Source organism: Oculina patagonica, chromosome 13 (assembly GCF_052425735.1).
Source record: "Oculina patagonica isolate OP01 chromosome 13, crgOcupat, whole genome shotgun sequence".
Taxonomy (NCBI): domain Eukaryota; kingdom Metazoa; phylum Cnidaria; class Anthozoa; order Scleractinia; family Oculinidae; genus Oculina; species Oculina patagonica.
The window spans coordinates 34,446,018-34,653,295 of record NC_135770.1 but is presented as its reverse complement, the minus strand read 5'-3'; the positions used below and the strand labels follow the sequence as shown (position 1 = coordinate 34,653,295).

At 39.3% G+C, this 207,278-nt stretch overlaps 15 protein-coding genes and 2 pseudogenes across 25 annotated transcripts in view; 11 read left to right on the top strand and 6 right to left on the bottom strand.

The window, feature by feature from the left end:
* Positions 1 to 5,171: 5,171 nt before the first annotated feature.
* LOC144635233 (uncharacterized) lies at positions 5,172 to 7,544 on the top strand. Its single transcript, XM_078494325.1, has 2 exons — positions 5,172 to 5,945; positions 7,098 to 7,544. The coding sequence occupies exons 1-2, from the start codon at positions 5,222 to 5,224 to the stop codon at positions 7,406 to 7,408; spliced, it is 1,035 nt and encodes a 344-aa protein (XP_078350451.1). The 5' UTR covers positions 5,172 to 5,221; the 3' UTR covers positions 7,409 to 7,544.
* Positions 7,545 to 18,006: 10,462 nt separating this feature from the next.
* LOC144635272 (uncharacterized) lies at positions 18,007 to 23,500 on the top strand. Its single transcript, XM_078494377.1, has 3 exons — positions 18,007 to 18,370; positions 19,891 to 20,256; positions 22,049 to 23,500. The coding sequence occupies exons 1-3, from the start codon at positions 18,007 to 18,009 to the stop codon at positions 22,375 to 22,377; spliced, it is 1,059 nt and encodes a 352-aa protein (XP_078350503.1). The 3' UTR covers positions 22,378 to 23,500.
* Positions 23,501 to 24,235: 735 nt separating this feature from the next.
* On the top strand, positions 24,236 to 130,990 carry LOC144635228 (uncharacterized; annotated as a pseudogene). The gene is made up of 3 exons (XR_013567335.1): positions 24,236 to 24,392; positions 127,197 to 128,006; positions 130,622 to 130,990. The product of XR_013567335.1 is annotated as an uncharacterized LOC144635228 (transcript).
* LOC144635236 (uncharacterized) lies at positions 24,899 to 68,921 on the top strand. 3 transcript variants are annotated; one of them, XM_078494330.1, is made up of 3 exons: positions 24,899 to 24,924; positions 39,621 to 40,366; positions 68,320 to 68,911. In XM_078494330.1, exons 2-3 carry the CDS (start codon positions 39,661 to 39,663, stop codon positions 68,625 to 68,627), a joined length of 1,014 nt encoding a protein of 337 aa, XP_078350456.1. In that variant the 5' UTR covers positions 24,899 to 24,924; positions 39,621 to 39,660; the 3' UTR covers positions 68,628 to 68,911. The 3 variants fall into 3 exon arrangements, with proteins under 3 accessions (XP_078350456.1, XP_078350457.1, XP_078350455.1); XM_078494331.1 differs by lacking the exons at positions 24,899 to 24,924; positions 39,621 to 40,366 and adding an exon at positions 64,455 to 65,183 and having other exon boundaries at positions 68,551 to 68,921; XM_078494329.1 differs by lacking the exons at positions 24,899 to 24,924; positions 39,621 to 40,366 and adding an exon at positions 64,455 to 65,183 and having other exon boundaries at positions 68,320 to 68,921.
* On the top strand, positions 24,902 to 43,014 carry LOC144635234 (uncharacterized). 2 transcript variants are annotated; one of them, XM_078494326.1, is made up of 3 exons: positions 24,902 to 25,694; positions 41,856 to 42,195; positions 42,829 to 43,014. In XM_078494326.1, the coding sequence occupies exons 1-2, from the start codon at positions 24,968 to 24,970 to the stop codon at positions 42,158 to 42,160; spliced, it is 1,032 nt and encodes a 343-aa protein (XP_078350452.1). In that variant the 5' UTR covers positions 24,902 to 24,967; the 3' UTR covers positions 42,161 to 42,195; positions 42,829 to 43,014. The 2 variants fall into 2 exon arrangements, with proteins under 2 accessions (XP_078350452.1, XP_078350453.1); XM_078494327.1 differs by lacking the exons at positions 41,856 to 42,195; positions 42,829 to 43,014 and adding exons at positions 35,038 to 35,575; positions 36,123 to 36,443 and having other exon boundaries at positions 24,902 to 25,456.
* Positions 30,240 to 141,179, top strand: LOC144635242 (uncharacterized). Of its 4 annotated transcripts, none has more exons than XM_078494339.1 (3): positions 30,240 to 30,337; positions 139,655 to 140,277; positions 140,865 to 141,179. In XM_078494339.1, the coding sequence occupies exons 2-3, from the start codon at positions 139,686 to 139,688 to the stop codon at positions 141,173 to 141,175; spliced, it is 903 nt and encodes a 300-aa protein (XP_078350465.1). In that variant the 5' UTR covers positions 30,240 to 30,337; positions 139,655 to 139,685; the 3' UTR covers positions 141,176 to 141,179. The 4 variants fall into 4 exon arrangements, with proteins under 4 accessions (XP_078350465.1, XP_078350463.1, XP_078350464.1 ...); XM_078494337.1 differs by lacking the exon at positions 30,240 to 30,337 and adding an exon at positions 34,695 to 34,787 and having other exon boundaries at positions 139,476 to 140,277; XM_078494338.1 differs by lacking the exon at positions 30,240 to 30,337 and adding an exon at positions 131,263 to 133,079.
* LOC144635263 (protein O-linked-mannose beta-1,2-N-acetylglucosaminyltransferase 1-like) lies at positions 36,877 to 38,296 on the bottom strand. Its single transcript, XM_078494368.1, has 2 exons — positions 38,036 to 38,296; positions 36,877 to 37,364 (listed from the first exon to the last, which is right to left on the bottom strand). Exons 1-2 carry the CDS (start codon positions 38,077 to 38,079, stop codon positions 37,040 to 37,042), a joined length of 369 nt encoding a protein of 122 aa, XP_078350494.1. The 5' UTR covers positions 38,080 to 38,296; the 3' UTR covers positions 36,877 to 37,039.
* LOC144635618 (TNF receptor-associated factor 5-like) lies at positions 44,477 to 49,743 on the top strand. The gene is made up of 4 exons (XM_078494704.1): positions 44,477 to 44,575; positions 48,712 to 48,813; positions 48,930 to 49,094; positions 49,615 to 49,743. The coding sequence occupies exons 1-4, from the start codon at positions 44,477 to 44,479 to the stop codon at positions 49,741 to 49,743; spliced, it is 495 nt and encodes a 164-aa protein (XP_078350830.1).
* On the top strand, positions 79,786 to 121,613 carry LOC144635232 (uncharacterized). Of its 4 annotated transcripts, none has more exons than XM_078494323.1 (3): positions 79,786 to 80,549; positions 87,361 to 87,700; positions 121,498 to 121,613. In XM_078494323.1, the coding sequence occupies exons 1-2, from the start codon at positions 79,826 to 79,828 to the stop codon at positions 87,669 to 87,671; spliced, it is 1,035 nt and encodes a 344-aa protein (XP_078350449.1). In that variant the 5' UTR covers positions 79,786 to 79,825; the 3' UTR covers positions 87,672 to 87,700; positions 121,498 to 121,613. The 4 variants fall into 4 exon arrangements, with proteins under 4 accessions (XP_078350449.1, XP_078350448.1, XP_078350447.1 ...); XM_078494322.1 differs by lacking the exon at positions 121,498 to 121,613 and adding an exon at positions 106,297 to 106,523; XM_078494321.1 differs by lacking the exon at positions 121,498 to 121,613 and adding an exon at positions 88,339 to 88,444 and having other exon boundaries at positions 79,787 to 80,549.
* LOC144637336 (5S ribosomal RNA) lies at positions 93,819 to 93,938 on the bottom strand (annotated as a pseudogene).
* Positions 95,261 to 105,507, top strand: LOC144635270 (uncharacterized). Its single transcript, XM_078494375.1, has 3 exons — positions 95,261 to 95,770; positions 103,664 to 104,261; positions 105,203 to 105,507. Exons 1-3 carry the CDS (start codon positions 95,312 to 95,314, stop codon positions 105,505 to 105,507), a joined length of 1,362 nt encoding a protein of 453 aa, XP_078350501.1. The 5' UTR covers positions 95,261 to 95,311.
* LOC144635615 (uncharacterized) lies at positions 110,112 to 111,383 on the bottom strand. The gene has a single exon (XM_078494702.1). The coding sequence runs from the start codon at positions 111,381 to 111,383 to the stop codon at positions 110,112 to 110,114; it is 1,272 nt and encodes a 423-aa protein (XP_078350828.1).
* On the top strand, positions 118,353 to 120,656 carry LOC144635266 (uncharacterized). Its single transcript, XM_078494370.1, has 2 exons — positions 118,353 to 118,923; positions 120,343 to 120,656. Exons 1-2 carry the CDS (start codon positions 118,368 to 118,370, stop codon positions 120,654 to 120,656), a joined length of 870 nt encoding a protein of 289 aa, XP_078350496.1. The 5' UTR covers positions 118,353 to 118,367.
* Positions 141,180 to 141,554: 375 nt separating the features above from the next.
* On the bottom strand, positions 141,555 to 152,256 carry LOC144635182 (protein O-linked-mannose beta-1,2-N-acetylglucosaminyltransferase 1-like). The gene is made up of 9 exons (XM_078494261.1): positions 150,888 to 152,256; positions 149,942 to 150,006; positions 149,351 to 149,530; positions 148,395 to 148,710; positions 147,543 to 147,811; positions 146,660 to 146,833; positions 145,887 to 145,954; positions 142,586 to 142,879; positions 141,555 to 142,105 (listed from the first exon to the last, which is right to left on the bottom strand). Exons 1-9 carry the CDS (start codon positions 151,129 to 151,131, stop codon positions 141,781 to 141,783), a joined length of 1,935 nt encoding a protein of 644 aa, XP_078350387.1. The 5' UTR covers positions 151,132 to 152,256; the 3' UTR covers positions 141,555 to 141,780.
* On the top strand, positions 144,652 to 145,734 carry LOC144636636 (uncharacterized). The gene has a single exon (XM_078495824.1). The coding sequence runs from the start codon at positions 144,673 to 144,675 to the stop codon at positions 145,588 to 145,590; it is 918 nt and encodes a 305-aa protein (XP_078351950.1). The 5' UTR covers positions 144,652 to 144,672; the 3' UTR covers positions 145,591 to 145,734.
* An 814-nt stretch (positions 152,257 to 153,070) lies between the features above and the next one.
* Positions 153,071 to 171,947, bottom strand: LOC144634474 (tRNA pseudouridine synthase Pus10-like). The gene is made up of 20 exons (XM_078493425.1): positions 171,859 to 171,947; positions 171,601 to 171,723; positions 170,584 to 170,658; positions 168,144 to 168,230; positions 167,837 to 167,871; positions 166,144 to 166,255; positions 165,469 to 165,530; positions 163,957 to 164,005; positions 163,499 to 163,581; positions 163,244 to 163,329; positions 162,162 to 162,244; positions 161,897 to 161,939; positions 160,426 to 160,482; positions 159,402 to 159,534; positions 158,382 to 158,435; positions 155,291 to 155,354; positions 155,093 to 155,136; positions 154,574 to 154,672; positions 153,644 to 153,743; positions 153,071 to 153,183 (listed from the first exon to the last, which is right to left on the bottom strand). The coding sequence occupies exons 1-20, from the start codon at positions 171,874 to 171,876 to the stop codon at positions 153,121 to 153,123; spliced, it is 1,470 nt and encodes a 489-aa protein (XP_078349551.1). The 5' UTR covers positions 171,877 to 171,947; the 3' UTR covers positions 153,071 to 153,120.
* A 27,560-nt stretch (positions 171,948 to 199,507) lies between these two features.
* Positions 199,508 to 207,278, bottom strand: part of LOC144634775 (uncharacterized) — a 13,701-nt gene continuing 5,930 nt past the window's right edge. Inside the window, exons 6-14 of the mRNA XM_078493797.1 lie at positions 206,321 to 206,524; positions 204,722 to 204,838; positions 204,149 to 204,226; positions 203,947 to 204,012; positions 202,984 to 203,085; positions 201,666 to 201,713; positions 201,453 to 201,527; positions 200,600 to 200,691; positions 199,508 to 199,886 (exon numbers count right to left, since the gene is read on the bottom strand). Of these exons, the coding sequence (XP_078349923.1) occupies positions 199,804 to 199,886; positions 200,600 to 200,691; positions 201,453 to 201,527; positions 201,666 to 201,713; positions 202,984 to 203,085; positions 203,947 to 204,012; positions 204,149 to 204,226; positions 204,722 to 204,838; positions 206,321 to 206,524 (865 nt within the window). The 3' untranslated portion in view covers positions 199,508 to 199,803. The remainder of the gene's footprint in view (positions 199,887 to 200,599; positions 200,692 to 201,452; positions 201,528 to 201,665; positions 201,714 to 202,983; positions 203,086 to 203,946; positions 204,013 to 204,148; positions 204,227 to 204,721; positions 204,839 to 206,320; positions 206,525 to 207,278) is intronic.

The window sequence follows — 207,278 nt, the reverse complement described above, 5'->3', positions numbered from 1 at the left end:
TTGCTGTTTCAGGTTGCCGTCCATTCTTAAAAACCAACTATAACATTCCATATAAGCATTACCAATATAAATCATTCCCAGCAAAGGTGGGGAAAAAACCCGCCCCAAACAAAATAGGGTACTACTTGTGAAAAATTCCTAACCTTCGGTGGGTGGGTGCAGGTTGTTGTTCCTCAGAGCATCTTAGTGGTGTCCTCCTCCTTCTTTTCACGAATCTAACCCTGCAGTTTATTAAATTGCAAAACGTTGTTGCACAGCTATGACAACCTGAAGTGGGTGGGGTCCTTGAGCAGATAACAAGTACAAGTGACGAGGAGATGCCTGAGATGTTTTTCGTATGGAATTGACGATTTCGGGCGTTCTCTAGTCTTCAAGTTTTGCTTCTTCTTTGATGGGTGAAACAGTTGTACTCAGAGCATTGTAGAGAGTTGTGGAGCTCGTAAGTTGCATCGCACCTGGATTTCACAGGCGCAGGCTCCGACGGACGAATATTAGGGAGTTTAAGCAAGTCGCAACGGCTGCCGCCACTACGCATACGGCTACCGGAAGTAAATTCTCAAAATTTGGGACACTGCGCATGTCTGTCGGTTATGTCCAGGTGTAGCGTAGAATCGATCTCGACCCCAGAGCTCGCTCCTCTCTGGGTCAGCACCAAAAACGCGGACTCTGGGTTCTGGCCAAGTGCGACAGTTTTACTTAGGCGGCTCATTATCAATTGTCAGCCAATTGGCAGCCAATTAGCTTTAGAGCAGACTAGACTCTGAGTCTGCGCACAACGATCGGAAGTTCGTGAATCAAGACTTTCAATTAAATTGGTCTTGGCCATAGTGGACTGTTTCGGACGGTTCGATGAAGTGAAGCGGCCGTTTACAAAACGGACGGCTCAGGATTCTCGGTAACACAACATCAAGTTCCCTCTACGAAGCCTGAGAGCACAAACCATCAATGACCCATTCACGCAACTCCCATGAAAAAAGAAAACATTCAAAGAGGCAAATGAAGTGAGATTGTGACTTACTGATAGTTTCCCTTGCCATGTGACACGATTTAGTAAACGTTTCAGCTCACTGAAAAACAGGAGTTCCACACTGCACGTTTTTGCATGGCTGCATTATTATAGCTTTTCCACGTTGTAAAATTTTAACAATAGAAACCACAGGCTTCCCAAGCTCAAAAGTCGTCTTTTTGATGTGTTTTGAGAGCCCTTCGGGTCCTTCGGGCGGCCGACTCTACATACGTGGTGTATGCGACAGCTTGTGTATATAGAGAAATGTATGGGAAAATCACGGATTCTCTAAAATCGGGTAAATAACTATCTATTTTGAAATAAAGTTTACCTGCCTCAAATGTGTCGCTTACTTGTGTCTTGTGCCGAATTTGAAGCCATTCCGACGCCATTTAGCGAAGTTATTTGAAGTCGTTGTCTCCCCTTCTTCTTTTTAGAAGGGGAGACAACGACTTCGTATAACTTCGCTAAATGGCGTCGGAATGGCTTCAAATTCGGCACAAGACACAAGTAAGCGACACATTTGAGGAAGATAAACTTTATTTCAAAATAAATAGTTATTTACCCGATTTTAGAGAATCCGTGATTTTCCCATACATTTCTCTATATACACAAGCTGTCGCATACACCACGTATGTAGAGTCGGCCGCCCGAAGGGCTCTCAAAACACATCAAAAAGACGACTTTTGAGCTTGGGAAGCCTGTGTAGAAACTCGCTTAGGATGATCACAGGCGGCCCAAGCTCACGATGTGAGGAGTTCAAATAATGTACTCTTTTGAAATACGCGAAACGTGACTCTTGCCGGTGTTGTGTTACAACGATTCGTATTTATAAAGGTTTGTATGGGAGAAGACGCTTTTGAATTTATAGCTAAATATAATGATATTTTGACAATAAAATCAACTTCCCTCGATGTCTTGTCAGTTGTCTTGTTGTTATATCTGTTGTTATCTCGGTTCTCAGGCCGATCCGAGGCGTTATAAGCGAATTATGCCATTTCGGGTTTCCACTGCTAAGGAGAAGTAAGCGAGTTTTGCCATTTCGGGTTTCCACTGCTAAGAAGAAGTATTTCTTAGCAGTGGAAACCCGAAATGGCATAACTCGCTTAAAACGCCTCGGATCGGCCTGAGAACCGAGATAACAACAGATATAACAACAAGACATCGAGGGAAGTTGATTTTATTGTCAAAATATCATTATATTTAGCTATAAATTTAAAAGCGTCTTCTCCCATACAAACCTTTATAAATACGAATCGTTGTAACACAACACCGGCAAGAGTCACGTTTCGCGTATTTCAAAAGAGTACATTATTTTAACCTGCGATCAGGCTTTCTTTTTTTCGCGGCGGAGGGAAGGAGAAAAAAAGGAAAGCCTGATACAATTACTTGTCAAGTCGTCTGCCGCCCCCTAATTAAAATATCTGTCAACGTCGTCGAGAATGTCGGCGATGCCATCTGATAAGCGTGATTAACGCCTTCAATTATATTTTTACTCTCACAAACATGTGTTTGAATTACCCTTTTTGAACGAGTTGATCGGATGGTTTTTAAAATTTGTTTTCTGCAAAGGCTGATTTTGTGTAAGGCTCAGGACAGACATTTCAAGGTCGTAGTTTTCGTCACTGGCACGATCGTCTGGCATGGCGTCTTTGGTGGTGTGATGTAATAGTCTTCGACACCATTGGTGATAGATCACGCTCTTGCCGAGTCCCGTCGGAAGCACCGCCAAAACATCTTTTCTTTCACAAACTATTCGTCGAATACACTCCCTTTGTTCGTCTTTAAATGTTTTGTGCACAAAACTCTTGAGAGATTTTCTAAAAGCTAGAAGAACAGGAAGAACTCGCTTTCTACTTCATTCCGCTCATCACCCGCCATGATAACAATCATCAACGCGCGATAGTTTTGGACCGGAAATTAGACTTGAACTCAATTAGCCAATCAGAATAGAGTTCTCATGTTGCCTTTTGTTTTCTGACCAATCAGAAAAAAGTCCAGATTCTGGAATTTTTACAGACGACTCGACAAGTAATTGTACCAGGCGTTCATTTTTCCGTTGACCCCTCCGCCGCGAGAAAAATAACGCCTGACCGCAGGTTAACATTATTTGAACTCCGCACATCGTGAGCTTGGGCCGCCTGTGGGATGATATATAAGCAAACGACGTTGTAAACTTTCTTTGATTACAAATTGAGTTAGAATAAACTACTGTTGGACCCAAGTTCTGCCTCAGCCTTACGTCTGTAGAAAGATTCTTGAAGTAGATCGCCGTGTACCTGGGGCTTGTTACGAGGCTCCATTTCCGCAACAAGTGGTTGCTACCGAGCTAAGTTCCCCATATTTGAGTCAGATTTCAGTCATATTTCAGTGCGTTCCAGTTTTAGTTCAAAAGTCGGTTCAACACACAAAAGCAAGGAAAAACCTATCGTCACACACTCGATCGACATGGCGGTGTGTGAAACGTGTATTTTAAGAAAAATAGTTGCCAAGAAAATCCTATGAACATTCATGGAAGAACGGGCGTGACTTTCAGCAGTCTTCTTTGGTCGCATTCTCCTGAGTTCGTGGTTGTTTGTGACCAGAGCAGAAAGCTGAAATTCTGCCTTGAAAGAGCTTGATGCCAAATAATGCAGAAAGAAGAAAATAATTATAAAACTGATCGTCGTCGTTAATAGAGGAGTTACAAGCCAACACTGCTTCCATTAGAATAAGAACCATATAGCTTCACCTTTTTCTAGTCTTCTGGGAAAAAGGTGAAAGATACGCGACTCTTACGTCACGTTCTGTCACGTTTGAATGAAACAAACCCTCACCGCCTGTTAGCTAACGTGAAATAAAAAATAACCAAAGATCCCATCCTGTATACGTCCGAGTGAAAGCATAACAAGCTATCGACAAAAATATATATTCGATTGTTTTTGCATGTTTGCTATTTATACGCGCGGAAACAGAGTTTATTGTGGTTTGTGACGTACGCAGCGGTAGCTGGCATGTTGCTTTGCATGCATTAGGGTTACGACTTTTGAAGGTTTCAAATGTCATAATAACTTGTTAGCCGAAAAGCCGAAGACAGTTACGGAGGGTGTAATTTGCAGGTTGCAGGTTGCAGGTTGCAGGTTACAGGTTGCAGGTTGCAGGTTGCAGGTTGCAGGTTACAGGTCAGGATTTCACTTAAATATGGAAGGAGTTGGATAGCTTTTTTGTTTTGTTGTTTCACACTTACGCGACAGCGCAAAAAAAAACCGGAAGTTGAGATTTCCGGAAGTGTATTGGTTTATGTTAATGGTCAATTGTAAATAAAGGTGACAGGCCTACACGACTCCTACGTTCGTGACATTTGCACCGTTGCCGTTCAATGCTAAGTTCGGTCTTTCGACCTTATTTGCTTCTGACTTCTTTCTGAGGGTACTGTTTTTATTTGGAGGCATTATGTATTGAATAGAGCCGTAAGATTGTGGCCGAGGAAGTGTCTAGAGGTCGATAAGTCCGCGCTGCGTGGTTTCCGTTTGTAGAGTTGAATGACAACTCTAAATCTGTACTCTGCCACATGTTGTGCTAGTTCAGTTTGTTTTGGCTCAATTCTTTTTGCAAGATATGCTTTAGGCTCTTGAAATGTTCGCCCTGGAAGGACAAGATCTGAAATGTTCCGTGAAAATGTAAACTACTTGCATTTTATTGACGCCAGGCCCGGCATTTTAATCAATACTGTTGCAATATGTATTGTCTTATCGCGGATTATCTTGGTCCTGCTTCGCCAAAGTAGTGCCGATTGTTTAAAAAGTAAATATTGAAATGTAATAAACATTAATAATAAAGTTGACGATTCTATTTCATGTTTTCTGTCTTCTCTAGCCGATACCAAGTAAAGTAAAAGGGAAAGGTTCAGCCCAATCAACTCTATTTTATATTGTTCATGAACCAATCAAATGGGAAAAGATAACTCTTTGAAACGATCTGTGCAAATCCTTTAATTTTCGAGTGAAGTACATTCATAGCCTGCACGTACATTAATAAGAGCATAAGTCTAACCTGCAACCTGCAACCTGTAACCTGCAACCTGCAACCTGCAACCTGCAAATTGCACCCTCCGAGACAGTTATCAATGTTGATACGTTATACAGCAGGACACACGGACCCATTTACGTAGTACTACGTACGCTACAGCCAGACAATCAGTAAAATAATTCTTCCGTTGTCAGAAAGGACTGAAACATGAGTGATCAAGCACTTGGCAGATCAGAACAGCTACGAAATCAAGGCTTTGTGGACGCAGAAAATTACTTCAAAGAAGCGTGCGAAATCTTTCAACGAGAAGCGACAAGAGTTCGCCAGGAGCAGGAAGCCATCGACTCCATGTCGAAGAAGTTAGAACATGTTCACTTTTCCTCGACCGTAAATCTCAATGTTGGTGGCCACCTCTTCAAAACAAGCGTTCAAACGCTGACCAAAGATCCAAACTCGATGCTGGCGGCCATGTTTTCAGGGAGATTTGAGATGAAACCTTGTGAAGATGGCTCGTTCTTTATCGACCGAGATGGAACTCACTTCCGGTTTATACTCAATTATCTTCGCACTGGGAAGTTAACTTTGCCAGAAGGGGCATCATTTCTCAAGGAACTTGAAGAAGAAGCTGAATTTTATCAGATTCAAGGAATCATTGACGAGTTGAAGCCTTCTAAACCGAGCACAATTCAAGCAAGTAAGCCTACCAAGCCCTTTGAAGAATCGGAGATTCTGACAAATGATGAGCATCGAAGCGTGTTGAAAAGTTGGCTTCCACGTCAGGACGGCAAATGGCGTCTTCTGTTCCGAGCTTCTCGAGATGGCTTCGCAGTTAAAACCTTTCACACCAAATGCGACAGCAAAGGACCCACGGTCACTATCGTGAAAAGTGGAAACAACATTTTTGGAGGCTTCACAGAAGAGTCATGGGCATGTAAGTTTTAATACTGATCGATAATTAATATGGTTTGCGTGATGTAACTCTAGCACCCCTCCCCTCCCTCTTCCTCCCCTCCCCTCCCCTCCTTTTCTCCCGAACATTTCTTTCTGATGGCAAAACGGCTGAACGAGAACATTAACTCGCTCGGTTTCACACATTTGGATCATTATTTAGTTAGAGAGACGTAATGAATTCTCATGAAGTCATTCGCTTCCTGAATCATTCAGCTATCTTTTTTTTTTAGTAATTACCATGATATGTTCCCCTCTCTTTCCCATTTGTTTTAATTGAATGATATTCCGATATCAGAACAACGTTGCTAGTCCAGTCTCTGAACTCTCTCTTCCGCGCACCCTTTATAGGGTTTGAACTCTAGGCGTTCAATTGTGTTCAACCCCTATACCTGACTAGTCCCCAGTGGTCTTTTGAGACCGTCTTGAGTCGACAGGGCTCATTCTCGACCCCAGAGCTCTTGTCTTTTGCATGTGACTGACGGCAAAAGAGAAGTGCTTTGGGGTCGAGAATGAACACGGAGGGAATCATTTCCTCCTTCCCAGCAACCTTCGCGTCTTGCAATCTACGAATAAGGGACGACTTGGGACGAGTCAGCCCCTATATAGGGCGCGCGCCGAAGAGAGAGTTCAGGGACTGGACTACAACAATGACAACTGATATTTTATCTTCTTGCAAAGATTGTCATAACGCAATTCTAAAACGCATCCATGTCTAGCTTAGTAATTTTTTCTTGCGGAAGCGCAGTGCCCCAATGTTTAGTGCGCTGGACTCCGTAGTGTGACGCCTCAGGTTCAAGCCCTGGTCGAGGTCATTGTGTTTGTTCTATACTAGCTTGGGCAAGAAAGGTGTGAATGCGCCTGGTCTTAATTGGTTTTTTCGTTTACTTGAAAAAAAGTCCGTTAAAGGAATACAAGCAGAAACGGTCGGTAGAACGAGTACGCTGTTTATTAGAACCAAGACAATCTGTACAGACAGACTATCAGAAGAACTCTATATCTTTACCCCTCCTTTCAAATTGCGCCCTACCTCTACCTTCACGAGGACCTGCGAGTCAAGTGCGTATTTCTAGTGTAAATAACATAATAGTTCGAAATCTCTGAATATTGATGCAAGGCATCATCTCGTCAACAGGTCAGGGAGGGTGGACAAGATGCAGAGACGCGTTCTTGTTTAGTATGGCCAACCAGCATGGCCTGGGGCCAGCTAAAATGCCACTTAAGAGTCAACAGCAACAGAATGCCATCTGCTGTGGCCGCCTGAACGGACCAACGTTTGGCTTCGGACACGACCTACATATATCAGATAATGCCAACACAAATACTACAAGTTACAGTAATCTCGGCCACTCGTATGAATGTCCTTCGGGTCAGCAGGACACATTCTTCACAGGAAATAGATATTTTACTGTAACAGATTACGAAGTGTTTGGACACCACACGTAACAAAATACTAGACGAGAAGAGATCAATCCAGGTAACATTTCATCGCGAAACGCCAAACCGGCCGGGAGCGAAGAGAGGCGGCTGTATTCGCAGGCTACTAGTTGAAGATTTCATCACAGCTAGTTGATTTATAGAAGAAAAAAAGTTTACAGAAATAAGGCACTGAATTATCGATCGTTCTGCAGTAGACGCCCATAGAAGTCTGTAACCAGAGATATCTATATCGAGTTGGGATACAAGCCATCTGAAAGGAATTGTCAAATACAGTCAACTCCCGATAACTCGAACCTTCAAGGGAAATTGAAAATGGTTCGAGTTATCGGGAGTTCGAGTTATTGAGAGTTAAAAACAAATGACCGGGAATAAGAAAAAAACGGTTTTTACTGATTTTCTATTCATACAATGTATACCAGTGTACATTTTAAACAAATTTAATTAGAGTATAGAGAAGGCAAAAGAAAAAAAGAACAATACATTTCTAAATCACTGTATAAACCAGAACGTAACGTAACGTAAAACAAATCAAATCAGCTGCGAACGTTGCAGGTTTCAAAGAGAAAAACACTATAGGCTACTGCTGCAGAGTTTATGCGATTTATTTTTTCGAGAAATGGTCAGTTAATTTATCCTGACGATAATCCTTTAAAGTTTTCTAAGGTTGGATTTGAAAGAATCGGTATCAACCTCCACAAACAAACTGAACGTCTGTAGCACGTCAATGGCATGGCACATTTCGTGTTTTGAGGGGCGTTTCGGGGACGGCTCTGACTCGTGTACGTTTTAATTTCAAAATTAATTCAACGTTTTGGACTACAGTACATTGTTTGTTTTGACCTGTCAGGTATTGACAAACATGGTTCGAGTTATCGAGGGTAAAATTATTGCGGGCCCAAGAGAGGCCCGCAACCCTAATCTTGACAGTGACCAGCGGGTTGCGTATTACGCGTGCGCGCCACGTTTATAAAGGCTATCTGCAAACCGGATGTTGAAAATTTTGTTTTTCCACTAAGAACGATCGGAACGCAAAAAAATGTGTCAATCACGATAGTTTGTCGTAACACCGGAAGAGAAAAATCTCTTCTCCAAGAACGATAAGAATGCGAAAAATGAGTCAATCTCTCAACAGTTTGTCCCCTAGACTGTCCACAGCCCTCTATTTTTTCGTGTTTTTTCGATCGAAGAGCGCGCGGTGAGAACGGCAAGAGAACTGGACGCCAGCGCAAAACGGAGGAAGCAAGGGGGTGGGGGGCGGGGAGCGAAAAAAATAGAGGGGCTGTAGACATCTTTGGAAATATTGAATTTCCCGTTTCTCCAGAAACGGAAAATTCCCATTGGTTGAAAGGCGGCAAAAGTGTCATCACCTTGACAACGGCCGATCATGATTGCTTGCAGGAGGCGTCTTGCGGTTTGCTCGAGTTGTCATCACTATTGACATGCTGTGATTTGCGAATTGCAATGAATTGATTATTGGAACGCTCGTTGGGGAAAAATCCAAACGATTCATCGCTTAAAGACAAGCAGAAAGAGGCTGTTCCCCATCTTCTTTGTTCGAAGGACGTACTTGGAATTTTACCGACTGGCTTCGGGAAAAGCCTTATCTACCAGCTGTATGCTACGGCGAAACAAATGCAAGAAGATGGGAATGTTGTTGTTCTTGTTGTTTCGCCGCTAGAAAGCATCATGAATGATCAAATTGAATCACTTGGCCGGCATAACTTTTGCCTCGCCGAAGATGTGTGAGGCGAACGTGTCATTCTTTTGAATCGCTCGTCACGATCAACTTGCCTTGTAGGAGATTCTACGCCATCTATCGGTCGCGCTAGAGATTTTTTTATAAATTCAATATTGCTTGCTGCATTTCTAGCTTTAGATGCACAAGGTGAACACACTCTACTAGAACGAAATTCGTCTTCTTGCAGTACAATTCCCAAATCGGCCAAGACGTCCGCCAACTTTCGCCGTAAAACACCTTCGCGTTTTGGCTCGACAAATAAATTTTCCGTAGAAATCAGGGTCGGCCAGGGTTTTTGGGTATACGGTATACAGGGCAATTTTAAATTGGGTATACAGTATTTTACGCTAAAATTGGGCCTTTATGGGTATAAAGTATACTGCGTTTTCCCAATTTTTGTTTTTTTTTTTACATGATTTTGAAGAGAAATTTTGGGTATACTGGGTACAGGTTTTTCAGGTATATTGGTATACCACTTACCCCCCTGGCCGACCCTGAGAAATGTACGATGTTTTGCCAAAGTTCCCCAAGCGAATCGCGAATGAGCACCATATTCTGCAAAAATCGGAAGGACCGCCTGATTTCGGCTTTCTGCCTCTTTTTGCTGGTTTTTTGGGGGTTGAAGAAGTCGTCTCAGACGACATTATCAACACCGAAATAAAAACTCACGTTTTTTTTTTTTCACCAAACGTGTAGTTGTTTTGTAAACTGACACTTGTAGTCAATTAAACAAGCGCTTCACCGCTCACATTTTTATTGGTCCGATTTAATTGAAAGGTCAAGGCGAAGACAAGGGGAGGAGTCTAATACTTCCACTTTTATTCAAAGATGATCTACGCTTCTGTCACATGGAAGATTGCGAACATTACGATTTGTAGACGTTGTTTTATAGGTGTTGCTTTTGAGAAATTATATCACAGATAAAACAACGGCAAAGCGAATGATTCCAGCAACGGTTATTCTCGAGGAATTCGTTATATATAACACTGACAACATAGCGAGTTTATCAACCGAGGAAAATCACATCTCAATTCACACCACGTGCTCGACTACACTTCACAATCAACTGTCAATCAAAAAACAACTCTGACTTGTTCGCGGCCGGTTCGCGGCAATTTTGCGTGACGCGTTGCTCGGAATACAGTTGAACCCCGTTATTTCGAACCGTCAGGGGAAACAAAAAATAGTTCGAAATAGCGGGAGTTCGAAATAGCCGACAGTAAATGACTGAAGGGCAAATCCAAGGGAAACGGGTTTTAGTTCGAATTAACGGGGAATTCGAAATAACCGAGTTCGAATTAGCGAGGTTCAACTGTAATTGTCTTTAATTTTGTCCAGTGATTTTTCATTAATCGCGCCACGTTAACAAAAGGCAAGCTGCTTGCCTTTTAATAGCGAGTTTACCGACTGAGAAAAAACACATCTCAGTTCACACCGGGTGCTCGATTACACTTCACAAAACTGTGTAATCAAAAACATAGATTGGTTCGCTGCAATAGGAAATGATAAAACATGCATTCCTTGCGTGACGCGTTACTCGGAATACCATTGTCTTTTGTCCATTTTATCATTTATTTATCGACACTGCTATCTAACATTACGCACTCTTGTACCAGAACCTTTCAGTTCTAAGTGCGTCAAGGCCCGCACTTTCTAACCTGTGGTTACCACTAGTATAGAAAATGACCTAAAGGGAAACGAAAATTGGTTCGAGTTATGCATCAGTCAATTGAAACCCCGGCCCCCCGACCCCCGGGACTTAGCGGGGATTTAACGCGTCCAAAGCCGGGATTTAACGCACTTTTAACGGCGCATTGGCCCCGATGGGCGGTGGTTTTAACAAAATGTCAGTAGACCGGGGCCGTGGAGCGGTGATTTAACAGCACGCGATCACTTGAAGCGGGGACGGCGGCCGGGATTTAACATAAAGGACTAAATGCTTTTCTCAAAATGTTCCTTCTGAGAAATCCGTTCTGAAGTCTCCACGCTTCTTCCTTGATAAAGCCTTTCGCGACGCCTGGGTTTGTATTTAATGTGTTGGCACGATAAAAATAGACTCACTGTACTTGGAATCTGCCACCTTTGTACACTATCGTCTCCAAGAAAGTAGTTTCTGTTTCTGAGATTTCAGCCGTGAATTATATCGTAGGGTGAAAGCTGTTTACCTTTAAAAGAAATTCTTCTTTTTTGTCTCTTCTTGTGTCCCACATCAGTTTAAAAGACGTCGTCAATAAATCTTTTCCAAAGGATAGGCCTATTGCTACTTGTCTGAGTATTTCGTTTTCTATTTTGGCCGTGAAGATGACAGCAGAAACTGCGGCGATTGTCGTGCCCATGGCTGTTTGATGTGCTTAAAGATAACTTTTTCCATTGAATTGGAACGAGCTTTCTTGAAAGATCACACTGAGCATCTTTCTTAAAACCCTGTTAGGTACGGGAGGGTTTCTTTGATGAAATTCATCCGTACGCTTCGCATACAGTGTTAATGAGACAACGAAAGCTTTTTTAGGCTGTTTAGGCATGGCAGTGTAATCTTCTCAATGAAGTTATTAAAGTCTGTCAACAAAAGCTGAAATATGTTCTGTTAGGGCAATCACACCCTGATATTATGGGTCTTCCGGCAGGCGTGTTCATAATGGCTAATTTCGGGTTTTAAATTTGACAAATTTGTGTCTCTGACCACGAAAAATAATTTTTTATGAAATAGGTTTTTGGCGGAAACAAACTGCATCAGGTTTCTTTCCGACCTCATAACTATATATGGACAATAAATGAAAGAAATAGATTTTTCAACTTTTGCAACGAAATCAAGATTTTTGTCCGTTTTTATCCTGAAAGTCGATTCGGATGCCCCGCTATGCGGGGCGTTTAACAGACGTCTAGGCCCCTAGGGCGGGTAAATAAGCCGGGTTTTAACACTTGGTAAATGTTAAATTCCCCGGTAAGTCCCGGGGGTCGGGGGGCCGGGGTTTCAATTGACTGATGCATTAGCGGGAGATTCGAGTTATCGAGGGTTCGAGTTACCGAGGGTAAAATTACAGTAAATGTATGAAGGAAATCCAGGGGAAATCGATTTTGGTTCGAGTTAGCGCGAGGTTCGAGTTAGCGAGGGTTCGAGTTATCGGTAGTCGACTGTAACTGAAACTATTAACTGTGAAGTGTAGACTGTCCACAGCCTCTCTATTTTTACCGAATGGTTATGAGGGTATTAAAATGACTTTTGAGCTTAATTGACTCACTCACTCCATTCTGATATCAAACCGCAATTAATTTATGCGCTGAACGGTAAACGTGCTGACAGAAAGGTCTTTTAAACGCATCAAGCACATGTCAATCAGAAATAAATTATTCTCCAACCTCACTCCCACGATCTATCTCTTCCCGGAAACGAGGTTGATCAATATTTACAAAAGGAATTTTTCTAAATGCGAAAGGGGATCAAAGGTTATTACACTTTATTCTAGTGGTGAAAAAATTCGCTCTAAGAAGCCTGAGAGCACAAGCCCACTCTCGCAACTCCCATGAGAAAGAAAAAACATTCAAAGAGGCAAATGAAAAGGTAGCCTGCGTAGCAGGCGCCGTATAGTTTCTAGCGCGCGTATGGGAGAAACGCGAAAGGCGCGAGAGAGCCACGCGAGGAAAAAATCGACTCGTGATCGCGCACTCTTTTAAAAGCGCTAAAAACTACACAGACGCCTGCTACGCAGGCTAATGAATAGGCCATTTCCGAGTTACCCTATGCCTCTGTTTCAAAACGAGTCTACGTGCGAAACCATTCATATGATAATACGTTTCACCTACGGGTCCATTTTTATGCAAATTAAACTCATTTTCATTTGAATGGTTTCGCACGTAGACTCGTTTTAAAACGGTAACTCGGAAATGGCCTATTGAGATTGTGACTTAGACCCCGTCCACACTGACCCGGGTAAATTTGAAAACGCATCTTTTTTACTCCGGTTAGGCCAACCGTCCACACTGAACCGGCGTTTTTGGTCACCGAAAACGGAGCTTTTCAAAAACGCTCACCAAAGAAGCGTATCGTTTACAAATTTACCCGGGTTAATGTGGACGGAAAACATTTTACGCGGCGTTTTTAAATTTCTCCGTTTTCAAATTTACCCGGGTCAGTGTGGACGGGGCCTTACTGATAGCAGGTATGAGATACATGCAAATTCGCTTGCCAGGTGACGTGATTTAATAAACGTTTCAGCTATCGCGGCACGTTTTTGTTTTGCGTCACATCATCCGTTTTCAGCGGTAAAAAAAATCGCTCTACGAAGCCTGAGAGCACAAACTCTCAATAACCCATTCACGCAACTCCCGTGAAAGAAAAGAAAACATTCAAAAATGAAAACAAAGTGAGATTGTGACTTTAATACTGAAACCAGGTACAAAATACATCCAATTTCGCATGTGACGTGATTTAATAAACGTTTCAGCTCACTGGAAAAACACGAGTTCCATAGCACGTTTCTGTTTCGCGTAACGTCATCTCGTGTCACGTCATCCATTTTTCATCTTTTTGAGGCGAGCAGAAACACGACGTGCCCAGGTGCATCTTTCTCTTAAATTTCATCGGCTGCTCAAAAATAACGCTTGTCGCTGCCCGGTACGTATACAATATATGTACTGACAGAAAAGTTATTGAAAACGCACTTCAGCGCATCCAAGACTGTAAAAAAACATATTCAAAGGTTACACTTTATTTTGGTGGTGAAAAAAAAAAAATAGAATCTGCGCTACGGAGCCGGAGAGCACAAAACATCAGTGACCCATTGATGCCACTCACACATAAAAAATAAGCATTTAAAGGCAAATAAAGTGAGACCGTTACATTATTGAACGCTTATTTGAAAAAAAAAGTGAAGGACGGCACTTCACCGAATTACCATGAGGTTGCTCGAAGGGCCTTTGATTTTAACGTAAGAATCTATTTTTCAACGCAAAAAAGCGAGTGAATCGGCGAGCGAAGCGCGGGGGAAGGGGGAGGGGAGAGGGTAGGGGAGGCGGGAGAGAGCGAAAGAAAAATAGAGAGGCTGTGGACATCTTTGAATAAAAGTACTAGTGGACTTGTTAGACTCCCCCCCCCCCCCCTTGTTATCGCCCTGTAGGTAACAACTCCACCTCTTGACCTATCAAGTAAATCGGACCAATAAAATTTGAGCGGTAAAGTGCTTGTTTAATTGACCACAAGTGCCAGTTTACGAAACACCAACACTTGTGTTCGGTGTTGAGGAAGATGTCTCAGACTACTTCTTTTACCCCCAAAAAAACCTGCAAAAGAGGCAGAAAGCCGAAATCAAGCGGTCCTTCCGATATTTGCAGAATATGCGCGTGCTCCTTTGCAATTTGCTTGGGGAACTTTAGCAGGACATCGTATATCTCTACGGAGAATTTATTTGAATTCACTATTGTGAAGCGCAGAATCTTCGCCCTTTAAAATATCTTGGAGCTTTGCATCCAAAAAGTCTTCTGCTGCTCCGAAAACTAATTTGTACTTCGCATTGCCGATCGATTGAAGCACGTCGTCGATTATTGATATAATGTTTGAGGGGATCCCAAGCTCAGCGGGGAAGCAATAAGTACAACAACATTCCCATCTATTTGCGTTTGTTTCGCCGTAGCACAAAGAAGATCATATAATATTTCGCAGAGGGGGAGTTTGACCAATTTTCTTATGATTTTACTTTATTCCTCTTCGTGCATGGGTGCACATAAGGCCTCAACCAGATAGCGCCATTGGCTGTTCGGGAACTTCTCCCGACGCTGGTTTACAATCAAGAGGACTGTATCTTTCCAATAGTTCTGATAGTTGCGTTTAATTCTCTCACAATCTCGTTTACAATGTTATACCTTCAATCGCTATTCCGTTCTAAACTAAAGCTTAATACATCAATGGCTTATACATCCGAGAAATGAAATACAATCAGTGCTGCGGTTAAATCTTGGCTTGCTATATCCTATTGTAATACATAGCCTTAATCTAGCTCATAGTTATTCTTAGTTAGCTTTGAATCAAGTACGTGATCTATTCCCTATACAATCTGTAAGTAAATGTCACGCAGTGACGTAACATAACAATTCGAATAGCGTGATATGAAATTACAATTGACTATTATCAGACATTGGCTACGGTCGGCCGCTGCTCGTTCGAGGTGGCCCCATGTCCATTAGTTGTCTCTCATTTCTCTTTCCACCGTCCTTCTCCAAGTTTCTTTTGGGCGACCTCTCTTTCTACGGCCATCCGGGGTCCATCTGAGGGCGACTCTTGGTAGGGCTATAGGGATCATACGAAGGACATGCCCAATCCATCTCCATCTCCCTCGCTGCACTTGCTGTGTGATGGTTTTTGTTCTTGTAATTCTGCGCAGCTCATAGTTTGAGATTGTGTTTGGCTAAAAGATGCGGAGAATCCTTCGTAGACACCTGTTCTGGAAGACTTCTAGCTTGTGGCTAATGGTCTTGGTCATCTTCCAGGATTCTGCACCATACAAAATAGTACTTAAGACATTGCTCTTAAAGAATCGGATCTTGGTTTTCTGGCTGATGTTTCTGGATTTCCAAGTGCTCCGAAGAGAGGCAAAAACCTGACTTGCCTTTGAAATCCGAGCTAGGATCTTTTCCTCTCCATCTCCGCTGGTTGACACCTTTGAAACCAGGTAGGTAAAGTGTTCAACCTCTTTGACTGCTTCCCCATTCAGCATGATGGCTTCGCTGAATGGGGAAGCGCTCAAAGAGGTTGAACACTTTCTTATGATGACTGTTATAAAATCAAAATCTAACGCTTATCTCATCTGACTAATCACAACAAACGAAAATATCGGAATAAACCAATCAGAACAGAGCAGAAAATGCATGTACCGCTCTGTGTTGTAACCAAACCGAAAAAACTCGCCCTACCTAGTCATAGTGCATGCATGGGTGGCAAAGCAGAATACGTGTTTTTTTTTCGGCTTGAAAAGTTAGTTATGTGTTGTTTTTGTATTTTGTTTGTTATTTGTAATACAAGCCCCTCTTCAGAAAAAGTAATATCGTGCCCGTTATATTCCTTTACTATATTAGAAAATATATTATTTCTTCACGCATAGTTTGTTCTGTAAAATCATCTACTCAGATAAGCACTTATGGCCCACATGTCCTTTTGATTAAAAGAACGCTCCATAGTTTCACCTGCTTCATGTTTGCGTCACAAGAAGAACTTCCGGTCATATCGTCACTTGATGTTGATATCAGTACTTGGTTAAATTTTGAAGTACGGCGCTCTTAAAAAAAAGACATAGAAGTGGGTTTGATTGCGAGGTGTTGAGAATTTAATAGAATGGCAATAGAATGTAAAATGGCACCTTGGGTAAAATACTGTAAAAAATTAGATAGGCAGATCTGATTTGTAGAGTCTAGATCTGTATTTCTGAAAATCCCTGTGTAATTTATAATTTAGTGTAATGGCGAAGAGTAAACTGTCTTGATAATTTTTGGTTGGGGTGGGGGATTACTCCTTATAATGGACTAAAATAAGGAAGTACCCCTCGATGTCAAGTTGCATTTTTATTATTTTGAATTCAGAAGTCTCTCTTATCTAGCCCCAGTAAACAGGCCTCCCTCCTCACCTGCTCAATTCTTTCAAGAGGCGGCCGGCCTGTGATAAGACCCCAAAAGGTCTATATTGTTCACGCATCTCTACAGAGATCCGTGTGGTTGGTGTTCAATCTTTCCGCACAAACAACAGCCAATCAGAGACACTACACGGATCTCTGTAGAGCAACGTCACCAGGATGGAATTTTCAGGCTATACTCAGGCCATATTTTTTAATCAAAAAGGCTTTGTGACATCGACACAACTGCGGTAATTTTTAGTAATGTACAAAGAGAGGTGATCCAGATTACCCGTGACAATCTACAGCAGGAAGTCATGGGCTCCTGTCTTCAGTGATTCAACGCAACGCGATTGAGATATTCAACCTTGAACTTACTGACACATTTCCATCCTGAAGAAGTTCATTCTAAACAAAAATATGAACAAGTGTTTTCGGTTCAGTTGTTCATTTCTTTGTTTCCCGTGTGGTTTTTGGGGCAATTTGTGGCTGTTTTAGAGTATTTTTTGTTCTATTCTTTCGTCCTTTATAATTCTTTCCCTCAAGAGTATGACTGACTGAAATGAATTTTTTAATTGCGCGGGTCTTATAATTTGCATCGCAACAGAAATCTAAAAATTATTCATAAATTTGTCTGCTCTAGATTTCAACCAGTCATAATGAAGTAATTTTCTTAGTCATACATGTATAACAAATGTTAGTTTGAGAATACGACAGCCACGACCAAGCTTATATTACGACGAAGTTTTCATGGTCCGTCAGAAGTCGTACAATAATGGACTTTCATTGTAACACAAATTTTCACTGGCGGAACGAGTAGCATTGGGGGCCAGTCTGGCCTGAGTGCGACTCTTTTTTGAAACTTTTGAGTTTTGTCTCGTTACAAGCAGTCTGCAAGGGAACACTGTACTTTGCGGTTATTATACACTTTCTAATGTTACATCGAACTTTCGCACTTTAAGATGTCTAAGATGTACATGAAGTACAGTAGTTGAATTCCGCGAGGTTGTAGAAGCGATTTTACAAGAAAAGGTTGATGCGTTTCGGGTCTCGCTGAAAATTATCCTCTCTGATCCGAGAGACACCTTGTACTATCATTTTTTAAAATGTTTTACATATAAATGGTCAACTGAAGTCGGATTGATTCTTAACATGCAAATGCGCGCTTTTGTGCTGAAGACATTTTCCTTATTTATCATTCACGTCACCGGCTTTTCTGAAGACTCGAGTACGAGGATTAAATTTTCCGCTTTTATATAAAAATTCTGAGTATGAGCGATCAAAGGCTTCTGAATGAAGAAAAATCTTGCAATCAGAGACTTGATGATGCCGACTATCACATTAAAGAAGCATTTAGTATCTTACGGCGTGAAGCGACAGGGCTTCGCCAGGAGCAGAAAGCAATCGACTACTCCATGTCGAAGGAGTTGGATCATGTTAACTTTTCCTCTACTGTCAATCTCAATATTGGCGGCCATCACTTCACAACAAGCGTTCAAACGCTGACTAAAGATCCAAACTCGATGTTGGCGGCCATGTTTTCAGGAAGATTTGAGATGAAGCCTTCTGAAGACGGAACATTGTTTATCGACCGAGATGGAACTCACTTCCGATTTATACTCAATTACCTCCGCAATACACCGATTCAGCGTAAGCCGGAAGTTGCATGGAAACGAGGTCTAAGGGCCCTCGGCGGCTCAAAATTATAAAGATTTTATTAGCGTGTGGGGCATTTCGAGTCGGTAAAAGCATTCCCTTTACAAATTAGCCACGAATCTTGATCCTTATAAGTTCAAAAGTATAAGAAGAAGAAATTTAAGGTCTAGCAGGCTAGAGAAGAAATTCTTACGGCTTACCGGTAAGATTTTGTTGTCATCTTCTTTGGAATCGAACATTTTAAATTCGCTCATCAGCATAACCTGAATGTTTGCTGTTCTCTGGCTACACTCAATTTTGGATTTTGTTTATCAATAAAACGAACTACCTTATGATTCACTGAATGGAACTTTTGAAGAACAAATTTGGTTTTGAGAGCCCCTTAGGTTTTCAATCCGAATAAATAGTTGCAGGTATCGACATAGAATCGTAGAGAAAGTCACGCGTAAACATGTCTCACAAATAGTTTCAGTTATCTAAATTATGTTAGTTTGTTTCGACAGAAAAGCTCACGTAAACATGTACCACAGTTTGTTGTATCATTTTCCAACCATAATAATTAATCAACAATCGAAAAGCATACAGTCAACCCAGTCAAATACAGGTATGTCAGATTTTTTCACTGAATTTTTTTACGGATCTGGATCGAATTTGACCAGCAAGAGAAGATTTTATTGTTTACATGTAAGCTTCCCGGTCGGTATAATTTTACCGGTAATAACAACCGAGTCTGCTTTGAATACACTGCTACATTTTGCTACTACTCTAGAATCGATGAATTCAAACAGTAAATAAGCTTCCGTGTATACACACAACTCACCCATTGGCGTCGAAAACGACGTTGTGTACTTTATATTATAATTCTTTTGATATGAAAGTTGGCTTTATTTTATTATTAACCTGCATGAATCTGCAACTCAAATACATGTACAATTCAATTTACACCTGAAACAGTTCATGCCAATCACAAATTCTACTGAAAAAAACTAACAAATTCTGTAACAGAATTAGTAGACTGTCTTTAATGTATGCGTGATGTTTACGCGAGTTTCTCCATTAATACTAGAAAGTTTTCATTCAGATCGAAAACCAAAGGGCTTCCTTCCCACAGAAAAATCTGTTTCTTAAAAGGTATTCTGGATTTTATAGTGGTTTCATTTTATTGATTAACAAAATTCAAAATTGATTGTAAACTACCTGAGAGAACTGATGAAATTCAGTCTATGCTACATGTTATGCTGGCGAGGGAATATTGAAGTTGGCAGCAAAATCTTACCGCTAAGCTGTTAAAATTTCACCTGTCGCCTGGTAGACATTAAAATTTCTTCTCTTTATACTTTTGCACTGATAGGGATCAAGATTCGTGGCTAATTTGTAAAGGAAGTGCTTTCTTTCGACTCGAAACGCCCCAAACGCTAGTAAAAACTTTATAGTTTTTAGCCGCCGAGGGCCCTTAGGCCTCGTTTCCATGCAACTTCCGGCTTACGCTGAATCGGTGTATGGGAAGTTAACTTTACCAGAAGGGGCAACATTTCTCAACGAACTTGAAGAAGAAGCTGAATTTTATCAGATCCAAGGAATCATTGACGAGTTGAAGTTTACCAAACCGAGTACAATTCAAGCAAGTAAGCCTACCGAGGCATTTAAAGAATCAGTGATTCTGACAAATGAAGAGCATCGAAGCGTGTTGAAAAGTTGGCTTCACCGTCATGATGGCAAATGGCATATTCTGTTCCGAGCGTCTCAAGATACATTATCATCTAGAGACGGCTTTCACTTAACATGTGATAACAAAGGACCCACGGTCACCATTGTGAAAAGTGGAAACAATGTTTTTGGAGGCTTCACAGAGGTGTCATGGACAAGTAAGTTAAACGATTAAGGTTTGCACGAGTTAACTCTACCACCCTTCCTTCCCTCCCCTCCCCTCTCTCCACTTCATTCCATTCAGACGGCAAAACGGCTGAACGACAAATAACTCGCTTGGTTTCACACATTTGGTTTGTTTGCTATTAAGGGACCGTTCATTTTTTACGAGGTGGGGGGGGGGCATGAAAAAATAGGCATCAAAGGGGAGGAGGACAGCGAAAAAAATACGGTCTGTAAGGGGGGTCACTGAAAATAATTATAATTTTAAGTGTTGTAACGAGGGCTTCTGTTATAGTAAAAAATCTTGCCAGAATGCCCAAAATAACATTCCAGAGGTTCTGAAAATTCAAATTTTCCTAGGGGAGCATGGCCCCGAACCCCTCTACTTTGTTATGTACCAAACGCCATTAACTAGACCCAACAGCTTATAAGTTAACTAACCCATACTAACAGACGGCATCCACATAAACAGTTAAGGCAATGTCAGCTATTTGGGGGATGTGGTTTTCGTACACTGATACATTCTCTATTCAGTAGGTGTGAGGAATTTTAATTTCACTTGATTATTGTTTTTTTGGGGGGGAGGAAGGTCATCGAAAAAAAATTGGATTTCGATTGGGGGGCCAGGTAAAAATTTCTGATGAAGAAGGGGGGTGACTATGTATCAAATCCCACCAGCCCCCCCCCCCCCCCCCCGCCTACCCCATAAAAAATGAACGGTCCCTAATCACAACGATGCATCATTAATGAAAAGCCTTTTGGGCTCAGTGTCTCGTGTCACGTTTTGGAGCTTAATTTAAAAGTAGTTAAAACCCAATTAAATTGTCTAATACAAAGTGTCGTCGTACTAGTGGTGCATTTAAAGTTACTAGTTAAAAATAGTTAGCGTTAAGAATAATTGTCTAAATATTGTACTTAATAAGACCACATATAATGTTCCAACAATTTACAATAAATGTGGCTACCTTGTTACTTTATGCGAGGTACACTAAGCTTTCCACAGCATATTCGTTTTCCCGTGACACGAGACAAAATAGGGAGAGGCTCCGCCCTGAGGTCTTAACACTTACCCTTTCATATACCATTTTCGTCAGAAAAGGGAACCCTTTTGTATACCTTCGATAGGAAAATGGCTAAATAAGGGATACTGCATCTCTTTTCTTAATTCGTCATTAGGAATTCCGCTAAAATACTTAAATTAATTGACAACCTCGTTCCCAGGGCTTTTCCCTTGGTAATTTACCAAGGGAAAAGCCCTGAGCACGTATCGCTTTCGGACGGAGCCTCCCCGTACTGTCCACTAATACGGAGCATCCCCCTGTATTCGGTCAGGCATGATGATATTGGAATAATGAACTAAAAAAAATTGTCAGTGACCTAAGAAATAAGGAAAATGATTTTTTTAGCTTTTTTTTTTGTTAATATAAGCGTGCCTCTGTTTCAGTCTTTAACAACCTGCAATGTAGCTAAACGTAATGAAACCTTTTGCCTCCCGAGTACGATGCCGTTAAAGAACAAGGGCATGAACACTTCAGTGGTATAATAGGAAAATGTAACTATTCATTATAAGCGGGAAAAAGTGGCAAAACTGAAGCTACTACAATACTATGGCCTAGACAAATCTATACAGACAATCAGAAGAACTCTATACCCCTATCCCTCCTCCCAAAATGCACCCTACTTCTACCTTCACGAGGACCTTCGAGTCAGGCATTTCTAGTTTGATTGAATATAACATAATAGCTAAAACTCTCTGAATATTGATGTGAAGCATCATTTCATCAACAGGACGGGGAGGGTGGACGTGCAGTTTTGATGCGTTTTTGTTTAGTATGGTCAACCCGCAAGGCCTGGGCCCAACTAAAATGCCGATAAAGAATCAACACCAACAGACTGCCATCTACAGTGACCGCAGCTATGGACCAACGTTTGGTGAAGGGTTGGACCTATATATATCAAAATATATAGACACAGATAACTCAAGTCGCAGTAATCTCGGCGACACGTATAAATGTCCTCAAGGCCAGCAGAGCACTTTCTTCACAGGAGGAAGAAATTTTACTGTTACAGATTACGAAGTGTTTGGTTTGGACATGGAAACATACCTTCACACCTGACAAGTAACAGAAACTGAGTAAAAATTGTGTCCAGTTACAGTAAAATGCGGCAATTGTGGTCAGTGTACTGCAAAGTCGATTGCGAGTCGCAATTAAATTATCAGACCCTTCATGAAGTTATTTTTAAAAACCGGCTGACGACTTTGGCCCCGTCTACATTAATCCTGATAAATTGGTAAACGGAGATTTGAAAACGCCGTATAATTTATTTTCCGTCCACACTAGTCCAAATCAGTAAATTTGAAAACTAAATGCGTATAGTTTGGTCAAAAACGGATAAAATGCGTTTTTAAATATCGACTTTGAAGAGCGTTTTCAAAGAGTTCCGTTTGCAAAATGTTTTCCTTGCACACTAAATCACAAAGCCGGCGTTTTCAAATAAATCCATTTTGAAGAGCGTTTTCGAAAACTAAATTCCGTTTTCGGTGGGCAATTTATCCAGTTCAGTGTGGACGGTTGGCCCATCCGGAGGAAAAAAAGATGCGTTTTCCAAAGTATCCAGATAAGTGTAAACGGGGTCTTATATTAGTTTTCGGTATCAGTGATCTTATGACTGTGAGTGCAATTAAGGATGATTTGCACTCCGCGTGATTTTAAAGAAGTTTTCATCTCCCACAAATAGTGTAAATCGTGAATTGTTCGAGCTTTTATACGATTACACTCTTTTTTTTCTATAGCAGTTAATTTTATATGAATATCGAGGCTAAAAGTTGCGAAATTTTAGAATATTTTAAGAATAAACCCAATGCTGAGATTTTGAATGGAATATAATTTTGTGTGTTGAATATTTGTAAAAACGATACAATTTTATGTTTTGAACCGGCTAAACCGTATAAAATTCTTCCTTTCTCTAAACGGGAAAACTAGCCAATAAAAGGACAGTTCGATGAACAGTACATGTAATACATGTGTATGGTTTACAGCACAAACGGAAATGTCATAGGCTACAATATAAGAATATTCACAAGAACATTTTTAGCCTAGCATCGGCAGAAAAATAAATAATAATATTACTATAATTAGTGTAGGGTGTAAGTAATTGTAATGTAACATCAGTATTGTGAGTAGTGTATGTATCCTTGCTGTAAGTATGTCGTTGCGTGTTGCAGGAAAAAATAGATAATTAAAAAAGCCGGAATTTTCAGCCTGAGTCGAAAAAACAATCTTCTTGTAGAAAAAAAAGAGTGTACTCATGTAGGACAGAAAATTTTCATTGCGCGAGCGTTATAATTTGCATTGCAGTGCACATTTTACTGCTCTCGGCAAATCATAATTTAGTAATTTTCTCAGTCATATACATGTAATAAATACTACAGAATAAATCCCATTTCCCAGCCCAGCGTATTATTTTTCCAAATTATTTCAAATCAGCTCTGGAACCGTTTTTTTTTGTTTGCGATTCCCAGTCCAAGTGACCCAAATTCCATTCTCCCAGTGAAAATTTGCCCAAAACTCAGTTCCCATTTCACCCCTTCAGGCCCCTCTGTTAAGTACACAAACGCCATGAGTTTAGTTGGCTTGTGAAATAAACCCGACCAGGCAATGAGGAAGAGTCAGGTTACGTGGGAATTTGAGCATAAGGCTATCATATACTGTTAGCCCTTAGAAAAGATAAGATTTCCGTGGAGCTTGTTTTGCATTGGCAGTTAATGTTGTTCAAAGACCTGTGATGGTCATTTGTTTTCTGTTTCATTTATCGTTTAATATGTTTAGTAAGTATTTTTCTTCTTCTAGCCAATATAAACCTGTCATCAGTTGCAGTAATCAATGACGCACATAAACATCTTTCAAAACGTAAAACTAAGATACCGGCACAAACATTTATATATATTTGTTTTATTATTAGGGGGTGTTTGTCTCAATTTACAAATCAGTTGCACCTAACCACTTTTCAAATTTTCAGTTCTTCTGATGTAGCGGGTCACGTTATTGCACATCTGCGTTACTATTCGCAAAATCACGCAAATATAACACGCTCGGCTGCACTTTCACTTTATCATGACTCACGTGACCAGGTTAGCTGTGTATACCGTAATGATTCGATTTAGCGCCCGGGGCGCTTATTTACTTTTGGCACCTCAAGAAAGGGCGCTTATTCGAGACAGGGCGCTTATTCGGGACAGGGCGCTTATTTCATTTTTTGAGAAACAACCAAATGTTCAAAACAAACCTTAAATAAATATTACAATAATAGAAACTGTAACAGTAACAAAGTGTTGAAAGTTCAGTCACTTTTTAAAGAATTGTTCATTTTAGCAGTAAATATATACTTGTACGGTACGGCGAATGTTCGTGAGTTTATCTATTCGACGTCAATGACTTCAGTAGGGACAGTATTTTACAATAGGGCACTTTTTAGAATAGGGGCGCTTATAAGAATGGGGAGTTGGGGACACTTATTAGAATGGGGGCGCTTATTGGAATAGGGGCGCTTATTGACAAAAACACATTCAAAGGGGGGCGCTTATTCGGAAGGGGGCGCTTATTGGAAGGAGGGCGCTAAATCGAATCAGTACGGTAGCTACAAAGGTTGCTTGGCTAGAGTCAGTCGAAGTGTTTCTTCGATCCGTTGTTAGTCCGAAAGAAAGCCATGAGTAAGCAAAGTCTTGGAGAAAAAAATCAGGCACGAAACGAAGCCGAAGGCCTGACGGATGCAGAAAATTATATCAAAGAAGCGTGCAAAATTTTACAGAAAGAAGCAACGAGACTTCGCCAGGAGCAGGAAGCATTCGACTCCATGTCGAAGAAACTGGATCGTGTTCACTTTTCCTCGAAGATAAACCTCGATGTTGGCGGCCACCTCTTCAAAACAAGCGTTCAAACACTGACCAAAGATCCAAACTCGATGCTGGCGGCCATGTTTTCAGGAAGATTTGAGATGAAACCTTCTGAAGATGGCTCGTATTTTATCGACCGAGATGGAACTCACTTCCGGTTTATACTCAATTATCTTCGCACTGGGAAGTTAACTTTGCCAGAAGGGACAACATTTCTCAAGGAACTTGAAGAAGAAGCTGAATTTTATCAGATTCAAGGGATAATAGACGAGTTGAAGTCTTCTAAACCGAGTACAATTCAAGCAAGTAAACCCACCAAGTCCTTTGAAGAGTCGGAAATTCTGACGAATGATGAGCATCGAGACATGTTGAAAAGTTGGTTGCCTCCCGGCGGCAAATGGGTTCTTCTGTTCCGGGCTTCCCGAGATGGCTTTGCAGCTGCAACATTTCACTCCAGATGTGATAACAAAGGAGCCACGGTCACCATTGTGAAAAGTGGAAACAACATTTTTGGAGGCTTCACAGAAGAGTCATGGACAAGTAAGTTTACTGATCGAGTTTGCATTCCTCTCTCCACTACTTTTCATTCAGACGGCAAAACGGCTGAACGAGAACAGTATGCACCTATCAATGTTGAGCCCGAGGGGGGGGGGGAGCGGGCATGTAGTGGGGATTTTGACATTTTCTATAAAAAATGGCAAATTCCCCACCCCCAGGACAAAATAATTGGTCAAAATCCCCACCCGGGAGCAATTCAATGAAAGATGGTCAGATGTCCTTCAAACCTTGTTCCAGGGGATCATATATGATCAAAATCCCTACCCTGGGGACCAACCTCACGATCAAATTTCTGTGGTTAGCCCGACCCCCCCCCCCCCCCCCCTCGGGCTTATCATTGATAGGTGCATTAACTCGCTCGGTTTCACACATTTGGTTTTTTAAGTTTGCTATTAATCATGTACTGATGTGCCGGAACTCGGATATAACAAACAAAGACCAAACTAACAGTAAAGCCATATTCAACTTGATGGTACATTGGAGAACCTAAACGCAGTATTAAATTTGGGTCTCTATGGGTATTAAATTTCCCCGTTTCCAAAACAATTTCAAAAAAATAATTTTCCTTAAATGACCAGCAGAAAATAATTCGTTTCCCCCTTCAAAGAGCGGAATATCCAGAAAATATCTGGCTCCTGATCGAATTAAACTCAATTCGCAAGAGTTACATAAAATCAAGAATAAAATCTAAAAAACACAATTTGAAACTGTCGCCTCCCAGACATCCCCAAAAATCACCCAAAAATTTACAAAACACCGCAAAATATAGATATATATATAGGACGAGTGAAGCGTTTTTGGATTCCTTGAAAGGCGAACGAGATATTTCCGTTTAAAGTAGCTGATAACGGTTTTCAGTGTTTCCCAGCCCTTTTTCTTTGGATCAGTAATACAATTCTATATCAATTGCTATTACAGTAATGGTATGAAACAAACGCCCAATCATTGGTCAACAAGTTGTGATCATTTTCTTGACATTAGTAGTTACCTGATAAAGAGTTGTAGTACTGTCCCATCAAAGTGTAAGGGCTAGAAAATACCGAAAGCAGTTGCCAGCCTCCTTAAGCGTTGGAAAAACGGCCTTCAGGTGAAACCCCGCCTTACTGAGGTATTGCGAATAGGCTGCACTTTGTATTGTTCAACAAATATTTATAAATTTAGACCATTATGTCATTAAGTAATAATGCATCTTGACAGCATTCTAGATATGATGTTGTGCACACTAATACAGCACATGCAAACCGTGTGACTTACGCAAACCTCGGCCGTTTCAGTGGTTTTCGCTGTACAGTACTGTACCCTGCCTTTTAAGCCAATGCGGATAGTTAATCATTAACCGCCCTATTTTAAGCTTCTCGAGCTTCTTGTTGACAATATTGACATTGACATTGCTTATGACGTTTTCCACGGAATTTAGCCTACAGTATGGGGCCCAGTTCTCGGCCACTTGAGACGTAAACTTGTTTTTCTTTCCTTAAAATAACCAAAGAAACTTAAAATTTCTCCCAGAGCTAGTTTCATAATTTAGCTTTTTTAAGCGATGGCGTGACATCGCTTTTATGCCATCGCACGATCGGTTCGTTTTGGCTGTTTGGCCCGATCGAACAGAAATCAAGTTTAACTTAACAAGAAATCGCCGCGTAAAACACAAAAGCAAAATACTTCTGTGCAGTTAGAATGGAAAACTACAATGTATGAACGAAAGAGACTTATGATATATGATGGAATCTATTAGATTGAGTAGACAGAAATTTCTAATTCTTAAAATACAAAGGGTCGCTGTGAGCAAGAGACCGTTTGACCTTAAAAGCTTGCTCGCGCGTATCGTATGTCGTTTATCCGTGATATCACACTGCAGTATAACGCAATCTTTGTTGAGACAACATAGGGAAATCTAAATAAATAATAAAAATATAAAATAAAGTATTACTGTTGTTCAATTGAGCAAATCTACGAAGAAAATGTATTATTTGCATCCTTGGTCTGTGAATTCATAACAACTGCATTTATTTGAATTCCATCAGATCCTCGGACTATACTATTTATACAATCACTAACATTGCTTCTTATGTTAAAAAAAAATGTAAGATGCAGTTGGATAACAGTCTTTTCGACACACAAGGTGTCAGCTACTATTATTTACTTTAAGTTTTCCTCAAAATTATGTAAGACCCCTCGTGAAACGCCATCGCTTCTGCATGCATCGCGTGCCAGTTATTGTGTAAAGCTATCGACGGGTCAATGATTAATTTGCCCGAGCAATAATAAAAATAAAAGCTCCGTTTGTGGGCCCAGTTCTCGGCCACCCGAACCCAGTTTTCGGCCACCAAAAAGCTTGTGCGTAATTTTCTGTATAAAAAGGCTCAATAAATTTCCACAGTCATAAAATCTCTCTGTAAACTTATTTATATTATGTCGATCCCAAATTATTTTAAAATCTGACTTTGTTTTACTTTAGAAAAGAAGGTTTTTAACGCGCCTAGTTGCTTGCCTATGTGCAGGGTCTGGCAAAACCGCAGAACTACGTTGTGTTACCAATGCATTTATATGGTTTATTTTGCAGTGAAAAGGTTTTGAAAGAGGTAGGTGTTGTAGAAATAATAGAAATGACAAAAGTCGGCTCAAAACTTAGATATTTAATTGAACTTTATTTTTAAAACTTTTCTTTCTTTCATTCTCGCTGCAGCAGATGAAATTATATTAAAAACAAAAGCACTAAGCTGTGTTAGCGAGCAGAGTGGCCGAGAACTGGCAAATACGCAAAAGTCGCACGAAAAAATTTCGAAGTAAACCAAGACCAAAATATACAACGGTTCAACAAAAAGTTAACTTAAGCACAAAGCTGAATTATTCTAAGTTTTGCATGCCAAAAATTAGCTCGTTTGGTAGGGCTCACGGACAAAATACGAATTTAACTACATCCATGAATTTTAAGGAGCCGCAAACAAACAAGTTTTCGAAAAACAAATTCACCTACCTTCGCATAAACTCGACGTGTGAGCTTTCTATAGCGAGTTGAAGGATCAAACTCAAGATACTTAGAGCACAAGAATCAGTCTATCGTTTGAAGGAAATAACTTTTTGTTTTAATTCAACTGTGGAGTGAGAAAACGCGTTGAACACAAATTTAAAGTGGCCGAGAACTGGGCCCGGCCGAGAACTGGGTCCCATACTGTATATGTTTACAGATAACGCCGAAAACCACAATTTTTTTTTGACCGCGTAAAAAAATTCCAAATTTAGTGATAGAAATTTGTTCATTTCGTCGTGCCCTACTAACTCGACCATATATTTCAACAGACAGGTCATCTTCATCCAAATCCGCCGTTTTGCTTCATTCAGAAACCTCTTGATATTTTATTTTTCCTCTTGTAATTCATCGAATGAAGACGACTCATTTTCGTTTGAAAACTTGAGCATCGAACTAGCTGCTTCTTCGATCGATTCCACCGAGTAGTCGAACTTTTTAAAATATTCCGCTGTAAAGGGAAGTCGTGCCTTTGCTATTCCTTAGTCGAATGATTTAGCAGACGAGACTTTTTTTCCTACAATATTTATATTCATATATTTTCCCTAGCAAAAAAAAAAATACTCAAGGTCTCTTGACTCAGACAAAGTTATCAAAATATTACCTGAAGTCTCAACCGATCCAGAACCTCAAAAGTCGACCTTCCACAGTCTCTACACGCCCGTATAGAACATAAATTCACCAGCAACCTTTCAATATACTAGTACTGCCCTTCCAAAAACCTAACGCTTCACTCCTGTTTCTTATTTTCCAAACATCTACTTTTCCGTCTTCACAACGAAAGCCAGCACGAGCACGAGCACACGCGCACACGTCAAAGCAACCCTTCTACTACTCCGACAGTTCCCCCCAAAAACGTCGCCATAAGACATATCCTCCATGCTCTATTCCCTTTTTAATTTCTTGCGGCACCCACCCAGCGCGCGCCCTACTTTAACTTTAGACCAAACGATCTTATCTCTTCCACCACAGCTTTCATACACTCCAAATTTCTGCTCCCCAACCTACCCTCCCAACCCGCCCAGGCTGTCGCCGTCGTTTTTGGCTGAGAGGGGCATAAAACCACGACGCCCAAAACCCCACAGAGGGTAAACCATGCAGCGGCGCTGCGCCCGCTTAATTACTCGAGGAATGCAAGGTTTCGGTGTTTTATTGAGATCACTTGCGGTCATAGTTTTTGTCTGTTTGTTTCTTTTTTGCTTTTAGTGATGGTCTCCAAAACGTGTTTGAAGGCGCCTAGTGTTAGAGTGATTCTACTAAACCCGTGAAATAAAAAATGTCAGTGCGTCACAGTGCTTACTAATTAGTATGAGTATGTGGTAAACAAAAAAACAAAAAAAAGAATAAAAAACAAAAGCATTACTAACTATAGCGGAATAATAAGAACTAATAAGTATAACCGCTCTAATTGTTTTCGTTCACTTGAAAAAAAGTCAGGACAAATCTATACAGATAGAGAATAATAGCTTGAACTAATAGAATAATAGCTTGAATAGTTAAGTCAGCTGCACTTTTGCGTCACAAGTGGAATTTTCTATGGTCTCCTGACGATATTACATTGGTTTACTGACGAGGAATGGTTCATAAAAACTTTGAAGTGAGTCGGTTTGTGACTCACATTCCACTCTAGTATAGTTTGGCATATAAAATTATTTTCTAAAAGTGTTTAGAATTTCGGTGATAATGACAGTAGCTATAGAATGTAGGAAAGTTCCTGAAACATGACAGAGGATTTATATAGTTGATCATGTTTAAGGGTTTTACGTGTGAAAAATTCTTTGATTTTACGAAAGAATTTATAATCTTCTGGAAGATTTTGTTTTGTTTTTTTAAGACATGCCTGTATAATCCAAGTTAAGGTTCGGAGGCATCTTTCGCTAATAAATGTTAGTATATACACAATTTGTGATCTTGGTGTTTCAAGCAATCTCATTCAATTTGGTTCGCTATCTCGGGCTAATTAACAACTATTCACCTCAGTGTCGGTGGCTAGTGGTGGATATTTACCTCGCCGCGATACTAAAGTCCGGGCCAAACGAGGACGAGAGTCGATGAGAGTTCAAACTCTCACTCTCGTTTGACATGGAACTCTCATGCAGTCTCATTGATTCTCTTGCACTCTCATGCGCTCTCATCGACTTTGAACATGCTCAAATTTTTCATGAGAGTCGATGAGAGTTTTCTCTCGTTTGGCCCGAGTTGAGGATAGTTGATGAGAGTTGACGACAACTCTCACGAGGGTCAACTCTCATCAGCTCTCATCCTCGTTTGGCCCGGGCTTAAAACAACTATTCACCTCAGTGTCGGTGGTAGGTAAATATCCACCACTAGCTACCGACACTGAGGTGAATAGTTGTATTAGTATATACTGAAACAGCCCGAAAGAATGAATGATTTTGACTAGTTTTCCCCCTTCAAAGATAACAATTTTCTCGCGCGCGTTGCTTGGAGGTGAATAGCAAAGGATATTCCGAGCTTGAGTAGCCAATCAAAGCGCGCCAAAAGCGCTATCCACTGTTTCAGTATCTACTAATGAGCATTATTCACTCCCAACGGAGCGAATAATGCGTAAACTCGCGTTTCGCTGCCGTTTCTGCGTCGCAAATACTAAGAATACAAGAAGATACTGTACCAAAAAATGCAAAAAAGGGTACGATATTTGGCCTGCTGGTTCCAAAGTAAGAAAAGACTACATATTTCATTTCACAGTTTGCAGCACAAAGTCCACACAACTCGAGCAACGAAAACCGTGTTGCTTATCGTCAAGTCGCTCTTCGCCCGGCATCGGCAGAAATGTATACCGCGGATTTATCGGCAGCAAAATCAAGTGTTATTCAACCAAGAGCCTCCACAAATATTCAGGAGAACGTCTTTGTGCAAGAAAGCATCCAGTTTTTACCACTGTTCTGCACACATTGTACATTAATCCAAATTTTCAGGTGGATCCTTCGCCAACTGCTCTTTCAATTTCCATTTCAAGTTAATTTCAAGAGCTTTGATTCAACGGTCAAAATGTTTTACAAGCAGGTTTTTGATCTAGACTGCTGGTTTGAATGGTGTTAAAGGACCATTTTGCTTGATTATGACGAGGATTTTGTCTCTGGCACATGCAGATTAGTTTTAGTTCATGCTGTTCGATTCGTTGGTGCATTTGTAATTGGAACGTTGTAGGTCCTCTCGCGCTTGCTGAAGGCGCTTGGTGCGCGCGTGAGAACTTGGTAAACCCATCAAGATGAAAATATAAAACAGTTAAAGTTATGTAAAAAGGATGCACTTTTATTTCTGGACAACGTGTATTTAAAATCAGCCGATTTTTATAATATATTTGCATTAAAAACCTTAATTTTAAAGTTTTAGCTACATTTGTAATTATTTTTATTCTGTTCTTAAAACACTATTTGTGATTTTATATTGTCGTTAATGTATATTTGGGACGCCACTGAAATTTTATTAAATGGGTGTCTTTCTTTCAGCGGATTGTAAATTGCACCTGTTACGAGTTCCTGTTTGCGCATATGGTTTTTGTTTATTTTTCTTTATTTATGACTCAGTTGTCACAGTTCCCCTGAGGCAAGGAAGAGTTCCTTGACCTGTTATAACTATCGAAAAGGAAAACAAAAATATCGGTTTGTTTTTCATTTGTCAAGAAATTCAGTTAATCCTCGATTAAAGTCCTTTGCACATATCGTAGACGGTTTTGCCAAAATAGTGATTTTTTGAGAAATAATTACGAAAATGGTGTTATCATATATTAAAGAAAATTGAAATAAAATAAAATTTACAGCCTGGAATATTTACTTTCTAGTGATGATAAGGGTATGTAGATTTGTTAGATTTTGACCAATCTAACATTTCGTAGATTAATTTGCGCCAAACTTGAAAAGTAATTTTTTTTTATTTCGAAACATGAAATGCTTAACAAAGTGGATTATCTAAACAACCAATATTAATATAATAGGGGTAAAGGCTTTTATTTCCTGGGTATGATTGAAAAGGTGCAATATTTGTTGGGTTACGGCATGAACAGATCGAAGAGCTACAGTGCCATGTAAGTACAAACAACTTTATTTGGCTTTCATGACTTTCATATATTATTGGCACGTCGATAATTCGCATCTCTGAGATTTTTTGGCCTTACTGACTGAATCAGTGCGAAGGACAAAAACATTTGGCGCAAGATCATAGCGAATGACGACCCGGCTAATACAGTCAATACTATTGAACTTCTTTTCCGGTTGAAAGTTTCGAAAAATTGTCTTGGTGAACGTTCCATGTTGTGCGTGCTAAATGAATTGCTTGACTGGCTCACGTCAAGCCGTCCAGTTCAGCTCGCGGTTTTGTTTTCCGCTAAAGGATTGCGTCAGCGGGGCCGTAAGGTGGTATTGAAAAATGCTAACCCATTGGACAAAATCAGTGATAAGTGACTGGGTTTGATTAACAGTTTTTGTGAACTAACATAGAAACAACGAAGGGAGGTCGAGGGTGAGATAAAAGCGTTGTATAGCATGGTTTTCATATGCCGCCGACTAACCTGCGACATAGCTTGCGGCAAGACCTGGGATACTGCTCAAATTAGCATAGAGGACAGGCACGGCGAAGAAAAGTAGGTTAGAAAGAAAATAGCCCTTTGGGACGGAGTCTAACTACATAGCACCAGTTCCAAACGACTTTATGAATGCTGTCTCTTGATTGGTCAGAAATTTCCTGCCCAATCGGCGGGCAGCAGGACCACGGTCCGTTTCGTGTGTTATTATACGAGGAGTATCAGAACTTTATTTGTTTCGTCTCTTTTTTCGCCGTTTTGACGTCCCCTCGAGCACACCAACTGCCCCAAAGGATTATTAAGCTAGTGGTCAAGCCTAGTTAATCTGGCCACCGTACACGGCTAAGAGAAAAAGTTCAGGACAATGACTCGGGGAGGAGCATTGTCATGGTATTTTAATTGCTTTCAAATTGAAGGAAACCCCAAAATAGTAGTTTTCTAACGTGGAAAAACAACAACGGAGTAATAAAAAATCTGAAAAAAATTGGATGATTTGTGGACTAACCGAGATTATGACCGATTACGAATGAGAAACTTGAACAGCATTCTCCGTGACGTAAGCTCGATTCCCACCGAGGAGCGCAGGCTCATTTCCCGAAAAGCGGTTGGTAATTTAGTCTATCCGTGACGAAGCTCGTGTTAGCTTAATGGATTTTCAGGAAAAAGTCAATAGAGATATCGAAAAGCCTGATGTTTTTAAGGGGCTATTATCTGCTTATTGACACAGTGCCGTGAGTTTGTTCGACTAAACATGCAGGACTGGTGACTCTTGCGTGCGCTAACAAAATTCAACGAAATTTAAAAATTAGTTGATTTTTCTTTTTATTGACCTTACGGTGGTATAGTTTCCCGCTGCAGTTTTGCCTAAAATTAGCTATATCAGGAAACATTGGTTGACTAAATTATTTTCAATATATATAGCTAAATTTCACGTATGTGTAATTATCCCTTACAAATAAAAGCTCTGCTTGTGAGACATACAGCTATACCTTTTTATAACCGATAAAGACACTACAGATGATGTATGCCGAATTGTTTTACCGTAAGTACCGTTAGCACCTAGCTTTAAAGTATTTCGGGCTGTTATCGATGTAAAATTAACAAGCGATATTTTATTTATTTTTAATTATGTATTCTGCTTTATAAAAGCGAATAGTTTCTATTTTTCCGAGGTTTTGTCTAACAGCAAAAGTGTAGTGGAAGGGTTGCGTAGGCTGATTAAATAGAACCTGATAATATGATGACATACAAACACGAATGCGGGCAGCTGATAAAAGGATAAATCACGAAAAAATATATGCTTTTTAGGGAGTGGCAAAGTGTGTTTGTTTTTGGCCGAGGAACTCAGATCACGTTTCACGGAAAATAAAACAATTGTTGTACGTAATTATGTGTAGCGGCCTCAAAAAGGAAAATCACGATTTTCGTCTATTTGGCAGATTAAGATTCACGCGAAAAATTGCATGTTTCACGGGAAGCTCTGGTCGCTAAGAAAATTTGTCAGGTCTTGGCTTCGCGAGAATACCCTGTTATTTACCGTATTATCAGGGTCCGATCCAAAATCAGGCTGGTAGGTTTTATGTAAATATAAGTAGCTTATACTCTGGTGGAGAAAAATTGATTATTTCACTCGTCGCCAGGTTTACTGTTTACTTGTTTTATATTCTCAGAGTTAGCAAAGCAAATAAGCTTTGGACTCCATACCGAAGAAAATGGACAATGTTCACAATGTTCCCATTCACTCGAATGCTAAGCTCAATGTTGGCGGCCATTTCTTCACAACAAGCGTTCAAACGCTGACCAAAGATCCAAACTCGATGCTGGCGGCCATGTTTTCAGGGAAGTTTGAGATGAAACCTTCTGAAGATGGCTCGTTCTTTATCGATCGAGATGGAACTCACTTCCGGTTTATACTCAATTATCTTCGCACTGGGAAGTTAACTTTGCCAGAAGGGGCAACATTTCTCAAGGAACTCGAAGAAGAAGCTGAATTTTATCAGATTCAAGGAATGATAGATGACTTAAGGCCTTCTGAACTTACAGTTCAAGCATATAAAGCTACCAAGGCAATTGAAGAGTCGGAGATTTTGACTGATGAAAAACATCAAAGTATTCTAAATTCTTGGTTGCAGGTTAAGGAAGGCAAATGGCGTCTTCTGTTCCGAGCTTCTCGTGATGGCTTCGCAGCTAGAAACTTTCACACCAAATGTGATAACAAAGGACCCACGGTCACCATTGTAAAAAGTGGAAACAACATTTTTGGAGGATTCACTGACGTTTCGTGGGCAAGTGGTGAGTTCGCTGCACCCTCTCTTGAAAAACAATCTGTGGCTTTATGCTATTTCAAAATGATCTCTCATTTTCCTCTTGTTAATGGCATGTCATATTCTCATATTCAATAAACCTGAATTTCGTTTGGACCTTGAACGGGTAGCAAGTAGTTTGTCTTTTAATTTATCATTAAAACCAAGAAAAGCTTAAGTAGGGGGTGTACTCTCTAATTTATGTATCATTGCGGAATGAGCTGGCCGAAGGTTATGGCTTTCGAGCCATTTCGGTCTGAAAAATACTAGCTTGAGTCCAAATCTATTATCAAGGTTATACTGTATGTTAGAGATACGGCAATATGTGTATGCCTACTTCCTCTTTCCCGGGGATAACAATAATGATCACAAAAGTAGTTTCTTCCAAAATTATACATGATTCCTGACTAGATTGCACAAACCATGCCCAATTTAGTAATTCCTTCGAGCGAGGGTGATTTCACAATAACTTTGGGGTTGGATAGTTATTTCAAGACAAGGGTGGAAGATCTTCTTTTTCTTAAATTTATTTACAGATCGGATTACGTGGATAACATGCACACAAGCGTTCCTGTTTAGCATAATCAACCCACAAGGCCTGAGACCGACTAAAATGCCCATCAGCAAGTATAAATTGAAAGGCTTTTTCTGTGACAGCAGCCTGGGACCAACGTTTGGAGGAAATCGCGACTTACAAGTTATATCAAGAAATGAGAACAAAAGTCTTTCAGGTTACAGTCATCTTGGTTTTTCGTTTGACGTTCCTCCGGGCCAGCAGGCGACATTCTTAGCAGGGGCGAAAACATTTACTGTTACAGATTACGAAGTGTTTGGATTGCACACGTGATAACAGATCAACCGCGAGTGACTGGTTAGTAGGGACCTTGCGCTCAACGCTCGGAGAGTCTTTTGGGTGCGAGGTTGTTACAGATGCCATGTAAGATGTCATGAAGGCGAACGAGTCAATCGGCCAGAGAGTGGAATAGAGGCTAGTCAGTTGTGCAAGAAATTCTTTAAGAGATTTAAAGTGTCCTGTGCTTGTAGTCTTTTATTTGGAAGGAAATGATGTATTCTTTGCTATCGAGCAACAGTAGTTTATTACAAAAATTATCATAAAGGTTCGTGGCAGTGAGCCGAAATGTTAAAAACTTCAAGATGGCGACAAGACCCTAAAACGTGCTAGGTACAGTCTGAACGCTGGCTTGATTTCTAGTTCCCGCCAAATTCCCTAGCAACCGAAAATAAGCTGCATATATAAGCTTAACCTGACAAAGCGAGCAGTATCAAAAAACCAGCTCAGCTCTAAAACGGTTAGAAAGTGAACTATGTATGGCTGCTGTAAAGGACTAGTCTCTTTAAATATTGCACTACAATATATAAATACCTTCAAATATTTCTAAAACGTTTGCCAACATTTAAAATCTGCAAACTTTTTTCCTCAATAAACTGTCTATTAAAGAGGATCTTTCGGTCTCGTTTCTTTGTTCGGAAGATAAATCGGTTTTAAATCTTGTGGTTTGCTTTTACAGTACACAGATGCAGGGCATCCAACCGCTAAAATATGGTTTTTCTTGATCCAGAATCTCCACATGCTTTTATGAAAACCTCTCGGGTCCAGATCCCACATTCGAAAGCATCGCGCCACGTTAGACCACGTGGTATAGTCTCTGGGGTTATCCATGCGCAGATAAAACAAGTAGGTCTGTCCAGTGGTGTCTGGGACAAAGTCTTTGAGGTTTGCGCACGGGTTTTTGGAATGATTCAAAAGCTTGGCTTCCCTAAAAGATAAGATATAAAAATTAGGACGTTAATAGCCCAATTTCGATATATTAAAATTCAGCCTAAAACAATAGACCTCATTACGAGGCTCCGGGAAATAAACTATAGAGTTTGTGGGGTTTATTCCCCGGAGCCTCGTAGTGATGTCTATTGTTTTAGGCTGAATTTTAAAATATCGAAATTGGTCTATTAGGATTAAATTTAGGATTTGGAAGAGGCGCGGTGACTAAATGTTTTGAGCACAGCGAATGGTCCTGGTTCTAGCCCTGGCCGGGGTCACCGCTTCAAGGTTGTGCTACACGAAACAACTTGCATAAACGATTTTTCGCGCAACACCGCGTCAACTTTTCGTGGTATGTTAAACGAGCCAACTTTTCGCGCAACATCTCCAAGATGTACTTGGCAACATGCTTGTTATACGAGACGATTTTCAGCGCAACGTCGACTAGCAACATCTCGCGCATCCGAACAACGGGCGTCTAGGCTACGTTGAACAGAATTCTGGGAAGGTGTTGCGCAAAAAATCGTCCCCGGTACCATGTTACACGGTGTTCGATTTTTCGCACAACATTGTCATGCAAAAAAATCGTTGTTGCAAATTAAACAGCCCCGCGTAACACCGCGTTAATGTACTTGTTGGACGTTTGTAAGGCTATCACAAGTGTCTTACCCCATTAAACGAAATATCTCCTTTTCATAGTTCTCCTTGTACATCTTCTCGACATCCAACTTCACATTTGTCTCGTTGTTCAATGCATGTCGTTTGCAGTAAATGTTTGCTTAAAGCTGCCGACATTGAGTCCTTTTGCCCCAAAGTGATAAGTACGAGAGATGTCTGGTATGATGCATTCCCGATCCTTTCTGTTGGATGGTAGTCGCATCCACATGTCCCAGTCAGCAGATTGGTCGGGTCTTGGCCATTTCTGCTCCAGCTCGTCGTACGATTTAAAACCCTGAAACTTTGAGATTTGGGACATGGCCGTCAAAAGTACCTATCTACATGATAGATTATTGCAATGAGGGTCGTACGGGGTGGGGGGGGGGGGGGGGAGTGGGTCCTCTGGCACGATTCACGGGCGAAAAAAATAACGAACCATGGATATTGAAATTTCCTTTTTTTCCGAATCACGAAAATAAGTACTCTTTTATCCTGTTCTTAAGCTACAAAGAGTGTTTGAAGAATTCCACATTGATTAAAAAATTATGCAAATAAGAAAGAAACGTACTCTTTTATCCTGTTCTTACGCTACAACGAGTGTTTGAAGAAATCCGTCAACGAAGATAAGCTGTATTTCCCGATGCCTTACGAAACGTTACGATAACTATACGTAGGTCACCTTTGAAACCATTTGTGGTCTCGCGTTTCAAAATCACGCAGAATAAAGCGGTGAAATCACGAATATCGGTTATCAATTCAAGCTCTTCACGTGTCACGCAAAACCTTCGGTCACGGGTCACGAAGAATAAATTTATTAAATTCACGTTTCACGGAAAATAAAAATCAGCTGATCACGCGTCACGAGAATACCCCTGTATGACCCTCTGTAATTATAGTGCATTTTCCTAAGTGGGAATAATTGTAGAATCCCGATTTCTCGAACCTCCAAGGGAAAAGAAAATTGCTGCGAGAAATTGGGGATAAAATAACAGTGTTCGACTGAGAGCCGGAAGCAAATTTAAGGAAACGACTTCTGTTTTGGGTAAGCGGGAGGTTCGAGAATTCGGGATCAGTCCACTGTATTAACATATCCTGAAAGTCATTTCGTTTTAGTAATACAAAGAAAATGTTAAAAACTTGCATCTTTTGACTTTTTGAAACAAAAAAGAAACACTATCTACACCATCTGCTGTCTCAATTTAGATTTTCAAACATTTTGTTCTTAAGAGGGGTAAACACAAAGTCTGTAAATTAAACATTTACTGACATTTTATGAAGTCTTTAAATGGTTCAAATTTTCCAGTGTCTTGCAGTATAAATCCATACTCACGTAAAAATCATTCGAAACAAAAATCTTAAACACTGGCAAAAATTTTCATATATATATATTTTTCGTTTTTACGGTGTGTTTGTCTCAACTTACAAATCAGGTTTCAAATTATCAGATGTAGCAAGTCACGTACGCTATTGCACATCTGCGTTACCATTCGCAAACACAGTCACGCAAATAATAACACGCTCGGCTGCACTTTCACTTCATCGTGACTCACGTGACCAGGTGGGCTTTGTCTACAAACGTTCGCTTGCTTTGAGTCAGTAGCCAGTGTTTCTTCCGCTGTTTAGTTTGCAAGAAAGCCATGAGTAAGAAAAGTCTTGGGGAAAAAGATCAGCCACGAAAACAAGGTCTGGCGGACGCAGAAAATTATATCAAAGAAGCGTTCGAGATCTTACAACAAGAAGCAGCAAGACTTCGCCAGGAGCAGAAAGCATTCGACTCCATGTCGAAGAAACTGGATCGTGTTCACTTTTCCTCAAAGATAAATCTCGATGTTGGCGGCCACCTCTTCAAAACAAGCGTTCAAACACTGACCAAAGATCCAAACTCGATGCTGGCGGCCATGTTTTCAGGAAGATTTGAGATGAAACCTTCTGAAGATGGCTCGTTCTTTATCGATCGAGATGGAACTCACTTCCGGTTTATACTCAACTATCTTCGTAATGGAGAGTTGATTTTACCGGAAGGTGCAACATTTCTCAAGGAACTTCAAACTGAAGCCAAGTTTTACCAGATTCAAGGGATACTGGACGAGCTGGACGAGCTAAAGCCTAAAACACTCGAACATTTCGAAGAGTCAGAGATTCTGACGAATGATGAGCATCGAAGCGTGTTGAAAGCTTGGCTGCCCCCTCAGGACGGCAAATGGCGTCTTCTGTTTCGAGCTTCTCGAGATGGCTTTGCAGCTGCAACATTTCACTCCAAATGTGATAACAAAGGAGCCACGGTGACTATCGTGAAAAGTGGAAACAACATTTTTGGAGGATTCACAGAGTTGCCGTGGACAAGTAAGTTTACTCATTTATCGATCTATATTCAGCTAATGCACCTATCAATGGTTTGCCCCAGGATTGGAAGGGGGGGGGGATTTGAAATTTTTTGGAATCCAGAGTTGAATTCCCCACTCCTGGGCATCTAGTGAATATCAAATTTCACATATCTCCTCTTAAATTTCAAACCCAGCAGACCATTTTAGATGTCAAAATCCCTACCCTGGGAGAACTTAGGATGTCAATTCCCGTGGGTTGCCCCCCCCCCCATCCTGGGGCAAACCATTGATAGGTGCATAAATCATCGATCCGAGAAGGGTTTTAAATAGAGCCATCAGGATTTACAACGCAGTTATTAGTATAAAATGCAGATTGCATATTGCGGATTGCAGACTGCAAATGCAGGCTAGGCATTAAATGCAGATAAAGTACATATCAACATTTACAATAATAAAAATATAAAAAAGAGCCAAATACATATACAGGAATAAGAACCCAGGTCCCTTTTTTGCTCCTTATAGAAATAGTGATATAAATGCCCAACATAGACCCCGGTCCATTTGTGAACAAGCGTCAACATTGAAGGGGAGGGAGTCTGAACCTTCCGCTTTCCCTATCTTTTACTCCCGGTTCCCACCTCTTTGTCCCAATTCCATTACAACATAGTACGAAATTCGCAGAGGGACCAGAATGCGGGAAATGAACACATAGACATCCCTGATGTATATAAGTCACTTACATAATGTTCCTAGTCTCGCGCAGCGTTCGCGTGTACTTGTATTAGTCAGTCGCGCGCGCGTACAAATGTGAAACCGTTAAAAAAAGCCGTTGCTTTTTCTGCCATGTTAACAACCGAAGAAGACCGAAGATTCTCGGTCGAAACGTCTTGAATACATTATGAGCTTTGTTTACGCTCAAATAAGTCAGCTTCAGAATTTATAAAGAGCATTAATAATACGAAATGTTGCGGAAGTTGTTTTCAATTTCTCCCGGTTGCAGCTACCTTGGGAATCCTGCTTCCCGGTCTCTCTTCTCCCGCCTCCCGTACCCGCCCGTACCCCTCCCGTCTCTATCCTTCCGGGCTCCCCCTTCAAAAGCTACTACAGTTAATTTTCAATGTCTAGCTTATAAAGGTAGTGCGCGAGAAACCATCCACGGCATTGACAAAAAAACCAAACGCCTGACACATGACTCAGGGAAAAACGCACTTGTTCACTGTCTTCACTCCTTCAATCGATTTGGGCACAATAATTTTGTTACGCTTCGCCGGGCGATATACGTGTATCAGTCTCGTTAGGTATCGCCATTGTTTTTTTTTTTGGCTGTATTACATCTCGTCAAAATTCAATCTACCATTTCGCCACAAAAAAGTACTGTTGTAAGTTTCCTATTTTTGGTAATGATTGTTGAAGGATAATTGTACGTTTGGTATCAAATCAGTGTAAATAACATGACAACCGGAGTGTCATAAATATTGCTTAAATGAGAAGCTTCGTCTCGTCAACAGGTCAGGGAGGATGGAGAACAGGTAGAGACGCGTTCTTGTTTAGTATGGTCAACCCGCATGGCCTGGGGCCAACCAAAATGCCACTTAAAAGTGAACAGCAACAGTGTGCCATCTACTGTCGTAGCAGCTATGGACCATTACTTGGTGGAGGAAACGACCTACGTATATCAGATAATGCAAACACAAATAATTCAAGTTACAGTAAACTCGGCGTCTCGTATGAATGTCCTCCAGGCCAGCAGAGCACATTCTTCACTGGAGGTCAAAATTTTACTGTGACAAATTACGAAGTATTTGCACTCTAAATGTGACAAAACACACAGCACATGGAATCATGCAGGTAACATGCCGTCAAAGCACGGTGGATTCTCAGTTACAGGTGAAACGTGGAAGGTGGCAGTGGCAGGGTCGAGTAGCCTGTATATGTTGTCGTTCAATTTTACGCCTGGTACAGTTTGGTATTTTCCTTTGTTTTATTTTCGATATCATATATTACCATGCACCAGAACAAAGGGAAATACCAAATTGTACCAAGAGTAAAATTCAACCACAACATATATCCTCCCTTGTCCAGGGAACAAGCGAGAGATTTGCGCCTCAGCTATTGTTCTTGACTTCTAGCCTCGTTCTCAATTTGCAACATAACAAGTTTGTTATGTCAGGGTCTCTCAACGGCCGGGAAGAAGAGAGATCCTGGGAACGAGGCTGATGAGACCTAGCCTTTTGAACTGGACACAGTTTTTTTTTATGAAACTAGTTAGATTATAGAGAGCCAGTCTGATATTCGCTTCCAAAGTGATGAAACTCTAACCTCATCGTTTTTAATTAAAACAAGTTTCGCTTGTTATCCCTAGAGTATACACCTACGTCGAGAACTTTCTTTCCCTCAGAAATTGTCCAGTCGCATTATTCTTGAGTAGCGGAATTGAGTATCTTGCTTACCATCTAACATCTCTTTTTCTTTTGTTTGCAGCTCATCTAAACGTAACACACTTCTTTGTATCAAGAATCTCCTGCAGTATCGTCACTTAAAATCCTAGTTTGTAGAAGAGAAGCAAGTGTTTAGAATTATTTTAACGTGTCTACCAAGACAAGAGAGCTTAAAACAAAAATTTGTAACTTACTCCGTTTAGTAAATATGAAAGTTAGAATGTCGTATTCCAATTGTGTGTTCTGCTGCTATTATGCCAAATGGCATAATGCCAAGCAGAACATATTGCTATCGAAGGAGAGAATGGAATGTCTAGAACAATAGAAAGTGTGTAACAATAGAAAGCCGTCACAATAGAAAGTGTAACAATAGAAAGTGTGTAACAATAGATAGCAGATACTTTCTTTTTTATAGACTAAGTAAAAAGGCATATCTATCATTTAAATTTGATATCTTAACAATCAACTAGTCTATATTATATTTCGGCGGAGGAAAACATAAACCCTTACCGCCCGTTAGCTAACGTGAAATAAAAAATAACCGAAGATCCCATCCTGTATACGTCCGAGTAAAAGCATAACGAGCTATATATCGACAAAAAATATATATTGGATTGTTTTTGCACGTTTGCTATTTATACGCGCTGAAACAGACCTTATTGTGGTTTGTGACGTAAGCAGCGGTTACGACTTTTAAAGGTTTCGAATGTCATTATATTATACCGTAACTTGCGTGACGAATTATCTGGTGTTAGCACAGGCAGACAATCCTCTGTGTTTGAGGCCACGTGACGTTAATGTCACGGTACGCGCTATTTGATCTCATACGTTCACCGTAACGATTGACCTCGGCTTGAGTCAACTGATCGTGAGAAATGCTCCATAAAATGCTGAATTTTGCATCTTTCGAGTGCAAACTTTGATCAACTGAAAGCCAGATAAATAAAGTTCACTTACCTTTAATCGTTTGTGTAATCTTTTGTGATTTTATGGGGTTTTAAGGCCGTTGATTCCTTGCTAGCCAACATCGCCCCGAACAAAAGAAAGTGAAGTTCCTTCCAAAAGTAAGTTCCTTTTGTTGGGGGCGGGGACGGCTAACAAGGAATTAACGGCCTTAAAACCCCATAAAATCACAAAAGATCACACAAACGATAAAAGGTAAGTGAACTTTATTTATCTGGCTTACAGCTGATCAAAGTTTGCAATCGAGAGATGCAAAATTCAGTAATTTATGGAGCATTTTCTCCGGTGGCCTAATGGTTAGCGCGCGGGACTCCGGATCGAACGGTCCGGGTTCGAGCCCTGGCCGGGGTCGCTGTGTTGTTTTTTTGGGCAAGACACTTAACTCTCATACTGCCTCTTTCCACCCAGGTGTATAAATAGGTACCGGCGAAATAATGCTGAGGGGGTACCCTGCGATGGACTAACATCCCATTCAGGGGGGAGTAGAAATGTTTCTAGCCGATTAATGCTATCGAAACAGATATGAACCAAAACCTGAAACATAATTGAAATAAATTTATTATTTATTATTCGTTACAATTGATGTCTTATGGAAACCCGGCTTCATTCTGATTTATGTGGCATCTTAGTGGTGTCCTCCTCCTCTTTTTCACTAATCCAATTTATTTAATTGCAAAAAAGTTGTCGCAGCGAGTGAGTAACTCAAAGTGAGTAACTCAGAGTGAGTAATGAGCTGTGACAAGCTGTTGGGAAGGGGCTTATCAAGTAAAGCGCTGTTTATTTACCAAACACAACAGCTCACCGACTTGTCCTCGAGAAAGGAGAGGGTGGGTCCTTGATAACAAAAGTTAAAGTGACAAGGAGGTGCCGAGAAATGTTTTGCGTATGAAATTGACGATTTCGGTGTTTTCTAGTCTTCAAGTTTTGCTTTTTTCTTTGATGGGTGAATCAGTTGTACTCAGAGCATTGTAGAGAGTTGTGTAGTTCGTAAGTTGCATCGCACGGGGATTACGCGCAGGCTCCGACGGACTAATATTAGGGAATTTTAGCACGTCGCTACGGCTGGCGCCACTACGGCTACCGGAAGTAAATTCTCAAAAATTAGGACACTGCACATGTCTGTCGGTTATGTCCAGCTGCAGCGTAGAATCGATCTCGTCCCCAGAGTCCGCTCTTCTTTAGGTCAGCACCATAAACGCGGACTCTGGGTTCTGGCCAAGTGCGATAGTTTTACCTTACCTTACCTATTGTTTGAGCATGCGCCGAGCGCTCATTATTAATTGTCAGCCAATCAGCTTTGAGCGGACAACAACAACAACAACAACAACAATAATACTTTATTTAAGCACGCGACACCTAGGAGCGCAAGCACTCGTTAAAATGTGTGCGTGAACGCAAAATTGTATAAAAGAAAAAAAAAATTACAGTCGACTCCCGATAACTCGAACCTTCAAGGGAAATTGAAAAAGGTTCGAGTTATCGGGAGTTCGAGTTATCAGAAGTTTAGAAGAAATGACCGGAAATAAGGAAAAAACGGTGTTTACTGTTTTTCTGTTCATACAATGTACATTTTAAACAAATTTAGAGTATAGAGAAGCCAAGTGAAAATGGAACAATACATTTCTAAGTTACTGTATGAATCATAACGTAACGGAATGTGAAGGAAAACAAAGCAAAGCAGCAGGACAAGCCTGGGTACTGCAAACTTTGCAGGTCTCAAAGAGAACAACGTCGGACTACTGCTACAGAGTTCACGCAATTTACTTTCAATACTCCCTGACGCTTCTCAACTGATCTATTACTATGAAAGTTTTCTAAGGTTGAATTTAAAAGATTCGGTATCAACCTCCACCATCAAACTAAACGCCTCTGTAGCACGTCAATGGCGTGGCACAGTTCGTGTTTTGAGGGGCATTTTGGGGGCGGCTCTGACTCGTGTACGTATTAATTTCAAAATAAATTCAGTGTTTTTGACTACAGTACACTGTTTGCTTTGACTTGTCACGAATTCTGCGTATTGACAGACATGGTTCGAGTTATCGAGGGTAAAATTATATAGAAAACAAGAACATTGAGAAGCTTGAGAAGCTTGAGAAGCTTAAAATCGGGCGCTTTGCCTTGAAAGGCAGGGTTCAGTACAGCAGAAACCACGAAGCAGTTACTTAAGTAGCACTCAGTCCGACTGGATTTGTGTAAGTCACGGGGCTTGCATGAGCTGTATTAGTGTGCATAACATAATATCTAGAACGTTGTCGAGATTGCATTATTACTTACATGGCCAGAAATTCCGGTCAACGCCACGGCGCACGCGCGAGTTTAATTGGCAATATGGCCGCCAAACACTCAAAGGAAATGTATGAGAGAAATAAAACAAAATAAAACAGAGCAAGTTCTGGCCTACCGGGAACAAGTGCCGCCCTCTTCTCGAGTTCTTGAAAGGTCCTTCGGCTATTCTGATTATTTTTTTTTCATCAACAAATGATACTGGCCCTGCTTTTTATCGATGTTTATTTTCGAAGCTTGGCTCATACAACGCTCTATATTTCAGAGGCTTGAAATCCAATATTTGCATCCCAAGCAGATTTTGATCCGCCGTAGCAGATAACATTCGCTGAATATCCCAAGTGCCGCCCTCGTTTGAGGATAAGCACCGTATGATGTACTATTTCGCCAATTTTCACCTTCGGTGCTGATTTCTTCGCCCTGCTTTTTGCTTTTAAAAATCTCGTAAATCGTCGAAAAGCAAACCAGGCGGCAGTCCATGTTGAAATCCAAAATCCGCTGTCTTTGAACTGCGATATTTCAGCCGTCTTTGCTCCAATTTTGCTGCAAAAGCCATCGTTTGAAAGATCTTTTGCTCCATTATTTTTATCGTGCAATACTTTTGACCAGTGGTTTCCCTACTACACAAAATATTCATCTATGTAGGCCTCATTCTTGTGTCTTCGTCGATGTTTATGAGCCCAAAGTCACGCTTTTGAATCAGCGGCTATTACCAACTTTCGTGACCGCTAAATGTACGATGCATCAAAATTCGCCGAATCCGATGTCCGCGATTTCTGGCCATGATGACATGATGGTTTCAATTTATAAATGTATTTCGCACAATACAAATAAATGATTGAAGTAGACGACTAGAAAATGTAAAGTTTTAAGACTTAGCAAAGTGCAGTGTATTGGTAATACTGTAAGGTGCGGTTTCACCTGAAGGTCGTGTGCTTTTCGGTATTTTCCAGCCATTGCACTTTGATGGGACAGTACTGTTTACCGGGGAACTACTATTGTCAAGAAAATGATCACAACTTGTTGATGAATGATTGGACATTTGTTTCATACCATTACTGTAATAGCAATTGATGAAGGATTTTAGTCCTGAACCAAAGCATAAGGACTGGGAAATACTGAAACCCATTATCAGCCACCTTAAACGGAAATATCTTGTTGGTGTTTCAAGGAATCCAAGGAAACTTCACTCATCCCATGTATCTATGTATTGCGGTATTTTGTAATTTTTTGAGTGATTTTTGGGGATGTTTGGCAGGTGATAGTTTTTTTTTAAAGAATTAGTAAAATTTAGACAACTAAGAAATATTGAAAATTTAATGTGAATTTAACATTGGAATTTGAAGTTAGAAATTGGCAGACGGACACCAAACAGTCCCGTGACATCCTGGAGTGTTTTTGCATGGGGTCAACTGTGTGATGATGTTTCCATTTTTGTCTTCAATCCCCACTGATAAAGAACTGTTGTTGGTGTTATGTTGGTGTTATCACATGTCAAGCCTTTAACAAGGTAGAAAAGAACACAAGGATTTAAATTATTCTGGTGCTCAATTTTTGCGTAACTAAAATTAATGTTACTCAAATTGCTGATGGATTCTGTCTTAAACTGTTACGAGCTTAGTATTTCCAAATTATTGCATTTCAATGTAAGGCAAGACAAGACATGCCTTGGTTCTTATGTAATTCTCTTAAAAAGATATAAAATATTGACTATAATTTTTTCTGTGCTATGGTAATTCACAGTGGGGTGGTCTTGATGTGTCTTTAACTTGTGGTATATTATTTTTTTTTTCTACATGGCAGTGTGCAACTGTAACAGGCTACCAGAGACAACGAGGTGTAATAACTGTGGCCAGTGCTTCATTGGAAGACAACAACCTCTATGTCAAATGCACAAAAATACTATACATTTAATGGACTTGACCCTCTGCGTCTTTTGTAAACAGAAACTGTAAAGAAAGACTGAAAGAGGATTTGTTGGTGAAATTGGTTTGCATCAACAACTATTTTTTATAACGTTTCTTAAAATATATACTTTGCATATGGTTGTACCAGAAGTACATGATCTAGAAGTCGACATCTCTGGTAATGGGTCTTGTGCTATCTCCAGTTTTCCTCCCTCCACAAAAACACTTTATTCCAAATTCGAATTAAGTCGGAATTATATACACGGCACCACAAGCTTCTAGCTTTAAACCCAACGGTGAACCATTTCCAATAGCGTTACTCAGAGGTGTATAGCAAAGGATATTGGGAGTTTGAGTAGCCAAACAACGCACGCCAAAGATGCTTAATAGTAATTTTACCCACTGTTGGATAAACTGAGCTATCCACTGGATATTCATTTATCTGGTGAATGGAGTTATGATTACCCAAAACAAAAAACAAACAAACAAAAAGTAGATCATGTTTCCCCCCCAAGCTGCAACATACCGTTTACCACAGGGTACGTATGCATCTTAATTTTCTCGCGCGTCTCGCGCGCGAGGCCTGTTCTAAAAAAATACCCAAAAACATCCCTACCTATTACGGTGCTTCTAGCTTTAAACCCAACGGTGAACCATTTCCAAATAAAGGTAATTTATTTTATTTATTTATTACCACTTAGCTGAGTCTGCAGCAGATTTCAATGTTCAAGCTATACTCATGCAGCAGCAATGCTCTTTTTATTTCATTTTAGGATGTCTTCCCTGACAAAGCAACAGAAAGGAAAATTCTTTCTCTTGCCATCAAATGTCCAAGTGAAGGTTGTGAATGGACTGGTGAACTGAGGGGCAAAGAGGTAAAAACGGAAACATATTGAGCTAAGAATTAGCTATATAATCCTTTACCAAGATGACAAAACCATTAAATAAATCCATAACTGAAGTGCATGTTTTATTTGACTGTGTATAACAGGTTCATTTGGCATCTTGCCTTTTTAAACTCGTCTCATGTACAAATGAAAACTGTCAAGTGACTGTGCAAAGGAAAGATCTCGAGGAACATGCGACAATCACGTGTCAGTCGAAAATCCTTGAATGTGATCACTGCAGTGAGCCACACCCAGAGTGCAAGATGAAGGTAAATGTGATTTGATAAGCTAAAAATCCGCAATAGTTAACAATGAATTGAAAACGATTTACACTTGATTACTATATGTCATCAGCTGCAAATAACACCTACAAATAATTTTTCCTGCTCCTATTCTGTCTCAGAGAATTAAAAAAAAAAGGTTTTGTTTTATGGAGAAACTGTTGTGCTGCGTCAGTAAAGCTAGTGGGCAGGTGAAACACCCAGTTGATCAACTGGTTCGTAGTTGCGAAAGGTAAATAAACCGTCGCAGCGAATTCCGTTTACCTTTCTCAACTTCCAGTTGTTAATCGGCTATATAGAGAATTAAGTTTGTTTTGCCCGCTTTCTGTGGCATTTGCAAGAATCATTCCCTCTGCAAAACGTTAATCATAGAATGTCCTTTGTGACACAAATACTGTCGTGAGTGGTATGACTGATAATGTATAGAAAGAAGAGAAGGAAAAAGAGTAAAATACGTCGGTGAACGCGAACGTTTTACAGGATGTTATACGTACATCTTCTCTTTCAGGATCATACTGCACTGTGCAGCAAGTTTCCAGTATCTTGTCCCAATGACTGTGGTGATTCATTTCCCAGGGAAATGGTAAGGCTTTCTTTCTGGCTGACTTCCACTGACCTAAAGTGTGACAAGTTTTAGTTTCTTGCTTAAATTCCAGTCCCACTCTGCGATTGATTGGACAGCCAACAACATTCAAATTCCAGAAGACAGTCGGGGGAACAAGTGCCAGTTATGGGAGATCTTCGCTTTCACTTCCGAATAGTGTCCGATTCGAATCAACCAATCAAAAAGTAGTCCGGAAAATGGCCGAAGTCATTTACTATTTTCAACATGGCCGCTACCGAACTGCTGAAAACAAGCGAACGGCACCACGAAATTTCTTACTGTTCAAGTTGTTGTTTATCAAAATGTGCATTTAGTGAGGATTTAAACCTACCGGATACGAATCACTGGTCTCCTCTTCTGTCGATGATTACAGCATTGAAGTCGCTAAAAACATTGGAGCATCCGGTAGAATGTGTTGTGTTTTGGAGTCAGAGTAGAGTAGGCAGCGAGCGTAAAAGAATTTTCAACATGGCCGCTACCGAACTGCTGAAAACAAGCGAACGGCACCACGAAATTTCTTACTGTTCAAGTTGTTGTTTATCAAAATGTGCATTTAGTGAGGATTTAAACCTACCGGATACGAATCACTGGTCTCCTCTTCTGTCGATGATTACAGCATTGAAGTCGCTAAAAACATTGGAGCATCCGGTAGAATGTGTTGTGTTTTGGAGTCAGAGTAGAGTAGGCAGCGAGCGTAAAAGAACCGACTGCTTCGACTGCTCAAATTCAAAATGTAAAGACACTTCAGATGAATGGAACTCAAGAGAAAAAGACGGCTATTACATATTGGAGATGCCTTTTTACATCTTGGTACAGGTTTATTGCTATTGTAGAAAAGTCCGGCTGTCCCTGAAGTGGTTAAAATCGAGCGCATCGACTGTCAGATACACTGAAAGTGCGAACACCAGTTTGATCCATGCATGTGACAACAACTTTCTGCTTCACGATTAAGCCCTTTTTCGAAGCCTAAAAGGACAGGACGGCTACACAAGAGAAAGAAAAATTTTGGTGACTATTTCTGTGGTTCTAAAGGTGTCTTTGGAGTCCTTATGCGTGCAGAGCGGTGAAAGCACAATATTTCTGAACTCAAACAATTGTAAGGGAAGCCCGAGTACCGCATTTTAGAAATGCATGCCGTTTGCCTTTCGGATTCGGAAAATGGAGGTTCTTTTCGAGAAGTAAATCTGAGAACTTTAATTTAAGGTAATGTACTTGTTTATATATAAATGAAAATGCGAGTTAAATTCACTGAACGATCATGTTTTCATTCATGCTTTTCCAATATACCTCAAAGTGTACAGTTAGTTGGCGCCGCAAATAAATAAATTATAAATTTTCTATTTGTTGTTCAGTAATTAAGCTTAAATACGACGAAACTTTATACTTTCCATATGAATGTTTAAGGTACTTATGTTCATAACTCTCTCGTTAAAAAACAAATATTCTGCATGTTTGTTTTGGGAGGTCGCTTATGGAAACCGGCGACCGGTTGTCTTTTCACTTGCCTACAAACTTCAAATTTCAACACTGTCAGACGGTAAATTAAAATCAAAATTTAAGAGTAATACGACTGTCAAAACGCTAGAGTTAAAAAAATAATGGCCAATGAAAATAATGTGTTTTCAATTGTTGTATCGCTCGCTTTTCGAAAATATTCCCAAACAATTTTTAGTTGGCAGTTTTAATATCGAAATTCAGAGAACGAGTATTCCAAACGAGCTTCAAGTCGTGGTTGTTTTTGTAGCTCAGGAGCAAGACAATATTATTTTGTTGATGTAAAGACGTTCAGCAAAGCGAAACATACTTTCTTTAACCAAAAAATAAATATTTTATTCTACCAAAGGTTTCGTTTTCTACGGTTTTTGTTCCCCCTTCGAGCGCGCATAATTTGCTTGTGTAATATTAAATTCAAGGCCAGTCCAGTCCTCGAAATACAGTGTGCCAAAACTCCCCGCCCTCTAAAGATAAGTCCTTGACGGTTCTTGTCGTTTTTCGGTGCCTATTCATCTTCGGCATCTTTCTCATCCACCTCTCGTTCTGTCCTGTGTCTGTCATCACACGAAAGAAAAGCTGATTCTCAAAAAATCTGCCACAAAAGGAAAATGACAAAAACAATATGAAAACCACATATCGAAAGTTTCTTATTCTAAAATTTTATCATACGTCTTAATTCAGAGCTACAAAGAAGTTCCTCCTTTTGAGTTATTAATCGGGCGTGGCCGATTTATAGTTTACCCTTTGGTCGTCCTAGAGCGTAGTCTCCTGGCGCGGCCAAAAAGACGGGGATAGCTGGGGGTTGCTACAAAACCGCTACGGGTGACGCATACCGCAATGGTTTTCATTTTAGTTTTGACAGGAAATCGTTGCAGGCACACTTGGTCGACTTTTGGGTTAATGTGTAATCAGGTTGTGTTTTTTTGCTTCGGCGGAAGGACAGAGAAAAAAGCTTACGGGGCAAAGTACAGTATGGGGCCCAGTTCTCGGCCACTTTTGACGTAAACTTGTATTTCTTACCTCAGAAGAACCGCAGGAACTTGAAATTTCTCCCAGAGCTAGCTACTTTATTCAGCTTTTTGGTGTAAAGCTATCGACCGATCAAAAATTAATTTGCCCGAGCAATAATAATAAAAAAAGCTCCATTTGTGGGCCCAGTTCTCGGCCACCTTGGCCCAGTTCTCGGCCACTAAAAAGCTTGTGCGTAATTATCTGTAAAAAAAATGCTCAATTAATTTTCACAGTCATAAAATCACTCTGTAAACCTATTTATGTTATATCGATCCCAAATTATTTTTATGAGGCTTTGTTTTACTTTAGAAAAGAAGGATTTTAACGCGCCTAGTTGCCTATGTGCAGGTTCTGGCAAAACCGCATTGTGTGACCCGTGCATTTAGATGGTTTATTTTGCAGTGAAAAGGTCTTGAAAGATTTAGGTGTTGTAGAAATAATAGACAAGACAAGAGTCAGCTCAAAACTTAGAGATAAGATTGAACTTTATTTTTAAAACATTTATTTCTTTCATTTTGGCAGCAGCAGATGAAATTATATTAAAAACCAAGCGCTAAGCTGTGATAGCGAGCAGGGTGGCCGAGAACTGGCAAATACGCAAACGTCGCAAGAAAAAATTTCGAAGTAAATTAAGACCAAAAAATACAACGGTTCAACGAAAAGTTAACTAAAGCAGAAAGCTGAATTATTCTACGTTTCACATGCCAAAAATTAGCTCGTATGGTGGGGGCTTTTGGATAAAATACGAATTTAACTACATCCATGGGCAAAGTACAGTATGGGGCCCAGTTCTCGGCCACTTTTGACGTAAACTTGTATTTCTTACCTCAGAAGAACCGCAGGAACTTGAAATTTCTCCCAGAGCTAGCTACATTATTCAGCTTTTTGGTGTAAAGCTATCGACCGGTCAAAAATTAATTTGCCCGAGCAATAATAAAAATAAAAGCTCCATTTGTGGGCCCAGTTCTCGGCCACCTTGGCCCAGTTCTCGGCCACTAAAAAGCTTGTGCGTAATTATCTGTAAAAAAAAATGCTCAATTAATTTTCACAGTCATAAAATCACTCTGTAAACCTATTTATGTTATATCGATCCCAAATTATTTTTATGAGGCTTTGTTTTACTTTAGAAAAGAAGGATTTTAACGCGCCTAGTTGCCTATGTGCAGGTTCTGGCAAAACCGCATTGTGTGACCCGTGCATTTAGATGGTTTATTTTGCAGTGAAAAGGTCTTGAAAGATTTAGGTGTTGTAGAAATAATAGACAAGACAAGAGTCAGCTCAAAACTTAGAGATAAGATTGAACTTTATTTTTAAAACATTTATTTCTTTCATTCTGGCAGCAGCAGATGAAATTATATTAAAAACCAAGCGCTAAGCTGTGATAGCGAGCAGGGTGGCCGAGAACTGGCAAATACGCAAACGTCGCAAGAAAAAATTTCGAAGTAAATTAAGACCAAAAAATACAACGGTTCAACGAAAAGTTAACTAAAGCAGAAAGCTGAATTATTCTACGTTTCACATGCCAAAAATTAGCTCGTATGGTGGGGGCTTTTGGATAAAATACGAATTTAACTACATCCATGAATTTTAAGGAGCCGTAAACAAACAAATTTTTCGGGAATGCAAATTCACCTACCTCCGCGTAAACTCGACGTGTGAGCTTTCTATATCGAATTGAACGATCAAACTCAAGATACTTAAAGCACATGAATCAGTCTATCGTTTGAAGGAAATACCTTTTTCTTTTAATTCAACTGGAGTGTGAAAAAACGCGTTAAACACAAAGTGGCCGAGAACTGGACCCGGCCGAGAACTGGGCCCCATACTGTACAGATATTCACTATTGTGAAATTGCACTTACTTTGACAAGTTGAAGTTATTTTTGTAAATGAAAAAGGTAACGTCATTGATGTCACGCAGTGTTTTTTTTAGCAAACTAGATGGTTTGCTGGTTTCTGACTATGAATGGGGGTGTGATCTTGCGGTATATTTTTTGAGCCTGACTCCGCCGTAAAACTTTTTTTTTATTTAGCAAGAACTGTGTCGATTTTCATTTCTGAACAATTGGTCGTCAAGTCGTTTGTCACAAAGAGTAGAATGTTTGTACAGCATGTTTTGGAATTATTTTAGATTTGGTTAGTAAGACGCTTCTGAAGACCTGAGCAAAACATTGGGAATGTACAGTATTAATAGGAACTTGAATGGAATTTTTCACAAGTTGGATAAAGGTATCAACTGAAAAAAATGGACTTCAAAATGAGAACTTGGATTTTGTTGTAATTAAATTTTATCGCGGATTGGATGCATAATATCACGGCTTTGAAAGTCTTCAAATAATTAGAAAGGTTCCTTTCTTCCTTTTGATCTTATTGTTATTTTCATGTATTGATTATTCGAAAGTGGTTTTCGTTGATACGAAAAAAAAAACGGGTTTTCACTGAATTGCTTGAAGTATTTTTAGACGTGATAATATTGGCTTAATCAAATTACATTGTGCACGAAATATTTGTTATTCTTTTGTCTTGAAACTTTGAGGAAATTGAAATTTTTGTTTGACAGTAGTGTATGAAAGGCATTTTATAGAACTGAATAAAAAATAAGAAACATTGATAAAGGTTATTTCAAAGATTTATTTTGCCTGATTTTGAAGGGTTTCAGGAGTTTTAAAGAGTGCTGGTAAACGGCTGTATGTTGTTTGTGATTACGGATCTTATTTAGTTTCGAACGCTCTAATTTTTGAAAGGTTAAAACAGGTTAAAACCGGGCGGTTTCATGAGTTTTTTGGGTAGAAAGGTACGGTGGTGGTCAAAAAAAAATGTTTAGAAAGGAATGACTGTAGTAGCACGTAAGTCGGAGGTTTGCGTGAGTCACGGGGTATAGTATGCGTGAGCTGGATTTCCGGCGTCATAACGGCATGTTTTGTTTACTGAAAGATACACTCGACGTTTAGTTAGCTTAGTCGGCTTGGGAAACTATTTTAAAAATGAATGTTGTAATAGTTAATTAATAGTAATCTAGAATTAACCCACTCTCGATTGGAGTCTGTTCTGGATTCGCGCTACCTTTTCGCCGCGAAGGAATTTTGTAAAATTTCGCTAGTGGAAAGAGGTACTGTAAGAACAGTATCAATAACTCAAAAGGAGGAACTTCTTTGTAGCTCTGAATTAAGACGTATCATAAAATTTTAGAATAAGAAACTTTCGATATATGGTTTTCATATTATTTTTGTCAATTTCCTTTTGTGGCAGATTTTTTGAGAATCAGCTTTTCTTTCGTGTGATGACAGACACAGGACAGAACGAGAGGTGGATGAGAAAGATGCCGAAGATGAATAGGCACCGAAAAACGACAAGAACCGTCAAGGACTTATCTTTAGAGGGCGGGGAGTTTTGGCATACCGTAAATGATCTAATAAACGCCCTCTCTCAAATAAACGCCTCGTATCTAATAAACGCCCCCCCCTGAGGTATAAAGTTTGTATTAGACGCCTGTCTCTAATAAACGCCCCGTGTCTAATAGACGCCCCCTCCAAAGATCGCCTCAGAAACCAAGGTAACGCTCCATAGAGTAAAATCACGCAATTTATTTAGGTTTTTGCTTGATTCGAACATCGAAGAGGCCCACGAGACCAACATGGTTGACCCCGATGTCGGTGAAAACATCGATATCGAATATGAACGGCATCTCCAAGCTTTGCATTAGCGCAGAATAGATTAGACTCCTACTCACAAACTCTGTTTTCTGTTTTACTCCGCGCCGGCAAACTTCGTGTCTTATTTGTTTTGTAGACGTTGTTTTAGTTAATTTGAAATAAACGCCTCCCTCTAATAAACGCCTCATATCTATTTAACGCCCCCTGTAGGACACCTAAAATTTAATAGACGCCCCGGGCGTTTATTAGATCATTTACGGTACTGTATTTCGAGGACTGGGCTGGCCTTGAATTTAATATTACACAAGCAAATTATGCGCGCTCGAAGGGGGAACAAAAACCGTAGAAAACGAAACCTTTGGTAGAATAAAATATTTAGTTTTTGGTTAAAGAAAGTATGTTTCGCTTTGCTGAACGTCTTTACATCAACAAAATAATATTGTCTTGCTCCTGAGCTACAAAAACAACCACGACTTGAAGCTCGTTTGGAATACTCGTTCTCTGAATTTCGATATTAAAACTGCCAACTAAAAATTGTTTGGGAATATTTTCGAAAAGCGAGCGATACAACAATTGAAAACACATTATTTTCATTGGCCATTATTTTTTTAACTCTAGCGTTTTGACAGTCGTATTACTCTTAAATTTTGATTTTAATTTATAACCGTCTGACAGTGTTGAAATTTGAAGTTTGTAGGCAAGTGAAAAGACAACCGGTCGCCGGTTTCCATAAGCGACCTCCCAAAACAAACATGCAGAATATTTGTTTTTTAACGAGAGAGTTATGAACATAAGTACCTTAAACATTCATATGGAAAGTATAAAGTTTCGTCGTATTTAAGCTTAATTACTGAACAACAAATAGAAAATTTATAATTTATTTATTTGCGGCGCCAACTAACTGTACACTTTGAGGTATATTGGAAAAGCATGAATGAAAACATGATCGTTCAGTGAATTTAACTCGCATTTTCATTTATATATAAACAAGTACATTACCTTAAATTAAAGTTCTCAGATTTACTTCTCGAAAAGAACCTCCATTTTCCGAATCCGAAAGGCAAACGGCATGCATTTCTAAAATGCGGTACTCGGGCTTCCCTTACAATTGTTTGAGTTCAGAAATATTGTGCTTTCACCGCTCTGCACGCATAAGGACTCCAAAGACACCTTTAGAACCACAGAAATAGTCACCAAAATTTTTCTTTCTCTTGTGTAGCCGTCCTGTCCTTTTAGGCTTCGAAAAAGGGCTTAATCGTGAAGCAGAAAGTTGTTGTCACATGCATGGATCAAACTGGTGTTCGCACTTTCAGTGTATCTGACAGTCGATGCGCTCGATTTTAACCACTTCAGGGACAGCCGGACTTTTCTACAATAGCAATAAACCTGTACCAAGATGTAAAAAGGCATCTCCAATATGTAATAGCCGTCTTTTTCTCTTGAGTTCCATTCATCTGAAGTGTCTTTACATTTTGAATTTGAGCAGTCGAAGCAGTCGGTTCTTTTACGCTCGCTGCCTACTCTACTCTGACTCCAAAACACAACACATTCTACCGGATGCTCCAATGTTTTTAGCGACTTCAATGCTGTAATCATCGACAGAAGAGGAGACCAGTGATTCGTATCCGGTAGGTTTAAATCCTCACTAAATGCACATTTTGATAAACAACAACTTGAACAGTAAGAAATTTCGTGGTGCCGTTCGCTTGTTTTCAGCAGTTCGGCTCTTCTTGCTCAACTTCAAAAATTTGTTCAACCAATCAAAGGCGCGCTGTAAAAAATTCTTTTACGCGATTGGTTACTAGTTCGCGCCAAAAGCCGTCTACGTAATTTTCTCGCGCGTCTCGCGCGCGAGGCCTGTTGTAAAAATAGCACACACGCAAATCCGATAGCACAAGACCCATTACCAGAGATGTCGACTTCTAGATCATGTACTTCTGGTACAACCATATGCAAAGTATATATTTTAAGAAACGTTATAAAAAATAGTTGTTGATGCAAACCAATTTCACCAACAAGTCCTCTTTCAGTCTTTCTTTACAGTTTCTGTTTACAAAAGACGCAGAGGGTCAAGTCCATTAAATGTATAGTATTTTTGTGCATTTGACATAGAGGTTGTTGTCTTCCAATGAAGCACTGGCCACAGTTATTACACCTCGTTGTCTCTGGTAGCCTGTTACAGTTGCACACTGCCATGTAGAAAAAAAAAATAATATACCACAAGTTAAAGACACATCAAGACCACCCCACTGTGAATTACCATAGCACAGAAAAAATTATAGTCAATATTTTATATCTTTTTAAGAGAATTACATAAGAACCAAGGCATGTCTTGTCTTGCCTTACATTGACATGCAATAATTTGGAAATACTAAGCTCGTAACAGTTTAAGACAGAATCCATCAGCAATTTGAGTAACATTAATTTTAGTTACGCAAAAATTGAGCACCAGAATAATTTAAATCCTTGTGTTCTTTTCTACCTTGTTAAAGGCTTGACATGTGATAACACCAACATAACACCAACAACAGTTCTTTATCAGTGGGGATTGAAGACAAAAACGGAAACATCATCACACAGTTGACCCCCATGCAAAAACACTCCAGGATGTCACGGGACTGTTTGGTGTCCGTCTGCCAATTTCTAACTTCAAATTCCAATGTTAAATTCACATTAAATTTTCAATATTTCTTAGTTGTCTAAATTTTACTAATTCTTTAAAAAAAAACTATCACCTGCCAAACATCCCCAAAAATCACTCAAAAAATTACAAAATACCGCAATACATAGATACATGGGATGAGTGAAGTTTCCTTGGATTCCTTGAAACACCAACAAGATATTTCCGTTTAAGGTGGCTGATAATGGGTTTCAGTATTTCCCAGTCCTTATACTTTGGTTCAGGACTAAAATCCTTCATCAATTGCTATTACAGTAATGGTATGAAACAAATGTCCAATCATTCATCAACAAGTTGTGATCATTTTCTTGACAATAGTAGTTCCCCGGTAAACAGTTGTAGTACTGTCCCATCAAAGTGCAATGGCTGGAAAATACCGAAAAGCACACGACCTTCAGGTGAAACCGCACCTTACAGTATTACCAATACACTGCACTTTGCTAAGTCTTAAAACTTTACATTTTCTAGTCGTCTACTTCAATCATTTATTTGTATTGTGCGAAATACATTTATAAATTGAAACCATCATGTCATTAAGTAATAATGCAATCTCGACAACGTTCTAGATATTATGTTATGCACACTAATACAGCTCATGCAAGCCCCGTGACTTACACAAACCCAGTCGGACTGAGTGCTACTTAAGTAACTGCTTCGTGGTTTCTGCTGTACTGAACCCTGCCTTTCAAGGCAAAGCGCCCGATTTTAAGCTTCTCAAGCTTCTCAATGTTCTTGTTGATACTGTTCTTACAGTACCTCTTTCCACTAGCGAAATTTTACAAAATTCCTTCGCGGCGAAAAGGTAGCGCGAATCCAGAACAGACTCCAATCGAGAGTGGGTTAATTCTAGATTACTATTAATTAACTATTACAACATTCATTTTTAAAATAGTTTCCCAAGCCGACTAAGCTAACTAAACGTCGAGTGTATCTTTCAGTAAACAAAACATGCCGTTATGACGCCGGAAATCCAGCTCACGCATACTATACCCCGTGACTCACGCAAACCTCCGACTTACGTGCTACTACAGTCATTCCTTTCTAAACATTTTTTTTTGACCACCACCGTACCTTTCTACCCAAAAAACTCATGAAACCGCCCGGTTTTAATCTGTTTTAACCTTTCAAAAATTAGAGCGTTCGAAACTAAATAAGATCCGTAATCACAAACAACATACAGCCGTTTACCAGCACTCTTTAAAACTCCTGAAACCCTTCAAAATCAGGCAAAATAAATCTTTGAAATAACCTTTATCAATGTTTCTTATTTTTTATTCAGTTCTATAAAATGCCTTTCATACACTACTGTCAAACAAAAATTTCAATTTCCTCAAAGTTTCAAGACAAAAGAATAACAAATATTTTTCAAGCAATTCAGTGAAAACCCGTTTTTTTTTCGTATCAACGAAAACCACTTTCGAATAATCAATACATGAAAATAACAATAAGATCAAAAGGAAGAAAGGAACCTTTCTAATTATTTGAAGACTTTCAAAGCCGTGATATTATGCATCCAATCCGCGATAAAATTTAATTACAACAAAATCCAAGTTCTCATTTTGAAGTCCATTTTTTTCAGTTGATACCTTTATCCAACTTGTGAAAAATTCCATTCAAGTTCCTATTAATACTGTACATTCCCAATGTTTTGCTCAGGTCTTCAGAAGCGTCTTACTAACCAAATCTAAAATAATTCCAAAACATGCTGTACAAACATTCTACTCTTTGTGACAAACGACTTGACGACCAATTGTTCAGAAATGAAAATCGACACAGTTCTTGCTAAATTTAAAAAAAGTTTTACGGCGGAGTCAGGCTCAAAAAATATACCGCAAGATCACACCCCCATTCATAGTCAGAAACCAGCAAACCATCTAGTTTGCTAAAAAAAACACTGCGTGACATCAATGACGTTACCTTTTTCATTTACAAAAATAACTTCAACTTGTCAAAGTAAGTGCAATTTCACAATAGTGAATATCTGTACAGTATGGGGCCCAGTTCTCGGCCGGGTCCAGTTCTCGGCCACTTTGTGTTTAACGCGTTTTTTCACACTCCAGTTGAATTAAAAGAAAAAGGTATTTCCTTCAAACGATAGACTGATTCATGTGCTTTAAGTATCTTGAGTTTGATCGTTCAATTCGATATAGAAAGCTCACACGTCGAGTTTACGCGGAGGTAGGTGAATTTGCATTCCCGAAAAATTTGTTTGTTTACGGCTCCTTAAAATTCATGGATGTAGTTAAATTCGTATTTTATCCAAAAGCCCCCACCATACGAGCTAATTTTTGGCATGTGAAACGTAGAATAATTCAGCTTTCTGCTTTAGTTAACTTTTCGTTGAACCGTTGTATTTTTTGGTCTTAATTTACTTCGAAATTTTTTCTTGCGACGTTTGCGTATTTGCCAGTTCTCGGCCACCCTGCTCGCTATCACAGCTTAGCGCTTAGTTTTTAATATAATTTCATCTGCTGCTGCCAGAATGAAAGAAATAAATGTTTTAAAAATAAAGTTCAATCTTATCTCTAAGTTTTGAGCTGACTCTTGTCTTGTCTATTATTTCTACAACACCTAAATCTTTCAAGACCTTTTCACTGCAAAATAAACCATCTAAATGCACGGGTCACACAATGCGGTTTTGCCAGAACCTGCACATAGGCAACTAGGCGCGTTAAAATCCTTCTTTTCTAAAGTAAAACAAAGCCTCATAAAAATAATTTGGGATCGATATAACATAAATAGGTTTACAGAGTGATTTTATGACTGTGAAAATTAATTGAGAATTTTTTTTACAGATAATTACGCACAAGCTTTTTAGTGGCCGAGAACTGGGCCAAGGTGGCCGAGAACTGGGCCCACAAATGGAGCTTTTATTTTTATTATTGCTCGGGCAAATTAATTTTTGACCGGTCGATAGCTTTACACCAAAAAGCTGAATAATGTAGCTAGCTCTGGGAGAAATTTCAAGTTCCTGCGGTTCTTCTGAGGTAAGAAATACAAGTTTACGTCAAAAGTGGCCGAGAACTGGGCCCCATACTGTACTTTGCCCCGTAAGCTTTTTTCCTCTGTCCTTCCGCCGAAGCAAAAAAACACAACCTGATTACACATTAACCCAAAAGTCGACCAAGTGTGCCTGCAACGATTTCCTGTCAAAACTAAAATGAAAACCATTGCGGTATGCGTCACCCGTAGCGGTTTTGTAGCAACCCCAAACTATCCCCGTCTTTTTGGCCGACAGGAGACTATGCTCTAGGACGACCAAAGGGTAAACTATAAATCGGCCACGCCCGATTAATGACCTGAAGGGAAACGAAAATTGGTTCGAGTTAGCGGGAGGTTCGAGTTATCTAGTGTTCGAGTTACCGAGGGTAAAATTACAGTAAATGTATGGCGGAAATCCAGGGAAAATCGATTTTGGTTCGAGTTAGCGCGAGGTTCGAGTTAGGGAGGGTTCGAGTTGTCGGGAGTCGACTGTATATAATCAATGTAAATACTAGACTCTGAGTCTGCGCACAACGACCGGAAGTACGTTAAGCAGCGCTTTGACCGATTTTCAAGGTATTCAATATCAACTTCCGTACGGTCTTGGCCATAGCGGACTCTGAGTATGGTTGTGTTTTCACTAGGACAATTTTAGCTAGATAAAGTTGGAAAAGTCCGGAAATTCAGTGAAAACACTTTGTCTAGTGTTAAGCGAGTTAAAAATGCAACCTGTTTTCACAAGGAAAAACAGAGGGTTTTCTCGCCTTTTCTACAGGAAATTCATGCAGAGTTATACTACCTCGCAAGATGGTTTAACTTGTCCTGACAAATACCGCAGCCAATCGCATTGCGTGTAGTGACAGATGCCTGCCAAATGATCCGGCAAATATTATTTGCCAGACACTGTCCCCATGGTTCAGCTTGCAAAACAAAACTTTTTAAACGGCAAACGAGCTCAAAATTTTCTCCCGTTTCTTTCGATTTACAATTCCACCAGCTCCGTTACATTTTCCAGTTCGTCGGCCAAGTCCTTTCTTATTTCGTGGCGCTGGCGTCTTGCGCTTTCGGCGAGGATTGTTCAATGTTGTTTTGCTGCTGGATCAACAGCATATCGTCGCATACTCCTCATTTGTAGAGACGTTTACTGCATCCTATAAAAGAGAGTCCTTCTCCTTCGCGTAACTATTGCACGAGAAGTCATTAATAGCGCTTCGTCTCCTGTATTTTCTGACTGTTGCGCGCTTTTGTAATTTGAATCTTCTGAGTTAGCGGCTTAAATTTTCACAGTGAAAACAGTTGTCACGTTTAACTAGTTAATGTCGGTCTGTAAACAAACACCTAAAAAGAATTTTCAGCTAGTTAATCGGCCAAGTGAAAACACAACCTTTAAGAGTGGTTCAGCCGTAATCTGTCTAGGTGAGTGGGGAGATTTTGTCGTATAGTGGCTAGTGCGTCGGATTTGTTTCTCTTCTCTATCCTTTTTCTACAGATATCTCAGTATTTTCAAAGTTCCAACGAATACTTTATCCTTTGAAAGTCAATTTCAGTCGATCATTGGTCAAGTCCAAATCCACAAACACTGATGGAGGGGTTATGCCTTAAACGTCTGGCTGTTTCTTACAGTATTTCAAAGGCACTTCGAGTATACTTTTCACTATTTTATCATTTGTCAAGTTTGCCGCTCATACGATACCTTGGGTACCAGAGGTTTTTTCTCGCGCGCGGTGGGTTACTCTTCGGCGGCCAAAGGCCGCGCCGACGGCCAAAGGCCATCGCCACGAGTGGCGAAGCCGCGGGTCACAATATAGAGACATGACCGACACCGGAAACCGCGCAAGAAAAACCTCTGGCACCCAGGGTACTCATACGATTGTGTATCATGAATTTACGAATAGGTTTTGCGATGGTATCGGCATGGCGAATAGAAACATTCGTGTTTAATGTAAGCGAAATGTTGTTTTTCGTGAACGCTTGCCTTGAGAGTTTAGTGAAAGGTGCATTATATCGGTAAGTACTCGTCTAGTCTTCTTCACCAGATATTCTTTGAGGTGTTCGTCAAAATGTTGCCATTGTAAAAGTGTTTGGTAAACGCTGATTTCGTCCAGCAATAATCTGTTCGTCCCAGCAAAACAAATAACAACCATCTTCCTTTAAGCGAAGGCATTTGACTGTAAGAAACTAAGTCAAATCCTAAGTCCAAATTTTTTTTTGTAATTTTCACTTACTCCCTCCAGAACTCTTCAGTCACTTAGATTACAAGCTCGAACATTTTATGAGGTGATAGTTAATAAGGCTGCAGGCCGAATTAACTACCCAACTACCTCAAAGAAATTAAGAGCAAATAATCTAATTATATAAGTAGAACTCTCACTCATTATCATCATTCCTTTTAGCGCCAGGCGACGCATAAGGCCTCAGAACTCTCACTACTTCCAATTAATTCAATTATTTCCGCATTATAAAGCACATGAATCTTCATACATTCGGAGCTCGCGCGAACTCGTATACCGACAGCTGATAGTATACGACTAGCTCAACCAATCAGATTGTCGCATTTGCATTAGTATACTAGTAGAATTTTGCCAATAATCGATAGTAGGTGCCTGTGTATAACCAATCAGATTTGCGAAGCCATTGCACTGTCCTCGGTTGTGCTACTTAAACACGTTCATAGGCTGTCACGCTATCGTGGGTGACTGTTATGCTAAATCACACCTGCACGCCACCTTGGCTAAAACACATGCAAACAAATTTTAAACACACGCTTAAGTTTAAAAATACAAATTATAAATTATAAATTTTACGCTTAATTTTAAAAATACGCTTGGCCGCCCTCTCACATTTTGATGCTCGAGGATCAACTTTTCAGTTGTAACGTACGACACAGCCAGACAATCAGTAAAAAAATTCTTCCGTTGTCAAAAGAACGCTGAAACATGAGTGATCGAACTGTTGGCAGATCAGATCAGCCTCGAAACCAAGGCTTTGTGGACGCAGAAAATTCCCGGGGAGAAAATCACTTCAGTGAAGCGTGCGAAAACTTTGAACGAGAAGCGACAAGAGTTCGCCAGAAGCAGGAAGCAGTCGACTTCATGTCGAAGAAGTTAGAACATGTTCACTTCTCCTCCACTGTAAATCTCAATGTTGGCGGCCACCTCTTCAAAACAAGCGTTCAAACGCTGACCAAAGATCCAAACTCGATGCTGGCGGCCATGTTTTCAGGGAAGTTTGAAATGAAACCTTGTGAAGATGGCTCGTTCTTTATCGACCGAGATGGAACTCACTTCCGGTTTATACTCAATTATCTTCGCAATGGAGAGTTGATTTTACCGGAAGGTGCAACATTTCTAAAGGAGCTGGAAGCAGAAGCAAAGTTTTACCAGCTTCAAGGGATACTGGACGAGCTGAAGCCTAAAACACCCAAACATTTCGAAGAGTCGGAGATTCTGACGGATGATGAGCACCGAAGCGTGCTGAAAGGTTGGCTTCCCCGTCAGGACTGCGAATGGCGTCTTCTGTTTCGAGCTTCTCGAGATGGCTTCGCAGCTGCAGCATTTCACTCCGAATGTGATGACAAAGGACCCACGGTTACCGTTGTGCAGAGTGGAAATAACATCTTTGGAGGCTTCACAGAAGTATCATGGACTGCTCCAGGTGAGTTCACTAATATAATCGATATGAAGCAAACAAAATCTTAGAACTCCCTTCCACTCCCCTCTCTCTATTTAATTACACCACCCTATTCAGACGGCAAAACGGACGAAAAAGAACGTTATATAGATTATAGCTGCTGTTTGGGAAAATGAGCCCGTGCTCCTCCCGAGCTCGAGAGAGCGGCGGAAATCATGCCTAAACATGTAAACATTACTTCGAATCTACTTCGCCTGGTTGCACACATTTGGCTCATTAATTTGCTATTCATTCAGAATAGTGTTGCACGTAATTCGGATATAACAGCAGACATGATGTTCGAGCCCGATCGCGTTATGGCAGGCCAATTAGGCCTCCCAAGAGACTTTGAAAAGCACTCGGGTGCTAGAACATTTTGATTAATATTCTGTTCTTTTGTTCGTTGTTATGTTTGTGCATGTAATTTTCGGTTTTTCGCGTTGTTTTGTCAGTTGCTTTTGATGTTACTTCAGATCGGTTGTTGAAATAGGAGCTCCGAAGAATAAACACGTTGAATGTATCTCGAGTTTTGTGTTCGATGGAATCTTTGGGCCTGTACACATGATGTTACCGTTTCAGTCATATTACAGCAAGGCGCCCAAATGTGTGACCACTTTTAATTTATTCACATTCTTTCGTGCAGATTTAATCCAATCAAAAGCCGTGGATAGCTTGCAGTTGACTTCTGATTGGATTAAATCTGCACGAAAGAATGTGAATAAATTAAAAGTGGTCACACATTTGGGCGCCTTGCTGTAAAAACTTGCACTGTAACTGAAAAGCGGTGAAACTGAAGGTAGCATGTTATGGTTCGGTGAAAGAGGGTCCTGAAGGGGGTGTGCGGGGTATAAATCCCATTTTCCAAGCCCAAATTTTGCCCAGATCCCATTTCCCGGCCTATTGTTTCCCCAAATTTTCAAAATCCCAAACTCAGTTCTATTCTTGGTTTTCACGTGACGTCATCAAAATTCTAAATCCGGAATCGCGAGCCCCCTGACTTTTTATCCATTACTGGCTATAAGCATAACCACACTGACCTACTATTGGTAATCGCGCAATCTGATTGGCTACACAGGTGCCTACTATCGATCCGTAGAAGGCTCTCGGAGCGCGCGCTTAGTCTTCGCTGAATTTTATCAATCAAAACCTTCAATAAATCAATTCTAGCGATATTCTGAGTTTAATAGATCGGTCAGTGGGTTATGCTAACACAATCAGACGGCTCGCTCTCGGTTTCTACCGGCATTTGATAGTTGACTCGGGGCTTCGCCCCTCGCCAACTATCAGCCGATAGAAACCTCGAGCTCGCCGTCTAATTGTTAATTAGACGTCGTTTATATATATCTTATTTAAAGTTTTCAGCTCGATAGCGTCCGCCGTCTTTAAGAAATAACATTTTGAATTTCGGAGTTTTGCGCCAAACGACATCAGAATGGCCGCCTGAAGGCTGTCACGTATGCTTAAAAAATGCATCATCGTGTTATTTTTAACGATCTGAACAATTGAGGTTTTACAAGTAGTGTTTATGTGAATGTTTCCGTGTTCACGAAGGTGAACTGACCGCGTTTTATAGCAGAAGTGAATGACAGATGTTTTTACTGACTTCCGGCGGCACTTGGTGCCCCTTCACATGGCCTCCAACATGGCGTTTCCATACTGTACTCTCAAAAGTTGTGTTGAACATTTAGACGGATAACTCGAGTACAGAATACCGTCCAGACCTGAGACTTGGACACGTAGACTATCTTGTAATTTTATACAACCTGTAGTATTCTTGATTTGTTTGACTCAATAGCTTTCGATTTATTTTTTGTAGCGCGTGACAGTATCGTTATTAATGGCGTGATAGTGAAAACCAGCAATTGTTTTTCTGTCGATGATTCCCATTCCAAGTAACCAAACCCCATTTTCCCTGAATGAAAATTTGCCAAAATCCCAGTTCCCATTTTACCCCTTCAGGACCTTTAGTGAGACACTCTTTAAATCATTCAGTTGTTTTTCAGTGATTATCATGATATGTTGCCCTGCTCTCTCCCTATTCAATTTTGTAGCCGCATAAGGTGAACGATATTGCGGCATCAAAGAAGGAATCAAAACTGAACGAGATGCACTTTTGTGATAACATCTCATCTCTTTCTGCATATGATTGTCGTAATACAGATATCAGTAAAGCTCTTTCATGTATAGGCAGTCATCTTTTCGTTAGAAGCGCAGTGGCCTAATTATGGTTAGTCCGTTGGTCTCTGCATTGAGAGGTCTGGGGTCAAGCCCTGGCCAGGAACCCTGTGTTGTGTTCTTGGGCAAGACATTTTATTCTCACAGTGGCTCTCTCCGCCCAGGTTAATAAATGGGTACTAGCAAAATATTGGGGAAACCAGACAAAAATGCTGAATAGGGATGATTTGTAATTGATTAGCATAATCATCCAGAGGGAATAAGATAATTCCTCATTCCCTACAAAATCGTGATTTAAACAACTACACACTTTCGAATGTTGTACAAGTATCATTCTTCAATGGGGAGCAAACTCTTTTGAGAACTACATCCTTTCTGGGACTTTCTGTATACTTTCCGGAAGAACAATGTTGTTGATGTTGCTGTTTCAAAATTCAGTTATTTGAGAAATGCAAGGCTTAGGTGGCATTGTATTTGAGATCAGTTACGATCACATTTCCGTGGCGATTGTCCCTGAAACAGGTGTAAAAGCGCCTGGTGTTAATTGTTTTTTTCGTTTACTTGAAAAAAAAAAGTCCGTTAAAGGAATACAAGCAGAAACGGTCAGTGGAACGAGTACGCCGTTTATCAGTACCCAGTCAAATCTGTACAGACAATCAGAAGAACTCTATACCCCTACCCCACCTTCCAAAATGCACTCTAACTTCCACCTTCACGTGTGCCTGCGAGTTATGTACGTATTTCTAGTGTAAATATTATTTTAGCTTGAAGTCTCTGAATATTGATGTGAGGTATCATATATTGAACTGTAGAGTTTTCCTTTTTTCTATAAATAGATATTGTATTGTAATTCTTAACTAATAGTGTCCCGATTAGTGGGCCTCCTATAAGGCACGCTAGAAGTTCCTGACACTCAACTAAAGTTTATGATGATGATGATCAACAGGTCCGGGTCGGTACACAAGATGCAGAGACGCGTTCTTGTTTAGTATGGTCAACCCGCATGGCCTGGGGCCAACTAAAATACCACTTAAGAGACAATGCCAACATAATGCCATCTATTGTCATAGCAAAAAGGGACCAACGTTTGGTGGAGGGCACGACCTATGTGTATTTAATGCAAACACAAATGATTCAAGTTTCAGTAATCTCGGCTTCACGTATGAATGTCCTCCAGGTCAGCAGAAAACATTCTTCACAGGGAGTGGTGCTTTTGCTGTTACAGATTACGAAGTGTTTGGACTGCACACGTAACAAAAAAAAAAAAAATGAGAAGAGAACAAGGCAGGTAACATTTTGAAACTTTTCGTCGCAGCTAGTTGATTCATCATAAATGTTGGCCTAGAGTAGGAGAGGAAGGCTTTACAAAAGTAACGCACTGTTATTGTGACTACAATCTTGGACAAAACTGTTGAAACACTTAGCAAATTTCCACTTATTTAGCCAACGGAGTTCAGTTTTGCAACCCCCTCCCGCCCATTTCAATGTTGTTAATGCTTTAGTGTTTTCAAAACAAAGCCTGTCGAGCCACAAACCTCAAGAAACAACATTGAGTAGGGGGAGAGGGGGATAAAATATTTTAACACGCTTGCAGGTCGGGGCATTTGTGAAAAATGCGTGTAATGCGTTTGTTTCAACTAGTTTGTCCAAGATTGTAGCTATAGTTAAAAAAACAAAAAACAGATAAGATTTACCTAGCTTCTTTCCGCTTTGCTGCGAAAAGTCAAGAAAGTTTGTACTCACGCGCTGTTCTCATCGTGGCTATGTAGCTCAGATGGTTGAGCAGTGGACATGTAACCAGAAGGTCATGGGTTCGAATCAACAACAACACATCCTCTTTATTTCCTTATCATTAAATTACAGAATTATTATATAAAAAAAATATTGCTAGAGATAAGGGGTTCTGGCAACCCGAAATAACCACTAGGTTAAAAATGCCGGGTTGTCAGTTTACAAATTGAGTAGTCAAATTTTGGCCGGACACACACACGTACACATGGACACACATACAAAATATAATAATTATATATACCAGAAAGTAAAGAAGAAAAGAAGCTGAAATTACACGCGTAATCTTTTACCTTAAATAAAAAATGTAAATGAACTGAACAATGAAGAATATCAGAAAAATAATGGTAAGGCGTTGCAAAAACTGTAATATTATCTTAATGTGAAGAAAAAGGAAAAGTAAATTGACTAGTAGCTTTGGAGAAAGCTCTGTTTCAGTTTAATTTTGAATGATGAAATTGGCAAGTGCTTTATATCATAATCAATAGCATTCCATATCTTAGGGCCTTGAAATCGAATCGATTCAATCGAATCCTACCTGAGCCACTGATTTTTTTCAGTTGTCAGGATTTACAGTGTAGCAATTATCATTTATTTGTTTTACATGTGTTATGTTAAAAACCGAAATGGCTTTCAGGTTATTTAAATACAGCGGAATCCCGATTTCTCGAGCCTTCATTTCTCGAACCTCTCACTAACTCAAACCAAAAGTAGTTTTCCCTTTGAGTTGCTTCACTTTGCCGAACACTATATATACCCTGATTTCTTAAACCAATTTTCGTCGTTTTCTTGGATGTGCCAGAAATCAGGATTCTACTGTACTTTCCGCTTCAGAAAATACTCTATCATACCCTTTATATCCATTTGATATATATTTCAACCACAATGTCATTTTTTACACTAGTCTATAGGTTCTCTCGGCCATATATTAATATAAAACAGTTAAAGCCCACGTATAAGAACCTAGATTTTTCCAACTTAGCCTAAATAGGTTCTTATAGAAATGGTATCTAGTGTGATTTTAGGCTACTTAGGTTCTTAAATAGGTTAATAATTTGATAGGGGCACTAGCGATCAGCACAGATAACTACTACAGGGCATATGCGATATGGGATATAATGCTGTATTAAATAATTATCCAGAATACAGTTTATGTAAAAATAATGCACTTTTTTCAGGACAACGTGTAATTAAAATCAGCCGATTTTTAAATATATTTGCATTACAACTTTAATTTTAAAGTTTTAGCTTTATTTGTGTCGTTGTTGTTGTATATTTGGGACGCCACTAAAAATAATTGTATTAAATGGGTGTCTTTCTTTCAGCGGATTGTAAATTGCACCTGTTACAAGTTCCTTTTTTACGTTAACGTCGTGCATATGGTTTGCTTATTAATCGGGCGTGGCCGATTTATAGTTTACCCTTTGGTCGTCCTAGACGATAGTCTCCTGTCGGCTAAAAATGACGGGGATAGCCTGGGCCAATCGGTTTCATTTCAGTTTTGACAGTAAATCGTTGTAGTTACACTGGGTCGACTTTTGGGCTAATCTGCAATCTGGTTCTCTTCTTTGCTTCGGTGGGAGGACAGAGAAAAAAGCTTAAGGGGTAAAGTACTAATAATCACCATTGTGAAACTGTAGTTGCCTTGACAAGTTGAAGCTATTTTTGTAAATAAAAGGGGTAACGTCATTCATGTCACGCAATGTTTTTGTGGGAAACTTTGAACTAGACGCTTTGCTGGTTTCTACAAATAGCAGTGTGATCTGGCGGTACATTTTTTTGAGGCGGACTCCACTTTAAAACTATTTTTTATATATTTAGCAAGAAGTATGTCGATTTTCATTTCCGCACAGTTGGGCGTCAAAGTCGCCTGTCACAAAGAGTAGAATGTTTGCACAACATGGTTTGTACATATTTTAGATTTGTAGTAAGACACTTCTCAAGACGTCAGCAAAACATTGGCAATGTACAGTATTGGTGTGAACTTGAATGGAATTTTTTACGAGATCAGTAAAGCTATCGAATAAAAAGATGACTTGAAAATGAAAACTTCGAATAATTATAATTAAATACCAATTGAATTTTAGATGAGAAATTCCGGAAGTGACATCTGTGTTCAACTTGTACAACTTAAAGTTCCGAAAAAAAAGACCACATGTTTTGTAAAAATCACAGACAAACATGATCAGGAAAACAAAACAGGCCAATGGGTTTTATTCACGAAAATACAACTTTCTTAAGAAAGAGTTTGTAAACAAGACAATGGAATCGAATTACATTTCACACGAAATTTGCATACATTTGAACTTGCAAAAAAGAAGTATCTCTGCCGAGACATAATAGCGAGACCTTACATTAATAATTATTGTATTCTGATCTGATTGTTATTTTTTATGCATAAACTATTTGAAAGTGGTTCTCATCGATGAAAACAAAACGGTTTTTCATTCACTGCTTGAAGTATTTATAGACGTGAAAACTTAATCAAATTACATTCTGCACGAAATATTTTGTATCCATTTGTCCCGAAACTTTGAGGAAATTGAAATCTTTGTGGACAGTACTGCATAAAAGCAGTTCATAGAATTGAATAAAAAGATAGGAACCATATTGATAAAGGAAATTTTAAAACTTTATTTTGGCTCATTTTGACGAAATTCAGGATTTTCAAAGACTGCCAGTAAACGGCTGTATCTTGTCTGTCTCTAACGATTTTGCTACCGTTTCGAACGAGCTAATTTTTCAACATGATATCATGGTAGCGGGCAGAAGTCGGTTCGTTCTGAATTTTTCAATACGGTATACAAGTTACAGGTCAATATACAGACCCTCTGTACAGTAAAAAACGTTTTGGGAACAAACCATTGTGAACTTATTTTCTATGTTGATCAGTAAAAATCCTTAGTACGACATGGGGTTTGTTATCAAGTTCGTTAGTACGTTAATACTGCAAGGTGTATAACCTCAGAGAATTATTATCAAGTGTGTTTTGTTTTATTAGCGGTTTATACTCTAAGGTCTTGGTATGGGAGATCAAAATTAAGGCAAATTTCTGTTATTATCTGATTGCTTGGCACAGATTAGTACGATACTGAATTGGTTAGGAAATGTAAACAAACATTAAATTGAATGAGAGTAGGAAGGGAAGGACAGGTGGGGGTGAAAGGCTAAGGAGATGGAAAGGGAGGGAGAATTAAAATCCATGCTTGGTTATATCACGCAACCTTTGACTTCTGTTGTTTTCTCACAAGAACAAAACTTAAGGTGGGGTTCTACCTGAATTTGAATGGAACTTTAAGAGATTTAAAGAAGGGTTTGAAGAAAAGAATGGAAACACCTCCAAACAGTTGACCCCCTCGCAAGAGCACTCCGGGTTGTCAGGAGCCTGTTTGGTGTCCATCCACCAATTTTTAACATCAAATTCAAATTTTAAAATCACATTAAATCTCCAATATTTCTTATTTGTCTAAATTTTACTAATCCTTTGAGAAAAACTATCGCCTCCCAGACATCCCCCAAAATCGTCCAAAAATTAACAAAATACTGCAAAACAAATATATATGGGATAAGTAAAGCTTTTTTGGATTCCTTGAAACGCGACTAAAATGGTTTTTAGTGTTTTCCAGCCCTTATACTTTGGGTCAGTACTACTATTCTTCACCAGTTGCTATTACAGTAATGGTATGAAACAAATACCTAATCATTGGTCAATAAGTTGTGATCATTTTCTTGACAATAGTAGTTACCTGATTAGGAGTTGTATACTGTTCCATTAAAGTGTAAGGGCTGCAAAATACTGAAAGGCGTCAGCCACCTAAAGCGTTGGAAAAATTGGTCTTCAGGTAAAAACCCCGCCTTTATTAAGTATTGCGAAAAAGTTGCACTTTGCTAAATGTTACAAATTTATATTTCCTAGACGTCTAGTTCAATCGTTTATTTGTATTGTGCGAAATATATTTTTATAAATTGAGACCATTGTGTCATTAAGTAATAATGCAATCTTGAAAACATTCCAGATTTTCATTATTAAATAGAAACACGAAAAATTCAAATTTGGGAAAACAAGCCTGTCAAAATGACGTTGCCATGGTGATTTCAAGTTACTGGCACAATAACTAATCCTACCAAATTATTGCGAGATAAATTTTAGATAAACGCGCAAAGTTTGGCAGCGTTTGGTTGAATCTTGAAAAAGTTATAAGCGTCCAAAGTCAGCGCGGGCCTCAAAAGCCCCCCCCCCCCCGGCCTGAATAGGTTTAAGTGACTGTTTTTCCAGTGATTTTTACTGTACTGTACCCTGCCTTTCAAGTCAAAACAGATAGCTAATTATTAAGCGCCCGATTTTAAGCTTCTCAAGCTTCTTGTTTTTCTTAATTTATGACTCAATTGTCACAGATCCCTTGAGGCAAGGAAGAGTTCCTTGACCTGTAATCTTTGTCATTACTATAGAAAAGGAAAAACGAAAATATCGTTTACTTTTTCCCATTTGTCAAGGAATACCGGCAGTTAATCCTCGATAAAGTCCTTTGCGCATATCGTAGATGGTTTTGCCACAATAGTAATTTTTTGAGAAAGAATTACAAAAATGGTGTTATCATAAGTTATAGAAAATTAAAATAAAATAAAACTTATTGCCTCACAGATAAACCATGAATATTTATACCGGCTTTATAGGACATGTAGATTTGCTAGATTTTGGTCAATATGACAATTGGCCAATACGTTCGTAGATTAAGGCCAGTTTTCACTAGCGCATAAGCATAAGAATAATGACATAAGCATAAACATAAGCATAAGTATAGAAAGAACAAACACACTTGTTTTCCTTATGTTGTTTCCGCGCGTCTTCGAAATATCGATATTTATAGCCGTAGCTTGATTTCTATCTGGAAATTAAGGTTATATATATGTCTGGATTTATCAAAATGGGGTCCCAATTTGGCATGGTTATGTTGTCAGTGGTTTTATCTTTGGTTTAAATTCTTTCAAACCAGTTTGATTTTTAATTTTCATTGTCTTACATTCATTATCATAATGTGAAACAAAGGGAAATAAAAATCAAACTGGTTTGAAAAAATATTTGATTTATGGTTTGAAACAAAGGGAAATAAAAATCAAACTGGTTTGAAAAAAAATTTTAAACCAAAGACAATTCTACACTGATTGGACAAATTTTGGACTCCGCGAGCCAGCCCCACGCAAGCCAGCCCCACGCGCAAAAATTGAGGGGGGGCTCCGTCAAGGGAGCCTGTGCGGGGTAGCTTAGTCCATGACCTAACAGCCGAAGGGAGACCAGGGTAAGGCATTCATTTGGGGCTTGCTGAGGGGGGGGGAGTGGGGGTGGTATCAGTCGGGTTTTGGTCACTTTCCAAAAGTGAGACTTTGGGGCTGAAATCGAGTCTTTGAACTTCCAGATGGCTGCTGCGTGCAGGGTTGACAAGCTGCCATGAGGCTGACACACACAAGCAAGGTACGTTGGTGTGCATGCTAACAAGTAACAGTTTGCTTTTGATTGATTGATTGATAAGACCGGTGCTTTTGCTGGAAAATCTGCAGAGCAGGCTTTGTGCTCTTGACCCTGTTTTCATAAATTCAGACATATATTAAGCAATTATTGGATGAGGTTGAGCATGATATCGTGAATTATCAAAACCGAGGTCGTGTTATCTGCCGAAGCCGAAGGCTGAGGCAGATAACACAGACACGAGGTTTTGATTATTCACGATTTCATGCAAAAACCGAATTCAATAATTGTTGTATTATACGTTTTCAAACAATTTGCCATCACTTTTTCTAGCGCCGGCGTAAAACTTCGTCAGAACATTGGCCAAAGCGGTTTTATCTTGTGGTTTCTCCAGGTTCTTCTTCCTCAAATAATCATTCAGAATTTTTACACTCGTTTTTGCTGTTCTCTTGGTGTTTTTAGAATCTTTATTCTCGATCAAAACTTTCAATTCCTCTTCGGAAACGGAGGCGAATCGCTCAGCCATATTTTTAAAAGTTTGACAGCACTACACGGACAAGGGGCTTGGAAACTAGGCGGACTTTGAACTCGACATGATAACCCAATATCTGCTGCAGATATTGGGTTATCATGTCAAGTTCACATGCTACTATATATTGACTGAATGTTCTCGACCAATCACATCTTTTAAAGGAATTCTAATGTATAATAAACTCCTTTAGATGTTCAAAGATAATGTATATTTAGGGTTAAGTTGCGTACCACTACTGCTTTTCAGAACAGTTTAGACCAAACATCTGCGAAATCCCCGTGACATAGACCCTTTAATTAGTGATAGGTCGGCTTAGTTTATTACGGTGCAATGTCCAAGTTCGCAGCAGAATACATTATTTGTGGCTGATGACAAGATCCTCTCATTGTTTATCCCAACGCTGGCCAATGTCTGAGCAATAAGTTCGTTTGCGCAAGCGCCGTATCCTCTCATAATTTTGTGCTGTGCATACGATCGAAGTGTGTTTCCGTTTGATTAAAAATAATTACGTACTTGCCGGTAAAAAATGATTTTCCTTGGTTGACATGTAAGAAAAAATACGAGCACATAATTATGCACCTCTGTTTTTTCATAGGAGAACAATGGCCGAATAATAGCGTTCTTGGATGAACAAAACACTGTCTCTTCAATTTAAGACGCATAAAATTCCATCGACCCCACCATTTCATTCATTAGTCAAATTGACAACAATGAACAGATCGCCTTATAGGAGTATTGGTTTTTTAAAATAATGGTGTGCATGGACACCATTAAGAGGGTCTGAATGGGGTTTAGCGTTTAGTGTTATTTGCCCATAAATTTTAGTGTTTGCTGTTAAATTGGTCAATTTTTTAATGTTTACTGTTTCCGAAGAAAATACTGTTAAGTGTTTGGAGGGTTTTTCGTGAAAAACCCATCACTCTTTAATTCATTCATTTCATTCAAGAGTCAAGTATGGAAAGCACCATAAATGATTAGCAAAAGCACAACAAAAATGAAAAGTTCTGTTTTTGTTTTTCTTATGCTTTTGTTACCGTGGTGATTCTAGGCTTTTATCGATTGTGTTTGCATAATTTTGCCATAATTTAACAAACCGAACAAAGTTTTTGGCTTTTATTAAACAAATTTTAACACCCATTCTTGATATTTTTTATATTTCTAGCTATGACGACATGGCCGTGTGTTGCACACCAAGAACAGTATTTGGAATAATTGCCCCTCTTGTGTTGTTACGGTCGCTTTCTACAGTCTCCCAAAGGATCATCTTCCAGAGAGACAAAATAGTGACATAACTAACCAGACTAACCAAAGAATCAAATACGTCCCTCTGGAGTCCAACACTGACAACGAACCTCATATGAATATAAATCCCAAGTTATCGTGGAAAAAAAATGTTCTCATTTGCAAGTGAAATCTATCTCTTCATCACGTACATGTTCTTGGCATATTACGCGGAATACCTCGCAAACAGCGCTGTCATTACCACTCTGGCTTTCTCTGGGGCACCGTTCTCTCCCAGAGACCATTATCTGCACTACATGCTGATGTACCACTTGGGGAGATTCCTGGGTAGGTCTCTCATTCTGATCGCATCATGTACCTGCCCGAAAATGGTCCCTTGCATTCGGGTACAAAAGTTATGGATTCTCGCCGTGATCGATTGCTGCCATCTCTTTTTTTTTCTGATGGCCTCTTGGTTTCGTTTTTTCTCGTCCTTTTGAATTGTTTTAATCTTGTGCTTCAGACTGAAGGCTTCACAGCTGGCTCTATTTACGTGGACTCGGTTCATACAGTTTCTGAACAACTTCCTGATCTCGCCGTAGCGAGTTCGCACTAAGCTTGCTCATGGTCGGCTATGATGTAGGTGTGCTTTCTGCTGGATTGATGGGACTTCATGTAGAACCAATTGAAAAAGAAATTTATTGCTTAACGAGGCATACAGGAAAAGGTGGCTGGTATTCGTGCACATCAGAAATTTGAATAACAAAACTGAACTTGAGGTTGATACCTTGATGTTTTATACTGTATGTATCATGAAAGACTTGAATACGCGGTTTTTTTACTCTTGAATTTAAATCCATAGAAAATGTGCTATAAAGCTTAGCCTATCCAGGCTCTCAAATTGTGGCGAATGGGAACGAAAGACTCGACAATGCTCCTGCCGCTAGTCTTGGAAGTTAGAGGCAGTTACAGCAATGTAACATGTCCAGGCTGGATAGTAACAGGAAAACAGATCGAACAGATGGATTCTACAAAGATGGAGTCAATTTCAAAATTTAAAATATATTTATCTGCCTCTCACGTGGCGACTTGAAATAGAAAATACGCCATTAGTGTAGGGCAATACACTCTTTTTATTCTGTAAAAATATTGTTTTTCCGGCCCAAGCCGAATATTCTTATTTTTCTGTCAATTTTTGGTTGAAAATATTCTTATTAATATCCTGAGATTAAAGTCTATGCTGACATTTCCATTTTAGAATGTATTGGGGTATCAGTTACAAGTGTTTGGTGTATAACTGACTTCTTGCAGAAATTCCAACATACGGCCGGCTAGTGATGCTTTTGTTTTTGTTTCTGGTCAGTTTTGCCGATTAGAGAAAGGAAGAAGTTTGTACGTTTTAGTTGAAAACATATAATTGTATTGTATGTTTTTCATGCCTTTATTGTTCTGCCTGACTCAGTTAATGGCGACTTTAAAATGTGTCAATTTTACAGAGATTTTGGGATGTCTTGCTTGGACTGCTTAATTCCTGCTTTGGTAAATATACAGAGATTTTGTTATCTATCGTTAGTACATAAAATCTTTGTTAATGGTAGATTTACAAACATTCTTGAGAGATTTGTGAAGTCTGTAATTTTTTTATTTCACCTCTTATCCCAGCTGCTAGAATTTACAAACAGTTTATTAACATTTAAAAAAATACTACGCCGGAAAACTGTATAAAATGTCTGTATAGTAAATTTTCAAACATTTTGTTCTGAAGAGGGCAAAAAAAGCCGGTAAATTTTATTAACATTTACAACCATTTTATAAAGTCTTGTAAATGGTTCAAATTTACCAGTGTCTTGCAGTAATCCATACGCACGTAAAAATCTTTCAGTCATATTTTTTTCATTTTTAGGGGGTGTTTGTCTCAATTTACATATCATCACACTTCACCACTTTTCAAATTTTCAATACTGTTGAAGTAGAATCGACGGGGATTAGCAATAACACTTCAACACTCCATTTTACTGCCAACTTGTTTTAATAGGTCACACAAACTGTTCTGGCCAGCAACTTTCACAACTCTCTCAACTCTATTACAACTCTGATCGATAGATCTTGCTCGCGCGCTTATAAAGGCGCCAAACTTGAGCTGTCAATCAACTGCCAAAAACACTTAACTTTCAAATTTAGGCTTACGTAAGTTCATGGGCAGCTTGTTCTACGTTCAACTGCGACTGCGTCGTACGCCACCTTGGCCATGAACCTTCGAAAAAGTTTCTTCCCAAAGGATCTTCTTTTTCTCGAATTTTAGTATCATGACAGGCAAGTTTGGTCCAAACAAGAACGCGCGAGCATTATAAAGTTTACAAGGAACATGTTTACAAGATAATAGTTAAGAGTAGTGCTAAGATTTACAATAAAGGTTGTTGTTGAAATTTTAGGAAAGGCTTAGGTGTTACAAGAATACACTTGCGAAATACAGTTTCGTGGGAGGGGTTTACCCCTAGAAATTATCCATATCATTAACGGAACGTGAGTTGGGTACAAACATGATATTTCGGCATCTTGCTTTAAGGTCCTTACACCTTTGTGCGAAGTGTGAACGTATTACGAAAGTAATTAAACATTGCAACTAAAACATCGTAAAAGTCAGTAAAACAAGTAAAGTTTGACAGAAAAAATAGACAGAATTTTACTAGTGCGTAATAGAATCCAACGAGACTATTTTCAAAAAGTGCGGTTACAAAAAGTAGTTTCAGAATTTTATCTTATTGTTTTCAACAACACCCATGTGTACACAATCGACTTTCGTAGCTAACACAGCCGGAAAAATAGAAAATATTCAAAAACAGCAATGATGCCCAAGTAGTATGTTTGAGCCCAATTCAATCGAGAAGGATAGTTTATAAGTTATATTTAAGGTGTACAGTTAAAAACAACTAAGTTACATCGGTTATTTTCCTTGTAGTAAATATTTTAGTAATAGATACATATTTTGTGGAAAGACTGGTTCCTTGGAGACGTTACATCTGTTTGTACAATGACTAAGTTACAAGAATAAAGCAATTGATCAGTTAACTAAGGAAAGCAAGTCGTACAGTTTTTATGTCTTAAGCACCTAAAATATTTCAATATTATATTTTTAATGATCCAACACCTAACTATTAACATCAAAAGTACTTTTCACTCATTTGAAACACGAATAAGTATCAAAAGAGAATTTCTATCTTGCTTGCATTTTTATTGTTTTACAATACTTCTATTGTAGCGCGTCATGCACGCTATTGCACATCTGCGTTACTATTCGCAAAATCACGCAAATATAACACGCTCGGCTGCACTTTCACTTTATAGTGACTCACGTGACCAGGTGGGCGTGTATCTACAAACGTTGCTTGACTTGAGTCAGTAGAAGTGTTTCTTCCGACGGTTCCGTTGTTAGTTTGAAAGAAAGCCATGAGTAAGCAAAGTCTTGGGGGAAATGATCAGGCACGAAACGAAGGCCTGACTGACGCAGAAAATTATATCAAAGAAGCGTGCAAAATTTTACAGAAAGAAGCAGCAAGACTTCGCCAGGAGCGGGAAGCATTCGACTCCATGTCGAAGAAACTGGATCGTGTTCACTTTTCCTCGAAGATAAACCTCGATGTTGGCGGTCATCTCTTCAAAACAAGCGTTCAAACACTGACCAAAGATCCAAACTCGATGTTGGCGGCCATGTTTTCAGGAAGATTTGAGATGAAACCTTCTGAAGATGGCTCGTTCTTTATCGACCGAGATGGAACTCACTTCCGGTTTATTCTCAATTATCTCCGCACTGGGAAGTTAACTTTACCAGAAGGGGCAACATTTCTCAAGGAACTCGAGGAAGAAGCTGAATTTTATCAGATTCAAGGAATCATTGACGAGTTGAAGCCTTCTAAACTGAGCAAAATTCAAGCAAGTACGCCTACCAAGCCCTTTGAAGAATCGGAGATTCTGACGAATGATGAGCATCGAAGCGTGTTGAAAAGTTGGCTTCCCCGTCAGAACGGCAAATGGCGTCTTCTGTTTCGAGCTTCTCGAGATGGCTTCGCAGCTGCAACATTTCACTCCAAATGTGATAACAAAGGAGCCACGGTCACCATTGTGAAAAGTGGAAACAACATTTTTGGAGGATTCACAGAGGTGCCGTGGGCAAGTGAGTTTACTCATTGATCGATCTATATTCAGGTTAAAAATTATCGATCCGCTAAGGGTTTAGAGCCATCAGGATTTTTCAAAGCGGTCAATATAAAATGCAGAATGCATGCTGCCAAAAGAAAATAAGGGGCTTCCCTCTTGTTTTCTCTTGATGCTGCGGATTGCAGACTGCATCAAGGCCGTAACCAGACCTTTGCCATATACAAGGCAAGATCTTGCTGGTTTGTTCTGGGGTATACCCTCCAGTTAATCACGCAATAAAGACAACAATCGTACGTATGTGGGCCGTCGATGGGCAGCTGCATATATTTTCCATTTGGGACAAATACAACTGCCATTGCCCAAGGGAGGGAAGGGATGGGAAAATACAACAATTCGGGGAGCGAACGAACCGATCGATACGACACACGACTGACGAGGTTACAACAATGAAATGCGATTCCTAGCTATACATTACAAGCTCACCATTAACTTGTATTAACTATTAATACCACTTAATCACGCAATAAAGACAACAATCGTACGTATGTGGGCCGTCGATTGGCAGCTACATATATTTTCCATTTGGGACAAATACAACTGCCCAATTAATGCCCAAATGGTAAAGTTTGCGGTATGAGAAATTAAAGGAGAGAAAAAAAAAACATAAAAATAAAAATAAAGGAAAAACTAGCTGTCCACTAGGAATCTTGAGTGTTCTGGTAGTAAGGATTAGCATATTGATAAGTTATCGACGCAGTCTTTGCTATTCGCTGAGGGAACTGGAGTAGAACATTTAGCGGGGAACGAACATAAGTTTTGTAACAGTCTGATTTCCAGCGACCTAACATTTGAATCTCGTAGTCAGCAAGACCAGCCAACAAAGCAGATGTGGCACCACCGATCCGGAAGCTGTGTCCGCTATAAGCTGTAGGATCTACACCAATGAGTCGCAGCAAGTGGGACACGAATGTTACTAGCTGTTGCCTGGTAAGGGCTTGATTATTCTCTAACAAGAAGAGCGGCGAATCTTCGGACATATTAGGGCGGCTCCGCTGAAGAGCAAGGTTAGATTTCATCGCGCAGGCTGGGCAGACTGAGTGGTTTGTGTGTGACATATAAAGGGTCACTCCCTGGCGTCGTTGGTTAGTTTTCGACTGTTTTATGTGCACCATCCAGTAGTGCTGACCGTCCGGAGACTGTTGGGAATTGACGTCACCGAGTGTGAGATTGCGTGAGGGGTCGAAGCAACAACAACAACAACAACAACAATTTATTGGTATTCCCATAAAAAATGGTATTACCTAGGATAACAATATACTATATACTATATATACTATATACTATATATACTATATATATACTATATATACTATATACTATATACTATATACTATATACTATATATACTCTCCGGCGCGTAATAACAAGAAGTGGCCGCAGGTAATTGCCGCCCAGTAGACAATATCGTCGTTAGAGCGGAAGTTCACGAAGGGTTGAATTTTGCAGAGAAGATCAAAGGTAATTGGCATTTTCCGTTTTGGTGGAGCGAAATGATTCCGTTCAATACCGCGCAAAGTTTGCTTTAGTCGGAGTCCAGGAGTCAGAGGGTTTTCGTGACCATTGGAAACATGAAGAGAGCGAACACCGGCCAGGTAAACATTTATGGACTGAGGCTTTATTCGTGATGCCAGGAAGGTGACGAACAAGATTAACGTGTCTTCCGATAGCGGTAAGGCAGTAAGACCGTGAGTATCACAGAAGCTGAGGAACTGTCGTTGGGCAGCGCTGTAAGTCTGATGAGTAGAGTCCGCAAGACCAGAGTGAAAGTACTTTTGTGCATTTACATGAAGTTGGTCAAGGGAACACGCGGCACGAACGTCGGATGCTCGCTGGCCATCGGACAAAGGCGGTGGAACTTGGTTACCTGCAAACGAGAGAGGCAGTCAGCAAAACAATTGGTCACACCAGGGATGTGTACAGCACGTAACATGATGTTGTGGGAAGCGCAAACATAGAACAAATAACGCAACATAGACATGATATGCTTGCAACGACTGGTACAGTACCAGAGGAGAGGATGTGGACGACCGATTGATTGTCACAGTGAAATAACACGTTCCGAGAGGCAAGTGAAGGTGCCCATGTGGACACTGCTGCGGTAATAGCATAAAGTTCCTTAAACGTAATGGACCTGGACAGCGGAATGCGATGATCCGTAAACGAACAAGAAAACCATTCACCAGCGAAATAGGCGCCAAAAGCTGCATTGCTGGCGTCCGTGAAAAGTTCTAAAGAAGAACTGGACAACCATGCGTCCTCGTGGAAGAAACTACGACCGTTCCACGAGGTAAGAAAGGTCTGCCACCAGTGAATATCCTTACGAAAGGCGACGGTCAGGCGGATTCGATGAGAAGGGTGTGTGGCCTTGGTGAGTAAGTCGATCATGCGGCGAAGAAAGGTTCTTCCCGGGCGGCATACAGAACAAATAAACTGGAGCTTTCCAATTAGTGATTGCAATTGTCGCTTAGTACAATGTTTACGGGACGACCATTTATCCAACATGTGTAAAGTTTCAGTTAGCCGAGCGGTGGTCAATGCGTGATTCCTGAGCAATTGAGTCTAATTCGATTCCAAGGAGGATCAAGTTCGTGTTCGGTTGAACTGTTTTTGCAGGGTTGGTTTTAAAACCAAGCTCATCGCACGTTTTCAACATAACATCAAGTGAATTCTGGCAGTGTAGAGCAGGAGAAGGCGGGCCGCAAGTCCAGAAATCGTCAAGATAGTTCCAAATGGGGGACGCACCATTAGACGACATGACAAACTTGAGCCCGTCGACGAATTTAAGAAAGAGAGCGGGCGAACTCCTCAAACCAAACGGAAGAAACGTGTCAAAGAAATAGCCAGTAACAACGGTACCGTCAATCTCCACAGGCCATGTGGATCCAAGGAGTTCCCAGTCCCCGTCGTGGACAAGGACGTGGCGAAAAGCGTCAGAGAGGTCCAGTTTACTCATAAGGGCACCAGGACCGAACCGCTTAAGTAGTGTTATTGCGCGGTCGAGCGAATCGTAATTGCACGAAAACAAGTCCTTAGGGATTCCATCGTTAATCGAAAGGCCGACGGGCCACGATAAGTCATGTATTCTACGCCACTTGACTGGCGCTGAGTGCTTCTTCGGGATCGCACCCAAAGGTGAACCAGTGAAATGCTGAAAGGGCGGAGCAAGAAACGGTCCAACTTTACGGTTTAAATCAAGTTCACGTTCAATCTCGAGGGCCACGGGCCCGGTATTAGTTCTTGCCGATAAATGATTGTCGTATATTTGAAATACGCGGTTTGCAGGTTGATAGCCAATGCGTACTCCAAATTCAATGTCATGCAATAAATCAGTTACAAAATCAGCGTCCGGGTGTGTTCGCAGACATTCGCGCCAAGTCTGCAAGTTAAACGGTGAATTGATTTCCGGTAGAACGTGGGCAATCGGCCTGGGGGTGGTCCCCCCGACAAGCTTTGCACACGTGGGCTCGCTTGCAGGCCTCGCCGAGGTTACACCACTTTCGTTGATAAAGGTTGCAGCCTTCCTGGCCTGTGTTGGTGAACCACTTCTGTAATTTCCATGAGTCGGTCGCCGACGTGCCGTTGACCGAGGGCTTCGATGAACCGCTTGCCGCCTCTTGTGGTTTCTCTTGCGCGAGAAAGGGACAATCCCGCACTAGGTGGTCAAAGGACTTGCAGCGGGTACATTGCTTCGGATGGAGGCGAAGGGCGGAAGCGTCAAGTATGGTGGTGTACAAGGTTGTATCCAAGACGTCAAGGCGAGCTTGAGCATCCTTGCGTGAGGCCGCGTGGACGCGCGTTTGTACATCAAACATGTAAACGAAGGGCCAACGAAACTTTCTGTTAGCAAGCTGGATCTGTTCCCGGTAGGCTGCCAGTTCCAGGTAACGCTCGGGCTGTTTAGAAACAATTTCCACCTCGTATTTTGTCCACACTTGCAGCCAGACATCAAACGAGTCAACGAGACGCTTGCGTGGAGGCCTCGCAATAGGGATTAGGTCGCCCGAGAGTGTGTGCAACATTGCCTCATCGCTGTGACTGGGTCGCAATACGCTTAAAGATGATAAAACTTCTGAAAAATCCACGTACCCACCATTGATGGCGGCTGTGACGAATTTTTCCGGCAGATGGTGAACCTTGGGGGCTTGTTTAGCTGGGATTGAGCAGCGACTTGAATCCTCGCGAGTGGTTTTGGGGGCGTTCCCAGCGGAGATTTCGTCTATTCTTTTCTTCATTGTCGACTGCTCGTTGGTAAGACTGCCCAACTGCAGGGAAAGATTCCTCATTGCGTCTAGAAGCTGCTGCGATTCAAGTTGATTTGGGCCGCTCTCAGCCAAAGACGAGGAAACAGATTTGTTCTGGCCCTGGCATGGCGGCAACTCCTCGCTTTCCGATAATTCATCGTTGTCAACTTGCGGTCCGGTACAGTGCTTGCTCGGAGCAGCGAAGGAATGTTTCTGCTTCGGCGTCTTGCAGCCAGGGCAAAGAGATTTGCGCTTAGGAGGTATAAAAAATGGTAAAATACAACAATTCGGGGAGTAAACGAACCGATCGATACGACACACGACTGACGAGGTTACAACAATGAAATGCGATTCCAAGCTATACATTACAAGCTCACCATTAACTTAATAATACCACAAAATTTTGAAATCTAGAAGCTATGAATCTCCTTTAGAGACATTTTTCATGAGTTATTTCTTGAGAAAAATAATTTTTTTCGACTGGGGATTATTTTCCCAACAAAATGTATTTTGTTTTTAATTTTGGGTAAAAATTTAGACGATTTCCTCTTGCTAGTTACGGCCCTGTTCATACGCTGAAATAAAATGCAGGCTTGGCATAAAATGCAGACTTCACCAAAACTGTCACTTCGCCTGTTGGTGGACTGGAGGAGCGAATAAAGCCAAATTGACTGAAGAAACGTGCTATTTAGCTACAAATAGGTCTAAAATAGGTCTCACGGCCCAGAACGTAACCCAGAAGGTCATGTTTTCTCCTCAATAAAATAGTTATGTATACAAATGCCCAAAATAGACCTGATCCATTTCTTTAAAAAGCGTCAACACTGAAGTGGGGAAGGGGGGAGGGGGGCAGCGGGGTTTGAACCTCCCGCTTCCCCTACCTTTTACTTTCGGTTCCTACCCCTTTCAGGGGCGGATCCAGGATTTTTCAAAGGGGGGTGGCTGTTTACAAATATTTTTGTTTACTATCTTGTTTAAGCCCCAGTTTTTTATTGCGCCGGGGTATCAGGCTTTTAGGCGGGATTTTTAAAGTGGGATTCCAAATTATTTTGGGCCAAAGGCCCATAGTTCATTGGGACACAGGCTCCATGCCCCTAGGGGGAGTCTGGGGTATTTCCCCGCAGAAAATGTTGAAAAAGTTGAAGCCTCTTAGACATGATTTCCGTGATTCTGAGCAGCTTTAAACGTCTTTCAATTAAGCTATTAAACCGCTGTTTTTCCTTGATAATTTGGCAAAACTATTCTTTCCTCAACTTACCTTGTTTAACATTGAATTATATTTGGGACAGAAACTCTAGTTCTTACGAACAGTGATTGAAATTTGAAGTTGAACTTACGAACTTACACGAAAGAACAGATATGCGTCGTTTTGTTCACCCACGAGCGTGAAAATTTTTAGCCCCTGGCAAAGTGGCCTGGGGATGACTTGGTGAGTCAATGTTTGCTTGTGAAATCACTTCGTTCAATTTTGATTCGTGCAAAGAAAACGGTAAGAAAACTCGCTAAAGAGATGCAAATGGAGAAGAAAATCATGTCAGCAAGGCTAAAACAGAATGTAATTTTTAAAAGGAATGTATTTTTTTAAAAAAATTATACACACGTTTTGTTACATTAAGCACAGAATCTCGTAAATTACCGCCCAAAACAGGCCGTCGAAACTCCCCTATTTCTGAAAAGTGGCATTCCTTGACTTTGGACGGCTGGACGACCGCCTGGCTAAGGGGGGCGGATGTTAACAAATATTTCAACATTACTTTAGCTAAAAATATTAACACTTTTTTCACCTTACCCAGTGTCATATTTTCATTTTTCTTGTGGATCAAGGGGGGTGGCTAGCCACCCAATCCACCCCCCCTGGATCCGCCCCTGCCTTTCTGAAGTGGTTCCCGCCTCTTTGTCCCATATCTATTGCAACATATTACGAAATGGTGTGAAAATTTTCTCAATTTCTCCCGGTTCCTGCCACCTGGGAAACCCGCTTCCCGCCCTCTCTTCTCCCGCCTCCCGTAGCCCTCTCGCCCCCTATTCTTCCGGGCTCTGCCCTCCTTCCCCCCTCGAAAGCTACTACAGTTAATAGTTCAATCTGTAGCTAATCAAGATAGTGAAGAGAAACCATCGACTTACAATATCGACAAAAAATCCAATACCCACTTGTTCACTCAGTACCAAATTAAATCGATTTGGGCACGGTAATTTCGTTACGCTTCGCCGGGCGATATACATGTATCAGTCTCGTTAGGTCTTGCCATGGGTATTTTTGGCTATACTACATCTCGTCATAATTTTATCCATGATTACCATTTCGCCAAGAGAAAAAAAAAGCTATTTTATATATATATTTTATGGCAATGTTTAGGGGCCCAAATCTGGTGACAGTAATAGCCCAACCTATTGTTAGTTTCCTTTTTTTTTGTAATGATTTTGTTGAAGAATAATTGTAGGTTTGGTATCAAATACGATGTAAATAACATGACAAACGGAGTGTCATGAATATTGCTTAAATGTGAAGCTTCATCTCATCAACAGGTCAGGGAAAGTGGACAACATGCAGAGACGCGTTCTTGTTTAGTATGGTCAACCCGCGTGGCCTGGGGCCAACTAAAATGCCACTTAAGAGTCAACAGCAACAGTATGGCATCTACTGTGACTGCAGCTGTGGACCAACGTTTGGTGGAGGGCACGACCTATATATATCAGATAATGCAAACACAAATACTTCAAGTTACAGTACTCTCGGCAACACGTATGAATGTCCTCCTGGTCAGCAGGACACATTCTTCACGGATGGTCGATATTTTACTGTGACAAATTACGAAGTATTTGCTCTCCAAATGTGACAACACACACAGCACATGGAATCATGCAGGTAACATGTCATTATGGCACGGTGGATTCTCAGTTACAGGTGAAACGCTGAAGGTGGCAGTGGCAGGGTGGAGTAGCCTGTAAATGTTGTCGTTCAATTTTACGCCTGGTACAGTTTGGTATTTTCCTTTGTTTTATATTCATTATATATCATATATTACCATACACCAGAACAAAGGAAAATACCAAATGTACCAAGAGTAAAATTCAACCACAAAATATATCCTCCCTTGTCCAGGGGACAAGAGAGAGATTTGCGCCTCAACTATTGTTCTTGACTTCTAGCCTCGTTCTCATTTGCAACATATCAAGTTTGTTATGTCAGGGTCTCTCAACGGGCGGGAAGAAGTGAGATCCTGGGAACGAGGCTAATGGATGAGACCTAGCCTTTTAAACTGGACACAGTTTTTTTATGAAACTAGTTAGATTATAGAGAGCCAGTCTAATATTCGCTTCAAGAGTAATGAACTCTAACCTCATCGTTTTTAATTAAAACAAGTTTCGCTTGTTATCCCTAGAGTATACACCTACGTCGAGAAATTTCTGTCCCTCAGAAAATTATGTGAAATTGTCCAGTCTTGAGTAGCGGAATTGAGTGTCTTGCTTACAATCTAACATCTCTTTTTCTTTTGTTTGCAGCTCATCTAAACGTAACACACTTCTTTGTATCAAGAATCTCCGGCAGTATCGTCACTAAATCCTAGTTTGTAGAAGAGAAGCAAGTGTTTAGAATTATTCTAGCGTAACAAAAATTCGTAACTTGTTCCGTTTAGTAAATATGAAAGTTAGAATAGCGTATTCCAATTTTTATAAAGTTGTCTTAATGATCAGCAAAGGAGACAATTTAATAGCTTCAGGTTTAACATTTGAATCTTTTTTATTCCATAATTGTAACTAGGTTAGTAAATATACCGCACCCGTTGCATCTGTGGAATTAAAATTGTCAAATTTAATAGAAAAAAATATTAGTTACTGTGACCCTTTACCAGTGAATTAAAAGATAAGTATAGCGCGAAGTAAAATTACAGGCGCACAATCGGAAGTGCTGAAAACAGAAGGAAACACGGTAATCAGATTTTGTAATAGCTTTTTTTGTAATGCAGTTCTGGGGAAAATTTATATTTAAGCTTCTGGGCCATTCGCTTTCCGTTCCAGTTTTGTATAAAAAGGTTTTCTCCATAGCTATAGGACGTCAAGCTACTGGAATGCAATTAGATGATGGTATCGATAATAATTGTTAACAAATTTTTGTGTTTCAAGTTCACTGCTGTGACTTTACCCAACATCGACTGTAATTTGATTCAACTAGAGGTATTAAAGATTGTTGATCAGCTACGAGGAACTTGGCGTAGCACGCAAGCTGGTTATTAATCCAATTGTCCCTCATGTTTAAATTTAACACTGGGACTAAGCTGTGTTCGGAGGCGCGGTGGCCTAATGGTTAGCGCGCGGAACTCCGGATCGAACGGTCCAGGTTCGAGCCCTGGCCAGGGGCACTGCGTTGTGTTCTTGGGCAAGACACTTTACTCTCATAGTGCCTCTCTCCACCCAGGTGTATAAATGGGTACCGGCGAAATAATGCTGAGGGGGTACCCTGCGATGGACTAACATCCCATTCAGGGGGGAGTAGAAATGTTTCTAGCCGATTAATTCTATCGAAACCGGGATAAGCTCCGGCAGTATGGGCCACTTGGCTCGAGGCTTCCCTTTCTAAACTGTGTTCACATTAGACGTCAAATATGATTGAACTGTTATCATGTCATAATTGGTAAGGGTTCACACTTGCTTATTATATTGCTGATTATGATTGGATTATAACTAAACCAAACAACCTGGCGGACACGTGGTGGTACCGATAGAGTCTAAACTTCTCATCGCTTTGATGGGGGTAATTAAAGAAACGATTGAGAGCGAGCTAAACAATATGTACAACAAGAAACATCTATGGGATAAAATAAGCCAAGGAATGGCCCGCCGGTTGACAAGGCCGCGTTAAACTTCACAATCTGAAGCAGAAATATCGCAAGTTTCACGACAGAATCAGAATTCCCGCAAATCAGCGGCAAGAGTGGGAGGAGCTATTTGAACTGATGGAGCTTGTTCTTGGGTTAAAACTCGCCTCAGAGTCGGCAGTCGTCTGGCCTATTTTCACTTCAGATATGAACCAAAACATGAAACATAATTGAAATAAATTTATTATTTTTTATTCGTTATAATGATGTCTAATGGAAACCCGGCTTCATTCTGATTTATGTGGCATCTTAGTGGTGTCCTCCTCCTCTTTTTCACTAATGCAGTTTATTTAATTGCAAAGTGAATAACTCAGAGTGAGTAATGAGCTGTGACAAGCTGTTGGGAAGGGGCTTATCAAGTAAAGCGCTGTTTATTTACCAAACACAACAGCTCACCGACTTGTCCTCGAGAATGGAGAGGGTGGGTCCTTGATAACAAAAGTTAAAGTGACGAGGAGGTGCGGAGAAATGTTTTGCGTATGAAATTGACGATTTCGGTGTTTTCTAGTTTCAAGTTTTGCTTTTTTCTTTGATGGGTGAATCAGTTGTACTCAGAGCATTGTAGAGAGTTGTGTAGTTCGTAAGTTGCATCGCACGGGGATTACGCGCGGGCTCCGACGGACTAATATTAGGGAGTTTTAGCAAGTCGCTACGGCTGGCGACACTACGGCTACCGGAAGTAAATTCTCAAAAATTAGGACACTGCACATGTCTGTCGGTTATGTCCAGCTGCAGCGTAGAATCGATCTCGTCCCCAGAGTCCGCTCTTCTTTAGGTCAGCACCATAAACGCGGACTCTGGGTTCTGGCCAAGTGCGATAGTTTTACCTTACCTTACCTATTGTTTGAGCATGCGCAGAGTGCTCATTATCAATTGTCAGCCAATCAGCTTTGAGCGGACTAGACTCTGAGTCTGCGCACAACGACCGGAAGTACGTTAAGCAACGCTTTGACCGATTTTTAAGGTCTTCAATCCAGTTCCGTCTTAATATCAACTTCCGTACGGTCTTGGCCATAGTGGACTCTGGGTATAAGAGTGGTTCAGCCGTGATCTGTCTAAATGAGTCGGGAGGTTTGTCGTAGTGGCTAGTACGTCGGGTTTGTTTCGCTTCTCTATCCTTTTTCTACAGATATCTCAGCATTTTAAGAGTTTCAACGAATACTTTATCTTTTGAAAATCAATTTTAGTCGAACATTTGTCAAGTCCACATCCACAAACACTGATGAAGGGGTTATCCCCGAAACGTCTGACTGTTTCTTACAGTATTTTAAAGGCACTTTATACTTTTCACTATTTTATCATTTGACAAGTTTGCCGCTCATACACTTGAAAATATGTATAAGAAATTTACGAATAGGCGAAGGTGTCGGCATGGCGAATAAAAAATATTCGTGTTTAATAAACGTGATGTTGTGTTTTGGTGAACGCTTGCCTTGAGAGTTTAGTGAAAGATGCATTATATCGGTAACTACTCGTCTGATCTTCTTCACTAGATATTTTTTGAGCTATTCGTCTTTGAGCTATATGTTGCCATTGTACAAAGTGTTTGGTAAACGCTGATTTCGTCCAACAATAATCTGTTGGTCCTAGCAAAACAAATAAAAAACTAAGTAAAATCTTGAGCCCAAGCTTCTTTGTAATTACTACCTCAAAGAAATTAAGAGCAAATAATCTAATTGTACAAGTAGCACTCTCACTCATTATCATCAGTCCTTTCATCGCCAGACGACGCACAAGGCCTTAGAACTCTCACTACTTCCAATTACTTGATATTCAATTATTTTCGCATTATAAAATAGATGAATCCCGGATGAATCTTCATACATTCTGAACTCGCGCGAACTCGTATACCGACAGTTGATAGTATACGACTAGCTCAACCAATCAGATTGTCGCATTTGCATTAGTATACTAGTAGAATTTTGCCAATTAACAATTAGACTACGAGCCCGAGTTTTCTATGAGCAAATAGTCAACGAGGCGCAGCCGAGCTGACTATCGCTCATAGAAAACGAGGGCGAGTAGTGTAATTGTTTTAGTAGAAACTCTAAAGGATTGCAGTCCAAAACCTACAATATTGTGCACTTTGAAGGCAAAAATCAAGAACATTTACCGCTTTAAGAGCTACCCGCGCGCGCGACTGTTTTCTATCGGCGATTAGTAGAAACTCAGTCGTGTTCTATTGGAAATCCGCGAATCTGATTGGTTCTCCCATCGATTTCTATTCGCCGATAGAAAACAATCGCTCGCGCGTTGCTCTTTAAAGGGTGAATTTTTCTTGAATTTTGGCTTAAAAGTACATAAAATTGTAGGTTTTGGACTGCAATTCTACTAAACCAATTAGACTACTCGCCCTCGTTATCTATGAGCGATAGTCAACTCGGCTGCGCCTCGTTGACTATTCGCTCATAGAAAACTCGGGCTCGTAGTGTAATTGTTAAATAGACAACAGTGGGAGAACCAATCAGATTCGCGGATTTCCAATAGACCACAGCTGAGTTTCTACTAATAATTATCAGAAACTCAGTCGTGTTCTATTGGAAATCCGCGAATCTGATTGGTTCTCCCATTGATGTCTATTCGCCGATAGAAAACAATCGCGCGCGCGTTGCTCTTTAAAGGATGAATAGACAAATTCGGCTAACGTGTTTACATCGTTGTTGCCACCCAATTCAGACCATGTGATGATTCCTTTGGGAGGTTACAATTGTGCAATTTGTCACACGTAACTGAGCGCATGGGAGTATGAACGAACAGAACAATTGTAACCTCCCAAAGGAATCATCACATGATCTGAATTGGGTGGCAACAACGATGTAAACACGTTAGCCGAATTGGTCTATTGCTCTTGATTTTTGGCCTAAAAGTACATAAAGTTGTAGGTTTTAGACTGCAATTCTTTAGAGTTTCTACTAAAACAATTAGACTACTCGCCCTCGTTATCTGTGAGCGATAGTCAACTCCGCTGCGCCTCGTTGACTATTCGCTCATAGAAAACTCGGGCTCGTAGTCTAATTGTTAAATAGTAGGTGCCTGTCGTCGGTTGTGCTACTTGATTAAACGCGTTCATAGGCTGTCACGCTATCGTGCGTGACTGTTATGCTAAAACACACCTGCACACCACCTTGGAGAGTTTGATCGTAGCACGAGTCAACTTCGAGCCCGAGTCAACTTCGAGTCACGAGTCAACTTCGAGTCAAGTTAAATTTCTTTTTTTTTTTTTGCATTTTTTTTTTAATTGCTGTGTGAAAATTATATACGTACCGGAGGTATAAGAACAGCAAGATTTGAGTCATTTGACCTCTTCTTTCAGTTTCACTGTCGATTGCGACAGTTTAGTTCTGCATTTGTTCGCAACTGCTTTTCAAACGTTCCTCGGCATTCATAATAGATTTTCCTCACAGATTCCTACCTGTATTAATTACACACAGCTGAGGCAGAGGTTCCATTTCAACAAAAAAGCGTGAAAATTGACGTGAAGTTCAAAAATATTAGCCCTTCTTGACTCGAGCGCCATCTTGTTTTATCCACAGGGATCCCATACAAGAAATGAAAGGGTGACCGTATTCGGTGGAATGGCAGAATGACAGAACGGCACGGCGGAATGGCGGAATGGCGGAATATCCTAAAACGCGGAATGACGGAAAATTCTAGAATGCGGAATGACGGAGTATCCTAAAACGCGGAATTGTGAAACATTAAAAAATAGAACCAACAACAGCAACAAAAACAAACAAACAAAAGGAAAATTATTACTGCTAACTTTCTCAGACGACGATTAAGAATGTCGCTAAGAATGATTCAGGTACTTTAACTTGTGGATATTCGTCGCTGTGACAGAAAAGCCAACTTGTTTACAGCGGCTGCTAGCAGTAGAAAACCAGAAAACAGTAAATATAACCCATAGACGAAGGGTTCCTTATATATCTTCTTTAATCGTTCGAAGGATACTCGAGTGATCGAGGGAGGATTTCGTTATTTTACAGAGTTCTTGTCCCGCTCGAGACAATGAACGTATGAAGCCGAAGTACGCTAACGAAGCCGTTAGAAAGAAAACGAAAGGGCCTGAAATTAACTGAGTTTGTACTGAGAAATTAAAAAAAAAAAGGAAATCCACAACAAGGGGTTTGCAGATGGTCACCCATCCAAGTACTAACCCCGCCCAACAGGGCTTAACTTTGGCGATCGGATGAGAACCGTTGTTTTCCATGTGGTATCAGAAAGAGCGCGTAAATCAGCTTATAGCAGTGTAAATCCACTTAAATCATCGTTCAAAAGATCCATTATAACCAGGTGTTTCTGTTCTTTATTTGCATGACTCTTGTAAGTCTTTGCTTCGTCTGGGACTGATACCACAAGGAAAGCACTGGTTCTCGTCTGATCGCCAAAGTTAAGCCATGTTGGGCGGGGTTAGAATTGGATGGGTGACCATCTGGAAACCCCTTGTTGTGGGTTTCCTTTTTTTAATTTCTCAGTACGAACTCAGTAAATTTCAGGCCCTTTCGTTTTCTTTCTAACGGCTTTGTTAAAGAACTTCGGCTTTATATATTTCATTGTCTCGAGCGGGACGACAACCGGCTGTAATTTTACGAAATCCTCCCAGTCCATCACTCGAGTATCCTACCTCGAAATCCCGGCTCGAGATCGACGTCCTCGAAGGATTTTAAAAAAAGATATGTAAAGAACCCTTCGTTTATGGGGTATATTTACTGTTTACTGGTTTTCTACTGCTAGCAGCCGCTGTAAACAAGTTGGCTTTTCTGTCACGGCAACGAATATCCACAAGTAAAGTACCTGAATCATTTTTAGCGACATTCTTAGCCTTATTTATATCGCCGTCTGAGAAAGTTAGCAGTTATAATTTTCCTTTTGTTTGTTTGTTTTTGTTGCTGTTGTTGCTTCTTTTTTTAATGTTTCACAATTCCACGTTTTAGGATATTCCGTCATTCCGCGTTTTAGGATATTCCGCCATTCCGCCGTGCCGTTCCCCAATTCCTCCGAATAGGGTCACCCTTTCATTTCTTGTATGGGATCCCTGTGGATAAAACAAGATGGCGCTCGAGTCAAGAAGGGCTAATATTTTTGAACTTCACGTCAATTTTCACGCTTTCTTGTTGAAATGGAACCTCTGCCTCAGCTGTGTGTAATTAATACAGGTAGGAATCTGTGAGGAAAATCTATTATGAATGCCGAGGAACGTTTGAAAAGCAGTTGCGAACAAATGCAGGACTAAACTGTCGCAATCGACAGTGAAACTGAAAGAAGAGGTCAAATGACTCAAATCTTGCTGTTCTTATACCTCCGGTACGTATATAATTTTCACACAGCAATTAAAAATAAAAATGCAAAAAAAAAAAGAAATTTAACTTGACTCGAAGTTGACTCGTGACTCGAAGTTGACTCGGGCTCGAAGTTGACTCGTGCTACGATCAAACTCCACCTTGGATAAAACACATGTAAACAAATTTTAATGTATTTAAATACGCTTGGCTGCATTCTCACTTTCTGATGCTTAAGTGATCAAATTTTCAGTTGTTATACGTACGGTACAGTCAGACAATCTGTAAAATAATTCTTCCGTTTTCAGAAAAAACTGAAACATGAGTGATCAAGCTCTTGGCAGATCAGATCAGCTACGAAACCAAGGCTTTCTGGACGCAGAAAATTCCTTCAGAGAAGCGTGCGAAATCTTTCAACGAGAAGCGACGAGAGTTCGCCAGGAGCAGGAAGCAATCGACTCGATGTCGAAGAAGTTAGAACATGTTCACTTCTCCTCGACTGTAAATATCAATGTTGGCGGCCACCTCTTCAAAACAAGCGTTCAAACGCTGACCAAAGATCCAAACTCGATGCTGGCGGCCATGTTTTCAGGAAGATTTGAAATGAAACCTTCTGAAGATGGCTCGTTCTTTATCGACCGAGATGGAACACACTTTAGGTTTATACTCAATTATTTGCGCACCGGAAAGTTAACTTTACCAGAAGGGGCAACATTTCTCAAGGAACTCGAGGGAGAAGCTGAATTTTATCAGATTCAAGGAATCGTTGACGAGTTGAAGGTTTATAAACCGAGCACAATTCAGGCAAATAAACCTACTGAGGCATTTGAAGAGTCGGAGATTTTGACAAATGATGAGCATCGAAGCGTGTTGAAAAGTTGGCTTCCCCGTCAGGACGGCCAATGGCGTCTTCTGTTTCGAGCCTCTCGAGATGGCTTCTCAGCTGCAACATTTCACTCCAGATGTGATAACAAAGGAGCCACAGTCACCATTGTGAAAAGTGGAAACAATATTTTTGGAGGCTTCACAGAAGAGTCATGGGCATGTAAGTTTACTGATCGATTATGGTTTGCGTGATGTAACTCTAGCACCCCGCCTCCGTCCCCCCTCTCCACAACATTTCATTCTGACGGCAAAAGAATGAGAACATTAACTCGCTCGCGATCGGTTTCACACATGTGGATCGTTATTTTGCTAGAGAGACGTAATGAAGTCTCATGAAGTCATTCGCTTTCTGAATCATTCAGTTATCTTTTTTTTTAGTAATTTTCATGACATGATGCCCTCTCTTTCCCATTTAATTTTACTGAATGATATTGCGATACCAGAACAACGTTGCTTGTCCAGTCTCTGAACACCCTCTTCCTCGCGCCCTTTCCAGGGGTTGAACTCTAAGCGTTCAACCCCTGGAAAGGGCGCGTGAAGAGGGAGTTCAGAGACTGGACAAGCAACGTTGCGGACTTGAGAGAAGGAGTAGAAGGGGGTTCAAAATGTCATGAACCTATGTGACAACTGATATCTTATGTCTTCGCGCAAAGCTTTTCGTATAAACACAATTCAGAAACGCATCCATGTCTAGGTCGTTTGTTTGGCGAAAGAGCAGTGCGCTTATGTTTAGTGCATCGGACTCTGCATTGAGACTGAGAGGTCTGGTTCAAGCCCTGGGCAGGGTCATTGTGTTATGTTCTTGGGCAAGACAAGTTACTCTCACAGGGTATTTCTCCACCCACGTGTATAAATGGGTACTAGCTTAATAATTGGGGTAACAAAATACTGCATGGGAATAATTTGTAATGGATTTGCCTACCATCCACAGAGAGTAAGATAATTCCAAGTTCCCCACAAAATCTTGAAAGAGACAACTACACTCCTTCGATTACGAGTGTACAAGTATGTTCTATGAGAACAGCAACCTCCTGGAACGTGCTGTAAATTTTTGGGTGAATCTAAGTTTGCATGGTTACTGTTTTAAAATTTAGTTAATTCAGTTGGGCAAGACAAGTTACTCTCACAGTGCCTTTCTCCACCCACGTGTATAAATGAATACTAGCTAAATTATTGTGAGATCACGGAAGGTCGTGGGTTCAAATCCCATCTGGAGCTCGGAATTTTTTTCCGAGTTTCCATTTAATGCTTAAGTCATCATGCTTTATTTCTAACAAAATACTGCATGGAAATAATTTGAACTCTATGAATATTGATGTGTGGCATCATCTCATGGACAGGTCAGGACGCGTTCTTGTTTAGTATGGTCAACCCGCATGGCCTGGGACCAACTAAAATGCCACTTAAGAGTCAACAGAATGCCATCTGCTGTGGCCGCCTGAATGGACCAACGTTTGGCTTCGGACACGACCTACATATATCAGATAACGCAAACACAAATACTTCAAGTTTCAGTAATCTCGGCTTCACATATGAACGTCCTCCAGGTCAGCAGGACACATTCTTCACAGGGAATAGATATTTTACTGTAACAGATTACGAAGTGTTTGGACACCACATGTGACAAAATACCAGATAAGAAGAGATCAATCCAGGTAACATTTCATTACAGCTGACGTTTACAGAAATAAGGCACTGAATTATCGTTCTGCAGTAGACGCCTATAGAAGTCTGTAACCGGAGATATCTATATTGAGTTGGGATGCAAGACATCTGAAACCATATAATATTTCGCAGAGGGGGAGTTTGACTAGTTTTTTTTTACCATGACTGTTGTAAATTCAAAATCTAACGGTTATCTCATCTGACCAATCACAGCAAACGAAATAACGGAATAAACCAATCCGAACGGAGCAGAAAATGCATGTATTCTGTGTTGTAAGGCCAAACAGAAACACGCCCTGGCTAGTCATGGTGTATGTATGGGTAGCAAAGCAGATACGTTTTTTTTTTCGATTTGAAAAGTTGAAACGTTACATGTTGTTTTTGCATTTTGTTTGTTATTTGTAATACAAACCCCTCTTCAGAAAATGTCAAATCATGTCCTTTATATTCCTGCAGTATATATGAAAAACTATTACATTCATAGTTTGTTCAATAAAATCATATACTCAGTTGAGCACTTGTGGCCCACATATGTCCTTTTGATTTAAAAGTACGCTTGTTTATCGACCCATGTTTCTTTCCCTTCTCTTCATATATTCACCTGCTACACGTTTGTGTCACAAGAAGAACTTTCGTTTCTATCGTGTCTTGATGTTGATATCAGTACTTGGTTAAATTTTGAAGTATGCTCTATAATAAACATAGAAGTAGGTTTGATCGTGCAGTGTTTAGAGTTAATAGTAATGGCAATAGAATTACCTTGGGAAAAATAACAACAACAACAAGAACAAGCTTTATTTGCATGACTATAAGTAAATACAGTATAGCAAAAGCGTACAACTAAACAAAAGCGAAACTTATAACAATAATAATCATGTAATAAGAAGGAAAAAAGAAATTATGTATGTGTTACATTACTTTCATTCGATAGAAGATTATTTCGTAAGGATAAGCATCTCACAATGAACTTCATTAGTTGAGTATTTAAATAATAATTATCAGAATTCATTAATGCTTTGGTGGCTTGCATACATAGGCGTACGGGCCGGGGGGGCTGGGGGGGCTGCAGCCCCCCCAAAGTTTGGGCAACTCAGATTTTTTGGGCAGCAAGAGAAATTTGGGCAAAGCCAGTTTTTAAAGAAGTTTTTTCGAAGCCATAGATATTTTCTATTTTAACCTGTAGACGGCGTGTGAAAGCTAGTTAAACGATTCACATGAGACAGTGGTTGTTTAGCTTCTGACGAGTTTCTGCTGGCTAATAGTAAAGGGGATCATTTCTTTATATACATATTTGTAATTTTTTTACTGTTGGGCACTGTACTGCAAATATCTGTCACAGTAAACACCTGATAAAGAAAGCTTCTCCGCGTTGCGAAATTTTACAAAATCGACGAGCAGAAAATGTGCATGAGTTTTCGTCGTGTGCGCGGATTAGGCTACATGACTGTTTCAGAAATGCTGGAGACAATGCAAGAGAATGATCTTTTTGATAAGTTTTCAGAGTTTCTTTACGTGATTCATATCCATGCAGTGATACCTGCTACAATATGCACTGCAGAACGATCATTCAGTGCGTTGCGTAGATTGAAAACTTACCTCCGCAGCACCCGATGGGTCGACTACTTGTCAGTAAGGCCAAGTAAAAAAAAAACAAAGCAAATGTTTCTTGTCCTGCCCACTTCATTTTTTTGGGCCGCTTCTCTTTTTTTATTATTTATTTTGTATTTGGAAAAGATAGATCGAACAAAAAACGTTAAATCCATGTTACGCTAGGTCAGTAATTATTAAAGTAATTATAACTTTGCGGGATTTATTTAAAAAGTTCGCTTCGAATATTCGAATAACTCAGGTATAGAATACAACAAAATAATAGATAATTAAGAAATATCAAAAAGGCGCCCGCCCGCTCTCTTTTTATAGAAATCCAGACGAGAAAAATTTGTTTTTTTTAATTGGCCTAAATTATTACTTGTCATCGCGCTTATTATTATTTATTGGGCATATTCCATCTCTGTAATCAACAATGACATGGATTGTATTGTTGACATCTTCGGGCGTCGAAATGGAGGAGACAGCTAATGAGCTCCTATGATAGATTCTTATATAAGAAATTTGTCACTTCATTTGTAAGCCTATGTTAGTGCATCGTATGACCCTCGTTTCTTCTCGACTGTTTCGTTAAAATTTGGGCAACTTGTGAGAATTTTTTGGGCAAATTGTGTTATGTTTGGTATTTGATTCTCTATTTTTTTGTAACAATACTGTAAATGAATTAAATAGGTAGATCTGATTTGAACTACTTAAATCTGAAATAAACAATAATAAAAATAATAATAATAAAAACTTTATTCATGTGGATGTGTTTAGCCCTTACGGGCTAATTGGGGACACCTACAATTCTTAAAATAAACTGGAAATTCCTGTATAATTTATAATTTAGTGTAATGGCGGAGAGTAAACTTCCTTGATAAGTCTTGTTTGAGGGGGTGGGTGGGTGGGGGGATAACTCTCTATAATGGACTCGAATAAGGAAGTAATACTCCTTGATGTCAAGTTCCATTTTTTCGACTTTTTTGCTTGTTTACAAGCAAAATGAAGGAGAATAGCGGTTAAGTGGGGGTAAATGTGGAACCACATTCTTGTTAACTCTCAAGGGACTGTTTTAATTTCTCAAGGGAATACTTTCCTCTGTGGGTGATCAAAGCGCGTGACTTGTAAAGTGTCACTCTATAGTTGTGCTTCAACACTTCCGTTTTTGTAGAAAAAACGTGACTTGTCAAATTTACAAACGTAATATAACAATTAAAAACGTGAGTAGCCCAAATCTGGTACAAGTCTTTCACACACTAAAACTTTAATTCCTCAAGGGAATACATTCCGCTGTGGGTGATCAAAGCGCGTGACTTGTAAAGTGTCACTCTACAGTTGTGCTTCAACACTTCCGTTCTTGTAGAAAAAAGGTGACTTGTCAAATTTACAAACGTTATATAACAATTAAAAACGTGAGTAGCCCAAATCTTACGTGACATAACCAATTAAGAATGTGATGGGGGTTAAGCGATCGAAGGCAACGAAGTTTAAAACGATTCAGAACGCAATTTGTACTGGTACAAGTCTTTGGCGCTAATATTAATTTAACCTAAAACGATTAACAACGCAAATTTGTACTGGTACAAGTCTTTCACACACTAAAACGTTGCTAATAGTTAACCAAAGGGAACTCATTTCGTGACAATTGATTATTTCTGCGGAGTTGCACAATTTAGAATTGCAACATCATTAAATGCAGGTGTGAAGTGATATTTACAAGTGTTTTTGTAGCCTGTTGTGAAATTACTTCCGGTGGAAGTAGTAAACGCTAAACGTTTTTGCTTATGTTCAAAAGTTAATGCATCGCCATTAGAAAAAAAAGCAGCAACTGGGAATGGCATGTGTAGCCGTAAGGTAAAGAATAACGCGAGGAGAAGCGGCTTTTGGTAATATCCAAACGAAAATTTACTTCTCAATGTGGGGTTAAGATTGCGTGACGAGACAAAAGGTAACTCTGTCGTGCGTAACCTTTATCGGGCACCCTGCATTAAGCCGAGTAGAAATCTTTCTAACTCGAAAGGAAACAACTATTTCGATTAAAGGCAAACGTCAAAGTTTACCATTTTTAACCAAGCCAAAGTTTATGAGTCGCAAAGCACCCAGCCGTCGCGACTGACAAATACAGCATTTCCTTCGCGAAAATAAAAAAAAAATGCTTGAACTGAAAGACGTTTGAATTCTTCCATGATATGTTCGAACAACAATGCCCAGGATAAACCTTCTACTCTCATACTAACTTCATGCAAAAAAGTCGATATCTCGAAGAGATCTTTGATTTCTATTTTGAAGTCTCTCTAGCCCCAGTAAACAGGGCTCCCCCCTCACCTGCTCAATTCTTTCAAGAGGCGTCCGATCTGTGATAAGACCCCAGAGGGTCTATATTGATTACGTATCTTTTCAGAGGTCCGTGTGGTCGGTTTTCAATTTTTCCACACAAGCAACAACCAATCAGAGACACTACACGGATCTCTGTAGAGCTACGTCATCAGTATGGAATTTTTGACCAGGCTATACTCAGGCCATATTTTAATCAAAAAGGCTGTGTGACGCAAACAAAACTGCGTTAGTATTTAGCCAGCAATGAACAAGGAGAGGTGATTTATGGTAAGTATATGTCGTTCATGCTTCTTGAGTTAGTTTTCCCGTGACAATCTACAGTGATCCAACGCAACACGATTGAGATATTCAACCTTGAATTTACTGACATTTGTTGGCGTCGGTTAACCTGCCAAGAGAGACAAAGCACTAGTCTAATATCGCCAATTTGATCGTAAGTGTGCACGCTTTATTGTTGCTTTTTCTGTTTGTCTAAATTGTTTAGTGTTTTGCTTCACGAAAGAAAGGTTTCGTGAAAATTCGTCCTACATTTCAACATTTTATCGACCAAAAGCATCATATGTTGCGCTACAACATTCGTCAGGATATCCGTGAAAAACTGCAAATACAAAAGAAGGTACGGATGGCCAAAAGTGAAGAAGATTGAATGCCGTTGGGCTGAACAGATTTCAAAGTTAATCTCGTTTGCTTGTAACTATAAATTATAAAGCGCCCGGGAGATACACTTGGTTGTAATCAGTGAAGCTATGGTTTTGTCATTTATATGCATAGAAGTAACTTCTTAGTTTGTAAACATTAAGTTTCATAGCGAGTATTCGGCAGAACTTGATAAAAAAGAATTATGCAGATCTCGGAGTGACAACACCTTCCTCGATCTGCATGATTCTTCATATCATACTCCAATAATTGCTAATTAAACGAAAGTTAAACGAAAAACGTATTTTGATCGACGCTGCTGTAGCTCATTTCGAAAGGTTTTTATTACGCTTATATCCCTCCTGATATAAGCCGCCCTTTTATAAGCTCATCCAGAACCCCTTATGAAGTTATATAATCCTAGGCTCTTACGGTGTATGACTGAAATAAATTTAAATTACGTGGGCCTTATAATGTGCACCGCAGCAGCAATCTAAAAATTAATGATAATTATGTCTACTTTAGATCTCAAGCAATCTCAATCAAATAATTTTCTTAGTCATAGATGTCATAACAAATACTAGTTTGAGAATACGTCAGCCACGACCAAGTTAACTTAATATTAGGACGAAGTTTTCATGGCCCGTCAAAAGTCTTACAATCAAGAGAATGGACTTTCCGATTCAGTAACACAAATTTCACAAAAGTTGAGGCGCCATATCGACAGCTCCCCGTTTGTAAATTTCTAAAGATCTACTGGTGGGTACGCCGGCTTTATAAATGAAGTGCAGTGTACGTGGAGAAATTTTGCTAAAAAGGTAAAAAGTAAGAGTCACGGTGGTTAGCGCCGCGCTGAACTCCGGATCGGCGAGTGCTCGCTGGCGTCAGTTGCCAGTTGCTTGGCAGTGCTTTCTCCATCTGGGATAATAAATGGGTAGCGGTGACCTGTAAAACCTGACAAGACGCTAGAGGTAACATGCTATAGAGCAGCAATGGGGGCCAGTCTGGCCTGAGTGTGACTCTTCTTTGTAACTTTTGAGTGTTGTCTCGTAAGCAGTCCGCAAGGGAACACTTTATTCCTTGATACCTGTCTTGATGTTATTAGCCACTTTCTAAATGTTACACTTCAAACTTCCCCACAATAAGATGTCCATGAAAGGCAGCAGTTCAATTCTGCGAGGTTGCAGAAGCGATTTAACAAGAAAAGGTTGATGCGTTCTGGGTCTCGCTAAAATCCTCGCTGATCTAAGAGACACCTTGTACCATCATTTTAAATGTTCTATAGAAATGGTCAAGAAGCCGATATCGATTCTTCGTATGCAAATGCGCGCTTTCGTGCTGACAACATTTCCTTATTAATCATTCACGTCACCAAATTTACTGAAGGCTCGAGTACGAGGATCAATTTTCCGCTTTTATATAAAAATTCTGAGTATGAGCGATCAAAGGCTTCTGAATGAAGAAAAATCTAGCAATCAGAAACTTGATGATGCCGACTATCACATTAAAGAAGCATTTGAAATTTTACGGCGTGAAGCGATAGGACTTCGACAGGAACAGAAAGCAATCGACTTCATGTCGAAGAAGTTAGAATATGTTCACTTTTCCTCGACTGTAAATCTCAATGTTGGCGGCCATCACTTTACAACAAGTGTTCAAACGCTGACCAAAGATCCAAACTCGATGCTGGCGGCCATGTTTTCAGGCAGATTTGAGATGAAACCTTCTGAAGATGGCTCGTTCTTTATCGACCGAGATGGAACTCACTTCCGGTTCATACTCAATTATCTTCGCACTGGGAAGTTAATTTTACCAGAAGGGGCAACATTTCTCGAGGAACTTGAAGAAGAAGCTGAATTTTATCAGATCCACGGAATCATTGATGAGTTGAAGTTTACCAAACCGAGTACAATTCAAGCAAGTAAACCTAACGAGGCATTTGAAGAGTCGGAGATTCTGACGAATGAAGAGCATCGAAGCGTGTTGAAAAGTTGGCTTCCACGTCAGGACGGCAAATGGCGTCTTCTGTTCCGAGCTTCTCGAGATGGCTTCGCAGCTGCAACATTTCACTCCAAATGTGATAACAAAGGACCCACTGTTACCATTGTGAAAAGTGGAAACAACATTTTTGGAGGCTTCACAGAGGTGCCGTGGAAAAGTAAGCTTACTCATTGATCAATCTATATTCAGGTATAATAAAATCATCGATCCGAGAAGGGTTTAGAGCCATCAGAATTTACAAAGCGGTCAGTATAAAATTCAGATTGCATATTGCGGATTGCAGACTGCATACTCTGTATAAAATGAAGGCTAGGCATAAAATGCAGGCTGCATTAAAACTGTCACTTCGCCTGTTAGTGTACTGGAGGAGCGAAAAAGACCAAGTTGACTAAAGAAACGTGCTGTTTTTAGCTACAGATAGATTCAAACTTGGTCCCACGGCCCAGAACGTAACCCAGGTCCTGTTTTTCTCCTCATTAAAAATGGTTATTCAAATGCCCAAAATAGACCCCGGTTCATTTCTTTAAAAAGCGTGAACATTAAAGAGGAAGGGTGGGGGGGGGGGGGCTTTCTCTTTCTCCCATTTCTATTGCAACATATTACAAAATGTTGCGGAAATTTTCTCAATTTCTCCCGGTTTTCGCCATTTTTGATATCCCGCTTCTCGCTCTCTCTTCTCCCGCCTCCCGTGGCCCTCTCGACCCCTATCCTTCGGGCCCCACCCCCCAGAAAGCTACAACAGTTAATTTTCAATCTGTCGCTAATCAAGACAGTGCGCGAGAAACCATCGACATCGACAAAAAATGAATAAATAAATAAATAAAACCCGCCTGACATGCAAATGATTGTTCACTCTTTATCAAATTAAATCGATTTGGGCACGGTAATTTTGTTACGCTTCGCCGGGCGATATACGTGTATCGCTAAAATTCAATCTACCATGTCGCCAAGAGGAAGAAAGTACTATTGAAAGATTCATATTTTTGGTAATGATTTTGTTGAAGGATAATTGTAGGTTTGGTATCATATACGGTATAAATAACATGACAACCAGAGTGTCATGAATTGCTTAAATGTATAGCTTCATCTCATCAACAGGTCAGGGAAAGTGGACAAGATGCAGAGGCGCGTTCTTGTTTAGTATGGTCAACCCCCATGGCCTGGGACCAACTAAAATGCCACTTAAGAGTCAAGTGCAACAGCAAGCCATCTACTGTCATAGCAGCTATGGACCAACGTTTGGTGGAGGGCACGACCTACATATATCAAATGATGCAAGCACAAATACTTCAAGTCGCAGTAATCTCGGCGACACATATAAATGTCCTCCTGGTCAGCAGAGGACATTCTTCACGGGAGTTACAAATTTTACTGTGACAAATTACGAAGTATTTGGAATGTAAGGGCCTGTTTACATGGAGAGAGGGCGCCCCGGCTAACCGAGTTACCCGGCTAGAAGGGATGAAACATAGCCCGCCTTTACATGCAGAATTCACAGCCCTTCTACCCGAGTTGAGACAGAGTCATTGAAGCGTGACACAGCGTGAGAAAACCATGTAGCTTCAAACGATTGAAGAAAAATATGACTTTTTACTGAATAATCAAGGCTAGCCATCTTAAAACCTATTTAACTTTGATGTGCAAGCTCTTAGAAATTTACTGCGTCTATTTTGGGGGGAATTCAATCGAAATTCAACAGTCTTTGGTCACCAAATTGAAATTAAATTTGTTGTTTCGTGAACTAGGATAATCATTCCTACGAAAATTTCAATTAATTATAGCTGTTGCTCAAAGAAATATTTTCCAGCTTACAAATAAAACTAACTCGATCTAATTTTGGTCAAATAGCACTGTTTGGGTCCCGAATTTATACATTTTATGCCATTTACTTCAAAGTAAATTTAAAAACACGCACGAAGACTTATCCCGGCAAGCCGGGATAGCTCGGGCATAACCGTTTACATGGCAAAAAGCTATCCCGCCTAGAAGGGTGCCCCGGGCAAGTAGACCGAGTGCCCCGGCAAGGCGAGTTTCCCGTCTAGCATGTAAACGCTTCAATGTGTTTTCTAAAGAAACGTATGAAAAGTTGGCTCGCCCAGGGTAGCTCGGTTAGCCGGGTAACTCGGTTAGCCGGGGCACTCGCCTTCCATGTAAACAGGCCCTAAGTGTGACAACACACACAGCACATGCAGGTAACATGTCATTATAGCACGGTGGATTCTCAGTTACAGGTTAAACGTGGAAGGTGGGAGTGTCAGGGTCGTGTCGCCGGTATATCCTCCTGTTCCTTGGACATTGTAAAAGGGTTTTCGCCTCAGCTATTGATCTTGACTGCAAGTTCTCAGTCATTTTGCAACATAACAAGTTTGTGGGGCTAGTTAGAGTTCAACCTCGTTCCCAGGTTTCTCAAAGTTCGGGAAGAAGAGAGACCCTGGAAACGAGGTTGGTGAGATCTAGCCTTTTAAATAGGCCATTTCCGATATATTAAAATTCTAACTTGGCTCCGAGGCTTGGGGGAATAAAACAAAAGATATCACGTCGAGGTTGATTGATGAATAAATCATTTCTTTTGTTTTATTCCCCCAAGCCTCGGAGCCAAGTTAGAATATTAATATATCGGAAATGGCCTATTGGACACAGTTTTGTATGAAACTAGTTAGATCATAGAGAGCCAGTCTGATATTCGCTTTCAGAATAATGAACTCTAACCTCAACGTTTTTAATTAAAAACAGGGTTTCTCTTATCATCCCTGAAATATACGCCTACGTTTAGAAGTTAAGTAACTCTCAGAAAATTATGTGTAATTGTCCAATCGCATGAATTGAGTGCTTTGCTTACCATCTAACATATCTTTTTCTTTTGTTCACAGCTCAACTTAATTAACGTAACACACTTCTTTGTCTCAAGAATCTCTTGTAGTATCGTCACTCAATCCTAGTTTGTAGAAGAGGAGCAAATGTTTAGAATTATTCTAGTGTGTCTACCAAAACAGGAAAGGTTAAAACAACAAATTCGTAACTTGCTCCGTTAAGTAAATATGAAATTTGAATATCGTATTCTTATGTTCTAGAAAATTGTCTTTATCGTCAGTAAAGGAGACAGTTTAATTGCTTCAGGTTTAAAATTTGACTACGTAACTTTTTTATTCCATAATTGTAACTAGGTTAGTAAATATACTTGAATATACGCATGAAATTAAATTGTCAAATTGCAAAGAAAACGTAGTTAACCCTTTACCACCGAATTAAAAGATAAGTATCGCGTGAAGTATTATGACAGGCGCATAATCGGAAGTGCTGAAAAAAGAAGGACACGGTAATCAGATTTTGTAATAGCTTTTTTTGCTTAACACAAAGCAAGTTGCCATTATCTAATTTGTCATTTCTTGTCTAAAATTCTCCTTAAACAAGCAAGCCTTATTGACAACCACTCTTTCTCAGCCCCGGTTAACGGTAATTCCAGTTACTTTTCTGGGGAAAATTTATATTTAAGCTTCTGGGCCACTGATTCGGTTTCCGTTCCAATTTTTATTTGTATAAAAAGGTTTCCTCCATAGCTACTAGACGTCACGCTTCTGGAATGCAATAAGATGATGGTATCGATATCGTGTTTCAAGTTCACTGCTATGATAACCTGAGATCATGCCCTCCCTCCCTACTTACCACTCCGGGGAAGGAGGGCATGATACATTTACTTGTCGAATCGTATGTAAAAAAAACGGATTCTGGTTTTTCTTCTGATTGGTCGAGAAACAATACTAAATGAAGCGGTGTGGACTGATTGGCTGTAGTATTTCAACGAGACTTCCGGTCAAAAGCTGGTGCTAATGGCTTAGACGAGGCGTGTTAATTGCGAGGACGAGTTTTCTTCTACGTTAGCTGAAGCCCTGACAAATTTCAAGTGTAATTCTCTGAATACAGAAAGATAGAGTGTTCGACAATACGTAATTTGTTTTCGTGTCGGTGTTTTGGCAGTTCATCGAATGAGTTTCGGGAAAACAAATTCACCAAACAATATTCCAGAGGTGTTGGAATGTTTACAGTGTTTACTTAAAAGCTACACGATGCTATCCCAGTATCCGCGCCGTGAAACAGCTCATCTGTAAATTCCTTCTTTGTGAGCCGTAAGGGACGGCATCTATCGCTGATGAATATATATTCGCGAGCGCAATTTCTCCCTGCTACTGAAAGTATTTTTATTTTAGCACGGCGAAGTTTTAATACAGGCTGTATATGTATAATTATTCTGCAGAAGTTTTTCACGCCTCGTGGAAATCCGAGTCCCGAATTTGCCGCCATCTACAAAGAGTGGTTTGACAGTTCGACGACACCTTTGTTTATTTAAATTTGGGGGCGGTTGGCGGCCGGTTAAATAAATGTATCAGGCGTTCTTTTTCCCTCTCTCATCTTTGCAAGGGAAAAAAACGCCTGATCGCAGGTTACTGCTATGACTACCCAACATCGACTGTAATTTGATTCAACTTGAGGTATTACAGATTGTTAATCAGCTATTTCAGCTGTATAGAACTTGGCCTAGCATGCAAGCTGGATATTAATCCAACTGGGTCTAATCCGTGTTCACATTAGACGTCAATTATGATTGAATTTTTATCATGTTATAATTGGCAAGGGTTCACACTAGCTTTTTATATTACTGTTTATGACTGGACCATAACTAACCCAAACAAACTGCCGGACACATGATGGTACCGAAAGAGTCTAAACTTCTCATCGCTTTGATGGGGGTAAAAGCACGAATAAGAGCGAGCTAAACAGTATGTACAACATGAAACACCTATGGGATAAAATAAGCCAAGATATGGCCGGTGGACAACGCCGCGGTAAACTTCACAATCTAAAGCAAAAGATATCGCAAGATTCATAGCCTGTAAACAGGCTCTCCGGTCGAGGATCGGGGCGAAAATAAAGTAGGACAAAAAAAAGGAGGGGGAGGGGAGGAGAGGAGAGAGGTTTTTATTCCCCCCCAGTCCGTTCTGGAGCCTGCTCGCAGCAGATATGAACCAAAAAAGGACATTATTGAAATAAATTGAATGGAGTTTTTTTTAGCCTTGATTATGTTCTATGCTACTTATTTTATTCTGAATCACTCATCAAACAATGCAGTAGCTGAGCGCAGTTTGCTGGGAAGGAAACACTGAGAATTATTTGAAAACTAACGTGAATTTGCAAGGACCACCGTGACAAAATAGAAGTACCGGATCCTCTCACTGTAGAGGATCTAATCAGCTATAACTAAATAACGAATAAAGAAAAAATTGCAAGGCCGATTGAACGGTTTGGGACTGTATTGAAATTCCAATATTTCGGAAGGCACGGCCTTCCTTCTTCAGGGTCTTACAAAGAATGACTCTAAAGGTTAAACGTTACAGATATAAAATGTGGGAAATACGATACAACGTGTAAATAACAATGGTAGAAAAACAAAAACGTTAAAATTTGAAATTTGAAAGGATAAAGAGACGTAACAACATGAAATTGAAAAAGATATAAATATATAATAAGATGCTATAAATGGCACTAAAGACTTGAACACTGTAAGCTAATACTATAATAACAACATGAGTGTAAATATAAACTACGAAATGTCATGCTTCATCCTTTTTATTTAATCCTAAAGGTTCAAGTGTTTGACCTCTTTCAATGAGGTACGCCTCTCTTGCCTTCCGAACAACGTCACGGTTAGATCGAATGAGTTCAAGAGGAATGAGTTGCATGTCAGTAGCGTTATGATTGTTACAAAGAAAATGTTCTGATACTGTAGTGGGTTTAGAGTGGTTAGTTTGTTTGTCAACAGTTCTGCGGTGTTCGTTGAAACGGTCTTTAAGTCTACGTTTGGTTTCCCCTATGTATTGTTTGTGACAGCGGTTGCACTGTACCATGTAAATAACGTTCTTAGAGTTGCAGTCAATGTGTTGATTAATAAGTCTAGGTTCGCCGGTGGTATGAAATGTGTAATTAGTTAGTCCGTCAGATACGTAGTTACATGTTAAGCAGTTTTACCACATCGGAAAGAACCATGGGGTTGGTTAGTAGCAGAGGTTTTGCGAAGTTTAGCACTAACTAATATATTACTTAGGTTGTTAGACCGCCGGAAAGCAACAATGGGTTTATCTTTGAAAACGTTAGTACAACGGAGGGATGAAGACAAAATGTTGAAGTGTTTGTGAATAATGGATGATACGTGGCGAAGAGCTGGATTGTATGTTATGACGAGGGGTACCCGTTGTGGCTGATTAGTAGTGGAAGAGGCTTTAGGAGTAAGTGCTTCAGTACGTGTGATGTTATGTACGCGGTGTATTTCTTGTTTAAGGAAAGTCAAGTTGTACCCACGTTTGTTAAGATAAGATTGAAGTTCATTAGTACGTTGTTTTAAAGTCTCGTCAGAGGAACAAATGCGACGAAGTCTAAGAGCTAAACTGAATGGAATAGCTCTTTTAGTATGTGTAGGGTGACATGAAGAATGTAATAAGTACTGATGTTTGTCGGTGGGTTTCGTGTAAAGGTCAGTACTAATGTTCCCGTTATTAAGAAAAACGTTGACGTCAAGGAATGGTATAGATGTTAATGAATAATTAGATGTAAACTTGATGGTGGGGTGAATGCTGTTGAGGTAAGAGGTAAAGGCATGGAGGTCGTCTATAGAATGTGTCCATATCATGAATATGTCGTCTATGTAACGCCACCATGTGTGTGGCTGGTAAGGTGCACGTGATAAAGCGTCCGTCTCAAATTTTGCGAGAAACAGATTAGCATAAGATGGTGCCATTCTGGTTCCCATAGCCGTACCGTGTATCTGTAAGTAGTGCTTGTCGTTGAATGTAAAGTTGTTACAATTAAGGATCATACGTATGAGGTCGCATATTTTCTCTGCACCAACAGTAATGGTGTTGCGGTCACGTGTGTCAAGGAACTGTCGACAGGCGTTAATCCCTTCGTTGTGGGGAATGTTAGTGTATAGAGAGGAAACGTCAAGAGTGACAAGAAGAGCGTTCTGAGGGAGTCGTCCAAGTTGTTTCAGTTTGTTAAGGAAGTGTGTAGTGTCCTTTATGAACGAGTCAGTATTCTGTACTAGAGGTTTGAGATGGTAGTCTACAAACTGTGAGATGCGTTCTGTGGGGTGAGAGTTACTAGACACAATAGGGCGTCCAGGGTTGCCCTGTTTGTGTACTTTGGGCAAAATGTAAAACCGTCCGGGTTTAGGATCGGTCTGTATAAGGTAGCGTTTAGTCTCGTCGCTAATGATTTTGTCACGGTTCATGCGTTTGGTGTATTTGCAACTTGGACGACTCCCTCAGAACGCTCTTCTTGTCACTCTTGACGTTTCCTCTCTATACACTAACATTCCCCACAACGAAGGGATTAACGCCTGTCGACAGTTCCTTGACACACGTGACCGCAACACCATTACTGTTGGTGCAGAGAAAATATGCGACCTCATACGTATGATCCTTAATTGTAACAACTTTACATTCAACGACAAGCACTACTTACAGATACACGGTACGGCTATGGGAACCAGAATGGCACCATCTTATGCTAATCTGTTTCTCGCAAAATTTGAGACGGACGCTTTATCACGTGCACCTTACCAGCCACACACATGGTGGCGTTACATAGACGACATATTCATGATATGGACACATTCTATAGACGACCTCCATGCCTTTACCTCTTACCTCAACAGCATTCACCCCACCATCAAGTTTACATCTAATTATTCATTAACATCTATACCATTCCTTGACGTCAACGTTTTTCTTAATAACGGGAACATTAGTACTGACCTTTACACGAAACCCACCGACAAACATCAGTACTTATTACATTCTTCATGTCACCCTACACATACTAAAAGAGCTATTCCATTCAGTTTAGCTCTTAGACTTCGTCGCATTTGTTCCTCTGACGAGACTTTAAAACAACGTACTAATGAACTTCAATCTTATCTTAACAAACGTGGGTACAACTTGACTTTCCTTAAACAAGAAATACACCGCGTACATAACATCACACGTACTGAAGCACTTACTCCTAAAGCCTCTTCCACTACTAATCAGCCACAACGGGTACCCCTCGTCATAACATACAATCCAGCTCTTCGCCACGTATCATCCATTATTCACAAACACTTCAACATTTTGTCTTCATCCCTCCGTTGTACTAACGTTTTCAAAGATAAACCCATTGTTGCTTTCCGGCGGTCTAACAACCTAAGTAATATATTAGTTAGTGCTAAACTTCGCAAAACCTCTGCTACTAACCAACCCCATGGTTCTTTCCGATGTGGTAAAACTGCTTAACATGTAACTACGTATCTGACGGACTAACTAATTACACATTTCATACCACCGGCGAACCTAGACTTATTAATCAACACATTGACTGCAACTCTAAGAACGTTATTTACATGGTACAGTGCAACCGCTGTCACAAACAATACATAGGGGAAACCAAACGTAGACTTAAAGACCGTTTCAACGAACACCGCAGAACTGTTGACAAACAAACTAACCACTCTAAACCCACTACAGTATCAGAACATTTTCTTTGTAACAATCATAACGCTACTGACATGCAACTCATTCCTCTTGAACTCATTCGATCTAACCGTGACGTTGTTCGGAAGGCAAGAGAGGCGTACCTCATTGAAAGAGGTCAAACACTTGAACCTTTAGGATTAAATAAAAAGGATGAAGCATGACATTTCGTAGTTTATATTTACACTCATGTTGTTATTATAGTATTAGCTTACAGTGTTCAAGTCTTTAGTGCCATTTATAGCATCTTATTATATATTTATATCTTTTTCAATTTCATGTTGTTACGTCTCTTTATCCTTTCAAATTTCAAATTTTAACGTTTTTGTTTTTCTACCATTGTTATTTACACGTTGTATCGTATTTCCCACATTTTATATCTGTAACGTTTAACCTTTAGAGTCATTCTTTGTAAGACCCTGAAGAAGGAAGGCCGTGCCTTCCGAAATATTGGAATTTCAATACAGTCCCAAACCGTTCAATCGGCCTTGCAATTTTTTCTTTATTTGAGAATTATTTGCTCTTTTTTGGCCACCCAGGTGGCCGTCTATTCTTAAAAACCAACTATAACATTCCAGTAAGCATCATCATATAAATTATTCCCAGCAAAGGTGGGGAAGAACCCGCCCCGAACAAATAGGGTACTCCTTGTCAAAAATTCCCATCCTGCGGTGGGTGGGTGCAGGTTGTTGTTCCTCAGAGCATCTTAGTGGTGTCCTCCTTCTTTTCACGAAATCTATCACTGCAGTTTATTAAATTGCAAAACGTTGTCCCATAGCTGTGACAACCTGTATGGAAGGGGCTTGTCAAGTAAAGTGCTGTTTATTTAACAAACATAACAACACACCGACTTGTCCTCGAGGATGGAGCTGAGAGGGTGGGGGGTGGTGGGGGGCGGGGCGGGAGTCCTTGAGCGGATAACAAAAGTTAAAGTGACGAGGAGGTGCGGAGAAATGTTTTGCGCATGAAATTGACGATTTCGGATGTTCTCTAGTCTTCAAGTTTTGCTTTTTCTTTGATGGATAAAAAAGTTGTACTCAGAGCATTGTAGAGAGTTGTGTAGCTCGTAAGTTGCATCGCACCGGGATTCCACAGGCGCAGGCTCGCATACGGCTACCGGAAGTAAATTCTCAAAATTAGGGACACTGCGCATGTCTGTCGGTTATGTCCAGCTGTAGCGTAGAATCGATCTCGTCCCCAGAGCCCGCTTCAGACTAAACTCTGAGTCTGCGCACAACGACTAGAAGGTCGTGAGTAGGGGACTTGCATTATGACGTAAAAGCGCAAAGACTTCTGGTAGTTGTAGTTAGGTTCGCGGGAAAACACCATTTCTGGCTTATGATTGGCTAAGGGCAGCCAACCGTGAAGGTGGCCATCCAGGACTTTTATTTTGATCTGAAGTTGAGCTGCTAAGTTTACGCTCTTGTCGCTTCGAAATTGGTTTATACATGTACTTTTTCAGTTACCTGTCAAAAATATAGAAAACAGGATGATAGCTTTGGAATGAACTGAATTGACTGAGTTCTGTGTTTTAACCAAGACAGACAAATCATGTTGTTCGTGTTCAAGTAAGTTTAATATGTACGTTGTGTGACGGAGTTGACTTGGTAGAAATTCATTCATCGCGGCCGACAACTTCTCTTCGTAAATAATTTTAGCCTAATATCACAGCTTCAAAAAATCGCGCACTGGAAACAGATTGCTTGAAAGGACGAGTCGAGGATATAACTAAATTTGTGTGGAATCAAGTGAAAGCAAGGCAAGCCATTGACTTTGTTCATCATCTATTTTCAGACGTTCAACAAACGATCGCTTCCATCGATCGCAGGTGAATTAATTCTTCACTGAAAAGCTTAGAAAATTTACCGTATATCATGATTGCTCGGCGGGACGGTCAGTTTGATTTGTTTTTACAGTGAGACAGAGAAACGAGTCAAATAATTTTCATCGATGAATCATAAAGGATTTTCAAGCTGATCAATCTGAACTTCCCTGTGCAGTTGAATACAGATTATTTGTTTTTATCTTAAAATTGTATTTTTTCGTCAAATTAGAACTGTAATTGCAATATTCTTTAACAAAGAAGTTTTCTTGTTTTTGTACTGGAAATGTCAACTCGTCGAGTAGCAGTTGTGGTTTCAATCCGAGCGAGGGCCGTGCGAGCAAATATAATTTTATTTCCATAATCTTGTTGATGAACGATTACTGACATTACTTGTGCGACTCGAAAGGTGAGCCTCGAAAGGTGAGATTTTTACGAGTGTAGACATCATGTACTGTACTCCCCCATGTTTAGAAATGGTAAAATATTGCGACTTCGTATATCATTTGAAAATACCTGGCAAGCAAAAGTTTTACTGAGGAATTTAATTAAATAACCACGCGACTGAGACTCGACTGGAGGAAACACTCGTTGAAACTTCACAACAAAACGCAACCCAGCAAATATACAATTTCTTGCATAACTTTTTTTCATTTTAACGGACTTGGTTTTATACTGAGAGGTTGCTTTTTGCCCTTTAAATGAAGCCACGGGGACGTCTTCTTCGGTGAGAGTAATTTTCTTTACCTCCATCACTATTTCCTTGGGCAAGCGGGCTTGATGACGATTCAAAATTTCCCGCGAACTTACTGCCAGAAGTCTTTGCGCATTTACGTCAGGATTAGAGTGGTTCAACCGTAATGTGACTAGGCGAGTCGGGAGATTTTGTCGTAGCGGCTAGTACGTCGGGTTTGTTTCGCTTCTCTTACCTTTTTCAACAGATATCTCAGCGTTTTGAGAGTTCAAACGAATGTACTTTATCCATTGAAAGTCGATTTCAGTCCAACATTTGTCAAGTCCACCGGCATCCACAAAAGCACAAACACTAATGAAGAGGTTATCCCCGAAACCTCTGACTGTTTCTTACAGTATTTGAAAGGCACTTCGCAGACTTCGAATATATTTTCACTATTTGAGCATTTGTCATGATCAAGTTTGCCGCACATACACTTGTAAATATGTATCATGAATTTACGAAAATGTTTAATAAGCCTTATGCTGTTTTTCTTAAACGCTTGCCTTGAGAGTTCAGTGAAGATGCATTATATCGGTAAGTACTCGTCTGGTCTTTTTCACCAGATATTTTTAAAGCTATTCGTCAAAATGTTGTCATTGTACAAAGTGTTTGCTAAACGCTAATATCTCACAGGAATAATCTGCCCGTCCCAGCAAAACAAATAACAACCATCTTCCTTTAAAGGTCAAATGAACAGAAATTTCAAAATGCCATTTTAACCAACCAAACGCTAAAATTTACCATTATTGAGAAAAAAAATTTTTTTTGCTTTCCGAGCCTTAAAGCGTGAATTACAGCAAAAAATACGAAGATTTCCGAAGGCTTCACGAAAACGTTTTGAATGACTGCGCACTGAAATGGAAGGAATGGAACGAGTTTTTGACGTCATAATTGGTGTTTTTGAAGACGACCGCAGACCGATTCCACAGACCGCACCGTCGGCAACGTCAACGACAACGTCTGGTGGAAAATGAATTTAAATTTTACTTGACAACTTTCGCAACTTTCCCGCTGAATATTCAAAGAAAGCGTTCAACCCCAAATAGAAAAACCAAAAATAGCCATCGTCGCTGACGTTGTCCAAAATACGCAGAATTTCGTCATTTCACGTCAGCAGAGAACGGCTTTGAAGTGTACCGAGACTCAAAACGCACGCGCATAGTTTAATAACGCACGTGCAGATAATTCTGCTCATTAACTGCTAATGAGAAAGAACAATAGAGATTCCTGATTTGTTTTCATGCCAGCGTGCATTCTACCTATGTCTCACAGGAACATGCAAAACGACAGCAAACAAAACTTTAAGCTATTTTTGAGCTTTAGCTATTTTATTTAAAAAAACTGCGCCTCTCTGAACAACAACCAACAATCAGTCAACTGAAAAACGGCCGAACAGCACGAAATAACTTCCTGAAATGTCACTAATTTTATAAACACATTTATTTTTGCGGTCTGCGGTCGTCTTCAAAAACACCAATTATGACGTCACAAGTTTTTATTTCCGAGAATTTTCCGACAATTTTTCCGAGCACTCTACGATTATGAAGGCCTAAAAAAACATTTTTCAACTTGCAATTTCTCTGCGATGCAATGTCCGATTACTTTGAAACTTTGGGATATGTTTATTTGGCTCTTAATAAACACGTGGGCAAAAAAGAACAAAAATCGAAATTTCTGTCCATTTGACCTTTAAGCGAAGGCATTTGACTGTAAGAAACTAAGTAAAATCCTACTTACTTCCTCCAGACCTCTTCAGTCACTTAGGCCGCCGGCCGAATTAACTACCGAACCACCTCATGGAAATTAAGAGCAAATATTAAATCTAATTGTATAAGTATACCTTTCACTAGTCATTATCGTCAGTATTTTCAGCACCAGGCGACGCAAAAGGCCTCAGAACTCTCACTACTTTCAATATAATGATTTTCAATTATTTCGGCATTATTAAGTACATTAAAGGAGCTACGTCACGGGGATTTTACAGATTTTTGGTCTAAACTATTCTGAAATTAGTGACGGTAGGCAACTTAACCCATGAAAAACATTATCTTTGATCATCTAACCTTAATTTGCGGATAGAAATCAAGCTACGGCTATAAATATCGATTTTTTTGAAGACGCGCGGAAACAACTTGAAACGTTTATCCTTAGTTTTTCAAGTTGCAATCCATTTCCATCCGAGCCATCCGCAGCCAAAGACGCTCGTTAACAGTTTAAGAGCTCTTGTATAGCAATTGTTATAAAAATGGACTATTGTGTCAAGGTTTCATGCGACACAAATATATATTTTGGCTGTTTAAAAATCTAGTAAAATTCGTGACAAAGCCCTTTTAATCTTCATACATAATCCGAGCTCGCGCGAACTGTATACCGACAACTGTATACCGACAGCTTGTAGAATTTACATTAGTATACTAGCAGAATTTTGCTAATTAACAATTAGACGGCAAGCTCGAGGTTTCTACCGGCTGATAGTTGGCGAAGCCCCGAGCCAACTATCAAAAGCCGGTAGAAACCGAGAGCGAGCCGTCTAATTGTTTTAGCATAACCCAGCTGCCGATCTATTAAACGTAAAATATAGCTAGAGTTGATTTTTTGAATGTTTTGTTGATAAAATTCCGCAAAAAGCCGAGCGCGCGCACCAAGAGCAGTCTAACGATCGATAGAAGGCACCTGTGTAGCCAATCAGATTGCGCGATTTGCAATAGACGGCAGCTGGGTTATGTTAATAATCCAAAATAGGTGCCTGTATATAACCAAGCAGATTTGCGAAGCCACTGCACTGTCCTGGGTTGTGCTATCGAAACACGTTCATAGGCTGTCACGCTATTGTGCGTGACTGTTATGCTAAAACACACCTGCACACCACCTTGGATAAAACACATGCAAACAAAATTCAATGTATTTAAATACGCTTGGCTGCACTCTCACTCTCTGATTCTCAAGTGATCAACTTTTCAGTTCTTACGTACGGTACAGTCAAACAATCTGTAAAATAATTCTTCCGTTGTCAGAAAAGACTGAAACATGAGCGATCAAGCTCCTGGCAGATCAGATCAGCTACGAACCCAAGGCTTTGTGGAACCGTGCGAAATCTTTCAACGAGAAGCGACCAGAGTTCGCCAGAAGTAGGAAACTATCGACTCGATGTCGAAGAAATTAGAACATGTTCACTTCTCCTCGACTGTAAATCTTAATGTTGGCGGCCACCTCTTCAAAACAAGCGTTCAAACGCTGACCAAAGATCCAAATTCGATGCTGGCGGCCATGTTTTCAGGAAGATTTGAAATGAAACCTTCTGAAGATGGCTCGTTCTTTATCGACCGAGATGGAACTCACTTTAGGTTTATACTCAATTATTTGCGCACCGGAAAGTTAACTTTACCAGAAGGGGCAACATTTCTCAAGGAACTTGAGGAAGAAGCTGAATTTTATCAAATTCAAGGGATACTGGACGAGCTGAAGCCTAAAACACCCGAACATTTCGAAGAATCGGAGATTCTGACGAATGATGAGCATCGAAGCGTGTTGAAAGGTTGGCTTCCACGTCAGGACGGCAAATGGCGTCTTCTGTTCCGAGCTTCTCGAGATGGCTTCGCAGCTGCAACGTTTCACTCCAAATGTGATAACAAAGGAGCCACGATCACCATTGTAAAAAGTGGAAACAACATTTTTGGAGGATTCACAGAGGTGCCGTGGAAAAGTAAGTTTACTCATTGATCGACTTGAACTGCCTGAACTGTAATCAGGTTTAAAATCATCGATCCAATAAGGCTTTAGGGCTATCAGAATTTACAAAGTAGTCAGTATAAAATGCAGAATGCATGCTGCCAAGAGAAAATGAGGGTCTGTCCCCTTATTCTCTCTTGATGCTGCGGATTGTAGACTGCATCAGGGCGTAACCAGACATTTGCCATAGACGAGGCAAGATCTTGCTAGTGGGTTCTTGGGACATGCCCTTCATAAAATTTTGAAATCTAGAAGCTATGAATCTCTTTCAGAGACATTTTTCATGAGGCATTTCTTGAGCAAAATCAGTCTTGTTCGACTGGGTATTATTTTCCCAACAAAACGTATTTTGTTTTTAATTTTGGGTAAAAATTTAGACGATTTCCTCTTGCTAGTCACGGCCCTGTGCATACTCTGAATAAAATGCAGGCTAGGCATAAAATGCAGACTGCACCAAAAACTATCACTTCACCTGTTAGTGTACTGGAGGAGCGAATAAAGCCAAATTGACTGAAGAAAGGTGCTATTTAGCTACAAATTAACCCAGAAGGTCCTGTTTTCTCCTCATAAAAATAGTTATGTATACAAATGCCCAAAATAGACCCCAGTCTATTTCTTTAAAAAGCGTCAACACTGAAGTGGGGAACGGGGGAGGGGGGCAGCGGGGTCTGAACCTCTCGCTTCCCCCTACTTTTTACTTCCGGTTCCTACCATTTTCTGTAGTGGTTTCCGCCTCTTTGTCACATTCCTATTGCAGCATATTACGAAATTGTGCGAAAATTTTCTCAGTTTCTCCCGGTTCCTGCTACCTTGGGAAACCCGGTTGCCGCCCTCTCTTCTCCCGCCTCCCGTACCCATTCCGCCCCCTATTCTTCCGGGCTCCCCCCTCCTTCCCCTCGAAAGTTACTACAGTTAATTTTCACTCTGTAGCTAATTAAGATAGTGTGTGACTAACCATCGACATCGACCAAAAAACCAAACGCCTGACACATGACTTGAGGAAAAACCCACTTGTTCACACCCTATCAAATTGAATTAAATCGATTTGGGCACGGTACTTTCGTTACGTTTCGCCTGGCGATATACATGTATCAGTCTAGTTAGGTCTCGTCTTGGTTATTTTGGGATGTACGTCATCTCGTCAAAATTCAACCCATCTTGTCTTCCATTTCGCCAAGAGAAAGAAAATGCTATTTTACAATGTTGATGTGTAGGAACCCTTAGGGACCCAAATCCGGTGACAGTAGTAGCCCAACCTATTGTAAGTTTCCTATTTCTGGTAATGATTTTTGTTGAAGAATAATTGTGGGTTTGGTATCAAATACGATGTAAATAACATGACAACCGGAGTGTCCTGAATATGCTTAAATGTGAAGCTTCGTCTCGTCAACAGGTCAGAGAGGATACACAGCATGCAGAGACGCGTTCTTGTTCAGTATGGTCAACCCGCATGGTCTGGGACCAACTAAAATGCGACTTAGGAATGAACGCCAACAATATGCCATCTCCTTTCATAGCAGCAGAGGACCAACGTTTGGTGCAGGGTTCGACTTACTCATATCAGATAATGCAAACACAAATATTTCAAGTTACAGTAATCTCGGCGACACGTATGAATGTCCTCCTGGTCAGCAAAGCACATTCTTCACGGGAGGTCCAAGTTTTACTGTGACAAATTACGAAGTATTTGCTCTCCAAATGTACTAGTACGATGGATTCTCAGTTAAGGTGAAACGTGGAAGTTGCACGTGGCATTGGTAGGGTTGAGTAAAAACAATAAAGTTTACATTAAATCTTTGTCTTTCTCTCTATTTTCAAGTACTTCGATGGAGCAGTACTTTCAAGCGTTTAGCAAGGAGACAGTATAATCAGTATTTGCCGCGCTATCTTCGGTAAAAGAAGAATTTTTTGTGAAGTTTGTTTTTGCGTTGTGAATGCTGTGCGCTTGTATCCGCCGTCGTAAACTTTCGTGGCGATGTTTTGCCAAAAATTCTGCTTTCTACCCATTGCCGATAATTCCTGTTGTATCGCTTCATTAGCCCATATTTTAGATAAACATTTGGTCTCAAAGAAGCTCATAGAAGGCCCAATTTTGAAGCTTTTAGGCATTCGCCTCCTCACCGCATGGCCGCCATTGCTAACGTGTTTAGTCAAGTTCGATCATGAACGGAATAATCATGTTTCAATCATAATTTGCGCAATGCACTGCCTGATGTGCACACTTTTTACAACGAAACATGTTTCATTCGTGATCAGACTAATCATGTTTCAGCCTAGTGTGAACACAGCTTTAGAAAGCCAGTCTGATATTCGCTTTCAGAATTAATGAACTCTAACCTCATCGTTTTTAATTAAAAACCGGGTTTCTCCTATTATCCCTGGAATGATAACCGCCTACGTTTAGAAGTTTAGTGTCTCTCAGAAAATGTGTGTAATTGTCCAATCGCATTCTTGAGTATTGGAATTGAGTGTCTTGCATATACCATCTAACATCTCTTTTTCTTTTGTTCACAGCTTATCTTAACGTAACACACTTCTTTGTCTCAAGAATCTTCTGCAGTATCGTCACTTAATCCTAGTTTGTAGAAGAGGAGCGAGTGTTTATAATCATTCTTGCGTGTCTACCAAGACAGGAGAGCTTGAAACAAAAATTCGAAACTTGTTCGGTTTTTTTTATTTTTTTATTTTTTTTATAATGCAACTTTATTACACGCAACACTTATTACATAGGTACTACATATAAATACATATTTACAACGGGCTATTTACAAGAGACGTAATTTTTACATGTACACTTTCACAAGAAAAAAAAAATTGTTAATTATGAGGATAACTAATTGTGCCTACTTCTAAAATATAATTCTTACTTACAATACAACGCTAGAGTACAATACATTACGCTAATTACATTAATACAACGAGACACATTTTAAATAATTACTTACTAGAGTGAATTCGTGTAACCCGTTTTTTATATGCTAATGCGCCGTGTAATATTTTAATGAGCTGTATAGGAAAACAGAAAATTGCGGACAAATCGTAAGTCTTTGCATGTGGAAGTCAGGTTAAATTCAAGCATTTACCAATATGTAAAAACCAAAACAGATAACGGGGCTTAAAATTTATCATGCCTTGAATTGTCTTGCGATTTTAGATAAACATTTTATATTCAAGTATCAACATCGCGTAAACAAAAACAAATTAAACTTGACTGTAACTCAATTATGCGCGCGCAATCCAAGGGGAGCTTTAGCAAATCACGATGACAAACAACTTTTGTTTAGCAAACAAAAGGCTTAATGAGCAGGAAAATAGCTGTGCACGTGTTCTATTACTCTTGGCAAACTTCTTTCCCGTCTTCTGAAAAACAACAACGTGAAATGACTAAGGCCCCGTCCACACTGACCCGGGTAAATTTGAAAACGCATCTTTTTTTCTCCGGTTAGGCCAACCGTCCACACTGAAACGGCGTTTTCGGTCACCGAAAACGGAGCTTTTCAAAAACGCTCACCAATGAGCGTTTGGACTTGGAGCGTGAAATAGTGTATTTTTATATTTTATTGTAAATAATTTTAGAGGGCCACTGGTTTGTTAGTATTTTTTATGTTATTTTAGTGCTACCCTCGTTAAATAAAGACTTTACTTTTACTTTTACTTACTAATGAAGCGTATCGTTTTCAAATTTACCCGGGTTAATGTGGACGGAAAACATTTTACGCGGCGTTTTCAAATTTCTCCGTTTTCAAATTTACCCGGGTCAGTGTGGACGGGGCCTAAATCCTGCGTATTTTCAACCAGACCGCTAATTTTTCGATTTAGGTTGAACATGTTCTTAAAGTGCTTAAAGAAAGACACTTCCTGTTTATACTTATTTTCTGTATAACTATTAAAGTGATTTTTTGAGGTTTTCTGACCACTCGTGTATTGTTTTATTGTACACAAACATTAGAATATTGTACGACTCATATAAAAAACGGGTTATACGAATTCACTCTACTAACTTGAAATACGTAGCTTATTTGTAAAACAGTTCCTTTATTATTCTACATCTTGGATTACTAACACTTCGTCCCTAATAGCTTACAATACAAAACACTATTCACACTACGTTACTTACTTACTTACTGCAAACGACAATTAATTAAAGTGTTACACAAAAAAACAACAACAAAGAGAATGACATGCTACCGATGATGTGATAATTATTTAAAAGAAATCTTTCCACTTAAAATTAAAATGAGCGAGTTTATTTGCACGTAAGGCGATGTACTTTTCGAGATCTATTTTTTCTCGCACGTAGACGACAAAATCCGCAAATTGATATTTTTTGTCATTTTTAGCGCAGATGAACAGGAAAAACTTGCCAAAGAGTATAAGGTGGTTGATGGTTTGAAGCGAAGATGAGCCTTTTAGACGCCATATAATATTTCGTTTTCTGTCAAGGCTGTCACGCTATGCTCTTTGCATTGTGAGCGGTACCACTCGGTAAATTCGTTCCAGAAAGATACAACCAATGAACAGTGCACAAATAAATGAGAGATAGATTGCTCTGTATCAGGGCAAAATGGACAAGTAGGTGAATCGATAATTTGCATTTTGTACAGAAGACTATTCGTGTTTAGAATATTATGTATTAATATAAACTGAAACACAGATAATTTAACTTCTTTTGTTACAGCAAAGGGGAGTGAGTATATTTTGCGACGTTGCGATGGATCAAAACCGCACTTGATGAGTCTTTTTTTCTGCCGTAGGTGGAGGAAGATTTTTTCCATTAATCAACAGATGATATATGATTTTACACGTTAGGTTTTCTATAGTTGGCGTCGAGGAGGAGGGGTTTTCGGTTTGTGATTTTAAAAGCTCTTTCTAAGCACTTGGTATCGCAGATAAAAGCCCGTAGTATTGTAGAAAGTTGCAGTTTATATGGAATTTCTGTTGGAAGGACTGAAAAGACAGAAAGCGTTTTTTTGTTCATCTACGAGACTGGATACGCTTTTTATGCCGCCGATGTGCCAGTTTTGGAAGAACACTGACTTTTTATTTATTTTTATAAACTGATTATTCCATATAATTTGGTTTAATACGTCGCTCTTCGTCTTAGGTACATAATTGGATAAACTTGTTCCGTTTAGTAAATATGAAAATTAGAATATCGTATTCTAATGTTTTAGAAAATTGTCTATATGATCAGTAAAGGAGACAGTTTAATTGCTTCAGGTTTAAAATTTGACCACGTAATTTTTTTTATTCCATAATTGTGAAATTGTAACTAGGTTAGTAAATATACCGCATGTGTTGCCTCTGTGAAATTAAAATTGTCAAATTGGAAAAAAAAATAGTAGTTAACCCTTTACCACTGAATTAAAAGATAAGTATCGCGCGAAGTATAATTACAGGCGCATAATCGGAACTGCTGAAAACTGAAGGAAACATGGTAAGCAGATTTTGTAATAGCCTTTTTAGAAATAAAGAACACAACAAAGTTGCTAAACACAAAGCAAGTTGCCAATATCTATTTTGTCATTTCTTGTCCAAAATTCTCCTTAAACAAGCCTTCTTGACAACCACTCTTTCCCAGCCCCGGGTCCAAAGTTAACGGTAATTTCTGTTACAACTGTAGTTCTGGGGAATTCGTATTAAAGCTTCTGGGCCATTCGGTTTCCGTTTCAGATGTGTTAAATGGTTTCCTGGAATGCAATAAGAAAATTGTATTGATAATGATTGTTAACAAATTTTTGGGGTTTAAGTTCACTGCTGTGACTCAAGTAATGGTCATAGCAATTTTTCTTGGACAATTCTGTCCAAGGGGGAAAGGCGCAATTAGGTTAACCCTATGTGAAGCAACAACCCGTGAAACAAGGCCAGACTACAACACCGGGAATACTCCGTGCCCTACTCTTCGCGATAAGTGTTCCCAGTTCCCATTTTACTCCTTCAGGCCCCTCTGGTAAGTCTACAAACGCCATGAGTTTAGTTGTCTTGTGAAATAAACCCGACCAGGCAATGAGGAAGAGTCAGGTTTGGTGGGAATTTGAGCGTAAGGCTATTATATACTGTTAGCCCTTAGAAAAGATAAGATTTCCGTGGAGCTTGTTTTGCATTGACAGTTAATGTTGTTCAAAGACCTGTGATGGTGGGATCGGCTATTTACCGAGTTAGAGGTTGAGTTGAGTTTGAGTTGAGTTTGAGTTGAGTTTGAGTTAAGATTGAGTTAAGATTGAGTTACCGTATTTCCAGTGTCTTTTCCTTTTTTTACAATAGAAAGTTCAAAATCGAAGGTTCTCATTATATTTACTGAAATAATACTTAACATCTTACTGACAAATTTACACTATTTCGCGTTTTACGCTAAGAACAATTCAGCTCTCGTGTTTTGTTGCTTGCAAATCATTACCTTTTATCGCGGTGTTGACTACAAGCAGTCCATCATTAATTTTCTTTCAGAGATAGTTTTATTCAGGCTATTCGAGAAACGCGAGAGGAAGAAAATAGGAGAGGCTAACATAATATTTTTCTTTTGTCTCGCGCGTCGACTAGCTATGTTCAAACCGACATTTCAATTTTTGAAACCCTCTATCCACCAGCTACTAAACTATTTTTTTTAAAGGCAAATGGAGACCCGATTAGAAAAATTAGTCTTAGCTCAGGGGTTCTGGCTACAAAATTTAATTTTGTGATACGAAACTGATTTCACCATTATCCCGCAGTTTCTCTGTCTAGCCTTTCTTCGGGCTAATGCGAATTCTTTCCCACGGCAATCGCACGATCAGATCGGAATTCGTCTGAATGCCATGGTAACTCCACAATGGACAGAGAAATAATTCGCCTTTTCGAATTCTGGATATTTGGAGAACAACGTGTTTTAAGTGCGTTGAAGATCATTCTTATCATTTGTTTTGTCCATTACGGTCGATCATGGAGTCTATAAGTAGCGATTCGGATTGTGACTCTGTTGCCTCCTACGCTGATGTAGTCAAAGGGGAGTCTCTTTTTAGTTCTTCACCAGCGCGCCTTACCAACAGCTGTTGGTTTAAATTCCAAGTCGAAAGTGAAGAAGAAGCAATGCAAATTGCCTTAAAGAAATCTGCCAGTGATGCACAGGTAACTGTCCGTTTGCCGCATCGTTGGTTTTCTGATACGAGAAAAAGGAAAAGCCTATGTTTTATCTGCTTTAAAAATTTAGGATGACGAAATATCTGATGATGACAGCCTTGAAACCACAACCCCTGGATTTAAAGAAATCAGCAAGCCACGCGTGAAGGTAAAAACCTTTCGTTTCGAAAACGTTTATTTATAATTGTTTGCGGTTGTATAGGCATGTGCATAGGATTTGTCATAAAAGAAGTTAATAACTTTGAAGGTTGACGGCTTTCAGTCTGTAAGGCTAGTTTACACGGGCGATTTTTGTCGCGCTTCCCAGTGCAACTGTTGTCGCGCTCGAGCTCGCAGTGAAAATCGCAAGTGTAAAGTAGTGGCAATTTCGTAATGTTCAAAGCTTCTGCGATATCAGGGCGATAGAATTGCCGTCTGTTTACACTTGCAATTGCGCTTTCGTGCAATTTTCTTCGCGAGCTCGATCGTGACAAAAGTTGCACTGGGAAGCGCAGGAAAAAAAAATAGAAGGCCAGGTTCGGACCATCGGAAAGATTATGAGGGGGGGGGGGGGTGTGGTGGGTTAGGACACGAAATGAGGATAACATAATTCTCTAAAATACAAAAGTATCAGTTTTCTTGCTTATTTGGTCGTAAAAAGTGATTCGCATCTTAAATTAAACACTTTTTTAGCAAATACAAATGGAAAACGGTAACTCAATCTTAACTCAATCTTAACTCAATCTTAACTCAAACTCAACTCAAACTCAACTCAAACTCAACTCAACCTCTAACTCGGTCATTATCTTATCTCTGTGATGGTCATTTGTTTTCTGTTTCATTTTTTATCGTTTAATATGTTTAGTAAGTATTTTTCTTCTTCTAGCCAATATAAACCTGTCATCAGTTACAGTAATGCATACGCACATAAAAATCTTTCAAAACGTAAATCTTAGATACCAGTACAAACATTTTGATATATATTTTTTCATTTTTAAGGGGTGTTTATCTCAATTAACAAATTCTCGCACCAGACCACTTGACCACCAGACCACTCCATTGTTGCGCGTCACGCTATTGCACATAAAATCACGCAAATGACACGCTCGACTACACTTTCATTTTATCATGACTCACATGACCTGAGGCCAGGCTGGCTGTGTCTACAAACGTTGCTTGACTCGAGTCAGTAGAAGTTTTTCTTCCGTTGTTTGTCGGAAAGAAAGCCATGAGTAAGCAAAGTCTTGGGGGAAAAGATCAGCCACAAAACCAAGGCCTGGCGTATGCAGAAAATAAAATCAAAGAAGCGTGCGAGATCTTACAACAAGGAGCAGCAAGACTTCGCCAGGAGCGGGAAGCAATCAACTCCATGTCGATAAAACTGGATCATGTTCACTTTTCCTCGACCGTAAATCTGAATGTTGGCGGCCATCATTTCACAACAAGCGTTCAAACACTGACCAAAGATCCAAACTCGATGCTGGCGGCCATGTTTTCAGGAAAATTTGAAATGAAACCTTCTAAAGATGGCTCGTTCTTTATCGACCGAGATGGAACTCACTTCCAGTTTATACTCAATTATCTTCGCAATGGGAAGTTAACTTTGCCAAAAGGGGCAACATTTCTCGAGGAACTTGAGGAAGAAGCTGAATTTTATCAGATACAAGGAATCATTGACGAGTTGAGGTCTTCTGAACCGAGCAGAATTCAAGCAAGCAAGTAAACTTAACGAGGCATTTGAAGAATCGGAGATTCTGACGAATGATGAGCATCGAAGCGTGTTGAAAAGTTGGCTTCCACGTCAGGACGGCAAATGGCGTCTTCTGTTCCGAGCTTCTCGAGATGGCTTTGCAGCTGCAACATTTCACTCCAAATGTGATAACAAAGGACCCACGGTCACCATTGTGAAAAGTGGAAACAACATTTTTGGAGGCTTCACAGAGGTGTCGTGGACAAGCCCGGGTAAGTAATAGACGGTTCCCAAGGATTGATCAGTGAACAGAAACTTGGTCAAACTTTGCCCCGCAACCAAAACCAAACTCAGCGATCGCATGATAAACTGTAACAATTATTGAACTCAGTTGTTGCAAAATATCGTGATTTGCTAGTGTCTCGCAGGCAAATAACTGATCTGTTCACCACTGACAAATACAGTAAAAACCCGCGTATAAGAACCTAGAAATTAAGAACCTCCTGGCAGAAATTTGCTTCCTTAATACCCCAAAAGGTTCTTATATGTGGGGTTAAACTATTTTATTTATAATACAATAACTGTATTTTATCAAAAAGGATGTCTTTAGAGATCAAGAATTGCACAGGGAAGCTAAAAAATGCCAGTAAGTACCCCAAAATATAAGAACCTGTTTTGCCAAACTCTAAAAAAGCAGGTTCTTATACGCGGGTTTTTACTGTAACGCTCCACCTCTGACTCTCGACTTCTTGCATTCGATTGGGAAATCCGGATCTGGATTTTGAAATCCGGATTTCGGATTACCCAATAAAACACGAAATCTAAAAACGGATTTTGACGCACCGAAATCTTTCTCCGAAGTGGATTTCAATTAAGAAATCAGTAACCTTGGATTTTATGGATTTGTTATTTTTTCGTTTTTTGGGGGAAATCCAAAAATCTGTCCTCGTGAACACCGGTCTCTATTCCAATCCTCCAATTCTGCGTGTGCAATCCAATGGGGGGCTCTAGCAAACCACAATGGCAAGCAAGTTTTGTTTAGCAAACCAAAGGTTTATATTAATGAGCAGGAAAATCCGTGTACCTTTGTGCCAACCGATTTTCAATTGTGTAGGAAAATGAAATTGAAATGTATTTTCATTTTTCGTTTTTCTTCCGCGCTGTAAAAATGGAATTGAAGTCCCATTTTCAAAATCCATTTTTCGCCATGAAAAAGGACTTCCGACTTTCCTTTTCGTTTTTCAATTTTCTTTGCCTGGAGGAAAATAAAATTCGAATTCACTTCATGCTTTTCCTTTCTCGTTTTTAGCCAAAAAACCGATTTGAATTTTCGTTGTCGTTTCTTGTTTTCTTACGGAATTTGGAAAACAACTTTCAAAATTCGTTTTTCTTTTTTTCTTTTTCGACCAAACGCATTGAAACTGACAATCTTTGTTTTGGTGGTGGTGTTTCAAACAGTCAAAAAATACTTATGTGGGTATAACTACAATTTACTTCTTCATATGACAGTTTACTTTTTTGAGTTGCAAACATTTTTCCGTGCGCTGTGAGCACCTTCGTCGCTTTGTTTTCGCTTTATTATACCCACATAAGTATTCATGACTGTTATTCTAAATTTGGAACACATCCTTACCTCCGATACGGCGGCTCGTACTGCGATATCGAGCACTCCATCCGAAGTCGGCATTCTTTTCCTGATTCCTTGGTGATTTCAAAACCTTTCAACGCTTCATTAACTACAGCTAAGATAGATTCGGATATCGAGTCTTAATTTCAGTGACAAGCTCTTCATAAGTATGTCTCTGTTCGATAAGAAACCGTGGACAAAAGTCTTTATCAAGAGCATCTTCTAACGCCGCCATTTTGTTTCTTAAATATTCCCGCCAAAACAAAGATTGTCAGTTTCAATGCTTTTGGCCAAAAAGGAAAAACGAAAAACGAATATTAAATTCAGATGGTTTTCCAAATTCCATCCAAAAACTAGAAAACAAAAAGAAAATTCAAATCCGTTTTTTTAGATATAGAAAAACGAAAAACAAAAATCATAAAGTGAATTCGAATTTCGTTTTCCGTCGTGTAAGGAACATTTAAAAAAGAAAATGAAAGTCGGATGTCATTTTTCATTGGTGAAAAAAAAAACAAATTTTGAAAAAAGGACTTTAATTCCATTTTTACAGCGGGGAAGGAAAACGAAAAACGAAAATACCTTTGAATTTCATTTTCCTATGTAATTGAAAATCGGTTGGCACTAAGGTACACGCATTAGGAAAATAGCTGTGCACGTGCTTTATAACTCTTGACAAATCGTTCATTGCCGTAATCTAAAAAAACAACAACGTGAAATGACTGAATTCTGCGTATTTTGAACCAGACCGCTAATTTTTCGATTTTTTGTTTGGAACTAAACGTCAGCTTTCTGTCGATTTCACATTCGAATGCATTTTCAGTGCTTTGGTTCACCATTCTAGACTACGCCCTCACAGTTGCCGCATCATAGACCGCTGCTCACAAGAACAGCTTTGCAAATCCTTTTTAGGATTTCCCAAAAAGGATTTTGGTAAGTCAAAATCCGTTTTTGGATTTTGTGTTTAATTGGATTTCCCAATCGAATGCACTGTAAGTGGCTAGCTGCTGTCGACGTTGTGGACACGCCACATTTAGTTCAAGTTTATACGTTTTGATTTTGCATATCACGGCCTCGGACCTGGTTTAAATCTCGCCCAACAGAATACAAACAGAAACTTAACCGGAACGAGTACATAGTAACAGGATAGATTATCTGGGTTTACAGACAGATTATCTGAAGAACTCCAAACTCCTACCCCTACTGCCCAAACGCATTCTACCCAAATCTGAATATTGATGTGAATTATCTTCTCATTAACAGCTCAGGAAACGTGGATAACATGCAGAGACGCGTTTCTGTTTAGTATGGTCAACCCACATGGCCTGGGACCAACTAAAATGCCCCTTAAAAGTCAACAGAAACACAATGCCATCTGCTGTTATAGCCACTGTGCACCAACCTTTGGTGGAGGGTGCGAACTACGTATATCAAATAATGCAAACGTAAATACTTCGAGTTACAGTCATTATCTCGGCAGCACGTATGAATTTCCTTCAGGTCATCAGGATAAATTCTTCACAGGGGGTAAATATTTTGCTGTTACAGATTACGAAGTGTTTGGACTCCACGCGTGACAAAATAAAAGATGAGAGGGGATCAGTGCAGGTAACATTTGACTCTAGTTGATTCATCAAATACATGTAGGTGAACTGTGAAAGGTTGGCCTTTTCAATAGAGTAGGAATGCATGGGACATAGCCTTAAAAGAAATAACGCACTGTGATATCTTATAGTTAAAACAACAAAAAGCAGACCGAATGCAGAAAGTGTTTCTTTTTTGTTACGAAAAGTTAATTTACACGTGTTGTATTTAAAATCCAAGCCCTCATTTCTAGAACCTCCCGATAACTCAAACCAAAAGTCGTTTTTTATTGCTTTACTTAGTCGCGAACACTACAATTTTACCCCCGATTTCTCAAACTAATTTGTATTTTCCTTGGAGGTTTGAGAATTCAGGATGCGACTGTTCTTGCCACTTCAGAAAATTTCCTATCGTACCCTTTGTATCAATTTGATATATATTTCAACCACGATTTTATTTTTAACAGCTACCTTTCACGTAAATAGGTACTTAATTCTCACGGCCATATTTGATGTATTTTTTCTCTTGATCACAAATATTTACCGTCTAAATGGTTGTCCTTCTCTTTGTTCGTAGTCAGCTACCTTTTGCGTCACAAGAAAAATTTCTTTGGTCTCCTGATGATGTTACATTGGTTTACTGAGGAGGAATGATTCGTAAAAACGTTGAAGTGAGTCGGTTTGTGACTCACATTCCACTCTAGTATAGTTTGGTATATATAATTATTTTCCAAAAGTTTTTAGGATTTCGGGGATAATGACAATGAGTAAAACATGGCAAAAGATTTATTTAGTTCAACATATTAAAAGAGTCAAAGTGCACTTGTTTCATTCTCGTAATAGCCAGGAATTCTTTGATTTTCCGAAAGAATTTATAGTATATCCCGTAAGGATTTGTTTTGTTCTTTCAAGACCTGTCTGTATGATTTGTCAAGGGTCGGAGGCATCTTTAATTTCGCTAATGAAATTTATATATTTGTTAGCTAGTTCTGGTTTGAATTATTTCTTGCTTAATTTCGAAAACTAACACACCCGGTCGCCGTTTAGTTCAGTGTTGCGGCTCTGTGGACGAGAATTACAACCTGAAGTGATATCTCACTTATTTCATTTCTCGATCTGTTACAATTATAGCATACATCAGGGGCACCCATCGAGAATATAGTTCAAAACCACTTAAAGATAGCACCGTTGAACGTATTTTAGTATTTAAACGGTAGATATAGGCATATTTTTATCCCCTAAAAATTTTTTATCTGTTCGGATTTCCTAGCTGAAAGTCTAGTGATCCGAAAGTTATAGGGATCAAAACTTACCTTTTCGAAAATTCCAGCCAGAGAAAGGCTCCCGAAAATTCTAGGTGACCTTTTTAGAGTAAAAAATCCGTTAAAAATGAACAATTATACCATTTTTTAGATATTCGAAAATCCTAGGAAAGGCAGGCAAGCAAAAAAATTTACAATGAATGTTCCGAAAATTCTAGATCTCAAATCGTCTTCCGAACAGATATTTTAACGAAATATTCCGTTGGGTGCCCCTGATACATATATCTTCTGTTAAATGTTAACTTGTTCCGTGAGGAGACAAAACCGTACAACCCTCTGGCGCATGCAGATTAGTTTTAGTTCATGCTGTTCGATTCGTTGCATGGTGCATTTGTAATTGGAACGTTTTTAGGACCTCTCACGCATTCCAAAGGCGCTTGGCGCGCGCGCAAAAAACGTGGTAAACCCATCAAGATGAAAAATATAAAAATTCTTGGTTCTTTTGGTTTCTTCAAGTAGTTCCGGGTTACACGTCAATTTCAGAAATACATTCTCTTCTTTTATCGTAAATAGTTAAAATTTATGTAAAAAGGATGCACTTTTATTTCTGGACAACGTGTAATTAAAATCAGCCGATTGTTAAATATATTTGCATTACAACCTAATTTTAAAATTTTAGCTACATTTATGTTATCATTGTTATTTTATATTCTTCAATAAAACACCATTTTAATTTTTTTATTTCTGAATTGACGTTGTTGTGGTATATTTGGGATCACACTAAAATTGTATAAAATGGATGTCTTCCTTTTAGCGGATTGTAAACTGCATCTGTTACGAGTTCCTTTTTCTGAGCAAACGTCGTGCATATATATGGTATGTTTATTTTTTTCTTAATTTAAGACTCAGTTGTCACACCTGATCTGAAATAACTATCGAAAAATAAAACTATCGGTTATTTTTTTCATTTTTTTAAGGAATTAAGTTAATCCTCGATTAAAGTCTTTTGCATATATCGTAGATGGTTTTGCCACAAAAAAAAATTGTGTAATTTTTGAGAAACAAGAGCTCTTAGAGCTTAAAACTGCGCTGGTCAAGTGACCACTTTAGGGGAGTCATGTGGAGGGAACAAAAAATACACCCCCCCCCCCCCCTCTTATCCCCTCTACCTGCGTCAAACAGTGTTGCGACTGACAAATAAAATGGTAAGAAAACACTCTGTGTGACATTTCATGGTTGACTAGGTCCATCTGCAATTAATTATTTTTCTTATATGCTAATGCTGGCCGAATTTAATTTCCATCATCCTGGTCCATGAAGCCAAAATATCTATTACATCAGCATCCAGTGTTGTATAGAATTTCTGTTTAAACATTGAATAACTCGCTCCAAAAAATGGAATACTGAAGCAAATAATTAAATCAAATTTGAGAGGATGAGCTGGTTTGAGCTGAATGGGAATTCCCCGGGGAATTAAATTACCAATGACGCAAACTTTGCATGTCAGACTTCTGAATTTATCCTCTTGATGACCCAGCTTGTAAAATAGATAACGCTAAAAACCAAACAGTTCACACTTAACATACTTGGTTAAGTTCAAAGGATTTGTTAAGTTTCCTTTTGTAGCAGATGTATAGCTTTTAAAACATTGCGTGATTCTGGCCGATCGTCGTCAATGCCTTGTGAAAATGAAAGTGCAACGCTAGCACATTCCACAACACAAACGTAATGGTGTTTAAATAAATGTAAATTCTGGCCCGCTAAAGCGTATTTTTCTTTCATTGCATGGAATTTTAGTAATTTCTTTGATTTCAAAATCGAATATTTCACATTAAATGTCTTTGTAAACACCAAAGTATAAGAAAATTTCCCATTTGTTAATGTTTTGTAGCTTCTAAACATTACGTGACTTGAGCCTGACCAAGTGGAGGTCTCGGCCTAGTCACCGACAAAACTAAAAAAAACAAAAAATAACAAGAGCTCATAGAGCTTACAACTGCGCTGGTCTCGTGAGCACTTTAGGGGAGCCATGTGGGGGAACAAAAAATGCACCCCCTCCCCTTATCCCCTTTACCTGTGTCGAACAATGTTGCGACTGACAAACAAGATGGTAAGAAAACACCTTGCGTGACATTTCATGGTTGACTAGTTCCATCCGAAATTAAACATTTTTCTTATATGCTAATGGTGGCCAAATTTAATTCCCACGATCCTGATCCGTGAAACAAAAAAATCTTTTAAATCAGCATCCAGTGTTGTCTTGAATTACCGTTTAAAGATTGAATAACCAGCTCCGAAAATGGAATATTGGAGCAAATAATTAAATCAAATTTGAGAAGAACACTAGACCTGTGTTTTGCTGAATGGGAATTCCCCGGAGAATAAATTTATCAATGACGTAACCCTTGCAAGACAGGGCATGTTTGTCTCAGTGGTTTTCCATCAGATTTCAGAAATCCTATAGATGACACAGCTCCAAAAATAAATAACGCTAAAAAGTCGAATATTTCACACTTAACATGCTAAGTTTAGACCAGAGGATTTGTTTAGTTTCCGTTTGTAGCAGATTTAAACCTTTCAGGGCATTGCGTGATTCTTGCCGATCAGTGCCTTGTGAAAGTAAAAATTTGTTAACGCCAGCACATTCCAGGACACAAACGTAATGTAAATAAATGTAAATTCTTGCCCGCTAAAGCGTATTTATTTAAAGCGTGAAATTTTAGTATTTTCTTCGATTCAAACGCTTCAAAATACTTCACACTGAATTTTGCAAGTAAAGATTAATGGATTCGCAAAGATTTGAAAGGTAGCTGAAAATAGCTTTGAAAAATTACGTGACTCGATGTCTAGCCGATCGAAAGTGAAACTTGTCATGTCAGCACATTCTTTAACACCAACGTAATGGTATTTATTCACAGATTCTGGCCCGCTGAAATATATTTTTCTTTCGAGGCATGAAAATTTAGAATTTTGTTTGAATAAAACGCTTCAAAATCGGACATCTCACGCTAAACATGCTTATTAAGACCAAAGCATTTGAAAATTTCCCATTAGTAAGTGTTTTCTAGCTTTTAAACCTTGCGTGACCCCAGCCTGGCCGAGCGGGGGCATCAGTCTGGTCACTGAGAAAAAACAAGAGCTCTTAGAGCTTACAACTGCGCTGGTCTCTTGAGCACTTTAGGGGAGCCATGTGGGGGGAACAAAAAATGCGCCGCGCGCCCCCCCCCCCTTATCCCCTTTACCTGTGTCGAATAAATGTTGCGACTGACAAACAAAATGGTAAGAAAACACCTTGCGTGACATTTCATGGTTGACTAGTTCCATCCGAAATTAAACATTTTTCTTATATGCTAATGCTGGCCAAATTTAATTCCCACGATCCTGATCCGTGAAACAAAAAAATCTTTTAAATCAGCATCCAGTGTTGTCTTGAATTACCGTTTAAAGATTGAATAACCAGCTTCGAAAATGGAATATTGGAGCAAATAATTACAGTCAACGCGCTTCACGCATGAACGCACAACTTCAAACATTCATAAAATATTTCATTCACCGATTTCATTTATAGTTAATGAAATCATTCTTCGAAACTTCAATCGAACAATTGTAAATCAAATTGAAAGTATTTAAAAGCCCATGGTAAAATTGAAAATAAGACATCTGACGTTATGGCAATTGATAATTTTTTTAAAATAATTTCGGCTGTGTGCTGTTTTTTTTTTTCGCGCGGGAACAAATTACATGTAAATGAGCGACTGTGACACCGCCGCATTCACGCAGTTATGCGCTCGTTCGATTGAATTGTTCTTTTCCAAGCTATTGTGCACTTGAATCGACAAACTAAATGCTGTGCCGCTCTCTTCTTCTACAACACACTTTTGAAGATGCAGTTTCTCCTCTTGGATGGCGCTTACTGGAATTCCCATTCGAACAAACAAAATTTTGAGGCAACAATTCTCCTACTTCGGAGACGATGTCGTGTCTAATTTCTTTGAGCGTTTTGCTTAGAAAAGCTGCTGTTCGTTCGACAAACGCAAGAGCGAGGTCATTGCTCTTTATCTTTACTAGAATTTCCGACATTTTCAATTTCTCGGTCGCTTCCGCGCCGCGCAAAATTTACAAATGAATGATTCGATTATTCGAAACGTGATCTTTATCTTTCAATCTTGCGGTGAAGGCATGTCAATCAAATTGAATCATGAAATGTTCACGTGAATATTGGAACCTTACGTCGCCGAGCGTTCATGCGTGAAGCGCGTTGACTGTAAATCAAATTTGAGAAGAACACTAGAGCTGCTTTTAGCTGAATGGGAATTCCCCGGGGAATTAATTTTACCAGTGAAGTAAGCCTTACATGTTTGTCTCAGTGGTTTTCCTTCAGATTTCAGAAATCTTCTAGAAGACACAGCTTCAAAAATATATAACGCTAAAAAGTCGAATATTTCACACTTAACATGCTAGTTTAAGACCAAAGGATTTGTTTAGTTTCCATTTGTAGCAGATTTAAAGCCTTCAAAACATTGCGTGATTCTTGCCTATCGTCATCAAAGCCTTGTGAAAATGAAACTTGCCAACGCCAGCACATTCCAGGACACAAACGTAATGTAAATAAATGTAAATTCTTGCCCGCTAACTCGTATTTTTCTTTCAAAGCTTGAAATTTTAGTATTTTCTTTGATTCAAACGCTTCAAAATCCTTCACGCTGAATTTTTGAAGTAAAGACCAAAGGATTCGCAAAGATTTGAAAGGTAGCTGATAATAGCTTTGAAAAATTACGTGACGCGAGGTCTAGCCGATCGAAAGTGAAACTTGTCATATCAGCACATTCTTTTAAACCAACGTAATTGTATTTATTCACAGATTCTGTCCCGCTGAATTATAATTCTCTTTGAAGCGTCGAAATTTATCATTTTCCATGAGTCAAACGCTTCAAAATCGAATAATTCACACTTAACAGTCTTTGTAAAGACAAAAAAGGAGAAAAAGATCAGAGGATACGCAAAGTTGTCAAAGTGAAAGTTGTCATGTCAGCTAGCACATTCTTTGACAACAACGTAATGGTATTGGGAATTTCCCTTGCCTACCGAATGACGTAAGCGTTACAAGTCACGGCATGTTTGTGAAGGGAATTTTTCTTCATATCTCTAAAATCCTTTCAATGGTACAGCCAAAAAAAAGATTACACTTAAGAGAGAAATACTTCACAATATATTTGTTAAGTAAAGACCAAAGGATTCCCTTTACATTACGTGACTCGATGTCTAGCCGATCGAAAGTGAAACTTGTCATGTCAGCACATTCTTTAACACCAACGTAATGGTATTTATTCACAGATTCTGGCCCGCTGAAATATATTTTTCTTTCGAGGCATGAAAATTTAGAATTTTGTTTGAATAAAACGCTTCAAAATCGGACATCTCACGCTAAACATGCTTATTAAGACCAAAGCATTTGAAAATTTCCCATTAGTAAGTGTTTTCTAGCTTTTAAACCTTGCGTGACCCCAGCCTGGCCGAGCGGGGGCATCAGTCTGGTCACTGAGAAAAAAAAAAAAAAGGACGTGCAGAGCAAGAACTGCGCAGCGCAGTTAAAAAAAAAAAAAAAAAAAAAAAGGACGTGCAGAGCAAGAACTGCGCAGCGCAGTTAATAAACAACGTGCAGAGCAAGAACTGCGCAGCGCAGTTAATAATTACGAAAATGGTGTTACATATATTAAGAAAATTTAAATAAAATAAAACTTACCGCCTAAAATATTTACCGCCTATTAGTATAGGTGTTCAAGTGATACGAAGGGTATTTAGATTTGTTAGATTTTGGCCAATATGCATTTGAAAATTAAGGATTTTTTGACATTCGAAACATCAACAAAACAAAGGTAATATTCATTCAACACGCGTATGTCAAAGTGGATTATCTAAACAACCAATAGGAGTAAAGGCTTTTATTTCCTGGGCATGATTGACAAGGTGCAATTTGTTGGGTTACGAAAATGAACAGGCCGCAGAGCTACAGTTGCATGTAAGTACAATAAAACGTTTGTCTAGCTTTCATATATTACAATTCGCTCGTTGATAATTCGTATTTCTGAGATTTTATGTCCTTACTGACTGAGTAAGAGTGAAGGACAAGAATATTTGGCCCAAGGTCATAGCGTCTGACGACCTAACTTAGTCAATAAGCTGAATAAGTACTTTTTATTGAGCTCCTTTGCGTTTGAAAGTTTTTGCGGCATCTCCCGCGCTGGCTGGTTCAACGAACACTCAGGTCTGTATCTGTCGTTTTCTCCACTTTATTGCAGCTTCGTTCGTACATTCGTTCTGATCAATCTTATCGCTCTAAACGTTCTGACTTAAAATTACAATATTCACTAGATTTTATTTCCACTAGGCGTAAACGCCTTGGCTACGTATGTCCGGCCGCAAACCTTAGTTGGCTAAGGCTCACTATTGTTTCTTTGCGGTCTTTTCTAAGTTCCTAACGCGTAGCGCTTGTTGTTGATACTAATTTCCTTAGCGTGGGCTACGATTATTCTTTGATAATTACCTAGTATAGTCCGATTACAATGATTCTAAAACTACTAACAATTGATTGCTTTATCTGTTTACAAGCTGAGTCATATCTATTTAATATTTGTCACAGGATGTGGCTATAACACTCACTGAGCTTCAATGCAAATTTCTCAGTGCTCGCGAGGCAATAAAATAACTAAAACGTGCTTAAACTCAAATAACCAAATCTTCTAAATATTATACTAAAAACTTGTTACAACAAAAGTTTCGAAAAATTGTCTTAGTAAACGTTTTGAGATGTGCGTGCTAAATGAATTGCTGGACTGGCTCATATCAAGGGGGTCTCCGAGTCGCTAGCTTGTCTGAATTTCAAAATGTCCAGTGTCGCTATTTCATCGGTCATTCTAGGCCTTTTTGTCACTTGTCGGAATTTGGCGAGAAAGATTCTTGTTTGTCGCAATTTCATTTTGTGCTGTCGCTACTTTTTGGGTCATGTCGCCTGTCGGAATTTACCCTGGCAGGGCCTCATCTAAAGGATTGCGTCAGCGAGGCCGTAAGGTAATATGAAAAACAAAAATGCTCACCCGCTTAGCGATCGGAAAAAATCAGTGATAAGTGACTGGGTTTGATTAACAATTTTTACCTACCTGCGACATATAGCCTGCGGTACTACCTGAGATACTGCTCAAAATTAGCATAGAGAACAGGACAGGCACGGCGAAGAAAAGTAGGTTAGAAAGAAAAGAATCAGAAATTAGTCAGATCTTGGCTTTGCGAGAATACCCCGGTTGAACACCTTGTTATTTACCTCATTATCAGAGTCCGATTTAAAATCAGGCTGGTAGGTTTTATGTAAATATAAGTAGTTTATACCCTGGTGGAGAAAACTCGATTATTTCACTCGTCGCCAGGTTTACTGTTTACTTGTTTCATATTTTCAGATGTGGCAGAAGCTAATAAGCTTTGGACTCCATGCCGAAGAAAATGGATAATGTTCACAATGTTCCCATTTACTCGACTGCTAAGCTCAATGTTGGCGGCCATCGCTTTACAACAAGTGTTCAAACACTGACCAAAGATCCAAACTCGATGCTGGCGGCCATGTTTTCAGGGAAGTTTGAGATGAAACCTGGTGAAGATGGTTCGTTCTTTATCGACCGAGATGGAACTCACTTCCAGTTTATACTCAATTATCTTCGCACAGGAAAGTTAACTTTGCCAGAAGGAGCAACATTTCTTAAGGAACTTGAAGAAGAAGCTGAGTTTTATCAGATACAAGGAATAATAGACGAGTTGAGGCCTTGTGAACTTACAGTTCAACCATGTACGGCTACAAAGGTATTTGAAGAGTCGAAGATTTTGACTGATGAAAAACATCAAAGTATACTAAATGCTTGGTTGCCCCCTCAGGAAGGCAAATGGCGTCTTCTGTTCCGCGCGTCTCGAGATGGCTTTGCAGCTGCAACGTTTCACTCCAAATGTGATAACAAAGGTGCCACGGTCACCATTGTGAAAAGTGGAAACAACATTTTTGGAGGCTTCACCGACGTTTCGTGGGCAAGTGGTAAGTTCGCTGCAACCTCTCTTGAAAAACAATCAGTGGCTTCACTTTATTCATGATGATCTCTTGCTTTCCTCTTGTTAATGGCATCTCATATTCGCAATTAAACCTGAATTTCGTTTTGACCTTGAACAGTTTACAGAGTTTGGCTTTTTATTTATCATTTAAACCACGAAAAGCTTAAGTAGGGGGTGTACTCCCCTAAAGGTATCATTTCGGAAATGTGCTGGCCAAAGGGTATGGCTTACGGGCCGTTTTAGTCTGAAAAATACTAGCTTTTGGCCAGATCTATTACCTAGGTGATACCGTGTGCTATGATACAGCAATATGTGTATGCCTACTTACTCTTTACCGGGGGATAATAATAACGATCACAAAAGTAGTTTCTTCCAAATATTATATATAATTTCTGACTAGACTGCACAAACTATGCCCAATTTAGTCATTCCTGTGAGCGAGGGTGATTTCACAGTTATTTTGGAGTTGGATAGTAATTTCAAACCAGATTTTGCTAAGTGGTCAAATGGGTGGGAGTTCTTGCATATTATTAACTTAAATTGAAAGTAAGATCTTCACATTTTCACTTACAGATCGGATTACGTGGATAACATGCACACAAGCGTTCCTGTTTAGCATGATCAACCCACATGGCCTGAGACCGACTAAAATGCCAATCAACAAGAATAAACTGAAAGGCTTTTTCTGTGACAGCAGCCTGGGACCAACGTTTGGGGGAAATCGCGACTTACAAGTTATATCAGGAAATGAGAACAGAAATCCTTCAGGTTACAGTCATCTTGGATTTTCGTTTGATGCTCCTCCGGGCCAACAGGCGACGTTCTTAGCAGGGGCGAAAATATTTACTGTTACAGATTACGAAGTGTTTGGATACCAGACGTGATAACAGATTAACCGCGAGTGACTGGTTAGGAGCGACCTTGCGCTCAACGCTCGGAGCACGGTCCCTTGGGTACGAGGTTGTTACAGATGTCATGTAAGATGTCATGAAAGCGAACGAGTCAATCAGCCAGGTGGTGGAATAGATGCTAATTGTGCAAGAAATTCTTTTAGAGTTTTAGAGTGTCCTGTGCTTGTAGTCGTTTATTTGGAATGAAATTATGAATCGTTTGGTATCGAGCAACAATGGTTCATTTCAAGAATCATCAAAAAGGTTCGTGGCAGTAAGTCTTGCCATTTTTGAATGGCCCAAATGTTAAAACTGAAACTTCAAGATGGCGGCAAGACCCAAAACGTGCTAGCACAACTCTGAACGTTGGCTTCATTTCTAGTTACCGCCAAATTCCCTAGCGACCGAAAAAAGCTGTATAAAAATAAGCTTAACCTGAAGAAGCGAGCCGTACGAAAACCCAGCTCAGCTCAAAAACGGTTAGAAAGTGAACTCTGTATGGCTGCTGTAAAGGACTAGTCTCATATAAATACCTTCAAATATTTCTAAAACTTTAGAGAAAATTTGAAATCTGGAAGCTTTTTTCCTCAAACTGTCTATTAAAGAGGATCTTTCGGTCTCGTTTCTTTGTTCGGAAGATAAATCGGTTTTAAATCTTGCGGTTTGTTTTTACAGTACACAGACGCAGGACATCCAACCGCTAAAATATGGTTTTTCTTGATCCAGAATCGCCACATGCTTTTATGAAAACCTCTTGGGTCCAGATCCCACATTCGAAAGCATCGTGCCACGTTAGACCACGTGGTATAGTCCCTGGGGTTATCCATGCGCAGATAAAACAAGTAGGTCTCTCCAGTGGTGTCTGGGACAAAGTCCTTGAGATTTGCGCACGGGTTTTTGGAATGATTCAAAAGCTTGGCTTCCCTAAAAGATAAGATATAAAAATTAGGAAGTTAATCAGGATTAAATTTAGGAACTTTCAAAGGCGCAGTGACCAAATGTTTTGAGCACAGCGAATGGTCCTGGTTCTAGCTCTGGCTGGGGTCACCGCTTTAAGGTTGTGCTACACGAAACAACTTGCAACAACGATTTTTCGGGCAACACCGCGTCAACTTTTCGTGGTATGTTAAACGAGTCAACTTTTCGCCCAATATCTTACAAGATGTACTTGGCAACATGCTTGTTATACGATTATATTCGCATCCGAACAACGGGCGTCCAGGCTACGTTGAACAGATTGCTGGGAAGGTGTTCCGCAAAAAATCGTCCCCGGTTCCATGTTACACGGTGTTCGATTTTTCGCACAACATTGTTATGCAAAAAAAATCGTTGTTGCAAACTGCCCCGTGTAACACCGCTTTATGTTCTTGTGGGACGTTTGTAAGGCTATCACAAGTGTCTTACCCTATTAAACGAAATATCTCCTTTTCATAGTTCTCCTTGTACATCTTCTCGACATCCAACTTCACATTTGTCTCGTTGTTCAATGCATGTCGTTTGAAGTAAATGTTTTGCATAAAGCTGCCGACATTGAGTCCCTTGGCCCCAAAGTGATAAGTACGTGAGACGTCTGGTATAATGCATTCCCGATCCTTTCTGTTGGATGGTAATCGCATCCACATGTCCCAGTCAGCAGATTGATCGGGTCTAGGCCATTTCTTCTCCAGCTCGTTTTTGTACAATTTACGATTTAGAACCCTGAAAAATATTTGAGATTTGGAATACGCTTTTGTGGCGAAACAAAACGCTAAAATGTTCCTAAAATCCATAATAAACGTCATGAATTTTCTAAGTTTCCTTATACGGATTTTAAAAAAGAACGTTTTAGCAGTTAATTTGCCAAAAAAAGATTGACTTTACCAGGCATAACTAATCGATGACATCAATGAAATCAATGAGTAATCAATGAGTAATCGATGGGTAATCAGTTGATTAGTCACTGATTATTGCCGATGATCAATGAGTAATCGATGACTAATCGATAGGCCACAAAATTTTTGGTCATCGATTAGTCATCGATTGCATCGATCAGTCATCGATTGCATCGATTAGTCATTGATTGCATTGATTACTCATCGATATAGTCTCGTGGTTGAAAACCGGAACTTGTAAAAGTATTTCATACTCAAGCTTGTACACGCCATAACAATCTAACAGTATCATGGTTACATGTGAAAAAAGTACAGAAAGTAAAAGTGCTTGCAGCTGTTCCGGTGCGTAATGTAAGTGCTTATGACGGCTGTCTCCCTAAGCCGCGAAGCAGTTTTACTTTGCTGACAAACATCCACCGAACAAAATCTATAACCACGTAGTCGATTCTTGTCTCCGTACTTGTTAGTTTCATTTCCAGACTGGTTGGTTTTCCTGTTCAATTGTTTTGTTATTAAATAAAGAGTTGGGTAAAGTGAAATATTGAAATATCATCTGTATTTGTGATTAGCCCTTCACGTCTTGATATGCCGGAAGGTTATTTCACCTTTTCTGAGGACGTAATTTCGTCAACAAGAATGCCAGTTATAAAGCAAAATATGACTAACATAGATAAAAAATCACAAAAAAGGTACAAGAAAGCAAGGAATGTGTCTTTTGTGTGCAGTATGATAGTTGATGAGTAATCGATGGGTCATCGATGAGTAATCAATAACATCAATAGGTAATCGATTACATCAATGAGTAATCGATGTCATCGATGAGTAATCGATAGGCCACAAAATTTTTGGGCTTCGATTACTCATCGATTACTCATTGATCATCGCCAATAATCAATGACTAATCAACTGATTACCCATCGATTACTCATTGATTACCAATTGATGTCATTGATCATCGATTAGTTATGCCTGGACTTTAGTAAAAGAACAGGGTTGCTTCTGGTTCAACGTGATCTTGCCCTTTTATGTTTTAGGCGATTCTGTGACAAAAACCTGTCTTGAAATTAAACTAAGCTTTCAGATAATGGTTTACAATTGTACACAAACACTTTTAAAATTGTCAGATGTCACAAATTTAGTATTACGGATGGTCAAAACCTGCTAAACCGATCTGGCTTCTGTTTGAATGAGGTTGATGACAAGAGAAATGTCGTGAGTTGGAAGATTTAAAACAGGGGTTCATTTGCGATTTTTACAGTGTTCATGGCGTTAGGTTCTTGATAGTTTTGGTTCCAAGTAAGAAAACGTCAACACAATAAAACCAAAAACAATCAAACACCTAATAATAAAGTATTTTTCGTTTGTCTCACGACGTAGTGTCACTTGTGATGTAGATCGCGACGTTTCGACTGCACACTGCTAGTCTTCATCAGGCGATAAGGTCGACTGGTCAGGTGTTACCTTATAAAGCACGCTGCTGCGCTGTGATTGGTTGGTTTTCAACAGCTCTGATATATATGGAAACGCTACGTGGACGACACCTTCACCATTTTGGATCGCGGAAGAGTCGACAGCTTTCTACAACATCTTAACAACCAGCAGCCTTCCATCCGCTTCACCATGGAAACAGAGAATGACTGCAAAATCGCCTTCCTCGACACCACAGTTTCGAGAGAACCAGACGGCCGGCTCACCACCAGCGTATATAGGAAACCAACACACACTAATCAATACTTAGCGTATGATTCACACCACCCTCAATCAGTTAAACGCGGTATTGTTAAGTGTCTTTACGATCGTGCTAAACGCCTCGTAACTAAACCATCTGTTATATCCAAGGAGAAAAAACATCTGTCATCTGTTCTTGTTTCTAATGGTTATCCTTTTTCTTTCTTGCAGAAGATCTCCAAGACCAGAAAGCCGAGCACCAGTGCAGAGCCTACGACCGAGTTTAAATCTACTGCGGTTCTACCCTATGTCAAAGGTCTTTCCGAACAACTTAGACGCTGCCTACAACAACAAGGCGTACGCGCTGTTTTCAAGTCGGAAACTACTTTAAGATCACACCTAGTACGGCCGAAAGACGCCGTTGATCCGACTAAGCAAGATGGCGTTGTTTACAGAATTCCCTGTGAGTGCGGCAAAGTTTACATCGGCGAGACTGGAAGACCTATGCAAGACAGGATCAAAGAACACGACCGGGACATCCGACTCGCCCGTATCCAGACCTCCGCCGTTTCAGAGCACACCCACAACACCGGACACTATCCGCTTTGGAATGAGGTAAAGTTTATTGATCGTGAACCACACTGGTACACACGCAGGGTCAAAGAGGCAATTCAGATAAGACTTCACCCTAACAATATCAACAGGGATAGTGGAATTGAAATTCCCGAAGCATGGATGCCCGCGATCAAAAAACACAACACCAGGAGAACTGAGCGACAGCGGACCCCTGAGGGAACACCAGCACACCGGAACAGCGAGGATCGAAATGCACCAATCAGAGCTGTTGAAAACCAACCAATCACAGCGTAGCAGCGTGCTTTATAAGGTAACACCTGACCAGTCGACCTTATCGCCTGATGAAGACTAGCAGTGTGCAGTCGAAACGTCGCGATCTACCTCACAAGTGACACTACGTCGTGAGACAAGCAAAAAATACTTTATTATTATTGTACTCTACCACGATGATTAACGACAACATTTTTTACGATATTAATCAAACACCTTTAACCAATAACAAACAAATGCTAACAACTTTGCCGAAGTAGAAAACAGGTTCTTATTTTTTAAAAGTATATTAAGTTTTGGAAAACGCAAGGCTCGCTTACCATCCTAAGCCTGGCATAGTTTCAACTCTGTACAACATGGCCGGGTCATTAGCAAGATGATCATAACCCTGAAAAGTAAAAATGTTAAAATTGCGGAACTCCATTAGAAAAATTAACTTTCCCTCAGACGCAGAAGTATTTTTCGACCTAGTAGCTGAAGATATCAACGTGGGAAGACCGCGTAAAAAAGTTTCTCAAACACTTACATGTTAAGGCTCCCCGCAAATAAGGAAACATTGTTTCCCAAAATTGTTTCTTTGCCGACCAGACCATGCACGGAAACATTTGACACGGTAGCGAAATGTTTTTCTGAAGATATTCTGCAACATTTTTCTTTGTAAACAAAATTTGCTTAGAAATACGCAACTAATGTTTCGTGTGTGAACAATTATTAAGTGAAACAATATATTTTTCTACATTTGCGGGGGCCTTAATATAATACTCTGGCTTCTGTTCAGGAAACACTTCGTATAATGTACATGAGGCACGAAAGAAAAAAAAGCTGACAGAGAAACAATCTTTGTTTTTAACACACTGACGAGTGAGTTGCCGTTACATTTAGAAGGAATTAACGATTCCGCTATTCCAAGATTAAAATACGAATTCCCTCAAAGTGAATACCCTATATTTCTTCAAATACTAAGAAAGTAGAAACACTCGCTTTCTCTATCCTCTTTTATATCGCCTTCTTCATTCTCATTAGTAGAAAACTTGACAATGTATTAATATTACAAGGAGACTTAAGTTATTGATCAGTGTGACGAAGCTAATACCTGGTCGTTCCAAGCTGATATGCAGTAAAGACTTTCATCGTTTTCCAAGACTGGGAGAAGTTGTTTAAAGTAGCTGAGAATATCTACAGACATATAGAGATCTTCTTCCAGGATTACCAGGTAGTTAGCGTCAGGATATCGGTCAAACGACGCTGTTAACGATTTCTTGTAATGCTGGAAATTGAAAAAAAAAATGCAAAATAAGCAAAATCTTTTGACATAAAAATGCACAGACACGGTCAAACCTCCTGTCAAAAGTCAAAGTTGAAGTTTTTCAAGGCCTGGTTGATCAACAGACTGGCAGTTTACATGTACTGCGATTTCCTTTAGAACGATTTCAATCGAATATCGTTTAAACCAAAACCAACTGAATTAAAAATCACTCTGGTCAAGCACAAAGGACACAGCGATACAGCGACACAGTGAACCAATCCACGAAGCGCGAGTAAACGTGTCCCACGATTGGGTAATGCAAAAACAAAGCAAATGAGAATTAATTTCGACACTCAAGAGAAAACGTCTCTAGTACGTAAGAAACTTAACTCCCTGCCACGGATGGGGCGCTAGTCCCATCATAGATTATCTTCTTTCCCCCTTCCCTCAGTACCCATTTGATACACAGGGTAGACAAAGGACTGTTATTATAGTAGGGGATCTTGCAGACGTGCAAATGTTTTAGCACGCGGGTGAGGCGCCCGGGAATACTCGTGCTGCTCTTTCAGTCGCGAAAAAGGATCGCAATATTTTTAAGCATTTTTATGACTTACAGTAATTCAGCAGTGCTTCACCTAAACTCATACGTTGGCAGGGAATGAAGTTTGAAAATAAAAACGTTTTTCTGCCGGTAAGAAATATAGATCAGCTCATCGTATTAAGCGCTTACCTGACAAATCCTGGCATTGCGTTTCCCTGATCCTGCATGCTGTTCCACGTTCAGTTCAAACAACTTGGCTACCGACGAGGGCTCGTCAAAAAACCCATCAATAAAAACAGTCACTAAGTTAGGATCCAGGCCTTCAACGTTGCGCAGGCTGAAGAGCATGCGCAATAGGTAACTCGGTCTGTTACCAGCCATGACTGCCAATGGAAGCTTGAGTCGGCCGCCATCTTGGAAAGCGGGTGGGTTGAAGTCCAGAGACACGGGATTATCACCTGGGATGGACCAACATATTAACAATGATTAAGCGATGCCCACCCGGCTGAAAATAGCGCCGCTTTGTCCAATCTCGTGCCATGAGCCCGCTTTTCTTTTCGTCAGCACCAAGAAGACGGACTCTGGCCGAATCCGATTTTTTGAGCACGCGCTGAGTGCCCATTTTCGATTGTCAGCCAATTAGACGATCGATATCCTTATATATTTAAGCCGAGTTTTTATTTGCTCGAGTAGATGAGAAAATTTGGCCAATTTTTATGTGACAAATGTATTTGTTGACAAGCTGGCGTGTTACCTTTTATGTGACAAATAAAAGTTGTCACATACGAAAATTGCTCGTGTAGAATATTGCGTAAGCATATGTGGTCCCCGATCTCCCAATCAGTGGGCACTATGCGCGCGTATCTCTACAATCCAATGTCATTACTGGTACACTAAACTGTGGATAACTGACAAATAATTGTTGTGTTATCTACACAGTCAAATATATTTACCACATAAAAATTGTCACATGAAGATTGCCAGTGTAAACCCGGCTTCAACCGGAAGATACCTTGCAAGACAAAGCTCTGTGATACTTACAATTGCAAACGTTATCATATCCTTCGTATTTGTCACAAAATTCTTTCCTTCTCCTGCTGGCGTCAGAGTCATCCCAGTTGCAGTTGACAATGTTTTCCGCCAGCAATTTCACTGAAGTACGTAGTTTAACCGGTTTTCCCCACTGGTTATATTCCGGCGAATCCTGAAAGCTCTCTCCGTACACGATGTTTCGATCGTCCAATCGTTGAACCACAAACGCCCATGTGCCTCTCCACTTGAGCTGATTGATATAAGAGCTCCCGAAACCTTTGATGAACATGCGCGCGTTTTTGGAGAGGGAAAGCGTTGCCTCATCCTGGATCGTAAAAATAACGAAGATATGCGGTGAGTAAAAGAAATTTCATTCGCCTTTTTATAAATTAAAACGCAACCATTTATGCGGAAAATAGCTTTGTAAGTTGCAACGTGGCATATCCTGATTTAACAACAGATCCACAGAAATAAGCTGGGAAAATGTTTACAAAAAACAAAAAAACAAAACAAAGCTAAACTAAACAAAAGAAACCCGAAATGAAAAGCCGATGTGAGATCTTGTAAAAGCCCTCCTTCTTTTCAGTACAGAGAGGGAGGGGAGGGTAAGACATTTTTTAGTCTAAATCGCCTGCTAATAGCAAAAATATCAAACCAACCTCTTTTCCAGGGTCTCTCTCTCGCCGCCCCCCAGAGCGAGAGGAGAGGGGAGCCCCTAGGAACGAGGTCGATATCAAACGTCATCTCCAATGAACGCGAAGAAGATACCGGGCACAAATTTTTTGCGGTATGGAGGTATGGGGCGAGAAAATGACCCTAGGTCCACTCATCAGTTTGTCGCTGTGATATTGCAGTTTTTTATTATATCTGAGCAAATGACACCGACATTACATTGCGTCAAACATTATCTCCAATTATGTTGTATCGTGCATGAAAAACAAGTATATAGACTGGTCTGTACCCACCTTTATGGCAAAACAGATTATCCTGCCATGTTTTAAACTTTTGAGGAATTCCATTAGAAAATCGCTGTCCTCTTTGGACTCATACGTATCAAACCATCTTGAGGACATCACGGCGCCTGTTACTTCATTTAACACCACCACGTTGAGTCCCCTTAATAACATCTCAGAAGTGTCTACCCGCTAAAAAAATAAAGATTTGTCTTCACTCCAACAGATAACACAATTCCTGAGGAACCATTTACGAGTTGGTCATCCCTCCCCCTTCCCCCTTGGGAGGGAACTTTAAAAACAGAGTCCAAAAGCAAAGGGCATAAAGATTTTCCTTTCTTTACTTTAAAGGCATTAAACGCCATGCACCTCCCTATTCTCTTTGCAAACGTTATTTTGGTTGCCAAGCAACGCTTCTCCTCCTTTGCGTGACGACCGAAGAAACTGCGCAGCAGTGCGGGAAGATTTTCCTTGCATTTGCCCTGAATAAAGTCAAGGAAATTCTGTATAACATGGAATTACCGGTATGTACAGACCTTTTACCTAGTTTTTGTAATTAACAGCTGAAGCAGTCGCTATAAAGGTTATAAACTTTCATCATACCTGTTGTCCATTTATAGTAATGGACACATTCTCCTTGCTTGACAAAACTTCTATATCCAGATATCCTGTACTTTCTATGTAAATAAAAAAAATTCGCAGTCAGACCATGCACTCTTACATTTTAAATTGCGCATCCTATGGTTTACCGCCTCCAAAAAAAAAGGAAAGAAGAAGACATTTTCGCCCCTGACAGGTTTTAGCGCGAATTCATTTTTCCCTGCACGACTATCCCAACGACAAAACGTCCCAACGTCTCTAGACGTTCACGTGAATTCTCATTGGGGAGAAACATGCGGTTGATTTTTTTTTTATATACCATAGAACTTAAAGCAAACTTTTTGGGGGTTGTCACGCGCTAAGAATTGCGTGACGAATCCAGCATCTCCAAGGTTGCCGCTGGTATGTTTATATTACGGTTCTAGAAAAAGCCACGTCGTGTGTAGTATCTTCATTTTAATACGTCGCACCTGTTGTGTAGTCTATGAAATATAATTATTATTCTGAGTTCTCCTTGATTGTGAGCATAAAAACGCGAGCAGCTCTTTCGCATCAACGCATTTTATACGATTTTTCTATTAAAAGCTTGTGAAGAATGGGTTTTCCGCTTTGGCAAGCGTGAAACAATGGTGGAAATAAACCGGCTGCATTTGCATACTACCGTTGAACGCTAATTTACGGCCTTACAATGAGCGAACACACTTTTTGTCAGTCAGACTGTAAAGCGGCTTAGTTTTGTCAAAATGCTATTACTTATAAAAGAAACACACGCTTAAAGTTTGAAATGCTAGCGCTAAATAAATAATGGTCGATCTATTAAAAATATGAGGGAAGGCGGTTAACGTATTTAAATGTGATAAAAACTCCTTTAAATTAAGCGCTAGAAGTTAAGTCGTATTAGTACATAAACTAAACTCTTATTCAAAAGGTAATTTCCTTTATATCTCACCTGCCCTTGATATAGCAGATATAGGAGCTCTCTCTTTCGGCCAGTATACCGAAGGCGAAATAGAATTTGATGAAAGCCTGTGAAATCGCATGTCATATTCCATGGGTTCTTTCTCGACATTCGTCGCCCGCGAAGTTGTGTTCAAGATAAACATTATATTCAACAACGATGTTCCTGCTAAAACCACAATAAAAACAACTACACACACTCGGCTTCTAGAAATTCCTTTCTTCCTTTTTGCCATGGTGAATTGTATTTGAGCGAAGCAAGCAACGATCTTTCAAATCGGCGAAAATTTATCGAGCTTGTGAAAATCAATCGTGCGTATACTTGATTAAAAACTTTGCATCTGTTATCTTCTTGCGATGTCGAATATCTTTGGAAACTGTTCCCGCGTTTGTACTTCCAAAGACATCTTCTGTTTCCTCGAGTTTCCGTTGCTTAGGTGAAAGCTAGATGAAGCGAAATGCGTATTGTAATTGCCAATGCAGCAAAATGTCAATATCATTCAAGGAAATGATCACATTGATAGCCTGTACTCTTGGTGTTGTAGTCCATAAAATCATTCGTGAAACAACCAACAACTCCGCAAAGTCAAGGGCATCATTTGGGAGAGAAACTGGCAAAATAATACCTTTAAAACATAAACATTGTCCCAATTAAAGAATGCAAATACGGTAAATGTTCGTGAATAATTAACCAAGCAATGATACTTTACGCTTGCGTGACAGTGTCACAGACCAACCTCATTAGATCCCAGGGTCTCTTTTCCAAGGCGCGAGAAAAACTCGGAGAAAAACTCAAGTTTCTCTTGCAGTAATTTGGATCGAGGAGTTTGAGCCTAACAATATTACACGGCCAAGTTCACTTGATCGAGTCTTTTTCTCTTGGCAGGGTAATGGGCTCCTGATCTTGGTTTACATGTAATAAAGAAAGAACACATCTTAAAACCCCAGGCCCTACACCACTCTATGCATGGGAAACCACCCAAGGAATTACCCGTATGTAATTTCTGCATTGCCGGAATGAATTTGTCAGAAATTAATATTTTGACGGCACAATAGGCTTCTTTCGATATATTAAAATTCAGCTTAGTAGCGAGACCTAGGCCCGGACTTAGAGGCTTGCGGGTTGCCATGGTATCATCACGGCATACATTTAGGTGATTGACGGGATCCGGCGTTTTTGGTCAATTTAGGTCGGTCAGTTTCCGTATTCGCTCGCTCTTATTTTGTAACAAGTTTTTGTCTGCGCAGTTTTCGTAAAAAATTGTAAAATGTTTTAGCCTATCATTAGTTGTATCCTTTCCACGGGGCTTCGTGTTGCCACATCTGACGAGGAATGCGTACGCGTTTCCGCATATTTTTGGCCACTTCTAGCTAAAGGGTGTTTTTTTTTTGTATCTGGCGTAGCACAACTTCTTCTTCCTAGAGCCCATAGACGTTATTTGCAAGGTTGTAATAAGGATACGTTTTTCCTTAGATGACTGACTGAGCATCCTCAGTGACACTCTTCACATTGAATGTCTCGTGTTAGTGTAGTCAGAAAACGGTTATTACGATATTGTTTGCAGATAATGAGAGTTCCCTAATACCCCGTCCCCTGATACGGACCTAGGGATATTGACTTTCCTTCCTGGCTGCCAATCCTAACTTTATCAAAATAGTTGACATAAAATAAAATGAATCCGCCGACAAAGACTATTTTTCTATATCGCAGCAACGTCTTGGGTTTTTATTTATAGTATACGACAGGAGAATTCTATTTAAATGATAAGTTTCAGTCTTTCGCAGCCAACAAATGGATCGTCCCGCAATTCTTTTCATCAAGCTAAGCGCGAGAATCGCTACGTTGCGACCGTGACCCAAATAATTTTCCCCTTTCTTTTTTTCTTTTTTTTTTTTTCCCCCTTTTTATTTTATACTGCTAGATAAGACCACCATTACAGATCCATTGTATTTCGTCCTGCAGTGCAGACCACAAAAGTAAGATTTTATAAGGGATATTTCAGTGGCCGATTAGTCTGCCTGCTTAGCCAGAGCTTTTACAATGTTGTACCCAGTCAGCGCCACGCCTCAGCGGTTCACGTAGTATACCACGTCACTAAGCAACACCGCTTACGCAAACCGCAGGCTTAGTCAATCCAGAGACGGGCCTTGGAGCTGCCCGAGTGCTTCTTGAATTTGTATATGCAAAATGACTAAGGAGAAGATAGGCCATGATCAACACGGTGTCAGCTGCCGTCTTTTGATTCATCGATCTCGTCTTTCCTTGGAGGCCAGTCTACATCCACGGACTGCAATAAAAAAAATTCTTAAAGCATGTGCTAAAATAAATGAGTCACTTGCACCAGCTACTACTCGGAAAAGGTTTGTTGAGCCACAGATATCCTTAAATCTCTCATTTCCAATTTAGTGTTCAATTGCTTATAAACTGTCTCGCTTTACGAAGCTCTTGATACATATATCGTATTAGACATACCAGTGAATATTTTTACGAGTCTTGCAGTATTTTGGCGAAAGGGCTCGCCAAAAATACAAATGAAGAGTAAAAATGTACAGCGATACTACACACTAAAATGTCTAATTAGAGATTTATTATCCAACAATTTCTTTCCCCAAAATGTTGCCTTGCCACGTTTTTAAATTTCGGTCTTTTCTGTACAGACCGAGCGCAGAGATCTCGGGCCGACATTCTCCAGTACGGCCCTCGCAGCTGTTATTGACTGGGCAATAAACATGTACTTCACTACCTACCTCTACATCCAGTTGTAAAATGTCCGTCTCAGTGTTTAACAAATCCCCCAAGTTAGGTTTGGTCCTTCCAAAGTCTCCATGAACAAACTCCTTGACATAACTAAACACAGGTTAAGGAACTCTCTACCTGCTCTTAACTATAACGCTAACTTATATCTATTACGACAGCAACAGGAGCTACCCATATCAATGGCCTTAAGATTAATTTGAAATGAACAATAATACCACTCAAAGGGGCAGTATCACGAGAATTCTTATAAGTTTTTGTGTAAACTATGAAAGAATTGAGGGTGCACTCAGTCAGGTGGTTAACAAAATAACCTATGAACAACAAAGAAAGGCATAAATTCATTCCACAAAGTGTAAAAAATGTTATCAATGGTTTATAAGTGATTTTCTTCTAAGTAACACTGTCAAACTTGAAAAAGTCTGCCCGATTTTTTCAAAGTTTTAGGCCACTACTATCAAACCGCCTTTTGACAATTTTCATGACTAGTACGTACGTTTTAGCAATGCCAGGCCACTATTAGTGGATTTTCAATTAATACCAACACCTTCATTGCATTTTCAAGACACTAAATTCAAAACTGACTGAAATAGTCAAGCCGAGCAGTCTAAGAGCAATCCTACGTCTGATCACCCAACAATATTATCAACATAACCCAACGCAAACATTTTTGATGTACCGTATGCAGTACTAACCATATTCTTACATGTACTTACACTTCAATCTGCTACGAGCTGTTTCTTGACTTTCTTTGAACGAGAAAATCTAGGAAGTCACTACAGTCGTATGGCACAGTTTCCAGTTTTCAGTCACATGATTACACAATAGTTCCTTACAGAGAAAACAGCTGGACAAACTCGCCGGCCATCTTTTTGTTTGCGACACTCGGTGACGCCTATATGTGGTAAATATTCAGAGGATACGTCCCTGCCTGAGTCTTGAGGAAGAGATTAAAGGAATTGGAGTCGATCCTCTCGGGTTTCATACTGTAAATACATCGCTCTCTCACAGCTAAAGGACGTCTGCAAAGCAATACAAATCAAACACCAATTGTAATGTTGAAATTCAACTGTTTCATAAACTTATCATTAAAAACCAACTTGTTGCTCTACAACAACAACAATAAAAAAACATACCGGAACAGCAACATTAAAAACAGTGCAAACTCAAATAACTACGAAAGATTCGACACTGTAACGGTAAGTGTTTTTAAACGCCATCAGCTTTAAAGCTTCAGAAAGGATAAATGCTTAATACAGTACGTAGAAGCAAAGGGCTAGGCCCGATGATGAAGGATTAATACGTATTTATGGTACTTTCTACTCTAATAAGTAAGAACTTTGTTTAACTTTGTAACTTTTAAAAAGGGCCACGCAGCACACGGATTTTTTCCCATTTATCCCTGATCATAGAAGCAAGGAACTGACTAGATCATTCATTACCTGTGCAAGACACGAAGGGGAGTTTTCTGGAAAATCTTTACATCCTAAAGTAAAAAGAAAGAAAAAAGGTCAACCTCAAACAAGTGCCCGGCAAGTCGTTTAAGTCGCCTTATCCACTCTTTTTAAGAGAAAGCGTTTATTGATATAATGCCTTTTGGTTATTTTATTCCTTAGCACGGAGTAAACAGTTTAATTTACCTTCACGTCAGTGAGTTTGTGAAGCTGTTCTTCGGAGACTTCCTTTTCTGTCCATATTAACGCCCTGCAAGAGAAAACAAGGGTTTGCTAACTAACTACAAGAAAACAGAGTTTGTAGCTTAATAAGTTTTTAAACTAAAGGGACAATACCAAGTCCACACTAAATTGCTCCTGTTGTTTGTTCTATTTTTCTCTCAAAGGGTAGCAAGGCATTCACGTGAGAATAAAATAGAATAGAATAGAATAGAATAGAATAGATTAGAATAGAATAGAATAGATTAGAATAGAATAGAATAGAATAGAATAGAATAGATTAGAATAGATTAGAATAGAATAGAATAGAATAGAATAGAATAGATTAGAATAGAATAGAAAAGAATAGAATAGAATAAAATAGAATAGAATAGAATAGAACAGAATAGAATAGATTAGAATAGAATAGAATAGAATAGATTAGAATAGAATAGAAAAGAATAGAATAGAATAGAATAGGATCGATTAGAATAGAATAGAATAGAATAGAATAGAAAAGAATAGAATAGAATAAAATAGAATAGAATAGAATAGAATAGAACAGAATAGAATAGAATAGAATAGAATAGAATAGATTAGAATAGAATAGAATAGAAAAGAATAGAATAGAATAGATTAGAATAGAACAGAATAGAATAGAATAGATTAGAATAGAACAGAATAGAATAGAATAGAATAGATTAGAATAGAACAGAATAGAACAGAATAGAATAGAATAGAATAGAATAGAACAGAATAGAATAGATTAGAATAGATTAGAATAGAATAGAATAGAATAGATTAGAATAGAAAAGAATAGAATAGATTAGAATAGAATAGATTAGAATAGATTAGAATAGAATAGAATAGAAAAGAATAGAATAGAATAGATTAGAATAGAACAGAATAGAATAGAATAGATTAGAATAGAACAGAATAGAACAGAATAGAATAGATTAGAATAGAATAGATTAGAATAGATTAGAATAGATTAGAATAGAAAAGAATAGAATTAGAATAGAATAGATTAGAATAGAACAGAATAGAACAGAATAGAATAGAATAGAATAGAATAGAACAGAATAGAATAGAATAGATTAGAATAGAACAGAATAGAATAGAATAGATTAGAATAGAACAGAATAGAATAGAATAGAATAGATTAGAATAGAACAGAATAGAATAGAATAGAATAGATTAGAATAGAACAGAATAGAATAGAATAGAATAGAATAGAATAGAACAGAATAGAATAGAATAGATTAGAATAGAACAGAATAGAATAGAATAGAATAGATTAGAATAGAACAGAATAGAATAGAATAGAATACATTAGAATAGAACAGAATAGAATAGAATAGAATAGAACAGAATAGAATAGAATAGATTAGAATAGAATAGATTAGAATAGAATAGAATAGAACAGAATAGAACAGAATAGAATAGAATAGATTAGAATAGAACAGAATAGAATAGAATAGATTAGAATAGAATAGATTAGAATAGAATAGAATAGAAAAGAATAGAATAGATTAGAATAGAACAGAATAGAACAGAATAGAATAGAATAGAATAGAATAGAATAGATTAGAACAGAATAGAATAGAATAGAATAGATTAGAATAGAACAGAATAGAATAGAATAGAATAGATTAGAATAGAACAGAATAGAATAGAATAGAATAGAATAGAACAGAATAGAATAGAATAGAATAGAATAGAACAGAATAGATTAGAATAGAATAGATTAGAATAGAATAGAATAGAATAGAACAGAATAGAATAGAATAGAATAGATTAGAATAGAACAGAATAAAATAGAATAGATTAGAATAGAATAGAATAGATTAGAATAGATTAGAATAGAATAGAATAGAAAAGAATAGAATAGAATAGAATAGATTAGAATAGAACAGAATAGAATAGAATAGATTAGAATAGAACAGAATAGAACAGAATAGAATAGAATAGATTAGAATAGAATAGATTAGAATAGATTAGAATAGAATAGAATAGAAAAGAATAGAATAGAATAGAATAGAATAGATTAGAATAGAATAGAATAGAATAGAATAGATTAGAATAGAACAGAATAGAATAGAATAGAATAGAATAGAATAGAACAGAATAGATTAGAATAGAATAGATTAGAATAGAATAGAATAGAATAGAACAGAACAGAATAGAATAGAATAGAATAGATTAGAATAGAACAGAATAAAATAGAATAGATTAGAATAGAATAGAATAGATTAGAATAGATTAGAATAGAATAGAATAGAAAAGAATAGAATAGAATAGAATAGATTAGAATAGAACAGAATAGAATAGAATAGATTAGAATAGAACAGAATAGAACAGAATAGAATAGAATAGATTAGAATAGAATAGATTAGAATAGATTAGAATAGAATAGAATAGAAAAGAATAGAATAGAATAGAATAGAATAGATTAGAATAGAACAGAATAGAATAGAATAGAATAGAATAGATTAGAATAGAACAGAATAGAATAGAATAGAATAGAATAGAATAGAACAGAATAGAACAGAATAGAATAGAATAGAACAGAATAGAATAGATTAGAATAGAACAGAATAGAATAGAATAGAATAGATTAGAATAGAACAGAATAGAATAGAATAGAATAGATTAGAATAGAACAGAATAGAACAGAATAGAATAGAATAGAATAGAATAGAACAGAATAGATTAGAATAGAACAGAATAGAATAGAATAGAATAGATTAGAATAGAACAGAATAGAATAGAATAGAATAGATTAGAATAGAACAGAATAGAACAGAATAGAATAGAATAGAATAGAACAGAATAGAATAGATTAGAATAGAATAGATTAGAATAGAATAGAATAGAATAGAATAGAACAGAATAGAACAGAATAGAATAGAATAGAATAGATTAGAATGGAACAGAATAGAATAGAACAGAATAGAATAGAATAGAATAGACCTTGCAAGAGCCGCTAACCAACCCAATTTTTTTTAAAATCTTAATAAAATGCTGGACAAAGATCAATGTTATTAACCAACTATAGCAATGTGTTACGCAGACTTACTTGTATGTTTTAGTTTTGTTCGTCTCTGCATCTTTTAAAAGGAGGCACTGCTCCCTACAAGAAAATGTAACAGATAGCTTTTCAAGATACAATATAGAAGCCTTTCCTGCATTTTCCAGTTAATTTCTGCGTCGGTTAAAAAACGAAACCTTAAGCAAAGCCGTTCAACTCAAAATTATTTAATAAGAGTAAAGATTTGAACAAGGAGTCGCCTTGAAACAGGTTAAGGATATTTTCCGAATATTGAAAATTTTCTTTATGTAAACTTAGGAATTTGAAAAGTAACTGTTCGCCGGCTTTCTATGTTTGAGTACTATGCCTGCAAACTGCAGTTCTGAGCTAAGGGAATGCCCACCAAGTAATGCATATAGAGAGATTTTCACTTGGCTGTCGAAAGTATCACCTTTGCTTTCATTTTGGTTTACTTTGCTCAGCGATTGGTACAAAAACCCCGCGCCAATTTTTTCAACCAATCAGAAGTCAAACCAAAACCAATCGTGACTCGCCCACACACGTTTTCCCGCGCTTCACGCCGGCTACATGTATTTTCTTCGAGTTTTGATTGGTTCACTCGATTTTTCGTGTCCTTTTCTGATTGGCCAGAGTGATAACTTTGGTTTTGGTATTTCGACACTTAGAGCGGTTTTCACTTGAGCGTCGAAAGTAATTCGTGTTTGCATTGGTTTTGCATTACTACGTTTAGTAATTGGTTTAAAACTCTCGCGCCATTTTCTCAGCCAATCAGAAGTAAAAACCAAAACCAATCATGACTCGCTCGCGTACGTTTTCTTGCGCTTCGTGTATTTGCTTCGAGTTTTGACTGGTTCATTAGATTGTCTGTGTCCTGTGTGATTGGCCAGAGTGATTACTTTGGTTTTGGTATTACGACACTCAATGAAAAATCGCCCTATTAAGAAATCTGTAAAAGGTTACTCCACTACTGACAGCCAATTAAGGGATTTTCTCACAAAGACAAAAGGAAAGAAAACGGGGAGTAAATAAGGTTTAGCGCCATCTCACTTTGTGACTTGCTGAAGATCTCTGACAGCAATGTCCGCAGATGAAGAGTTGATTTCTTTTTGTAGTTCAGTGAAGAATAGTTCCTTTAGACGAGTCACACGTGGATTGATAAACTCCACTAAAAATGGTCTTCCTGCAATTTAAACCACACAAACGGTACATAACATCACGATTTGATAATTTGAAACAAACAAACAAAAAACAAACAGCAATGTACTAACTCAGTCAATTGCTCGTAGAAGTGAATATTTACTATTATCCTCGTGCTTTAAATGTTAAGGTAAGGAAAGTTTATTTATACATGGGCGGACCGTGTTAAAAGTTAGCAGCTTCTGGATGAACCGTGTAGCAAAACAACTGTTTCATGTGAACGTTCGAACACAACATATTCAAACTGGCAGAAGGCTAACCAATTGGCTATAAACATAGTGTGACCGAGGAGTTGAACTTGGGACTACCAAAAAAAAACTAGCTAGTGGCATGGTGAAGGTCTTCAACCCAGGACCGCAACGCCCTAAACCACTCGGCCACATTGCTTAGAATTATTACTGCTAGGTATAACGGACTTTTCTCGAAGGTCCCAAAAAGTTTTCGCACCTGGAAAGCCGTAAAATCTCAAACCTCGCATGATTACAGAGATGTTTTATTTACACATTTTAAATATGAACAGAGGTTCTCTTCATACTAAGTTTCAGGCCTATACACTTTTCTGTTTTTCCGGGGCTTTCGAGAAACGGGCACCTGGGCCGGGTTGTTCAAAAACACGATTAACTAGTCCAGGATTGAGGTGAATTTTATTTTAGTTTTGCGACTTTTCAGTAAGGTTTTCTGTTTATATATGAAAGTAAGGCTTACAGCTTTTCTTACGACTTGCACCAAGTCGCCCTCTATTGGCGAGCGAAGCGAGCCGAAAAGCGTTGCGAAGCGACACTCAGCGAGTCGCGAAGCGACGACCGCGAGGACTTTGAGAAAGACTAAGCTTTTCTTAACTAACGAAGTTCTGTCGCATCTGGCACCCACTTACCATTACCGAGCATGCGTACATCGATGTCCTCTCTTCCGGCGGATGCGAATTTATGATCTGTGAAAAACACAACGAAAAAATTAATGAAAATGAATTTTTCAACAATGACACGAGCATGGAACAGAGAAAAATTCTGAGTCCCCGACGGGAATCGAACCCATGGCCTCTCAGATACCGGTTGGGCGCTCTAACCAACTGAGCTACGAGAGACTCGTTGTGAGCTGGGCCATTTACTAGGTTAATATGTGACACGCGTCCTGCATACTGCTCGGATCAGCAATGTCGAAATCATCAAGTGTGTTGTAAAAAATAAAGATGGTAAATTTTAAGCTCGGTGATAAATAATGAAAATGAATTTTTCAACAATGACACGAGCATGGAACAAAGAAAAATTTTGAGTCCCCGACGGGAATCGAACCCCTAGCCTCCTAGATACCGGTTGGGCGCTCTAACCAACTGAGCTACGAGAGACTCGTTGTGAGCTGGGCCATTTATATTACTAGGTTGATATGTGACACGCGTCCTGCATACTGCTAGGATCAGCAATGTCGATCGCCGAGGGAAACTTTTTTTTGGATGTGCATGTTGAAATTCTTTAAACTCAGCTCTGTAAGAAATGCGTGTAGAGAGCTACGCAGAGAACTGGTAGACTGGTAAAAAATAAGGTCAACGGATATTTTATTAAACAACAACTGCAAAAAAAAGTCAAGTCTTTTTTGACATTTCTTTCTAAATCAGTTGTAAGAAAGCTTTCTTTTAAAACGGCACAACTGAGTCAAACTGCAATTTCAAGCATCAAAATGTAAGTTAACATAGTTCGGAAACTTCTCTAGCTCGACAAATATAATTCAGTTTCAATCAAAAGTTTGTGAAACTTCTCTGCCAATACCCTGGGTGCCAGAGGTTTTTCTTGCGCGGTTTCCGGTGTCGGTCATCTCTCTATCGTGACCAAGTATCCACCGCGCGCGAGCAAAATCCTCTGGTACCCAGGGTACTCTGCCAACCAAATCTCTGATGAATGTATACAGTCATAGCAACGGAGGTTTTTATTCCTTAACTAGCAAAGTGGATCGCATATGGGAAAGTTACTTGTAAAATAACATAATTTATCTTTCCTCCCGGAAGCACACAAGTTCGGTTTCAGTCCTATTCCTCAGTTCTCTACTGGCAGTAAACAATTCAAATATCTCCAGGTGCCCTGCAGCAGGGATTGGGAGGGCAAGGATAGACAAAAACCTAACATCTGATAAGGGCACCCGTCTTCCTTCCACTACACAGTACAGTCAACTCTCGTTATAGCGGACACGCTTGGGGCGTCGTTTAGTGTCCGTTATAGCGAGAGCCCGTGATAGCGGGAGTCATTTCCAGTCAAACCCTTTTTTTGCCGGGGATCTGAATTTTGTCCGTAATAGCGAGTGTCCACAATAGCGGGGTGTTCGCAAGGCGAGAGTTGACTGTAATTAGTACATACCATCAGGCTTGATTTTGGCTGTGATCTGGTCACATATTTTTTCCTAAAACACATGCAAAGGGATTTAATTAATTCAGTTCTATTAAAGCTAGAAATATAAAATTTCTTTTCTGTTTCCATAAATTCATCCTAGTTTTAGTTCTAAGAAATTGTTGTTACATCGAGATATCACCTCTAGTTGATGATATTTTTGAATTCTCATCACATGTGTGCTTGACAATGTACTGATAATGTAAGGAGAAACTCTGTTTCAATCACTGTTTACCTCTACTGATGATTCACAGTGTCGAACATTGTTGATTAACCAAGGAGTTTGAGAGAGGACTCGTGAGTACTTATTGTATCTTCCTGAAAACCACAAAACATTACAAGTGAGAGTATGGGAAGTTGTCTTGAATATTTGTTAAATCTTGTCCCAGAGCCCGTCGGAAATATTCAGATAATTGTCAAAAACATTGTAATTAGTAGGTTTATATAATACAGTCTTTGTTTTTATAAGAATGCAGTTTTTCCGACCCAGGCTGAATATTCTTAATTTTCTGCCGATTTTAGGCTGAAAATATTCTTACGAACATTCTTAGAAAATACCGTTTGACATTTCGTTTTAGCATGTATTGGGTAATCAATTACAAGTGTTTGGTGTCCAGATCTGTATCGTGTTACACTGTGCACATGTACCATTGCTTTTCGTTGCAGCCTGGCCGTTTTGGCTTTAAACAAAGCATTCCTCACAGAGATTAAGTGACGGAAATGAAAATACCTGATTTTGTTTCAACTTAAAACTAAATTCTTTTCAAAATCTCAGCCTCGGGTTTATTCTTAAAATATTCCTAAAAATTCGCAAATTTCAGCCTTGATATTCTTATAAACTAGATTCTTATAAAATAAAAAGTGTAAAGAGAATAGTACATGGTTGTTTGGAGATATGAAATTTATCTTCTCGTGTTCACTCATTTGAACACTCGAAGATAAATTTCCTATCTCTGTGCAACCATGTATTATCCTCTATTTATCCTGTTTATATGTTAGATGAAAAATGTAAAATTGAAAGGAAGTCAGGAAGTGCAATTATATAATTTTCCTCAAAATTCACTGGATAGTCTGAGAGCAGCTTACAATGTATACAGTGGCAAAAAGGTCATAAAAAAAAACTCAGGCCCCATCAAGATCCAAACTGATATGATGTTTGCCATTTCAGTGCAAACACACTACCATGTGTGACAATAGGGATGAAACCACTGGAAGCTGGTCAATTGGGACCTCAATTTGACTTTATTAAGTTAAAAATGTACTCATTAAAAAAGCTTAGTTTCAGATGTGATTGAAATTTGATTGAAGATGACAAACCTGCGATATAAATTGAGTCATGAGCACATGTAATCTCTGACAGCTCGCTAGGAGACTGGGGTGACTTTGGAGGACAATCCACCACTCTGAAACAATAATTCAACCCAACAGAACAGCAAGATATAACAATTTACCACCCACAAAAACATGTAAACACCTACAATACAGAAATGAAGAAAGATAAGAGTGATAGAAAGTTCTAAAAAACCAAATTTGATTAGTTCAGTTGGCAAAGGTGTCAGAGTATATCTCTACCCTTTCAGTTGATCGACTGTTGTCAATTCTGCGAGTGCTCTTTTCACACCAGCTGCAGTCGCTGTTCCTTCTTCTGGATTGTACTGCCAAACAAAACAGAACAAACATTTTTCTTTAACCAAATACTATTTTTATCATAGAAAACGATTAATCAGTCAGGGGAATAAGTGCCGGTTTTGGCAAATCTTTGTTGAAGCACTCTAAGAATTTCCGAATTATTTCATCCAATCAAAAACTAGCACAGGCACTCACGAGTAAGCCGAAAACAATCGTGCCTACAGTTGTACCAATACGTCATGTTGCTTAGCAACTTCTGGGACGAAAAAAGCAGGCTCAGTGACTTCTCAGAGAAGTGATGTTGCCATTAACTGGCGCTTGTTTCCCAGACTGTAATTATGAAATTTACATTACAACCAGTATAAAATACATAAAATTCTAAAATGATGGACTAAATGTACCTTTTGCCGTTTTCGCCTTTGCCGAAGTCTTGACTTGGGTGGCTCGATTCTGTTTATTTTAACAAAAAGAGTATTAACAGTTTATCAGCCTATCAAACTGAAAATGCTATCAGCATGTCTTAATCAGTATCACATTTACAGGACATTATTTTTATGTTTCTAAAATTCGGCATGCAAAATATAAAAGGTAATAACTTGTGAAACACTGCTACGGCTCTTTATACTACCCAACACTCTATTAAAAAAACATGGACACTCATATATTAGCCTGCGAGCAGGCTCACCTTGGGGCACGCGCGAGAGCTACACGGGAGCGGCATAGCCGCGAGAGCTACACGGGAGCGGCGAAGCTGCGACAGGTGAGCGACGTCAGCCGCGAGTGAGCCTGCATCGATCTCTACTAATTTTTCACTTCCACCCCGAAAACCGCAGGAACACTGATAAGCCAATTAAGTTTCACCGGAAATAGAAGTTTGACAGTACAGGAACGTTGACAGCGAATAAGCCTGTTCGGTTTCAGATTTATCGGGAAAATTTCAATGCAAACTTTCCATAATGTCGGTTATTTTAATGTTGCACCAAAGAAAAAACCGCATGTTGAAAAAACCTCTTCTTCCTTCGGTTATAGATTACTGCCGACTGTGTGTGTGTTCGTTAAAAGTCCAATAATATGGAGTCTGCTCGTGCGATTGCAACAGAAAATTTGTTTTAAGCGTCAAAGCAGAAAGGTTTCGCCGGTGTTATCATCGCTTAACTGTGCTAACATGTTGGTTTACAAGTGACAGCCTCCGCGAATAAATCCGATAGAGTTTGCCAGGCTTGTGCACGGAAAATAAGAAATATGCACCAGCTGTATTCGTTTGTAGCTAAAGCGCTGCGGAAAGGGGAATCAAATGCGAAGAAAGCGAAGACCGATTCAAACAAAACGGCAAGTACATCTCAATTCATGAACAAACTTTTAACAGGGTATCCTGCTCCTTTTTTTAGGTTAAAATATAAAGCAGAAACAGACTAGAACTTTGCTGAAACATTAGAAATACACGCACTCGACTCTCTCTCCATTATTGCTGATTGTTGACGACTGCGGTGGCAAACTGAACGACTCTGTGGGGATCTGATCGCACCTCATCAAACGAAACAGATTGACAGTTTTCTCACCTTTCTCGCCTTTTGGCCAATGGTATTTCACTTTGCTCAGGCAAAGCAGAAATAAAATATATACAGAGATCAAAGCAGGCTCACTTTATTGGCGCCACTCCCTGCCTTATCGCTACGCTCGCCACTCGCGCCTGTCCCAAGGTATATTCGCGCTTGCCCCAAGGTGAGCCTGCTCGCAGGCTACTCGTATATCTTTGTCTGATTCAGACTACATTAATTATTTTAGTAAAAGAAACAAAATTTAAACAGACTGTGGGGTGTACTATATATTTCAACATGATGTTATAAAAGATATTCCACATTAATTTGTACTACAATCTGTGTCATAAAGCTGCAGTGCATAGAGACACTTACAGGAATTCTAATTCTCTCTCGCCATCTTTATGGGTAAATGCCAGTGATATCTTGAATGGACTCTAATAAAACAAGAAAAACAATATCCTTGTAGTATGACAACTTCTGTAGACTTAACCCAATCACTTGAACCAGAACTAAGGATTATTTCTCATAAATGAAGGCAGGATGAAAGGGAAACAAAAAACAAAACAAAAAAACATACAAAAAAAACTTAGTTATAAATAGCAAAATTCTTAAGGCAATATGCTGGGCAGTGACCAGTTTTAGTCCTGGTACACATAAGTGTTCCATTGGGAAAGCTTCTTCAATCTCTAATTTAACATTAACTGGAGTACACTTTGCCTTTTTGCTGGATTAACATAAGAGTCTCCACAGCCCTGTTCTAGACTTCACAGTGGCATGTTTCTTTACCTATAAAGTAGCCTATACATGTAGCTGGCAGGATTAGCACTTCCCAATTCCCTCATAATTTTACAGCTGTCTCTGCCATTCACCATAAACAACACTCACACTCGGTTCCAAAACCTGCCAGCTATGCAGGCTACCTAGCTATTATGTGACATTCCAGTGGGAAAAATTTCTGTCAACCAATGTCTTCTCCTACTCTCCATTTCTTCCATGGGATCACACTGTACGACACAGCTACAATAACTGTTTTGACGAATGGCTTACCAATGGCTTGTAATCAACTTGTAAGCTTTTTTCAAGGGTTGGTCCATAAACCCATTTGAACACATCTTTGACTGTTGGATTTTCATTCAACTCCTTTTTGTCAAAAATGGAGCTATTATGTGTAACAAAAAAAGAGTACTGTTAGTGTTGATTTACAGTCGACTTCAACTCATGCTAATTAAGCAAGCTTGTTTAATTAGCTTGCCATTTTTTGCCCTCTAACAAAGATGTCCCAAAATATATCCTGTGGAAAATTAACTGACTTCTCCTACAGAAGATGTACTTGGAAGGCATGGTGGCCTACTAATTAGTGCCATAGATGCCAAGTCTCACGCTTTTGGCGTGAGACTCACTCTTTTTGACCCAATCTCACGCAACCACGCCATTCAGACAAAATATCACGCTTTTTTTAAAAATACTACAAATTGAGGAAAAAGTCTCATTAATTTAAATAAAGAGATATACTTTCAGCTTTACTTTGGTAGAGATGAACGCTAATCGAATGGAGAAGAGGTTAAAAACAACAAACGCTTGCCCAGAATGAAGGAAATTGCTTCTCTGCAACTTACATTTTTAAAAATTTTCTTGGGGAGCATACCCCCAGACCCCCCTACAAGTTCGGCCCTCTGGGTCTGTCACGTCTGACTATTGCCCTTCGGGGCAATTCAATTTCTCACTCCATACCAACCAATAAACTTGGCATCTATGTAGTGCATTGGTAAGATCACATGATAAGGGATTGAGTCTGACCAAGGTCATTGACAGTGTCACACATTATTGGAACTAGTTTGTCCAGCATGGGAGGCGAAGTGCCATAGCATACAAGAATCTGGATTGTGCAGTCTAGGTTCAAACCTTAGACACTTTCCTCTTACTGGTAGAATTCTTTATTATAAATGAATACAAAGGAAACATGCCCAGAAACAAAGTCTGAACTTACAATTTGCCTCTCTGTGCCTCTCTCTCTCCACCCAGGTGTATATTAAATTGGTACTGGCAAATTTAATGCTGTATGGAAGCCCAGGGTGTGTGTGTGTGGTGGGGGGGAGGGGGGAGGGGAGGGTATAGATGTTGGTTGTGATCTTCAGCTATTTTCAAAAGGTACCTTATAACATGAAATTTTTGCGGCACGTTAATTTCGCGAATACATTATTCCAAAAAAATCGCGAAATTAAAGTGACGCAAACAATAAGTGTCGCGAACATAACATGACACAAAAATTAAGTGACTCACATTATGTAAATAATCAAGAAAGATTAGTTTTAGTACCACTGAAGGAAAGAATCTTCAATGTAAATGGATGTTGTCGTCAATTGACTCAAGAACTTACAATAACTCAGGCACGTACAAGCATCATCTACTTGTAGATATAGTGGGAACTTTGTTGTTGCTATTGACAAGATTTAGTCCCGCCCTTGCGTTTTTGTTAATTTTGACGTTATTGTTCCTTTGATGAAGTTGTTTTATTTAATTCAAGGGCATGTTAAATAATACTACCACGGAAATGTGTATTGTGTCTTACTCAAAAACGCGAAATTAATGTGATTCAAAATACAAAATTCCGCTAAATCGCGAAATTTAAGTGTCGCGAAATATGTGCACCTCAAAATCGCGAAATTAACGTGTCGCGAAAATTTCATGTAATAAGGTAATTTACAGACAAGACTAAAAAGATAGACATAACAGAACATACCTGTAATTTTCTTGGAGAAATAAGGAAATCGAATGCTGTAATATGAACAGAAATGAATTAGACAAAAACTCTGTTGGTGGTGACCTTGATTGGATTTTACTTAGCATGTACTGAGAGTTAAGATTTTTAATTCTTTCCCCAAACTTATCCATGTGTTGAATTATTAAAAACAAAACAGTAAAAAAATCAACCCAGCATAAAGAGCACTTTTGCTTATCTAGATCTTCCACTGACAGCAGAAAAGAGCAACAAAAATAATTCAATACAAGTTATGTCTGTTCACTATCAGGATGCATGTAACACATACCTGTCGAAGAATAATGGAATGTGGTAAAGAAATAGTAAACATAAAGTTCTCAAATTGGTGTCCAGCAGCCTTGATTGAGGATTGCATCTAAAAAACAATATTATTATAACAAATTGAACAATAATTGCTTTTATTATTAACTTGCACATAATATTAGAAATGCTTATATCAAGACCAAATTTTAAATCTTCAAATGACAGATGAACCTGTCCACGCTCTAGGTACACACTTCTCGTACGATGACAATCTGTCAGACCAAAGAAACTTCTTCGACAAGCTGTCAAAATTACAGAAGACTTTAAACTTTTGGTCTCAAAGGGATATCTCTGTTTATGGAAGAATAAACATTGTTAAAACTCTAGCCCTTTCAAAAGTCATATTCATCTGCAGCTCCATGGAAACGCCACTACGATTCGCTGAAGAAGTGAATAGAATGATTTTCGACTTTGTATGGAGCCACAAACCTGCGAAAATCAAAAAGTCGACTCTGATAAAATCTAAAAAAGAAGGTGGCTTAGAAATGAAAGATTTCCCCATTTTTGACAAAGCTCTAAAACTAAACTGGGTAAACCGCCTATGTTCAGACCACGACGCTCCATGGAAATATATTCCAACCTCTTTCCTTGCCAACGTCGGTGGCACTTTCTTATTTCAGTGTAACTATGACTGTAAGCTTCTTTGCCTAAGTGAACACCTCCCAAGATTTTACAAAGACATCATAGCCCACTGGCAGAAAATCACTGTGACCGACCCTCAAAATAAATCTGAGGTACTAGAGCAAGTAATCTGGAACAATAGGTTTCTAATTGTTAATAAAAAATAGATTTATTTTTCACATTGGCATCAGGCTGGAGTCACGCACATATCAGACTTACTTAACACAGAAAAAAATCACTTTCTATCTTTTAATTCTTTTTGCGAAAAATTCAAGACTAAGTTTAATTTTCTACAGTATTACAGCATCATTTCTGCTTTCCCTCGCTCGTGGAAAAAGCTTTTAAACTCTAACGACCAACTACCCATAAAACCCCTTGATTCAATAAGCGATTCGTTGAGTTGCAAAACTCTCTATGAAAAACTGTTATCCTTGGAAAAGCTATCTCCCCCCACAGCAGAAAGGAAACTTATTGAATATGGGGTAGAGAAGAACAATCTGTGTAAGGTTTATCTTTTACCTTTTAACGCTACAAAAGAAACCAAAATGATGATGTTCCAGTACAAGATCATTCATCGCATCCTACCTACGAATAGCTTATTACATAAGATGAAGAAAGTTGACTCCCCAACTTGTCCTTTCTGCCCTACCGAGCTCCATACCATCTGGCACCTTTTTATAGAGTGCACTCAAGCAAAATCTTTCTGGGTAGATTTTCAAGATTGGTATAATGTTCATAGTAGGAAAAGAGTCCATCTTTCGAACTTAGATGTCCTATATGGTATATTGGACTCTACTCGTGGTTGTTTAGCCCTAAACCATCTTATTATATTAGGAAAATACTTTTAATACCGTAACACCGGCCTAAAAAATAAAGTTCAGTTTAACGAGTACATATCCCTCGTTCGCGACAAACTATTATTAGAAAAACATATTGCTATCAAATCCGGTAAATGCGATAACTATATATATCAAGAAATGGAATTTTTTACAAAGCATTTAGTTTCCTTTTGTTTTTGTTTCTCGCTACATCGTTCATTTTCTTTCGTTTTCTCTCTGTTAACGATTATAGGCAATGTTATTTGTTATTATTTTCTTTTTGCATTTATTGGACTCTAGTCCAATTAGTAGTATTGACTTTATAAAGTAGAGTAATTTTTGTAACTATTTTTTCACACTGTCTAAGCTGTACTGTAAAGTAGCTCCTTTTGTAAAATTAGACATCTATATTTTGTAATCATCGTAATGTTGTATGTTTAATGTTGTAAGTACTTGCAATAAAAAAAAAAAAGAAAAAAAAAAAAAAGAAATGCTTATATCAGGTTTTTTTTTATTGCAACACACACACACAGAACGATTCTTACAAGGTGACATGTTCACTACTAATTACTTACTATACAAAGCTTCACTAATTACTTACTATACAAAGCTTTACTAATTACTTACTATACAATGCTTTACTAATTACTTACTATACAAGGCTTACTCTACTTACAGTACAATACACTGCTTACGTTACCTACATGACAATTAAATTGTTTACTATCAGGTTTCTGTTTCAGTCTTTTTGATTATTTGTACTCAAACAGTTACCATGCTATGAGATTTCTTTGGTACTGGTATCTTCATTTTTGCCTTGATTGCTCGAATGGTTGGCAGAAAACGTCCTAAATTTTTAAACTTTTCTTTATTTCTTAATTGAAATTTAAACTTTAATATTTTGTAGGACCTTACTGAAAAACACCGATGACACCACCACCACCATCATCATCATCATTAACTCACCTTATCAATGTAAACATTTTCATTGCTCTTTTCCAAGATGCCAAGACAAGCTATACAAGTTATCTTAACATCTGCCTAAAGAAACAAAAATAACCCCAAGTGCTTTTATTCAACAGTTATTTTCCAAAAAAAGAGGTGCTAAGGGGAGATGGTATAGTAGGGGTGGATTCAGGACTTTTCTTAGGAGGGGGTGCACCACTAAGGAACAGGAACGGCGGAGCCGAGGGGGCTGGGGGGCTTTAGCCCCCCCCCCCAGAATTTCCGAAAAAATAAAGACTTATTAAGAGAAGGGTCTTTTAAGCCCCCCCCACTTCAAGTCTCAAGTCAGCCCCCCTACTTGGAAAATTGCTCCGCCGTCCCTGAGGAATGGCATAACTAGGGGTGTCGAATGGTAAATGCAAGACTTTGTGAGACGGCGAGACTGATATATTTTCTGCGAGCTGGAGACCCTTTTAGCCTTGCAAAAGAAATCAAGACTCCAAGAAGGCACCAAAGAAAAATTCAAGATGACAAGACCCCTGAAATTTGGCTAAAATTTTGCAAGACACGCATTTTTTTGAAGGACCATTCACCACCCCTGTAACTGACTTTTTTTGGCAGAGTATCAGTTTTACTAGAGAGTCTCAGGTCATCTCAGGAAGGGGGGTGCACACCCCAACACCCTCCCCCTAGATCTGCTCAGGCTGTACAAGTAGATGTTCGAAAGATAATTCAGTTTAATATCATAGTCCTCCTAACTGATAAAAGCCTCACACTGCTAGAGCCTTGTTCCACAGTCTAGATAATTTAATCGCTACAGAAATTAAAAGTTTTAAGTAAACAAAATTGAATCAAGGAATTTGATTGAATATGGTTATAATGAATCAATGTTTGATTCGTTTTGTTAGAAAGCTACCCTTCCATCCATTACAGTATTAAACAGCTGTACTCGGGCATGACTTTGCTAAACAATGTTAAATGCAATAAATTTATGATCTTAACTATCGATCCACTTGACGTAAGATTGAATCCTTTTACCTCATGAGAGTTTTCGTATAAAGAGATGTTCCTCTCTCCAAGAAGACGCAGACAACATCTAGCACAACAGTTCATTTCCGCTAGGGCTCTCGCCGCCCGCATGCTGCAATCTTCTTCTTGAGGCTATATAAAGTAAAAATGATTCGCAAAATATAGTTATTGAGATAAGATAAGGCATCCTGTCAGCTGATGCATCAGATTACGAAAGCGCATTCATAAAAAAATGATGTTTTAGTGCTATAATTAAAATATATTTACCTTCGAATCGTCCGCCATTTAGCCAGTGTCGGCCAGTACGTCATATAACGTGACTGTAATGACTACATAAAAATTTAACCAAAGTGTTTTTAAGACGGAATCCACTATGAATTCGAGTAATATTTATTTAAATTGGACAAAAATCGACTACCAGAACAATTTAAATCCTATTGCGTTTATTTCCTACCCTTTATTAAAAGTAAAGATGTAAGTAATTATCCGTGATAACACCAACAATAATTCCTTATCAGAGTATGAGAAAATGAATTTCAAAGTTCACAAATTATAGGCAAAATCTCACGTGTAGCCATTTTGTAAGTCGCGAAATTGGTTTTCGATGTTTGGTGTTGTTAGAAAAGATTTCTTTTGATAAGATATTTGAAGCAGTAACACAAAAGTTTGCAATAAGGTGTAAATGATTTTGGTGCAACAATTTCTTATCAGATTCTTAGAGAATGAAATTCAAAGTTCACAAGCTATAGGCAAAAGCTCACGTCTTTTAAGCAATTCAGTGGAACTTCGAAATTGGTTTTCGATGTTTGGTGTTGTTAGAAAATATTTCTTTTGATAAGATATTTGAAGCAGTATCACAAAAGCTTGCAATGAAGTGTACATACATGAATAGTGAGGTTTAGAGCGCAAAGTGTAAAAACTCGCTCGGCTCGCCCGTGCTTGCCTCGCTCCTTGTCGCGATTAGTGACCAAAACCCTCCCCGTATATGTGTGTGCAAAATCGCGAGCGGCACCAAGAAAAAAAATGTCATTATTTTCAAACGAGTTTTTTGAAAAATTAAAAAAACTTGACAGCAGCGTTGTTGCTAACGTTTTAACAAGCTGAAAGACATCATCTTTTTATAAAATGAAAAAAAGCTCTGTCGGACTGAACTTTTATTTCAACATGTCTTCGCTGCTTCCAAGTATTTTTTTTTGAAGTTTTATTTTTTCTTCTTTTTGTATCTGTTCTCGAATTTTTTCAAGATCCGGCTCTGAGTATGTCTTTTTTTTGCTTAAATTTTTTGTAATGTGACTTCGAACATTTTCTTTGAGTTCCATGTAACGAGAATATTCATCCAAAATAATTTTGAACTCCTTATCATCAACTTTATTGTCAATGAGAGCGGCAGAAACAAGTCTATTGACAGTTTCACGTTTAGCAACCGCAAGAGAAGTTATTTCGTTATTTTTTGTAATTTTTGGTTCAAGTTTTTTGCTTGCCCCAGTGAAAGCGGCAGACAAAACGCCTGTAATAGCCGCACATGCTGCGAGAGGAACGCTAACCGGCAAACCAACTACTGTCAACGCGGTGCCAAGACTGGAAGCAGAGAGAACACTGGACAAACCGCCCATTGAAATTGCAGAATAATGTAAAACGGACTTTACCTTTTTATACTTTTTAGAAACATCACGGTATTTATCAACTTCTTTGTCAAAATCTGAACAAATTTGATTGATTTTTGTTAACCTAAAGTTTTCTGGCATTGAAGAAAACTGTTGTGTTGGAAGTGCTGGGTAAATTGACTGTTTCCCATCATGCAAATCATTTTCAACTTCGTAAGGAGACTCTGATGGAGCGCTTGGGGGAAGAACGTTCAAATGAGACATTTCTATATTAATATTTTTTTTTATTTAATTATTTAAATTCAATCTCAAAAGACAGAGGCAAACCATTGAAATCGTAAATATTACCATGTTCATCTCGAACAGTAATCTCTAAATTCTCAATATGCCTGTCTCTTACAACGTCGCGCAAAACAAAAGCGTGTTCAGAGCTATAGTAAACATTTTCGTGGGGCTTGCCTTTTATATCAAAACAAGCTAAAACATCTGAACCTTTGCCGTTGAAAATGTTCATTTTTTTGTCTAAAACATCACAATGAATGATGTATTTTTCTGGTGAATTCCAATCCTTAAAAATACTTTTAGAACTAAAATTCCAATTTCCTCTGCAACTTTCAAACAAAAGACATGATATATTTTCATCGGATAATAGTTGCGATTTTTCTGGTTCATAAATTACATATTTTCCTTCTGGTGAGTACAATTGTGTTTCAATATTTACGCTGATTTTTTTAAATTCTTTTTTCATTTCTTCGTCAAAACCTTCCATTGTGTAAAATCCAGCTGGAATTTTTACTGATTTATATTGTTTGTCTTCACCTCTTATCCATAATGTACCTGTTTTTAGAAGATTAAACCAAGAATTGTGAATGCTGCAGCTTAAAAGCCTTGCATATTGTATTTTTTCAAGAGGAAATTCAAAGTGAACATTGTAAGGATTTTTTGTGGTGACAACAGTTAGCACAACCATTTTTATAATTATCTTTTAAAAAATAATTATTTAATATAAAATGGCCCCTCCTGTTCCTACAGCTGGCGACAACCCTCAATCAATTTTTCTTGATAACAAAGAAAGAGATTTTATGAAGTGGATGAAAACCCAAGAAGCAACTAAAATCTCTGAATCGGCAAAAGACAAGGCGTGGAAACCTTTTCTTGCGAAATACCCGAATGCAGACAGAACAAAATTTGAAGCACAGGTTCAATTTACTTATAATCATACTGCAACGGCTGACATTTATTATAATGCAGGGCAAGGCCATTTGATAAATGTTTTTGGCTCGGACAGCAAATATTGGAGCCAAGAGATGAAAAAAGCAATCGGTGTTGATCAAAGCGCTGGAGGTTTTCCACAACAGCTGTCACCAAGCGGCGCAAAAGGCTCATCCTTGCCAATTCCTGCGGTTGTATTTCACGAATCCGCACAGAGTTTGAAAAAAATATTTAACAAAATAATTAACATCTACGTCACACCAGACCATATTTTACAACTAAATTAAGAGAGATTTTTCAAAAAACAAAACTTAAGCATACATCAGGAAAAGAGTCAAAAAGGTGGCTTGCAGGCCCTAATATGGGCTACTGGCCTCAACAACTTAACTTTGCTGTCTGGTGCGCGACAACAGGCAGTGGGATAAGTCGAGAGATTTTCGATGAAGAGCACTCAGCTCTCAGCTTGCCGCCGGTTGTGCGTAATTTTTACCTTTTTCACGTTTATTTCACGATCAGGCGAATATTGTTTCAGATGGGTGGAATTCAGAGCGTAAGCGCCTTGCCTGGCGACCCAACGTTTAGCGAGTTCGACAACAAGTACGACGTGGCTTCGTACAAAAGAATATGCGCTGAGTTCGGTGTCGACCCGTCAAGCGATTTTCGTTTTACAAGAGGCGCAAACCACGGACTTGGTGACGTTTATATCTGGATCACAAATATTGGTCCAAAAAATTCTGGAGCAAAATACCCTGATTACAATAAATTTTCGGATGAAGGCGGAACTGCAAGCAAAGGTAACTTGATTCAATACATCGAGCCAGACGACGCTGCATATGCACAGGCAGACTGGTTTTGTCCTAACGCCGCGGAAGGGCTGACTCAGGCAGGTTTGTCGAGAGTAAACCAGTCGATAGAGGCTTTTGTCTACTGTATTCTGGGTTCGCAGGTCAACGTTCGAAGTAGCATACTTGGTTCAGGTGGACGCGCAAAGGAAGCGCAAAGTGAGTTCCTTGTCCTGGTGGAGGACGCTATAAGGCAACCTGATCTGGCAAAGTCGGTCCAAAGGTACCAACTTGCAATTGATGAGGCCAAGGTTCGGCTTAACCTCGCCGTCTGTCCAGGTGCCTGGCTTATGCCAGCCAGGATGGTAATAAATACAGAAAGCGTTGTTGGTTACAACAACCAGCTTAAGCAGGCTGTAGGAGGAATGAAAGTTGGAGTAAATAATGATGTTATAGGAGTGGATTTTTTTTTACGACAACCACGAGTTTTGACAACATTTTTTTGGGGGGGCGGCTAGAGTGGATTTTTTGGTTGTAGGTATCAAAGTCAATTAGACAAAAGATACAAAAAGGAAAAAATGGTTTCGCAAGAAAAACAAGTAGATTTTGACAACGAAATGGTTTACCAACCAACCAACGCCGTAGCTTTATTTTTAAAAAAAACCAGAGACACAAAAGCAGAAAAAGGCAAAGCATATAAAGACGAAGCAAAACAAACCTGCAGAACAGCAAACACAGCGACAAAACAAACTTTTCAAGATATGGGCCTTCGGTGCGAAAAAAATGTAGCAATGCACCTTATTCATGAAAACGCGTACGATAGCAATCTCTTGTCTGACATTTCTAAAGTCGAATATCTGGCAGGAAACCTCGGCCGCACGAATTTGCGGCCGTTGAGTGGTCTCCCGGCGTTTGTTGACGATGTATTCGTCTTTGGATACCTTTCTCCAGAGGAGTGTGTTTTTCAGAAAGGAAAACTTTCTTGCACAAGTGGAGATCTGGGGGCGGCAAAACTGGTGGTGGCAAGTGTCGCCAACGCTCTAGAAAGAGCTCTGGGGAAACAATGCTACATGCCGACGGCAATTGTGCACACGGTTGCGGCAGAAAACTTGAGAAGTAGCGCAATACGAGCGACAATTGCGAAAATCGAGCAAACCACACTCTACAGGGCAAAAAAAAAACGGAGAGACATTCATCCGCAAAAAAACATTGCCGGCTATTTTGTGGCAAAATGCGACGTATCCGAAGTACCTTTGGAAGAGTTGCACAGAGGACTGCATGTTTTTGAAAAATGCTTGGAGGGTTATGGGTACGGAATATACAGCATCGACTACACACAAGATTTTTCTGGAGTACTTGACCGCGAAGCGCTCGTGGCCTACCTTGGTTTTCAAGAGGCAGAAGATTTTTGCACGGCAATTGACCAAAACGTGCCAGTAATTCTTAAAAACACAAACAATGTTGGGGGCCACGTATGCACCTGGCTGTCTACCACCGAAGAAGGGCACACAGCTCGCACAAAAATATACAACAAAATAGTATCGAATTTTGAGGCAGGAGAAATTCGCGAGACTTTTGGTGGACATCTGGCAGAATACGCCGATTGTCCCAACAAACACCTCCGCCAAACTTTTCAGCACCCAGACGTACAATCGCGTGGATGTACTCGCATAGAACTTTCTATATACGGATGCCACCCAAACGAGCTTTCGAACAAAAAAGCCACAGAATGTATTAAAAGGGTATTGGAAAAAGTTTCTACAGAAGACGAGGAGGACGGCATCTTTGTGGTACAGCCTCCTAGCAAACAGTGGCAAAACCTTGCCAAAAACTTGGATAGGTGCCTGGTTCTTGCCGACAGACCGCAACAAAACATTTTTGTTGCCTGGGCCTGTCATACAAATACAGGAAGAATTTTGGGAATACATGTACGCCCAACAGAAGCGAACGTGCGTGACGACGCAAAGTGGGAGAAAGCTGTTTTGTGGGCAGCGGGAGACTTTGGTTTTCGGAATTGCCCAATTTTTCGTATAGACATCGAGTCAGCAGACGAAAAAGGAGTAAAGTTAGGTCCGCTCCGTTGCTACACGAAAGATGAAAACTCTTGCACAATACTCGCCGCATCTAAAAAACCTACACAGCTTCACCCAAACGGTGGAAACCTGTCGGAGCTTTTACCGCCAACAGACAAAATTGTTTGGGAATGGAGGGACAAAAAATGCCACGCAATCGGCAAAGCTTTTTCGAAGTACAAGCTTCAAGAAATACAAGAAATCGCAAAAGAGCGCAAAATATCAGCACTTTCGACAAAAAACAGAGAAAAAGCTTTGGTACAGCAGTATAGCCGAAAAATGGAAAAGAAAAAAATGGCAAAGACAAGAAAAAATGCAAAAAGAAGAAAAATGGCAAAGAGAAGAAAAACAGCGGGAAAAAAAAAGAAGAAGAGCTTGCCAACTTGCAAAAGTACGTCATGGCAAGAAAAAAATTCGAAGAAAACAGCAGGAAGATTCGTTCAATTGTGGTTGTCACTCTCGCTGAAAAAACAAAAAAAGTTTCGGAATTGCCGGAAAACATAAAATGGGACGTCCTCGGTTTTCGAGTTAAAAAAGACAAAGAATACAAAGAAGACAAAGAATACAAAGAAGACAAAGAAGACAAAGAAGACAAAGAAGACAAAAAAGACAAAGAAGACAAAGAAGACAAAGAAGACAAAGAAGACAAAGAAGACAAAAAAGACAAAGAAGACAAAGAAGACAAAGAAGACAAAGAAGACAAAAAAGGCAAATTCCGTGTTGTGTTGCGGCATGAAAAAAATAAAGCTGTTGCTGTTTGGGCGACAAAAGGTTTGCAAAAAATCTTGCAAGAGTGTCTGGTTTTCTTCTGTTCGAACGAGGAAGACAACTTAGGTCGACAGCTTTTCTGGCTAGTGCTTGACACTGATTGCGAAAAAATTCGAGGGTTGGGGTTGGTTATTGAACCATCAAAAAGTTTTCAAAATCGGGAAGGAAAAACTATTGTGTGGAACCCTCTTCAAGTTTTATACGCGCCAGACAGCGAAAGACTTTTATTCTTGCAGGATATTGCATCTAAATGCAATGAATACGAAGCCCTTCGTGCGGAATTGGCTAAAAACTATCTGCAGAAAATTTTTGCACCACCTCACAAAACAACAAAAAAAACAACAGAGTTGCCAGAAGGAGAGTACATATGCAAACGGTTTGCAATAACAGAATTTCGAAAAGCTATGCGAACTATTTTGTTTTTGATTCCTCTCAGAGAAGATGGGGAAGAAGCAACAGACGAAGAAACTCCAACACATGGAGTATTTCTGGAAAAAGAGATAGCAGCGATGGGTGGCTGGAAAGCGCTTGATAAAAGAAAAACTCCATTGCATTGCTTGCTTGGCGAAGAGAAGACTACACCTAGCAAGAGAAAGTGCCGCAGAGTTACTATAGTGTAGCTTTTAACACGGGAACAATAGTTTATCATCGAAGCAGAAACAAAGTCTCTATTGTCAGCAACTACAAATAGTTTTGCTGTTTGTTTTTTAAAACAAACCTGCTAAGAGCGGTTTAATTTTTACAGCAAACATTTTTTTTTTGCTATACGCGGAATTGTTTGAATCTTATTGCTGAGGATTGCTTGCTAATTGCTAAGAATTGTTGAGGATTGCTGGGTAATTGCTAAGAAATTGCTGCCTAATTTTAAATGCGTTTCAGTATTTACCAAGAAATACTTAACTAATACTAAATAATTATTTTTTGGTGGAAGTTTATTTACCTTTTATATATTTTTCTTACTTACATTATTATTATAGAGTGACAGCTTTGCAAAAATGTCTCTCCATTTTTTTTTTGCCCTGTAGAGTGTGGTTTGCTCGATTTTCGCAATTGTCGCTCGTATTGCGCTACTTCTCAAGTTTTCTGCCGCAACCGTGTGCACAATTGCCGTCGGCATGTAGCATTGTTTCCCCAGAGCTCTTTCTAGAGCGTTGGCGACACTTGCCACCACCAGTTTTGCCGCCCCCAGATCTCCACTTGTGCAAGAAAGTTTTCCTTTCTGAAAAACACACTCCTCTGGAGAAAGGTATCCAAAGACGAATACATCGTCAACAAACGCCGGGAGACCACTCAACGGCCGCAAATTCGTGCGGCCGAGGTTTCCTGCCAGATATTCAACTTTAGAAATGTCAGACAAAAGATTGCTATCGTACGCGTTTTCATGAATAAGGTGCATTGCTACATTTTTTTCGCACCGAAGGCCCATATCTTGAAAAGTTTGTTTTGTCGCTGTGTTTGCTGTTCTGCAGGTTTGTTTTGCTTCGTCTTTATATGCTTTGCCTTTTTCTGCTTTTGTGTCTCTGGTTTTTTTAAAAATAAAGCTACGGCGTTGGTTGGTTGGTAAACCATTTCGTTATCAAAATCTACTTGTTTTTCTTGCGAAACCATTTTTTCCTTTTTGTATCTTTTGTCTAATTGACTTTGATACCTACAACCAAAAAATCCACTCTAGCCGCCCCCCCCCCCAAAAAAATGTTGTCAAAACTCGTGGTTGTCGTAAAAAAAAATCCACTCCTATAAGCTTGTTAAAACGTTAGCAACAACGCTGCTGTCAAGTTTTTTTAATTTTTCAAAAAACTCGTTTGAAAATAATATGTGTTTATTTCTTTTTTAGTAGGTAGGGGGTCATCGCCGCCTTTAATCTAAATTGGTTCCTTCACACCCTCAAAACAATAACACTAGCCAATCGCCGCATTCACATCGCCGGCTCTCTTTGATCTAAATCTGATAACGCCGGCAACATATTGTCTTTTTTTCTTTGATCTAAATCGTCTTACATTGTTCTAAATTGTCTTAATTGGTTTAAAATCAATATGTCATTGACACGTATTTCACGCTCTAGTGCCACTAGCTAAATAGTTAATTGAAGTCGCGGCTCATTAATTTTTTATTTTACGGCTGACTGCACCTAACGAAAGACTTAATTCAAGTCACGGTTCATTAATGTTTTATTTTACGGCCGAGTGCACCTAGCTAAAGACTAAAATTGAAGTCACGGTTCATTAATTTTTTATTTTACGGCTGAGTGCACCTAGCGAAAGACTTAACAATAGTCACGAGAAATACGTCACAGGGAAGTATTTGGTAGTTTTGTTTCAATTTTAAACGTTGCGCACGTCCTTCGTGAAATACATCTTTCCTGTACAAAAAAAAACTTTACTATTTTTTTAACATTGAACTAGTGATCAGCACTCTGCGAACTGTAGTTGTAAAACAAACTTGTTTTATTCTCCTATGCGTTTCGTCCAACTGTCGCCTTCTTAGTAGTAAATCTGTGGTCCTGCGCCAAAGAAACTGTGAACAGGGTTGTTTGGCATCATATTAATACCCATTGCACACGGTCTAACCTTGTCCGAACATTTCTCTTAGGTTTAAGTCCGATATGAACTTTACTGCGCAATACCGATTGTCTGATCTTCGGTTTGTTTGATCTTCAAACATCTAAAATGATCTTTATCTTAAAAGTTAGGTTGGTTTGGCTTCATCTAAAAACCATTAAGCACGGCTTAACCGTATCGGAACATTTCTCTCAGGTTTAATTGTGATAAACAGCTTAGTGCGCAAAGCAAACTGCGTTTGATCTTCAAATATCCAAAATGCTCTTGACCTTCATACTAAGGATGGTTTAGCATCATATAAAATCCATTCAGCAAGGTCTAACCGTGTCGGGACATTTCTCTCAGGTTTAAGTCGGATATAAACTTTGCTGCGCAAGGCAGAGTTTGTTTGATTTTCTAATATCTACAATGATCTTTACTTCAATGTAAGGATGGTTTAGCATCATTTAAAAACCATTAAGCACGGTCTCACCGTGTCGGAGCTTTTCTCTCAGGTTTAAGTCTGATACAAAGTTTACTGCGCAAAGCAAACTGCGCTTGATCTTCAAATATCTAAAATGCTATTGAACTTCAAAGTAAGGGTGGTTTTGCATCATTTATAATCCATTGAGCAAGGCCTAACCGTGTCGAAACAATTCTCTCATGTTTAAGTCGGATATGAACTTTGCTGCGCAAGGCACAATTTGTTTGATCTTCAAATATCTTATATGATAAATACCTTCAAAGTAAGGGTGGTTAAGCATCATATATAATCCATCAAGCATGGCCTAACCGTGTCGGAACATTTCTCTCATGTTTAACTGGGATATAAACTTTGCTGCGCAATACACATTTTGTTTGATCTTTTAATATCTAAAATGATCTTTATCTTCTTAGTAAGAATGGTTTAGCATCATTTAAAAACCATTAAGCACGGCCTAACCGTGTCGTAACATTTCTCTTATGTTTAAGTGGGGTATAAACTTTGCTGCGCAAGGCAGAGTTTGTTTGATCTTTTAATATCTAAAATGATCTTTACTTCAATGTAAGGTTGGTTAGCATCATTTAAAACCCATTAAGCACGGTCTAACCGTGTCGGAGCATTTCTCTTATGTTTAAGTGGGATATAAACTTTGCTGCGCAATACACATTTTGTTTGATCTTTTAATATCTAAAATGATCTTTATCTTCTTAGTAAGAATGGTTTAGCATCATTTAAAAACCATTAAGCACGGCCTAACCGTGTCGTAACATTTCTCTCATGTTTAAGTGGGGTATAAACTTTACTGCGCAAGACAGAGTTTGTTTGATCTTTTAATATCTACAATGATCTTTACTTCAATGTAAGGATGGTTATCATCATTTAAAACCCATTAAGCACGGTCTAACCGTGTCGTAACATTTCTCTCATGTTTAAGTGGGGTATAAACTTTACTGCGCAATACACATTTTGTTTGATCTTTTAATATCTAAAATGATCTTTATCTTCTTAGTAAGGATGGTTTAGCATCATTTAAAAACCATTAAGCACGGCCTAACCGTGTCGTAACATTTCTCTCATGTTTAAGTGGGGTATAAACTTTACTGCGCAATACACATTTTGTTTGATCTTTTAATATCTAAAATGATCTTTATCTTCTTAGTAAGGATGGTTTAGCATCATTTAAAAACCATTAAGCACGGCCTAACCGTGTCGTAACATTTCTCTCATGTTTAAGTGGGGTATAAACTTTACTGCGCAAGGCAGAGTTTGTTTGATCTTTTAATATCTACAATGATCTTTACATCAAAGTAAGGATGGTTAGCATCATTTAAAACCCATTAAGCGCGGCCTAACCGTGTCGGAACATTTCCCTCATGTTTAAGTGGGGTATAAACTTTACTGCGCAAGGCAGAGTTTGTTTGATCTTTAAATATCTACAATGATCTTTACTTCAATGTAAGGATGGTTTAGCATCATTTAAAACTCATTAAGCACGGCCTAACCGTGTCGGAACATTTCTCTCATGTTTAAGTCGGATAAAAACTTTACTGCGCAAGGGAGAGTTTGTTTGATCTTTTAATATCTAAAATGATCTTTACTTCAATGTAAGGATGGTTAAGCATTATATATAATCCATCAAGCACGGCCTAACCGTGTCGGAACATTTCTCTCATGTTTAAGTCGGATAAAAACTTTGCTGCGCAAGACACAGTTTGTTTGATCTTTAAATATCCAAAATGCTCTTGACCTTCATACTTAGGATGGTTTAGCATCATATAAAATCCATTCAGCAAGGTCTAACCGTGTCGGAACATTTCTCTCAGGTTTAAGTCGGATATAAACTTTAATGCGCAAGGCAGAGTTTGATTGATCTTTTAATATCTACAATGATCTTTATTTTCAAAGTAAGGGTGGTTTAGCATCATTAAAAAACCATTAAGCACGGTCTCACCGTGTCGGAACTTTTCTCTCAGGTTTAAGTCTGATACAAAGTTTACTGCGCAAAGCAAACTGCGCTTGATCTTCAAATATCTAAAATGCTATTGAACTTCAAAGTAAGGATGGTTTATTATCATATATAATCCATTGAGCAAGGTCTAACCGTTTCGAAACATTTCTCTCATGTTTAAGTCGGATAAAAGCTCTGCTGCGCAAGGCACAGTTTGTTTGATCTTCAAATATCTAACATGATCTTTCTCTTCAAAGTAAGGGTGGTTAAGCATCATATATAATGCATTGAGCAAGGCCTAACCGTATTGGAACATTTCTCTCTTGTTTAAGTCGGATATAAACTTTGCTGCGCAATACACATTTTGTTTGATCTTTTAATATCTAAAATGATCTTTATTTTTCAAAGTAAGGATGGTTTAGCATCATTTAAAACCATTGAGCAAGGTCTAACCGTGTCGGAACATTTCTCTCAGGTTTAAGTCGCATAAAAGCTTTGCTGCGCAAGGCACAGTTTGTTTGATCTTCAAATACCTAAAATGCTATTGAACTTCAGAGTAAGGATGGTTTAGCATCATTTAAAAACCATTAAGCACGGCCTAACCGTGTCAGAACATTTCTCTCATGTTTAAGTGGGATATAAACTTTACTGCGCAAGGCAGAGTTTATTTGTTCTTTTAATATCTAAAATGATCTTCAGGGGCGTAGCCAGCTTTCTGAAGAGTTGTAGGCCTGGCCGCTTCTAGAGGGAGGGGGGGGGGGGAGGGTTTCGCCGTTACGCTCCAGATAAAGGCCCTCAAAAGTGCAATCCGGCAGCACCTAAATTTTGGCATTTCATTGCCGAGAGGTCCGGCAATTTACACTCATTGTTAAATATATAAACGCACTTGTCTTTAACGACACATACCTATCTCTTTGTAAAATAAAGTTCTCAAGTTCGAGTATAAAGTGTGCGCCAATTTAACAATATATCCTTCCAGACGTTTCGAGCTTAGCCCTTTATCAGTGGAAGTCAAGTTGCTGTTCCGTTGAGAAATTTGCTAAGGCCACGAAAAAAGACTTAAAGTTCCAATGCAAGCTGCGACTTACATTCAGTCAGCGCGGCCGACTTGTTCACAGATTGAAGATGAGTCGCTTTTCCTGACGTTTTCGTTGTTTGTTCCCATCGCAAAACATGATGCTACGGACTTGTACATCTTGAATAGTGTGGCCATTTGTATTGAAATGCTTTGCGACTGGAAAGCCTGGCAGGATTTTCTCGATGCTGCAAAGGCGCTCAACGAAACGTTGCTGTAGCGTGCGGCCAGTTTCGGCGATGCAGATCGTAGAACAACGGCGGCAAGAGATGCCATACACTGAGCCAGTTATTTTGAGATGAAAGCATCCTTGATAACGATAAAGCATTTGGGATCCTGCAGGGCGCAGTCAAGTGAATTTGATCACGGGTGCGGCAGCTAGCGTGCGTGCATGGAAAAGTTCCCACGTTAAGACCAGACTGGCTACTGTCGGTGGTGTGAACTAAGACGACGTGCTATTAAAAAAAGCCCGAAACGTTTGGAACGCTATTTTGTTAAATTGGCACTTTAAACTCGAACACGAGAACTTTATTTTTTACCTTTTTATGCTTTAAAGTACAAGTGTCACACAGCCAAGAATTTCTACTTGCTGGAGAGTTGATCAATCGAGAAAGGGTAGTTGCGATATTTACAATGCATATTGCTTTCTATTTCATCTTGGAAGGTCTTCAGCCACAATTACTCTCTTGATAGCACATTTTAAAAATACGAGGGGGTAAAGAATTTGTAGGCCCGGGCCTACGGGCCTATAGGCTAGATACGCCCCTGATCTTTACTTCAGTGTAAGGGTGGCTTAGCATCATTTTAAACCCATTAATCACCATCTCACCGTGTCGGAACATTTCTCTCAAGTTTAAATCTGATAAAACGTTTACTGCGCAAAGCAAACTGCGTTTAATCTTCAAATATCTAAAATGCTATTGAACTTCAAAGTAAGGGTTGTTTTGCATCATATATAATCCATTGAGCAAGGCCTAACTGTATTGGAACATTTCTCTCATGTTTAATGCGGATATAAACTTTGCTGCGCAATACAGATTTTGTTTGATCTTTTAATATCTAAAATGATCTTTATTTTCAAAGTAAGGATGGTTTAGCATCATTTAAAAACCATTATGCACGGTTTAACTGTGTCGGAACATTTCTCTCAGGTTTAAGTCGGATATAAACTTTGCTGCGCAAGGCAGAGTTTGTTTGATCTTTTAATATCTACAATGATCTTTACTTCAATGTAAGGATGGTTAGCATCATTTAAAACCCATTAAGCACGGTCTAACCGTGTCGGAACATTTCTCTCAGGTTTAAGTCGAATATAAACTTTGCTGCGCAAGGCACAATTTGTTTGATCTTTAAATATCTAAAATGATCTTTATCTTCTTAGTAAGGATGGTTTAGCATCATTTAAAAACCATTAAGCACGGCCTAACAGTGTCGTAACATTTCTCTCATGTTTAAGTGGGGTATAAACTTTACTGCGCAAGGCAGAGTTTGTTTGATCTTTTAATATCTACAATGATCGTTACATCAAAGTAAGGATGGTTAGCATCATTTAAAACCCATTAAGCACGGCCTAACCGTGTCGGAACATTTCCCTCATGTTTAAGTGGGGTATAAACTTTACGGCGCAAGGCAGAGTTTGTTTGATCTTTTAATATCTACAATGATCTTTACTTCAATGTAAGGATGGTTCGCATCATTTAAAACCCATTTAGCACGGTCTAACCGTGTCGTAACATTTCTCTCAGGTTTATGACTGATAAAAAGTTTACTGCGCAAAGCAAACTGCGTTTGATCTCCAAATATCTAAAATGCTCTTGACCTTCAAAGTAAAGATGGTTTATTATCATACAAAATCCATCGAACACGGCATAACCGTGTCGGAATATTTCTCTCTTGTTTAAGTCGGATAAAAACATTACTGCGCAAGGCAGAGTTTGTTTGATCTTTTAATATCTAAAATGATCTTTACTTCAATGTAAGGATGGTTAAGCATTATATATAATCCATCAAGCACGGCCTAACCGTGTCGGAACATTTCTCTCAGGTTTAAGTCGGATAAAAACTTTGCTGCGCAAGACACAGTTTGTTTGATCTTTAAATATCCAAAATGCTCTTGACCTTCATACTTAGGATGGTTTAGCATCATATAAAATCCATTCAGCAAGGTCTAACCGTGTCGGAACATTTCTCTCAGGTTTAAGTCGGATATAAACTTTGATGCGCAAGGCAGAGTTTGATTGATCTTTTAATATCTACAATGATCTTTATTTTCAAAGTAAGGGTGGTTTAGCATCATTAAAAAACCATTAAGCACGGTCTCACCGTGTAAGAACATTTCTCTCATGTTTAAGTGGGATATAAACTTTGCTGCGCAAGGCAGAGTTTGTTTGATCTTCTAATATCTACAATGATCTTTTACTTCAATGTAAGGATGGTTTAGCATCATTTAAAAACCATCAAGCACGGCCTAACCGTGTCGGAACATTTCTCTCAGGTTTAAGTCTGATACAAAGTTTACTGCGCAAAGCAAACTGCGCTTGATCTTCAAATATCTAAAATGCTATTGAACTTCAAAGTAAGGATGGTTTATTATCATATATAATCCATTGAGCAAGGTCTAACCGTTTCGAAACATTTCTCTCATGTTTAAGTCGGATAAAAGCTCTGCTGCACAAGGCACAGTTTGTTTGATCTTCAAATATCTAACATGATCTTTCTCTTCAAAGTAAGGGTGGTTAAGCATCATATATAATGCATTGAGCAAGGCCTAACCGTATTGGAACATTTCTCTCTTGTTTAAGTCGGATATAAACTTTGCTGCGCAATACACATTTTATTTGATCTTTTAATATCTAAAATGATCTTTATTTTCAAAGTAAGGATGGTTTAGCATCATTTAAAACCATTGAGCAAGGTCTAACCGTGTCGGAACATTTCTCTCAGGTTTAAGTCGAATATAAACTTTGCTGCGCAAGGCACAATTTGTTTGATCTTTAAATATCTACAATGATCTTTATTTTCAAAGTAGGGATGGTTTAGCATCATTTAAAAAACCATTAAGCACGGTTAAACCGTGTCATAACATTTCTCTCAGGTTTAAGTCGAATATAAACTTTGCTGCGCAAGGCACAATTTGTTTGTTCTTTAAATATCTACAATGATCTTTACTTCAATGTATAGGTGGCTTAGCATCATTTAAAACCCATTAAGCACGGTCTCACCGTGTGGGAACATTTCTCTCAGGTTTAAGTCTGATAAAACTTTTACTGTGCAAAGCAAACTGCGTTTGATCTTCAAATATCCAAAATGCTATTATCATACAAAATCCATTGAGCAAGGTCTAACCGTGTCGGAACATTTCTCTCAGGTTTAATTCGGATAAAAGCTTTGCTGCGCAAGGCACAGTTTGTTTGATCTTCAAATATCTTAAATGATAAATACCTTCAAAGTAAGGGTGGTTAAGCATTATATATAATCCATCAAGCACGGCCTAACCGTGTCGGAACATTTCTCTCATGTTTAAGTGGGATATGAACTTTGCTGCGCAAGGCAGAGTTTGTTTGATCTTTTAATATCTAAAATGATCTTTACTTCAATGTATGGATGGTTTAGCATCATTTAAAAACCATTAAGCACGCTCTAACCGTGTCGGAACATTTCTCTCAGGTTTATGTCTGATAAAAAGTTTACTGCGCAAAGCAAACTGCGTTTTATCTCCAAATATCTAAAATGCTCTTGACCTTCAAAGTAAAGATGGTTTATTATTTTTTTCTCAGCACGCGAGCGGGCAAGATGAACCGAATCCTGCAATCTGATTGGTTCCGGGAGCGGGCGGAATTTTCCGATCTTGACCGCGGTCAACGGAACGGGATGCATCCCCGCGCGAAATCAGTTTGCAGCGCGAGTCGAACGAACACATGAAAGTTTTGCTCTCCAAAATCGAAATAGCTATTCACCAACCGTTGTAAATTTGAAAGGACTGAAAAGCAGTGGAATTAAAGGCCTCAAAAGTTCTTCAAAAGGCGAGTATTTATTTATTTCTCCACAAAATTGAGTTGTAGTTTTATAATACCGTTCGTAGTTTGCCGTTGTTTGTGCATGCATTTCGCAATGATTTTCACGCCATTGCGGTAAACTTCACCGGTTTTTAGACTTCCTCTAAGAGTTAAACTGCCTTGTTTATCGGTCACTTTTCGCTAAAAACAGAGCACTATTTGCCATCATTCAAGGAAATGAGATTCTTTGATTAAAAACGGACAAATTAATTATCACAATATTGTGCCGTACGTAGACACTACGCATTTCATTCAGTTTGACACTGTTTATCAGAATAAAATTCTGCTAGGAATCATTGCAGAGATTGCAGAGATTATTAATTTGTTCAATACAAGTGTGAATAGCTTGTAAAACTGCTTTTCAGTCAAAGAGTATTTTTGAGTCAAGAGAAATAGGATTAACACCCTACGAGCAAAGTTTCTTTCAAGACTTTTCAAAACATTTATCGGCAATTGTTTGGGAAGCCGAAATCGATTTGAATGTGTTAAGTTTTGTGTCTTGTGTATGCTATATTTATGATTTTTTTGCTTTTCTTGACTCTCCGCAGTGTAAATTAAATATGCTGAACCGTTCTTGAGTATGGTTCATTTTAAACGAAGCTATTTTATTCCGAAATAAAGAGCAAACAGAATTCTTCACTCTTGCTCGTCGATCGAGTCGGACTCAACATTGAAGTCATATCCGCGCGTATACAAACAAAGATTTTGCGACGCATTTTTTCTCGGTTTCTTTTCCAAACAAATAAAAGTAGGAAAAAAATAAAAACGTTATTTGCCGGCCTAGGTCGGTCCGTATTGGGAAAAACTGTACCCTCGGTCTTGAGCACGGCCCTCGGCCTGCGGCCTCGGGCCGTACTCAAGACCTCGGGCACAGTTTTTCCCAATACGGACCTCCCGGCCGGCAAATAACATATATTTATCATACAAAATCCATCGAACACGGCATAACCGTGTCGGAATATTTCTCTCGTTTAAGTCGGATAAAAACTTTGCTGCGCAAGGCAACGTTTGTTTGATCTCATGAGGGGACGCAAGCGGCGTCAACTGTAAGTTCCTGATTTCTTAAGAAGATTAGTTTGCGGTTACCGAAAGTGTTATGATCTGTCAGCAGCATTTGAGTTATCTTCTCATCAGTTGTGTTATATTACATGGATCAATTTCCATTCTGGCGGCAGAATAAATTATAATGTTCGCGGCGAATTCTGCTTTGGCGGCAATTCAGGAAAGAAAGAAGAAGCTCATCTAGCAAGGAATGATTTCTAGATACTTTGATGTCGCGTAAACGTTTCGACCTTTTAAGATTTAAGTTGTTTTCGCCTTATGCAAGATGATCATTTCTATGTTCTATCGATCGATCATTCATGTGGATTTACAAAGTGAAAATTACGCCGTGAGTTTGCAGCCGCGAGTTGCGGTGACGCTGGCGCCTTTCACGCAGAAAGTCGTTCAAAATCCTAAATATGTTACGACATATTGCAAATGGTTCGTACCTTTCAGTTGTGCCGTGAAAATTAATTGTCGGTTGCACGGACACTCGTTCTGCAGCACTAAGGCAAGCGCTCAACTGCACGCTATCCTTCGAAATGTTGTGTTTGTTTTAGTTCAGTTTTTCAGTCATACACAAGAAACGCTTTAAATATAATCATGGCCCGGGCTATCACGTCATGGATCATTAATAAGGAGGTCGCCAGGTAAGTCAATCCATTAAACATTACTATTTTTAGGTCATGGTCAGTAAATTGAAGATTCCATCTTGTTGTAACATTTGGTCAGACTCTTGTTACACAAACACAGATTTGAGCGGGCTCATTTTATTTGCGATACATTATGTTTCGCTACATTCATTTTCTATTCGTTCTCTAAAATATACAGCCGTATCGTCGAAGTAAAGATTAATTTTAAAACTGACCAGTACAAGAGTATTAGCAATGTAACCTGCAATTCTAATTCTGCTCAATTCTATTTTCTCCATCGGAGCTGGCGGGTGGCGCGCCTCATACAGTCCGATGTAACCTGCAATTCTAATACTGCAACCGCTTTAAAATATTTTCTACATCGGAGCTGGCGGGCGGCGCGCCTCATACAATCCGGTGTAACCTGCAATTCTAATACTGCACCGCTTTAATATATTTTCTCCATCGGAGACGGCTGCACACATATGCTTGCCACAACACTTGTACATTGTACAAAATACTGAAAATGGAAACAGTGCGGCGTTATTTAGCATTGTTTTCCATTGGATGCGTTTTTCTTCTGAAGGCTTTGCTTCGATACAGGTTTAAGATTCAGTTTCGTGATTTTACGGGCCTGTTACCAGTACGGGTCTAGTACGCAGAAGGCCGCTACTCTCGCAGTTCAAGAATTAAACTGCTTTGGCCTTTAAAAAAAATCATAGGAAATTTCCTTTCTATTATTGTCGGCCGCTCATTATGCAGCTAATTCAGTTTGGTAAGTTACTTGCGGCTATAATATGCGCTCGTCAGTTCGAAAATTCTATAGTTTTTTGATAGGCTCGATCAGGAAAATCGAACAAGGTGTACCGATACAGCAGTCCGGCTGTATTTTATTAACAGCCTCCCCGGTATTATAAAATGTGCTGTGCATTTTCGTTGTTAGTTTAAAAATGTGTTTATTTTCACGCTTTCTTCAATAATCATCTTTAAAACTGGTTCCTTGTTTCTCCGATTTTGCCGAGGTACATCGACAACATTTTAAAAACTCGAAATCACAGCGCGCTGTTATCACAACATCACAAAATGATTAGTCGACGGTATTATGATAATCTTTTTCTGGTCTTCATTAGATTAAATAATGTCTTTGACAGCGAAACAGATTATGACACCTTTCGCGGCTCAAGCGAAGAAACCTGGTGTGAGGTATGTTAGGAATGCTAGGATAATATCCTAGCATTCCTCTGAAGTACATACAGTTGACACCGCCTGCGTCCCCTCATGTTAATATCTAAAATGATCTTGACCTTCAAAGTAAGGGTGGTTTAGCATAAATCTTTTCTTCGCAATACACAATTGCTGTTGATCTTTGAAGTAATGGTTGTTTAGCATCATGTAAAACCCATTTATCACGGCCTTATCATTTAAAATATCATATCTCCGCTCAATGCAAAAATTAAATTAAATTGACAAAACACTGCCGTCATTTACTGGAAAACGCTTTATTGAATGACGTATTTGTGATAAGTTGTGTTGATTTCTATATGCATCAACGTTCAGCGAATAAAAATGAATAAAAGTAAACGGAAGGGGGAAAAAAAGAAGAAATGATTTGAACAGCGGACAGCGTTAACAAGGCGGACGGTAAAGCCACCGTTTAGTTATGCTGTCCACTCCACTGATTGCTTGCTCCCTTAGCGCTGCATGAAGACCACCTTGCATGTATCTTTGCATGCTTTGTATGTCTTTCCAGCGACCACCTTCTGCAATAGTCGTATCGTCAGCCCCGCATCGCCTAGCCCATTTAGCGTGACTATGTCTCGAACTGTGTGTGGTGTACTGTTTGTAATCCGCACCCTCTGAAAGAAAAGTGTAATTGTTAATCCCTTTGTTAAAAGTTTTGTTTTCGTTCCTTAATGAACCCTTACATGTATGTTATTGAGTGACCGAAATTAATTTTAAGAAAACATGTGCAAAATACTGCACTACTGTTAACTTCAATTACGTTTTAAAATCCACTTTACCTATATTTATCCCAGCATTTCCCATTATAAGCTGGTATATTTGCGACACATCCTTCACCGTCAGAGCTCTTCCATCTACGAGAAAAGCAATATGATTAATGACATTTTTTTTATTTTTCGTCGTTTGTCCACAACGCAGGAAAGGTACAAGAAATGGCCTTTTTGATGGGTTTGTAAGAAAATATCACAGTAGCGTCTATATCAAAAGCAAAGTCAACACAAAAGAGTACCGCGCTTCATTGAAAGCTTTAACCTTTAACTGAGATAAATTTGTGTACCTTCTAAACAGAATAATGGTTCAGCTTCCCTTTTATCCAAATGAAGAAGTGTCAATAAAGTCGTTACTGGGCAAAGTTTCCTGTCCAGTTTGTTCTCCCATAGTGTTAATGAAATTGCTATTGAAAAGTATACATAAAATAGTGTTAACACGGGTTTCCTTTTAAGAACTAAGTATAAAAGCAAGAGAAAAAAGAAGGGGACAGGAGGTTTTAAAAATTGGCGTAAACCTAAACTATGGCAATATCCGGCTATAGACATAATAGAACAATAAAAGTTGAATTAAATCTATCTTTTTAGTTACCTTTGTCCTGCCTTTTCCCCTTTGGAAGAAGAACTTCCAGAAACGGGGGGATTATCCAGCCTTTATCCGGCTGGGGCGGGAAAGGTGACCTCTTCCCTTCGCAAGCACAAGGCAAACATCATTAGAAACATGCACCAAAGTCGCAGTGCTTCTATCCTGGATATCCGATAAGGTTTGTCCATATATATGCCAATATGCTTCCCATTCACTGCGTTATTTGGGCACACCAAGCGGGATTTATCACTCTTGGTCTAAGGCGCGCATTGCTCAAGTTGTCAGCAGTTGCCAGAAATTGAATACTTTAGCGTTTACGAGCATGCAAATGGTAAGAAGAAGCCAAATGAGAAGCATTCTAGCTGGGGAAAATTGCAAAAAATTACAGAACATTATATGCGAGGATGTTACCGATTTTTACTTACGCCGACTTGTGGAGAAACTTCCAACTGCATCCACAGACGATAGAACTACGCCTGATGTCGAATTATTTGCCCCCATACCCACTGCCACTGCCAACCATATCGAAACTGGAGGAAATTGACGTACGCGTTGTACTTTATCAAAACCAACAAGAATATTAACATTAAATAACACCGGATGGTTGAACTTTATGATAATTAAAAACGAGCAACCATTGACTGTTTCATCGCAACTATCAGCAAGAAAGTTACAACAGCGAGTAAGCATCAAATTAGCACCTACTTAGCATCACATCTACGTGTGTGTCACCCCCACACTTAGGAAGTGAGCCGACTATAAGGAAGTGATTATGTTAAAAATGTGAAGTACGAGATTAAGATATCATTCCCTGCTGAGTGTTTCTCGCTAGGGAGAATGACCCATTTCAAGTATGACATGCGTTAAGTATAAAATTGAAACAAAATTACCAACTTTGTGGATAGAGATTAAAATGCGAGATCAAACCCTCTCTCTGATTGCCCTTGAAGTATTTCTCTTTCTAATGGTCGAGAGAAATGTGCGATTTCATGAAGGGCGTGCGCTGAGTTTTGAAATTGAATTAAAACTACCGATTTTGCAGGCAGAGAGCATTTTGAAAATTGCACGATCATACACTCTGTCCGTTTCAATGGCTTTTATAGGATGCTAGCCCACCCTTACTTTAAAGATCAAGAGCATTTAGGATATCTGAAGATCAAACAAAGTTTATTTTGCGCAGTAAAGCTGATTTCCGAGTTAGACCTGAGAGAAATGTGCCGACACGGTAAGGCCGTGCTTAATAGTTTTTTTTATGATGATACACCAACCTTAATTTGAAAGTTTTTATCCGACTTAAACCTGAGAGAAATGCTCCGACGCGGTAAGGCCGTGATAAATGGGTATAATATGATGCCAAACTACCCTTACTTTAAAGGCCCAAAGCATTTTAGATATTCAAAGATCAAAGAAATTTTGTCTTGCGCAGTAAAGTTTATATCATACTAAAACCTAAAAGAAATGTTCGGACAAGGTTTTGCCGTGGGCAATGGGTACAATATGATGCCAAACTACCCTTACTTTAAAGGTCAAGAGCGTGTTCAATTTTCAAAGATCAAACACGGTTTCTTTTGCCAGTTAACTTTTTATCCGACTTAAACGTGAGAGAAATGTTCCGACACGATTAAGCCGTGCTCCATGGGTTTTATATGATACCAAACATTTCCTCCTGCGCATTCAAGGTTTTATCCGACTTAAACCTGAGACCTTTAACCGTTACCTTTAAGTTCAAGAGTATTTTAGATATTTGAAGATCAAACAAAGTTTATTTTGCGCAGTAAAGCTAATTTCCGAGTTAGACCTGGGAGAAATGTGCCGACGCGGTAAGGCAGTGATAAATGGGTTTTATATGATGCCAACTAACCTTACCATTAAGTTCAAGAGCAAGTTAGATATTTGAAGATCAAACACATTTCCTTTTGCGCATTCAAGTTTTTATCCGACTTAAACCTGAGAGAAATGCTCCGACGCGGTAAGGCCGTGATAAATGGGTATAATATGTTGCCAAACTACCCTCACCTTTAAGTTCAAGAGCATTTTAGATATTTGGAGATCAAACAAAGTTTATTTTGCGCATTCAAGTTTTTATCCCACTTAAACCTGAGAGAAATGCTCCAACGGGGTAAGGCCGTGATAAATGGGTATAATATGATGCCAAACTACCCTTACCTTTAAGTTCAAGAGCATTTTAGATATTTAAAGATCAAACACATTTCTTTTTGCGCATTCAAGTTTTTATTCGACTTAAACCTGAGAGAAATGCTCCGACGGGGTAAGGCCGTGATAAATGGGTTTTATATAATGCCAAACTACCCTCACCTTTAAGTTCAAGAGCATGTTAGATATTTAAAGATCAAACACATTTTCTTTTGCGCATTCAATTTTTTATCCGACTTAAACCTGAGAGAAATGCTCCAACGGGGTAAGGCCGTGATAAATGGGTATAATATGATGCCAAACTACCCTCACCTTTAAGTTCAAGAGCATTCTAGATATTTAAAGATCAAACACATTTTCTTTTGCGCATTCAAGTTTTTATCCAACTTAAACCTGAGAGAAATGCTTCGACGCGGTAAGGCCGTGATAAATTGGTTTTATATGATGCAAAAACTAACCTTTCCTCAAAGGTCAAGAGCATTCAAGTTTTTGAAGATCAAACAAAGTTTTTTTTGGGTATTAAAATTTTTATACGACTTGAACCTGAGAGAAATGCTCCGACGCGGTAAGGGCGTGATAAATGGGGCTTATATGATGCAAAACTAACCTTTCCTTAAAGGTCAAGAGCAAACACTGTTCCTTTAACGCAGTAAAGTTTTTATCCAACTTAAACCTTTGAGAAATGTTTTGCCGCTCAATGGGTTTTAAATTATGTTAAACCACCCTTTTATTAAAGGTCAAGAGCATTTTAGATATTTAACGTTCAAACAATGTTTCTTTTGCGCAGTAAAGTTTTTATCCGACTTAAACCTGAGAGAAATGCTCCGACACGGTAAGACCGTGCTCAGTGGGTATTATATGATGCCGAAATACACTTACCTAAAAGGTCACGATCTATTTTTAATTTTCAAAGATCAAACACAGTTACTTTTCCTTGGGAATGCTTATATCCGTCTTACACATGAGGGAAGTGCACAGACATGGTTTGACCGTGTTTTATGAGTTTTATTTTTATTTTTCGGAGATCAAAAGTTGCTTTTTACCGCAGTAAAGTTCATATCCGACAAAAACCCGAGATGTGATGGCACAGTTTCCTTACGGCAAATGGTAGAGAGCGTTTTAAATATTTAAAAATTAATTCCAGTTTCTTTTGTCTATTGTATATAATATATCCACCTTACCTGTTTTTACATATACGGAACGATTAAGCTATGTTGTTTATCTAGACGTTTCTAAACTAAATGGCACCCTGTGTTAAACGGAGAAAAAATTATGCCGGCGAGACTGCTAGTGGTTTACCTTTTAATTGATTTTTGGAGATTTCTATTTTATAATGCTTAAGAACATACACATGTTATTCTCCCTTAAATTTAGTCGTAGCTGATTGCCGATGAACCCATGAAGTAAGACTCTAACACAGTTTTTTATGACCGGTTTCCTTTACTTTGGTGTTCTCTCACATAATTAACTTTTGCGTGACATTATTACGTGACATCGCAACACGATGTATGGAATAATGTTACGGTTTCACATGGTTGCATTTAATGCCAGTTCAGACGTGAGCGCATTCGATTGCGTGCAGGCAGTACTACAAAAGGTAGAACAGTATACGAAAAATTCAAGAGCTAAAGGGAGATGCGAGTAAAACGATTCCAAACCGCGTACATTTAAATAAAGGGTCGAAAGCAAAATCTTTTCATCATCAATTACAATTGCGCGTGCGTATTATTATAACGAAAAATGATTGGTTCTTGTGTTATGGCGGGAGATTCAAATAGCACCACAAGCCCGAAAAACAAATCGTCTATATAGCACAACAGCAGACTGTAGCGCCGATCCTTTCTGTGAGCGCAGAGGCGTTGTTTTCAAGCTACGCCAAGTGAGATAGGGTGACTGCAATGCTCTTTCCCTAACGCCTATCGGGCAAGGGTAATGTAGCATAAAGTCAATACCGGTTTAAGGCACGATTAAATCGCAGTCACGTGATTTTTGCACCAGTGCCTTTTTCAAGGTATTTTTCGGCCTTCTGGGCTTCGAAAAATAAATTTTGTATTTTTCGGAGCTTAGAAGAAGCTAAAAAAATCTCTCCTCCCTCCTTGGGGGGTCTGAAGAGAATGGTGCCGCTCGCGATTTTGCACACACATATACGGGGAGGGTTTTGGTCACTAATCGCGACAAGGAGCGAGGCAAGCACGGGCGAGCCGAGCGAGTTTTTACACTTTGCGCTCTAAACCTCACTATTCATGTATGTAGTGTAAATAATGTTGGTACATAATTTTGTCCAATAACTACTCGAAGTCCTGGCGGATTCCATCTTAAAAGTTTTGTAGAAATTGTAGAAATTTCTTTTTATCATGGATTTATATTGCACTTTACGCTCGGAAAAGAATGCATTTGAAATTTTTGCATAGAATTGTTGTTGCGAAAAGAAGATAATTTCTGTTCATTTGTCTTACATGGATTAAGAAGTAAAAAGTACTTTGTTTGCAGTGTCCTATTTCGTCCCCCCTCGAAAAGGACACTGGGCACTAGGAACAAACCTGGGAAAGAGGTTGTCCGGCTGCAAAAATTTTTTGGGGTCGTTATGTGCTCGACACTTAAAACATTTTTTGGCTCAGCCCGAAAGTAAGAAATATTGAAACAGAAAACCTCGAATTAAAAAACAGAAAGGCTGACCGTACGGTAGAGAGATTGAACTTGTATATTTTCTTCCAATATTTCGTCAGGGAATGAACCCGGGGGGCCCGGGGGGTACTCCAATAAATTTCGAATATGGGTGTGCCGCCAAGGTTCTTAAACCCTTACCCTATTTAAGAATAAAGAAAGCGAAAATTGATACCCTTTTTAAGGCCCCAAACCGAAAAATGACACCCTATTCAAGGGAAGGAGAAGCGTTACGTGACGACCCAAATAGCGGCTAACCGCGCACGGCCAAACACAAATCTTTATAAAATCGCTTTACTAATACTTGAACGGGTAGTTCAGTTTTAAGATACCTTTTTTTCGTTTATCTGGGCGTTTATTAAAGCTGATAGAATATAGGTACCCTATCTAAGGATCACACCAGGAACAAAATGCCAAAAGGACCAAAAATGATACCCTATTTAAGGACCGAGAACCTCAAAAACCATACCCTATCGGGCGGCACATACCTATATAGCCCATATATGGGAGTACCCCCCGGGGGAATGAACAACTAAATAAAAATGGTTACAATTTAAACAACCAAGCCTAAAGATAATAAGATTACAATTCAAAAATAACCGTTGAAATAAAACTAACGGGAAAACAAAATAAGATTATGATTACAAGATAAGGTAAAACAAACAGAGCACCTGTGCACTAAGCCCCCCGGGCAGTACGTTTTGGCAGGGTGTAGGTACTACATAACGTGCAGACCTGTTCAAGCTGACCATTTTTTCACGCGATAAATTCTAAATTATCGCGCGATAACTTTTCATTAATCGTGCGATAATTTTTCATGCATCGGGCGATAAAAATTGAAATAAAATGTAGGTGGCATGGGCCACCGTATTTAGAAGTGTTTTAACACCAAAAACAAGCAGATTTTTTAGTCGTGTGGCTCCTTTGTTCAATGTCTGAACGCAGTCCAGTTCAAACATACCCTTTTTTAGCAGGCGTTGAGCTGGGTTTACTCGCGCCATTTTTAAGTGACAAATATATTTGATTGTGTAGATGGCACAACAATTATTTGTAGGCAGTTCAAAGTTCAGTGCTCCATTAACGACCTTGAACAGCAGAGATACGCACAAAGATACGCGCGCACAATGCCCAGTGAGAGATCGGGAGATTGGGTACCACATATGCTGATGCTTCTCTCACATGAAAAGTAAAAACGCCAGCTTGTAAACAAATATATTTGTCACATAAAAAATGACAAGTTTTCTCATCTAATGACGAGCGTCAAGCAAATAAAAGTTGTCACACAAAATCTGTCACATAAAAATTGCTCACGTAAACCCGGCTTTATACCATAAAATAAATGTATAGTTGAGTCTTTTCAAGCCCCTTCCACCTAATACAAACAATCACTCAGCAAATCACAAAAATATTTTTTTATTCCATTCATCCGGTTTAGCCCCTATGTTGACCCTAGGTCTCTCAAATAAATTCTGGGGATGCATTCATTCCCACGGGAACAAAAAGGAAGAAACTTAGGCTGTGTTCACACTTGGTGGCGGGGCACGGTGCCTTAGTACGATTCTCGCTGGGCACTAATGTGAACATACTATTTTTTCAAATACCCACGCCATAACTCGGGCACTTAATGGTACTTAGGTACTTTGGTTTACTGTGTGTGAATCTCGACTCTACTTTTTGCCAGTGCTCAGGTACCAGTGCTCGGGCGCTAAGTGTGAACACGGCCTTAAAGCACATAGAGACTGATATATTACATACTGACCAGCAAATAAACCAGCTTCGTGGTACCCTGCGAGTTGGGGTATCGAATGGTCTTTGCAAGCATGCGGGCACGGCCTTTTCAGTTTTCTTTGCGTGCAGCTGCATTCACAAAAGTAAGCCTTTCGAGCAACGAGCACTTTTCAAAAAGCTATTTTCACTCAAAATCGAGCATGCAAGCACTTATAAAAGTTCGCGAGCACGAGCAAACGATCACCAACTAAAATTTTGCGAGTATTCCGAGCAGAAGCCTTATTTTCCGAGCACTGCAAAATGTTGAGGGACCATTCATCCATTCATGACCCCTTAAAAGCGTCCTTTCTCCTTTCCATCCTTACTCGGGGTGTACGAGATTGTGCTCAAGGTATATGAAAAAACTCTATCTCACAGTGTATTTTCTTGGATACATAAATGACGGGTTCACAGACCGAACTGCGTATATCTCCATATTAAATTATCTGGGTTCTATACATTGAATCGTTCAATAACGGAGGAACAAGCAAACAAACGAACGAACAAACAAACAAACAAACAAACAAACGGGCAAACAAACAAACAACGAACAAGCAAGCAAAAGAATATCATAGGTTAATTTAAAACATATTAAACGATAAAAGATTGGATCAGGCCTTTAAGGCTCCATAAAATATCAAGTTCGCTGGTTCGGCAAAAGCGGTCACCGTGTCAGTATTAGACGGGGGTCTTTCGATAGGTTACAACTGGAGAATATAGAGCTCCATCTCAAATCCTCTCTTGAAAACGCCACATTTCAATATCTTTCTCTGCGCTGGAAAATTGTTCACATGAAAGTTCTTGTGGTCTTGAAATTGACATCTAATCCACATCGTCAACTTGATCTGTTTCCTTTGCAGCACCGCCGTGAGACTGGGGAGAGTTACGTATCATTCCAAGGAATTCTACAGAAGCAAGAAGAAAAAGAAATACAGTTTCATAGAAACAGTACAAATAAATGCGCATAAAATTTTCCAACTTTCACGGGCTCGATATGGACGACGCATTTATTTGTACGAACATTACAATGAGTGCAGCGCGCAAAACCATTAGGCCACTACTGTTGAAAGCTTACAGCTAAAAGAACGTAAGTGAAAGAGTAATGGTACATTTTTTTGTACGAAATCGCGGTAAAACAAGTAGGATCTACATGTGATGCGCAGATCGTATACGCACTGACAAAAGGAGGCACCGTTCTTAAAGCGGTTCCAGCGAGTTTTGTACTCTTTGAATTACATTCCATGCAACTGGAATGGAGCGCACATATAGAGCAGTTTTCAATTGAGTGTGTCAATTGGGTGTCGCAAAATTTTATTGTAAAGTGTAAAACCAAAACCAAAGTAATTACTCCGGCCAATCACAAAGGACACAGACCAGTGAACCAATCAAAACTCGAAGCCAATACATGTAGCCGGAACGAAGCGCGTGGAAACGTGCGCGAGCGAGTCACGATTGGTTTTGGTTTTAGTTCTGATTGGCTGAGAAAGTGGCGCGAGATTTTCAAGCCAATCACTAAGCGTAGTAATGCAAAACCAAAGCAAACGCAATTTACTTTCGACACTCAAGTGAAAACCGCTCTAAAACCTTAGTGGTAATTCAGTACCATTGATTCACGTACCTTCTGGAACAGTCATCACAGCTTCTGCACCCAAACTGCTTGGACCTTCATCACCGTAACTTTTCCTTAAGATATCTCGAATGTGACTCGCACTGGAAGAAATTAGAAAAAAATGAAAGCGTTTGTCACAAATTTGATTTAGGTCACAGATTTGATTGGCTACTTAGTTGAAACATAGTACTACTTTGTATACAGTGTTTCTCTTTTTCAATTTATGGCCGCTGATTTAACTACAAACTCTAAAGATCAGCTGATGTCAATTACGTATGTGTTTAATAAAAGTCCATAATACTGGAGAGCTAAAAAATATATTAAATAAATACTAAATATGCACCAACTAACTTTCAATCCGGCCTTTATTATATAGCCTATGGGAGCCTATGGAAGCTTATAACTTTTTTTTTCTCAGATAAAAATCTCAAAGGGCTAGAGTATAGGTGAGATTTTTTTTGTCTCTGTCTTTTCATGCATGTAGCTGTGAAACGTCACAAGAAATTTAAGTGGCGGGAAGTCAGGTAGCGCGGGGATTGATGGCGAACCGTGCACGTCAGTCCCACCGTAACGCCAAGTGAACCGTGCACGACCAAGTAGCTGAAGTAGGAGGACGCCTGGGACGAGGCAGTGGTTGATGAGATTTTTACGCTTAGCTCCTGCTCATTGGCGGCATATTTTAACAGTGCTACATGCAAAGTTGACTCTAAATATAACGTTTTTATATAATAATAATGAATGGCGCGATGTTGAGTGATATGGGTGATATTACGTGCAACAGTGTGCCTACAAGCACGAGTCAGTGCACAGGGAATACCTGCCAAATATACCGTGATTGATCAAAGTGCACAAGGATACCTACCAACTGTACGGTGGTTCATCAAGGGGAGAATCTTTATCTAGGTTGAGAAGGAAATCCTCGAGATCGGGGAATATTCTGTGAACAAAAATAAAACCACGTACGCTTAACGTAAGTCATTGAGTACAAGATGGACAGATAGTACATTACACGAAAACAAAACGAACGAGGAGCTAGCACTCACAAGACGATGAACAGTTGAACATGCAAACTTACAGGCTTCTATCGGGTATATCTTCTAATGAAGAATCCGGGTACCTTGCACTGTAAAACAAAATCACATAAAACAAACAGATATGAAGTGAAGAAACATGAAACGACTTAAAAATTACAGTAGAATCCCGGTAACACGAATTCGGATATTAGACTCGAACACCCCCGCTAACTCGAACTAACTTTCATTTCCCTTGGATTTGACCCCACTTTTCAGTCATTTTTTCATTTGGGTCAAATTTACCCCGATAACTCAATTCCGGTTCTGGCAACTCGCCACGGATGCCCATTGAAATATCCCATTAGCTCTTCTTGTCAAGTAATCGGATTTTAACACTAAAACGAACACTACAGCAATTTGATTTTAGTTAGAGCAACGAACAGATCACGTATTTGATTGTCATCTCCCACTCTTATCATAAGAATTTATGATTATGTTAGAGTTTCTGACGGGATAAGTTTAATTTGCACTGTACTGTATACTGAAGTGCTGAAAAATCAGTAAACTAAAACTTGAATATTCAATCGACCCCGATAACTCGAACCCCCGCTAACTCGAACTGTTTTTCGTTTCGCTTTAAAATTCGAGTTACCGGGGTGCTACTGTATCAAACTGAACAGAGCTATTAGATGGTGTCAGGCGCGGCTGTTGATAAGATTTGAAGACGAACGCACTGCGAGGAGGGTAGAAAACGACTTTGAGTTTAGCATATCTGAGATTTCCTCATATCCCACCCCCCGCATGTCCAATGTTCCCTCAGGGGAGAGGTGCTATAGTGGCTTGACAGCCCTCGTCCATGAATAAGCTTTGTTCAGAAGGTGACAAGTAAAACGTTTGACATTAAGTTGGACTGCCAAAACCTTGGTCCAAGGACAAAGGTGATCAAGAATAGTGATACAACATTCTCACCCACTTTAATTTCTGTCAACACGTAATCATCGGACTTAAGATTATTCCACTGAAATAGAACGTGCACTGGGATTTTTGTGAAACTTTGCCTATTGATTGTTTATGTTATAGGAACTTTAATTTTGAAATAAAAATGAGGGGTACCCATGCTCGTTTAGGAGCAACAGCACCTTGTTTATACCCAATTGGCCCGTATTTATTCCACACAAAGAAAGTTACAATTCAATTCAAATCAACAGAAAAAATGGTAGGTCACCGTACTCGTTTTTGAGAAACTGACAATTTACCTCTCTGGCGAGGTCCAGCCGTAAAGAAAAAGTAACCATTTTTTAATGTGCGCGCACTAATCACGCGTGAAATTATGTGTAGTAGGGATGCGCAATGCAATACTGGGCAATGACCCTGACTCACCCATAGTCGTCGTCGTCTTCATCTTCGTCGTCTGCATCGTGCTCTGGTAACGCCGCCTGCAAATCCGGTGATTCCTCTACAAATATCTCGTCATCGTGGGGGCTATATAGAGCGTAAACAAGGAAAGAAATGGGGAAATTCGAGGGTCAGATATTGAATTACACAGTCCCGACTGTAGCAGAGTAATGGCATGAGGATCGTCCTTAGCTTTGGGATAATTATAGTTGTGGAATAACCAATGAGATCTTTTCGACGTAAATAACAGAAACTGAAAATCGGCATAGAAGACGTAATGAGATAAATATCTCATGACTTTTCTACATTTGCCGCTCCACAGATTAGATGCGTGGAAACTGAATGATAGTTTTAAAGTAAAAGTTTCTCCGGCCTTCAAATTAAAAGAGTTGAGCTATGATATTCATTCCAACTTTTGAAACGTCGAGATCAGTATCGTCCATCAATCCTTAGTCTTCACTCTGACCTTACCAATCTCATCAAAGAACATTACGTGACGCACAGGCTAATGTTGTGGCAATAAAAACACTAATCTACCATTAAAAATTGTTTTCTAAATATTTTCCCAACAAAACGTTTTAATTTGGGGTTAAAATCTAGATGAGGCAAGTGCCTCGTCTTGCCTCTTGCTAGTTACGGCCCTACCAGAAGGAAGAATTTGATTGTCAATATTAATTGTTATAGAGCGGTTTTCACTTGAGTGTCGAAAGTAAAATGCGTTTGCTTTGGTTTTGCATTACTACGCTCAGTGATTGGCTTAAAAATCTCGCGCCACTTTCTTAGCCAATCAGAAGTAAAACCAAAACCAATCATGACTCGCTCGCGCACGTTTTCCCGCGCTTCGTGCCAGCTACATGTATTTGCTTCAAGTTTTGATTGGTTCACTGGATTGTCTGTGTCCTTTGTGATTGGCCGAAGTAATAACTTTGGTTTTAGAGTTTTTGTTACCTTCCCCACGGTGACTCACAGTCCTCACTTGGCTGCCTGACTAGAATCGCTGGGATCTGCAACGGCCTGCAGAAAAATACGTTCATGAGTAAGTACATTTATTTTTTGAAATGATAGCATTTTAAATAAGAAAGTTTATTGCATGGCAAAGGAATTCCCCGGCGGGATTGGCGCGAAAACCGACAGTATACGGGCTGCTTACCTTGAAGGTTTCACGGGAGCGTCAGGCTCCTCATTTGGCTTTTCATCTTCCACTGGTTCGTCGTTCTTTTCTTGGATTCTAAAAGATTAAGGGAAGTCACAGTGCGTTAAGCTCAGTTGCGCAAAGATCCACGACGACCAAGAATCGCGGTGAAGCACTAGTGATTGTAAAAACAAACCAGCAGTTTGGAAAAATTAGTTTATGGATGAGATAATGTATTGCCATATCACAGACCTAGATCACTGCTGAAAGATTACCATGGCGGCAAAATATGAAATCCCTCGCTTAGCCAGGGATTCGAGTTACAAGCAAGGGAATGATTGGTTTTGGTTTGCATGAGGAGGTTTGGCTGAGGAGATTATATCTTCGCCCTGATTGGCTATCCCATGACAGTACCGTTGTTCGAGTTTCCAGGGACCGATGACCGGGGGAAGAGAGAGAGTACAAGCTGAATAAAAGGGCGACACGATTTCAACACTGATAAAAAAGAACATAAAAAACCTAAGCCTTGCCCAGGGTCTTTGCGGTGCTTAACTCACTAAGAAGACACTGGGGACAAGGTTAATCACTTACCTCTCGGGTGGACTGGACTCGTTTTGTATAAGTGGCTGACCAGCTTCCTCGTCAACGAATGAGACTCGCTTGGAAGCTCTCTTAGACGGAGATCCAGACTCCTGGGTTTGGGCCTCGCTAGAAATACGAACAAAAAGCCACATAGCAGTAAATAGTAAAGGCACTTTGTCACGGCTGAGTTAAGGTCGCGGGGGATACCTACGGCATGAATAAATTCATGAAGCGAAATTTTGCTTGACCTGCATATTTTAAAACGCTTATTTCTCAGCTGTTATGGGTGCGATTAAGCTCCAATTTTACAGAGACATCAAGAAATGATGAAAGATTGTGAATTTCATCTTTTATTTTGTAGATTGCATTTAACGGCGATGTTATAGCCTCGTTAGTGCCAAATTGGGAAAAACATGATTTTGTGGCAGAGTTTGCGGAACGAGAAGGAGACAGCACACTGTGATCTTGTCAAAAGCTGATCGGTCAATACTTCTAGAGTGTCATAACAGAAGCGGATTTTTTAATATAAAGTTTGCCAGCAAGTTATAGCGGTTTAAGTGCGCAAATTTGAATTTAATGTCTTCTACCTCTTTCTAAAAGCGCTCTTTTAAAATTCCGCTTCTGTTATGACACACTACAGTATTCATAGTTTACCTATCTGCAGTGGCAAGTCATGAAGTTCTGTATCCGCGCTGTATTCTCTGCCACAAAATTGTCGGAAAAGTCCAAACTTTGAGATTTCCGAAGGTGTCCCGAACTAAATCCGATCATTTTGCCAAGGAGAGATGTAATTATGGTAATTATATTCCACGCTTTTATGGTGAGAACAATGCGTTTTTAAAAAGGACACGATTGTTTATGCCGAATATTTTTTGATTACTCTGAGTTGCAGAAATATTCAAATTTAAATGAAAATAAGCTTAAAGACTTCCTACAATCTATATGAACGTATATCGCTAAGTGTTGTTTTAAATTGGTTAAAATATCAAAGAAACAGGGATTTTTTACAAATCACGCGCACGCGCCCATATTTTTGTCCAGTCATAAATATCTCGTAAAGTTGTCGATGTCAGTCGTTGTACTTAGTGCATACGCTTTAAATAAATGCATAATGATTAGCCTAAGGTGTCCCCCGCGACCTTAAGTTGCGAAATACTTAAACTTAAACTTAAAATTTGCAAAGGAATTACTTCTATAGATCTAAGTGATAAAACCATAGCTTCATTGCAACCAAATGTGTCTCCCGGGCGTTATAATTTAAAGTTACAAGCAAACAAGACTAACTTTGAAAACTGTTCACCCCGACAACATTTCAAAAACCCATATTAAATTGCAATCCGTTTCAATCTTCGTCACTTTTAGCTATCCGTACCTTCTTTTGTATTTGCTGTGTTATTGAAATATTCTTTCAATATTTTAAGCGGTTATTTTTATATTTCACCGAATTAGATGGTCATTTCCCATGCCTAAACTTGGCTAAAATCTGTGACACAGTCCCTTTAAGAAATACATGAACCCTTGTTGCGTACTACTACCCACTAAAGTCTAGCCAGTTTTGGAACTAGTTTGGGAGAGGGCAGGGTAAGGTGCAGTGTTTTGATTTCTTACCCCTCATCTGTTCCACCAAACATTGTAATCAAGGCATCTCTCAACAACAGCGAGGCCGGCCGAGAGCTGGGTCGAGAGCTGGGCCTAGAGCCTCCACCGGTAGATGGCCCGCCTGGTGACAGGAAAGGACCTGATCCAGATGACGGCTTGTTCAAAGGCACAGTCTCCTCTGAAGGCGGACGAGATGGCCTGGGAGTTCGTACTCTGAAACAAAAGGTGAAGACAGTTACGTTTTAGGTATATATGAAAGACAACATGTTGGGAATGATTTTCTTCCGTGTGAAAAATCAAGTCATTATTTGCATAAGGTGACAATTTTAGGAACACCAAAGAGGCTTAAACCAACATCGTTAAGAACAACAACTGGCACGTGGAAATTGACTTGTAAAAGATGGGATGGGGTGGTGAAGGTGGCGAAAGATCGGGAAAGATGAGGTGTTATGCCTCACCCGGGACAAATTAATAGGATGACAGGGGCGGATCCAGGATTTTTTTTAGGAGGGGGTGCACCACTAAGGAATGGCGTTACTGACTTTTTTTTTTGCAGAATACCGGTATTATAATAGAAAACCGCAGGTCATCTCAGCGAGGGGGTGGGTGCGCACCCTGCACCCTCCCCCTAGATCTTTCCCTTGGATGATTGGGCGAGTGATCTAAACACATGCACAGCCGTACGTTTGGCAGAACCTTGAAAGCTTGTCGAGGGTTTACACGAAGAATCCCACGTTTCCTTAACTCGCCCGATTGTTTGTATTTGGTTATGTAAACATAGTGTGGCCATTTTCTGTTTCTTGTATACAATGACGCGTATCGTAAACCTATAACGGTGTTTTTACAGTAACCGCACGCCGATCGCCTAGAGAGTCAATAAGAATGCGCGTTGTTTACCCAAAATTGAGCAAAATTTCTTGCTTCAGTATACTTCGGTCGCACTATATGGTACTGTACGTACTTCTAA

Excerpts from the sequence above, each read along its gene's own strand:
- LOC144635242 (XM_078494339.1), top strand. The coding sequence starts at position 139,686 with ATGCCGAAGAAAATGGATAATGTTCACAATGTTCCCATTTACTCGACT. Across the intron at positions 140,278-140,864 it reads CGACGTTTCGTGGGCAAGTG|ATCGGATTACGTGGATAACA; the intron begins GTAAGTTCGCTG and ends TTTCACTTACAG.
- LOC144635266 (XM_078494370.1), top strand. The coding sequence starts at position 118,368 with ATGTCGAAGAAATTAGAACATGTTCACTTCTCCTCGACTGTAAATCTT. Across the intron at positions 118,924-120,342 it reads CACAGAGGTGCCGTGGAAAA|GTCAGAGAGGATACACAGCA; the intron begins GTAAGTTTACTC and ends TCTCGTCAACAG.
- LOC144635618 (XM_078494704.1), top strand. The coding sequence starts at position 44,477 with ATGAGCTGTGACAAGCTGTTGGGAAGGGGCTTATCAAGTAAAGCGCTG. Across the intron at positions 48,814-48,929 it reads GTGAACTGAGGGGCAAAGAG|GTTCATTTGGCATCTTGCCT; the intron begins GTAAAAACGGAA and ends TGTGTATAACAG. Across the intron at positions 49,095-49,614 it reads ACCCAGAGTGCAAGATGAAG|GATCATACTGCACTGTGCAG; the intron begins GTAAATGTGATT and ends CTTCTCTTTCAG.
- LOC144635236 (XM_078494329.1), top strand. The coding sequence starts at position 64,466 with ATGAGTGATCGAACTGTTGGCAGATCAGATCAGCCTCGAAACCAAGGC. Across the intron at positions 65,184-68,319 it reads AGTATCATGGACTGCTCCAG|GTCCGGGTCGGTACACAAGA; the intron begins GTGAGTTCACTA and ends GATGATCAACAG.
- LOC144636636 (XM_078495824.1), top strand. The coding sequence starts at position 144,673 with ATGGAAACAGAGAATGACTGCAAAATCGCCTTCCTCGACACCACAGTT.
- LOC144635270 (XM_078494375.1), top strand. The coding sequence starts at position 95,312 with ATGAGTGATCAAGCTCTTGGCAGATCAGATCAGCTACGAAACCAAGGC. Across the intron at positions 95,771-103,663 it reads GAATCGTTGACGAGTTGAAG|AAAGCAATCGACTTCATGTC; the intron begins GTTTATAAACCG and ends CGACAGGAACAG. Across the intron at positions 104,262-105,202 it reads CACAGAGGTGCCGTGGAAAA|GTCAGGGAAAGTGGACAAGA; the intron begins GTAAGCTTACTC and ends TCTCATCAACAG.
- LOC144635233 (XM_078494325.1), top strand. The coding sequence starts at position 5,222 with ATGAGTGATCAAGCACTTGGCAGATCAGAACAGCTACGAAATCAAGGC. Across the intron at positions 5,946-7,097 it reads CACAGAAGAGTCATGGGCAT|GTCAGGGAGGGTGGACAAGA; the intron begins GTAAGTTTTAAT and ends TCTCGTCAACAG.
- LOC144635234 (XM_078494327.1), top strand. The coding sequence starts at position 24,968 with ATGAGTAAGCAAAGTCTTGGAGAAAAAAATCAGGCACGAAACGAAGCC. Across the intron at positions 25,457-35,037 it reads CTAAACCGAGTACAATTCAA|CTCAATGTTGGCGGCCATTT; the intron begins GCAAGTAAACCC and ends TCGAATGCTAAG. Across the intron at positions 35,576-36,122 it reads TGACGTTTCGTGGGCAAGTG|ATCGGATTACGTGGATAACA; the intron begins GTGAGTTCGCTG and ends ATTTATTTACAG.
- LOC144635272 (XM_078494377.1), top strand. The coding sequence starts at position 18,007 with ATGAGCGATCAAAGGCTTCTGAATGAAGAAAAATCTTGCAATCAGAGA. Across the intron at positions 18,371-19,890 it reads TATACTCAATTACCTCCGCA|ATGGGAAGTTAACTTTACCA; the intron begins ATACACCGATTC and ends CTGAATCGGTGT. Across the intron at positions 20,257-22,048 it reads CACAGAGGTGTCATGGACAA|GACGGGGAGGGTGGACGTGC; the intron begins GTAAGTTAAACG and ends TTTCATCAACAG.
- LOC144635263 (XM_078494368.1), bottom strand. The coding sequence starts at position 38,079 with ATGTACAAGGAGAACTATGAAAAGGAGATATTTCGTTTAATGGG. Across the intron at positions 37,365-38,035 it reads GAGATATTTCGTTTAATGGG|GGAAGCCAAGCTTTTGAATC; the intron begins GTAAGACACTTG and ends CTTATCTTTTAG.
- LOC144635615 (XM_078494702.1), bottom strand. The coding sequence starts at position 111,383 with ATGAACCGTGACAAAATCATTAGCGACGAGACTAAACGCTACCTTATA.
- LOC144635232 (XM_078494323.1), top strand. The coding sequence starts at position 79,826 with ATGAGTAAGCAAAGTCTTGGGGGAAATGATCAGGCACGAAACGAAGGC. Across the intron at positions 80,550-87,360 it reads CACAGAGGTGCCGTGGGCAA|GTCAGGGAAAGTGGACAACA; the intron begins GTGAGTTTACTC and ends TCTCATCAACAG.
- LOC144634474 (XM_078493425.1), bottom strand. Across the intron at positions 162,245-163,243 it reads TGACTCAATTTATATCGCAG|GAAGATACAATAAGTACTCA; the intron begins GTTTGTCATCTT and ends TGTGGTTTTCAG. Across the intron at positions 160,483-161,896 it reads AGCCAAAATCAAGCCTGATG|ATCATAAATTCGCATCCGCC; the intron begins GTATGTACTAAT and ends TGTTTTTCACAG.
- LOC144635182 (XM_078494261.1), bottom strand. The coding sequence starts at position 151,131 with ATGGCAAAAAGGAAGAAAGGAATTTCTAGAAGCCGAGTGTGTGTAGTT. Across the intron at positions 147,812-148,394 it reads ATATGATAACGTTTGCAATT|GTGATAATCCCGTGTCTCTG; the intron begins GTAAGTATCACA and ends GGTCCATCCCAG. Across the intron at positions 142,106-142,585 it reads GAGATATTTCGTTTAATAGG|GGAAGCCAAGCTTTTGAATC; the intron begins GTAAGACACTTG and ends CTTATCTTTTAG.